Consider the following 219,402-nt stretch of genomic DNA (forward strand, 5'->3'; position numbering starts at 1 on the left):
ATGAGGGCCTTTCTGTGTGGAGTTTGCATGTTGTCCACGTGGGTTTCCTCCGGGTGCTCCGGTTTCCCCCACAGTCCAAAGACATGCAGGTTAGGTTAACTGGTGACTCTAAATTGAGCGTAGGTGTGAATGGTTGTCTGTGTCTATGTGTCAGCCCTGTGATGACCTGGCGACTTGTCCAGGGTGTACCCCGCCTTTCGCCCGTAGTCAGCTGGGATAGGCTCCAGTCTATCCTGTAGTACAGGATAAAGCGGCTAGAGATAATGGATGGGATGGATGGAATTTTGTGATTTGCCATCCTTTACAGAGCATCATGTTTGCAAATGCTATTACCAAAGGTGCTGTGAAGAAGAGGAGGCAGGGATAATTCCCTACTTGGAGCCTAGGGAACTACAAATTGTCCAGAAGATGAAAATTCTCACCAAGGGTTACCACCAAGATTGCTCCTGGCCCCCTGGCCATCACTGCTCCACAGACTGTGTGTATATATACATATATATATTATATATAGTGGCATGCGAAAGTTTGGGCACCCTTGCTGAGAATGTCTGTTACTGTGAATAGTTAAGTGAACAGAAGATGAACTGATCACCAAAAGGCATAAGGGTAAAGATGACACATTTCTTTAATATTTTCCACAAGATTACATTTCCATCATTTACAGGTGTAAAACACCAAAAAAATGAAAAGGACCTGAAGCAAAAGTTTGGGCACCTGGCATGGTCAGTACCTGGTAACACCCTCTTTGGCAAGTATCACAGCTTGTAAACACTTTTTGTAGCCAGCTAATAATCTTTCAGTTCTTACTTGGGGGATTTTTGCGCATTCGTGCTTGCAAAAGGCTTCCAGTTCTACAAGTTTCTTGGACTACGTTCAGACTGCACCCTGAAACGACCCATGTCCGATTTTTTTGCCCATATGCGACCTGTATCCGATTTGTTATTGACAATCTGAACGACACAGATCCGATTTTTTCACATGCGACCCAGGCCGCTTGCACTACGTTCAGACTGCAACCTGAAACGACCCATATCCAATTTGTTGTGAAATCCGATTTTTTTGTTAGGCCGTTCACATTACCAATTATATGAGACTTGTATGCGATCTCCAATATGAACGGAAAACGACCCAAAAGTGTCCCGCATGCGCAAATTGACATGTAATAAGCACATCTACGTAATACGTAAACAAAAAAAAAGCACACTCTTCAAGTTTGCAAGTAAAGCATGGAGATGAGGCGAGACCTGGCGATGTGGTTTTTGTGGCGGCGGCGGAACTCACACAATAATCTATTTAATGTGGGCAGCAGACTAATGAGACCGAAGGTGTCAAATTACTGGAAATTTCCAGAACAATCTTATAATCTTGTAATACAGGATGATTTAACTACATATCCAAGCGGCCTGGGTCGCATGTGAAAAAATCGGATCTGTGTCATTCAGACTGTCAATAACAAATCGGATACAGGTCGCATATGGGCAAAAAAATCGGATATGGGTCGTTTCAGGGTGCAGTCTGAACGTAGTCCTGGATATGTGGTCCTAATTCCGATGCATATCCGTTATTTTCACATGCGACTGCAGTCTGACCGGACAGGTCGCATTCATGTGACCTACACGTCATCAACAAGAGACAAACGTCACTATTCTGCGTTGGCTAATCCCGCCTCTTTGGTGGAAAACAACAACATTTGTACAGTTTTCAGAATTTAAATAGACTTTTATAGAATTGATCAAGCTAATGGTGGATTTGGTAGGGACCTGGATGTTAAATCATCCTGTATTAAAAGATTATAAGATTGTTCTGGAAATTTCCAGTAATTTGACACCTTCGGTCTCATTAGTCTGCTGCTCACATTAATCAGATTATTGTGTGAGTTCCGCCGCCGCCACAAAAACCACATCGCCAGGTCTCGCCTCATCTCCATGCTTTACTTGCAAACTTGAAGAGTGCGCTTTTTTTTTGTTTACGTATTACGTAGATGTGCTTATTACGTGTCAATTTGCGCATGCGGGACACTTTTGGGTCGTTTTTTGTTCATATTGGAGATCGCATACAAGTCTCATATAATTGGTAATGTGAACGGCCTAACAAAAAAAATCAGATTTCACAACAAATCGGAGATGGGTCGTTTCAGGTTGCAGTCTGAACGTAGTGTTGGGCTGTCTTGCATGCACTGCTCTTTTGAGATCTATCCACAGATTTTCAATGATGTTTAGGTCAGGGGACTGTGAGGGCCAGGGCAAAACCTTCAGCTTGTGCCTCTTGAGGTATTCCATTGTAGATTTTGAGGTGTGTTTTGGATCATCGTCTTATTGTAGGACCCATCCTCTTTTTAACTTCAACTTTTTTACAGATGGTGTGATGTTTGCTTCCAGAATTTGCTGGTATTTATTCGAATCCATGCTTCCCTCGACCAATGAAATGTGCCCTGTGCCACTGGCTGCAACACAACCCCAAAGCATGATCGATCCACACCCATGCTTCAGAGTTGGAGAGGTGTTCTTTTCCTGGAATTTGGCACCCTTTTTTTTCTCCAAACATACCTTTGCACATTGTGGCCAAAAAGTTCTATTTTGATTTCATCAGTCCACAGGACTTGTTTCCAAAATGCATCAGGCTTATTTAGATGTTCATTTGCAAACTTCAGACGCTGAATTTTGTGGCTCGGACGCAGGAACGGTTTTCTTCTGATGACTGTCTCATGAAGGTCATATTTGTTCAGGTGTCGCTGCATAGTAGAACAGAGCACCACCACTCCAGGGTCTGCTAAATCTTTCTGAAGGTCTTTTGTAGTCAAACAGGGGTTTTTATTTGCCTTTCTAGCAATCCAACGAGCAGTTCTTTCAGAAAGTTTTCTTCATCTTCCAGACCTCACCTTGATCTCCACTGTTTCTGTTAAGTGCCATTTCTTAATAACATTACGATCTGAGGAAACGGCTACCTGAAAACACTTTGCTATGTTCTTGTAGCCTTCTCCTGCTTTGTGAGCATCAATTATTTTATTATTCAGAATGCGAGGGAGTTGCTTAGAGGAGCCCATGGCTGTTGATTTTAGGGACAAGTTTGAGGAGTCAGAGAATTTATACAGCTTTGAAATCTGCATCATCTGACCTTTCCTAATGAAGAATTTGAACAAGCCACAGCTCAATAAGCTAATTAAGGTCTGGAACCTTGGTAAAAGTTACCTGAGAACTCAAATGTATTGGGGTGCCCAAACTTTCGCATGGTGTTCCTTTTCTTTTTTCACTCCAATTGTCTCGTCTCGTCTCGTCTTCTTCCGCTTATCCAGGACCGGGTCGCGGAGGCAGCAGTCTAAGCATGGAAGCCCAAACTTCCCTTTCCCCAGACACCTCGGCCAGCTCCTCGGGAAGAACACCGAGGCGTTCCCAGGCCAGCCGAGAGACATAGTCCCTCCAGCGTGTCCTGGGTCTTCCCCGGGGCCTCCTCCCGGGGGGACATGCCTGGAACACCTCCCCAGGGAGGCGTCCAGGAGGCATCCGAAAAAGATGCCCGAGCCACCTCAGCTGGTTCCTCTCGATGTGGAGGAGCAGCGGCTCTACTCCGAGCTCCTCCCGAGTGACTGTGCTTCTCACCCTATCTCTAAGGGAGCGCCCAGCCACCCTGCGAAGGAAACTCATTTCAGCCGCTTGTATCCGCGATCTTGTTCTTTCTGTCATTACCCAAAGCTCATGACCATAGGTGAGAGTCGGAACGTAGATCGACCGGTAAATTGAGAGCTTCGCCTTTTGGCTCAGCTCCTTCTTCACCACGACGGACCGGTAAAGCGACCGCATCACTGCGGAGGCTGCACCGATCCGCCTGTCGATCTCACGCTCCATCCTTCCCTCACTCGTGAACAAGATCCCGAGATACTTAAACTCCTCCACTTGAGGCAGGACTTCTCCACCAACCTGGAGAGGGCAAGCCACCCTTTTCCGGTCGAGAACCATGGCCTCGGACTTGGAGGTGCTGATTCTCATCCCAGCCGCTTCACACTCGACTGCAAACCGCCCCAGTGCATGCTGAAGGTCCTGGTTTGAAGAAGCCAACAGGACAACATCATCCGCAAAAAGCAGAGATGAAATCCTGTGGTTCCCAAACAGGATTCCTTCCGGCCCCTGGCTGCGCCGAGAAATTCTGTCCATAAAAATTATGAACAGAACCGGTGACAAAGGGCAGCCCTGACGGAGTCCAACATGCACTGGGAACAGGTCTGACTTACTGCCGGCAATGCGAACCAGACTCCTGCTCCGTTCGTACAGGGACCGGACAGCCCTTAGCAAAGAGCCCCGAACCCCATACTCCCGAAGCACCCCCCACAGAATACCACGGGGGACACGGTCGAATGCCTTCTCCAGATCCACAAAGCACATGTGGACTGGTTGGGCAAACTCCCATGAACCCTCGAGCACCCTATGAAGGGTATAGAGCTGGTCCAGTGTTCCGCGACCAGGACGAAAACCGCATTGTTCCTCCTGGATCCGAGGTTCGACTATCGGTCGAATTCTCCTCTCCAGTACCCTGGAGTAAACTTTCCCTGGGAGGCTGAGAAGTGTGATTCCCCTATAATTGGAGCACACTCTCCGGTCCCCTTTCTTAAAAAGAGGGACCACCACCCCAGTCTGCCACTCCAGAGGCACTGTCCCCGACCGCCACGCGATGTTGCAGAGGCGTGTCAACCAAGACAGCCCCACAACATCCAGAGACTTGAGATACTCAGGGCGGATCTCATCCACCCCCGGTGCCTTGCCACCGAGGAGCTTGCAAACCACCTCAGTGACTTCGGCTTGGGTAATGGACGAGTCCACCTCTGAGTCATCAGCCTCAGTCTCCTCAGTGGAAGACATGACGGTGGGATTGAGGAGATCCTCAAAGTATTCCTTCCACCGCCCGACAATGTCCCCAGTCGAGGTCAACAGCTCCCCACCCGCACTGTAAACAGTGTTGGCAGAGTACTGCTTCCCCCTCCTGAGGCGCCGGACGGTTTGCCAGAATTTCTTCGAGGCCGACCGATAGTCCTTCTCCATGGCCTCCCCGAACTCCTCCCAGTTCCGAGTTTTTGCCTCCGCAACTGCCCGAGCTGCAGCACGCCTGGCCTGCCGATACCCGTCGGCTGCCTCAGGAGTCCCGGAGGTCAACATGGCCCGATAGGACTCCTTCTTCAGCTTGACGGCATCCCTTACTTCCGGTGTCCACCACCGGGTTCGGGGATTGCCGCCACGACAGGCACCGGAGACCTTGCGGCCACAGCTCCGAACAGCTGCGTCCACAATGGAGGTAGAGAACATGGTCCACTCAGACTCAATGTCCCCCGCCTCCCTCGGAAGCTGGGAAAAGCTCTCCCGGAGGTGGGAGTTAAAGACCTCCCCAACAGAGTGCTCGGCCAGACGTTCCCAGCAGACCCTCACCATACGTTTGGGCCTGCCAGGTCTGTCCAGCTTCCTCCTCCGCCAGCGGATCCAACTCACCACCAGGTGGTGATCAGTTGACAACTCAGCCCCTCTCTTCACCCGAGTGTCCAAGACATAGGGTCGGAGATCAGATGACACGACTACAAAGTCGATCATCGACCTCCGACCTAAGGTGTCCTGGTGCCACGTGCACTTATGGACACCCCTATGCTCGAACATGGTGTTCGTTATGGACAAACTGTGACTAGCACAGAAGTCCAATAACAAATTGTACAAAACAAAAATAATACACAAATCTTGCATAAAACGCTGAAAAGAAATGTCTCGTCTTTACCTTTATGCCTTTTGCTGATCAGTTCATCTTCTGCTCACTTAACTATTCACAGTAACAGACATTTTCAGCAAGGGTGCCCAAACTTTTGCATGCCACTGTGTAAAAAAAAAAAAAAAAATATATATATATATATATATATAATATGCACTTTTTTGTGTTCAGTGCCTATGCTTATCATGATGCCAAGAGTCTCAGCAGGTGAACTATAGAGACATCTTGATGATTTTATGTTTCTGAGCCCTTCAGCTACCTGACCATAAAAAGCCTTGCCGTAATAGAATAATTATTTTAAATATAACAGTTCCTATTTTTACTCTGATGCTGGTAGGATTTGCCCATAAGTGACTCCAGGCCTGACAGAACACAAGGCCGCTTTCATGAAAAGACTATTGGTTCACAGGTACAATGTTCAGACAATGTGTATGCATATTATTTATCTCATTTCATGACTAATTCGAATAGGCTGTGAATTATATGTAAACAATATGCATTTAAAATCTGTTCAATTACAGTTTCGACTTGGCCTTTCATAGAAAACATTGGACACAATCTCAAAAAAAAAAAAATTGAATCCTCCCCATTTTGTCCTCAAGGCCTACCAATTCCTTCTGTTATGCCAAAATATGAAAACGCATAACAAGGACCGACATGCAGATTTTGCAGATGACCATAGACTGAACGCAGTGTATGATCACAGGCTTGGACGCCAGATGGCCTGACTCAATGAATGACTCGAGAATATTTTAGGAGTCTGCGTAATGTGTTATTTCAGGAACGAATTACAATAGAAAACGTATTAGTAGGAGGGTTACAACTGTCAGGCGTTTCTGATGATCCACTCTCGTGACCTTGTTTTAAAGTGACCCAAATCATAACCAGAGTGAAAACTATGATGAGTTTTGGTATCATCCAGGCACAATTTAATTTGATTTATGCCTGACAAACACATTCTCTGTGTGTTTTGTGCTTCATGACATAGCTGCCCTGAGAAACATGAACCTTTATCTCATTGATAAAGTAAAAACACTACGCCAGATCTTTACATAAAACAGAGTTCCAATAAAGTCACTTACATAAATCCTATTGAAATGGTTCCATACGAGTGTCAATCCTTAATCAGACAGCCTGGATAATACAAACTCTTAAGTCATGCACTGAATAGGGCCGTCTGTTATCCAAACCTACAGTATCATGATGCAACCAACAGCGATCAAAATCATCAGCTAAATGCAAGGAGATGTATTATTTATTGCCGTATTCGTTGGCCTGTCCTTATTTGCAAGCCTAGTAGATAGAGCAGTGGGAATTTATATATTTTTATTATTGTGCTGTATCAGATGTCAGTATATATATATATATATATATATCACTGAATAACCAGAGGCACCACTGCAGGGGGAAAATAGTGCAACTGATTATTGATGGCTCCTAAGTGGAAAATGTCCACAAGGGGTCTGAACTAATAACTAAGCATTTTTAGAGATGGAAAGAGGGCCAACAGAGACTCCATCTGCACAGGAACCAGAAATGTGTGGAATGACCCCCAGCTTCAATATTTCAGCAGTCAAATCGATACTGCAAATCAAAACATGATAAGAGGCTGTGAATATCCTGCCATACAATACTGTATACAGTCCATGGAAATAAAAAAAGCATAAGGGTGCCACAGTAATGCAGTGTTGCTGTGTTACAGCTCCAGGGTCTCCAGAGCTCGGGTTACTGTCTGTACAGAGTTTCACACGTTCTCCTTGCGCCTGCATGGGTTTCCTCTGGGCTATCTAGTTTCCTCCAACCTCTAAAAACATGCCAGTGCCAGGAGGTGAACTGGCTATGCTAAATTTCCTGTAGGTATGGCGCAAAAGGATGACGCATGCTGATGATGTTTTATTCTTGTATAATCACTTGCATCGTAGCTAGTAGGTTTTTTTTTTTAAGGGTCATTCCATGCCAAATCAACAATTATCTGACAAATTTATGCTCGACCATCTCAGATTTCAATGAAATTTGGAGGGCTCAGAGATACTATTAAAAGAAGTTAATCCCCAAAATTTGAGCTTCCTATCTACAACGGTTTCAGAGATACAGGCATTTGAATTTTTCGATTTTTTGCATTTTGCTCAAAACATACATATTTCAAAGTGTAATATAATCTTTATTATGCAAGATAGAAACCTAAAATTTTGCACAGAGAGACTCAATGTCTTGTACTACAAGCTTTAACTTAGAATTTCAATGGTCATTGTATATTAGATGGTGATTTTAACAAGGAAATTAAAAAGACAAATTTGTATTTTTAACTCATTCTGGAAGCTTGCCTGTGGCAGTAATGCTTAAACTAAGAATGTTATTCAAATCTAAACAGAAATATCTACCAATTTCAGTTTTACCAAGTCTCCACTATTCCTAGTTTGTCTGTAATAGGGTTTTGAAATTCGCCGATTTCTAAAACATGCCATTTTCAGTAGCATGGATTCCAATGTGGGATAGCAGTTAGGAACTTGTAAATTTTTTTCCGTAATCTCCTAGACCCATATTTTATATTTCCAAGTTTTTGTTCTGTGTCTCTCAAGTATTTCTGAGCTACAGGTGTTTAAAAAATCCATTTTTTCCAAATTCAAATTTTTTATATTATTTCCATTTTATTGACGATTAAGGACTGATAAATACAACTAAATGATTTGTATAGATAAGGAAACATTTTACTTGTGTTCATGTCACAGAAATATGGTTTTAAAAATATTATCATTTTGAAATAAGCTAAATAATATATGAACATTTCACATTTTTCAGTAAATATATATATAAAAACTAAAGAAGTCAGTCATTTTTCATATAAATCACTTAACTTACAATTTCTGTTGTATGTTAGTTTATGGCAGTCAGAATCTTTCTTTAGTCCAATTCCTATAGAACAGGGAGGAAGTTCAGCCATTTCTAGATGTCTAAGAACAAACTCATTTATACTGATCTCAAATTGAAAGCAACTACAATTAAATTCCCTAGTCAACTATTCAAAATATCCAATCCTTGCAAAGAAACACATTCAGTTAATAACATTGGTAAATTTTCTCAGTGCTCTGTATTACAATGTATTTAATATAATCCAAGCAATATAATGTTATCTGAACAAGTATGCAGTTTACAGACTTTAAAACTATAAGATATGAGCCACCTGTTCTGGTATCAAAGGTCACCTATTGTGCTGTGTTGATATTGATAAGGCTGGCTGTTGACTGGTACACAATAGCTGGTCATTGATTGCTAATGTTACACAGTCTTAGATTAAAATCAATTTACAAATAATTAATACTGAGCATTAATTGAAATTTTATTTAAAATTGAGGAAGAAACATGTCTCCTAACCTACTTGAGCCTTATTGAAGCATTTATTAACCCTCAAATATCAGTTATATGAAAATATATCAAAAATTCGAATTTGGTGAAAATTGATTTTTTAAACCCCTGTAGTTTAAAAATACTTGAGAGACACAGAACAAAAATTTGGAAATATAAAATATGGGTCTTGGGGATTACTGAAAAAAATTTACAAGTTCCTAACTGCTATCCCACATTGGATTTCTTGCTACTGAAAATGGCATGTTTTAGAAATCGGCGAATTTCAAAACCCTATTACAGACAAACTAGGAATAGTGGAGACTTGGTAAAACTGAAATTGGTAGATATTTCTGTGTAGATTTGAATAACATTCGTAGTTTAAGCATTACTGCCACAGGCAAGCTTCCAGAATGAGTTAAAAATGCAAAAAATGCAAATTTGTCTTTTTAATTTCCTTGTTAAAATCACCATCTAATATACAATGACCATTGAAATTCTAAGTTGAAGCTTGTAGTACAAGACATTGAGTCTCTCTGTGCAAAATTTTAGGTTTCTATCTTGCATAATAAAGATTATATTGCACTTTGAAATATATATGTTTTGAGCAAAAACCAAAAAAATCGAAAAATTCAAATGCCTGTATCTCTGAAACTATTGGTGATAGGAAGCTCAAGTTTTGGGGATTAACTTCTTTTAATAGTATCTCTGAGCCCTCCAAATTTCATTGAAATCTGAGATGGTCGAGCATAACCTCTTGTTGATTTGGCATGGAATGACCCTTAATCATACGGGCTGCAAACATCAAATCTGATCTTGTACCCAAGTTTATTAGATCCATGGGGTGGCATGGTGGTGTAGTGGTTAGCACTGTTGCCTCACAGCAAGAAGGTTCTGCGTTCAAGGGACCTTTCTCCGTGGAGTTTGCACGTTCTCCCTGTGTCTGCGTGAGTTTCCTCCAGGTGCTCCATGTTTCCCCCACAGTCCAAAAACATGCAGTTAGGTTAACCTGGGGTGGCCTTGGGCTGAAGTGCCCTTGAGCAAGGCACCTAACCCCTAACTGCTCCCCGGGCGCTGTACAGTGGGCGCTGCCCACTGCTCTGTGTGTGTGCTCATTTGTGTGCGCGTTCACTGCTTCAGATGGGTTAAATGCGGAGGAGAAATTTCACTGAGTGTACGTGTGATAAATAAAGGCTTCTTGTCTTGAATGAGTGTGTGTCCTGCATTTCTTCCTGGGTGGATTCCCACTTTTGTGTCATGACAGGCTTGAGATCCACTGTGACCCTGATCATGAATGAAGCACTTGTTGACAATCAATGAATGATTAAAACCATAAGCTCTCCTCAAACCTATATGTCCTCCTCACCGTGCACATTTTGAGAGCAGGATAACTGCTACACCTCAAATAAAACTCAGTGTGTTCATTTACAGTAGGCCCACAGTGGTGCTTGAAAGTTTGTGAACCCTTTAGAATTTTCTATATTTCTGCATAAAATATGACCTAAAACAACATCAGATATTCACACAAGTCCTAAAAGTAGATAAAGAGAACCCAGTTAAACAAATGAGACAAAAATATTATACTTGGTCATTTATTAATTGAGGAAAATGATCCAATATTACACATCTGTGATTGGCAAAAGTATGTGAACCTCTAGAATTAGCAGTTAATTTGAAGGTGAAATTAGAGTCAGGTGTTTGTCATACCATTGATTGAAATCAGGTGTGAGTGGGCACCCTGTTTTATTTAAAGAACAGGGATCTATCAAAGTCTGATCTTCACAACACGTTTGTGGAAGTGGATCATGGCACGGACAAAGGAGATTTCTGAGGACCTCAGAAAAAGTGTTGTTGATGCTCATCAGGCTGGAAAAGGTTACAAAACCATCTCTAAAGAGTTTGGACTCCTCCAATCCACAGTCAGACAGATTGTGTACAAATGGAGGAAATTCAAGACCACTGTTACCCTTCCCAGGAGTGGTCAACCAACAAAGATCACTCCAAGAGCAAGGCGTGTAATAGTCACAAAGGACCCCAGGGTAACTTCTAAGCAACTGAAGGCCTCTCTCACATTGGCTAATGTTCATGAGTCCACTATGAGGAGAACATTGAACAACAATGGTGTGCATGGCAGGGTTGCAAGGAGAAAGCATTGCTGCTCGCCTATAGTTTGCTAAAGATCACGTGGACAAGCCAGAAGGCTATTAGAAAAATGTTTTGTGGACGGATGAGACCAAAATAGAACTTTTTGGTTTAAATGAGAAGCGTTATGTTTGGAGAAAGGAAAACACTGCATTCCAGCATAAGAACCTTATCCCATCTGTGAAACATGGTGGTGGTAGTATCATGGTTTGGGCCTGTTTTGCTGCATCTGGGCCAGGACGGCTTGCCATCATTGATGGAACAATGAATTCTGAATAATACCAGCGAATTCTAAAGGAAAATGTCAGGACATCTGTCCATGAACTGAATCTCAAGAGAAGGTGGGTCATGCAGCAAGACAACGACCCTAAGCACACAAGTTGTTCTACCAAAGAATGGTTAAAGAAGAATAAAGTGAATGTTTTGGAATGGCCAAGTCAAAGTACTGACCTTAATCCAATCGAAATGTTGTGGAGGGACCTGAAGCGAGCAGTTCATGTGAGGAAACCCACCAACATCCCAGAGTTGAAGCTGTTCTGTACGGAGGAATGGGCTAAAATTCCTCCAAGCCGGTGTGCAGGACTGATCAACAGTTACCGGAAACGTTTAGTTGCAGTTATTGCTGCACAAGGGGGTCACACCAGATACTGAAAGCAAAGGTTCACATACTTTTGCCACTCTCAGATATGTAATATTGGATCATTTTCTTCAATAAATAAATGACCAAGTATAATAATATTTTTTTAAATCTCATTTGTTTAACTGGGTTCTCTTTATCTACTTTTAGGACTTGTGTGAAAATCTGATGATGTTTTAGGTCATATTTATGTAGAAATGTAGAAAATTCTAAAGGGTTCACAAGCACCACTGTAGATTCATTTGCCTGCCAACAGAGAAATTGTTCTCTTGCACTTGCACATGGCAGTTGTCGAGGCTAAGGATTTCTAAAACAGAGATCTTCCTATAATCAACAAAATTGCTGGTTATAATGTACCCTTAGACAAGTGTTTACACTAACATGATGTGCATATCATTACACTACCGTTCAAAAGTTTGGGGTCACCCAGACAATTTTGTGTTTTCCATGAAAAGTCACACTTTTATTTACCACCATACGTTGTAAAATGAATAGAAAATATAGTCAAGACATTTTTCTGGCCATTTTGAGCATTTAATCGACCCCACAAATGTGATGCTCCAGAAACTCAATCTGCTCAAAGGAAGGTCAGTTTTATAGCTTCTCTAAAGAGCTCAACTGTTTTCAGCTGTGCTAACATGATTGTACAAGGGTTTTCTAATCATCCATTAGCCTTCTGAGGCAATGAGCAAACACATTGTACCATTAGAACACTGGAGTGAGAGTTGCTGGAAATGGGCCTCTATACACCTATGGAGATATTGCACCAAAAACCAGACATTTGCAGCTAGAATAGTCATTTACCACATTAGTAATGTATAGAGTGGATTTCTGATTAGTTTAAAGTGATCTTCATTGAAAAGAACAGTGCTTTTCTTTCAAAAATAAGGACATTTCAAAGTGACCCCAAACTTTTGAACGGTAGTGTATTTCCGACGAGGAAAACAAGCGACGTCAGGGCAGAGCTGCAGTACCGGTGGTGGGACAACCAAGTGGAATAAAGCAATTATTCCACTCAGTCTTGTCAGCTTATATCTTATGGTTTATGTCTTATCAGCTCATGTACGATTCAGTTTTGTGGAATAACTTTTAAATTAACTGCCTGTTTGTTGTTGTTATTGGTGTTTTGTCCGGGAGAATGGGACGTCTTCAGTACAAGCGACAAAATGTGATTAGTCTCACAAACTCACGGTACTCAAGATCTTGCGATCTCTGTTTACTGTGAAACTATAAAGCTATAAAATGTCAATTAAAAAAGGAAGGGAAGAACTGTTTTGTGCATTTAAAGATAAATTAATTGGGTTTACATGATCATGACATTAGCAGTAACATCAAGTTTAGATGAAATGACTTCACAAAAACGAATATGATGGATTATGTATGAAAATGCACTTTGATTGTATCATTTATATAACGTAAACAAACATTTGGGCCTCTATACACCTATGTAGATATTGCACCAAAAACCAGACATTTAGTAGAATTTAGCTGGAATAGTCATTTACCATATTAGCAATGTATAGAGTGTATTTCTGATTAGTTTAAAGTGATCTTCATTGAAGGGCAGCACGGTGGTGTAGTGGTTAGTGCTGTCGCCTCACAGCAAGAAGGTCTGGGTTCGAGCCCCGTGGCCGGTGAGGGCCTTTCTGTGCGGAGTTTGCATGTTCTCCCCGTGTCCGCGTGGGTTTCCTCCGGGTGCTCCGGTTTCCCCCACAGTCCAAAGACATGCAGGTTAGGTTAACTGGTGACTCTAAATTGAGCGTAGGTGTGAATGTGAGTGTGAATGGTTGTCTGTGTCTATGTGTCAGCCCTGTGATGACCTGGCGACTTGTCCAGGGTGTACCCCGCCTTTCGCCCGTAGTCAGCTGGGATAGGCTCCAGCTTGCCTAGAACAGGATAAAGCGGCTAGAGATGATGAGATGAGATGAGATGATCTTCATTGAAAATAACTTTCAAAAATAAGGACATTTCAAAGTGACCCCAAACTTTTGAACGGTAGTGTATATTATCAGTAAGCTATTGACTGCACACTGTAGAATGGCACGCCTGTAGAAATATGCTGCTCACCTTCTCTTTTAACCAGGACGTGTTTAGTGTCTTTTCTCCCTCCCTCATCCAGCATTTCGTCATTGTTTGTTTTGAACAGTGCTCCTTATTTATTTATTTTATTCTCTGTGGCTGCATGCAAAACCATTTAGTCTCGTAGTGCTCTGGTTGTATGCGGTTTGGTTTGAGACGCACCCTAAGCAGGATGCCAGGGTTACATCCGGGAACCTTTCAGTTCCTACCTGGCAGGAGAGTTTGAATAACAGTGGGTCGGGGTGCGCGCGTGGAGCGCGTTCCAGCAGGAGAGATGCTGCAGGGAGGAGAGCAGAGGAGAGGAGAGCAGAGGAGAGGAGAGGAGAGCAGAGGAGAGGAGAGCAGAGGAGAGGAGAGGAGGAGAGCAGAAAGACGCGGAGGCGTGTACGCTGATAGCCAATAGGAGCGCAGATCCCGGCGCGAGAGCGCACATGTTCACCGCGCGCGCTCCGCCGGTCGAGGCTGTGGTCTCGGGGAAAGAGGTCCGGCACGGAACGGAGCTGCACGCGATTCGTTCCGGATTTAGGCTCCGGGTATCGAGGCGGCTGCGCTGCGTGTTGGTGAAAAGGTTTTATCCAGAACGCCTCACTCGGTTTTTATGTATAAGCTGTAATCAGTCTTCAGCTCCGCCCTGGTGAACCGCTCTCTGCAGACGTGTTCCGTCCGAGGCGCGCGCGCCGCCGTGCCGGGTTTTGTGCGCGTCTCTGCGAGGAAAACAAACAGCCCGACAGGAGGAAAAAAAAATAAAAATCCTCGCCGGTCAGATAGTGAGAGATGTGCGGCGTGTATCCGATCTGCACTCGGCACATTTAGCGGCGTTTCGGTGAATCAGTATGGTTGTTGGTTTTTTTTTTTTTTTGACATCCTGATTAAACAGTGGAGCGCGCGCGCCTGAGTGTGAGCATGCACTCTGGGGCTCGGTCCGCATCTGCAGAGCTCGCGCTGTTACACGGTTCTTATTCTGGCTTCGACGTTTATTATTTATAAAAGGCAGGGGTTTCAGAAATAAATATTATCATCATCATCGAGATTTTAGATCTCCGTGATCGCTGGAGTCATGCACGCCCGGCGCCTGGTGAAGCGCTCACTGATCGGTAGCCGCGTGTACGCGCCCGGCTCGGGAGCGGCGGCGGGGGAGGCGGGAGAGCGCGAGCGCGAGATCAGAGACGCACCGGTACCGAGCGGGCACACAGAGGAAGAAGCTGTCAAGGGAGCAAGGAAGCCGAGCTTGAAGGTGTGTTCATGGAGGGGTGTGTGTGTGTTGCAGAGGGGAGGTTGTTTTTGTTTTGGACCGTCTGCTATATCGGTCAACACCATCATCATAATTACCACCACCATTACCACCATTATCATCATCATTACCACCATCATCATCGTCATTACCATCATTACCACCATCATCATCATCATCATTACCACCACATCATCATCATCATTACCACCATCATTATCATCATCACCATCATTACCATCACCATCATTACCACCATCATCATCATTATTACCACATCACCATCATCATCATTATTACCACCATCACCATCATCATTACCACCATCATCATCACCACCACCACCACCATCATTACCACCATCATCATCATCATTACCATCATTACCACCATCATCATCATCATTACCATCATTACCACCACCATCATCATCATTACCATCATCATCATCATTACCACCACCATCATCATCATCATTACCACCATCATCATCATTACCACCCCCATCATCATCATCACCATCATCATTATTACCATCATCATCATCATCATTACCACCATCACCATTATTACCACCATCATCATCATCACCACCATCATCATCATACCACCATCATCATCATTACCATCATCATTACCATCATCATTACCACCATCACCATCATCACCATCATCATTACCATCATCATTACCATCATCACCATCATTATCATCACCATCATCACCACCACCACCATCATTACCATCATCATAATCATCACCATCACCATCATTACCATCATCACCACCATTACTATCATTACCACCATCATCATCACTATCATCACAATCACCACCATTATCACCACCACCATCATCATTACCATCATCACCACCATCATCATCACTGGCTCTGCTGAGCACAAACAATGAGCGTGCATATTGTTTACAGTGCATGGAGCTATTAAATGTTCATATCACATGCATACTTAAATGCATAATGTCTATTAGGTGCATGACATTCTATTAAACCATGTTGTTGCAGCACAGACGTGGTTGAGACTGCGCGTTGTTTTTGTTTGACCTGTTGTGGTGCATAAGTATGGCGAAAGCAGCCCGCTCTGCAGCATTCTACACAGAGAGAGACGGAGAGAGAGTGTGAGTTTGTGTGTACGTGCGCGCGCATTGGTTCAGAACACCCACCGTTCTGTCCTTCCTCCTCCTCCTCCCTCCCCAACCGGCTGTTTATACATTTCTTTATTGGCTTTACAGTCTTATCTAATCCATTGTTGCTGCCTTCTGCATGCATTGTGGCCATGGTTTAATCACCTGTTTATAATAAATTAACCATGGCTCAGAAAAACATGGCCAAGTTCTCCACTCTCAGTAATGCATTATTCACTCAGGATAAGATGGTGCTTCATTTCGATTTGATATCTAAACAAAGCTTTTTCAGTCAGCTCACGCAATTTAATGACGTCATGTCAGCTTCAATTTGCATGAAAACACAGACGATAAAAATATAAAAATAAACTAGCTCACGGGGGAAAAAAAACAGGACAGCAACACAAGCTGTTGTCCATCTGCCCATGACTGAAGAGATTTTCAAATTTCATGGTTGATCTGCTAGAATGGTTGTGTGTACTATATATATATATATATATATATATATATATATATATATATATATATATATATATTACACGTGTGTGTGTGTGGTGTTTGTAGTGTATATTATTTTCAGGGGCAGTATTGTTACACCCTGACCCAGTGTGTTTAGTACTAAGATATTTGCTCAGGCCTTGCAGTATCAGAGCTGTGTCCTATTAAGAAAGCTGAAAAAGTTGAACTGCAAACAAGAAGGGTGTGTCTGGAGGACATGAAGCTCAGGTTGGGCAGATCACAGTTGAGCAGTTGGTGAAATAAAGTTTCTCGCACTGGACAAGTGTTGAATCTGTGGTCCTTGGCACCCTGCCAGGATTCCTAATGGTGCCCTGTTTAGCTTGAGGGAATGCCACTTGTTGACTTGGTGTAGGGAGGGGCTTTATGTGCGAACCCTGAGGACAAAGGCGGGACAAAGGATGTTTTCTTCTATCCATTTCTCTCATGTCATTTAATGGTCCGAGTGAATCGATGCTTTCTGTGGCATTATGTGATGTCGAGCTGAGTGCCGTCCGTGTAGCATGGTGTCCTGCATAGATTCACTCGTGATTAATGACTGATTGGTCGGAGACAGGCAGCAGAGGTGATCTTGGTGTTTACTACAGTCCTTGAAGTGCCTTTAAAGGCTGATTAACCACAGATTGTGACCCGTTACAGGACACGGCTCGAGTCAGGAGGAGAAATGAACGTCTAATTGCAAGTTTCAAGTGGTTCTTTGTTTCAGAGCAAGAGCAGGGAACATGGCGATCAGTGACCGGGGTTAAATCTGTTTTCCCCCTAGTGAAGCGTAATACAGTAGCTGTTCAGCATGTGAGCTGCTGTAAAGTAACCACAGAGGCAGGGTGCGGAGTGGGGGGATGTTTTCCTTGTGTTTAATCCAATCAAATAATGGAACCCTCGTGCTCTCCAATCCAATTAATTTTATAGACTTATGATATGCTTAATTTGATCAAAGCCCCCAAACTGTTTAGATGAACGAAGTGTATCTCTGCACACTGGCTTATGAATTACTTGATTTAAAAAAACGTTATTATAACCCATAGGCCTATTTGTTTCACTCTGTGTCAATATGAGAGTAGCTGCTAAAAGCACACGTCTATTAGAGCAAGATAAAGAGATGTGCCGTGTACTAAATTTAACTGTGAATAGAAACAATACTTTGCAATACTGTTCGAGGTGTAAAACACGAAGAGGCAGGACTGCATACTAAAGATCAAGATATTATTAATTATCCGCCGCCCAAACGAAGTTTGGCGGGGGATACAGAAACGGGGTTCTGTCCGGCTGTCCGTCCGTCACGTTTTCGTTTCCGGGCCATATCTTTTAAAACTACTGAAGATATCTTCATGAAACTTTGTATACAGATCAAGCAACATTTGTGAACTGGTGCCTTTTGTTATTTTGGATTTTTGAAAAAAAGTATTTTTCAAGTTTTTACGTAAAAAATAGATTTTGACTTGGTTTCTAAGAGCAATGTTCGTTTCCGGAGCATATATCCAAAACTATTCATGATACAGATTTGAAACTTGGTATACACGTTAAAAAAGGTGATGCAGATGTGCCTTTTTATACTAAGAAATTTGAGAAATTTTAATTTTTCATGTTTCCATGGAAACAATTTCAGACTTAGTCTCTCAGGTTAGTCTTAGGGGTAGGTTTTGTTTCCGGAGCAGAACTTGAAAACTGGTCTGGAAATGGTCTGGAAAGTTGGTATATGTATCGATTAAGTAATGTATTTGTGCCTTTTGATACTAAGAAATGTGAGAAATTTTAATTTCTAGCTCAGCTGGACCAAAGGTCCGATGGGTTTATGTCATGGGCTGCTGAGGTCAGTGTAAAGAGGTAGGGTTGGTTTCCTGCAGCAGAACTTGAAAAATGTGACAAATAATATTTTGAAACTTGGTATATAGTTGTTGGTAATATAGGGCGGGGGATATAGACGACTCTGTCTACTTGTTTGAAGTATAATTGTGCCACATCTGTGACGGGTGAAGGATAATTTAATCAAATGAAACATACGAAAGTGTAATGTCTGTCCTGGCAACCTAATTCTACTAATAATTCATTGTTCAGTTCAATAATTCACCTGTTTTTAACTTTTAATAAATAAAAGTGTAATGTGCATGATGAACAGGGTGAAGTAAAGCTGATTGGGTTAGTAAGCACATTTCTAGAGAGAGGCTGCTAAAGGAACAGCTGTTTATAGCTGTTATAATGAAACTGATACAGAAAAACAGGAACTATCTTGTTTCACAGATGTTGCATAACATTAAATGTAACTATAAATGGATAAAAATTGTTAGCGTTGGCAAATTGCTGTGGTATAAGAGGGAGGAAACACTTTGGGATGTGTAAAATAGGAAACTTATCCATTTCGGGGTGGTGACCGTAACTCCACGCTTAACCCTGACTGTAACACCGTGGTGACATTGAGTAGTTTTCCCATAATAGCATATCCCAAGGTGTTATATTCCTTACAACATAATACACTTTTAAATGCTATTGGTTTAAAGTGCATATCCTGGACGAAATTCGTTTTTTTTTTTAATATGAAAGAATGTCCCTTTACACACTCATCCAGAAGGTTAATTTTGCACAAGGCCATCTGTCTACAGCAGAAAAAAATAAAATAACAAAACACGTCTGGAAAAATCCCAAGGGAGCCTGGAGCCAGATTCGTGACGTCACCTGCGGAAGCGCCAGCAGGCTGTGCAAGCTTTGCACGGTTTCAGTGCACAGCCTGTGTAGACCAAGTTTAGCAGCTAGCGATTTTGCATTGAAATATGGAATTGTCACCTGAGCGCAATGTGGGAAACGATGAGTACTAATCCCATCAAGATTGGTGTTGCTGCACCCTCCTACGATACATCTGTTAGCCATTTTAATAATTACGTGATAACGTTGAAGAAATTTGCAGAAAACCACCAGGTCGTTTTCTCATAAACAAACCAGCGCTGACGTAGGATTCAGAGGGAGGCGTCCCACACGTGACGTCACGAAAATCAATGTTTGCCAGGAAATCCAAATGCCAAGTTTTTTCAGAGGCGGACCAATTCGCCTCAAATGGCTTGATTTCAACTGAATTTTTCTGGTATTGCGCAAGGTAAAAAAAATTGCACAAAATGCAAAATGTGACAGATATTTGACCAAAGTTTAATATAAAATAGGAGAATTACATTGATCTTGCGCCTGAATTTACCCGTGATATGCACTTTAAGAGATTAGTGATTTTAACTCCATTATTACTCATTGATGAAAATGTTAAAATATAGGTTTGTACCAGTTGTTTCATTTTCACTCCTTTTCCTTATTGAATATGTACTTAAAAAAAAAAACAATTCCAAAAACATTGGGATGCTGTGTAAACTGTAAATAAAAACAGAATGTGATAATTTTCAAATCATGAAAACCTTATATTTCATTGAAAATAGTACAAAGACAACATATCAGATGTTGAAACTGAGAAACTTTATTATTATTTTTTAAAATATATGCTCATTTTGAATTTGATATCAGCAATACATTTCAAAAAAGTTGGGACAGGGGCAAAAAAAACCTGAAAAAGTTGTGTAATTCAAAAAAAAAAAAACAACCTAATTTGGTTAATTGGCAACAGGTCAGTAAGATGATTGAGTATAAAAAGAGCATCCCAGAGAGGCAGTCTCTCAGAAGTAAAGATGGGGAGGGGTTCACTGCTCTGTGACAGACTGCATGGGCAAACAGTGCAACAATTTAAGAATAACGTTCCTCAATGTAAAATTGCAAAGAATTTGGGAATCACATCATCTATGGTCCATAATATCATTAAAATATTCAGAGAATCTGGAGAAATCTCTGTATGCAAGAGACAAGGCTGAAAACTGAAATTGGATGGCTGTGATCTTCAGGCCCTCAGGCGACACTGCATTAAAAGCAGACACGTGTCTGTAGTGGAAATCACTGTATGGGCTCAGGAACACTTCAGAAAACCATCATCTATGAAAACAGTTCATTACTGCATCCACAAATACAAATTAAAACCAGATATAAACAATATCCAGAAACACCGCCACCTTCTCTGGGCCCAAGCTCATTTATGATGGACTGAGGCGAAGTGGAAAATTGTCCCGAGGTCTGACAAATCAGAAGTAGAAATTATTTTTAGAATTCATGGACACCACGTCCTCCAGACTAAAGAGGAGAGGGACCATCCGGCTTGTTATCAGTGCACAGTTCAAAAGCCAGCATCTGTAATTGTATGAAGGTGCATTAGTGCACATGACATGGGTAGCTTGTACATCTGAGAAGGCATCGTTAATGCTGAATGATATATACACGTTTCAGAGCAATATGCCGCCATCCAGACAAAATCTTTTTCAGGGAAGGCCTTCCTTCTTTCAGCAAGACAATGCCAAACCGCTTTCTGCACATATTAAAACTGCATGGCTCTGTAGTAAAAGAGTCCGGGTGCTAAACTGGCCTGCCTGCAGTCCAGACCTGTCTCCCATTTAAAACATTTGGTGCATTATGAAGCGTAAAATACGACAAAGGAGACCCAAAACTGTTGAGGAACTGAAATTGTATATCAGGCAAAAATGGGACAACGTTTCTTTTTCAAAACTACAGCAATTGGTCTCCTCTGTTCTCAAATGTTTGCAGAGTGTTGTTAAAAGTAAAGGTGATTGAAACACAGTGGTAAACATTCCCCTGTCCCAACTTTTCTGAAACATGTTGCTGACATCAAATTCAAAATGAGCATATATTTAAAAAAAAAAAACAATAAAATTCTTAGTTTCAACATTTGATCTGTTGTCTTTGTACTATTTTCAATGAAATCTAGGGTTTCCATGGTTTGCAAGTCATCGGAAAATTCTGTTTTTATCCACACAGCATCCCAACTTTTTTGGAACTGGGGTTGTATTAATATAAATATTTGACGATCATTTTTTATCATAAAGCTACACTAATTTGTTATGCTATTATGAGAGTCATTAGATATTATCACGGCTCGTGCATCTGCTGTTGTAAAATGTTGCAATGGGATATGTTTGCCGTGCAATTGAGCCATATTTAGCGAGAAGCTTGCTTAGTTTAATTATAGAAATTAATGCATCGTGTGATGGGAACCTACTGTACATTAATAAAGCAGTTTGTTGCAGTTTCATGTTATTAGTCACTTCATTTCTGGATTATGATTTTGAATGTTGCAAAAATCTTTCATGCACTGTGCACATTATGGATATTTTTGGACACTTTTTTTTCCCTCTGCATTTTGGTCTTCCATTAATGCAAAACAACCTTGTTTTGGGTCACTGATAATGAAGTGTTTTGAAAACACCCTCAAATGTGAAAAAGCTCTCAATTTTCACTGTTTTCCTGTGGAGGGAAACATGTATGTATTTGAAAACACTGACATCACATTCGTCAAGGCGGCATGGTGGTTTAGTGGTTAGCACTGTCGCCTCACAGCAAGAAGGTTCCGGGTTCGAACCTCGCAGCCGGCGAGGGCCTTTCTGTGTGGAGTTTGCATGTTCTGTGTGGGTTTGCTCCGGTTTCCCCCACAGTTCAAAGACATGCGGATTCGGTACAATGGGGCCACTGTAATTGGCATAAGCTGTAGTGGTTTCCCAGCCATAATGTATGTACATATCTTGCTATGGCAAAAAGATAATAAAAAAGATTTGCTTCATGTTATTACAACCCCAGTTCCAGAAAAGTTGGGACAATGCTTAAAACAAAAAAAGAGAATGCGATGATTTGCAAATCATGGAAACCCTATATTTCATTGAAAATAGAATGAAGACAGCATGTCAAATGTTGAGACTGAGAAATGTTACTGTTTTACGAAAAATATATGCTCATTTTGAATTTGATGTCAGCAACACGTTTCAAAAAAAATTGGGACAGGGGCATGTTTACCACGGTGTTGCATCACCTCTACTTTTCACAACACTCTGTAAACGTTTGGGAACTGAGGAGACCAATTGCTGTAGTTTTGAAAGAGAAATGTCATCCCATTCTTGCCTGATATACAATTTCAGTTGCTCAACAGTTCGGGGTCTCCTTTGTCATATATTGTGCTTCATAATGCGATAAATGTTTTAAATGGGAGACAGGTCTGGACTGCAGGCAGGCCAGTTTAGCACCGAGACTCTTTTACTACAGAGCCATGCAGTTTTAATATGCGCAGAAAGCGGTTTGGCATTGTCTTGTTGAAAGAAGGAAGACCTTCCCTGAAAAAGATTTTGTCTGGATTGCAGCATATTGCTCTGAGACATGTAAATATCATTCAGCATTAATGATGCCTTCCCAGATGTACAAGCTACCCATGTCATGTGCACTAATGCACCCTCATACAATTACAGATGCTGGCTTTTGAACTGTGCACTGATAACAAGCCGGATGGTCCCTCTCCTCTTTAGTCTGGAGGACGTGGTGTCCATGAGTTCTAAAAAGAATTTCTACTTTTGATTCGTCAGACCTCAGGACAATTTTTCACTTCACTTCAGTCCATCGTAAAAGAGCTTGGGCCCAGAGAAGGTGGCGGTGTTTCTGGATATTGTTTATATCTGGTTTTAACTTGCATTTGTGGATGCAGTAATGAACTGTTTTCACAGGCGATGGTTTTCTGAAGTGTTCCTGAGCCCATACAGTGATTTCCACTACAGACACGTGTCTGCTTCTAATGCAGTGTTGCTTGAGGGCCTGAAGATCACAGGCATCCAATGTCAGTTTTGCAGCCTTGTCTCTTGCACACAGAGATTTCCCCAGATTCTCTGAATATTTTAATGATATTATGGACCATAGATGATGTAATCCCTAAATTCTTTGCAATTTTACATTGAGGAACGTTATTCTTAAATTGTTGCACTGTTTGCCCATGCAGTCTTTCACAGAGCGGTGAACCCCTCCCCATCTTTACTTCTGAGAGACTCCGCCTCTCGGCAATGCTCCTTTTTTTTTTTTTTTTTATCCAGTCAAGTTACTGACCTGTTGCCAATTAACCAAATATTTTTTTTTAGCATTACACAACTTTTTTTCAGTATTTTGTTGCCCTGTCCCAACTTTTCTGAAACATGTTGCTGACATCAAATTCAAAATGAGTATATATATTTTTTATAAACAATAACATTTCTGTTTCAACATTTGATATGTTGTCTTTGTACTATTTTCAATAAAATATAGGGTTTCCATGATTTGCAAATTATCCCATTCTGTTTTTATTTACAGTTTACACAGCGTCCCGGCGGCACGGTGGTGTAGTGGTTAGCGCTGTCGCCTCACAGCAAGAAGGTCCGGGTTCGAGCCCCGTGGCTGACGAGGGCCTTTCTGTGTGGAGTTTGCATGTTCTCCCCGTGTCCGCGTGGGTTTCCTCCGGGTGCTCCGGTTTCCCCCACAGTCCAAAGACATGCAGGTTAGGTTAACTGGTGACTCTAAATTGACCGTAGGTGTGAATGTGAGTGTGAATGGTTGTCTGTGTCTATGTGTCAGCCCTGTGATGACCTGGCGACTTGTCCAGGGTGTATCCCACCTTTCACCCGTAGTCAGCTGGGATAGGCTCCAGCTTGCCTGCGACCCTGTAGAACAGGATAAAGCGGCTACAGATAATGAGATGAGATGAGACACAACGTCCCAACTTTTTTGGATTTGGGGTTGTAATATACTAGCACTTTGGCTGTTAGTTTGTGGTCTGTAGTTTCCTATTTGACGTTTAAATTTAATTTTGTTTCATTCTTACTCCTTTGTATTAATTATCATCACCCACTGGGCTGATGTGCTTACTGTTTTTGTGTTTTCTTGCGGATGGAGTTATTTTTTGCAAAACGATTCATATGGACAGAAATCTTTTTGAGCATAGCGGGCTCAGATATCCGTATACATATGGACTTAATGCTTGTATTATGTGCACAAAGTAATCGAGTACTTGGCTCGTGGCAGATAATAATCAGTATGTTGTGGTATTTGTATTGAGCATCTCTTCAGCATCTTGTAGTCAAGATAAATAGTCGAGATGGAGAGTTATACTGTATGTAGCGTATGACTACAGCATGAGCAGGCACGTTCGTCTGTGTATAAACAGAGCCACTAGGGATTTCTTTGCTATGGAGGAAGTGCAAGTGCAAACAGATGTAATCTTCCTGTGTGTGATGTACAGAGATCTGTACAGATCCTGTACATCAGAGAGGCCAGGCTTTGTGGATAAGATTACATACTCCTTCTCCTCACCATACAAACTGAACGGAAACATCTTGGCTCCAGTCTAAGGATGGCTGTAGTTATTAAATACGAACAGGCTAATCGCTGTTGTGCATCCGCTATTGCAGGGGTTTTCAAAGTGTGGGAGAGTCAGCCCCCCCCTCAGAGAGCAAATAAACAACAGCGCTCCCCCTTACAATTTTTGTTGTTGCTATACTTAATGTTCCATTCGTATTAAAAAAAAAATGGTTGTTGTACACATTATTTTTTTCTTTTTCACATTTTAAACATCTGTGCTTTTTAAAACATCTTGTTTTACACATTTTAAACATCTCATAGCATCGTTAGCTAGCACCTCTTTGCAGACAACACACTGTGGCAGTGGAGCATCTTCAGATCCAGTCCATGAAAATCCAAACTTTAAATAATCGTGGTCATACTTACTTCTTTTTCCAGTCCCCCAGGATTCCGCGGGCCTTTTTTGTGATTGTTGCAGGCTAAAATGTCTGATGTTGCGGGGGTTTCCAAAAAAAATTGCGATGAAAGTTGCGGTGTTTAGGTTTTTGTTGCGATTACATTGCGGGAGGAAGTGAAAGTTGCGAGAAATTGTTGCGATTTTCTCTTTTTGTGATTAAAATTGAGTGATATGTTAAATATTAAGTTATTACTGAAAAACTATTGATAAAAAAAACAAAGACACTGAGAAATGGTCCTATAAACAACTTTACCAATATAAAAGATTACCAGGACTACAAAAATGCAGAAAAATAGGCTTTACTTATCCAAATGCACCTGTTGGTTCAAAAGTTAAAGTGCATAGAACCTCACAGCACAACATGAAGTTACCTTAAAATATAATATAAATGCCTCAGCTTTCATGTAAGAAAAAAACACTATTAATACTAGTACTGTGTGCAGGCAGTCTCTCCTGAAGACTAAATTAAGCAGTAATTATAAACTAATAAAATAAATGGCTCAGGCTTCATAGAAGGAAAAAAAAACAATTTGAACAGAATCTCACCATATGATGCTGAAGCTGCCTAAACAATGGAAAATAAAATACCATTTTGGCAAAAATGTTGGCATCCATTAATTTCTTGTATTAAGTAAAAAAAAAATAAAGTGCACACAGTCCTTCACTGTAAACATCACACACTTTCAGTAACAGAATTTAAGCCTACATAAACACTGACTCGCACATCATGCAGTGTTGCCAGATACTGCTGACGTTTTCCAGTCCAAAATATATTCAAAACCCGCCAAAATGCACTTGAAAGCGCCAATCTGGCAACACTGCGCACATGCTGCTTCTCTTGAACATAGACATCCGGAAGTAAGGCGGAAGGTAGTTTGTCGATGTCACCTCAAGACGGCGCCAACGATTGGTCAAATTTGCGAGAAAGTTGCGGTGATTGGATATAATTGCAACACCGCCCTGAATTCGCGGGGATTGGTTGAATTTGCGCTGAAGCTGCAAATCGCAACATCCTGGAGGCTCTGTTTTTTTGCTTGGCCGTCTCCTCACTCCCTGTAGCTTTAGGTACTAAAAATCGATCCATTTTGTCTCTCACGTTGCGCCCCCCCTGAAGATCTCTGGCGCCCCCCAGGGGGGGCGCGCCCCACACTTTGAAAAGCCCTGCGCTATTGTATGTCCGTGTCAGTCTCATATTTGCAAAGACATGCAGGTGGTGTTACACACTGCCGTTGATGTAAATAAGACTCTTCTGATCCTTGGTACCAGTCAGAGGTGAGAATGTTTATGACATTTCCTATTGCTCAAAGTACCAGAAATTTTGGCAGCAGAGAACTGAAAATGCGTTTTTGTTTGTTTGTTTTGAAACAAAGCTACCAGTTGTATGGTTTTTTTGTAACTGGTGAAGCTACTAACTAACGGTACTCAGGGGTGGAGTTAGCACAAGTCAGTGTTGTAGTCGAGTTACTAAACCTCGAGTCCGGTCTCAAGTCCCCAGTGTTCAAGTCTGAGTCAAGTCCAAGTCATTAAAGAAAATTTCGAGTCAAGTCCGACACAAAGGACACAGCTGTCACACACGCACACTCTCTAAAACACATCGATAGCTTTGAGTAGTGTGAAGATGTATGTCCCATACCATAACCTACAATAAATTCACAAAAAAAGATGTCCTCTCATCTCATTATCTCTAGCCGCTTTATCCTGTCCTACAGGGTCGCAGGCAAGCTGGAGCCTATCCCAGCTGACTACGGGCGAGAGGTGGGGTACACCTTGGACAAGTCGCCAGGTCATCACAGGGCTGACACATAGACACAGACAACCATTCACACTCAGGTGGGGTTTACATTAGACCGTATCAGCGGATCATCAGATTAACGTTTTTAAAACGATTAGCGTGCACACAGCAACGCCAATACACGGATACGCTCGGCTCCGCAGGCATCCTGCGCTCCAAATCACTCCGCCCTGAACAGCGAGTGCCCTCTGGAGGGTGCGCACTCCGGCCCTGCGCAGCTCACAGAGCGCGCGAGTGGAGCGCACGAGCAGTGATTTGGGACTGAGCCGCTGTGTGTGTGCTCTCAGTGCATGTCGGGCATGCGTGTCACTTACCACTTGCAAGTGGAAGGATGGCAAGCCTAAAGACAATCATAACTACACAATGGGCAGTATTTGCATCAGTATTTGCAGTATTTTCATACTTTTATACTCTTTAATGAAAGGTGATACAAGGCTGAAGTCCGCGCCGTTTTTCAGCAGTTGCGTCACATGACCAACGCCAGCGAATCAGGAAGGTGGATGTCACAGTGACGTTGTCCAATGACGACGCCAGCTAGAGCTCAGCACAGCGTATCCGCGTATTCTCAATGTTTACACAGCACCGGACCAGACACGATCTGGATTGAATACGTGGACCCTGGCGGATTCCCGTTTCCAGGCGTTTTAATGTAAACGGACAGTGCATCCGCGAAGAAAACGAGACAGATACGGTCTAATGTAAACTTGGCCTCACATTCACGCCTACAGTCAATTTAGAGTCACCAGTTAACCTAACCTGCATGTCTTTGGACTGTGGGGGAAACCGGAGCACCCAGAGGAAACCCACGCGGACACGGGGAGAACATGCAAACTCCGCACAGAAAGGCCCTCGCCGGCTGCTGGGCTCGAACCCAGAACCTTCTTGTTGTGAGGCGACAGTGCTAACCACTTACACTTGTGTGCAAATTAGTATAAAAACGAGTGGAAATGTTATTCGTATTACCAAATTAGTATAAAAATTAATGTAGATATAAATATACCAAGTTATTATGGCATGCTACAAAAAATAAAGAAAAAAGTCCTCCGAGTCCTCGTCTCTAATTTACGAGTCCGAATGCAGTTAATGTACGAGTCCGAGTCATCAGTGCTCAAGTCCAAGTTGAGTCATGAGCCTTTAAAATTAGGGCACGAGTCAGACTCGAGTACTACAAGCCTGGCACAACTGTATCTTCCTGATTGGCTGTGTATAAAGTAGCGATGTACCTTGATACAAATAGGTTATTAGGAATGAACAGATGTGTCTTTTTTTCCATCAGTCGTTTGATCTTTCTGAAATATAACACACACACACACACACAAAATAGCCTCAGTGAGGCTGTAGCTCATACCGGCCACTGTTGTCATGTGCAAGTTTGAAATCCCATCAGTCCTGTCGGAGGAGAAGCAATTTTTCTGAAACTGCATATGACCCCTGTGTGGCCACATCCATGGCAGGTGGCGCCACCTGGTGAACAACTCTTGTTGGATTATGCCTTTAGAGTCTTCTGGGTGAGTTTCAGTGAAAACATCCTAGCAGTTTACCAACAGCAGTGTTTGGTGTGACGAGTCACCCAAAATTTTCAAACGCCCATAAAATGTTAAATATGGCAGGTGGCGCCACCATCTTGACAACTTTTATACATACCAACCTGCGGAACATTCCATACGAGTTCGATCAAAATCTGATCACTCCTGTAGGAAGAGTAGTGATTTTTGTGAAATTGCACGTGAACCCTCTGTAGCCTCATCCGTGGTAGGTGGCACCACCTGGTGAACAACTCTTGTTGGACTATGTCTTTAGAGTCTTCTGGGTGAGTTTCAGTGAAAACATCCCAGCAGTTTACAAAGAGTAGCGTTTAATGTGACAAGTCACCCAAAAATTTCAGACACCCATAAAATTGTAAATATTGCAGGTGGCACCACCATCTTGACAACTTTTATGCACACCCAGCTGGGGAACATATGTGCGAGTTTGATGGAAATCCGATTAATCCTGTAGGAGGAGTAGCGATTTTTTGTAAATTGTGGACGGACAGCCGACGGATGACGCGTGATCGCATGAGCTCATCTGGCCTGGCCTGCAGCTGGATGAGCTAATAATAAAAACTGAAGTAAATCTTGCCAGAAATGTTTACAAGGTGCTTGATTGAGACCACTTATGAACTGAGTAACTGAGGTTGAATGGAGTTATATTCTACATAAATTTGTGAATGGAAATCAATGGAAATCACTTCTTTTTCCAGCAGAATTGTTTTGTTTACCAATAGTTCTGGGATATAGCGGTAGGATTCACTTTTTTTTTTTTTTTAAATCCTCTTCAAGGTTAGGCCACACCCACTTCCGGTTCAGATACAAATACGGAGAGTGGCATTTCATTACACCTCTAGTATAAAGCACTAAAAAAACATACAACACCAAACACGGGGACAAACACTGGTGTTGTGCAGAGGTGGACAAAGTACCCAACTTCATTACTTAAGTCAAAGCACAGATCCCACTGGTTAAATGTTACTCCGATACAAGTGAAAGTTGTCCAGTCAAATTTTTGCTTAAGTTAAAGTACTGAAGTACTTGCTTTTAAAAATACTTAAGTATTAAAAGTACATTTTCTGTCAACGCATTGTTGTATTATTGTCACACCGCTTACAAAACCTAACGCCTCTGAAGCAACCGACTGGATTTACAAAATGAACGCATGCTGTGCCGTCATGGTGGTTTAACGTTAAGCTAGCTAGCCAGTGAAGCTCCACCTGACATGCTAGCAAACTCTTTTCAAACTCTGAATCATATTGAGTAGCTAACATTACTAGAAAAGAAAGATTTCTACGTTCTGTTTATTTGGCAAGAATATGCTAAAACATATTTTTGAAAGGACTTCAGATAAGTTAACGTTATTCATGTTAGCGTAACTCTGTTTTTACATGCTAACTAACAGTGTCCAAGTTAACTAGCTATGTGTAAACGTTAGCCGTGGACAAGGCGATGGCAACTTGGCGGGCAAATCCATAGAATGTCCTTTGACTAACCAGACTGCACAGCTATTGCAACGTTATCGCTAGCTCTAAAAGCACAGACAACTTCATTGCAAGCTTTCTATTGGAATAAAATGTTTACATCCCTCAATATGCTTCTGCAGGTTGGACGGGGAATTTTTGAAGGCTGTGATGTGGTTCATTTTTGGCAAACAAAGCAAACAATTAAAACGAAACAAATTGTTAATCCTTTCAGAAAACTGAAACATGGGTTCTAGGTAAGGCCATGGGTGCGTGCATTCCCCAGAAGAACCGCCTCCTTCCATTCGGCCATCAACTGATTGTGTTCAAATAATGCTGCTGAGAAATCACTGAACTTGATTTTATACAGTCTATGGATGTGACGTGATCCTAGTGATTACTGACAGGCTGTCTCAGTGTCACCTGCGAAAAACCAATCACGTTTTAGAAAAGAAAAGAAAAAACATCCACTTTCAAAGCCACTTCATAGTAACGAGGACCTTGACAGAAATGTAGTGGAGTGAAAAGTACGATCTTTTGCCGCTTTTCCACTACAAACGCGGCTGAGCCGTGCCGTGCTGAGTTGGGCTGAGTCGAGCCGAGCGGGGCTGTTGGAGTTGCATTTCGACTACAACCGCGCTGAACCGTGCTGGCTGGAAGTGGGTGGACACATTGGGTGGAGTTAGCGAAAGTGGGTGGACGTCAGGTGATGTCGTTAAGCAGCGCAAACAGTGACATCAGTGAGCTTTTAAGCGGTAGTCTCACGACCCGAATAGTAAACAATAAACATGAAGTCGTTAGTGTTGCTGGTCTTGGTTCTGTGGCTTGTTGTCACCGACAACGCCAACAGATACTGGCAAGAGCGTATAGATGAGGCGAGGCGCATAAGGCTTCAGAAATTCTCGTAATTCGTAATTATTCTTCTTCCGGGTTTGCGGTGTTTACAGATCCCAGCGTGCTCGCGGGGCGTGTGTGGGCATGTGAGGACACCTCCTCCTCACCAATCAGTGCACAGGGGAGTGTCTGCTCACGCCCCCAGCCTCACTCGGCTCGCTTTGGCTCGCTTCAGCCCCACTCCAAAACGGTGCGAGTTTTGGGTGCTAAGCAGGGCTGAAGCGAGCTGAGTCGTGCTGTTTTTTGGTAGTCGAAACGCGAGCCGTGTCGGGCTGAAGTGAGCTGAAGTGAGCTGAAAAAGGGTAGTGGAAAAGGGCCATTAGTCTTTCAAATGTAGTGAAGTTAGTCATAAGTTTCCAAAAGAAATAATACTCAAGTAAAGTACAGATACTCAAAAAGTGTACTTAAGTACAGTACTCAAGTAAATGTACTTTGATACTGTCCACCTCTGGTGTTATGTTGATGTTTGTGTTTTCAGTAGCCTCATTTTACTGTTTTACTTCTCAGCCTGCATAAAATGTGTTGTATAAAAACCTACGTACTTGCACAATCACACATTTTTACTGCTAAACATTCTAACGGATCAGAAAAAAAATTCCGATGATGTGATTGTCTCCATTTGTTGGTGGGAAATCACCTACAATCCACTGCGTCCACTTGGGACCGGTTCTTGTTTTTGAACGCGTATGGAAAAAAAGTTGTAGAAGAATGTTTTCCTGCAATCAGTGGGCTGTGTGTGTATTTTTTTTTTTTCTTGGCAGAGTTTGTGTAACGGCGGGCAGCGTGACATGCCGGCACAGGGTCAGAACGGTGGCGCACAGAAGAGCGAGAACACAAACGGGGTGGAGGAGCTGCGGGCACCCGAGCATAGACGAACAGGCCGGACGCTAGACATGGAGAAGGACAGCACACGCTCCGTGTCGCTGCTCGAGCAGAAACGCAAGGTCGTCTCGTCCAGCATCGACGTGCCACATGCCAGGTAGGACTGCAGTGCATAAGCAGTGACACACACTGGCAGAAATAAAAAGTGTCAGTGACGTGTGTGTTGTGCTTCTTTTCATTATTGAAAATTAGAAATAAGAGAAACATTATTATTATTATTATTATTATTTGTCCAATATGAAGAAATGTTTTACAGATAGAGCAAAGCCACATCTGATGGAGATTTAGGGATTTAAAGAAAATATCTCGCAAATGAACAAATTGAGCCAAAAGGCGGTCTTTATGTCTGTCCTTTTATAAAAAAGCTGCATGTTTAATTTTTTCTTAATGATATATCCCGTGAAGTGATGAAAATAGACAGGACTATCTTTTTGTCAGGAATACTGCCATCACTCCATCATGTGTGATGAAATTTTCCACGAGCACAGCGGAAGTGTACAAGCACACGCTATACTAGTGTCAGCAGGGCGAAGTATTCTGGAGACAGATGTAAGTGCAGAAGATCTTTATGATAAAGTGTAAACAGGCAAACAATTGAAATCGGCAGGCGTATATCGTGAATGGTAAAACGGCAAAAGGTCGAGCGAGGTACAAACAGAACAGCGTAGACAGAAGCAGGGTCAAAAACGACGAACAGGAATCAGAAACCAGGAAATAAGGATCAGTAATGTGTCACAACTACACAATACTTCGCAAAGCAAGTCTGCATTCGGAGTCCTTATTTAGGCGTGCTGATTGCGTCTTAATCCCGTGCAGGTGTGTGTCATTTGCAGCGCATGTGAGTCAGTTCGGAGCGCGCACTGTCCCGAGCGCCTGAGACTCCTTCTGTGACAACTAGACTATAGCGTAATATTATGGTCTGGCGTGACTTCTCGGTCAATTTGTTTGCATTTTTCCACAAAAATTATTGTGATGCAGTATTAGAAAAGGAATCAAAATAAAGTAGTGGCTAGTTCCTTGCCTGTTTATTAAAAAAAAAAGTTCCTGTTTATCTTCCACCCATTTGATGCGTGACACGGTATGCAGACGCGTGGAATCCTACGTCACACAGCGCGATACTCATTTTCGTCTCCTAATACATCCTTGTATCTGGCTAATCCAGTATAGACGCGCCTGGGAAGATGACCCGACAGACTGATGTTACAACTTTAACATGTTTTTTTTTTAAACTAGACGGCTTTTCGATTTCATAAAATTGGTGAAATTTAGTTCCTTCTGAAATTTGGTCATTGTGATATGTTTATTTTTGTAATATCTTAAAAAAAAAAAAAAAACAGGCCATTCTGTGACTGGGAAGTTATTTAATTTGAGGGGATTCCCGAACAAATAACATGCATGAAATCGCTCGCTTCGCACAGTCAAGCAGACAGAGGAAGTCCGTGTGCACATGCGCAGGTTTACCTTCTTCTTTTGGGTTTTACAGCAGCTGGCATCCACAGTGTTGCATTACTGCCATCTACAGGTTTACCTTGACCGTGCACTGACAGTTCCATCATTCTGTCGCTAAACGAACAGCTGATCACACCGAGGTGCTCGCTGACCGCCGATATTTATTAGTTTGGTCCTGCGTTTCCTTTCCTTCGTAACATAACGTCTTTTCTTCTCGCTTTTCGTTACTGTACTCGGTCTTTCACGTTTCATTCGCACGCTCGCGTCCTCCATTTTTCTCTCCTGTTTCAAATTTGTATCCCGCAATGCCTTGCGTGAACAGGGAAAGCCCACCACGTCATGCATGACGTAGTATCTTGAATGAGGTCACGGCGAAGCAGGAAAAAATGGCAGAGAATTTCGGGCCACGCGGCTCTAAATTCATTAATTATTCTTTTAGGAAAAAAAGTAATGAAATTGGAAGTCTGTGATTCGAATTCAGTAGCTTTCGGTCCACTAAACAGAAGTAACTGGGTGTCAGGGAAAATTATTTTTATGACCTAAACGTGAAAATTCTGAAAGGCAGACTACCTTTAAGCTAAAGTCCACTTAATTTTTTTCGTCTAGAACATCTTGTATTAATGTATAATGATATTTCATAACCCCATAATTTCAAAATTTCCTGGTTAATGGCTTTAAAGAGCTCTCTGGTAGGAATATGTTGCTCACAGAATATCAAACAATCGTAGTCTTTAAAATCTTAGACTATACAGTAAACATTACATACAAACATAAACATACAGTCTATATTTACATACATACAGTATATTATGTCTCATCTCATTATCTGTAGCCGCTTTATCCTGTTCTACAGGGTCGCAGGCAAGCTGGAGCCTATCCCAGCTGACTACGGGCGAAAGGCGGGGTACACCCTGGACAAGTCGCCAGGTCATCACAGGGCTGACACATAGACACAGACAACCATTCACACTCACATTCACACCTATGGTCAATTTAGAGTCACCAGTTAACCTAACCTGCATGTCTTTGGACTGTGGGGGAAACCGGAGCACCTGGAGGAAACCCACGCGGACACGGGGAGAACATGCAAACTCCACACAGAAAGGCCCTCGTCGGCCACGGGGCTCGAACCCAGGACCTTCTTGCTGTGAGGCGACGGCGCTAACCTCTACACCACCATGCCGCCCCAGCAGAAAGATAATGTCTATATTTGTGACTGAATAAGATCATGAATCCTGATCGCATGCATTTTATAAACACCCACATCTACCAAGAGACCTTTGAAGGACATGCTACTCTATGCAATTATTTTTAGGATACTCCATGTACTGAAAAACAATAGCTTCTTTCCTTGGTTTGAAACAGCAAAACATAATAATAGAGGTAATAATGTGTTTTGAGGATATTCTAAATATAAATTCCCAGCAAACAACCTGAACCTTAACCCTAACAGCACCTCAGTCTAAACTGTCTAACCCCGACTTGTGGAACAAGAACGAATCTGTCATTTAATTTATTACACATTACGTTCGTCAAGTTTTACTAAACTGAATTATTTTGTTTCGCAGCATAGAATTGAAGGTTTATATTAAAGTGCATATCACGGGTAAATTCAGGAGCAAGATCAATGTAATTCTCCTATTTTATATTAAACTTTGGTCAAATATCTGTCACATTTTGCATTTTGTGCAATTTTTTTACCTTGCACAATACCAGAAAAATTCAGTTGAAATCAAGCCATTTGAGGCGAATTGGTCCGCCTCTGAAAAAACTTGGCATTTGGATTTCCCGGCAAACATTGATTTACGTGACGTCGCGTGCGGGACGCCTCCCTCTGAATCCTACGTCAGCGCTGGTTTGTTTATGAGAAAACGACCTGGTGGTTTTCTGCAAATTTCTTCGTTATCGCGTAATTATTAAAATGGTTAACAGATGTATCGTAGGAGGGTGTAGCAACACCAATCTTGATGGGATTAGTACTCATCGTTTCCAAAAGATCGGACAATGAGAGAGAAATGGGAGCGCTTGGTCTACGCAGGCTGTGCACTGAAACCGTGCAAAGCTCACGCAGCCTGCTGGCGCTTTCGCAGGTAACGTCACGAATCTGGCTCCAGACTCCCTTGGGATTTTTCCAGACCTGTTTTATTAGTGTGCTTGCTATTGTTCTTAAGTTTACTTATTCTGCCTTATTCCGACATGTTTTTTGGATCCACTACTCTTCCTAGGGCGTTCGAGATAGAGACACCGTTCCAACTCTGAGACGTCTGGCCCGAAGTGGTGTAGTGTGCTTGTATACAGCTTTTGGATCAATGCGCCCGTTCTCTTGTTCTTGTCGTTTTTCTTTTGTTTTTTTCCCATAGAGAATGAATAGGGCTCATGAATCAAATCGTCCTACTCGGACACGCTCCATCGCAGATGCACCAAACCTCATGTGATACTTCAGGCCAACTCCCCCGACACATACATGCGATCGGTTCTGACCCGCACTCATATTTTTCCTTTCTTTTTGCTCATCCCTTTTTCCTCCTTAGGCTTGCATTGATTTTTGGCCCCACTGAAAATGAATGGTGTTTCAGGAGAAAAACTTTCACTCTCCATCAATTTTTTTTAACCAAGTGACCAAACTTCAAGAAACTTCACTTGATGCCTCAGGCCAAGTCCCCACACAGATCCATCCCCTCATCTGAGACCTGCACTCGTCTTTTCCTTGGTTTTCACGCATCTCTTTTTACCTCCATAGGCTTCCATTGATTTTTGGCCCCATTCAAATGAATGGAGTTTTGCTCAGTAACACTTCACCACACATCCACCAAACTTCATACGGCACCTCAAGCCAAATCACCCATCACACACATGATATCGGTTCTGACCCGCACTCGTCTTTGTCTTGCCTTTCATCTGTCCATTTTTTCTCCATTTTGCCGCTAATCAGTGGAAGCTTGACTGAGTCATTCCTCCCTTCCCCCATAGGTGATGATGCATTTGGCAAGGATCTGCTCATTTGAGACTTTGACAGCAAAATCAACTTCAACTCAACGGCCACTTTATTAGGAATACTTACACGCACACACGATAGCAATTAGCATATAAGCATTCATGTGTTACCATGCTAGCTGTTAGCATGTTACCCATTACGATATCATGCCTGCTGTTAGCTCGCGAGTTGTTAGCTTGTTCACCATTAGCATGTTATCATGAGAGCTGTTAACATGATAGGATTAGCATGGTAGCATGCAGAGTTCGCATGTTTGCCGTTAGCGAGTTCACCTGAGCATGTTAGCATGCTAACTGTTAGCATGTTAGCTGTTAGCATGTCACCCTCCGTGTGTTAGCATGCTAAAAGTTAACATACTATCCATTAGCATGTTAGCCTGTTAGCATGATAGCTGTCAGCATATTAGCCTTAAAGTGTTAGAATTTTAACAAATGGCATGTTAATCATTAGCATGTTAGAATGCTAGCTGTTAGCATGTTATCTATGAGCATGTTATCTATTAGCATGTTAGCATTAACATGTTAACATGCTAGCTTTTAGCATGTTAGTATGTTAACTGTTAGCATGTTAGTTGTTAGCATGTTGGCATTAGCATGTTGGCATGCTAGCTTTTAGCATGCTAGCATGATAGCTGTTCTGCTACAGCTCAGCAAGCACACTTTGCATTTTCTCTGCAGAAATGCAGTCTAGTTTTATTTTTTTTCTGCTGTAGACAGATGGCCTTGTGCAGGTGGAAGATAAATCCCAGGTTTATATTCATGCACTCATTCTTAACACGTTTGTCATTATGGTACGAGTTCAAACATATGCAGGGACTTGTATGGTGGAATGGCATGAACAGATTTAAAGGGGATGTATAGAGATCTTGCATGTGACGTCACAGCCGATCCAGATTGTGACAGACGCCATCGTGTCGGTCAAACGCCATATTCCGCCTTCTACTTCTACTTCTGGTTCTACTTCTGCTTTTACATCTACCTTTTCTTCTGGAAAACCCTACTATATGCAATTCTACTACAACGGCTGCGGCTACAAGCTCTCCCTACCTGTGCACGGTTTTTATGTTTTTTGTGTGTATTTTTGTGTGTTGTTCGTCTGTACCGGACTTCAATATCCACTACAACCGTATGGACTTACTGGACATTGGTTTCCAGCAGAAAATGACGGTTTGTAGCGATTTCCATCGCATGCACAACATTCCGGACGAGAAAAAAAAAAAAACATTCCGGACGAGACCAGATTGCGAGACCAGCGGGGTCTCCGTGGATTGTTATCGGAAGCAAAGCGAAGGAGGCAGCGCCGGGAGCCGAAGCAAAAGCGAGGCTACAGGCAGAGCCGGCCTGTTGACTAAGCTCAGAAAACAGCTACTCAAGCCTCTACCTCTCCAACGCCAGATCCATGTAAACAACACGGACAATTTGGAATTACCTTATTCTATAATCGGCTGTCAGTGCTATACTCAATACTTAAGTGACTTACCCATCCAGTGAGGATCATTTTCTTGCTTACAAGATGCCACATCTGAGTCGCTGACAAATCCTGAATTTCTGTAAAGATAACTGTCCAGAGATTTATAAGCACGCAGTGCTTCACCACTGAACAGCGAGGGAAAGTGAATGAGGTAATCATACATGTCCGGGTATTCCGCTGGCAGTTCAAAATCCGGTTGTGAAAACTCCGTCCGGAAAGCCATAAGGGTCACAACTCTGTAGATCGTTTATTTTAGACATATATCTAGTTATCTGTTCATTAGAAAAATGAGCCGTGTAGTCCGTCGGTTGAAATTGATCCATTCTGCACACGAGTGCAGCAGTATTCAGCGGTGTTTTTGACCGACACGATGGCGGTTGTGTACTTTCCGGTCACGTGACTGCAAGATCTCTATAGTGGAAAAACTCACTTTTTCAGTGCTTGTGCACATACATTTGGGTATCTGGAGAGCCTACCAACCCACAAACTCTGAAATAAGACACCCAGTCAGTTTCTTTTGTTCTGGCTATTTCAGAAAACGTGCTTCAAAAAGATGTTCAGATTCTTCTCCTCTTTCTATGTCACCAGGAGCTCATTAGATTTATCCCGCCCCTCATCTGAGTATCTCCACTCATGGCTTGAGAACTGGCTTTGTGAACGAATATTCAGGAAGAAAGTGCTACCTGATTGACAGGCACAAGAGGGGGGTGGGGTGAGCAGTGGCTCATTATCATTTAAAAGAACAGGCGCTCAAACTGGCCACTTTGATCAGGGATGTTTAGACAAGGTGAAAAGGGAACTGTGGTGGTTTATCCATGTGGTATTTTGACCGAAATCACAGATATTTCATTAAGACCTCAGGGAAGTGTGTCAGCTTGTGGAAAAGAGGTATAATACGTCACCTTTAAAATCTGTTTGTTAATATTGGGAAGTTTCGAGGAGCTTTTTTTGTTTACTCCAGTGGCCGTAGCATGTAACAGTCAGAGAACAAAGTGTAATTTAAAGTTATCAGATAGGGGAAAGTGTTAAGGAGGGTAGACTTTGTGCTTTCTGGCTTTTTAGTAACATGGCCAGACATATTTGCTTTATTAACGGGGAGAGAGAGAGAGAGAGAGAGAGAGAGAAGGCTGGTGAGGGATTGAAAATTTCGGGCTGTGTTATCATAAGTGATAACACGAACTAACTTGTGTTGCAGACATTCCACAACATTAAATATAATTATAAATGGGTAAAAAAAAAAACCCCACATTATTCTTATTAGCTTATCTGACCATAAGGCTGATGAGCTGTTGCCATGGCGTGGCATCCGTCGTCCACAATTCAGTTAAATCGTATCCTCTCTATCAATTCTCCACGGATTTCCATTCCGATTGTTTTGTTTGAAAGAGCTCATCACTCCGCACAAAACTTGCCCTGTGTCCGAAATCGTTCACTTGTTCACTGCTCCCTATTCACTATATAGGGAATTACTATATAGAGGACTATATAGTGAGCTCATTGGTAAAATGAAAAAATGCTTTCGGACACGAGTCCGTCACGCTGCTATTTACGTCATTACTGTGGCACAATTAAAACGTGCCAGATTAGTCGGCTGGTGGGTTTTCAAAATAATAAATACAGTGGTGCTTTAAAGTTTGTCAACCCTTTAGAATTTTCTATATTTCTGCATAAATATGACCTAAAACATCATCAGATTTTCACACAAGTCCTAAAAGTAGATAAAGAGAACCCAGTTAAACAAACGAGACAAAAATATTATACTTGGTCATTTATTTATTGAGGAAAATGATCCAATATTACATATCTGTGAGTGGCAAAAGTATGTGAACCTCTAGGATTAGCAGTTCATTTGAAGGTGAAATTAGAGTCAGGTGTTTCCAATCAATGGGATGACAATCAGGTGTGAGTGGGCACCCTGTTTTATTTAAAGAACAGGGATCTATCAAAGTCTGATCTTCACAACACATGTTTGTGGAAGTGTATCATGGCACGGACAAAGGAGATTTCTGAGGACCTCAGAAAAAGCATTGATGCTCATCAGGCTGGAAAAGGTTACAAAACCATCTCTAAAGAGTTTGGAAATTTAATGTGGGAAATACGCTCAGTATAATATTATTTTTGTGATAAATCCATATTATACCGAACGGATTTCCCACATTAATCAATACAAAGTACCTGCATCTTTCAATTCTTTTAAATCAAGGCTGAATATTTTCTTCTTTGCTGCTGCATTTTATTAAATCAAATTTGAGACTTTTAATTTGATTTTTTTTCAGCACGACCGCAATGCATGATGGGATATATTGCTTGGTTAGTGACCATCGTTGTACACTACTTTTCGTGATGCATTGTGGGATACTTTGAGTGCACTATAGACCCCTTGCACTGACGTCACCCGAAACCGGAAGTAAACAAACCCTGCGCCATATTGGAAGGCCAACAAGCTCTTGATTGGGGGAAATAACGGCAGCGGTATGTGAACCCACGAGAATAAAGTGGAGTGGCTTTATTTATGATTTATTGGCCCAACAGTAGACTTGAAAGAAACCTGTGTGAGACTTGGCAAAAAACTGGATATAATGGACAAGTCTGTGCATGATCTGTGGACATGGCAGATTATTTCAAAACCCTGAAGTCTGCTGAAAGGAAGCGATATGTTGAGAAACTGACTCTGATTGATGGTTTTGTCCCTTGGCTGTGTTTATTACAGCCAGCTACTGACACATTTAGTGTGTCTAATGACTAGGGTGTTTTCGTTAGAATTTCATGCACTTGGTTCATCAAACAACCTACAATGGTAAACTTTTGTGCTGTGTTAGGGTGTTCTAACAAAGCTGATGGGAAAGGTGAAAAGAAGTCTTTCTACAGAATACCAGCTGTGATTGAGACACAAGGGGAGCAAACCAAGGAGCTTTCTGCCAGGAGGCAGAGAGAGGATTTAGCTGCTTTATGCAGAGCGGATCTGAATACTTCAAATCTACAACAGTACAGAATATGTTCAGACCATTTGGTTACTGGTAAGTCACTAGGCTAGAGTGTTGTAGAACATTTTTTTAAATGTTTACTGAATAAAAACATCCTTAATTTTATCACATTTATGTTATATATTTCATTTCTTTCTTTTGTTTTAATTTTCCTCCCTCCATCCCTCTTTGGATTTTAAATATAGTTTTTCCCCATGTCCAAATAATTCAAAGATATATAAATAAAAACAGATAAGTAGTAAAAAACTCTTGCTCGTAGTTTGTTTTATATTGTGAGTATGTATGTATGTATGTATGTATGTATGTATGTACTTGAGGTCTTCCAATATGGCGCCCTAACAAAATCTCGCGGTACGGTGACGTCACGCGGTAGCCCTCTATAGAGAGTGTAATAATCCTCACTATCATTTCGGACAGCACTACAAAATGGTGTCCTCACCATATAGTGAGTAGGGAGCGATTTCGGACACAGGATAGGTCGTTGTTTTGTCAAATTTTTTGCTAACGAGTTAGTAATTAGGCCAAATTAATGAATTTTCCAGGCCTCTCACTAGAATTATATCTCCTCAATCATTTCTCATCCGATTTCAGTTCTGATCGATGTTTTGGGTCGATCAGGAACATGAGGAACAAAACTTGGGCATTTGTTTGCTGATTTTCCTGTGGTAAAGAAATTGTTTACAACTTTGTTTATTTTCAGTTAAATTGTATCTCCTTCCTCAGTTCTCAATGGATTTCAGTTCTGATTGTTTTATTTAAAGGAACTAGACCTTGGTCATTGTATTGTCAAATTTTTGCGAACAAATGACTAATTAGGTCAACTTAACCCATTTTCATGCCCCCGCCACCGTAAGGCGCAGGAGGCATTATGTTTTCAGGTTGTCCGTCCATGCGTGCGTGCGTCCGTCCCGAAACCTTGTGAACGCGATATCTCAAAGGCCAATGAAAGGAATTTCACCAAACTTTCACCATTTGTGCGCTTTGGGACAAACATGAACCGATTAGATTTTCAGATCAAAAGGTCTAAGGCCAAGGTCACTGTGAGGTCGAATGTCTGTCCGAGAACCTTGTGAACACAATATCTCCAAGGCAGATGAAAGGAATTTCACCAAACTTTCGCCATTTGTGCATTTGGGGACAAGGATAAACTGATTAGATTTTCAGATCAAAAGGTCTAGGATCAAGGTCACTGTGAGGTCAAATGTTTGTCCGCGTGCGTCCGTCCCGAAACCTTGTGAACGTGATATCTCAAACGCTGATGACAGGAATTTCACCAAACTTTCACCATTTGTGCGCTTTGGGACAAACATGAACTGATTAGATTTTGAGATCAAAAGGTATAAGGTCAAGGTCACTGTGAGGTCGAATGTCTGTCCGAGAACCTTGTGAACACAATATCTCCAAGGTAGATGAAATAAATTTCACCAAACTTTCACCATTTGTGCATTTGGGGACAAGGATAAACTGATTTAGATTTTGAGATCAAAAGGTCTAAGGTCAAGGTCACTGTGAGGTCAAATGTCTGTCCAAAAACCTTGTGAACACAATATCTCCAAGGCTGATACAAGTAATTTCACCAGGTCAAGATTACTGTGAGGTCAAATGTCCATCCCCAAATCACAACTTAATAAGGCGTGTAGTCTACCGGGTGGAGGCATCCCCATCGACGCCGTTGGCGTCGAGTTCTATCTAGTCTTCTGACTAGAATTGTATCTCCTCTCTCATTTATCATGCGAATTCAGTTCTGATCAATGTTTTGGGTCGATCTTCCTTCGGAGACCAAAATTTAGTCCTTTGTTGATTTTCCTGTTGCAAACAATTTGTCGTGGAGGTTGGTCCTTTCTCACATCGTCACATTTCAGTTCTGTTTGATGTTTTGTTAGTCGCGGTTGTTTCGATGGCATGCCAGATGAGCTACTCCATCCTTGACGTTCTGGTTTTATGCACTGATGAATTGCTGTGGTATAAAAGGAGTAAAACATTTCGTGACATGCTTCCCCTCCCTGCATTGTTGTTGAACATATTATTGCTGCACATAGTTTTACTTCATTTTTCACGTTACTCAGTAACTCTGTAAACTGTGACGTGACAATAAATCTAGATCTGTTATAGGAAAACAATCACATGAACCCATTGTCGATTCTTTTCCAGTAACAGCATGACAACACAATCGTGTTCTGTTCCTAACTTAATAATCAGACGAACAAGTCGATTTATATCGTGTATCGGACAACTTTGATGCTGCTCTGAAAAAAACCATCTACAACAGAACAATTCATCATCATCATCATCATCATCATATTTCCCTCTTGGCACATTACTGGCCTTGGGGCGCTCCTGATGGGGGTAGTCTAACATCCATCAGTTGCATAAGCCTTGTTTTGTCCATCATACACCGCCTAGCCTGTGTCCTATCCACCCCAAGCAACTTTTCGACCTTAGTCCAGACTTTGGTCGGTGTTCTACAATCAAAAAGAACTTGCTTTTGTATGGCCCAGTTTTGTAACCTGCAAACATGGCCTAGGTATTTCAAATACTGGTGTTGACAGAAGATGCGGATAGGAGGAGTGTTTGTAAGTTCCCTCAGTTTTTGGGAACTGAGTACTCGGTTGGAAATTTTGTATCTCCAATCTAGTTCACTGTCATCGGACACTTGCTTTTCTCTTGTGGGAGCATTGATGCGTTGAAACCCACCCTTGACCATTTTCCTTAGAAATCCGTTCCAGATCACTTCCACTGTATCCAACTCTTTTTCAGTCAGTGCACATGCCTGTATACTATATAGAAGGCGAGATCGCACTATTATCAATCTTATATTGTTAAATATTGTTGAACCAAGTGTACCATTTTCAGACTTTGTGTTTGGCAGGTCAGCCCGCATCATTCCTGCTGTTCACTCCCATGTTTTGTTTGGCTCGCGATCCATAATAACATGTCATTAAGTTGATGATCTTTCCCAGACCAATTTTGAAGTGCATTTTGTAGATGTGTGTGCGCGCGCCCTGATTCTCAGAACCGTTTCAGCTCATTCATGCTGCCATATTCAGACTTCACCAGAGACCATTTGGCTTTTGCTGGACAGCAGAAATCTTTAAAATATGCATACAGAAGCTGTTGTAGTATTTCAGACACGGTTTTGGACGGTTTACAGCCCTATATCCGAATTTCCCACATGGGTTATTGTGGTTTTCTGCTGGCAGAAAACCACAAGCAAGCACAGATTGAGTAACAAATACTGTGCTTCTGCTGTTTATGTCTTGTTTCTTATTTTAAACCTCTTGCATGTGTGTAGAGATACTATAAGTCCGAGAGAACAGAACACACTAAGCGTTTTTCACATGGACATCGATCAATGTGTGGTCCTGGATGTAGAGATTCTATTGTTTTGTGTGAAATTACTAGAATTATCGAACGGTTTGAGACCTTTTGAGGAATGTTCAAGTTCATATTGTCTGATCTCAGGAGTAATAGCTCAGCAGTGGAAGGAATTTAGATGGAACCGAGATGAGAACATTGAGTGTTGGGGGATGCGATCATGAGAAATTGAAGTGCACTTTGCCCTCTCAGGTTGTGATTAAAAAGATCATGTCTCACACACACACACACACACACACACACACAACCCTGAGCATGTGATTGCTTACCCGTCAACAGCGTCCTAGACGCTAGTGCTTGAACCTCAGCAGGCTGCAGCGTACAGCTACTCGGAGTGCGTTCAATTACACCGAAATGGAGATGAATGTGTGGAGGTGGACCTGCAGGACCGGGTTGAGCTGGAGGTGCACCTTTCACTCCCTCGTCAGCTTTTTTTCAGTCCCTATTACAGAGCAGAGTGGCTTGGCTCATCAGATTTTGTTTACCCTCAGCCTGTACCGTATGAGCACTCGGACCGCTCTTGCAAGAAAGAAATCAATAACCGTTCTTCTGATGATTGATCCACATTAGATCAGCATAAGCATTCTGACATTGTGACAGCAGACTCAAACATTTTTTCCACTCGGCTGCCTTCCCCGGAGAAAGTTTTATCAAAAGGTTTTATTAAATCACACGTGAGAATAGGAAACGGTCACATTTTAAAGCGTTATTGTTCCGGGTGCGTTACTCTGTGTTGGAGAGCCCGAGGCATTCAGGATCTGCAGATCGACGTGTCCTTCCTCTGCAGCACATATGGGCTCTGGCTATTCTATTCATGTTTATGTTTTTAACCGTAGCAGGAAATGGCCAATTGTAGCAAGCTGGAGATCTGACTTGTGGCACTGAAGCTCTGATTTGTTGACGAATAGCCTTCAGAGAACTAATTGCAAGCAGAGGAAGTGAAGTATGATTTAGGGGCGGACCGAGGACTCTGATTGTTGTTGAACGGTAAAATCAGCAGCAGGCCTGTGCCAAGTTCAAGGCCTTTCCAGAAAGAAAAAAAGCTGTGCAAAAAAGAAAAGGAATTCATATTACGTATTATTCTGACTCACTGACTGTGTTGTTTACCATACAGTCGAGTGCAAAAGTTTTCAGAGCCTTAAGATAAACAGCCAAAAAGATATCTGTTCAAACTTGTTTCTTTTGTTTCTTTCAGACTACTTTACTGTTGATTTTTTTCCTCATGTTTTGGGAAGGACACACCGATATTTCACTCCTAAATATTTGGAATTCTTTAATTTGTAGATAAATAGAGGTACTCTTTCTTTCTTTCTTTCTTTCTTTCTTTCTTTCTTTCTTTCTTTCTTTCTTTCTTTCTTTCTTTCTTTCTTTCTTTCTTTCTTTCTTTCTTTCTTTCTTTCTTTCTTTCTTTCTTTCTTTCTTTCTTTCTTTCTTTCTTTCTTTCTTTCTTTCTTTCTTTCTTTCTTTCTTTCTTTCTTTCTTTCTTTCTTTCTTTCCATTCAGAAGCATGCATTGTTGTTTTTAATAATATAACTGGCATATGAGATCTAAGCCTGATTTTTGTCCACTCTTTAAAACTTTTTAGTTATAAATCTACCAGGGTCAGTCTTACGCAGGAGATTCCAAATATTTTGGATTGTTGTCTTATTGCAAAATACACCCACGTTTAATTTTTAACTCGCAGGAATACTTTGGTTTGTAGATAGATTGTAAATGGACGGACATTTTCATCTCATCTCATTATCTCTAGCCGCTTTATCCTGTTCTACAGGGTCGCAGGCAAGCTGGAGCCTATCCCAGCTGACTACGGGCGAAAGGCGGGGTACACCCTGGACAAGTCGCCAGGTCATCACAGGGCTGACACATAGACACAGACAACCATTCACACTCACATTCACACCTACGCTCAATTTAGAGTCACCAGTTAACCTAACCTGCATGTCTTTGGACTGTGGGGGAAACCGGAGCACCCGGAGGAAACCCACGCGGACACGGGGAGAACATGCAAACTCCGCACAGAAAGGCCCTCGCCGGCCACGGGGCTCGAACCCGGACCTTCTTGCTGTGAGGCGACAGCGCTAACCACTACACCACCGTGCCGCCCCGGACATTTTCAAGTCAAGTTTATTTTTATAGCGCTTTTAACAATAGACATTGTCGCAAAGCAGCTTTACAGAATTTTAGTGACTTTAAACATGAGCTAATTTTATCCCTTGTCTATCCCCGATGACTAAGCCTGTGGCGACGGTGGCAAGAAAAAACTCCCTTAGACAACATGAGGAAGAAGCTTCGAGAGGAACCGGACTCAAAAGGGAACCCATCCTCTTTTAGGTGGTAACAGACAACGTGATTATAACATTTTTAACAGTTTTAACATGAAGTCAGTTTCGTTGATGTTATAAACTGTTCATTGATGGAAACTTGAGTACAAAACTGTTCATGACAACTGCAGTCCTAAAGTTAGCAAGTCAACTGTAGTCCTCAGCCATAAGAGCATTACTGTAAGAGTCCAGAACGTCTTCCAAGTGCGACTTTCAACTGTCCATATGGGGCCGTCGTCCACAGGCGTGACGTGATGAGACTCCAGCCAGACACAGGGCATCATTTTCCTTTCTTTCGATTCACAAAAGGTAAGTGGGGGGTGATTGCACAAACTTTTTTTTTTTGTTCAACCGGATTATTTACAAAACAAACAAACAAAAAATTGTGCCCATTTTGGTCCATAGTCTTTATTACATTTCTGTTAGAACGCTACCCGAGTCACTCTTACACTACCTTTTTTAACCCAGGTTGAGAGACCAAATGGCCAATAGCAAAACTTTTAACTTCTTTCTCCTTGGTTTAAATCTATATTTGGATTTCGGTCAAGTTGCTTTGTGACATTTAACAGTTATTCTAAGAAATCGAGTCGTACTTGAGCCGATAGCCGACGAGGCGCGTAGCACCGAGTTGGCTATAAGCCGTGTACGACAAGATTGAGTGGAATAACCGTTTTATTCTATCCACATTCACTGGATTTTGAGAAACAGAGCATTTTTTATTTTTATTTTTTGCAAATTCAATTACAAAAAAAAACTATACAAAACGTCCGACAAAATCATTTCCGCTTTGAATGGTAAACAAACCGGCGATATGATAGTAGCAATTTGTGAAAAATGCTATAATAATAATTCCTGAAAAATAAAAAAAGACATGTTCTTGCCATCAAATACTTTCATTTCATATTCCATTCATCCATCCATTATCCATACCCGCTTATCTTGTGCAGGGTCGCAGACAAGCTGGAGCCTGTCCCACCTGACTATGGGTGAGAGGCGGGGTACACCCTGGACAAGTCGTCAGGTCATCACAGGGCTGACACATAGAGACAAACAACCATTCACAGGGTTGAAACTTGGTGGTCGCATGTTCTCCAGTGGTGACTAAAAACTGACCAGAGCAACTAAAAGTTGAGGTTTGGTCACCCGAAGGGCGACTATGATTTGAGAAGTACACATAAAATGACAATAAAAATTAAATAAAATGTTCCTTCCTTGAAGTACTCTTCTTTTCTGTGCTTTCCTTTCCTCAACTCTAAATTTGTGAATTCTAGTAAAAGTTTAGTTCTAAAAAACTTTAAAGTTTAATCCATCCATTATCTGTCGCCGCTTATCCCGTGCAGGGTTGCAGGCAAGCTGGAGCCTATCCCAGCTGACTATGGGCGAGAGGCGGGGTACACCCTGGACAAGTCGCCAGGTCATCACAGGGCTGACACATATGGCCCTTTTCCACTACCCTTTTTCAGCTCACTTCAGCCCGACACGGCTCGCATTTCGACTACCTCAGAGCAGCATGACTCAGCTCGCTTCAGCCTTACTTAGCACCCAAAACTCGCACGGTTTTGGAATGGGGCTGAAGCGAGCCAAACTGAGCCGAGTGGGGCTAGGGGCGTGAGGAGACACTCCCCTGTGCACTGATTGGTGAGGAGGCGTGTCCTCACATGCCCACACGCCCTGCGAGCACGCTGGGATCTGTAAACACTGTAAACCCGGAAGAAGAATAATTACGAATTACGAGAATTATGAAGCCTTATGCGCCTCGCCTCATCTATACACTCTTGCCAGTATCTGTTGGCGTTGTCGGTGACAACAAGCCACAGCACCAAGACCAGAAACACTAACGACTCCATGTCCTCCATGTTTATTGTTTACTATCCGGGTCGTGAGACTACCGCTTAAAAGCTCACTGATGTCACTGTTTGCGCCGCCTAACGACATCACGTGATGTCCACCCACTTTCGCTAACTCCACCCAATGTGTCCACCCACTTCCAGCCAGCACGGTTCAGCGCGGTTGTAGTCGAAATGCAACTCCAACAGCCCCGCTCAGCTCGACTCAGCTCGACTCAGCACGGCACGGCTCAGCCCAACTCAGCCGCGTTGGTAGTGGAAATAGACACAGACAACCATGCACACTTACATTCACACCTACGGTCAATTTAGAGTCACCAGTTAACCTAACCTGCATGTCTTTGGACTGTGGGGGAAACCGGAGCACCCGGAGGAAACCCACGCGGACACGGGGAGAACATGCAAACTCCACACAAAGGCCCTTATCGGCCACTGGGCTCGAACCCAGGACCTTCTTGTTGTGAGGCAACAGTGCTAACCACTACACCACCGTACCGCACTTATTCCATATTTTGTTGCTTTTTTTTATTATTATTTTGGGGTTTTCTTCTACTTTAGGGTTTTTTGGCGGTTGGCAAACTAACTTCAAGATGCATTACGGCCACCGACTGGTCTGGAGTGTGGAACAGGACATATTGGGGGGGGAAAAAAACCCAAACAAACTATATATATATATTTTTTAGCCCTTTCTGTTTCTTTTAAATACTTGATGATAACAATTTTTGGAATTTTGTTTTTGAGTAGAGTTTTTATTTCATCCTCGGTTGGTTCAGCAACACACGCCGCCATTTTGTTTTTCTCTACTCACGGTATATGAGCTGATATCCTAGTAGTAGAGTAGCCAATCGGAGCGCGCGATTGCTCATATCTAGTGACTGTGGATAGAATAATGTCGATTGTTTAAAGCTCTTTGTAAATGAACTGAATTGAAGGTCGGTGCAGGATATGTCCACATTCAAAATTTCTTTTTAACTCCTTGGAATTCTGTTTTTTTTTTTTTTTTAAGATTTGTAAAAATGAAAAAAGACCCTTTCTTTTGTAAATAGCTGTACTTTTAATAAGGTTAATCTAAAATGTTAACCGTGTTGCCACAATAACCAGTAATTGGCACCGTTCCAGATCGGGATCTACACGTACTTCCCCCAGAACCCTCCCTTTGCTGATCCTGCTGTTTTTCTGCACTGTGGGTACAATCAGGGACCAAAATCTTCTGAATCAAGATTTTTTCCTATTTAGCCTTTAAAGCCTAATAGCAAACTAAAGTCAACTAAATAAATGATTAATGAGAAGAACGTTTTTAAGTACTTAGTTAATAAATATAAATATCGTGCCATCATTTTAGGCAAATTATACTATTTATATCGCAGACTGTAATAATTAATACATATGAATTTTGTTGGTTTCCTCTGCAATTTAGAGTACAAGCTCTAATTCATTTACGGTTTCATTAAGAAAAAAAAAAAGAAAGAAACTGCAAGAGTAATTACATGGCGCAGTTCCAAATCAGGATCTACAGTATAGAGCGCATATCAGGTGGACTCCCCCCCCCCCCCCCCCCCCCAATCCCCTTTGCTGATCCTGCGGTTTCTCGGCACTTTGGTAAAATCAGGGAAATAATTAAACTAAATGGCTTTGTTATGACTTTGTCATAACAAGGTTTTTCCTTTTTTCTTTTCTGTTTTTCTGTCTGCTGACTCGGTAGTGGGGCGTATAGCATTAAGGGCGAGTGTAAAACGGTCAGGAAAAGGGGAAGCTCAGGCCGAGCAGTGTGCTTTTTTAGAAGAGCAGCTCAGTGTTTGTGCCAAAGAAAACAATTCCCCTGTGAGGAGGGACAGGGCTTGGAGCATAACTTTAGGAAACCTGTGATTAGCATCTGAAAAGCACCTCTTTTTCTGCACTCCAGAGATGTCGGACACAGTCCAGCTCACTCGCAGTAAACTTCCCTCAGTGGCTGAAGGTTCTCGGGACTCTTTATCAGATTGGACGCAGCCCCTTTTTTCTCAGCTAACCCCCCCCTTAAGTTGCACCTTGGTTCTAAATATTTTTCTATCTGTATCAGATTGGCACAGCAAGCAAGACGAGCTAAAAATAGACAGGACAATCACGGAAAGTGAATGGACTCATTGTGTTTAATATGGTGGGTGGGTGGGTGTCGACACCTGTGTTCTGACTCTACAGTTATTTACACACTGAACTACAAATATGCTAAACATGAGGTGAAAAGTATTTGTGTTTATACGTAGTTACTTCAGTCTTGTGGATTTATACTATTATTCATACTTATACTAGTTACTTTATATTTATTATACAGGCCTAGAAATTCATATATTTTTTTTCACCAGCCAGCCGGACTAGTTACCTTCCAAAGTAACTAGCCAAACAGAAAATCAACTCTCCAAAATTTGTTCATGTATGAATTTTACTTCTGTCAAAAATAACACAAAAGAGAGCAGTTACCATTGTTCATGAATAATGTGCATTTATTTCAAGACCCGAGTATTTTGATACTGTTGTTAAATACAGTGCCTTGCAAAAGTATTCGTACCCCCTTGAACTTTTTCACATTTTTCCACCTTACAACCACAAAGGTGTTTTTTATTGAGATTTTATGTGACAGACCAACACAGAGTAGCACATAATTGTGAAGTGAAACGAAAACGATAAATGGTCTTCAAAATTTTAAACAAATAAAAATCTGAAAAACGTGGTGCGCATTAGTATTCAGCCCCCTGTACTCTGATACCTCTAAATACAATCCAGTGCAATCAATTGCCTTCAGAAGTCATCGAATTAGTTAATAGAGTCCTACTGTGTGCAATTTACTCTCAGCATAAATACACTTGTTCTGTGAAGGCCTCAGTGGTTTGTTAGAGAACACTGAAGAACAAACAGCATCATGAAGACCAAAGAACTCACCAGACAGGTCAGGGATAAAGTTCTGGAGAAGTTTAAAGCAAGGTTAGGTTATAAAAAAATATCCGAAGCTCTGAACATCTCAAGAAGCACTGTTCAATCCATCATTCAAAAATGGAAAAAGTATGGCACAACTGCAAACCTACCAAGACATGGCCATCCACCTAAACTGACAGAGCGAGCAAGGAGAGCACTGGTCAGAGAAGCAGCCAAGAGGACCATGATCACTCTGGAGGAGCTGCAGAAATCCACAGCTCAGGTGGGAGACTCTGTGCACAGGACAACTATAAGTCGTACACTCCACAAATCTGGCCTTTTTGGAAGAGTGGCAAGAAGAAAGCCATTGTTGAAAGACATGCATAAGAAGTCCCGTTTGCAGTTTGCCAGAAGCCATGTAGGGGACACAGCAAACATGTGGAAGAAGGTGCTTTGGTCAGATGAGACCAAAGTGGAACTTTTTGGCCTAAATGCAAAGCACTATGTGTGGCGGAAAACTAACACTGCTCATCACCCTGCACACACCATCCCCACTGTGAAACATGGTGGTGGCAGCATCATGCTATGGGGATGCTTTTCTTTAGCAGGGACAGGGAAGCTGGTCAGAGTTGATGGGAAGATGGATGGAGCTAAATACAGGGCAATCCTGGAAGAAAACCTGCTGGAGGCTGCAAAAGACTTGAGACTGGGAAGGAGATTCACCTTCCAGCAAGACAATGACCCTAAACATACAGCCAGAGCTACAATGGAATGGTTTAGATCAAAGAATATTCATGTGTTAGAATGGCCCAGTCAAAGTCCAGACTGAAATCCCATTGAGCATCTGTGGCAAGACTTGAAAATTGCTGTTCACAGACGCTCTCCATCCAATCTGGCTGAGCGTGAGCTATTTTGCAAAGAAGAATGGGCAAAAATTTCAGTGTCTAGATGTGCAAAGCTGGTAGAGACATACCACAAAAGACTTGCAGCTGTAATTGCAGCAAAAGGTGGCTCTACAAAGTATTGACGCAGGGGGGCTGAATACTAATGCACATCACATTTTTCAGATTTTTATTTGTTTAAAATTTTGAAGACCATTTTATCATTTTCGTTTCACTTCACAATTATGTGCTACTCTGTGTTGGTCTATCACATAAAATCTCAATAAAAAACTTTTAAGTTTGTGGTGGTAAGGTGGAAAAATGTGAAAAAGTTCAAGGGGTATGAATACTTTTGCAAGGCACTGTACATAAATGAGAACAACACAGAGCACCATAATATAATATCAACAAATAATAATATTGGAAAACTTGGCAACTTGGTGTATGAGTATTGAAAACAAATATACTTACTGTCATGACTATAGCACCCAAAATATGTCCAACATGCTTTCTGTAGTTAACCGTGTTTGAGAGAGAAAGCATTAGGAGCTTCATATTGACTAGAAATCAACTTGAAAAAAAATTAATTATTCCATAAAATTCGTATCGCAGCCAAGGCCTACCCTGCTCCCACGTTTGGTTATAAGTGCTTTGTCGTTTCTCCTTCTCGTACGCTTTATCGGCGGCCTTTTTCTCCTCTTCAGACCGAGGTCGCTTTGTCCCCGTCTCTGGCGGTTTCTGTACACCTTTCAGAAAATTCCACATCGCAACATAGCTTTGGCAGATGTAGATATAAACAACAAAAACACGTGTTTAAATGGGCGATAATGTGCCCACATCTATCGAATTTGATAACGTGATTACCGCAATATTCAACGAGATGCGTTATATGCATGTGCAGTAGTGAAAAAACCGACAGCCTGACTCGTACACGATATGATTTGGAATTCTTCAGTATTTTCCGTCCTGCCGATAAACACATCGTTTAACACAGACACGGCACACGCTTAATATGTGGCGGCTTTAGTTGATGGTGTGTCTGAATCTTCGCTTCATATATATTTTTTATTTTCAACTAGCCAGCCGGGCTGGCTAGTGACAGGAATTACCCGCCAAATGACAAATTAAGTCGCCTCGGGAGACCGGACCACTGCGAATTTCAAGCCGTGTTATATACGTTATACTATATTAACAATCAGCCTCTACACCTCACAATTTACGACAAAGCTATTGCTGGGTTTCACATGACGTTACATCCGCCTCATTAGTTATTCAAATCGATCAAACCGTGAAACTGATAAAAGTTTCTTCAAGGTTCCCCGTGAAGTAATAAAAAAGGGTGAACAAACACAGGATTTCAGAAAAAGACGTCGAGAAAGGTGGCTTTTTAACCTCTCACTGAAATCGAAGGGAACCGAGTCGAAGCATGCTCGAGTTTGCAGTGATCACTTGATGAAAGGTTTGTATTCCCCTCTCAGCTATGTCCTTGGTGTTTTCCAGGTACTTTTCTTGCTATGTGTCTTTATTTTACGGTACTTTTTTTTAGTCACGAAGTGCTAAAGTCCCCAGCTGTTTCTTTGTTTACTCCTCACAAAGTCCATATGCATGAAGGTCGCGACAAAATTCTTACCCAGCCATACAGTTACAATGCGCCGTGATCACTTCTCCGTCTTGTTCTAAGATCCAGGTCTTTTAAGGGGTTTCTGATGATCTTTGTGAATGATTTACCTGAGAGATAAGAGCCAACACAAGTGAGAATCAGGCGAACTCTTGTTTGTTTACCCGTTGGTTGTGAGGTTTGAACCCGGAACCTTCTTGCGGTGAGGTGACAGTACTAACCACTGCACCACCATGCTGCCATTCGCTTAATTGTCATTGGTCTGGCATAAATAAACAAATTTTCCTTTGTAAATGTATGTAGATGGTACTGTGTTGATGTTCTTCTTTAAAGCAGATACACAGAGCCTTTATTTTTAAATAAATTTCTGAGTGGATAGTATCTCCATCCTTGACTCTTGTGTGCTGCATAAATGGGAATAAAAAAAATATTTTTGAGAGTTAAAATTGACCGCAAAGTTGGCATTCGAGCTGCCCCGCTGAGCCAGCCAGCCCTGAGTGTGTGAAGTCACAGCGGTAACCGGTTTAAGGCCGAGGCCTTTGACAGCTATAGGCCAAAGTCATATAAATAAAAATTTATGGTGAAAGTAAGAAATACCGTTACCGACTTACTCAACTAAAACTGATTTGACTTCATTGATTGTGGGTTGACTCTCATTAAAACAGGATAGGTGTTATAACTTATGCAACATCCATCTACATGCATGCATTTTCACTGATAAAATGTAAAAGGCTCATTAAATAATCAGATGAACTGAGACAATCACATTCTGAAGCAAATTAAATAATCTTATACCGGTAACTTAAACACACAATACAAGTTACATGTATTAATCTAAATGCAGGTAAACAACACATTGTTTTATATCCAAACGAGAGTCGGAGCTTACTCGTCTGTTTTCTCGCTTCTTGAAGGCCAAGCTTGTGGCCGATTGTTTTGAAACAATCTGACTTTCAGTTGTTCGTTCAGTTCTCCATTCATTCGCTTCTTCCACATAAGGGCGAGATATTGCTGCTGAGGCAAGCATATCTAGTGGAGAAATCAGACGGCTGCTCCACTCATTCTCCATTTTCTCCATACTGAGTACTCCGCCATTACTGCTCAGCTCAGGCAATTACTAAAACCCGGAATGGGACGTCACCAGTTTTAGTAACAACCGCGGGGAGGTCACTGCCCAAGCGATAGGTCACATACCGTTCCATCCTGGGTTTTAGCAGTAACCCTCGGCTCACCCTCCGGGGGAACTGGTGCAACTGAACTTGCTTTCCTTTAAAAAAAATAAAATAAATAAATAAAATACTTTCCTTTTCTTGTAGTTTTGGTACTGCACCCTCTTTCAATCCGGGCTGCACCCGCTAGCAACACATCTACGTGGCATGGTGATAAATTAGCTCAAAATGGAGGATCGGAGTTGCAGTCAGCTCTGTGTTTTAGTACAGCGGAAATGGCGATGAGACTGATCGACTTCCTGCTGTGACGTTATGGACGTCACGGTCATTCACTCAGACCGCTACCTATATGAATCACTTTAATCGTAAAAATTACTATATTATATTTATTGTTAACGCTTAAAACTATTCCTATGCCATTCTTGAGGTCTCAAGGCATTTATAAACGAAAGTGAGGCCATGGTTCTGCGTATATGCTTTAACATATCCTATAACAGTAATTTTATTTGATTGAAGAGGAGAAATATTGGCATCATTGTTATCCATTCTTGAATAAATCTAAAACAGTTCTGCCATGCAAAGGCAAACTGCAGTATCTGCATATTGTGTTGGTGGCAAAAGACGTTGTTTTGCCACCAAAACAACATGCGGATATTGCAGTTTGCCTTTGCACAGCAGAATTGCAAAAATATGCTACACATTACACATTTTAGCCTTATCACATCCCAGATCGTCATAGAAACATTCAAGACATTTATGGGATATTTTTGTCCATATCGTGCAGCTGTAGCAGGGACTGATGCTCTTCACATGTTAGTTACTATAATGAAAATAAAAAAGAAAATGAAAGTTCGCATGAGGAAGGATAATGTGGTTTTGATATGATTTCATTAAAAATAACTTTAAGAAAAGGTTCAAACACTAAGCCTTACCTTTAACCAGAAATAACTTTTCATACAAATTGAGTTGTATGAATTGTTGAGAAGTTGCGAGTGTAAACAAAGAGAGATCATGTACTTTTCATTTAAATACATAAACCATATTAAAGGGGAACTGAAGTCATTTTTAAACTTGCTTTATTTCTTAATTAACGTGTTATTCAATTACATTTTCGGTTTTAGTAACCTTATATCGTGACTTGTATTGACAACTAATTGCAATTAAATATTATACTCATCAGCCTGTTCGGTTTTTAGCCATGTTGAATTTAGTTTGTTTGGTCCACGGCGGGCGTCACTTATCCGCACAATCTTCACGAGACTTGTGCGAGACTTAGGCCCTGTTTACATTATTTCGAATCAGCGGATCATCAGATTAACGTTTTTAAAACGATTCGCGTACACACACAATTTCTGTGCCCGCAACAAAACTGTTCCCCGTGCACACAGCGATGCCAATACACGGATACGCTAATCACATGACTAATTAGACGGCACGTCACATGATCCCAGTGCATATCGGGCATGCGCAAGTCACTCACCACTTGCAAGTGGAAGGATGTTGTTGTAAAAAATGAAGTATGCCAGTCTGTTATCGGCGGTACTGGTACTACAATGACGCCTTTTTTACACCGTGTATGGCCTTCGTGTTTATGCTAGAAGGATCTAACAGTGTTCGGTACACTCTTCACCTCGCAGAACGGCCGTTTTTTGCGATTACAACAAGACTATTTAGTGCTACGGTAACCAACACACTTCCTGTATTGCTCATTCACTTAATGACTTCCTCAACACACTTCCTGTATTGCTCATTCACATGACCAACGTGGCATGACCAACGCCAGCGAATCAGGAAGGTGGATGTCACAGTGACGTTGTCCAATGACGACGTCAGCTAGAGCTCAGCACTGCGTATCCTCGTTCCTCAATGTTTACACAGCACCGGATCAGATACGTACTGGGTTGAATACGTGGGCCCTGGCGGATTCAAACTGTTCCGCCTGTGGAGTCGTTTTCCGGCGTTTTAATGTGCACGAACAGTGGATCTGCAATGAAAACGATACGGATACGGTCTAATGTAAACACCACCTTAGAAACGTGAAGTGTCAGCCAGGTGTCAGTGCCGCCATTTTTGAAAACTGTTTTCCAAACAAAATATTGCACAGAAACGAGTTTAAGTGACGATTACCGCCTACTTTTTTCAAACTTTCCTGATTGCTATCAAAACATGCAAAACTTCCGGCTTGATTACATCAGCATTCGAAAACTGGCGCGCACGTCTTTTGACAACATTGGCAGACGTCGGTCACTTTGATTTCCGCTGTACGTTTTACTTCCATCCTACAATGTCTCACACAGGTCTCAACGAATCTCGTTTACGGCCATTGCTTTGACATATGGACTGATATATTACATGGCATATTTCAAACACTCATAACTTGCTATAGCAGCGACAAAATAGCGATCAAAAACGCATTCCGATATTTAATAAAATGAGAGATAGAATTTTGATTTTTTTTTTTTTAAAACTGCCTTCAGTTCCCCTTTAAATGCAGACATTTTCACCCAAATATAGCTGTAGGTTTGTTCACTTTTATTTGATTATTTTGATACAATCCCAATTTTTTTTGGTTCGTTTTCCCCACACTGTAAACAATGCTGTTTCATTTCTATCTTCAGGTAACTGTGTACTCTCAGTGAGGTGCAGTGCGTTTGTGAAGCCTTTGGAGATTTGATATTATCATGAGGTTTGAACGACTGTAAAGAGGGAACTTGATTTGAAACTATTTTGTAAGTTTCATAACTATTTATATCCAGCCAGCAGCAGCTCGTGACTGTAGGCTGTGTTGGAGCAGAACAACATTAATAACGTACAATAGAGCTAATCATTCACTAATATCTAATATCATCATCGTCAGCAAAATTTCCAGCCCAACTTCATCTCAAAAACCAAACACGAGACTTGAAACTAGTCCAAAGAATTTGGCATGACCTCATGGAGACATATTTTGTTCTCTTTCTCAGCCTTTGCATGGGATTATTTGCATTATCCACACCATAATCCCTTTCTGCTCTTCATGTTTTTGCAGTGCATCTTACAATAGAAATGCTTCTGTACATCATGGACACAGCGTCTGTAGTTACTTTTGCGTTTGGTTGTGGAAATGTACAACCCCGATTCCAAAAAAGTTGGGACAAAGTACAAATTGTAAATAAAAACGGAATGCAATAATTTACAAATCTCAAAAACTGATATTGTATTCACAATAGAACATAGACAACATATAAAATGTCGAAAGTGAGACATTTTGAAATTTCATGCCATATATTGGCTCATTTGAAATTTCATGACAGCAACACATCTCAAAAAAGTTGGGACAGGGGCAATAAGAGGCCGGAAAAGTTAAAGGTACAAAAAAGGAACAGCTGGAGGACCAAATTGCAACTCATTAGGTCAGTTGGCAATAGGTCATTAACATGACTGGGTATAAAAAGAGCATCTTGGAGTGGCAGCGGCTCTCAGAAGTAAAGATGGGAAGAGGATCACCAATCCCCCTAATTCTGCGCCGACAAATAGTGGAGCAATATCAGAAAGGAGTTCGACAGTGTAAAATTGCAAAGAGTTTGAACATATCATCTACAGTGCATAATATCATCAAAAGATTCAGAGAATCTGGAAGAATCTCTGTGCATAAGGGTCAAGGCCGGAAAACCATACTGGGTGCTCGTGATCTTCGGGCCCTTAGACGGCACTGCATCACATACAGGCATGCTTCTGTATTGGAAATCACAAAATGGGCTCAGGAATATTTCCAGAGAACATTATCTGTGAACACAATTCACCGTGCCATCCGCTGTTGCCAGCTAAAACTCTATAGTTCAAAGAAGAAGCCGTATCTAAACATGATCCAGGAGCGCAGACGTCTTCTCTGGGCCAAGGCTCATTTAAAATGGACCGTGGCAAAGTGGAAAACTGTTCTATGGTCAGACAAATCAAAATTTGAAGTTCTTTATGGAAATCAGGGAGGCCGTGTCATTCAGACTAAAGAGGAGAAGGACGACCCGAGTTGTTATCAGCGCTCAGTTCAGAAGCCTGCATCTCTGATGGTATGGGGTTGCGTTAGTGCGTGTGGCATGGGCAGTTTACACATCTGGAAAGACACCATCAATGCTGAAAGGTATATCCAGGTTCTAGAGCAACATATGCTCCCATCCAGACGACGTCTCTTTCAGGGAAGACCTTGCATTTTCCAACATGACAATGCCAAACCACATACTGCATCAATTACAGCATCATGGCTGCATAGAAGAAGGGTCCGGGTACTGAACTGGCCAGCCTGCAGTCCAGATCTTTCACCCATAGAAAACATTTGGTGCATCATAAAACGGAAGATACAACAAAAAAGACCTAAGACAGTTGAGCAACTAGAATCCTACATTAGACAAGAATGGGTTAACATTCCTATCCCTAAACTTGAGCAACTTGTCTCCTCAGTCCCCAGACGTTTACAGACTGTTGTAAAGAGAAAAGGGGATGTCTCACAGTGGTAAACATGGCTTTGTCCCAACTTTTTTGAGATGTGTTGTTGTCATGAAATTTAAACTCACCTAATTTTTCTCTTTAAATGATACATTTTCTCAGTTTAAACATTTGATATGTCATCTATGTTCTATTCTGAATAAAATATGGAATTTTGAAACTTCCACATCATTGCATTCCGTTTTTATTTACAATTTGTACTTTGTCCCAACTTTTTTGGAACTGGGGTTGTATTACATTTAATTTTGAACATTTGTTATAAAAGAAATTGTTGGCGGCCACGGAGTATTTAAAACAATTAGGTTCCTGGATTTCGACTAGCACTTGTTTCAGTTTTCATTTTTAAACACTAGGTGCAATGATGATTAACTCTGGATCTAAAAGGGGCTGTGAACACACTGCCCCAGAATTGTGCAACATCTAGAAAAGCCAAGCAAATCAATGGAACATCAGCTTATATCTGCTAAATCGGTCACTCAAAAGTGGTCATTAATATTTCAACAGAATTTAAAACGTATGGTGTTTGTGAATAATATCATTTGTTATTCTATCCACATTCACTGGATATGAGCAATCGCATGCTCCAATTGGCTACTCTACTACTAGGCTATCAGCTCATATACCGTGAGTAGAGAAAAACAAAATGGTGGAGCGTGTTGACGACGAAATAAAAACTCTACTTGGGAAAATAAAACCCAAAAATACAAAAAAAAAAAGCAACAAAATATGGAATGAAAATATTTGATGGTAATGTATTTTTTTTTCAAGAATTATTATTATTATTATTACATTTTTCACAAATTGCTACTGTCATTTCACCGGTTTGTTTACTTTCTTCATCTTTAAGCATTAAAATTTGTTGAATTTTTTTAGACTGGTTCAAAAGCTCAAAGAAGTTTAAACATTACAGAACTGAAATGTCCAAGGAAGAATTAAATAAATGTCTAAAGCTATTCTATACTTCGGCACTTTCTATTTAAAAAAACAAACAAACAAACAAAATAAACCACTAAAGTCAATTCATGACGCTATCGATAGTGTGGCAGCGGAGGCGTGGTCGAGCGTCGGCTGTGAACGGCGAGGAGGTAGGTTGAACCAGCAGGTAACATGTGATGAGGTGCACCTGTGTCAAATCACTGGCTGTCTATTAACCCGTGTCTCTGTGTGTCTTTCAGACAGTCAGGAATGAGAGAGAGAGAGAGAGAGAGAGAGAGCTGTGACACCCTGTCGCGTGTGTGTTTGTTCTGTGAATGGTCATGGAAAAGCGTACTAAAATAAAAGAACTCGCCTGTTCTGAAGCCTGCTTCCCGTTCCTCTGTTTCCCAAAGTTAGAACATTGTTACAGATAGGCGTTTAAGAAGTCCACCTAAGTGGAAATGATTTTGTTGGACGTTTTATATAAAGTTTTTTTATTTATCAAATTTGCAAAAAATAAAAATGCTCCGTTTCTTAAAATCCAGTGAATGTGGATAGAATAAAACAGTTATTCCACTCAATCTCATCGTATATGGCTTATAGACCCTTTTCACTCACGTGACCTTCGTAAACACGACCGCCATTTTGGACATGAAGAAATAACGGTTTATGGCACAGACCCTTTCGGTTCTGGCTCATCTAGCTGCTACAATGACTGCTTAGACTGCAACAATAATACCTAACACACATTTAAGTATCCGTCGTAAAGACGTGAAACTCGTCGAGTGACGAGTGTGTTCATTGATAAGCTAACACAATCTAAAAGTAGACATACCATCACACTGCCCTGGTGCTGTGTACAGTTTACCTTCTATGGTTTGTGCACTCACTATTTGCCATTACTTTCTCCAACCCAGTGTTCAAACTATGCCGATATTTTCGGGGGGTCCCCTTTTTTTCCCTTGGGGGTGGGTGGGGTGGGGTGCTTGTGCTTGTCTCAGAGCGCGGATCTCCAAACACATGAGAAGCCTCTTACGCACATATCACGCGGACTCCACACCTCCACACACGCATCGCGTCTGAAGTCATAACTCATCAGGGGAAATCGTGTCCGCATTGGCATGTTCAAAAAACAACCTCGCGTCAACAATGATACCACACGCAAGAAAAAAAAAACAGTCAGGCTACTCAACACATCTGATCCACAGCAGCACCAAAGCATCACTGGAAATCATGTCAACAATCTTCCATTTCAACACGCGTCAACAAACAAATGGCACCACAAACATGAACGAATCGGTCAGGCTACCGATTCCAAACCCACAGCAGACGAATAATTAAATGCATCTTACCTTAAAGCAGAATCAACCACTAAGGAAGTCTGTTGGCACACTTCCTTTCTACTAGTTTGTGTCCCCAACCTGGCAGCAGCAGTCATTGTCATATCGGTTTATTTTATCTTTGATGTAAACATAAATCTTGCCTTGTGTGTTGATGGTTACTACATCCAGGTGCACAACAATATAATGGCATGATGGAAGTCTTGCTGAAAGTAAAAACTTTCTTTGATGGCCATATTCCTTTCGATGCTTCGCCGTCGTTCCTTGTTGTTGGCTGTGGTAGACTACTGGTAGTTCATGTCCAAAATGGCGGCCACGTTTGTCGTGACGTCACGTGGGAAGGGTCCATAGCCAACTTGGTGCTACATTGGCTATCAGCTCATATACGACTCGATTTCATGGAATAACTGTTCCTGATAGCTGATACGGACCAGCCACCACCACTAGACGAGTTAACAGCTTTAAGATCTTCTTAAATAATCCTAAAAGTTAACGAAATGCGAAATTTCATGATAAACGTCTTAATGCCACTTACCCGTGAGGTTATCAAGTAGACATTCTTCTTCGGAACTTTCCAGAGGTATAGTTGGGATACCCATCCCGCAACAAAATATTTCTAAGCTTCCAGGCTCTTGTAAGCTTTGAGGGCTTTGCCAGTGTAACACGATTCACAATTAACAAGAAAATTGTAAATGTCGTGGTAGGCCAGATCGGGCAAATCGCCGGCACCGCAGCTCCGAATTTCCCTGAACAAGGATTGCGGCAAGTTGTACGGATCTGTAATCCCCAACCTGGAACACTTTTCCACGTAACGCTGCCTCACGTCACCTTCAAGATGCTGAACAAACTTCGACAAGTTATCGCGTGATGTAGATGGGGTATTTTCCGAATTTTCTTGGGGATTACTCCCTGGATCCATTACGCTCGCACAAGGTAAACAATCCTGAAGCCGTCCAATATGGCGGAGTAAGCACGGACGGTCACTTGACTGCACATCCTCTATAGGTGAGAGGCCGAGGGCTATGGAAATGAAGGTCAGCGCTGCCCAATGTGCCTGACTGCATGGAGCTGGAACACTTCGGATATGCAAATGCTTCCCGTTACACACGATTGCTATGTCAATAAACATCGTTTTGCCAATATTTTAGAGACCATCCATCTTCTCTGTCGGTCAGCATCTGTCGGGATCCGATAAAATGAGTATATTTATAAGTCTTATAGTATAAATTTAAGTGACTTTCCATGATGTATAAGATAAGAAGACCTTTATTATCCCATTATTATTAACCTTTATTATTAAAGATAACAAAATGCTGTTCAAAAGAACATTTAAGATGTCACCTGAAGTTACTAAATTTAACATTTTAAATGTACTTAAAGTCTCTACTACTTTTAAGAATGCTAATAAAGGGTCTTAAAGTTACTAGTATATGTATCCACCCATTATCTGTAACCGCTTATCCTGTATAGGGTCGCAGGCGGGCTGGAGCCTATCCCAGCTGAGTATGGGCAAGAGGCGGGGTACACCCTGGACAAGTCGCCAGGTCATTGCGAACACACAGACACAACCAACCACTCACGGTCACTTTAGAGTTACCAATTCACCTAACCTGCGTGTCTTTGGACTGTGGAGGAAACTCACACAGACAACATGCAAACTCCATACAGAAAGGCCCTCGTCGGCCACTGGGCTCAAACCCAGGACCTTCTTGCTGCGAGGCAACAGTAATGAATTTTAAAAGTTCAGTAAAGTTACTTAAATTCACTACTAAATTTAAGGGCTGGTCTTAAAGGTAACTTAAATACACAATTACATTTAAGGTTCTTTTTTAAAGTGCATATCACGGGTAAATTCATGAGCAAGATCAATGTAATTCTCCTATTTTATATTAAACTTTGGTCAAATATCTGTAACATTCTGCATTCTCTGCAATTTTTTTACCTTGCGCAATACCAGAAAAATTCAGTTGAAATCAAACCTTTTGAGGCGAATTGGTCCGCCTCTGAAAAAAAATTTGCATTTGGATTTCCCGGCAAACATTGATTTTCCTGACGTCACATGCGGGACGCCTCCTCCTGAATCCTACGTCAGCGCTGGTTTGTTTATGAGAAAACGACCTGGTGGTTTTCTGCAAATTTCTTCAACGTTATCACGTAATTATTAAAATGGTTAACAGATGATCGTAGGAGGGTGTAGCAACACCAATCTTGATGGGATTAGTACTCATCGTTTTCCAAAAGACCGGACAGTGAGAGAGAAATGGGAGCGCTTGGTCTACACAGGCTGTGCACTGAAACCGTGGAAAGTTCGTGCAGCCTGCTCACGCTTCTGCAGATAACGTCACGAATCTGGCTCCAGACTCCCTTGGGATTTTTCCAGACGCGTTTTGTTATTTTATTTTTTTTCTGCTGTAGACAGATGGCCTTGTGCAAAATTACCCTTCTGGATGAGTGTGTAAAGGGACATCTCATCATCTCTAGCCGCTTTATCCTGTTCTACAGGGTCGCAGGCAGGCTGGAGCCTATCCCAGCTGACTACGGGCGAAAGGCGGGGTACACCCTGGACAAGTCGCCAGGTCATCACAGGGCTGACACACAGACACAGACAACCATTTACACTCACATTCACACCTACGGTCAATTTAGAGTCACCAGTTAACCTAACCTGCATGTCTTTGGACTGTGGGGGAAACCGGAGCACCCGGAGGAAACCCACGCGGACACGGGGAGAACATGCAGACTCCACACAGAAAGGCCCTCGCCGGCCCCGGGGCTCGAACCCAGGACCTTCTTGCTGTGAGGCGACAGCGCTAACCACTACACCACCGTGCCACCCTGTAAAGGGACATACTTTTCATATAAAAAAAACCCCGAAATTGGTCCAGAATATGTCCTTTAAGATTTACATCAAATGCAATTAAATTCACATTTTCACCTCGTGCCCTGTATACAGCATATCAGCTCACTGTAAACATCACTCAGTAAGTTAGAATGTGATCAGCAGGATTTGATAATGCTGCCTCGGTGTTTCGTAACAAGCTGATTTTACTGTAAGTATCATGATAAATAATTCAAACGCACAAGAAATTGTACAGCGAATGTCATATAACACATACTGTAAACCCCCCTCTCCTGCTTGGATGTCATGTTTGCGTCATTACTTAATGAATATGTACATGATTTTGTACTGTCAGTAAGCTGCATATAGACATTAGGTCTCTAATAAGATTTATAACACTGATTAAGTACTGCCCAGCGGCTACATTTGCACTCTCCTGATGTAATGCACAGATAGCCTGTGTAACTGAATACAGTGTTAGCAGATGACCGGCAAAGTTAATAAGGCTGTGTAACAAGATTTAAATCCAATAAATGTAGGTCTGTGTATACAGTATAGTCATGAGAAAAGTATGGGAACTCTTTAGAATCTGCGTGCTGAGCCGCTCAGATCTCACAGCATATGATGTTGGCTCAATGGTTACACAACAGCTCGCGATGGGTTATCGATGAAAATGAGGCTTTTTGGTGACGATACACAGGCGAGCTAAAAGTTGCGGTGAGACAGCAGGCGAACACTTGACTGTCACGCCTTCGTGCGCTTGAGCGACCATGCTCACTCACAGGACCCAGTCATTATGGGAAACACCTGATGCTGATTTGAGCACAATCAGCACGGGCATATAAGGACACAGAGGCTTTGTAAAAGTATGATCATTATCACTGTCATGTTTGTTTCTAGCCATGTTTATGACTCTACTTTTGGTTTCGTTTGTGTTTTTGTTTTTGTAAATATCACGCCTGAAAATAAACACTCTTCTTGCACTTAGACCCGTCAACCGCCGCATACCTGACAGAATACTTCACAAAGTCTCTGTGAAAACAGCGTCTTTATATGCGCATGCTGATTGAGCGCAAATCAGCATCAGGTGTTCCCCATAATGACTGGGTCCCAAGCGCACACACAACGATCCCTGAATATGAATACACTGTTTTTAATTCTTGGTGAAGGTTGGGCTGTGCCAAGCCGCTGTGTTGATGAGGCTCCCGTGAGCATCGGGGATGTGGATTCAAGACAAATACATCTCAAGAGGCTCGAAGAAGGTTCCCTGAGCTTCGGGAAATATTCCCAAACCCATCTGCGAGTATTCGCCGCTTAGTTTGCTGACGAAAACATCGCTACCAAATTTCAATGTGCGCATTGAAATTTTTCGCGACATTTTTGGCCATTCACGAGACGGAGACACAACAAAAAACAACTTGCAAAGCTCAGAGAACAATCGCCGTATATTGGTACCAATGTTTCATCGCCAAGTATTCGCAAACCCATCATGAGCTGTAGTGTGACCAGGGCCTAAGACAACATATACTGAGTGAAAAACGCCTTCTGTTACAAACTGATTAAATCTCATCTCATTATCTGTAGCCACTTTATCCTGTTCTACAGGGTCGCAGGCAAGCTGGAGCCTATCCCAGCTGACTACAGGAGAAAGGCGGGTTACACCCTGGACAAGTCGCCAGGTCATCACAGGGCTGACACATAGACACAGACAACCATTCACACTCACATTCACACCTACGGTCAATTTAGAGTCACCGGTTAACCTAACCTGCATGTCTTTGGACTGTGGGGGAAACCGGAGCACCCGGAGGAAACCCACGCGGACACTGGGAGAACATGCAAACTCCACACAGAAAGGCCCTCGCCGGTCACGGGGCTCGAACCCGGACCTTCTTGCTGTGAGGCGACAGCGCTAACCACTACACCACCGTGCCGCCCCTGATTAAATCTTATTTCTAATTAAATTTCTGTAACAGCAGCTCTGACAGTATTTCTGGCTGCGAGACAAATCACAGGTTTATTATACTGATGCGCTCTTAATGTGTTTGAATACATTAGCATTTCTGTAGTCACAACTCACACAATGACTTATACGGCAGACTCTTCACGTACCCTAGACGGATGAAAAAACTGCTGCAAATAGCAACCAGGGAAGGAGTCTCCAGTGTTTGCACTTTAGCTATAACCTTATGTTTTTTTGATACTGAATTAGTATCAAATTAGTAACTTGGTTACATGCCAGGCCACATCACATAACCCTATTCTTGATTATTAGCCCATCCGGCTGATAGGCGATGAGCTTATTCCATCATCCATCCATCGTCCATCCAGCATCGTCCACATTTCATGAAAATTGCTTCTTCTCTCTCACTTCTTCACCGATTTTTTTATATTCTTTTTGGCAGGAAGGTAGGTCTGCCTGGGGTGCATATAGCTTTTACCCAAATTTAGAAGAAGAAGAAACCTTTACTTGTCACATGCACACTTCAAGCGCAGTGAAATTCATCCTCTGCATTTAACCCATCTGAAGCAGTGAACACACACACACACTCAGAGCAGTGGGCAGCCACACCAGAGCGCCTGGGGAGCAGTCAGGGGTTCGGTACCTTGCTCAAGGGCACCTCAGCCCAAGGCCGCACCACATCAACCTAACTGCACGTCTTTGGACTGTGGGGGAAACCGGAGCACCCGGAGGAAACCCACGCAGACACGGGGAGAACATGCAAACTCCACACAGAAAGACCCCTGCCGACCGCTGGGTTCAAACCCGGAACCTTCTTGCTGTGAGGCGACCGTGCTAACCACTACACCATCGTGCTGCCCTTTATTAATTGCATATTTGCAATTAATAATGAAGATATTGTGTAATTAAGCCCTAACGATCAGTTTCCACACAAATCAGTACTTCTCCCTCAGTTCTTCACCGATTTTGATTCTTTCTGGCATGAAGGTAGGGGAACCTAGGGTGCATATAACTTCTACCCAGATTTGCTTCATTACAATTATTAATGAAGTTATGGACTAATTAAGCCTTAATTAGCAGTTCAACAAAAATCGCTTGTTCTTGGTCAATTCCTCGCTATTTTAGATTTTTTTCTGGCAGATAGGTCGGTATTCCTAGGGTGTATATAGCTTTTATATATATATATATATATATATATATATGAGTGATTCCAGGGGCGGCACGGTGGTGTAGTGGTTAGCGCTGTCGCCTCACAGCAAGAAGGTCCTGGGTTCGAGCCCCGTGGCCGGCGAGGGCCTTTCTGTGTGGAGTTTGCATGTTCTCCCCGTGTCCGCGTGGGTTTCCTCCGGGTGCTCCGGTTTCCCCCACAGTCCAAAGACATGCAGGTTAGGTTAACTGGTGACTCTAAATTGAGCGTAGGTGTGAATGTGAGTGTGAATGGTTGTGTGTGTCTATGTGTCAGCCCTGTGATGACCTGGCGACTTGTCCAGGGTGTACCCCGCCTTTCGCCCGTAGTCAGCTGGGATAGGCTCCAGCTTGCCTGCGACCCTGTAGAAGGATAAAGCGGCTAGAGATAATGAGATGAGATGAGATGAGATGAGTGATTCCACGCTTATGGGTACTGAAATGGGGACATGAACTTATTCACCTAAAACCATTTCTTTTTTTACCATCAGGTCACAAAACATGTAATCTTTAATGAATGATATGTTAAAAGATAACTTTAATTTTCTGAGATGTAATAAAAACATATTTATATGCCAAAGTCAAGCCTATGAGTTCCAAAATGACGTCTGTTACATTACTTCTGTTACGATTGTCCATCTCGCGTCTGTTACAAATTAATTACAATCTAGCTATATACCATGTTAATCTTATTGAAAGAATGTGTATGTTTATTCTACTACACATGTTTATTAATTATATTTGCTCAAACATCACCTTCCTATGTTTCAAAAAGTAATTCTACATTGTTAAAATTGAGAATATATATGTCCACAACACTTCTGTTACGTTCTGACTTTGGCATATAAATATGTTTGTATTACATCTCAGAAAATTCAAGTTATCTTTTAACATATCATTCATTAAAGATTACATGTTTTGTGACCTGATGGTAAAAAAAAGAAATGGTTTTAGGTGAATTTTTAAAAATAAGTTCATGTCCCCGTTTCAGTACCCGTAAGCGTGGAATCACTCTCTCTCTCTCTCTCTCTCTCTCTCTCTCTCTCTCTCTCTCTATATATATATATATATATATATATATATATATATATATATCTTGTATATAGTGTATCTAGCTTGCAGCATTTATTGCGCAAGGTGGCCCACTTTAGATCGTTCCTTCTGGACTAGATGGGGCCGGAGTGAGCTACACGGTCATTGACCGTCTCGTTTTCCTTTTACAGCATGCATCATTTGTGTTTTTATTCCAAAATTATTAAAATATCTACATATCCTTTTAAAGAAATATAATTCACTTGTTTAACGAGTCTTACTAAAGAGGAACGGTGAAATCCTATTACTACGAATACTAATATGTTCTCATTTGTGTTTGAAATATGGATTCATGCTTCTCTGTCCAGTGAAAGTAAAGGAACTAATTTTGTCTGATAAATTATACATTGTGTTAATCAGATCAGCTATGAGCGTTTGGATGGGATTCATTGGTAACCTGGAGAACTCTGTGATTTCTATTTCTGGCAAGCTCAGCAAGATGATGTTTTTTGGGTTTTTCCCCCCCTCCTCCCCCATGTGCATATCAGTGCCAAATTCCTGCTGTTTTTCAACAAACTCCACACTCATCTGATCATTTTAACGTCCAGTAAGTGCACACTCCGATTTGTAGTGTGGTTTTGCTCCTTGCAGCACATAATTGTTCATGAGCGCTCACCAGGAGACAATACTTCGTGGTCTCATAAAAAGATGAATGGTGTGAAAGAGCTTTTCAGGAAAAATGTAACTGCTGTCGGTTGTATCGTTTCGTCTCCATGCTGTTTTCACTGGAAGCTCGCTTTATATCAACATCTGCCACAGTATCCTGATTATAGTTTTCCGTAAATAAATTCCAAGATCCATTAATGCGATAATATCACGAACTGTGTTGCAAACATCTGGGTTTGTAGGAAAAGAAAGTTCTCGAAAGTCATTCAGCCCGGGCTAATTTATAACTGTCTGGAGCTTTATCACTCGCAGTATGCGCAGGAGATGTGCAGATGTTTTATTGCAGCTGTCACCCTGAGAAACTTGATACTAACACTCCAAAATGGCTTTTGGATTTCTTTGATCAAAAACAGTACTGGCCCTACTGGTAAGGTACACAAGTGTTCTGTATTATGTTAGTTTCAATGAAAAGTTAGAACTACATGCAAAATAGTGTCGTCTGTGTATGTATGTTATTTATAATGCAGTCTGGTTTGGTAATAAACATACCAAAATGGTGAAATGTGCATGGTTTCCTGTATAAGCAAAAAATCTGTACAATTTTTGTTTGTCATTACGCCTATTTGGGCACTGAGTCGTGTATGACATGATTCATCGCTCTCAGGCACTGTGAATTTCTTTATTAATTAAAATGGAGATGTACTGATTAACTTCTCTACAGGTGGTTGTTATAATTGTCTGGCGACTCGTATTTTTCTCATTATCACGGTTGAGGACGTTGAGAATGAAGAGTAAAATGGGTCTCAGGAAAACAGATGTCCAGGCAGGGTGCTGGGACTGCACCAATTTGCACCGATCCCCCACTTTTGATACCCCAGACTGACCTGATACTGACTCCGTCTGTGTAACCGAGTGACTCTGTGCGAGCTTTTGTTCTGCATCAAAGTCATACCATCATAGAAACTAAACTGTGATGCTGCGCCAAAAGATATAGACGCTACATTGTGCAAGTGCAGCGTCCCTTGGCGAGAGGTCCTGGTCATCGACGACACAGCAAAGCTGAGCTGGCCACAGGAACAACTCGTTGCTTGATGCCGGAACCGATGCCGAATTGACTTGTCAGTACCGCCCTGCTATGCGTGATGGCTGCTGGCTCAAGTAGAGCTCATCTGCCTTTTAACAGGTTTTATTTTTCATCCTGCTGGGTGTCATTGCCACCCTCCTCACTGACACGGAGCCAGTGGGGGAGCCGGTTTAGACGCCGATCACCCGTCCATGTGGCAGGTTGTATTGGGTTACATGTTACCAGTAGCAGGCTCCATGCTTGACCTGACATAAAAAGCTTGCATCATGATTCTGCATCAAAGCCATTATACTAACTTCAAGATAAGGCAATTTCCTGTGGAAACTGCAGGAAACCCAGGTAGGCTCAGGGAGAACATGCACAAAAACTCCACACGAACAGTAATCCAGGCTCAGAAGCTGTGAGGTGCAGTGCTACCCGCTTCACCACCACACTGCTCATAAAATACATCAGAAAAATGTCAAATCCGGTCTGATACGTACCCATTGTTTCTGGGTTCTGATACCACCACTCAGGAACACGGGGAACATTTCTGGTTACATTGGACTACATATGCAAAGTTTTGAAGGTATAAAAAATGGAACCAATTATGAAAAAGTTTGCTTTGGCCCACTGAGGGAACCTTTAAGTGTTCGTTGTAGAATCAGAGGGTTTCCGTCACAGAAAAGTAGAACCCCTTTTGAAAGCTAGAACTGTTAACCATCTGTCTGAGGAACCCTTGAGGAACCATTTCTTCTGTGAGCGTGCACTTGCAAAAAAATAAAGTTAATATTAGAAGCCTTAAGTCTTTCAGATTGTCCCTCTGTGGAAAACCCTTCTACATAGAGCTCCACAACTGAGGCTTTTCGTACATGAGAAGGTTCATAGTCTAAGCCATGACCTAATGGTTAGAGAAGCAGCTTTGGGACCAAAAGGTTGCTGGTTTGATTCCCTGGACCAGCAGGAATGGCTGAAGTGCCCTTGAGCAAGGCACCTAATCCCCAACTGCTCCCCAGGCTGCTCTGGGTATGTTGTATGTTGCTCTGGATAAGAGCGTCTGCTAAATAGCTGTAATGTAATGCTTTATGAAATTAGAATGGTTACTCATCTCGATAACCACTGTAGAGTGTTTTTAAAGAGCGTATTTGGGGTAGAACTATACAACAGATGCTTTCCCTTTCTCAAAAGAACCCATTTAGAAGGCTTGAACCCTTCAACAGCTAAAGAACCCTTGAGGGTTCTACGTAGGACTCTGCTACAGAGATTTCCCCTTTCATAAACCGTTCCAAGTAAAACAGCTTTAGGAAGGTAGAACTATTAAGGTGGACACCTTTGTGGAAGTGGTAATTTTTTTTATTTTTATTTTATTTTTATTTTTTTTTACCTCGCTCGCAACAGAGTAAGCTGGGCGAAGTATTGTAATCAGTACGGTTTGTTTGTGTGTCTGTCTGTCTGTTAGCATTCTAGCGTCTAGACAGTTGGACCAATTGAATTCAGATTTTCAAGGTAGGTGGGCAATGGTCTGTAGATTACCTCATTAAAATTTGGGGGTAACCAGGTCAAGGTGAAGGTCAAGGTCACCAGAAAGATCACCATTTCGGTCAAAATAACATATTTTCCATTATGACTCAAAAACGATTGCCGATAGACAAATGTTTACTATTATGAGCATATAGGAACTCCCATATGGCCTTTCATTTGGCACCATGATCTTTGACCTTGAGTGACCTTGAAAGGTCAAACTCAAGGTCACAGATTTTCAGAGGGCTGTAACTTGAAAACGGTTGGTGGTAGACAGATGTTTACCATTATCAACTTTTAGGAAGTGCCATATGGGCTTTCATTTGGCATCATGACCTTTGACCTTGAATGACTTTGAAATGTCAAACTCAAGGTCATGGATTTTCATAGGACTATAACCTGTCAGCTGATGATTGAGAAATATTACCATTATCAACATATAGGTATAAAATAAGTGCTGCCGGGCGAGGTTTGTTTTGCCTGGCAACACTTGTGAGTGTATACTCTTCGAAAAATGGACAAACCTAGAAACCTTGAACATACTTTGGTTATTTCTCTGGTGGATCCTCTAGGACTTCTTTGTCCAACCCTATAACAGACTATTTTCATATCAGAGAGGGTTCCAAGTAGAATCTCTTTAAGAAGCTGAGATCTTTAACCATTCAAAGAAGTGTTTGGAAGCCTTTTTTGGAAGGGCGTATACTCAGAAAAAAAGTTCTTTATTTATCCATCTTGGAAAACCTTAATTGGTTCCACATAGAACTCTGGCACAGAGGGTTTCTCTTTATGATCTCATTATCATCGCGAAAACTTCGCATGGAGGAGAAAATAGTGAGCCGCCCACAGTGTTGAGCTCAAATTTAACGCTGTTTTGTGTTTTGATGTTACAGAAACTTTATCCAGGACTCAAATCCACAAGCAGCTGTGTTCTGACTTCTCGGGCTCTTCTTGGCAGAAACACCAGCCGTTTTCATATGGAAGGGGAAAAACTGGGTAGCATATTGAAGATGACAGTTATTCTTTAATTCCACTCCCGGTATGTTAGACATATTTCAAACAGAAAGGGGGATGGAGGTGTTTAAAATCCACTACATCCTCAGTAGTGCTGTGTTTGATGTAGTAGTGAGTTAGAGGAAGAGGGGGAAGGTCATTGGCCATATCAGTTTATTTGAACATTTATTAGATTGAATCAGCATTCAAGACATCAATACTGTTGTTTAATCATGTACATATTGACACGATGTTCACATACGCTCAGTATGCTCTACATGTTCTGTAAACACTGTGTTAATGGGTGGGATTCATCCCCCTGTGCTGGGTTAATGTTACTCCATAACTCAAAACGTGATGGTACAATTTTCATGGACCGAGCACCCGAGGACCACCTTTCAGAAGGTCAAGGTTGAAAGATGTAAAATCCCTCAGTCTACTGAGAACTTATCGCAAATGAACCATATACAACAGAGAGCTGATGCACCAGATGTTGGAGGAAAGCCTGCTGGGACGCCATATGCTTTAAATGTAGCACAGTATTCTCAGCGCTTCAATCTCATTATGTTTCCCAAAGTGCTCAGAGGTTCAGTGTCATTGAGAAAACTACTGGTATTCCCCAGTAACCATGCAATATCACCTTACTACACTTCTACTCTTAGTGTGTCGTATAGTTCTCAGCTGCTGCACAACCACACAAAAAGATTTCATGTGTTTAGCCAAGGCTGAAATATCAATGTCAGAATGTGACGGTTACCATAATCACCATCTGACAGGTGATTATTTTTCTTTAGTATAAATACTCAGGTGATTTATAGAAAATCACGTGCGCTGATTGGTCGAGAAATTCGGACTATTTCTCTATAATCACCTCGAGCGACTTGACAAAATGGCGCCCAATCATTTTGTCACCGTCAGGGAGGAAGAATTACAAATTATGAAAGAAAACGCTGTTCCTAAAAGCACTAAAGAGTCTACAAAGTTTGGTCTAAAACTATTCAAACGTAAGGTGGAACTGTGATTTTATTTTATTGATTTCAAAACAAAGTATTTTATGTGAGTCGGCGTAGATAAGTGACAAGTCTACGTGCGCCATTATTACATTTGCATGCCGCTTTTGAAGTTTGACATAAATTATTTTTAAATGAATTTGTATTTATGCTAAAATAATTATCAGTAATATTCACTGATATCAGTGAATAATTATTAAATAACAGCATGTCCTGAAATGTTTTATTCCTCTTATATCTCATTAGTTTGCTCACAATTACACTTTTGTTTCAAAATTATCTTTTCATCCATTTGTAGTTACATTTAATGTTGTGGGGCGTACACAAAAAAAGTTACATCCTGGTATCATAAACACTACGTTTTATTCTCTCCACATTCACTGGATATGAGCAATTGCGCACTCTGATTGGCTACTCTACTACTAGGATATCGGCTCATATACCATGAGTAGAGAAAAACAAAATGGCGGAGCATTTTGCCGAACCAACCGAGGACGAAATAAAAACTCTACTCGAAAACAAAACTCCTCCAAAAATACAAAAAAAAGCAACAAAATATGGAATAAAATTATTTGATGGTAAGAACATCTCATCTCATTATCTCTAGCTGCTTTATCCTGTTCTACAGGGTCGCAGGCAAGCTGGAGCCTATCCCAGCTGACTACGGGCGAAAGGCGGGGTACACCCTGGACAAGTCGCCAGGTCATCACAGGGCTGACACATAGACACAGACAACCATTCACACTCACATTCACACCTACGGTCAATTTAGAGTCACCAGTTAACCTAACCTGCATGTCTTTGGACTGTGGGGGAAACCGGAGCACCCGGAGGAAACCCACGCGGACACGGGGAGAACATGCAAACTCCACACAGAAAGGCCCTCGCCGGCCCCGGGGCTCGAACCCAGGACCTTCTTGCTGTGAGGTGACAGCGCTAACCACTACACCACCGTGCCGCCCATGGTAAGAACATATCTTTTTTTTATTTTTCAAGAATTATTATTATAGCAGGGTGGCACGGTGGTGTAGTGGTTAGCGCTGTCGCCTCACAGCAAGAAGGTCCTGGGTTCGAGCCCCGTGGCCGGCGAGGGCCTTTCTGTGTGGAGTTTGCATGTTCTCCCCGTGTCCGCGTGGGTTTCCTCCGGGTGCTCCGGTTTCCCCCACAGTCCAAAGACATGCAGGTTAGGTTAACTGGTGACTCTAAATTGACCGTAGGTGTGAATGTGAGTGTGAATGGTTGTCTGTGTCTGTGTGTCAGCCCTGTGATGACCTGGCGACTTGTCCAGGGTGTACCCCGCCTTTCGCCCGTAGTCAGCTGGGATAGGCTCCAGCTTGCCTGCGACCCTGTAGAACAGGATAAAGCGGCTAGAGATAATGAGATGAGATGAGAACTGTTCAATAGCAGCTATAAACAGACTTTCCATCCATCCTCTAGTTTACTCTTTCTTGACATTAATAAGGAAAAAACACTATCATGTTAAAGTACAAATTCGTCTGTCCTGAGAGCTTTTCTGTGGCAGAAACCAAAGTGCTGACACTGGAGACTCCTTCCATAACTGTTAAATAAACATCTCCTTACAGAAAGATTCACCAAATCACCCACACCTTTTAACTTGTTCATTTAAACACAACCTTTTTTTTTTTACTTTTGTGTCACTCTGTGCTACAGTACCATCTACACCAATGGTCATGAAGATACCAAAAATATAAACTGTGATCAGGAAAAATAAGGCCCAATTAGTTATATTATTTTCTTCTTTTGTTTTTTTTTCTGAAAGATCTAAGGGCACGATCCCACAACACCGATAACTATATACCTATAGCTACAACTATGACTATACCTATGCCTGAATTTAGTTCCAGTCTGGAGAAGTAACACCACAACTATAATCCCGACTATAATATCAGTTGGTCCTGACACTCAGGGAAATAAATGCATGCAACTTAAGAACAGTCATGGGAGTTTTTTCCAAGTAGTAGCACATTATTCCGGGTCACACTGTACAGCTTGGACTTCAAAACAACCCATGCACATACTCCAGTGGTTGATATAATACGGATAAGTCACAGACTACAGATTTTGGAAAAGGACACAAAATACGGAATGGTTACAGACTTTAATACGGATGCAAATAATTTACGGATCGGTCACGGATGCTTCAGTATATTACAGATTGGTTACCGATTTTATACAGATGATGCATCACGGATAAAAAATTAAGAAGTCTAAAACAATTAAATGTTTGGACTGCCAAAGTTCATCCATCCATCCATTAACTGCAGCCGCTTATCCTGTTCTGCAGGGTCGCAGGCGAGCTGGAGCCTATCCCAGCTGACTACGGGCGAAAGGCGGGGTACACCCTGGACAAGTCGCCAGGTCATCACAGGGCTGACACATAGACACAGACAACCATTCACACTCACATTCACACCTACGGTCAATTTAGAGCCACCAGTTAACCTAACCTGCATGTCTTTGGACTGTGGGGGAAACCGGAGCACCCGGAGGAAACCCACGCGGACACGGGGAGAACATGCAAACTCTGCACAGAAAGGCCCTCATTGGCCACAGGGCTCGAACCCGGACCTTCTTGCTGTGAGGCGACAGCGCTAACCACTACACCACTGTGCCGCCCCTGACTGCCGAACTTAATAATTAAAAAGATCTTACCTGCATTTATATGTTTACTTTATTAATTTACTATTGATATTTCACAGAAAATCACATATCTGTGAATAAAAGATCCATGCTTTTTATTTTTATTTTTCCGTGAATCCGTATTCCGTGACTTCATGAGGCAACAAGGATGTACAAAGATGCCTGGGGAAAAATAGCACGTGCTCAGACAATGTCACATGCAAACAATTAGCTGATTGGTCAGATGTTTTTATTGGATCAGGTCCAGGCCTGGAAAAAAAAAAATCGCTCTAGAAGCAATCTCACCGATACGGATAAACCCAGGCCTGGGCTATAGGTATCGTTATTGGTCTGGTATGAGCACCAACCACATAAACTGCAGGGGACTGATTTATTTATAGTTATCGTTATAGTTATCAGTATTGTGGGACCTGGCCTTAAGTGAACTGATAAATGTTCGCGGCTTTTGATTGTATTGGAAACAATTTGGAGCTCATTTGGAGGAAAAGGCTGAGCTCTTGACTGGCATCCCATTCAGGGTCTATTCTCAATCCACTCCCATTGTTCCTGGGACAGACTCCAGATTCTCCACCATCTTACTGAGGAGAAATGAACGAATAACCTACTGATCATGCCAATTAGGCACTTGTAACAAACATTATAATACACAGGGCCAAATTACTCAATTCTGATTGGTCAATCGAGGAGGGCTTTTTTTCCTTAACACGGGGCCGTATTTCTGAAATGCTATTGGCTAGTTCGTTGCTTGGTTACGGTTACAAAAATTAGCAAATTTTGTCAACAAAATGGCTGACTCTGCTGACTCAGCAATGCCACGTTTCGCTATATTTGACGAAGAAATGATATAAACCAATTGAAAGCTGCGAGCGAAAATGAAAATACCAAAAAAGTACGAATTTTTGGCTTTCCGTGTTTAAGAAATGGGCCGCAGAAAGACAAATAAACGACTCTCTAGTGGAATAGGAATGCTGTGAGTTAGACACGGTGCTATCGCAGTTTTTTTGTGTCATGATGAAAGACGCTTTAGAAACCGATTCAAACGTGCAAGATCGTCTTGCGCCCTGATTGGTTCAGAAAACGTGAATGACAAATGTTGTGAACTTGAATGGCATCCGAAGTATGACTTTGGCCCTATATATTATAAACAAGTAATCGTATGGTTCCTCGTAAAATTAAAGATCAATTTCACTCGTGATTTCAAAGTTTTGAAATTGTCCTCGTCGCAAAACTTCGAAATCACTCGTGAAATTAATCCTTAATTTTACTCGGCCCCATACGATTACCTATACGAATTTGCCTTAGATGTGATTATCACTTTTAAGTAGTGCTGTCAAAAATGTCGCGTTATTAACGCGTTAACTTGACTCAATTTTAACGGCGATAATTTTTTTATCGCGAGATTAACGCTCTGTGACATGATGTAGGTTTTACATAAGCTTTTGAAACTGCCAGGAACTTGGAACAAAGACTTTGCCAAAAAACCGATTGCAGCTAGACTGTAATGCCGCGCCCCGCACAGCCAGAGTCCTCTGCCCTCCTCCCCCAAAGAACCAGCGCGGGCAGGGCGCGCTAGTAGAGATGGGATTTATGGCTCTTTGATGGGATCCGCAGCTTTGTGATCCGTTCTTTGAAAAGAGCCGTTCAAAAGACTGGCTAATTTGGCTCTTTTTAAATATTTATTCAGTTTTAAGAAGACAGCGTCTAAAGAAGCCAGATCCCTCTGAACTGTAAACTCAATGCTATCCCAGAAATCCTTCCTGTAATATGCAAATTTGGCCGCCTCTGATTGGACAGCGCGACGCATCAACAGGCAGAAAGTGTAAAAGTACAAAATGTGTTAAGTGAGCTGAAACAGTAAAGATCAGATTCAATGCAATATTTATCAACTAACAACTTAAAGTTAATATAATAGTGTACTTTATATTATAATCAAGCATGTCAAGCCTACCGTCACTGTGTAACCTCTCTCTCTGATTAGAGACTAACTCAAACAGTAGATCATTTCACTCATGCTTCTCTTGCTAGCCCCGCTCCGATGTTCGGCTTAGGTTTCACTTTGCAGTGGCTGTGTCAAGACGTGTTATGCTTTGCAATAAAAAAAAAAACGTTGGTACAAAGCAAGCCCATTAACTTTTTTATGCTGATAAGAGAATTACAATGTTTTTTTATGTGACAAAAATGTGCGATTAAATTGCGATTAATCACGAGTTAACTATGACTGTCGCGACATTAATCGCGATTAAATATTTTAATCGCTTGACAGCACTACTTTTAAGCTACACTACCGTTTAAAAGTTTGGGGTCACCCAGACAATTTTGTGTTTTCCATGAAAAGTCACACTTTTATTTACCACCGTAAGTTGTAAAATGAATAGAAAATATAGTCGAGACATTTTTCTGGCCATTTTGAGCATTTAATCGACCCCACAAATGTGATGCTCCAGAAACTCAATCTGCTCAAAGGAAGGTCAGTTTTATAGCTTCTCTAAAGAGCTCAACTGTTTTCAGCTGTGCTAACATGATTGTACAAGGGTTTTCTAATCATCCATTAGCCTTCTGAGGCAATGAGCAAACACATTGTACCATTAGAACACTGGAGTGAGAGTTGCTGGAAATGGGCCTCTATACACCTATGGAGATATTGCACCAAAAACCAGACATTTGCAGCTAGAATAGTCATTTACCACATTAGCAATGTATAGAGTGGATTTCTGATTAGTTTAAAGTGATCTTCATTGAAAAGAACAGTGCTTTTCTTTCAAAAATAAGGACATTTCAAAGTGACCCCAAACTTTTGAACGGTAGTGTATATGCTTACAAGTTTACCCTCAAAGTGGACCTGAATTAATAAAGAAGTCATTTAGAGTCCAATTAGGTCCCAGGAATGGCCAGGTTTTAATCCTTTGGTGTGATTAATTTGTAAAGTTAATTACGTGAAGTTATGTTTTGTTTGTGTCCGTGAGAGTGATTTAAGCTCAACATGAAGTGTTCACACACTTTTACTGGTAGCGTATGAAGGGGAGGTTTATGAAGGAGAGTCGCAGTTTTTAAAAATCCATTTTAATACAGAGGCGGTTCAATTTGCAACAACATGAATATGTATGAAGGCCATAAAGGTCAGTATGAGCAGATAGAAATAAACAGATATACACCCAGTTAAAAAGTGGGATGATGCAAGATGTTTCTTGTGTAGGCCGTGTGCAGTATTGATTTTAGTCCTGTGAAACACAAAACCTTTGTTTCAAAGGTTTGTTCTTTTGTTCAGAGAAAACATCATGGACATTCTCACAGTCCCAGTTAACCAGATTTTTTTTTTATAGGCACAAAAATGACATAATTATTACTGAAAATAATTAATTTCACCCTCAAAATTATGTGGATGTAATATGATGGATGGATGAGCATGTAAAAATACGTATGTTCTTAAGAATTAAAGATTTATACTTGTACTTCACTTAGGAAAGCTTCATTTGGAAATGTCAAGCCAGTAGTCTTTGAGAGCCAAGTAGTGGAGTTTCCCTTTACTGGTGCATTTTTACGGCATTAGAACAGGTGGACAGTGTGATGGGGTTAAGTTTATTGCCATAGTAAAGCAGCGTTGTTATGCAGATCTACATAAAGTGGCTTTATGATTTTTGGTCCAGTTTTATTGCCACAGATGAAAATTGTACATCGTAAAAAACTGTTTGGTCGTGAGTTGAGCCGTGATCTTGGAACGTGTAACGTGACGATTTTGTGCCATTGTGACCAAAAACAGCTAACGATAAAATTCAGGCAGTTCACAATTTTATTTTTATTGAAACCTTTGAGCCTGAGTGTGACTATGATGCTCATCTGAAGGCTGCTGATATCAGGATGGCATAGAATGGTGTGAAACTCACAGGATAGATACAAATATGGTAGTCACAATGGAAAATTATTTAAAAAATGTGCTTATGAACAGAAAAAAAAATCCTTTATTACCTCAATGTCATTGTGTTTTTCTAACTACAGTTTCTCCATGAGTCTGGATGGCACTGATCGATGATTGATTGTAAGCAGAAAATAGTACTGTATATTTTATTTTAAGCACATATCTATTGTTGGGAGTATTTGTCAGATAACGCGTGTTAATCTTAAAAGACTGCTGTAATCGCACAATTTGAAACTAAATTAAGTTTGGAAATTCAAAAAAACTTTGGAGAAATATTCCATTGATGAATCAGGATTTGACTACTCCATGTTTGAGAGTCTTAAAAATTCAAATAGTAAATTAGTAGATTCTGAATATTATTTAATAGTAAGCATAAATGGCTTAGTAAGATTGCAGGAAAGTTCATCATCAGCGAGGAGATCAAGTCTATTTTGTTTAAAACGTAGTTGGTTCGTTCCGTCATCAAGACAAAAAGCATTGGACCACCCGAAGCGAATTTCCGCTTCTTTCCTGTCCAAACGCTGCCTTGAAATTTTGGATTTTTAAGTAAATTTTCCTGAAATTCCCATCCCTGCTGTCAAAGTCGTGTATGTACTGTAACTACAGACAATGTAAAGGAGTTCTCTTGAGATGGTTCACGTTTATATCACAGTGCTGCTGAATCTGATTGGTCAGATAAATTTTCTATAATATCAGTCCTGACAAAAATTCTGGCTGTGAAAGCAAATGAAAGGTATTTATTATATGGCACGAGCTACTTCCGGTAAAATCGTGCGTTCTGATTGGTTCCTTGGTGGGCAGAATTTTCCCGTAATGCCCGTGGGTGATTACGGACATTCTTTCCAAGGCGCCGGCTTTCTGTGTTGCAAAAAACAAAAACAACAAAAAAGATTAATTGGAAGTCAAAACGGAATCAAAAACGGCCAAAAGACAAATAAGAGTCGCTGAGTTATTCAAGAAGAGCATTCAGAAACTGCTAACCGCTGACAAATTCAGTTTTGAAACTGCTAGCTGTTTATTCTGCATGCGTGACTCAACTACGTTACAAACATGACGTGACTGAAAGCAGCGTCACACCTCATTATAATGACTATCTATTTTAATCTTAGAAATAAAAAAGCCGTATAATAAACTCCTTATTAACCTCGCTTGCTCTGTCTTTACGGAAAAATGACAGACCTCGGGTTTTTTGTACGGACTGAGCCTACAGCATACTGTCAAGACCTCGGTCTGATATTTTCCCGTAAAGGCCTCGCACTCAGTTAATAAGTAGTTAATATTAAATTCACTTGTTCTAACACATCATTGTTTGTTTTTTATAAGAACAGCTCATTCACAGGGACTTGTATGGAGGATGTGATCCAATGTTTTATTAATTAACATATTAATTAAATGTTAAGTCTTCATTAAAGTCTAAATGAAGACTCCTTTATGTACGGACATGTGCATTTTGCATGTTTGGAAGTTGTCTCCAGTGTCAGCACTTTGTAAGAGTTTTCCACCGTGTTGCTTTTTATGGGTTTTTGCTAACAAGCTGCATATTTTTTTGGGGGGGGGGTTATCTTCAGGAGAAATTGAGGGAATGAATGTTTATAGCTGCTATAACATGCATGATAAAAAGATCTAACTGTGGATCATGAGCTGTAACTATAAGCAGTTAAAAAGTATGATGTGTCACTCATTTTTAAAAAAAACTTGTAATCTTTGGCAAGTTGCTGTGGTATAACTGGAATGAAACATGTTGTTATTAGAAGATGATTAATTTTAGAGCAGTAACACCCTGTTGTTGATTTTCCTCGAACGGCATGTTCCCGAGTGATTTATAACTTGCATACATTCATTACATATTTTACGTCTTGAAATATTTTTGGAAAGTTCTGGATTGTTTTCATCAAAAAAGGAAAAGAACCCTGTAAAGAAAGTGATGTCTTTTGTGCCTGTTTTCGGAGTTCTGTGCACTGTAAATATTTATTGTGACCTGAAGGCGATAGATAGATAGATAGATAGATAGATAGATAGATAGATAGATAGATAGATAGATAGACAGACAGACAGACAGACAGACAGACAGACAGACAGACTTTATTCCAACAGGGTGGCCCATTCAGCACAGCTGGTATCCATAGGGACCCTGCAAAACTATACTCATTTACAGTTTCAAAAATACAATATAAAACTATACCAGGCGGCACGGTGGTGTAGTGGTTAGCGCTGTCGCCTCATAGCAAGAAGGTCCGGGTTCGAGCCCCGTGGCCGGTGAGGGCCTTTCTGTGCGGAGTTTGCATGTTCTCCCCGTGTCCGCGTGGGTTTCCTCCGGGTGCTCCGGTTTCCCCCACAGTCCAAAGACATGCAGGTTAGGTTAACTGGTGACTCTAAATTGACCGTAGGTGTGAATGTGAGTGTGAATGGTTGTCTGTGTGTCAGCCCTGTGATGACCTGGCGACTTGTCCAGGGTGTACCCCGCCTTTCGCCCGTAGTCAGCTGGGATAGGCTCCAGCTTGCCTGCGACCCTGTAGAAGGATAAAGCAGCTAGAGATAATGAGATGAGAACTATACCAATTTGAAATTTCAAAAATACATTCCAATAATCTTTAATAATCTCATTAATATCATCCATCCATCCATCCATCCATCCATCCATCCATTATCTGTAGCCGCTTTATCCTGTTCTACAGGGTCGCAGGCAAGCTGGAGCCTATCCCAGCTGACTACAGGCGAAAGGCGGGGTACACCCTGGACAAGTCGCCAGGTCATCACAGGGCTGACACATAGACACAGACAACCATTCACACTCACATTCACACCTACGGTCAATTTAGAGTCACCAGTTAACCTAACCTGCATGTCTTTGGACTGTGGGGGAAACCGGAGCACCCGGAGGAAACCCACGCGGACACGGGGAGAACATGCAAACTCCGCACAGAAAGGCCCTCGCCGGCCGCTGGGCTCAAACCCAGTACCTTCTTGCTGTGAGGCGACAGTGCTAACCACTACACCACCGTGCCGCCCACAAAGAAAATTATAAGAAAAAATATATGAAACTAGCAAAAATATTATAATAATAATAATAATAATAATAATAATATAACATAAATAAGACTGAAAATTTTGACCTAATGAGCCTTTTTAAATTGATTTAGAGAAGTAGTTGATTTAATATTTGCTGGCAGTGAAGTAAAAAGTATTGACCTGAGTATCTAAAAGTTCGTTTACCTAGTGTAAGCTTAGGTTTTGGTCAGATTTACGTCGAGTGTTAGAACTATGAATACTTGAGTTCCTAGTCAAATAATAATCGCTCAAATATTTAGGAGATAAATTATGAAGGCATTTAAATTCTCGCAAACACTTTTGGATTTTTCTGTTTGTCTCTAAATCAATCCAGTTTAAAACTTCTCGAGCATCTTTAGAGGAGTTTCGTCTGGTGATAACGTGAGCAGCTCGATTTTGTAGTCTCTGTAAGTTCGTGCAACTCCCATTAAAGGTATAATCAGTGATTTGGGCATGAGTTAGTTGAAACACACACAAACAACTCTCTTTTCTTCAGTGTTTATGCCAAAGCTGCACCCTCAAAACCTACGGTACACACGTCAGCTAGAGATACAACTTCTGGGCGAGAAACCTCTCTCTCTCTCTCTCTCTCTCTCTCTCTCATTATCTGTAGCCGCTTTATCCTTCTACAGGGTCGCAGGCAAGCCGGAGCCTATCCCAGCTGACTACAGGAGAAAGGCGGGTTACACCCTGGACAAGTCGCCAGGTCATCACAGGGCTGACACAGAGACACAGACAACCATTCACACTCACATTCACACCTACGCTCAATTTAGAGTCACCAGTTAACCTAACCTGCATGTCTTTGGACTGTGGGGGAAACCGGAGCACCCGGAGGAAACCCACGCGGACACGGGGAGAACATGCAAACTCCACACAGAAAGGGCCTCGCCGGCCACGGGGCTCGAACCCAGACCTTCTTGCTGTGAGGCGACAGCGCTAACCACTACACCACCGTGCCGTCCGGGCGAGAAACCTGTGAATGCTAATACTAATAATCAGAAGGTTTTCTGAATTGACAGGCAAGTAGAGCAGCTTTCTTGTCCTGGTTGGTTGGATGTTTCTGCTCTGAATCACGTGTACTGCTACAGAGACTTGAGCTTTTGTTCTGAGCAGATATTTTATAGCCAGAAAGTGAAGAGAAAAATAATAAATAATACAAAAGTCTTCTGTTTAGTCATCACTGACCTTTTTTTTTTTTTTAAATTTAAATGCACACGTACGTACACATGCGCACACACACACACACACACACACACACACACACTTTCTCCTGTTGCCTTAGGGTGGTTATTATCTATCTATAGGTATGGTTATGGTTATGTGGGGTGTGCATTTTTCAGTTTCTATGCCTTTTATTGTCCTCACTCGTTCAGACTACTAAGGGACGACACTGAAAGGGACTGCTAAGGCACATTCAGGTGTGAATGAATGCTCTTTTTATTCCTTCTCTTCCAGTGTTTTGTTCTTAGTTTTGCTGATCCAGCATGAGACAGGGAAAAGTGTGAATGTGGAGCGTTTTTATCTCCAGGCTCTTTCTGGAGTAAAGACAGCTGCCACCGTCTCCCCCCTTATTTGCCTTTAGGGAACATTCAAGCCACCTTGTGTGCTGCAATATTCACCAAACTGCCTTTAACTTGGTGAACAGTGGAGTTGTCACATGAGCAGCAGCTGTGTGTGTGTGTGTGTGTGTGTGTGTGTGTGTGTGTGTGTGTGTGTGTGTGTGTGTGCGTCTTGTGCGCACACACACTGAACTTTGCTCTATTGGGAAGAAATGCTGTGTGTTATCTGCCAAGCCAGAGAGCTGTGTGTGAAAGTAAAGGAACGGTGAAAAGAGAAGGGTTCTGGCTTTGGCTTTAACTCGCAGTTTGGTTGGACGGGAAACATGGCGCCACTCGCTCGCCCGCCTTTCTCATTCTGTGCTGTTTGTTTTTAATTTATTTGTCAGTTCTTTTTTCTTTTTCTTGCTGCACCCTGTTGCTTATGTGCCTGACAGCTGTGTTGGCATGTCACCGTCAGTTTTATGTAGGTTTCCATCTCATTCCCCTACTCACTCTCTCTCTCTCTCTCTCTCTCTCTCACACACACACACACACACACACACACACACACGTTTGTTTCACTATCCTTGTGAGGACCTTCCATTAACATAATTATTATTGCAGTTAATTAATGCTCTGCCTGCGCCTGAACCTAACCTTAACCTCAGAAATAAAAAGGAAACTTTTTGCCTCTTTTTTTTTTTTTAATTGTTGTGGAAAAAACAACAGTAATTTCCTTGTGAGGACCATCCGAACGTCCCCACAAGGTCAAAATTGTCAGATTTTTCTCTCCTTGTGGGGACATTTGGTCCTCAGTAGTATATGAAAAACAAACAAACACACACACGCACACACGTTTGTGTCACTATCCTTGTGAGGACCTTCCATTGACGTAATTATTATTGCAGTTAATTAATGCTGCACCTGAACCTAACCCTAACCTTAACATTAGAAATGAAAAGGAAACTTTTTGGTTCTTTTTATTTTTTTTAAATTGTTGTTTTAAAAAAACATAACAGCAATTTACTTGTGGGGACCATGTGAACGTCCCCACAAGGTCAAACTTGTTAGACTTTACTGTTCTTGATGGGACATTTGGTCCTCAGTAGTATATAAAACACACACACACACACACACACACACACACGTTTGTGTCACTATCCTTGTGAGGACCTTCCATTGCCATAATTATTATTGCAGTTAATTAATGCTCTGCCTGCACCTGAACCTAACCTTAACCTCAGAAATGAAAAGGAAAAAATTGGCTCTTTTTATTTTTAAAAATTGTTGTTAAACAACAACAACAAAATTCCTTGTGGGGACCATCCAAATGGTCACACTAAGGTCAAACTTATTAGACTTTACTATCCTTAAGGAGACATTTGGTCCTCAGTAGTATATAAAACAAACACACACACACGTTTGCCTTACTATCCTTATAAGAACCTTTCATTGACATAATTATTAATGCAGCTAATTAATTCTGTGCCTGCACCTAAACCTAACCTTCACCTCCGTAACCGTTACCTTTTGTCTCATTTGATTTTTTTTTTCTTAATAAAAGCTTAAATATGTACACACATGCAAGCATGCACACAGCATATCTTTGTTTCGCTGTGTAAACCAAAAGCCTGAGCTCATTATCACATCCACCTGCTCACTTTCACGTTCACTCACTCACTATTTTCACAGAGTGACCATCTCAGCGCGAGGGGATCAGGACATGATGGACATCAAAACAACAGTCCTCACACAGGCTTTAAGAGACAATGAGAGCTCCAGACCTCCTTCCCCCCCTTCTCTCTCTCTCTCTCTCTCTCTCTGCCACCTCACTTCCCTTCCTGCAGACGAGCCCCTCTCACTGCCCCACCCCATCCCTTACTCCGTCTCTCCCTTTGTCTCCTGCTCGCATGTTTTTCTGCTCTGCAGGAGAGACGTTAATCCTCCTCTGTGCGTTGTGCAATGCCGCCGACACACACACACACACACGTGCACACACACATAAAGATGCTGAAGAGGAACAGCCACATTAACCGGCACATCTGCTGCTCATTTGCAGCACCAGAGCCTCTGACAGGTTGTTGTTGTGGTTGTTGATCATGTGGTGTTAGGAATCGGCTTTGTTTCAGTTTACACTGACTTGCATTCAGGAGAAAGTGGGTCAGGTGATTTTATAAATTCAAACCACAGTCAGGTAACCACTTTATAAGTTATTAATAAGGCTATATTGATATGTGATATGATATTTATATTATGATAAATTACACCAAGATACACTTTTCTGAGAATTCTGGATATCCGTACTTCAAAACAATTTTTTACTCAGTTGTTAGTTCATCCGGCCAACAGGTGATGAGCGTATTCCATCGTGTGTTGTCCGTCATCTGGCGTCCGGCGTCATCCACGCTTCACGAAAATCGCTTCTTCTCTCTCACTTCTTCACCAATTTTTATTCTTTTTGGCAGGAAGATAGGTCTCCCTGGGGTGCATATAGCTTGTACCCACATTTGCATAATTGCAATTAATAATGAAGATATGGAGTAATTAATCAATCCCTAATGAGCAGTTTCCACACAAATCGCTTCTTCTCCCTCAATTCTTCACCGATTTTGATTCTTTCTGGCATGAAGGTAGGGGAACCTAGGGTGCACATAACTTCTACCCAGATTTGCTTCATTACAATTATTAATGAAGTTATGGACTAATTAAGTCTTAATGAGCAGTTCAACAAAAATCGCTTCTTCTCGGTCAAATTCTCGCCGTTTTGGATTCTTTCTGACAAACAGGTCAGTATTCCTAGGGTGTATATAGCTTCTATACTGTATATAGCTTGTATATAGTGTATCTACCGGTAGCTTGCAACATTTATTGTGCAAGGTGGCTCACTTTAGATCGTTCCTTCTGGACTAGACGGGGCCGGAGCTACGCCGGAGCTACGCCGTCATTGACGGTCTTGTTTGTTTATGCTTTTGTTCTGAATCTCCACCTACCATATCTGCACCTTGTGTACAATTTCCATGAAGTCATTTTGCTGCGTTTCCCTGTACTTAGAAAAGAACGTGAAACTCGCATATAATAGATTTCAGTGCAGTTATAGAGGAAGTCAATAAATTATTTTGTCCCATCCATTATCCATAATCGCTTATCCTGTGCAGGGTCGCGGGCAAGCTGGAGCCTGTCCCAGCTGACTATGGGCGAGAGGCGGGGTACACCCTGGACAAGTCGCCAGGTCATCGCAGGACTGACACATAGAGACAAACAACCATTCACACCTACGGTCAATTTAGAGTCACCGATTAGCCTAAATGCATGTCTTTGGACTGTGGGGGAAACCGGAGCACCCGGAGGAAACCCACACAGACACGGGGAGAACATGCAAACTCCGCACAGAAAGGCCCTCGTCAGCCATTGGGCTCAAACCCAGAACCTTCTTGCTGTGAGGCGACAGCGCTAACCACTACACCACCTAAACGATTTTGTGCAAAACATATTTTTATAGAATGCTTTCTTGAGTTGAAAGTGTGTTTAAATTAATGTTTACGCAGGCGTTTTTCCAGGCAGCCCATTCAGCTTATTGAAATGACCAGTGTGCAGCTCATGACTAAATTAGATACTTAGTGACTCGTAGATTACCCCTTTTAAAACAAGGACTTGTCTTTAAGCCTCCAAAAATGGTGATGGAAAATGTGAACTAAATGCTGAGGACATTTTTTTTGCTTCTGAACGATAACACTAATCAGCAGAAGGCAGCAGAATTACAGAAGTGTGACGCTGCCATGATAGAAAAAGGATTAGTATCACGTTTTAACAGGAAAAGTTTATTATAAGGTATTTTCATGTTTTAACAAGACATTTTTCATGTTATTACAACACACAAACATCACATTAAAACAAGAAACTTTTCTTGTTAACAGTACAGTGCCATGCACAATTATTGGCACCCCTTGTAAAGATTAGTAAAAAGGTTTAGGGAAAAAAAATCCACCTTTCGGTGAAGTCGCTTCATCCCATACTGAACTGAAATACATTTATTCAGAGAAAAACAAATCCCTCATCAAGAAATAATTATTTTCAGCAAAAACACATGTGCCACTATTATTGGCACCCCTGGAAATGATAGTGAACACAATGTAACTGAAGGATGGCTATAATGAAAAGAACCCTATTCCAGCTGTACAATATGGTAGAAGTTCTGTGATGTTAGAACATGATAAATTTATTGGTATAACATAAAACGTTTCACATTATAAAATGATTATTTTGCATGTTGTAATGATGTGAAAATATCTTGTTAAAACATGACAAACATCTCATCACGTTAAACGTTTCACGGTATAACGTGACACTAAGCCGTTTTTCCTTTTCTGGCGTAGCAGAATTATAAAAGAAAAAGAAATGTAAAAAACAATTATGTTTAGATGAATAGGATAACATACAAAATGAGAAGGCAAAGATTCAAATGAAGATCTATTAATATTTCCACATTCACTGGATATGAACAATCGCGCGCTCTGATTGGCTACTCTACTACAAGGATATCAGCTCATATACCGTGAGGATAGAAAAACAAAATGGCGGAGCGTGTTGTTGAACCAACCGAGGACAAAATAAAAGCTTTACTCGAAAACAAAACCCCAAAAATGACAAACGAAGGAACAAAATATGGATTAAAAGTATTTGATGGTAAGAACATATATTTAAAAAAAAAAATTTCAAGAATTAATATTATCGCATTTTTCACAAATTGCTACTGTCGTTTTGCCAGTTTGTTTACATTCTTCATCTTTAAGCATTAAAATTACGCGTGTATGCAATATCTCACATGTCCGCTAAGCGGAAATGATTTTGGCGGACGTTTTTTATAAAGTTTTTATTTATCGAATTTGCAAAAAATAATAATGTTCTGTTTCTCAAAATCCAGTGAATGTGAATATAATTCATCTCTCATCTCATTATCTCTAGCCGCTTTATCCTTCTACAGGGTCGCAGGCAAGCTGGAGCCTATCCCAGCTGACTACGGGCGAAAGGCGGGGTACACTCTGGACAAGTCGCCAGGTCATCACAGGGCTGACACATAGACACAGACAACCATTCACACTCACATTCACACCTACGGTCAATTTAGAGTCACCAGTTAACCTAACCTGCATGTCTTTGGACTGTGGGGGAAACCGGAGCACCCGGAGGAAACCCACGCGGACACGGGGAGAACATGCAAACTCCGCACAGAAAGGCCCTCGCCGGCCCCGGGGCTCGAACCCAGACCTTCTTGCTGTGAGGCGACAGCGCTAACCACTACACCACCGTGCCGCCCCTGTGAATATAATTAAAACAGTTATTCCACTCGATTTTGTTGGCTATCAGCTCATATACGGCTCAATTTTGTGGAGTAATTGTTAATTAGTAGCCTAATATATTGCAGATATACTCCGGTCAATACTCATCGTCAGTTCACGATAATTACATACATTTTTTTTCTGTCTTTCCACGTTTCTCCAGTCAGCAGTCTGGAATTCACCCTCATTAACGCTCCTCCAGCCTATAATATTACTCTTTGATGGCTGTGTCTCTGGTCTTAACTGTAGCACTTAGAATTTTGACCTCTTACTATAGCAATGCTGGAGACACCTGAATGTGATGCTTTTCTACATCTTTCAACTAAAGTAGCAAAACCAAACGTGAATTCAATTCACCTGGAAGAAAAGCCAGTTAAACGGGACATGATGCGGGGCATGAAAGATACACTTTTGCGTCTGCTAGCACTCTGCTTTGTGAATCGATAAAAACCAAGAACATGTGACTGATCTTTTTGATTGATAAAAATATACGGAGGAGCTGCTTATTATTATCATCTGCAGGCAGACTTCTCTAACGGACTCACAGCGACTTTTGCCTCTCCCTGTTTTATTACTGTTGCTTTATACACATTCTCTGCCTACTAGGATTTTCTTGTTAACAATGCCTGCAGCTCTGGTAACATAGTAATATACAGCCAGGCTTGTAGTACTCAAGTCCAGGACTCAGACTCAAGTCCGACTCGTGCCCTCATTTTAAGGACTCGTGGCTCGGCTTGGACTTGAGCACTGATGACTCGGACTCGTGTATTAATTGCACTCGGACTTATAAATTGGAGACGAGGACTTGGATTTTTTCTTTATTTTTTTGTAACATGCCATAAAAATTTGCCATAAGATATTTATATTTACGTTAATTTTGTACTAATTTCATGTAAGAGTGTCACACCTGCGTGCCTTGACGTGTGCACCAGATAGACTCTCGGGCGCGCTCCGGACAGCGCACGCACCAAGCGGACTCTTGTGCGTGCGCCGTAAACGAACCGCACCTGCACAGGATTAAGGCGCAATCAGTGCGCCTATATAAAAACTGTGAACACACACTTACTTACTTTGCGAAGTATTGAGTTGCGTTGCTGATGCATTACTGAGCCTTGTTTGGTTTGCTGATCCGTGATTTCCTGTTTCTCGTCTTTGATTCTGCCGAGTCTACGATAGCCTGTTTGTGCCTCGCTCGACCTATTGCCTGTTTCACTGTTTTACGATTTTGCCTGCCATTCTGCATTATTTACCTGTCTTCACATGTATTAATAAACACACCTTCTCCACTTACATCTGTCTCCCAACCATCTCTGACAGAATATTTCGCACTCCCTGATAAAGAGAACGCACATTCACCTGTTCATACGTCATGTTCAGGAACAAACTAATGTTAATGCCGATAAAATGGCCACTGTCAAATGGTGCAGTTGGAGTCTTGTTCTCGGACTCGGCTCGGATCAGTAGTGGACTCGACTCGAAATTTTTTAATGACTTGGACTTGAACACTGGGGACTCAAGACTGGACTCGGACTCGAGGTTTAGTGACCGGACTACAACACTGTATACAGCATATCTTAATAATAGTAAAAGCAAGCCATGTAAGGAACTTGGATTGTGTCTCACAATGATGTGCTCAGCACTGAGACCATCAGTAAGCATACACTGTTTGCATGTCCACAGCTATGATTTTGTGCACTCAGTTTACAGCTCCTCTGTACGTCTACATTTACGACCCCGATTCCAAAAAAGTTGGGACAAAGTACAAATTGTAAATAAAAACGGAATGCAATAATTTACAAATCTCACAAACTGATATTGTATTCACAATAGAACATAGACAACATATCAAATGTCGAAAGTGAGACATTTTGAAATTTCATGCCAAATATTGGCTCATTTGAAATTTCATGACCGCAACACATCTCAAAAAAGTTGTGACAGGAGCAATAAGAGGCTGGAAAAGTTAAAGGTACAAAAAAGGAACAGCTGGAGGACCAAACTGCAACTCATTAGGTCAATTGGCAATAGGTCATTAACATGACTGGGTATAAAAAGAGCGTCTTGGAGTGGCAGCGGCTCTCAGAAGTAAAGATAGGAAGAGGATCACCAATCCCCCTAATTCTGCGCCGACAAATAGTGGAGCAATATCAGAAAGGAGTTCGACAGTATAAAATTGCAAAGAGTTTGAACATATCATCATCTACAGTGCATAATATCATCAAAAGATTCAGGGAATCTGGAAGAATCTCTGTGCGTAAGGCTCAAGGCCGGAAAACCATACCGGGTGCCCGTGATCTTCGGGCCCTTAGACGGCACTGCGTCACATACAGGCATGCTTCTGTATTGGAAATCACAAAATGGGCTCAGGAATATTTCCAGAGAACATTATCTGTGAACACAATTCACCGTGCCATCCGCCGTTGCCAGCTAAACCTCTATAGTTCAAAGAAGAAGCCGTATCTAAACATGATCCAGAAGCGCAGACGTCTTCTCTTGGCCAAGGCTCATTTAAAATGGACTGTGGCAAAGTGGAAAACTGTTCTGTGGTCAGACGAATCAAAATTTGAAGTTCTTTATGTAAATCAAGGACGCCGTGTCATTCGGACTAAAGAGGAGAAGGACGACCCAAGTTGTTATCAGCGCTCAGTTCAGAAGCCTGCATCTCTGATGGTATGATGTTGCATTAGTGCGTGTGGCATGGGCAGCTTACACATCTGGAAAGACACCATCAATGCTGAAAGGTATATCCAGGTTCTAGAGCAACATATGCTCCCATCCAGACGGCGTCTCTTTCAGGGAAGACCTTGCATTTTCCAACATGACAATGCCAAACCACATACTGCATCAATTACAGCATCATGGCTGCGTAGAAGAAGGGTCCGGGTACTGAACTGGCCAGCCTGCAGTCCAGATTTTCACCCATAGAAAACATTTGGCGCATCATAAAACGGAAGATACGACAAAAAAGACCTAAGACAGTTGAGCAACTAGAATCCTACATTAGACAAGAATGGGTTAACATTCCTATCCCTAAACTTGAGCAACTTGTCTCCTCAGTCCCCAGACGTTTACAGACTGTTGTAAAGAGAAAAGGGGATGTCTCACAGTGGTAAACATGGCCTTGTCCCAACTTTTTTGAGATGTGTTGTTGTCATGAAATTTAAAATCACCTAATTTTTCTCTTTAAATGATGCATTTTCTCAGTTTAAACATTTGATATGTCATCTATGTTCTGTTCTGAATAAAATATGGAATTTTGAAACTTCCACATCATTGCATTCCATTTTTATTTACAATTTGTACTTTGTCCCAACTTTTTTGGAATCGGCGTTGTAAATAGCATACAGAATGTTAAAACCTTAGTGAGTTGAAAAGGTTGAAGTGTCTGCTGCATCTCACACTTGCTGACGCTCAGTGTCCACCTCCCCATGGAGCACATTAACTGTGGCACAACCTCAGTGCAACATCTTGGGTCAGTCGGAATGTTTTGGTGATGTTGAGTAATCTCTTGGTAAAGGAGTCATATGTTCGTGTCCAGAGGGTGAAAACATTGATATTGTTCCAGTTTCTGATCTCAGACAGCTCTTCACCCTAACACTTCTCTTGCAGTATTTACTGTGCTCTGAAGAACCACTTTGTGTCAGGTGTGCAAAGTATAAAACATGACTCACCATAACTCACCACTCACAGACCGTACAACTGGTTTGTGCATGATCGTCTTCCTGTGAATTGAGGTGGCAGATTCTTTGTCTTATCTTGACCCAGTGTGGAGATTATGATCTTAGATTGAGGCCATAATGCCCCTTTTCCTCCACTGGCTTCGTCTGGTGTAGAGCGAGCGTGTTTTATGAGCCACTTTCTATTCCCTCCAGGGCTGTGAGGAGTGTACCTCCTCTTCTCTCTCCATCATGGCCATGATGCTTTAGGGGCTAAGGGAAGAATGGGAAGGGAAAAGGTTTTATGACCAATGTGTGGTAAAAGAGAGGTCATGGGGGTGCTGTAGACTCAGTGTCGAGACCTGGTAATTCACAACAGAGATAGAGCGACCTAGGAATTGGTGTTTACTCCCTTTCTTACTGAGGATGAAGGTAATATGCCCAAATATCAGCGCATGCTGACATCGATCACATGGTTGTTAAAAGACTGCAGAAATCAAGTCAAACAGGCATCGGGTGTCATCAGGTCAGCTTCCTTACACACTTGGCACTGATGTAGAACCCGTAGCTGTTTTAGGGCTCATAATACCTTGCTTGGCTTCTTCCTTTGTTCACACCGCCGTCATATATTTCTCTGTCCTCCTTAGGAGCAAAAGGAGACTTGAGTAGATTGAATAGAGGAGAAAATGTTGTGTATTAGTACTGCTTATAAAACTGGACAAGCGCATTCTTTCTCTCAGGTTACTCATACCCCTTTTCCACCAAATCAGTTCCAGGGCTGGTTCGGAGCCGGTGCTGGTTCACAACTCGTTCAACTTGCGAGCCAGCTGAGAACCAGTTTGCTTTTCCATAGCTCATGGTGCTAAGGGAAGCCACGTCAGTTGCGTCGCTGTATACGTCATTACGTCGCTGTATACGTCAGTTACGTCGCTACGTTTGCATAAACCTTGGCGCGAATATCGAAGCAAAAACAACATGGAAGAAGCAGCAGCAACAACAACAATACTAATGGATGACTTCGCGTTTGTACAGCTGCTGCTTCTCGTCGCTTAAAAATGGCGATCTTTCGCAGTCTTGTTATTGTTGTTGGTCTTAACAACTCCGCCCCCCCGCTGATGTAAGCGGTTCTTTCCTCTGGCCCAGCAGAGAGTTGGTGCTAGCCTGGAACCGGTTTTTCTGGCCCCAGAGCCAGTTCTTTGTCAGTGGAAACAGAAAACCCGGTTCCAAACTAAGCACTGGCCCCGAACCAGCCCTGGAACTGCTTTGGTGGAAAAGGGGCATCATAGAAGGAGTTATACCATGGCCCACTTCACCAAAGCTGCCTCTGTGTGGTGATGCATGTCGGGTGAAAAACGAACAAGTAGATCGACAAATGCATTGGTTGTAGTGGCAATAAAATACATGTATCGCATGTGATATCGCAATGTTTGATGTAAAACTGAATGATGTTATAGTAAAAAATGTCTGAACATCTTCTGAACGTAGTCTCACAAGGCAGTTAGAGAGGCTGGTGTCACTCTACTTTGAGAAGAACTGTCATTTCACCGGAAGACACCATTTAACTGACACTGCAAACAACCAACAGACAACTGTTTTTGCATAACATGTAAACAGAGGAGATTGTGAAATCAGTGTTGCAGCAAAAACAGATCTGCATCTAACAACCAGCATGGTTTATAATAGACAAATTGCTAAACTTATCCTGACTGAGCTTATCCTCACTCACTCCTTCGAGCTTGTCCCAGTTATGTGTGGGGGATCGCTACCATGTGGACCCCATTGATCCACATGTCATATTAATTGGAGCATAGTTTTATGTCAGATGCCTTTCCTGCCACAACCCTCCCATTTCCGAGCTTGGGAAACAACCATTCACACCTACGGATGATTCAGGCCAAGTTTACATTAGACCGTATCTGTCTCGTTTTCTTCGCGGATGCACTGTCCGTTTACATTAAACCGCCTGGAAACACCGGGAAACGGGAATCCGCCAGCGTCCACGTATTCAATCCAGATCGTGTCTGGTCCGGTGCTGTGTAAACATTGAGATACGCGGATACGCTGTGCTGAGCTCTAGCTGGCGTCTCATTGGACAACGTCACTGTGACATCCACCTTCCTGATTCGCTGGCGTTGGTCATGTGACACGACTGCTGAAAAACGGCGCGGACTTCCGCCTTGTATCACCTTTCATTAAAGAGTATAAAAGTATGAAAATACTGCAAATACTGATGCAAATACTGCCCATTGTATAGTTATGATTGTCTTTAGGCTTGCCATCCTTCCACTTGCAAGTGGTAAGTGATATGCGCTGGGATCACACACACAGCGGCTCAGTCCCGAATCACAGCTTGTGCACTTCACTCGCGTGCTCTGTGAGCTGCGCAGGGCCGGAGTGCGCACCCTCCAGAGGGCACTCGCTGTTCAGGGCGGAGTGATTTGGAGCGCAGGATGCCTGCGGAGCCGAGCGTATCCGTGTATTGGCGTTGCTGTGTGCACTCAAATCGTGTATTGGTGTTGCTGTGTGCACACTAATCGTTTTAAAAACATTAATCTGATGATCCGCTGATACGGTCTAATGCAGGGCTTTTCAAAGTGTGGGGCGTGCCCCCCCTGGGAGGCGCCAGAGTTCTTCAGGGGGGGCGCAACGTGAGAGACAAAATGGATCGTTTTTTAGTACCTAAAGCTATAGTGAGTGAAGAGACAAAGTCTGGGCCAAGCAAAAAACAGAGCCTCCAGGATGTTGCAATTTGCAACTTCAGCGCAAATTCAACCAATCCCTGCGAATTCAGGGTGGTGTTGCAATTATATCCAATCACCGCAACTTTCCCGCAAATTTGACCAATCGTTGGCATCGTCTTGAGGTGACGTCGACAAACTACCTTCCGCCTTACTTCCGTGTGTTCAAGAGAAGCAGCATGCGCGTCGTGTTGCCAGATTGGACGATTTCAAGTGTATTTTGGCGGGTTTTGAACATATTTTGGACTGGAAAACGTCAGCAGTATCTGGCAACACTGAAAGTGTGTTATGTTTACAGTGAAGGACTGTGTGCACTTTATTTTTTTTTTACTTAATACAAGAAGTTAATGGATGCCAACATTTTTGCTAAAATGGTATTTTCCATTGTTTCGGCAGCTTCAGCATCATACTGTGAGATTCTGTTCAAATTGTTTTTTTTCTTCTATGAAGCCTGAGCCATTTATTTTATTAGTTTATAATTATTGTTTAATTTAGTCTTCAGGAGAGACTGCCTGCACACGGTACTAATATTAATAGGTTTTTTTTCTTACATGAAAGCTGAGGCATTTATATTATATTTTAAGGTAACTTCATGTTGTGCTGTGAGGTTCTCTGCACTTTAACTTTTGAACGAACAGGTGCATTTGGATAAGTAAAGCCTATTTTTCTGCATTTTTGTAGTCCTGGTAATCTTTTATATTGGTAAAGTTGTTTATAGGACCATTTCTCTTTGTTTTTTTAATCAATAGTTTTTCAGTAATAACTTAATATTTAACATATCACTCAATTTTAATCACAAAAAGAGAAAATCGCAACAATTTCTCGCAACTTTCACTTCCTCCCGCAGTGTAATCGCAACAAAAACCTAAAAAACACCGCAACTTTCATCGCAATTTTTTTGGAAACCCCCGCAACATCAGACATTTTAGCCCGCAACAATCACAAAAAAGGCCCGCGGAATCACAAAAAAGGCCCGCGGAATCCTGGGGGACTGGAAAAAGAAGGAAGTATGACCACGATTATTTAAAGTTTGGATTTTCATGGACTGGATCTGAAGATGCTCCACTGCCACAGTGTGTTGTCTGCAAAGAGGTGCTAGCTAACGATGCTATGGGATGTTTAAAATGTGTAAAACAAGATGTTTTAAAAAGCACAGATGTTTAAAATGTGAAAAAGAAAAAAAATAATGTGTACAACAACCATTTTTTAAAAAATACGAATGGAACATTAAGTATAGCAACAACAAAATTGTAAGGGGGGGCGCTGTTGTTTATTTGCTCTCCGAGGGGGGGCTGACTCTCCCACACTTTGAAAACCCCTGGTCTAATGTAAACATGGGCTTAGAGTCACCAGTTAACCTAACCGCATGTCTTTGGACTGTGGGGGAAACCGGAGCACCCGGAGGAAACCCACGCAGACACAGGGAGAACATGCAGACTCCACACAGAAAGGCCCCCGCTGGCCACTGGGCTCGAACCCAGAACCTTCTTGCTGTGAGGCGACAGTGCTAACCATTGTGCCGCCCCCTGACTAATCTTATCCTAATGCCCCAAAAGACTCAAATGCAAAAGTGAGATTGCAACTTGAAACATTCTGAAGGTTGTGTTAAGCTAAATGCACAGTAAATATCATTATACTATAGGCGCACTGTTGAATTCTCAAAACTAAATGGGTTCATTTTTTTTTATCACAGCAGCTCTGACTGTAGTGTCAGTTGTAATTCAAACCACAGGTTTAGATTCATGTGTTCATTCTAATACTGTATTGTTTCTGTAGTTTAACTCATTCACAGGGACAGGCATGGCTCATATCATCTGAGATTAATCATAAAATTAATTAATCAATTAATTCATTCATTATCTGTAGCCACTTTATCCTGTTCTACAGGGTCGCAGGCAAGCTGGAGCCTATCCCAGCTGACTATGGGCGAAAGGCGGGGTACACCCTGGACAAGTTGCCAGGTCATCACAGGGCTGACACATAGACACAGACAACCATTCACACTCACATTCACACCTACGGTCAATTTAGAGTCACCAGTTAACCTAACCTGCATGTCTTTGGACTGTGGGGGAAACCGGAGCACCCGGAGGAAACCCACGTGGACACGGGGAGAACATGCAAACTCTGCACAGAAAGGCCCTCGCCGGCCACGGGGCTCGAACCCGGACCTTCTTGCTGTGAGGCGACAGCACTAACCACTACACCACCGTGCCGCCCAAAGCCATTATTATTATTATTATTATTATTATTACTATTATTATGCATACACATACATTGTATGTATCTTTCAAATGATGATTAATTCTTGTACGAACGCTCACTGGTGAAGTCCTCTTGTAAAAGTCTCCATCACTTTTCCTCACCTCCAAATAGAACGTTAACAATATTTCAGCTATTGCTCTCTTTTCCAGTTTTTCAATGACCATTGGTATGTTTTTCTCTTGTAAATATGCGTAAAGAATATCTAATGAAGTTTTGGTAGCTTTTCGGGTGTTCAACGCGTCTTTCTCTTTCCTGGCTAACAAAGAAATGCTTCTGCGCAGCAGAACTTTCTCATTGCATATTCGCATCAGCTCCGACATGTGACGTCATGTTGTCTTGACAAACATGCAGTATTGTAAACCGTATTCAACACTCATTCTCCATTGGGTAGAGTGACGTAATACATGTAGGATAAGCGATATGCTAACAATATTGCATGCTACCAAACCAAATGAATGGAACTCACTAGAAGGGAATAGAACACATTTTTATTCCATCGAAAAAGTGTCCTGTATGTATAATAATTCTTGATCTTTGACAAAAAAAGAAAGACATAGGAACTAACTTGTCTTAAAAAAAACAAAACAGCAGCAACAACCAGGAATTATCTCACAAATGTTCCAGAGCATTCAATTTAATTATAAACAAAGTAAATAAAGCTATGATATGAGGAAACTGTAATAGTTTGCAAATTGCTGTGATACAAGCAAAATAAAACCCTTACTGGATTATCACATTTTGTTTTTCTGTGTTAATTCAGAGAGAGATAAGCATTCACTCACTATACCAGCTGGGCTACCTACATGTTGTTAGCGATATGCTAACTCCACTTGTGATAGTATCACTGACTGAATCACTTGCTGTCAATTTTAGCCTCAAATTCCAACATTATCACACCCTCTCTCCAGAGTACAGTTGCTCCTGTGATTATTAACAACTACCTTAGTAATAGCTAGTCAGTAACTAATGTGTGAGACTGGTGACGTGTGGCACTGGTTTGTGATACAGCTGCAGTTGAGGTGATGGAGTCACAGGCAGGGAAAGTTGTCTGTGCCCTGTTTCTTTTTCCTGTAGCTGTGCTAATGCTAATAAACCTTTAAAACTCAAGTGGCCTAATGATCCGCCTTGGCAGGATATGTCAATGTAGCCTGATTACATTATTTATTAGAATGATCAAAAGTGGGGGCGGCATGGTGGTGTAGTGGATAGCGCGGTCGCCTCACAGCAAGAAGGTCCGGGTTCGAGCCCTGTGGCCGACGAGGGCCTTTCTGTGCGGAGTTTGCATGTTCTCGCCGTGTCCGCGTGGGTTTCCTCCGGGTGCTCCGGTTTCCCCCACAGTCCAAAGACATGCAGGTTAGGTTAACTGGTGACTCTAAATTGACCGTAGGTGTGAATGTGAGTGTGAATGGTTGTCTGTGTCTATGTGTCAGCCCTGTGATGACCTGGCGACTTGTCCAGGGTGTACCCCGCCTTTCGCCCGTAGTCAGCTGGGATAGGCTCCAGCGTGCCTGCGACCCTGTAGAACAGGATAAAGCGGCTAGAGATAATGAGATGAGATGAGATGAGAATGATCAAAAGTTAGATAATTGAATCAGCACGTGCATAAAATGACGCTGTTTTCACAGAGACTTTGTGAAGTATTCTGTCAGGTATGTGACGGTAGACAGGTCTAAATGCAGGAAGAGTGTTTATTAGCAAGTGTGATATTTACAAAAACAGAACACAAACAAAACCGAAAACAGAGTCATAAACATGGCTAGAAACAATCATGACAGTGATAATGATCATACTTCACAAAGCTTCTGTGTCCTTATATGCGCGTGCTGATTGCGCTCAAATCAGCATCAGGTGTTTCCCATAATGACTGCTGGGTCCTAAGCGTGTGCACAACACGCTCCAAAGGATCCCTGAATGTAAATGCACCTCTGTGAAAGCGGCTCTGCCAAGCCACTGTGTTGCTCATGTTCATTTCACCGTATAAGAAAGAGCACCTTGCTGCAGTTGTGAAATCTTTTTTTTTTTGGAATTCTTACCTTAGTGGAAATGAAGTGAGTATACCATAGGGTTTTTGACCTCTCTGTTTGACTGTTCAGTCCTACTGAATGTGTTTCCCTCATTTTCCTTTCTACGTTTAGAAATGTCTCTATTTTTTCCCTCGATGATGAATTACTTTTGGTAAATTAAAAAATATCTGATGTCTTTGTTTCATTCAAAACAATTTGCACATCCAAAAATTCAGCAAAACCTTCCCATACCGATCAATAACAACTAACTCAGCAGAATGAAGCACTACAAGCGTGCCCCCTGTCATGGCGCTCTATTTACTGTTGCTATGGCGTAATGTGACGGTGCAAAGCCTCAATTGGACTTACAGTACCAGTCAAAAGTTTAGACACCCCTACTCATTCATAGGTTTTTCTCTACTTTGACCATTTTCTGCATTGTAGAACAACACTGAAGACATCAAAATTATGAAATAACATCTGGACCATATGTGGAATTATGTGGCAAACAAAAAGTGTTTAAAAAACAAAATATGCAGATTACGTTTCCTATTTTAGATTCTTCAGAATAGCCAGCGTTTACCTTGATGATGCTTTACACACCATTGGCATTATCTTAACCAGCTTCATGAGGTAGTCACCTGGAATGCTTTTCAATTAACAGGTGCCTCGTCAAAAGGTAATTAGTGCAATTTCTTGCCTTCTTAATGTGTTTGAGAGCAAACAGTAAATAGTAAATAATAAAAATACAGGGGCGGCACGGTGGTGTAGTGGTTAGCGCTGTCGCCTCACAGCAAGAAGGTCCGGGTTCGAGCCCCGTGGCCGGCGAGGGCCTTTCTGTGTGGAGTTTGCATGTTCTCCCCGTGTCCGCGTGGGTTTCCTCCGGGTGCTCCGGTTTCCCCCACAGTCCAAAGACATGCAGGTTAGGTTAACTGGTGACTCTAAATTGAGCGTAGGTGTGAATGTGAGTGTGAATGGTTGTCTGTGTCTGTGTCAGCCCTGTGATGACCTGGCGACTTGTCCAGGGTGTACCCCGCCTTTCGCCCGTAGTCAGCTGGGATAGGCTCCAGCTTGCCTGCGACCCTGTAGAACAGGATAAAGCGGCTAGAGATAATGAGACATTAGATGAGCCCTATTCCACAATTGTAGTAATCCATATTATGTCAAGAACTGCTCAACTAAGTAAAGAGAAACAATATCTATCATTACTTTAAGACACGGAGTGTCATTTAATTCATTAAAAAAACAACCAAACAGTGAATTAGAAGGCGTGTCCAAACTTTTGACTGGTACTGTACATACAGAAAAAAAATTGTACCGACAGAATAAATGTTTTTTTGTTTGGTTTTTTTTTAAATATGATGTTACATTGTGATCACTCTCCAGTATGTGCCATATGTTTGTGTTTTTCACGTATTATCTCCCTATGAGACTTCATCTGTTCAGCACTTTGACACAGAACGATCCTTGTCAGGGAGCCATATTGTCGCTGTTCTTTATTGAGTGTGAGCTCACTGTGGGAAATGAGAGTAGGACTTTTTGTTTTGTGCCACATTAGAAATGCACTCAGCTTCCTTACATCAAAGAAGAGTGACACAATACAAGAACAGGGTAGACAGCAAAACAACAAAAAAAAAAAAGCGCAGCATGCATTGTGCGTAAAGCTATAAATAGAAGAGGCTGAGTCAAAATAGGGCTGCATTTTGTCTATATGCAGATATAAATGCGAACACAGGAATTGAACACTGGAGTGAAATTATTGGTTTGACTCAGACCTGGTCTTCAACTGCAAGCCAGCTTTTAGCCACACAGTTTATCTTTACTAGGGACTGTACCCTGTGTGTTTTTGAGAGAGAGGCAGTCTTTGGCAAGTTGCCAGTCCTTGAGACCACCAGCCAACCTCCAGTTTTCACATGATGACCGATAATAACCTCGGATCAGGGCCAGGCTACAGCCAGCACATTAACTTTAGGCGAGGAGAGAGGAAGTGCAAAGTGAAGCCTCCAAGAGCAGCAAACCACTTGTGTTCATGCCTTAACATGCCTAGCGAAGGCTGCAGTAGTGTAAGTTAATCAATAATGAATACATTAATCTTTGCTTTAACCAGGCCCGACAGAGGCGAGTGATGCTTTGGATTAATTATTCTCCCCATGGAGCCATTTTCTAGTCCAGATTCAGACTGGTTTGGAATAATGTTACCTCGCTACTTAATAAGGAAGAGTAATGATGCTTTGATGTGGTTCTTGTATGGTAGTTATGATGTTATATGAGACTTTCAACATAAGTGCACTGTCTTTCATCATTTCATGCACATATGGGTAAAGAGCATTAAGACGTACCACAGAAATGGATTAAATTCTCACACTGGGGAATCGCTCATATGCTCTAATGGGAGGTGTAATTAGAGACTGATCATCAGGTCTTCTCAGGAGGACATGAGGTTTGATCCTTGGGGCTCTGGACAGTCAAGAACTTAATATTTTTGGAAATTCTGGATTATGTCATGCTATACACATTTTTATGGAGAATGTGGTCTGAAAATGAATACCAAACAACTCTGTTCTGTTCAATTTAAATTCATAAGTTCAGATACCGGGTGGCACAGTGGTGTAGCGGTTAGCACTGTCGCCTCACAGCAAGAAGGTTCTGGGTTCGAACCCAGCAGCCGACGAGGGCCTTTCTGTGCGGAGTTTGCATGTTCTCCCCGTGTCCGCGTGGGTTTCCTCCGGGTGCTCCGGTTTCCCCCACAGTCCAAAGACATGCAGGTTAGGTTAACTGGTGACTCTAAATTGACCGTAAGTGTGAGTGTGTCTGTGTGTGTTGCCCCTTTTCCACCAAAGCAGTTCCAGTGCTGGTTCGGGGCCAGTGCTTAGTTTGGAACCGGGTTTTCTGTTTCCACTGACAAAGAACTGGCTCTGGGGCCAGAAAAAACGGTTCCAGGCTAGCACCAACTCTCTACTGGGCCAGAGGAAAGAACCGCTTACGTCAGCGGGGGGGGGGAGTTGTTAAGACCAACAACGATAACAAGACCGCGAAAGATCACCATTTTTAAGTGACGAGAAGCAGCAGCCATACAAACGCGAAGTCATCCGTTATTATTATTGTTGTTGTTGCTGCTGCTGCTGCTTCTTCCGTGTTGTTTTTGCTTCGATATTCGTGCCAAGGTTTATGCAAACGTAGCGACGTAACTGACGTATACAGCGACGTAACTGACGTATACAACGACGTAATGACGTGGCTTCCCTTAGCACCGCGAGCTATGGAAAAGCAAACTGGTTCTCAGCTGGCTTGCAAGTTGAACGAGTTGTGAACCAGCACCAGCACTGGCCCCGAACCAGCCCTGGAACTGATTTAGTAGAAAAGAGGTATATGTGTCAGCCCTGTGATGACCTGGCAATTTGTCCAGGGTGTACCCCGCCCTGGTACCCATAGTCAGCTGGGATAGGCTTGCCTGCGACCCTGTAGGACAGGATAAGCGGCTACAGATAATGGATGGATGAAAGTTCAGATATCATGTAAAAATTAGATAGTAACAAAAAAATGGAGTGGAATAAAAGTATTTTAAAAAATAGCAAAAAAAAAGTAAAAAACAGGCCGTGTATGTAATTTACACAACAAAATAAGAATGGCACTTAAGTAAGAGTAGTACTTCACCTGAAGTAGGTAGTCAATGTTATCGCACAGCATAGCATAAATAACGAGGATGGAATATGTGAGTAAAGTAACCAAAAAATGACCAAAAAAAACACAGGCTATGAGCATAATTGTGCACAACAATTATGAGAGTGAGACTTGAATAAGAAAATACTTGCAAATAAAAAGGATATTGTACCAAATCTGTGATATTATTAGCATAAATAGATGATGGCGATGAGACTGATGCAAACTTTAATGAAACAACCCAGATAGCAATTTTACAAATAGTTTAGTGGCAGTGGAAAAAATATCGAATTTCCTATTTAAAAGATCCTTTTTTTTTTTTCAATTATCAGTGTTAGATTCTTATTTATGCTGGCTTTTTTTTTAAGCAGAATATTTAATATCCAGGATGCTGTCTTACTAGTGTAACCACATGACTTGGTGAAAGTTTTGCCACGATGTTTGAGATGAACAAGTTTAAGTTTATTATTACTTATATTGTACCGTACGTTTCATACAAATATGTTCACATGGGGATTACTATATACACACACAAACAACAACAACATTACACAAATTTTCACCCCAAAATTACTTAAAAGGAAAATCTAAAACATAATCAAAAATTATTTTAAAACATGATGATAATAATTAAATAAACAAAACCATCTAAATGTAAACATCAATGATGAAAAGCCTCTTTAAAAAGATTCTACAGATCCTGCATTGCGAAGCTTCCTAGGTAATTTGTTCCATACTTTGGGTGCTGAAGATACAAAAGCACGGTCACCCAATGTAGTGAGTGTTCTAACTCTTGGTGGTTGTAATAATAGTTCACTATTTGACCTTAAGACCGCGAGCTGGCCTAGTGGTTAGCGTGTCTGCCTCTCGATCGGGAGATCGCGAGTTCTACTTGTGGTCGGGTCATACCAAAGACCATCATAAAAATGGTACCTACTACCGTCTGGCAAGACACGCTGCAATACAGATGCGAGTGGGGAGTCAAACTCTCGTGATTACCAGAGGACTAGTCCCCCACTGTAACCCTAGCTGTATAGGCGAGAGGTCAAGGGCTATCAAAATGGAGATTGGCGCCTGGGACAGGAGACTGCCTGGGAAGACCAGATTCTGGCGTGAGAGGGACTTTGACGTTTGACTTTGATTAGACCTTGAGCTGTAACATAATGGAGTTCTAATAGCAATAAGTTATAGTATATAGTCTGAGGCTAGGCCATGTATAGCTTTATAAGTTATTAACAATATCTTAAAATCAGTGCAAAACTTGATGGGCAACCAATATAAATCTTCTGACACGGGCGTAATATGGTCAAAATGCAAAATGTTACAAATAAGCCTAGCAGCCGTATTTTGAGCCCTTTGCACCTTTTGTAGCTGAGCCATAGGTAGTCCATAGTGTAAACTATTACAATAGTCTAAATGACTGGTTACCAATGCATTCACTAGTCTTTGCACTATCTTGGCTTAAGAATTTCCTTATTCTTATAATATTATACATCTTGTAGAACGCAGCCTGACAGTTTATTATACCCTCACTCCAAAGGAAGGGGGGGTATACTGGTTTTTTACCTCTGTCCGTCCGTATCTCCGTATCTCCATCCGTCCGAAATACCCTTTTTCTCAGCAACCACAAATCATAGCCACTTGATACTTGGTACCAAACTTCACCTTGGGGTTCTATACCCTGTATACCATTTTCAGGTCTGTCGCACGTCAACTTCCTGTTTACCGACTGAGTGTATTTACAAAATGTAACATGGATTTACAAAATTTTCGTAACATTTTTCTCAGCAACTACAAATCACAACTGCTTGATATTTGGTACCGAGCTTCAGCTTGGGGTTCTATACCGTGTATACCATTTTCAGGTCTGTCCCACATCGACTTCCTGTTTACCGACTGAATGTAAATTTACGAAACATATAGGGTGGATTTTGATGCTATTTCAAGAAGCAAAATGCTATTTCAAAATGACAGTTTACCAGGATGCTATTTGAAATCCCTGGGGAGAATACTGCTCTTTACTTACTTGTTTCAGGGTTAATTATTTGTTGAAGTCAACATTCATAATAAGTGTCCTATTCCTTCGATTGCTTACATTCTGATATACGGTAAGCGAGAGTGGGGGGATATGTAAGTGAGCAGTAGCTCACGGTTGATCTTGTTTATATGGGGGCTTAAACTTAGCTCAGAGTCGAATAAACATTGAATTTCCCGGCCTGTCTATTTGACGTCCAAATGCTCCGATCCATGCACAATATAACCGCTTGCCACCAGACCAGTTAGCAGAGAAAGATGGAGCCTAATACTTTTTTCTGTCTCTACCTAGCACCTAGTAGTATTGCAAACAAACCATATCTTCCATGAAGCAATGCATTGCTGATCTTCACTGCAGAGTTTCTTGGGAATCCCTACATTGAGAAATTTGGCAGCCAACATCGGTTACCATGTTGTGTGCATGAAACCATGTCCATGTACCACTTACTGTTGAAAGAATAAAACTTAAGCACCAGGCGTGTGCTTCAAATCAGCACCTAGGACAATTGACATTTCTTCAAGCCAGTTGCAGTTGTGACTCGAGTGAGGAGAAAAAAAACCCCCAAAAAACAAAATTGGCACACAAATGTGTTTTTCCACCAAGGCAGCGGGGAAAAATAAACCTGAGCTGGAAATAAAGCAGTTGAAACTCTGCAACTCTCTGTAATTTCACAACTGTCTGCACGGGAGATTTGTAACAAGTGACGTTTTAAGGCCTGGTTTGTAGCTTTCCTTCAATTAAAACATTTCTGTTTCTCCAGGTTGACAGATTTCTACTGCAATGTTGAGTTACAACAATGACCTATCCACTTTTACTTTCACAAGTATCTCTCCAGGCTGCTTTGTCCTTCACTTCCACATCACTCGTATGAGCTGCGTGTTGGAAAAGCAGCGGTGCATATGACTATGGTTGCTGGTGAGATATATATACATAGGCTGGGGTTTTTCAGCTGGCTGCAAGGAAGCACGTTGTTCCTCCTGCACAAAGTTCCTCAAAATGAATTCACATGTCCAAATAATTATGTGCATGCTGTGAAAGAAAAAATAAAGCACGGAATTGTTGCACAGTAAGCTTTTTCCTCTGACATCCTTGTTGTATATTTAAACACCCTGTGACTTGTCTTCACATGCCAGAAATGGAGTGTAGATCTTATCTGTTCTCTATTATACTTCATGCGCTTTTGCAGGAACTATCTGATTATTTACTTTTGTGATGAGGGTTAGCCTGGTTGCACAAAAGGAAATGGGCCAAAAGGCATGCATGTGGTAAACAACGTATTACTTGCAAAAGACATCTGCTTTTACACAGTAGCCTTTTTATTCAAGACCAAATCAAATTGATACTGACAATGTCAGTTCATTCATTGTGTGTGATATCACACAATACACGTGTGTGAAACATACCCCCACCGCCCGACTCAGGCAGCCGACTCCCCCCCCCCCCCCCCCCCCCCCCCCGACAGGAGAGGAAGTCCGCCATGACCATCTGCGCCCCCGGCCTGTGGGTCATCTTGAAGTTAAAGGGCTGGAGTGCCAGATACCAACGGGTGATCCATGCGTTGGCATCCTTCACGCGGTGGAGCCACTGGAGGGGCGCATGGTCCGAACAGAGGGTGAAAGGGCGTCCCAGCAGCTAGTAGCGGAGGGCGAGGACCACCCACTTGATGGCTAGGCACTCCTTCTCTATTGTGCTGTAGCGCCCCTCACGCACTGACAGCTTCCTGCTGATGTACAGCATGGGGCGATCCTCTCCCTCCACCTCCTGGGACAAAACAGCCCCCAGCCCTCTGTCCGACACATCCGTCTGCAACATAAGGGGAGAGAAAAGTCAGGGGAGTGTAACAGTGGCCCCCCGCACAGTGCAGCCTTTACCTCAGAGAAAGCCCACTGGCATTGCTCCGTCCACTGGACCGGATCTGGTGCCCCCTTTTTAGTGAGATCAGTTAGCGGGCTGGTGATGTCCGAATAATTAGGTATAAACCTACGATAGTAGCCAGCCAGCCCCAGGAACTGTCTCACCCCCTTTTTGGTCTTGGGCCTCGGGCAGGCCGCAATCGCTGCTGTTTTATTAATTTGGGGACGCACATGCCCATCGCCCAAGTGGAAGCCCAGATACCGTACTTCCACCTGCCCAATCGCATACTTCTTCGGGTTGGCCGTGAGACCCGCTCGCCTCAGCAACCCAAGGACGGCCCTCAGGTGTTGCAGATGCCGCGGCCAGTCATTACTATGGATTATTATGTCGTCCAAGTACGTGGCCGCGTAGGTGGCGTGGGGGCGGAGGACCCTGTCCATAAGCCGCTGGAATGTAGCAGGCGCCCCAAACAGCGCAAAAGGAAGTGTGACAAATTGGTGTAAGCCAAACGGTGTGGAAAAGGCCATTTTTTCTCGGTATAGTGGAGTCAAGGGGATCTGCCAATAACCCTTTGTCAAATCCAGTATCGATTAAAAGCGTGCCGTGCCTAGTCGATCCAGCAACTCGTCAATACGAGGCATTGGGTACACATCGAATTTAGACACCACGTTGACTTTTCTATAGTCCACACAGAACTGGACCGACCCGTCGGCCTTGGGAACCAAGACCACCGGGCTGCTCCAGTCACTGTGGGACTCCTCGACGATGCCCATTTCGAGCATGGCCTCGAGTTCTTCCCGAACCACCTTTTTCTTGTGTTCGGGTAGCCTGTAAGGGCGGCTGCGCACTACCACCCCTGGGGGCATCTCAGTGTGGTGTTCTATGAGGCGGGTGCGGCTGAGCAGGGGCAAGAACACGTCCGAAAATTCGGTCTGCAACTGGGCAACCTCCGTGAGCTGGGTCGGGGAGAGGTGGTCTCCACAGGGGACTGGAGAGGTAAGCGATGTCAATGCTCCTTTTTGAACCTCCGGCCCCAGCTCTGCCTTCTCTGGAACCACCAACGCCACGGGGACCTCCTCGTTCCAGAGTTTGAGCAGATTGAGGTGGTAAATCTGTAGTGCCCCACCCCTGTCCATTCGCCTCACCTCATAGTCAATGTCCCTGACTCGCCGTGTGACCTCAAAGGGTCCTTGACACTTGGCGATCAATTCTCGACGTGGGCAACAGTACGAGTACTTTATCTCCCGGTGCGAACTCCCTAAGGCGCGTACCCCTGTCGTACAGGCGGATTTGCCGTTCTTGGGTTTGCCGCAAATTCTCCTGGGTTAGGTGTGTGGGTGTGTGGAGTTTTGCGCGCAGGTCAATAACGTATTGGATTTCATTTTTGCTTGGTGAAGGTCCCTCCTCCCAATTTTCCTGCAGTACATCTAGGATGCCGCGCGGCTTATGCCCATATAATAATTTGAACGGGGAGAACCCCGTGGAGGCTTGTGAGACCTCTCGCACTGCAAATAACAGGGGTTCAAGCCACTTATCCCAATTGCGTGCGTCCTCGCTTACAAACTTTTTAATTATATTCTTTAGGGTGCAATTGAACCGTTCGACTAAACTGTCCGTTTGTGGGTGATAAACACTGGTGTGGATTGGCTTAATTCCCAGTAACCCATACAGTTCGTGCAGTGTGTGTGACATAAACAAAGTGCCTTGATCAGTCAGAATCTCTTCGGGGATTCTGACTCGGGAGATGATGTGGAAGAGTGCTTCCGCAATACTGCGTGCTGAGATATTGCGAAGAGGCACTGCTTCCGGGTATCGCGTTGCATAGTCCACCAGAACTAAAATAAAGCGATACCCTCGTGTTGACTGATCTAATGGCCCGACGAGATCCATCCCAATTCTTTCGAACGGGGTCTCGATTAATGGGAGAGGGCGCAAAGGTGCTTTTGGAATGGCTGCTGGATTTACTAACTGGCATTCGCAGCATGCCGTACACCACTTATGGACATCGCCACGAATCCCTGGCCAATAGAACCGGGCCATTATTCGGGCTAGTGTCTTATCCTGCCCCAAGTGTCCAGCCATGGGATTAAAGTGAGCCGCCTGGAATACCAATTCCCGGCGGCTCTTTGGGATCAAAAGCTGCGTGATCTGCTCTTTAGTCTGAGTGTCCTGCGTCACTCGGTATAATCTATCCCTCATAATAGAGAAATAGGGGAAGGACAGGGTGGCGTTTGGTTGGAGCGTTTGACCATCAATTACTCTCACTTGGTCAAACGCATGTCGCAGAGTCTCGTCTCGCAACTGTTCTAACGGGAAATCTGCGAGGGATTCCCCGAGAGAGGGAGGAGCAGCCTGCTGCTCCTCACTCTGATGCGGAGATGACGTAGACGGCTCTGTGACAGCTGCTCCTGCCAAGGCCACACTGGGACCTCCCCCTGCTGAACTACGGCAGGACCCACTCTTCACTAAATGAGTCATTAATTCCCAAAATCCCGGCCAATCAGTCCCCAAAATTATCGAGTGGGTAAGGCGAGGATTAACCGCCGCCTTTACACTAAATTTCTCCCCTCGAAATAGAATGTGGACCGACACTAGAGGGTAGTTGTGAACATCCCTGTGCACACACAACACCTCCACCAATTGTGCTCCCCCCAATGCCTCGTCTTGCACCAGGCTTTGGTGGATTGAGGTCTGATTACAGCCAGAGTCCACCAAAGCCTCATACGTATCCCCTTGGACACTCACCGGTATGCGATATGCTCTGGCCCGATCGAGGGCGGTTCCTGGCGTGTCGGGGATCCGGACCACCGCGCCCACCTCCATTGCCGAGCACTGATGCTGGAGGTGCCCCGGCTCCCCACAGCGCCAGCAAACCGGCCCGGGCTTTCTCTCTGCACCGACACTCTGGGGCTCACTCACCTGAGGGGGGAGAGAGACAGACACAGAAGCAGGAAACGGGAGGGCACTGCGGGTGCGGTGGGCCGGCTGGGGTGGAGCCGGCCCCCGCCTCCGTGGTGGGGGAACGGGGCGAGGACGAGACACAGAAGGGGAGGGAGAGAGAGAGAGAGAGAGAGAGAGAGAGAGGAGAAGAGGGGATCTGCGATCCTGCTGTGGGAACAGCCGCCAAATGATCCTCTGCCAACTTGATGGCCCGATCCAGCAACGCTGGGCGATGGCACTGGACCCACTCCGCGGTTCCTTTGGGAAGGCGGACGATGAACTGCTCCAGTGCCACCAGATCGACGATTCCCTCTGCATCGCGGTTGTCAGCCCTCAGTCACCGCCGGCAGGCGTCCCGGAGTTCCTGGCCAAATGCAAATGGCCAGCCGACCTCCTCTAGGTGTAGTGCGCGGAAGCGCTGGCGTTGTTGTTCGGGGGTGCACCCCACACGCTGGAGGACGGCCCGGCACAGGTCTGCGTAGACCAGCCGGCTGTCGGCGGGGAGCTGTAGCGCGGCCAGCTGCGCCTCGCCCGCTAGCAGGGGGAGGAGGCGAGCCGTGCGCTGTTCCACCGGCCAGCCCCAGGCCTCTGCTGCTTGTTCGAATAGCACGAGGAAGGCCTCGGGGTCGTCGTGCAGGCCCATTTTTGTTAGGGTGAGGTGGGGTGGGCCCGTGGCGGTGGAGGCGTTGGACCCCGCCGACGTGAGGAAGTGCCGGAACGCCTGATGATCTTCCTGTTGCACCAGCACCAGGGCCTCAAACTGTTGCTCTTGCTCCTTTCAGACGGCGACCAGCGCCTAGTGCTGGCTCTGTTGGGCCGTGGCGAGGGCATGGATCAGATCTGCGAAGGGGGGAGGACTCCATGGGGCTGTTCTCCTCTGTGCTCCGTCCCGGGTTTCGGCACCACTGTGAAACTTAGAGCGGGTGGGTGGCGCACAGAAGTATGGCAGGCCAGAACTGAGTTTCCAAAACTCTTTATTGTGACACTTTTCAGTGTTACACTCTCCCAGACACTCAGACACGCGCACACGCACATCAGTCGTCTGGTTGGGGGGAGAGCTCCAGTCCTCCGCTGTCTCCCTCCTTATATAGGGCGCGGTCACTGGGGAAGACACACAAACACAGGTTAATTGACATCAGGTGCAGTGATTCTGCCACTTACCTTCCCTGACTCCACCCTCCGGTCACAGACTGACGCTTGACCACGCCCCCGCTGCCACAATGTGCTTACAATAAAACAGTTATTTGCTGAAGGCGAAGTGAATATCGGTGAATAATAATCGAGATGAAGTCAAGGTTGTTCTTCTTCTTCTTTTGGCTGCTCCCGATTAGGGGTCGCCACAGCGACTCTTTCATCTCCATTGCTCCCCGTCTTCTGCATCCTTCTCTACCACACCTGACACTTTCATGTCCTCTCTCACCACATCCATGTATCTCCTCTTTGGCCTTCCTCGTTTTCGTTTGCCTGGCAGCTCCATCCTCAACATTCTCCTTCCCACATGCTCTGCATCTCTTCTCAGGATGTGCCCATACCATCTCAGTCTCATCTCTCTTAGCTTAATTCCCAAGCTCTCCACATGTGTTGTCCCTCTGATGTGCTCGTTCCTTATCCTGTCCAACCTTGTCACTCCCATCGCAAACCTTAACATCCTCAACTCCGCCACTTCCAACTTTGCCTCCTGTTTCTTCGTTAAGGGTACGGTCTCCAATGCATACATCACAGCTGGTCTCACTACTGTCTTATACATCTTACCTTTCACTTTTGCTGGGACTTTCCTATCACAAATGACTCCCGAAATCCTTCTCCAACTGCTCCACCCTGCCTGCACTCTCTTTCTCACCTCACTATCTCAGCCCCCATTTTCCTGCACAGTTGACCCCAGGTACTTGAATTCACCAACTTTCTTTACGTCTACTCCTTGCATCTGTGCATCTTCACTACACTTTCATCCCCATTCTCATTGATGCACATGTATTCTGTTTTGCTATTGCTCACCTTCATTCCTCTTCGTTCCAATGCATACCTCCATCTCTCCAAACCCAACTCAACCTTCTTTCCACTTTCACCACATATCACAATATCATCCGCAAACATCATGTTCCATGGTGACTCTTGCCTCACTTCGTCTGTCAAGCTATCCATCACTATGGCAAACAAAAAAGGACTCAAAGCAGATCCTTGATGGAGTCCCACCTTCACCTTGAACCATTCAGTTGTTCCAACTGCATACCTCACTGCTGTTTCGCTGTTCTCATACATGTCTTGCACCACTCTAATATACTTCTCATTCACTCCACTCTTTCTCATACAATACCATAACTCATCTTTCGGCACTCTATCGTATGCCTTCTCCAGGTCTATAAACACACAATGTAGCTTTCTCTGGCCTTCCCTGTACTTCTCCATTAACATTCTTAAAGCAAAAATTGCATCTGATGTGCTCTTCCTTGGCATAAACCTGTACTGCTGTTCACAGATTGCTACCTCTCTTCTCAATCTCGCCTCCAATACCCTTTCCCATAACTTCATGGTGTGGCTCATCAATTTTATCCCTCTGTAATTACTGCATCTCTGTGCATCTCCCTTATTCTTGTATATTGGGACTAGCACACTCTCCATTCATTCAGCATTTTCTCATTCTCTAGGATCTTATTAAACAATCTCGTTAGGAACTCCACAGCCATCTCACCCAAACATCTCCAAGCCTCAATCGGGATACCATCTGGTCCAACTGCTTTCCCAGTCTTCATTCTTTTCATGGCTGCCCTCACCTCATCCTTACTAACCCACTCTGCTTCCTGATTTGCTGTCTCCAATGAATCTGACCTTTTCTCTCTTGGATTCTCCTCATATAATAAATCCTCAAAGTACTCTTTCCACCTTCTTAATACACTCTCTTTGTTTGTCAGCACATTTCCATTTACATCTTTCATCACTCTTACCTGCTGTACATCCCTCGCTTCCCTGTTTCTCTGCCTAGCTAGTCTGTACATGTCTTTCTCTCCTTCTTTGGTCTCCAGTCTTTCATACAACTCCTGGTATGCATCTGCTTTCGCCTTCGCTACCGCTCTTTTTGCCTTCTGTCTCGTCTCTCTGTATAACCGCCTGCATTCCTCGTCTCTCTGATCATCCCAATTCTTCTTTGCTAGCTTCTTCTCTTTTATAATTTCCTGCACTTCTTTGTTCCACCACCATGTCTCCTTGTCTTCATTCCTCCTTCCAGATGACCACCCTAGCACCTTCCTTGCTGCCTCTCTTACTAGTACAGCAGTAGTATCCCAATCTTCTGGCAGACTTCCATGACCACTCAATGCTCGTCTCATTTCTCCCCTAAACTCCTTCTGATGTTCAACCTCTTTTAGTTTCCACCACTTAATCTTCGGCTCCACTATTTCATGCTTCCTCTTTTTCACTTTCAAGCTCATCCTGCACACAACTACTCGATGTTGTCTAGCTACACTCTCCCCTGCCATCACTTTACAGTCTCCAATCTCCTTCAGGTTACCCCTTCTGCAGAGTATGTAGTCCACCTGTGTAGATCTTCCTCCACTCTTAAACGTCACCCTGTGCTGCTCTTTCTTCTCAAAGTATGTATTGACTATTGCCAAATTCATCCTCTTTGAAAAATCAACCACCATTTGCCCTTCCACATTTTTCTCTCTTACACCATATCTGCCCATCACGTCCTCATCTCCTCTGTTTCCCTCGCCAACATGGCCGTTGAAATCTGCTCCTATCAGCACACGCTCCTCCCTCGGTATACTTTCTACCACTTCATCCGTCTTTTCCCAGAAAGACTCGTTCTCTTCATTCTCACATCCAACCTGTGGGGCGTACGCACGCACAACATTGATTACCACTCCTTGAATCTCCAACTTCATACCTACGTATCACTCTATCTGACACCCTCTTCACATCAATCACACTGTTGACCAACTCTCCCCTCAAAACAATACCAACACCATTTCTCTTTCCATCGACTCCATAATCAAACAACTTGCATCCATCTCCAATGTTCTTGGCCTTGCTTCCTTTCCACCTCGTCTCCTGCACACACAAAATGTCCAACTTCCTTCTTTCCATCATACCTGCTAACTCTCTCTCTCTGCCAGTCAATGTTCCCACATTCAGTGTTCCTACTCTCAATTCTAAGCTCCTTCCCTTCCATCTTTCACGATCTCTCCTAACACGCCTCTCCCCTCTCTTTTTCCTTCTCCATTTTGGCGCAACGGTAGCACACTTTCCACCGGCACCCTGTTGACCAACAGTACCAGAGGCAGTCATTGTTAACCCGGGCCCCAACCGATCCGGTATGGTATTTCTCTTTTCATTCTGCATGTTGTCAAGGTTGTCAAGATGAAGTCAAGGTTATTATTTAAATAATATTGGCTGGCATTGAGTGGTATATCAGATATATTCCATTCAGATAGCATGATATTGAATGAGTCGATGACGAATGGGATATATCTGATATACCATGACAAAAAAGCCAGCCAATAAATATTATTATTATCATTATTATACGCTCTCTGTATATCAGCATTTTCAAAGGCCAACACTAGCTTAAGAAGAACAAGAAACCTTTATTCGTCACATGCACACTTCAAGCACAGTGAAATTCATCCTCTGCATTTAACCCATTTGAAGCAGTGAACACACGCGCGCACACACACTCAAAGCAGTGGGCAGCCCAGAGTGCCCAGGGAGCAGTCAGGGGTTCGGTACCTTGCTCAAGGGCACCTCAGCCCAAGGCCGCCCCACGTCAACCTAACTGCATGTCTTTGGACTGTGGGGGAAACCGGAGCACCCGGAGGAAACCCACGCAGACATGGGTGGAAACCCATGCAAACTCCACACAGAAAGGCCCTCACCGGCCGCTGGGTTACATCTCCGATGTGTCTCTTCTTGCTGTCAGGCGACCGTGCTAACCACTACACCACCGTGCCGCCCCAAAATTATACATATAAGGCAGTAGCTTACCTGCGACTCGGTGCTGTTAGCGCGGCAGTCCAGTTACCTTCCAGCCGGTGTAGTGTTAGCGAAGGCCAATGCTAGCACAGTCAAGCTGAATATTATTATTATTTTCTCTGTGTAATTTACTTAGTTACTTTTAAAATCAGCATCAACAACTACACACAATGGAGTGACCTGGCAGCCAAAATTCTCTCAAAATCTTCCACTTTTAACGAAGCAAACCTCGCAGCCATGTTTGTTTACAAATTGTCGTAGTCACTCGCTAGCGCAGAAGTTTTACATCTCCGATGTGTCTCTTTTCCAGTTTTTCATTGTCCGTTGGTATGTTTTTCTCTTGTAAATGTGCCTGAAGAATATACGGTATAATGAAGTTTGGGTAGCCTTTCGGGTGTTCAGCACATCTTCAGTTTTAGTTTTCTCTTTATTTATTTAGTGCTTAATCCTAGCAGTAGCGCTGGATTAGCCTCGTCTTCCCTCTTTCCCAGTGGACAAAGAAATGATTCTGTGCGTGTGCAGCAGAAACGCTTTGTTATTGGATATTAGCATGAGCTCTGACATGTGACGTTGTGTTGTCTTGACAACATGCAATATTGTAACAATATTGCATGCTCATTCTCCATTGGGGAGAGTGGTGTAATACATGGAGGATAAGCGATATGATAATATTGCATGCCATCAATAAATCCACGAGAAGGGAATAGAATACATGTTTTATTCCACGGAAAAAACGGCCTGTATGTATAATAATCACCAATATTCACTGAGCCTGCGGCAGATAATTGTTTTAGTATAAATACACAGGTGATTATTTAAAAAAAATCATATAAAAAAAATTATTTCAAACTTCAAAAGCGGCGTGCAAATGTATTGTGTGCAGATTTGTGTCATTTATCTGTGTCGACTCACATAAAATACTTTGTTTTGAAATAGATAAAATAAATCACAATTCCACCTTCCCTTTGAATAGTTTTAGACCAAACTTTGTAGCATCTTTAGTGCTTTTTAGGAACAGCGTTTTCTTTCATCATTTGTAATTCGTCCTCGCTTACAGTGACAAAGCGATTGGCAGCCATATTGCCAAGTCGCTCGAGGTGATTATCGAGAAATGGTCTGAATTTCTCAACCAATCAGTGCACGTGATTTTCTGTAATCACCTTTGTATTTATACTAAAATCTCTTATTCAGTTTGTCTACTGTATCTTTTATTTATTTGCTTGTTTGTTTGTATTTAACATGTGCATAAATGTCACGGAAGAGAGGGAAAAAAATCTTGTAACTGTTTTTAATTAGAGATAGATGGAAGAACGACAGCATTTTTGTGCAATTTGCAACCATAAGTCTCCTGAATAAATGTTACCAGTCATTTAAAATCCACAAAAATATGATGGGTTAAGATTAACCCCTTCAGTGCCCTTGGATGAGTCACGTACATCATGAAATCTTTTACCGCTGTGCCTTATGACATACGCTACTTGTCATAAACACCTCCTTTTATGTACCTTACATGGCACATTACTTTTACTTCACAGTGACACATATGAATTACAGTCAATGCCTAAAACGTTCTTACATCATAAGGCACAGCGGTAAAAGATTTCATGACGTACGTGACTCGTCCAAGGGCATTGAAGGGGTTAAAAATAGAGGTTATGTTAATTAAAGAGCCGAAACAGCAACTTGCTCACTAATGCTACCAACTAAGCGCTGAAAGATGTTTTGATGCTAACTGACAAGGATTAAATTGGGATTTAGGAGGCAGGGGAGTCCTACTTCTTTCATGAATGCCAACAGTGTGGGAAGAGAACCCTTCAGTAGGGTGCATCAGTTGCCCCCTAAAAATGAAAAGTTCCTCCGATCATGATGCATTTTTGTTTTTATGTTCCTTTTGTTAAGAAAACACACTGGGTGAAATATTTTGACAAAATTCAAAAGTTTAATGGTGGCACCAGGAGCTCAAAGTTATGGAAAAAGTTGCTATTTTATGACTTTTATGACAAAATTTCGATCACTTTTCATAAAACATTATGGCACCTTATAGAGTATACCAAATATCTTAGATACACATTTTTAGTACATATTCTAAATATATTATCAAGCACAGTTTGAGTTTTAGCTGTTCATTGAATCATTGTTCAACTACTTTTAAACAATACAAATGTATTATGAATCACATTAATGCTTCTCAATCCCTTGCAAAGGTTCTTAACATGATCTCTGGCTCACAAGAAATCAATAAATGGAGTCCAACATTGTGATTCAAACCTTACGCGAAAACATAAAATAAGCGTTTTTTGGCAAAAAATGAACCTCATGATGCCACCATTAGACTTTTGAATATGGTCAAAAAATTTTACAGGATGTCTTTATTGGTGAAAAGGAACACCCAAACAAAAATGCATCAGATTTTATGAATGTGAGGGCAACTGATGCACCCTACCCTTCAGTTTGCATTATTATATGGAGTTCTCAACACTGATATCATAAACGTGATTAAACCAAGTCAGCATTATGCCATGTTAGGCCCTGGTCACACTACAGCTCACGATGGGTTTGCGAATACTTGGCGATGAAAAATTGGTAGCATTGCCACCAATCGTTTGGAGCATAGCGATTGTTCTCTGAGCTTCGCGAGTTGTTTTTTGTTGTGTCTACACCTCATGAGTGGCCAAAAACATTGCATGCATTGAAATTTGATGGCGATGTTTTCGTCCGCAAACTAACCAGCGAATACTCACAAATGGGTTTGGGAATATTTTCCGAAGCTTAACGAAACTCCTTCAAGCCTCTTGAGATGTATTTGTCTTGAATCCATGTCCCCGATGCTCGCGGGAGCCTCATCAACACAGCAGCTCGGCATAGCCTAACCTTCCCAAGACTTAAAACTTGCATTTACATTCGGGGATCCTTCTGAGTGTATTGCGCACACACTTGGGACCCGGTCATGATGCGAAACACCTGATGCTGATTTGAGCGCAATCAGCACGTGCATGTAAAGACGCTATTTTCACAAAGACTTTGTGAAGTATTCTGTCAGGTATGCGGTGGTAAACGGATGTAAGTGCAGGAAGCGTGTTTATTGGCAGGCTGTTATTTACAAAAACAAAACGTGAGGCAGGTAACAAAACACAAACAAAATCAAAAGCAGAGCCATAAACAAGGCTAGAAACGAACGTGACCATGATCATGATAATACTTCGCAAAGCCTCTGTGTCCTTATACGCGCGTGCTGATTGCGCTCAAATCAGCATCAGGTGTTTCCCATAACGACCGGGTCCTGTGAGCGAGCGTGGCCGCTCGAGCACACAAAGGCGTGACAGTCAAGTGTTCGCCTGCTGTGTGACCACAACTTTTAACTTGCCTGTATATCGCCATGCATTGTCACCAAAACGCCTCATTTTCATCGATAAAACATCGCAAGCTGGAGTTTAAGATTTACATTTTCACCAAGTCATTTTAATAGAGCTCAGGCTTTAGCTTGGGTCTTTAACCAAAGATTTAGTGTAGCTCTTAATGGTTGATAGTTTTACTACCTGTAGGGATGTTACTAAAAGAAATGTGATCACTCTGGTTGGATCTCATACTTTTTCCATTATCAGATTACGGAAGTGCATGAAAAGATATTAATTTAATCCTTGCTGAAATCTGAAAGCTATTTTCTGATACTGAAGTACATGTAAACACACTCGGACTAATTTATTAAGCTCCCAAATAACAAGTACTAATTTGCACAAGCAGTCGGATTAATTGCGTGTGCAGTGAGTGGGTTTGTTGTGTTTGATTTACCAAGAATAATTACGTGAATATCACACGCAACACTGGAGGAGGACACAGCATGTCAATTAGGTGTTGCGTGCTCTTTGTTCTCGATAACCATGATGCGTGTGGATATCAAAAAACTCCTGGAAAAGAAAAATCTTTAACTCACGAAAAGAAAAAAGAAAAATCTTGTGTGTGTGCAAAATATAATAGACTTCTGATTGTCTTAAGACACAAAGGCATCATTTAGATGAAATTGCTCAATCCTGAGTCTTAGTAAATGGTATAAATTTGTCTTTAACTATTGGAAACAAGTTTCCGCAAATTTCGCGCATGCCCTTCACTTGTACTCATTTTCACGTGCAGTTGAGTAATTTCCATTTAAATTAATCACTTTGCTTATGCACCACCCTGTATTTTGCATCTTCAGGTAGAAACATCTCAAACTGCATTTTCATTAGGCCAAAAGCACAAAATGTTTTATTTTTCTCATGTGAAAGATAGTCAAGTCAAGTTTATTTGTATAGCGCTTTTAACAATAAACACTGTCGCAAAGCAGCTTTACAGAATTTGAACGACTTAAAATATGAGCTAATTTTATCCCTAATCTATCCCCGAAGAGCAAGCCTGTGGCGACGGTGGCAAGGAAAAACTCCGTCAGACGACACGAGGAAGAAACCTCGAGAGGAACCAGACTCAAAAGGGAACCCATCCTCATTTGGGCAACAACAGACAACACGACTATAACATTAACAGTCCTAACATAAAGTCAGCTTCGTTGATGCTATAAACCCCCCACCGACGGAAACCCGAGCGCAAAACCGTTCACGACAACCACAGTCCCAAAGTCAGCAAGTCAACTGCAGTCCCCAGCCACAAAAGCACAACCGCACCTTCATCGGTCCTGTTGTGTATGCTAAGTGTGTGCGCTTTTTGTGGGTGATATCAAGCTTGTACATTTTTACATACATTTATTAAAATTCAAGGTTTCAAGAACTTTGTCACATGCACAAGTTTCCTTCTATAATGAAATGTGCATGTTCTCACAGATACTGCAGTAATAATAATAATAATAATAATAAAAATACAATTAAAAATGCTAAAAGATACTGTCCAGGGTCTCACGTGTTTCCATGACACTGTATTGTAGCTGTTCTAATGAACACATTTTACTTGACACATACTGTACTTTTATTGCTAATGTTCCTAATAACTGTATACACATCCCTAAAAATGATCACATGACTTTAAATGACATATGACTCATATATTCCTGAGCAAAATGACAGACAACAGATGAACATTTGTAACAGTTTACTCTTTATATGTGCTGTGTGTAATTCATCGTCGTTTGAACATGCGCGGCTGTATCATTGTGTTATAAGCGAAGACCTAAAGGCAGGAGGCAAAACGTGTCTCATTATTCAGGAGGAAATGAGTTTCATAGCTCACTGACTGTAAGAAACCATAGTTGGCCTCCTGCTTTCGTTTTTTTTTTTCTCTTTTTTTTTTCCTGCACACTGAACAGATGTAGGCAGAGTTTTAGGGGAATTCCCATATGCTTGTCGAGCAGCTAGAAAAACACTCTAAACATGAGTGTTAAATTGGAGTTTTAAAAACGAATGCGCTTTTCATTAGTAAATCTGGATTGTGTTTGCAGAAGCTGTGAATGGTGTAAAGTAAAATTCCATCACAGCTGTATTATTATTGCAACGATAATGTAGTAAAAAAAAACAACAACAACAATTGGAGCAACTGTAGGAGGTGGATGTTATTTTCTAAAAATTCTGACATTGCCAAAATTTGCTGAGGTCTAATCTCAGTTGATGTATCGTATTTTCGTATTCTTATTTTCTTGTGCAATGTACCACTGCTACAGCCGTGTTAAAGAGGCAACAGGTGATGGATTAAATGATTCTGTATACAGGACAAAAGAGAAATGCAGAGGAGTGAATGTGTAACACAATCAGTTGTTGTGGTTATTTCTCCCATGTGAGTGTTGAGATTGAAACCAGAGCCACGGCTCGGGCTCAATGGCAGTGAGGGTCCACACTCCTCAAACAGTCCCTTAAAGACAAAGGACCAGATGTCTGTGAAGGCACTGCTGAAGGGGGGGGGGATTGCATTTCCACAGCCTCCAAAACACCCATTTGTCTTGTGAGTTTGGATAGTACAGAAAGTTGACTCGTCTGTCCAAAGATCTGCAGCAGATGTCAGCATTCTGTCTGACTGGCTAGTTGCCATTTCACCCATTTACCCATTCACCCCCCACACTAAAACCTGGCCAGTGAACCTCACATTACATCCATTCCTGGCCAATGTCTTTACACTAAAACCCACCCACACTCAGCTGTCTTGCTTACCCCCAACCCAACACACACCTACGCTTAGTCTTCCTGGAGCTTTGCCATTTAGTCCCACACCAAAACTCTTCTATACATTGGCTCCTGTTTAATTATCATGCCAAAAACCCACCCACTCTTAGCCTCGTATTTTACCCCCACAAAAAAAAACACAATCCACGCTCAGTCTCCTATTTTACCCCATGCCAAAAACCGTATTGAATCATAAACATAATTTATGTGGTCTTCCAAACAGGCTTCTGAGGCCCCGGGAAGGTCAGGAATACATATTGGGGGATGGGAAGTGGGGTGGGGTGGGGTGGGGGCGTTGGCAATCATTTTTCAAAATCCACTCACACTTACCGGTACAAAGCCTATTTACTCCCACTTCAAAAACCCAAATTTAGCCTGCCAGTTTACCCAAGACTAAAAATGACCCACATTTAACCCCAGTTCAAAAACCCACTCACATTCTGACCATTTACCAAATACCGAACCCCACCCACATTTTGTCTGCCCGTTCCAAAATCCTACCCACATTTAACCCTTTTCCAGCCATTCCAGATATCCACTCAGACTTACCCTGCACGTTTATCTATATTCCAGAAACACACCAACATTTAGCATGCCTATTTGCTGCCATACAAATAGCCCATGCTTATCTTCCACCCACTCTAAGGCTGTCCATTTAGCTCTTCAACCGAAATTCACCCACGCTTAAGCTGGCAGTATAGATATCAAACAAAATGACGTTTGAAGCAAATGTAGAAGATGCAATGGTTTGAGTTCGTACTGTGTGATGTGTACACTTTAGCAAACAGAACATCCATACATACATCCATTATCTGTAGCCGCTTATCCTGTGTAGGATCGCAGATAAGCTGGAGTCTATCCCAGCTGACTATGGGCGAGAGGCGGGGTACACCCTGGACAAGCCGCCAGGTCATCGCAGGGCTGGCGCATAGACACAGACAACCATTCACACTCACATTCACACCTACGGTTAATTTAGAGCCACCAATTAACCTAACCTGCATGTCTTTGGACTGTGGGGGAAACCGGAGCACCCGGAGGAAACCCACGCGGACACGGGGAGAACATGCAAACTCCGCACAGAAAGGACCTCGTCAGCCGCTGGACTCAAACCCAGGACCTTCTTGCTGTGAGGTGACCGTGCTAACCACTACACCACCGTGCCGCAAACAGAACAATTTTCTACAAATTTCAGGATTGGATCCAGCATGAGCAGTATTACGGATGTTTTTCTGAATTAATTTTGCAGACCAACCATTAAAACGTTTTTAAAAATATCTAACCACATCCAAAACTGACTGGATAACTAGTGCTTTAATTGGTACTTTCTTGACTTACTGTACGAGACTTGCTGAAAATGCTTACTTTTAAATTAACAAGTACAGTAGAAAGCTAGATCGAGACTGTGACTAGCGTCACTGTAATTTGCGCTAGCTGTCACAAACTGGGACGTCTGGTCACCGTACACTATAGATCTGGAATGGTAAGAGATAGAGAATGATGCTTAGTGAGGAAAAGTTGCGTTCTGCCGCCCCGAACAAAATTTAAAAAAAAAAAACTGATTGAAAAAATCCCGTTTTTCATGGATCATTCCGGATCAGTGATCCAGATCGCCACCAAAAGTCATAGCAACGTAATTCAGCCCAGAGGTATTCTTCATGTGAAATTTGGTGATGATTGGTTGAAAACCGAGGGAGAAATAGCGTCCTTAAAAACATTAGGAGAATAATAATAAGAAGAAGGATAAAGTAGAAAGATCCTGAGTGAGAGTACCAATTTGCGCCAGCACTGCTAGCGCAAATTAATTAAACTAAAATGAACTAAAACATACAACTTGGCATTGCTTCAACATTTTGAACGAATCTTAGTTTTCTCTTCAAATCTATGCATCAGTTTGATGCAAATGCTTTGAATGTTCTGTCATCAACTACTGATGATAATGCATTTCACCCAACATCCACCCATGCTTGGAGAAATGCAGAACGTAGAACGTTGTAACCCAATCACTTGTTATTTTCCCAAAGTGGGTGTTGTGTTTGAAACTGGAGCCATGTTTCTGGCTCAGTGGCACTGAGGGTTCAAAGAGACCCTTAAAGACAGAGAGCCAAATCTGTGTGAGGGTAATGCTGAAGGGGGTTCACTCGTCCGTTACCCCTGACACCACCCAACACCCCCATCCCCCCATCTCCCCCTTCCTTCAATAACCCATCCATACAGCTGTAAATAAGGGAAGGCTCTGAGTGGGATCACAGTGCAAGCAGAAGCCCTCAGGAGACTTATTTTTAGGTTTGGGTCGTTTTTTAAACCTCCTGTTAGTTTATTAGAGGAGAAAGAACAATGTTTATGCGCCTTGTGTAACATCTTGGTGTAATAAGAGACTGAAGGAGGACTGATGTATCTGTCACACTGTCTAACAAAAGACTCAGAATTCTTGACCATCATGGACTCCTAGTGTACAGCACTAAAAGAAAACACAGTCGTACGTTGGACTTGCACTCAACACACTAACCTCTAATCTAACTCATTAGACATGGTACTTTGGTACTGTATGTTCCTGTCAAATCTTTTACATTCACTCACTCACTCACTCACTCACTCACTCACTCACTCACTCTTGCTCTCTCCATATTTTAATTAGTATCTTGTGAGTACAGGCCTGCAATGTTTCTATGGCTTGATAATGGCACTAATGGCATGACTTGAGGCCTTAAATTGCGGTTTTGCAGAGCAGCAATGCATCAGCTCCTAATTACCCCGGTTCTAATGTGTTTGTTGGAAATGTATAATATTTCATTGGCACATGGGTTATTACTGGGTTAATTAGATGCTCTTGAGGGACGTCTCTGTGGCATTATCTCAGGGATCTGTCATGCTGAGATGCTCTGCTCTATGCTCACTGTGCCTTTCCAAGGTGACCAGGAAGTAAGAAGGGGAATGGGGGTCTTTGAAAAAACGAGAGCTGGCTGTGTTGATTTATACCACAGCTCTAATGACGTTGTTTCTATCACGCCAGTGGCATTGATGAAGGAGGTCGAGAAATTTGTCAATCTGAGTCCAGGGTCTCTTTGCTCCACTTATGGGTTTGGGATTGTATTCATGTGCTGTTGGCTCAGGTGGTCTCATTGATTAGATTCTTCACACATCAACGCATTCCATTCGCCTTCCTTTGATAATGATTTACACACCGTTCACCAGAGACATCACCTTCATATCTTCCGACTAGATCCTGCATACGTGACTGGGACAACTGGTTCAGGCCCTTGTTCTTTGTTCTGCATGTACACCGGTGGTGTGACTTCTGAACTCGACACACCAAGAAATTATTATAATGATAAATGGTTCTACGGCAGTGCCTTTCTCTGTCCGTCATTTGAACAATGACTGTTCAGGAAAGGAGCAACACAGAAAACAAAATAAAGGAGCCTGTGACAAGTTGTGATATGTGGTAATGAGTGGTGTTTTTTGTTTTGTTTTGTTTCGTTTTTTCCCTTTTAACAGGAAATCAGACGAGGAGGTCGATATGGATAAAGTGACTGCAGCTATGGTGCTGACCAGTCTGTCCACAAGTCCTCTAGTGCGCAGTCCTCCAGTTAAAGTTATCGGTAAGTGCACAGTGCTGTTGTAAACTCTGCTCATCTGCTCAGTCTTTTTCATACATCAGCTACAGAGATAACAGCGCCGTGTGGTTTTCACTCAGCAGTTTCCTGTTTTTCGCTCTTACATAGCCTTGACGCCGAACTGAAGTTGACCCCTCTGCATGACTTGGCTGCTACTTTAACCTTTGTACCGTTTTGTTAATACTCTCTGTTTAGGTACAGTAATGTGCAAACTTCCTAAATACCATAGATTTGTTGTTATTTAAAAAATCTAATTTATATACTGTTAAAAAAAAGGAGCAAAGACCTGGGACCTGCAAAGACAGAAGCAAGTGGAAACCAATGTCTGCAGAAGAGCTGAGGCAATTTCTAAAACTAGCCAAGAGAACTGACAGAATATTTAAAGCTAAATTGTGATCAAACTAAATATTTATTCGCTTTTTTTAAATGTTTGTTGCTCCAAGGAACAGAGATTATTTTCTGTATACGGGTCAAAAATGATTCTTTTTATTATTCCAAAGGCAGTTCATGTTCTAGGAAATTGTCAATATGCATAAACATGCGTATGACACACTACATGACCATAAGTATGTGGACACCTGACTATCACGCTCATATGTAGTTCTTCCCCTAAAAGTGTATAGGATGTCTTTGTGTGCTGTAGCATTACTGTTTCCCTTCAGTGAAACTAAGGGGCTCAGATCTGTTCCAGCGTCCACTGTTAATCATCATAATCCTTGTAATGTGACAAATTTCCTAGTAAAAAAATATTCAGTGATTAAACCACCAGAATTACACTGGAGTGGAAATGTTAATCAAAATGCTACATGATTACTTTAATGGTCAGTCAAAGCAAAAATGAGAACACAATTGTAGATGCGGCGAAGGAAGAGTTTGATGAAAGATGACATGACCACTTTCCTGTTTTTCGCTCTTACATAGCCTTGACGCTGAACTGAAGTAAACCCCTCTGCATGACTTAGAACCAAACACGTCATGAACCAAAAATGTGAAACGTTACTTTAAATTTCAGCTTTAACAGGCAGAGTATGTGCTGTAGCGATAAGAATCATAGCTGTTCTGTCCATGACCAGGCCCTGACCTGCTCTCTTCCTGCAGAGGGTCTGAACGGCTCATGGAAGGATGGCGGCTTCACTCCGTCCAGTTACAGTAGCAGCGGCTTCTGGAGCTGGAGTGCTCCCAGTGACCAGTCCAACCCCTCCACGCCATCTCCGCCACTCTCAGCTGACAGTTTCAGACCGTTCCGTATGTCCAGCCTCAGCGGGCCACAGGATGACACTCTAGACGAGCAGGACACTAGCAGTCTGCTGTTTGACGAGCCCATTCCCCGCAAACGCAAGGTCAGCTGCCATCTCCTAATGTATTTCAATTTCATCTCATAACACTGTGAGACCAGCAGGTTTACTGTGAGACACTGATCTGAGGATGTTAAGTAAGGAGAGAAATACAGTTACTTTCCTATAACAGCATGTCCTGAAGTGCTTTATTCCTCTTATACTATAGCGGTTTGCCAGTGTACTGTTTATCAGCTTATAGTTAAACTTGCATCGATAAACATATCAAAACTGAAACGTAAATCGGGTTTCCTTTATAGAAATAAATCCTGCTTTTCACTCCAGGCTAGGAGATATCTGTTTTCAGCAAGTTTTTGTCCCCCGGTGGCCGAAAGGCCCGAAGGGGGATTGTGTCGTGGCAATTTCTGTCCATCCGTCCTGGGAAGGGTACTCACCTTCTGAAATCTCATCTCATTATCTCTAGCCGCTTTATCCTGTTCTACAGGGTTGCAGGCAAGCTGGAGCCTATCCCAGCTGACTACGGGCGAAAGGCGGGGTACACCCTGGACAAGTCGCCAGGTCATCACAGGGCTGACACATAGACACAGACAACCATTCACACTCACATTCACACCTACGGTCAATTTAGAGTCACCAGTTAACCTAACCTGCATGTCTTTGGACTGTGGGGGAAACCAGAGCACCCGGAGGAAACCCACGTGGACACGGGGGGAACATGCAAACTCCGCACAGAAAGGCCCTTGTCGGCCACGGGGCTCGAACCCAGGACCTTCTTGCTGTGAGGCGACAGCGCTAACCCCTACACCACCGCGCCGCCCCTTCTGAAATCAATTCTCACAATTTTTGGAGGAATTTCATGAAACTTGGCAGGATTCTTTGTTATATGTCGGTAATACGCATATTGTAATTTTCATTAAATCAGGTCACATTTTACCAGAGTTACAGCCCTTGATTAACAAAATTATACTTTGACAATTTCATGAGAGTGTGTTTTCCTTCTGAAATCAACTCCTCTCACAATTTTTGGACGAATTTCTCGAAGCTTGGCAAAAGGCCTTGTTATATGTCGGTAGTACGCATATTGTTATTTTGTTCAATTTGGTCGCATTTTATCAGAGTTGTGGCCCTTGATTAACAACCGTGTAATTTCCCAATTTCATGAAGGTGTGTTTGCCTTCTGACATCAACTCCTCTCACAATTTTTGGACGAATTTCTCGAAGCTTGGCAAAAGGCCTTGCGATTTAATTTCGTTTATGAATATTTTACCAGTTTTGACCCTTGATTAAATAACTTGTACTTTGACAATTTCATGAGGATGTACGTTCTTCTGAAATCAACTCCTCTCACAATTTGTGGAGGAATTTCACCAAACTTGCCAAACTTGGCTTTGTTATATGACAGTTACACTACCGTTCAAAAGTTTGGGGTCACTTTGAAATGTCCTTATTTTTGAAAGAAAAGCACTGTTCTTTTCAATGAAGATCACTTTAAACTAATCAGAAATCCACTCTATACATTGCTAATGTGGTAAATGACTATTCTAGCTGCAAATGTCTGGTTTTTGGTGCAATATCTCCATAGGTGTATAGAGGCCCATTTCCAGCAACTATCACTCCAGTGTTCTAATGGTACAATGTGTTTGCTCATTGCCTCAGAAGGCTAATGGATGATTAGAAAACCCTTGTACAATCATGTTAGCACAGCTGAAAACAGTTGAGCTCTTTAGAGAAGCTATAAAACTGACCTTCCTTTGAGCAGATTGAGTTTCTGGAGCATCACATTTGTGGGGTCGATTAAATGCTCAAAATGGCCAGAAAAATGTCTTGACTATATTTTCTATTCATTTTACAACTTATGGTGGTAAATAAAAGTGTGACTTTTCATGGAAAACACAAAATTGTCTGGGTGACTACGCATATTGAAATTTCGTTTAATTTGGGCAAATTTTACCAGAGTTATGCCCTTGATTATTAACAAACTTGTAGTTTGGCAATTTCATCAAGGTGTGCTTGCTTTCTGAAATCAACTTCCCTCACAATTTTTATTATCCCCCGCTGGCCGAAATGCCCAACGGGGGATTATGTCGTGGCGATGTCTGTCAAGTCAAATCAAGTTTATTTGTATAGCGCTTTTAACAATAAACATTGTCGCAAAGCAGCTTTACAGAATTTGAACGACTTAAAACATGAGCTAATTTTATCCCTAATCTATCCCCAATGAGCAAGCCTGCAGCAACGGTGGCAAGGAAAAACTCCCTCTGACGACACGAGGAAGAAACCTCGAGAGGAACCAGACTCAAAAGGGAACCCATCCTCATTTGGGCAACAACAGACAGCCTGACTATAACATTAACAGTTTTAACATGAAGTCAGTTTTGTTGATGTTATAAACTCTTCATTGATGGAAACTTGAGTGCAAAATTGTTCATGACAACTGCAGTCCTAGAGTTAGCAAGTCAACTGTAGTCTTCAGCCATAAAAGCATTAATGTAAGAGTCCAGAGTGTCCTCCAAGTGTGACTTTCGACTGTCCACATGGGGCCGTCGTCCACAGGCCCGATGCGATGAGACTCCAACCAGACACAAGGCACCAGGATGGATCAGGCAGGTCCGAGGAGCAGAAGAGGTCAGCATCTCGATCTCAGGATTGACATGTAACTCAGAAGGACAGATTTTTTTTTTTTTGGGGGGGGGGTCTGTCCGTCCATCTGTCTGTCCGTCCCAGGAAGGGTGCTCACTTTCTGAAATCAACTTCTCTCAGTTTTTGGAGGAATTTCATGAAACTTGACAGGATTCTTTGTTATATGTCGGTAATACGCATATTGCAATTTCATTCAATTCAGTTGCATTTTACCAGAGTTATGACATAGTTGCCAGTGGGGATACTGTGCTCTCGGAGCACTCTTGTTTGCCCTTGTTGGACTATGAGGATCGACTCTTTATAAATGCACCTGATCAGTACTTAAAGAAGCTGGACGCTATTTATCACTGTGCCTTACGTTTTATCACTGGCTGCGGCAATCTTGTACATCACTGTACTCTGTATAATATAGCAAATTGTCCATCTCTGTCTGTTTGCAGACTTACACACTGGTTGATTTTTGTTTATAAATCTGTTCTTAGGCTAGCTCCTCCTTAATCTTTCTTTATAGTTGCATCTAAAACAAAATCCACACGGCCTGCGCTCTAATAACACAATACAGATGTTGGTCCCTGGAGTGAGAACAGACTTCGGAAAAAAGGCTTTTGAATATTCTGCTCCTTCGTCCTGGAATCATTTACAAAGGGACTTGAAACTGTCAAAGCTGATAACCCTGGGTGAATTTAAACCCGTTCTAAAAGATAGAGAAAATACCTCTCGTGTTCAGTGCACTTGCTTTTAAAATTCTATTTATGTCTCATTCACTCACACCTACGGTCAATTTTAGAGTCACCAGTTAACCTAACCTGCATGTCTTTGGACTGTGGGGGAAACCGGAGCACCCGGAGGAAACCCACACGGACAACATGCAAACTCTGCACAGAAAGGCCCTCGCCGGCCACGGGGCTCGAACCCAGGACCTTCTTGCTGTGAGGCGACAGCGCTAACCACTATACCACCATGCCACCCCTTCTATTTATGTCTTTAATTGAATTCTTAACCTTGAGCTTTTATGGCATTTTAACTGAACACTATTTTATCTGTAATCATCTGTAATGTTGCACCAGGTGTATTTTATCTCTTTGTATGGATGTATTTATATTGTAATACTGTTTATGATGCCGTCTTGGCCAGGTCACAATTCGAAAAGAGATTTTCATCTCTGAGTATTTTACCTGGTTAAATAAAGGATGCTGATGGATTGATTGACATTTAATGTTATGGAGTGTCTGTGAAACAAGTTAAAGTGACACAGGTCGATGTATTAAAAAGATGAATAGTATCCTATGGGGGCGGCACGGTGGTGTAGTGGTTAGCGTTGTCGCCTCACAGCAAGAAGGTCCGGGTTTGAGCCCCGTGACCGGCGAGGGCCTTTCTGTGCGGAGTTTGCATGTTCTCCCCGTGTCCGCGTGGGTTTCCTCCGGGTGCTCCGGTTTCCCCCACAGTCCAAAGACATGCAGGTTAGGTTAACTGGTGACTCTAAATTGACCGTAGGTGTGAATGTGAGTGTGAATGGTTGTCTGTGTCTATGTGTCAGCCCTGTGATGAGCTGGCGACTTGTCCAGGGTGTACCCCGCCTTTCGCCCGTAGTCAGCTGGGATAGGCTCCAGCTCGCCTGCGACCCTGTAGAACAGGATAAAGCGGCTAGAGATGAGATGAGATGAGTATCCTATGGAGCTAGAATAACCTCTAGGTACTTGAATCACACACTATATTGCCCGCTGCCTCATACCTGTGAAGGAGAATGAGCTGGAAAAACAACGCACACTAGTGTTTACACTTGGGTACGGAAACGGCCGAAGTTTATGCTTATTATAATGAGTGAGGTCGCAACAAACATGGCGGACCCAGCAGCCTCTGACACAGAAGTGAGCGCTCAAGAGCCTTCAAGCTCACAGGTATGTTTAGAATTGAAATATTTAAATTATCACCTGTGTAAAAATGGATGTTTCTCAAAGTGCAAACTCTCGTCAGTCAGCTGTCCAACAGTATCTTGGCAAAGTTGGCATCAGATGCCACATTTGTTTTTGCCTTTTCGGCCATCCATCGGGAAAACTGGCCAGCAGTATTTACTCAGCTTGTCTGGTGTGTTTTTTCCCTTCTTTTTTCTGGCACATTTTGCCTCTGACAATGTCAGATACTTCCTTAAAATCGTCTTTTTTGTTGTTGTTGTTGTTGTTGTTTCGATTTATGAGTTTTCGTTTGATCAGGGCGATCCGCCATGTTTGCTGTGGCTCCGCGGTCGTGACCTCTGACCTGCACATGACCTCACGTGACTTTTCCGAACTGGCTGCCAAGCGGTTTGTAAACAGACTAACACGTGGTTAGGATGTCCCGCATTAGGAAATAAAATGTATTGAAACATACATGCATACCAGCTATGGGGATGGGTATCAGTTCAAACAATTCAGAAAGGGGAGTGGATTAAATGATTCCTGAACCAGCGCATCGACCTGTCTCGCTTTAAATCTTGTTGTCACGTACATTACAACAGCTATAAAAGGTCTTTCTATCACTTCCTCTTGAAGTTAATAAGACAGAAATGCTGTGTGTTCCCAATAAATCATAACGTACAGCATTCGGAAAACTTAAAGAAACAGCTTACTAAGGGCAGAAACTGGAGACTCCTTTATTAAAAGTTGTCTCCTCACAGAAAACTTTTGCCTTATCAACAATTATACTTGATTAAATAACATGGTCTTAACCTGTTTATTATTAGACTTGGATTATGTGGAGCGCCTGCAATATAAAGTTGTGGAGCGCCTGCAATATAAAGTGCGTCTCTGCGAGTTAACTGTTACTATAGAAACAGTAACACGACCTTGCAGACATTATTGAGAGAGCTGCTGTTATAGAAAACCACTCGATGCCTTTGACGAATCAGAATCGAGTGTTCAGCAGTGCCGTGGTATACAATATTATTGTCGTTCTGAAAGAGAGACACTTGTTTATTGTAATGGAGCCCTGCATGTGTGTGTATTTTTATGACATTATGCACAATGAGCCTTGCCTCCTCAGTATTGTGTGGTGAAAGCGATAGCGGCATCATTGTGTTTGAGCCCATGTTAACGGCGGGGTGAGTTTAACGCCACATCCTGTGTTTGCTGCTGTTTTCTTCAACGTGTGAAGTTCACATCACTTCCAGAGACCCAAGTGAAGTGGTTAGAAATGCAGTGCGAAATAGCAATCTGCACCACACACACACACACATACAGAGATGTGAAAGCAGAGTGAGAAAGTCGCTCGCTCTGCTCTTCTCCCTCTCTCTCCCCATTTTCATCTACTTTATCTCCCTATTCTACGCACAGACAGAACGCTTGCAGGAATGAATGCCTCCTTTATCTACACTATTGTCCCGCCGTCTTCTCACAGCCGCAGGATTCTAGGACAGCATCAGTGCTGGTGTTTGTCATATCCATGCTGTCATTATCCTCTAACAACCCAGTCATCTGTCCTGCTTAATTACACAGGAACCATGCATTCATGTGCCTGCTGTTAAAATAAATGATCTTAATATCCTCCCATATAAACATTAATCCCATTTATATATTTATACCGATCAATAATGCCCTCAAAGCCAGTGGTTTTCAAAGCAGGGACTCCGAGGGGTCTGGGAAGATAGCCAGGGGGTCTGTGATTTAAAAAAAATTTTTTTCATTTTGTTACGGTGATGTTACATAGGTTACCGTATTATCAAGGTTATTATATTTATTATTGACTTATAGTTATTGGGCTCATTTTTTAACTGGGGTTTTAAAGCCCTTTAGTGTTGCACAAAATTATTTGACTTGTACTGATATCATGATTTTATATATATATATATATATATATATATATATATATACACACACACATCCATTCATGGATTATCTGTAGCCGTTTATCCTGTACAGGGTCGCAGGCAAGCTGGAGCCTATCCCAGCTGACTATGGGTGAGAGGCGGGGTACACCCTGGACAAGTCACCAGATAATTGCAGGGCTGACACATAAAGACAAACAATCATCCACACACATTCACACCTACGGTCAATTTAGAGCCACCAATTAGCCTAATCTGCATGTCTTTGAACTGTGGGGGAAACCAGAGCACCCGGAGGAAACCCACGCGGAAACAGGGAGAACATACATACTCCACATAGAAAGGCCCTCATTGACCGCTGGGATCCAATCCAGGACCTTCTTTCTGTGAGGCAACAGTGCTAACCACTGTGCCGCCCCTTTTGTATTTTATTTATATATATATATATATATATATATATATATATATATATATATATATATATATATATCCTTCTCACCCCCGGCGGGGGGGTGGTATCCATGTCATCCTCAAGCTCGGGTCCTCTACCAGAGGCCTGGGAGTCTGAGGGTTCTGCGCAGTATCTTCGATGTTCCTAGGACTGCGCTCTTCTGGACTGAGGCTTCAGATGTTGTTCCTGGGATTTGCTGGAGCCACTCTCCCAGTTTGGGGGTTACTGCCCCAAGTGCCCCCACTACCACGGGGATCACGCAACCCTTGACCTTCCACATCTGTTCCAGCTGCTCTTTCAACCCTTGATACTTCTCAAGTTTCTCATGTTCCTTCTTCCTGATGTTGGCGTCAGCTGGGATCGCCACATCTATCACCACCACCCTCTTCTGCTCTTTGTCCACCACCACTATGTCCGGTTGGTTAGCCAGGATCTGTTTGTCAGTCTGGAAGATGAAGTCCCACAGAACCTTGGCCCTGTTGTTCTTAGCCACCGTACTTCTATTCCATACTGGTTGCAGATGTTCCTGTATACTATCCCAGCCACTTGGTTGTGCCTCTCCACGTACGCTGATCCAGCTAGCATCTTACACCCTGCTACTATGTGCTGGACTGTTTCAGGGGCTTCTTTGCACAGTTTGCATCTTGGGTCTGATCTACTCTGGTAGATCCTGGCCTCTATGGCTTTTGTGCTTATGGTCTGTTCTTGTGCTGCCATGATTAGTGCCTCTGTGCTGTCTGTCAGTCCTGCATTATCCAGCCACTGGTAGGATTTCTTGATATCAGCCACTTCCTCTATCTGACGGTGGTACATGCCATGTAGGGGTTTGTCCCTCCAGGTTGTCTGTTCCTCCTCCTCTGCAAACTGGCCAAAGGAGGAGATAGAAGCCACAGATATATATATATATATATATATATATATATATATATATATATATATATATATATATATATATATATATAAAACAGTTATTCCATGAAATTGAGTCTTACATGAGCTGATAGCCGACGAGGTGCGTCTGACGTTACAAAGCCTCATATTTTGTATTGCATTTCTGGTTTTGACCCTGTTTGTGTTTTTGGACTGTGAGTATTGGATTACCTCTGATATTCTGTCTGTGTCCTTGAACAAGGGCACCTAACCCATAACTGCTCCCCGGTGCTGTAGCATAGCTGCCCACTGCTCTGGGTATGTGTGTGTGCTCATTGCTCACTTGTGTGTGCATGTGTGTGTTCACTGCTTCAGATGGGTTAAATGCAGAGGTTAAATTTCACTGTGTGCTTAAGTCTGTGCTTGAGTGTACGTGTGACAGATAAAGGCTTCTTGGCTTGGCTTCTTACATGACAGAAACTGGCAACTGTCCAGCAAGCTAGTGGACTAATAAAACTGTTTAAACTAGTTTTATATGAAATTGTCATTAATATTTTCCATAAAATGTGTTAGTAAATAATCCCACCTTATTTATTAAAAAGCAAATTAAAAATAAGCACTTTATAAAAACCCATCTATCTTATATAAATTAAGATGTAAATTTTGTTGTCTGGTGGTCAAGTGTTTATGAGATACATTGCCTTGCACGTACAGTCGGGTACCCTGTGGTGGTATATATTCGTCGAACGTACGGACATCGTACAGTCGCGAAAGCCATCAAAAATCAGGCTGATGTATTACCATATTCTCTGAAGTATGGGGCACTGCTCCACGCGCTTTGTGCTCTGCTATTATAGTGATATTAAACTGATATGACTCGTATTATACTGACATTATACTAATATACTGATTTGTCTTGTATTATACTGATATCATACTGATATACAGAACTTGAAAACTGGTCTGGAAATGGTCTGGAAAGTTGGTATGTGTTGATTAAGTAATGTATTTGTGCCTTTTGATACTAAGAAATGTGAGAAATTTAAATTTTTGCTCACCTGGACCAAAGGTCCGGTGGTTTATGTCATGGGCTGCTGAGGTCAGTGTAAAGAGGTAGGGTTGGTTTCCTGCAGCAGAACTTGAAAAATGTGACAAATAATATCTTGAAACTTGGTATATAGTTGGTATATAGGGCGGGGGATATACAGTAGATAACTCCGTCGTCTTGTTTATAATTAACATTCATTTCTCCTCTGTGATGTATAAATGAGAGTTAAGATCAGTTTTATATTACACAAATAAAGCCATTTGGTGAAACTTTGAAGAAGAGAGTGTACCGATTTAATGTTTACCTAATTAGCATAATTAACACTGATTAAATACTAATTTGCATAATTTTATTTTTTACTGATTTTTCAAACTTTGTATTGAGTATACAACCATCTATGTGCATGCCAATTTCCATGTAAATATCTTGAAAAATAGAAATGTTATTAAGAAAAAAAAAATTTGCTCTCATTCGTTAATGAGGCCCATTTTGGACCCTGTGATCCTAATACATATTACAGCAGTTTTCTAAAAATTAAGCCGTTTTTTTTCAATCTTTGATTTGTAATATCTCAAGAACGGATAAACATACTTTAATTCTGTAAAAAGTATGTTGTTTAGCATTCAATTCTGAATTCAATGAGCAGTTTCAAGCAATTTGGATTGAATTTGAATATTCACCTGATGCGCCTAGTAACAGGAAATCAGTCTTCCATTCCTCGCATCTACTGTCCTCCCAAACAAACCAGGTCTACCAGTAACTCAAATGTCATTAAATATGTAACACCTAAGTGTAAGTCATCTATCTACCAACATTCATTTACTGTATGAACCAGGGCTCGACATTAAGGACTGCCCGATTGCCCGGGGCAAGTGAAGCATGCATTCGGGCAAATGGGATATGTCCCCGACATGCCCGACCGGGCAAGTTGGAATGAGCATATATTACGAACTAGCACCACAAAAATGAGGCTTTTTGATCTTTTATTTCAGTACCTAAAAGTGTCCCTCACTACATATCCGCCATTATGTCTTGGCTGTTTTCTTAGTCTCGGTTTCATTTACTGCGTTGCAAGTTATTTTATATACCCCTGCTGTTGTAGTATGGTACGCATACTGTTTATAGACCTCTTGTGCATGACGTCACGCATCACGTGATAATTACAGCTGGGGTCAGACAGACACCGTCTTTCATGCAAGCAAGGCTTAATCTGTCTTCAATATGGTTAATTTTTGTGCTCTTTTTGCTTGTTCAAACAGAGAAATAGGTAAAAAGCATTACCGTCTCCCCACTAACAAGAAAAATGTTAATAAATAGAAGCAAATGCTTCAAGAACAACGAGGAAACGAGTGGTTAAAGAATACGAAAAGAGGAACTCAGCCTGAAAACTCCAGAGAAATTCATGATTGTATTTAAAATGCATTTTACAAAAACAAAGTCGGAAGTGAGTATGGAAGAGTTTGCTTAAGAATCTCATTTTATTTTTTTCTGCTCGCATTCGAGTCAGCTCCTTCATGAAAGTGTTTGATTTTCTTACAGGTGAAGCCGCTTCCTTATTCGACACAGAAAACCCAGACTGGTTTCAAACAACTCGGGCATAAAAAACTCAACAAGAAGTGACATGCGCGATAAATCCTGAAAGAACAGAGCAGATTATGAGCAGAGAGAGCTGGAGCTTTGTTTCTGTTATCAGAGGAACACAGTCCTGTGCAAAATATTTATATATCTTTTTTTGTTGTTGTTATATCATCCACCTCTAGGTTTATTTAAAAAAAAAAAAAAATCCCCTGCCCTGTCGTGAAAGACCGGCTGCACTGATTCAGTTACAGGTTGCCAGGTCTGTATAAAACACCCACAATCTACACACTAAACAATCATTTTAAACTCAAACATTATCTTGTCTGTCATGACGAAGTGCGGGGTTTTTTTTTAAACCTAGAGGTGGATGATTTAAAAAAAAAAAAAATATATATATATATATATATATATATATATATATATATATATATATATTTTTTCTTTCTCAAACACAGTACTGTTCAAAAGTCTTGGCACCCTATTGTTTTCTTCATACAAACTTTGTTATAGAGTTCTATTTTATGATTTCTACATTATCGAGTAATGAACCTACAGTCTGAGAGAGTTCGACACAAACGCACTGAACTTTACAACAGCTGCATGCATGTGAAATGGAAATAAATTGACTAAGGCAGGAAAAACTATTTTGGATAAAATTGTTATTGTCCGTTACAAGTAAAAAGTAACCAATAACCAAACTTAATAATAAACTTAATCAATAACCAAAATTCAACTCGGTGTGTGATCTTCATTTTATTTTGCAATTCACAACTATTCTGTGGATTTCCTCAAAAAAAAAGTAGTACTCGCAAAATAGGGGGAAAGTGATCATATTGGGGGGCAAGTGGGAATTTACCCCCACTTGCCCCCCAGGGCAAGTGGGTTTAAAAGTTAATGTCGAGCCCTGAGAACCACTAGAATCTGGAACATTTCATCTGATGAACTGAACCTTACTATGGTTAACTTGAGCTCATTCAAAGCTGTTGTGTTACATTACTATTTTAGATCATTGTGAGCTATTTACGACCCTGAAAACCCTAGAACCTTTAAGACTATTTGCCTTAAGTGTAATACCTCATGTAGCCTTACACTGCCTTTAAGCTGCTGCTATTGATTTTATAATTTTTCTTAGTTATATTACGGGCCCGCAGTAATTGGCCTACCATGGCTGTTACAGTTACCCTGCCTTACATTGTTTTCTTATGTAAAGTTATTTGGCAAAGCAAGCAGGCAAATAAATAAATAGGGGGCGGCATGGTGGTGTAGTGGTTAGCGCTGTCGCCTCACAGCAAGAAGGTCCTGGGTTCGAGCCCAGCGGCCGGCGAGGGCCTTTCTGTGTGGAGTTTGCATGTTCTTCCCGTGTCCGCGTGGGTTTCCTCCGGGTGCTCCGGTTTCCCCCACAGTCCAAAGACATGCAGGTTAGGTTAACTGGTGTCCCTAAATTGACCGTAGGTGTGAATGTGAGTGTGAATGGTTGTCTGTGTCTAAGCCCATGTTTACATTAGACCGTATCAGCGGATCATCAGATTAACGTTTTTAAAACGATTAGTGTGCACACAGCAACACCAATACACGATTTGCGTGCACACAGCAACGCCAATACACGGATACGCTCGGCTCCGCAGGCATCCTGCGCTCCAAATCACTCCGCCCTGAACAGCGAGTGCCCTCTGGAGGGTGCGCACTCCGGCCTTGCGCAGCTCACAGAGCGCGCGAGTGAAGTGCACGAGCTGTGATTCGGGACTGAGCCGCTGTGTGTGTGATCCCAGCGCATATCACTTACCACTTGCAAGTGGAAGGATGGCAAGCCTAAAGACAATCATAACTACACAATGGGCAGTATTTGCATCAGTATTTGCAGTATTTTCATACTTTTATACTCTTTAATGAAAGGTGATACAAGGCGGAAGTCCGCGCCGTTTTTCAGCAGTCGCGTCACATGACCAACGCCAGCGAATCAGGAAGGTGGATGTCACAGTGACGTTGTCCAATGAGACGCCAGCTAGAGCTCAGCACAGCGTATCCGCGTATCTCAATGTTTACACAGCACCGGACCAGACACGATCTGGATTGAATACGTGGACGCTGGCGGATTCCCGTTTCCAGGCGGTTTAATGTAAACGAACAGTGCATCCGCGAAGAAAACGAGACAGATACGGTCTAATGTAAACGTAGCCTATGTGTCAGCCCTGTGATGACCTGGCAACTTGTCCAGGGTGTACCCCGCCTTTCGCCCGTAGTCAGCTGGGATAGGCTCCAGCTTGCCTGCGACCCTGTAGAACAGGATAAAGCGGCTAGAGATAATGAGATGAGATAAATAAATAGGTTTTGTTTATTCGTTTGTTTTGAGAAATAAGTGCTTGAAAGATGCCAAATTATCTGCCTACACAATGGCAAATTTCCTTGAAGTAAAAAAAATATGTCCAGAAATAAGCTTAATAATCTTTAAATAAAACAATGTCACTGTATATTCAAAATGCTTTTACTATCATTTTTTGCAGTGTGTTATGATGAGTGAATGTGCTTTGGTGGTTTTCGGGGGGTTAATTAAGTGTTGGCTCTTGGCAGTGGGACTTGCTTTGTTATTGTTCGTGCTCTCAGAGGACACGGGCCACTTTTTATACCAGACTAAAACAAAGAGCTCCTTATGGAAATGAAATTAGTGCCTTGACAAAGTAAACACACAACTCTATTAAAATAGCATGCATCCAGGTGGAGAAAAGCATTACAATATGGAGTAAATCCCAAAAGGGTATGCTGGTATTGGAAAATAATTAACAACGCCTTGTGGATCAGAATAACTGTTAGCACCGTGAAGTTGATTATTTTCCTACGTCATGTCCTGAAGTGTTTTATTCCACTTATACCGCAGCAATATGCCAGTTGCACCATCTCATCTCATCTCATTATCTCTAGCCGCTTTATCCTGTTCTACAGGGTCGCAGGCAAGCTGGAGCCTATCCCAGCTGACTACGGGCGAAAGGCGGGGTACACCCTGGACAAGTCGCCAGGTCATCACAGGGCTGACACAGAGACACAGACAACCATTCACACTCACATTCACACCTACGCTCAATTTAGAGTCACCAGTTAACCTAACCTGCATGTCTTTGGACTGTGGGGGAAACCCATGTGGACACGGGGAGAACATGCAAACTCCGCACAGAAAGGCCCTCGCCGGCCACGGGGCTCGAACCCGGACCTTCTTGCTGTGAGGCGACAGCGCTAACCACTACACCACCGTGCTGCCCCCCAGTTGCACCAATTTGTATTAATTAAAGAAGACCACATCGTGGTTGTTATCCGTTTTTAGTTAAAGCTATAAACAGTGGATTTATCTTACAGCTGGAGCTGCAGTCAGATTAAACTAATCAACTCATAGTGACCAAGCAGAACAGATGATACAGCAGTGCTGTGGTATAAAGAAGGTATTTCTGCACCAGCTTGTAAACCCTCAGTATATAAAACTCGGGGACTTTTTTTTTTTTTTTCCTTCCTGTAATTGTAAATCTACAGATGTGTATAACATCACATTGATATACAGCATGTCACTTTCACTACACAGCAATTACAAACAAATGACTTTCGAGATTGTGTGTGTGTGTGTGTGTGCGTGCGCATACTGGTCCATTTCTGCCTGCGCTGTTGATAGCTAATGGATGAGAAAGACGATGGTGTTTCTTTTTCCTCAGGCTTTTGTGTCTTTGTGAAGTCTAGCACGCAAAGGAAAAGCAGAATGGATTAGTGTGGTCACTGTGTCACTTTGCACTTGTGTTTCGAGCAGAACTCCATGAAGGTGATGTTCAAGTGTTTGTGGAAGAACTGCGGCAAGGTGCTGAGTACTGCAGCAGGAATCCAGAGACACATCCGCACCGTACACCTTGGGTAAGAACACGTGAACAAATTATTATAAAAAGTTCACTGTCCACATAAAATAAATGCTGTCTATGAAAGACACTTCAGCTGAAACCTAAACAGCTTATTATTCAGTGGGTGGTAAAAGAGAGCAACTGGACTTGCTTGAAGATTCTTGAAGACGTTTCACCTCTCATCCGAAAGGCTTCTGAAGAAGCCTTTCGGATGAGAGGTGAAACGTCTTCAAGAATCTTCAAGCAAGTCCAGTTGCTCTCTTTTACCACCCACAGTTTACCATGACCTGGATGACTGGGAATCTTCACAGACAAGCTTATTATTCACAAAATATGATCGCTACATAGAGGCAGTAGAGCTCTGTTTGAGATTCAGCTCCATAAATTTAGGCAACATGTATCAATACCCTTACAAAAAAGAAGTTTATTCAAGTGTGCTTCTAGTATATTTCTTTTAAACTAAAAATAAGAGAGTGGGGGCGTTGTGGCTCAGGTGGATAAGGCGCCATGCCATAAATCCGGGGACCCGGGTTCGATTCCAGCCCAAGGTCATTTCCCGATCCCTCCCCGTCTCTCTCTCTCCCGCTCATTTCCTGTCTTTACACTGTCCTATCCAATAAAGGTGAAAAAAAGCCCAAAAAAATAAGAGAGTATGCTTTCAGTTTGCTTTTTATTTACTTATCAGAGAGATACTTAATAAAGTTATACATAAGTATACTTGGCTTATACTGAAAAGTATATAGAAAAGTCTAAGTATATTAAGCTTATACTTGAACTTTTGATCAAGAGATACTTAACGAAAGTGTAATAAAGTATTAAAATATTTGTGCCTTATGTTTAAGTGGACTTGCACTGTAGTTGTGCTTCAGCTTTGTTGACTTTTAGGTATGTCTGTGATTCCATATAAGGTTTTTCTCCTGAGTGGGATAATTAAATTTTTTTTATTTATTTCTTTTTCTTTAGAGCTTGGATGTCAATTTCAGTGGTCATTGCCATGTTTTTATACTTTGGTATTTAATACAGTGTTGCTTTAAATTTTGATTTTTAAAGAAAATGAATATATTCTTAATCCTGAGTATCTGTTATTTTGTGAATTCCTGCCTTTATAACTTCATTGTAACTTAAGGTACAAAACAGAGGTGGCGGCCTGAAGTTTTGGATTGGGGGGGGGCGACGTGTTGTGCACCGAAGGCGTGCCAAATCTAGGGGGGTCCAGGGGCATGCTCCCCCCCAGGAAATTTTGGAATTTTTAACCCTCGAAAATGCTATTTCCTGCATTTTGAGAGGCAAATTTTGGTGGAGTAAAGCTAAGTTTAATGTCTGTATTAGAGTACATTTTGTCCATGTATTTTTTTTCTATATGAAACAGAATCAATGACGTAATTACGTCTACTTAGTATCGTTGAGAGGATAACACCCTCTTACCCATGGGTTTGGTACTTTCTACAGTGTTTACATGTGAGTAAATACACATACAACATTCAAATGTACCTCGCTTAATTGAAGGAATCAAAGTAGCGCATTCTCTCGTCATTGAAAGACGAGAAGGCAGCAGCAATAGGGGTCAAGTCCATGGTGTCCAGGATATCTTTATGTACATGTAGCAATGTACAGTTAAGTCGTTGTTCGGTCATCAAAGACCAATGGTATGTCAACACCCTTTTCAAGGTGGAAAAAGCTCTTTCAGATGTTACGGATGCTGCCGGGATGAAGGGACACAGTGGGATTTAATAAAGGAAAACAAAGGTACACAGCGGGCTGTTTATTCACACTACTCTCTCCTTTTCTTCCTTGAAAATAGTCAAAGGACTCCCATCGTAACTTGGGGGGGCACAGCCCCCCCCCCCCCAACATAATTTTGCGACTGCAAAATACTTAAGTTGTCTACTGGTAGTGTGTGTGTGAGGTAAAGGTTAGGGCTAGAAAACTAATAGTATACCTAGAAGGGTAATTGCAGTATACTTCAAAACTAAAAAGTGGACTAGATGTATATAACCAGTAACTAATAGTATATTTCCAATATGCTATAAAGTATACTTTTATAAACTAAAAAGTGGACTAGAAGTGTGTAACGAGTAAACCAATAGTATATTTCCAGTATACTACAAAGTATACTTTAGTAAACTAAAAAGTGGACTAGAAGTATAAAACAAGTAAACTCCTAGTATATTTCCAGTATACTGTGAAGTATGCTTTTGTGAACTAAAGAGTGAACTACAAGTATAGAACTAGTAAACTATTAGTATGCAAGTTTACTTGTGGTATGCTTGCAGTACAAAATAAAAAATACTAGTTGTATACTCAAAGTATACTTTTTATAAACTAAAAGTGGGCCAATTTAGTCCCAAGAAGTATTAGATTAGTTTACTTATCAATGTACTTACAGTATACTTGTATCAGTATACTTGGTACACAAAAGTATACGAAAGGAAATATACTTACTTAAAGTGAACTTGAAGTACTGGTATACTTCTTTTTGATAAGGGTACCTAATGGCCCTTTTCCACTGCCTGGTACCAGCTCAACTCGACTCTTCTGGGCTGCACGGTGGTGTAGTGGTTAGCACTGTCACCTCACAGCAAGAAGATTCTGGGTTTGTGCATGTATCATTATTTGGAAAATGTCTAAAAGTTGGTTGTTCATCGCAGAGCTCTGTTAACATTACTAACAGATACAGTACACAGTGGAGTACCGTTATAACACAGTGTTTGGGAGCCAAAGAATCCGACCATGTTAGAACGGTATGGAAAATCTGGCATGGCTTGAGTAGAAAACATTCTATGAGCTTTATTTTTTAGATAAACCAGTCCCCTGAAGATATCCGACGAAGAAATTGCAAGAATCGTTATTACGATCGTTTTTACCATGCTGATAACTTTTTTAAATTGTTGACCATCAATGTAACAAATAATATGTAATAAAATATTTAGTTGCCTGTCACATCTACGCCTGCAAAGAAATGCTGTAGACCAAAAATGGCTTAAAAATAATGAAATTAAATGTTTTAACATTAAAAAAATATAGTATAAACAGTAATCAGTAAGCCATAATAAATGAAACAAAGTCAGTATTTGTGTGAGACGACCCTTTGCTTTAAAAAAAAAAAGTAGTCTCGGGTACAGTGAGTGCAGTTTGATAAGGAACTGAGCTGTAGGTTTTACTGAGCATCTTACAGAACCAGCCCCAGTTCTTCTGGACACTTTGACTGTCACACTCGCTTCTTCATTTTGCACCAAAACCCAGCAGCCTTCATTATGATTTCTTTTTTAATCTGAAAAGTGACCTCTGATGTAATATGCTGCTCAGATACAAACTTTGTTTTTTCCTGTAACATTTAATTTTGTTTTGGAAACGAACGTTTGGACTCTAAAATGTTTTTGTACCGACTTGGTAATGTAGAAGTCATAAAATAGAAATCTATAACAAAGTTTGTATGGGAAAAAAAAATAGGGTCCCTAAGACTTTTGCACAGTACTGTGTATGCGCATATACAGGTAGTCGTCAACTTACGACCGATCGACTTTACGACCATCCAGTTATGACTGGCAAGTGTTTCCCAGCTGAGCGTACGACAGTTTCCGCCCCAGCTCCCGGCAGCGCCCAGCATCCAGCCAGTGTTGCCAGATACTGCTGATGGTTTCCAGCCCAAAATATGTTCAAAACCCACCAAAATGCACTTAAAACCACCCAATCTGGCAACAGTGCATCCAGCCTCTTCTATTATGTGTGCAGTGTTTCGCTGGACAAACAACGAGCGAGCTACAGTGCACGTACGGCTTAACCAGATCTTGTGCTATAACGTGCGCAGCTGGTAATCAAAGTAACTTTCACTTTTCTGTTCTGTTACACTGTTCTGTGTCCAAAATGAAAAGTTAGTTTTCAACTGTTCAGCTAAAAAAATTTTATTAAAATGATTGTGTTGTTGGAATGATGTGTTTGCAATTTATTTATAATCAAAAACTGATACAGGTGGATGAAAGAGTGATAGTGTGATAAAGTACTATACTAGTACTACTGAGTGATAAGAAGTCCTAGTGAATGCTTGATAAGTAGACAATAATAAATAATTAGGTGTATTTTTCGGCGCGCGCTGTGCGCACGTGCACTATGGCTCAAAATAATATACCGGCAAAAAATAAAAGTTACTTTCACCCCTGAGTATGCAGTGTTTGACTTAAACCAAATAATGAGCCAAGGTAATGAAATAAGAAAATGTTGATAAAATAAGACTTTAAGATGATTACAATATCATTACACATTACAATATACTTACGTTCATTTAACATAGGCCGACTTACGACCAGATCGGTTTACGACCGGTCAGTCGTAACCAAACGCAGTCGTAAGTCGACGACTACCTGTGTGTGTGTGATATATATATATATATATATATATATATATATATATATATATATCTTTACAAAACTTGTTTTTTTCTATCACTACATCCTATGTTTGCATTGCAAGGTATTAAAAGTACAAATTTTGGCCTACTCTGAACAACTATAAACATAATTCTATACAGCGTAGTAGTACCACCTAGTTAATTACAAATCATTATAAAAGTACAACAGCAGTGAGAAGAATATGGACAGTCCTGTAATAATTAACTGCATGTAATAACAAGTAAACAAGAAGTGTTCAAAGACTAGAACAATGATTATCATGCAACAAGCACAGTTCAGGCATAGCGCATAACACGGCACATTTTAGTCTTTGCTTTTACTGAAAAAGTCTGTAACTTGTGTTTGTCGAAATCTTGTACAGGCCTGTAGTCGGACGAAATGAAGCATGTTTCGTAGAAGCATGATGTTTGCCGCAGAAGCATCGTTGCATTCAAACCATCTTACCGCATTTTCAAGTAACTCTTCTTCCAAGTCTGAGACTGTTGAGTTCTCAAATGCAGCTGTATAAAGTTCACTTTAAATTTTGGGAGCCATGAGCTGACCGTGTTACAACAGTTTTCATGTAATAGCGATTCGTATTATAACGTTGCTCCACTGTATATGACTTAGAAACATGTACAGGTGGGTGACAAATTAAAGGAAAACCCAACCAGTTGTTTTAGTTAAGTATTGTGCCACCAGAACAGCTTCAGTGCACCTTAATATTGACTCTACAAGTCTACTGGAGCGAGGAACACCATCCTTCAACTAGTGTTTTGATGATAGTGTTTGCATTGCATTACATTTAGCAGATGCTGTTATCTAGAGCGATGTACAACATACCCAGAGCAGCCTGGGTAGCAGCTGAGGGTTAGGTGCCTTGCTCAGCCATTCCTGCTGGTCTAGGGAATTGAACCAGTAACCTTTTGGTCCTAAAGCTGCTTCTCTAACCACTAAGCCATGGCTTCCCCAGAGTGTCAATGTGCAGAGTTGCAGAGTGCTGTCTAACACATCGCACCAAAATCTCCCATTAAGTTCACTTAAGTTAAGATCTGGTGACTGTAAAAGCCAGAGCATATGATTTACTTCGTTTTCATCCTCATTGAACCATTCAGTGAGCCTTTTTGCTGTGGATGAGGGTGGAGTCATCCTGGAAGAGACCAGTTTCATCATAGGATAAAAATGATCAGTCAGAATAGGTTATTTGGTTAATTTTAGTGAGTGTTTGCTCTAACGGGACAAATGAACCCAAACCATGCCAGCCAAACAAAGGCACCGGTTTTACCTTTGATTTGTCACCCATGTGTCCATAAATTGTCATGATGGAACAGAACAGATCGAAACAACAACAATATCAACAACAATAAAATCTGAATTGTAATATGAATGTCACTAATAGGTGGGCGGCACGGTGGTGTAGTGGTTAGTACCGTCGCCTCACAGCAAGAAGGTCCTGGGTTCAAGCTCAGCAGCTGGCGAGGGCCTTTCTGTGCGGAGTTTGCATGTTCTCCCCATGTCCGCGTGGGTTTCCTCCGGGTGCTCTGGTTTCCCCCACAGTCCAAAGACATGCAGGTTAGGTTAATTGGTGGCTCTAAATTGTGTGAGTGTGAAGGGTTGTTTGTCTCTGTGTCAGCCCTGCGATAACCTGGTGACTTGTCCAGGGTGTACCCCGCCTCTCACCCATAGTCAGCTGGGATAGGCTCCAGCTTGCCTGCGACCCTATAGAACAGGATAAGCAGCTACAGATAACGGGTGGATGGATGTCACTAATAGGCATCACAATCTGCAGTTTTGAAACCTAATATCATTTTTTAAAAAAACCTACAGCACATTGGCGCATTGACTGGCAGGCTGCTTGATGGTTTAATGGATACAGTGCCTTGCAAAAGTATTCATCCCCCTTGGTGTTTGTCCTGTTTTGTCACATTACAAGATGGAATTAAAATGGATTTTTGCAGGGTTAGCACCATTTGATTTACACAACATGCCTACCACTTTATAGGTGAAAATTGTTTTATTGTGACACAAACAATAATTAAGATGAAATAACAGAAATCTAGAGTGTGCATAGGTATTCACCCCCTTTCGTATGAAACCCTGAAATAAGAACTGATCCAACCAATTCACTTCATGAGTCACGTACCGTAATTAGTTGATTAAGATCCACCTGTGAGCAATCAAAGTGTCACATGATCTGTCACACGATGTCTGTATAAATCAACCTGTTCTGGAAGGACCCTGACTCTGCAACACTACTAAGCAAGCAAGATGTAAACCAAGGAGCCTCCAAACAGGTCAGAGACAAAGCTGTGGAGAAGTATAGATCAGGGTTGGGTCATAAAAAATATCCCAAACTTTGAATATCCCTCGGAGCATCATTAAATCCATTATAGCAAAATGGAAAGAATATGGCACCACTACAAACCTGACAAGAGAAGGGCACCCACCAAAACTCACAGACCGGGCAAGGAGGGCATTAATCAGAGATGCAACAAAGACCCCAAAGATAACACTGAAGGAGCTGCAAAGATCCACAGCAGAGATGGGAGTATCTGTCCATTGGACCACTTTAAGCTGTACACTCCACAGAGCGGGGTTTTATGGAAGGGCGGCCAGAAAAAGCCATTGCTTAAGAAAACACATTTGGAGTTTGCCCAACAGCATGTGGCAGACTCCCCAAACACATGGAAGAAGATTCTCTGGTCAAATGAGACTAAAATTTAACTTTTTTGGCCATCATGGGAAATGCCATGTGTGGGGGAAAAACCCAACACCCTGAGAACACCATTCCTACAGTGAAGCATGGTGGTGGCAGCATCATGCTGTGGGGATATTTTTCATCTGCAGGGACAGGAAAGCTGGTCAGGACTGAAGGAAAGATGGGTGGCACTAAATACAGGGCAATTCTGGAAGAAAACCTGTTTGAGTCAGCCAGAGGTTTGAGACTGGGATGAAAGTTCATGGTTTAGCAGGACAATGACCCTAAACATTCTGCTAAAGCTACACTGAAGTGGTTTAAAGGGAAACATTTAAATGTCTTGGAATGGCCTTATCAAAGCCCAGACATCAATCCAATTGAGAATCTGTGCCATAACTTGAAGATTGCTGTACACCAACACAACCCATCTAACTTGAAGGAGTTGGAGCAGTTTTGCCTTGAGGAATGGGCAAAAATCTCAGTGGGTAGATGTGCTAAGCTAATAGAGACATACCCCAAGAGACTTACAGCTGTAATTGCAGCAAAAGGTGGCTCTATAAAGTATTGACTTTGGGGGGTGAATACTTATGCACACTCCAGATTTCTGTTTTTTCATCTCAATTATTGTTTGTGTCACAATAAAACAACAACTTTCACCTTTAAAGTGGTCGGCATGTTGTGTAAATCAAATGGTGCTAACCCTCCAACAATCCATTTTAATTCCAGCTTGTAATGCAACAAAACAGGACAAACACCAAGGGGGATGAATACTTTTGCAAGGCACTGTATTTCTGCTTTATGTTATACTTAAGGCACATCAATGATTTTCTTTCAAGTTGTAATTAAATACACTGCACATTACATTGCATTTGTAATTGTATTTGCGTGCAGTTCCTGTGAAACCGACACTAATTTGCAAATAATTTATGAAGGAAATTGCACTTCTGCCTCTCAGAGTAATTAGAGCAGTGCAGCCAACTGAATCAGTATGCTAATGAGATGGTGTCACAGCCTTTCCCCGCTTTTCTCCCCTGCCCCCAGGCGGAACTGTGACTCGGAGTGCAGTGATGGAGAGGAGGATTTCTATTACACCGAGATTAAGCTGAATACAGACTCGGTGGCTGACGGGCTGAGCAGTCTGTCCCCTGCGTCTCCGTCTGTTCTGTCTCCTCCACCTGCCGCCGAACACAGACGAACCGAAACCTCCAACAGCACCAGCGGAGCCAAGAGCGAGAGCAGCAGCTCCACCCCTCTCAGTCGCTCCGCCCCTAGTGCACTCTACCTGGTGCACACTGACCACGCCTACCAGGTACCACTCGCTCACATTTTCAAGCATTTGTCAGGGTTTATATCCTGTATGAGGTACATAATGTTCTTGAGTTTAACCTTTTGAAATGTAAGCAATGGATTGTAATTGAAGATTTAGATGCATTGAACAAGAGGACGCTGACATGCACAGCGCAGGAATTTCACTCACACATACCTCAAGCTTGGATCCAACATTCTCTCCTGTATGTACAAGTTGTCTCTCGAGTAGTCCTTGAAAACAAAACTAAACAAAACCAGTGTGCTGAAAAAGTCCTTGAATTTCATTTTGAAGTGTGTATGAATGCCCTTTCATGTTGAACACACTTTATTACGTTATTACTATAACAGGGACTTGAGCTCTGGCCAAAACAATCTTCAAAACTCCTGGGAGTTTGAATGTAGTAACTTTATCGCCATGCTATAAAGAATATTATTATACATACAGGACACTTTTTCCATGGAATAAAAACACGTATTCTGTTCCCTTCTAGTAGGTTTATTGATGGCATGCAATATTGTTATCATATCACTTGTCCGACGTGTATTACACCACTCTGCCCAGTGGAGAATGAGCGTGCAATATCGTTACAATATTGCATGTTGTCAAGACAACACGACATCACACGTCGGCGCTCATGCGAATATCCAATGACAAAACTTTTCTCCTGCGCATGCACACAATCATTTCTTTGTCGGCCGAGAAAGAGAGACGACAAGGCTAATCCAGTGATACTACTAGGATTAGCTATGCTATAATCAAGCACTAAATAAATGAACTGAAACTGAAGATGCGCTGAACACCCAGAAGGTTACCAAAACTTCATTAAATATTCTTTACACATATTTACAAGAGAAAAACATACCAACGGACATTGAAAAACTGGAAAAGAGACACGTTGGAGATGTAAAGCTTGTACACTAGCAAGTGACTGGGACAATTTGTAAACAAATATGGCCGCCAGGTTTGCTTCATTAAATACAGAAGGTTTTGAGAGAATTTTGAAAGAGAACGATGCACTGAACACCCACAAGGAATGTGTATGTCTAATGATGATGATGATGATGATAATAATAATAATAATAATAATAATAATATTGGCTGACTTTTATCGTGGTATCTCATCTCATTATCTCTAGCCGCTTTATCCTGTTCTACAGGGTCGCAGGCAAGCTGGAGCCTATCCCAGCTGACTACGGGCGAAAGGCGGGGTACACCCTGGACAAGTCGCCAGGTCATCACAGGGCTGACACATAGACACAGACAACCATTCACTCCTACGGTCAATTTAGAGTCACGAGTTAACCTAACTTGCATGTCTTTGGACTGTGGGGGAAACCGGAGCACCCGGAGGAAACCCACGCGGACACGGGGAGAACATGCAAACTCCACACAGAAAGGCCCCCACTGGCCACGGGGCTCGAACCCGGACCTTCTTCCTGTGAGGCGACAGCGCTAACCACTACACCACCGTGCCGCCCCCAACGCCAGCCAATATTATTTAAATATTGTAAGGTTTATGGTTTGTTATTTGTAGACTTTAAATTCACACACATTTTTAAACTGTAATTCTTCAAATCCTGGCGTTTTGGACATGCATGTTGATTACAGCTCAATGTCACCATATGAATTTCATTAGAATCATTTTCAAGATACTGTATATCTATACATTTATAAGAATATGTTCCACAGTGGTGTGGGAGGTTTGTAGTAAACTGGCTTTCACATAATAAATTAACCACTACATTTAGTCATCAGTGGGCTATTGTAGAGCAGTTGGCATGTTTACGTGATAGTTTCCTCCTGGCCTTTTTGTTTCTTCAGCGAAACATAAAGCTTACATTTGAAATTTTGAAGTCCTTTCAGTGACGCAAGTCATTTGAGTTTGCTCAGTTAAAGGAGAACTTAAGGCAAATTTTTTTTTATTATCAAAATTCTATTTATCTCATTTTATTAAATATCGGAATGCATTTTTGATCGCTATTTTGTCGCTGCTATAGCAAGTTATGAGTGTTTGAAATATGCTCTGTAATATATCAGTCCATATGTCAAAGCAATGGCCGTAAACGAGATCCGTTGAGACCTGTGCAAGACATCGTAGGACGGAAGTAAAACGTACAGCGGAAATCAAAGTGACCAACATCTGCCAACGTTCCCTGTGTCCAAAATCGCTCACTCGTTCACTACTCCCTACTCCCTATATAAGGAATTACTATATAGAGGAAAAAACACTTTTGGACACTAGTCCATCATGCTGGTATTTACATCATTACTGTCGCACAATTAAAATGTGCCAGGTCAGCCGGCTGGTGGGTTTTCAAAATAATAAATACATGCATGTGTTTTTGTCATAAGTACATATTATACTGAACGCATTTCCCACATTAATGAATACAAAGTACCTGCATCTTTCAGTTTTTTTTTTTTTTAAATCAAGGCTGAATACCTTCTTCTTTGCTGCTGCTTTTTATTAAATCAAATTTGAGACTTTTAATTTGATTTCTTTCAGCGCGGACAGCACTGCAAAATGGCGTCCTCACTATATAGTGAGTAGGGGGCGATTTCGGACACAGGGGTTGTCAAAAGACGCACGCGCCCTGTTTTGAATGCTGATGTAATCAAGCTGGAAGTTTTGTTTGTTTTGATAGCAATCAGGAAAGTTTGAAAAAAGTAGGCAGTAGTCGTCATTTAAACTCGTTTTTGTGCAATATTTCGTTTGGAAAACAGTTTTCAAAATGACGGCACTGACACCTGGCTGACACTTCTTCACATTTCGAAGTTTCGTGTGGGCCACGACGTCTGCTGAACTACATTAGGCCGATAAGTATAATATTTAATGGCAATTAGTTGCCAATACGAGTCACGATATAAGGTTACTAAAACTGAAAACGTAATTGAATAACACGTTAATTAGGAAGTAAAACAAGTTTAAAAATGACTTCAGTTCCCCTTTAAATGACTCATTCAAATTCATTCACTGGTTCATTCAGTTGCATGGTTTGCTCAAATGTGCAGCCTGATCATGCTGCCACGATCCAGCCCATGCATGCACCGAAGCACGGGAAACGTCCTACTGTGAATGTGAATGAACCCAAACAAGACTTATTGAACTTACTGACTCAACTTATCTGACAGAGGAGTGAACCTCTGACTGGACAATTCGCTGACTCAAACATTAGTATGCTGAACAATAGAGGAATGAATCTCGGTCATGACCGAAAAGATTCGCTGACACAAGTGGTCTGGATGTAGATTGCATGCAATTCCAAATGGGCTTTACATAATTCCTGAATGTTTCTACACCAACCCCCAGATAAACATTTAATTTCAATCTCGGTTTGATAATCATAAAGTGGGTTATGGATGTGTAAGGAAATGTCATGCTTTGTTTTGCACTTTTCAGTTTTGCAGTTGCAAAGCTCATCACCAGCAAATGAAGAAGGAAATGACTGAGTCCGTGTCAGTGATCGATACCCAGTCGTTCACCCTGGGGACTTGTTTACAAAATGACTGAATTGTTAATGAATTAAACATGTCAAACTTATGCACTGAATTAACAGACACGTTCTGCCCATTTACAGCTTGTTTACACTCAATAAAAGCACTTTGAGTTAAGTAGTGTTTCACTGCCAGCCCAATCCGACCACAACCTACACTGTATAAAGCAGGAAATTCCCCCCTCAAACTCGGAAATTAGTCATTTATATTTTTTCCAGGGCGGTGTAGTGGTTAGCGCTGTCGCCTCACAGCAAGAAGGTCCGGGTTCGAGCCCCGTGGCCGGCGAGGGCCTTTCTGTGTGGAGTTTGCATGTTCTCCCCGTGTCCGCGTGGGTTTCCTCCGGGTGCTCCGGTTTCCCCCACAGTCCAAAGACATGCAGGTTAGGTTAACTGGTGACTCTAAATTGACCGTAGGTGTGAATGTGAGTGTGAATGGTTGTCTGTGTCTGTGTCAGCCCTGTGATGACCTGGTGACTTGTCCAGGGTGTACCCCGCCTTTCGCCCGTAGTCAGCTGGGATAGGCTCCAGCTTGCCTGCGACCCTGTAGAAGGATAAAGCGGCTAGAGATAATGAGATGAGATATTTTTTCCAACTTAATCCTGGCATACGCTCAGGCCTTTAGTGTATCGCTTTTCTCAGTCAGTCACTTTGTTTCAAACAATCAGTCTAAAACATAACGGGAATGAGACAGCTGCTTTTAGTTTTCCTGCCTCAAAAGTATTGAAGTCCTAATCACAAGAAAGCGGTTAGGTTACATACCGATAATATTTTTAAATTCATTCATTCATTCATTCATTTAGCTACTTACTTACTTAATTATTCCACGAAATCGAGTCATACATAAGCTGATACGCGCCGAGTTGGCTATAAGCCATGTATGACGAGATTGAGTGGAATAACGGTTTTATTCTATCCACGTTCACTGGATTTTGAGAAACGGAGCATTTTTATTTTTTGCAAATTCAATAAATAAAAACTTTCTACAAAACGTCTGACAAAATAATTTCTGCTTAGAATATAAACAAACCGGCGAAATGACAGGGGCAATTTGTGAAAAATGCAAGAATAATAATTCTTGGAAAATAAAAAAGATACGTTCTTACCATCAAATACTTTCATTCCGTATTTTGTTGCCCTTTTTTTTTGTATTTTTGGGGGTTTTGTTTTCAAGTAGAGTTTTTATTTTGTCCTCGGTTGGTTCAGCAACACACGCCGCCATTTTGTTTTTCTCTACTCACAATATATGAGCTGATAGCCGAATAGTAGAGTAGCCAATCAGAACGCACGATTGCTCATATCCAGTGAATGTGGATAGAATATATATACACACAGAGAGAGAGAGTTTTGTAATTATCTTTGCATTTCTATTATTCATAATCTGATTCAGATCATATTTTTAAATAAAATAAAAATCAATCAATAATATGTAAAACAATATTTATTGAAAAAAATAATCTCCTCACATGGGGTTTGCAAAAGGTGCCTATAATGCTAGAAGTCCTTCATTTACTATGTTTACACACACACTAATAATCCATTATTATTCTGAACATGACAATATTCTGAATTTCATACGGGTCATGGAAAAAGCATATTCCAAATTTGGCCTTATTCCAAATTTTCTGATTAAGACATGGGATATGTCAATATTATTCAGGTTTTAGGAAAATCCTTAGGTTTTTTTTTTTTTTTGGCAGTTTGTGACACACGGCCTCTAAGCTGCTGTGCGTTGTACACAAACCAACTAGACAACAGTTTACATGGTAAATGCATTTAAACTGGAACATTCATGGAATATTAATTTTTCATCATCCAGGTAAACAGCTTAGTAGGAATATTGCCTTTTATGGAATAAGGGACAAAGCCGGAAGATTTTGTGCATGTAAATGTAGTGACTGTCATTTAATTTGTGTAAGACTGCAAAGTGACTAAAAAGTGTCTGGGATTTAACATGTGACATGTCATCAGAATTTGTTTTATTAAGTCATTAATTATCCTGTTTGGTATTTCCGTGCTCACAGATCTCTCACACTCACACATGCCACACACTGCCCTAGTTTATTTCACCTCCCTGGATGATGAAATAGCATGTAATGGCCAGAACGTAAGCCAGTATTTGAAAGCTGAAATCACTGTTCGGGTATTTGTTATGCACTCGCTTCACAGGAAGTCAGGAGGAAAATATGGCATTGGAAAAGAAAAGGGATATCTGGTGATATTTTGATGTTGTGCAAGTTAGAAGGCCTGAAAACTTTGTGGTAGTGGGTGGTTTATGCTCTCATGCATGCGGGGGCAGATGTGAAGCTCACTGGTCAAAGAGAGATTATACTTTTCCAAGACATTGAAAGGCTCTGGAGTAAAAAAAGAAAAAAAAGACAGGTACCGTAAGTTACATATTAAACACATTTTCCATTGCGCGCTGCTTTCTCCTTTCAAATGGAGAATTATTTTTCAGTTGCTGAGCTTTGGTCTGATTATTCTAAACATTCAGAGCCACTTTGCTCACATAAAGTTCGTTAATCCAGGGAGATTTTTACAACTGCACTGTGTCCATTTCATGGAGTTTAAATTTTAACCAATACCAGAGCAAACACTGCTGTAGTACATTTATAGGCTGAAATATTGTGCGAACATTCAGTAAAGCTTTTGTGCTTTTTTTTAAGAAGCATTTAATATTTCTCTATATTATATCTGTAAAACAAACACCTGCCCCACCCACATAAGGAAAGTTTCACTGCTGGGGAAAATTACGCCACACTAAAAATGGTCTTCCTCCGTCTCCTACCTGTTAACCAAATTAACTCAAATATATAAATATTAAAGGAACAGTCCACCGTACTTCCATAATGAAATATGCTCTTATCTGAATTGAGACGAGCTGCTCCGTACCTCTCCGAGCTTTGCGCGACCTCCCAGTCAGTCAGACGCAGTCAGACGCTCTGTCACTCCTGTTAGCAATGTAGCTAGGCTCAGTATGGCCAATGGTATTTTTTGGGGCTGTAGTTAGATGCAACCAAACTCTTCCGCGTTTTTCCTGTTTACATAGGTTTATATGACCAGTGATATGAAACAAGTTCAGTTAGGCAGCTGGGCCATAGAAGGTTCACGCTGCACGCTGCATGCTGCACGCTACACGCGTGTAAAGAAAAGTGGACAAACGTAGCATGACTTGCTCTGGGCCATAGAACGGCGTTCACGTTGCATGCTGCACACTTCACGCGTGAAGCGAGAAATGAACATGCACACTTTTTTCTAGGCGTGAAGATGGAAATTCCAGTCAATGCATGCACGACCCCAAGGTCAGCGCCGCGCCAGCCAATCAGAACGGGTCTAGGGAGATAAAATGGACGACTACCGAGAAAAGTTGAAGTTTAATGGCCCAGGGTCCGGTTCTTCACGTGAACGTGTAGCGTGCAGCGTGAACCTTCTATGGCCCAGCTGCCTTACACAAATTGAAACGTAGCGATTTTCTATGCTATGGAAAGTCCGCACTATAATGACAGGCGTACTAACACCTTCTGCGCGCTTCGGCAGCGCATTGATATCTGAGCTCCGTATCAATGCGCTGCCGAAGCGCGCAGAAGGTGTTAGTACGCCTGTCATTATAGTGCGGACTTTCCATAGCATAGAAAATCGCTACGTTTCGATTTGTGTAACTGAACTTGTTTCATATCACTGGTCATATAAACCTATGTAAACAGGAAAAACGCGGAAGAGTTTGGTTGCATCTAACTACAGCCCCAAAAAATACCATTGGCCATGCTGAGCCTAGCTACATTGCTGACAGGAGTGACAGCGCGTCTGACTGACTGGGAGGTCGCGCAAAGCTCAGAGAGGTACGGAGCAGCTTGTCTCAATTCAGATAAGAGCATATTTCATTATGGAAGTACGGTGGACTGTTCCTTTAAGCAGAAGGCATATTCCTTGTCCATATACACAACATCCATAAACTTTTATTCGAATAATCTTCACAATGAAAATTTCATCTGCTCGCTCTGATATTATCATAGCAACCCAGGCACGGTTAAAAACAACTGGACCACAGACAGCTCATAAATTGTTTAGAGACACCAAGGAGCACTTTGAGCAATCACCCATCAGTGCGCTCCTCTCAGCTGTAACCTGTTCCAGTGTAATGAGAGTCAGCTTCGTGTGTGTGTGTGTGAGCACGCTCCTGCTGTCCCTCCACAGGCCACGGCTCCAGTCTCCATCCCCTCCACCAGCTCAGCTCGCTTCACCCCCACCAACAGCAGCAGCTTCAGCATCTCCTGGCAGTCCCCACCCGTCACCTTCACCGGAACCCCGGTGAACACACACACACACACACACACACACACACACACACACACACACACACACAGAGTTCATGTGTTCACAAAGGAGGTAATAAGTATTAAAGTCACTTGAAGTTGTGATGACCTCATAAGCTCATTCACATAGTCACTGAATCGTCATGATGATTAGCTCATCCAACCGACAGGCGATGAGTTTATGCCGTCATGTATTGTCCAGCGTCCGTCTGTTGTCATCCACATTTCACGAAAATCACTTCTTCTCTCTTAATTCTTCACCGATTTTGATTCTTTCTGGTATGAAGGTAGGGGAACCTAGGGTGCATATAATGTCTACCCAGATTTGCGTAATTACAATTATTAATGAAGTTATGGACTAATTAAGCCTTAAAGAGCAGCTCAACAAAAATCACTTCTTCTTGGTCAACTCCTTGCTGTTTTGGATTCTTTCTGACAAATAGGTCGGTATTCCTAGCATGTATATAGCTTGCAACATTTATTGTGCAAGGTGGCCCATTTTTAGATCGTTCTTTCTGGACTAGACGGGGCCGGAGTGAGCTACACCGTCATTGGCGGTCTTGTTGGCATATCAAAATCATTACCTGACAAAGGAAGAATTTGATCAAAATAGAAAAAAAAAGATTATGATTATAATTTTCGTATAGAAAAAAGTTATCTTTGCTCATATCACCATATAGATCAGTGATTGGTCGTTGGGAACAGTGGATGTTACATGAGCTGGAGTGCTGTATCAAATACAGTAGTTGCGAACATCTGCTCAAAAAATCAGTAGGTTTGTCACTGGGTTAAACTAAAACGGTCTAAAAAGTCACCAAATCTGTTAGCAACACTACTCAGACACACTTACTAGTGCATCTCAAACAATTAGAATATCATGGAAAAAGTTTTTTTTTTTTTTACATAATTTAATTCAAAAACGTAAACTTTTCTATTTTCATCACACATAAAGTGAAATATTTCAAGCCTTTTTTTGTTTTAATTTTGATGATTATGGCTTATAGCTCATGAAAATCAGAAATCAAGTATCTCAGATTGTTAGAATTTTTCCAAAGATCAATAAAAAAAAATTACAATACAGAAATGTCCAACTTCTGAAAAGTATGTTTATTGATGCACTTAATACATGGTTGGGGCTCCTTTACCATGAATTATGGGATCAGTGCAGTGTGGCATGGAGGTGATCAGCCTGTGGCACTGCTGAGGTGTTATTGAAGCCCATGTTGCTTTGATAGCAGCCTTCAGCTCGTCTGTATTTTTGGGTCGGGTGTTTCTCATCTTTCTCTTGCCAATACCCCATAGATTCTGTATGGGGTTCAGGTCAGGCAAGTTGGCTGGCCAATCAAGCACAGTAATATCATGGTCAGCAAACCATTTGGTAGTAGCTTTGGTACTGTGGGCAGGTGCTAAGCAGGGCTTTGAACCAGAATTTTTTTCCTATTGGTTCGTTCCGAACAGAAACGGAATTTTAACGTTTCCGGTTTTGGGTTCCACCATTAAATAGACGTTCCCGAACCGGTTAGAACAAAAAAATTTCGTTCCCGGAACGGTTAATTACGTTCCCTGTCAGCTGTTTAACAAATGGCTATAAAATTATGTCTCTGTCTCATCCAGCTTAAGCCAAATGTAGGCTAACTCTATTACAACCTTCATTAAATAAGACAAGAAATAATTCAAAACAATTATTATTTCAAATGTTGGCGATTTGGATTCTCAGTATGTCTTCCCATCTACACAAACAGAAAAAGTGCCAAAAATGAAAGATAATTCGTTTAGTGTGTTACCAAAGGCTAGTCAGGCCCTATAGAGGGCTACCGCATGACGTCACCGCGCCGCGAGATTTTGTTAGGCGCCATATTGGGAGACCAAGTACACATCTATGCAAGTACATACATACATAAAACAAACTACACCTGAAATGTAGCCAGGCCCGGTTCTGCCCTAATCTGGACCCGGGTGCAACATCGCGCAAACCCCCCCCCCCAAAAAAAAAACAAAACACACCAGTCTAAATCAGGACAACCATCACATAACTATAACTATAAACATTTCATATCAACTATTTTAACTAAATGGGCTATAATAAATAAGGCTGCAGGCAGCCATGGCGGGCTGCCTCAGAAAAGTAACCATTCAGTGACACAACTGAAAGCCTGCAGCCACGGTGGGCTGCCTTAAAAAGTAACCATTTGTCCTACCTTAAAACTCGTTTTGCACTTTCTGCCTCCTTTTTTTTGTATTTTCGACCCTCCGTTTATTTTCTTTCCTTTTCTGAAAACCCGATTTGTGTCCAGACATTTTGTTCTGCTACCAATGAACTAACTCGTCAGGTCTCGTCTCTCGAGCCCGCGATGATTCCCGTGGGAAGGGCAACAATTGATACATTTTTACAAACAGCCAATAGGGAGGTTGCAACGTTCAGGCTCTTCTTTGCTCAGACACTCAGTAATGCACTTACTCACTTATTATCATGTGGAGATGTGATAGTAGTCCACCTTCCCGCTCTCTCCATTCAGTCAGCGAACGTCACACAGGAAGTGAACCCCAGCGGGTCATAGAAACTTGCGCAGGAGAAGAATGACTTTTTTATTTGTAGGCTACGGAAACTTTGAGGAACGAAATAAAAACCAGTATTAACCGGTTACCATTATTTTTAATAAGCGTTTCTGTTCCGGAACATAAAAAATAATAAAGTTTCTGGTTTCGTTTCTGTTCCATGTGAAATAGAAAAAGTTCCCGGTTTTCGTTTTCGTTCCTTGAACCGGTTCAAAGCCCTGGTGCTAAGTCCTGCTGGAAAAGGAAATCGGCATCTCCATAAAGCTTGTCAGCAGATGGAAGCACGAAGTGCTCTAAAATCTCCTGGTAGATGGCTGTGTTGACTTTGGACTTGATAAAACAGTGGATCAACACCAGCAGATGACATGGCACCCCAAATCATCACAGACTGTGGAAACTTCACACTGGACTTCAAACACCTTGGATTGGGTGCCTCTCCATTCTTCCTCCAGACTTTAGGACCTTGATTTCCAAATGAAACCCAAAATTTACTTTCATCTGAAAAGAGGAATTTGGACCACTGAGCAACTGTCCAGTTCTTTCTCTCCTTAGCCCAGGTAAGACGCTTCTGACGTTGTCTCTGGTTCAGGAGTGGTTTGATATTAGGAATGCGACAGTTGTAGCCCCTTTCCTGAAGAAGTCTGTGTGTAGTGGCTCTTGATGCACTGACACCAGCCTCAGTCCACTCCTTGTGAAGCTCTCCCACCTTCTTGAATTAACTTTTCTTGACTGTCTTCTCAAGGCTGCGGTCATCCCTGTTGCTTGCGCACCTTTTCCAGCCAGCCTTTTCAGCAATGACCTTCTGTGGCTTCCCCTCCTTTTGGAGGGTGTCGATGATTGATTGTCTTCTGGACAACTGTCAAGTCCCCATGATTGTGGTTACATGTGCTGAACTAGACCAAGAGATACACTGTATTTTATACTGTTTTACTCAAATTCAAAATGAAAAATTCTATTTTTTTTGCGCTGTATGCCATAATTATCAAAATTAAAACAGAAAAATGCTTGAAACATTTTAGTTTACATGTAATGAGTCTGGAATATATAAAATGTTCACGCTTTTAAATAACTGATGGAAAATGTTGAACTTCTTCACGATATCCTAATTGTTTGAGATGCACTAGTATATGACATTACAGGCATTTAGCAGACGCTCTTATACAGAGTGACGTACAACATACCCAAAGCAGCCTGGGGAGCAGTTGAGGGTTAGGTTCCTTGCTCAAGGGCACTTCAGTCATTTCTGGTGGTCCAGGGAATCAAACTGGGAACCTTTTGGTCCCAAAGCTGCATATGAGAATATACAGTATATTTTTTAGAAAAAATGCAGAGTCTAGGCAGCTGACTGGGTTTGCATCCAGAGGATTTATAAAAAAAATAAAATAAAAAGTATTAGTGATTTGATTTGTCGAATAAAAATAGCAGTTATGTATAACCAAAACCATTTAGATTCATTTAATGCAGTGGCCAATGAAGATTCACAGAATTAGATTGTTGATATGAAATGTTGAACTGTAACTGAGCAAACATTTAGTGTCATGTAACAGACTTTTCATCTCTTATAGCCAACAGAACAAACCAGTTACAAAAAGAACCTTCTTACTTCAGTTCTAGGAAATAGTGACTTCATTTAAAGGCCAATTATTTGTCATTTCATGTTATCAGTTGCTTAATTTCTGCTCCACTGTCTGCGGTAAGATAAGAAAACACATGAGCGATGACAAGAAACCTACTGATATCTTTTCATTCTGGTTTCGTCACCCTTACTGTGGAATGTCAGGGGAAAACAGAAAATTTCTGACATACATGAAAGTCTCAATGAGAATAGCATCAAAACAGAGTGGTTTTTTTTCATTGATAAAACAGGACTTGTGCAACAGTTAAATTTTGCAGAAAATTACATCATTATTTATATAAAGCATTTTCAAGGCAATTTAATGGAAATACAGTGGATATAAAAAGTGTACACACCCTGTTAAAATGATAGGTTTTTCTGATGAAAAAAAAAAATGAGACCATGGTAAATAATTTCAAAACTTTTCCCACCTTTGAAAGTTGGGACACTCAAGGTGGAGGGAATTATGAACAGTTCTAAATACCAGTCAATTTTGGCCCAAAACCTTCAGGTGTCTGCTAGAAAACTGAAGATGAAGAGGAATTTCATCTTTCAGCATGAGAATGACCCCAAAAAAGTTTTGGAACGGCCCAGCCAGAGCCCAGATCTAAATCCAATTGAAAATCTGTGGGGTGACCTGAAGAGGGCTGTGCACAAGAGATGCCCTCGCAATCTGACAGATTTGGAGCGCTTTTGCAAGGAAAAGTGGGCAAATATTGCCAAGCCTAGCTTTGACAGGCTGATAGACTCCGACCCAAAAAGACTGAATGCTGTAATTAAATCAAAAGGTGCTTCAACAAAGTATTAGTTTAAGGGTGCACACACTTTTGCAACCAGCTTATTGTATGTTTTTTTTAATGTTTTTCCCTCTAACAGATTTGTTTGTTTTTCAGTTGAACTGTACAGGTTATAGGTCACATTAGAAGGTGGGAAAAGTTTTGAAATTATTTATCGTGGTTTAATTTTTTTACATCAGAAAAACCTGTCACTTTAACGGGGTGTGTCCACTTTTTATATCCACTGTAAATCTTCACAATCATTGTTTCAATGCATTCACTTTTCCATTCTATACATACTGTAAAGCTGATAAAAACACAGATGCAAGTTATATCCATTTAAGGTAACACACACACGTGCACACACCTAAAGAATAATATTTGCATATTGTGCGCAATAGTGTGTGTAGTAAATGAGCCGATTTGTGTTCCAGGCCTCTCCGTCTCACAGTCAGACACAGGGCTTTAGTGAGCAGCGCTCTCAGACCATCCCAGTGCTCTCGTCTCTACCCCGAGCCTCAGGCTCACTCAGGTACATCGGTTTCATTTTCTACACTCATTACGTACAAGTTAACACGGTTCATTTTCCTCCATTTGTGACTAAAAAACATATTTGACAAACACAGTTGTAATGTGTGGGTTGGTGATGGTGTGTGTGTGTTTGTCGGTGCAGCAGGAAGTCCCGAGGTGAGGGTAAGAAGTGCCGAAAGGTGTACGGGATGGAGAACAGAGACATGTGGTGCACAGCGTGCCGCTGGAAGAAAGCCTGCCAGAGGTTTGTGGACTGAGCTGCCTAGGAAAAAAGGGCGGGGCTTCCTTCACTTGCAAAACTGTTTCTGCTCCACCTCCTCCACCACAGTCCCCACAATCCTCCACTTCCTGGCCTGGAACCAGGATCTCAAACAGAACTCTTCAAACATTCCCAGTGTACTTGCCAAAAACTCGGAGAAAGGCGAGTAGCGCTATATTGCAAAAAAAACAAACAGGCAAATTCTTATGTTTGATGGGGGATTTTCTTATGTTTTTTTTTTTTTTTTTAAACGTTTAGCTGTAAAACATTCGTGCAAGTCATGGAGGGACCAGACATCATGGGTCCAATCACTGCCTGAGTTTTGTTTTCTAAAAAAACAACAACAACAAAAAAAAATCAAGAGGAACACTTAGAGTGCTACAAAATGGAGTCCAGACCAAGATCCTTGTTTTCCATGAACACTTTTCCACTTCTGCTTTTCAGCAGGGATAAACATGAGCGCCAACTGCCAACCACACTCGAGACTGTCCACCCTCGCTCTGAGAGACTGCGTGGCTGTGGTTGTGGTTGCGTGTGTTTAGGGAGGAGCGTGCCCCCTGGTGGAAATGGATCAAAAAATGATAGATAAGCATAAGGAGAAGGATAAGCCACAGCTTTTCTTCCGTATAGTCACAAGCAATTACACTCACTAGGGAGGGACAGGTTTTCTATCTCTGTTTGTATATGTGTGTGTCATTTCTTTCAGGGATGATGCGTTCAGCGAAAGCAAAACCAGCAGCTAAAAGTTAAAAGCAGTGAAGGTAATCGTTTTTTTTTTCTTTTTTCAGTTTTTAGGAGACGTATATATCTATATCTATATATACATGCAACCAAAAAAGGATTCTCTGTGCCATTTCTGTTTTTGGGTTTTGTACTCAGTTGTGCACGACTGCCATGTTCATAAATCCCCCACACATCAGATAACGGCAGCGTAAACCGAGCCACACTCACTCAGATGAGCTTGCGTAAAAAAAAATGTAAAAAAAAAAGCTTTGTCCTTCGATCATTAACAGACAGGTCGGCACGCCCACCTGCAGAGCATCGTCCCGACGCTTTCAAAGAGGCAGTGAGTAAAAGATCTCCGTCTGCACCCGTTTTTTTTTTTCCCCCTAACCTCACACATGTTAAGTAGGAAGTAATAAAAAGATCGAGCACGTACTCCGTCGGCCCCGGGAGCTCACTCAGTGGGCACAAGCTGGAAGCACTGTTGTTTATTGTCTGTCCTTGAGAAGATTGTGTAACTATGCTGCACAGTGATCACATGAGGAGGAAATGGGATTTTTCTCCACGCTGCTCCAGGTGATGAAGACTCCGTGACTCCAGCAGTGATGGACTTTTATGCAAGAAGAAAACGGTTGCTCAGGGGGCAGTTGTAAGTTCTCTGGCGCTGTTTTTGTCCCTATCAATGCAGTATTGAATAAACAAGTATCCAACACACAGCTCAACACCAGCACACACACACACCAACCACACTTTAGTCTCCTTCAACAGCTCTCTTATTCCTTCGTTCAGGATGATTATGTATGTAGTTCTAAGCTAAATTTTAAAACACTGAGAATTGTTTAGCACTTCACGCAAACCGAGACACTGTTTACACCTGGTCAGTTCATGCTTCGTGTGTATCAGGATGATCCCCGGATCAGGATTATTTACCTCAGGTGTAAATGCACCCGAGATGCATTTAAGACAGATTACAATCTGATTTCTCAGGAGATCTGAGACAACGCTATTAGAACATTCAGTAAACGTTCTACAGGTTCTTTAAAGGCTCGATCAACATTCCAGAAATAAACGTTCCTGCAATGTTTCTCACACAACGTCCCCAGTGAGACAAAAAAAAACCTATTGAAATGTAAAAAATGAAAAAAAAAAATAATAATGTTGCTGCAACGTTGTAGGAACACTTATAAGCGTTAAATGTTCTCAGGACGCCTGGAGAAACAGATCAGATATTTCTAGAACATTCAGAAAACATTGTGCCCATGTAAAAATTGTTAGCTGGAGAGATTCATTTCAGTCAAGTGTAAATAAATCCGTATCTCTCAGCCACATTCAACAACCACAACCTGTCTCAATGCACTACACAACAACACACTGAGGCCGTGACTGCTGAAGCTTAGGGGTGTTGATTTCATTCTTTGAGACAATATGATGCACATTTTAATAGATTGTATTTGATACGATACAAAAACAATACAGAAAAACACAAGTCACGTTTTTAATTTATGACTGAACTAATATGATTCGATACAGCACTGATACCATTCAATTCAGGTCCGACCAGTATGATTTAATTCAGTTACATTTAACATGTATTGATGGCGCACACCCCCTTGCTCTCTCTCACACACACACACGTGAACCAGCGAGTGTATATTTATTGCTGTATACGTACATTGATTTTCAACAGCAGTATTGGTTTTAAACCGTTTTTCTTTCCAATTCGAACTGGATATCGGCTTGTAAATCAGCTGTATCGTCGACTGCCAGGCTGATATTCCTATCTGAAACTTTTTTTTTTACACCCCTACTGAAGCTGCCACGTTAAAGAAATTAAAAAATACATTTCTAATGTAACCCTAGAAATGAGGAACAGCACAGGAAGTAGAAGGTGTTTAATAAGCTGAACATGTCTATCTGCTTATTCCACCCAATCTACTGATCAGATTTCAAATCTTTGGATTACAAATGTGTTTAAAATCTTCTCAGGATACAATCAAGATACAAGAAACATGAACTGACCAGGTGTAAAAGTGGATAAAGATGTGAAAAGTCTAACAGAATGCTCCCCCCCCCAAATCCTTGTGCTCCATTTTTGTGATGTTTTTCCTACAGAGTACACAGTACTTACTTTAAGGTGAAAAAACTGCCATTATATGTTGTGTTTAAGTTTATAGTCTATTAAAGAAAATGTAGAAACTCTACAATTTATGTTCACATTCAATCTTTAAATTACTTTTTTTATCTTCTTTTGTGTGTATGTGTGTATATATATATATATATATATATATATATATATATATATATATATATATATTGCCTGATATTTCTAAATACAGATATATTGTATCAGTATATCCTCCTGAGCCTCGAGGTTGTGCTCAGCGATGTTTAATTCACTCGCCAGTGGCACTACAGCTAAACGCTACAATCACTCCAACTGGTTAAGGCTTATAAGTAGAGCTGGGCGATAATATAAATAGACATTTTTACAAACACATTTAATTATCTACAAAAAAATTTCATGAGTCACTGCAGCTGCATTTCTGATGTTCAGCATAGGCTCCATTCAAAATGCCATACTTGTATACTCTACCCTGCAATGTTATAGTATAAGCTCTACTGTATACTACATACTATTCTTCATAGTAGTGTTTAGTATGTAAGAATTTTTGAACGCTTGGACGGCTTCATTTTTGTATTTCGCTTTTACTATCTCAAAATGAGTTCGATTTTGGTGCTTCGGAACAAAAACAAGCTTCTAAAGTAGAAAAAACAGCTTTGGTCTATTTAACAGTTATTCCAAGAAATCGAGTCATACATGAGCTGATAGCTATAAAGCCACGTACAATGAGACTGAGTGATTGAGTGGAATAACTGTTTTATTCTATCCACATTTTGAGAAACAGAGCATTTTTATTTTCATTTTTTGCAAATTCGTTAAATAAAAACTTTGTACAAAACATCCGACAAAATCATTTCCGCTTAGAATGTAAACAAACTGGTGGAATGACAGTAGCAATTTGTGAAAAATGCTATAAGTATAGATAATCGTATGGGGCTGAGTAAAATTAAAGATTAATTTCATGTGTGATTTCGAAGTTTTGAAAATTGCCCGAGTCACGAAGCAACGAGGGCAATTTCAAAACTTTGAAATCATGAGTGAAATTGATCCTTAATTTTATGAGGAACCATATGATTACTTGTTTATAATATATAGGGCCAAATTCATACTTCGGAAGCCATTCAAGTTCACAACATTTGTCATTCACGGTTTCTGAACCAATCAGGGCGCAAAACTATCTATAGCACGTTTGAATCAGTTTCTAAAGCGTCTTTCATCATGACACGGCGACACGACACGAGGATTTTGAAAGTGGTGTACAAAATTTTATTGGAACTTCTTTATAGAAGCCATTTTGTTGACAAAATTTGCTAATTTTTGTAACCGTAACCAAGCAACGAACTAGCCAATAGCATTTCAGAAATACGGCCCCGTGTTAAGGAAAAAAGCCCTCCTCGATTGACCAATCAGAATTGAGTAATTTGGCCCTATGTATTATTATAATAATAATAATAATAATAATAATAACGACCCTGTAGAACAGGATAAAAGATACGTTTTTACCATGAAATACTTTTATTCCATATTTTGGTTTGTTTGGAGTTTTTTGTATATTTTGGTGGTTTTGTTTTTGAGTAGTTTTTATTTCATCCTCTGTTGGTTAGCAACACGCGCCGCCATTTTGTTTTTCTCTACTCACGTTATATGAGCTGATATCCTAGTAGTAGAGTAGCCAATCAGAGCGTGTGATTGCTGTTTGTTTTAATAATAATACTGTTTATTCTATCCACATTCACTGGATATGAGCAATTGCACTCTGATTGGCTACTGCTAGGATATCAACTCATATACCGTGAGTAGAGAAAAACAAAATGGTGGAGCGCATCAAGTCAGATATATCACTGTATCATCAAGTATTTAAAAGAAACAGAAATAACTAAATGAAAGAATATAGGGTTGTTGTTTTTTTTTTTCACCCGGTATCTCCTGTCTCACACTCCATCCCAGTCAGTGGCGGTAATACACCTTTGAGTTGGTTTGCCAAACACCAAAAGTCCCTAAAGAAGAAAAAGAAAATGGCGGCGCGTGTTACTGAACCAACCGAGGACGAAATAAAAAAACTACTCGCAAACAAAACCCCAAAAATACAGAAAAAAAGGCACCAAAATATGGAATAAAAGTATTTGATGGTAAGACCGTATCTTTTTTTTATTTTTCAAGAGAAAGTTTTTATTTATCGAATTTGCTAAAAATAAAAATGCTCTGTTTCTCAAAATCCAGTGAATGTGGATAGAATAAAACAGTTATTCCATTCTGTTAATTGTTAAATGTTTAACTAGTATACACAGATTATTATCAAAATAAAGACAAAGGAGCTGCTTGTGCAATCTGATTGAATGCAGCAACTGTTAAAGTGTCATAATTGTCATTGTCATAAGTCTCTGTATATGTTCACGACCAAGACAATTTTTTTTCTTGCTTACCCTCTGATCCATGATCTTAGTTGATCAGGAGGTTTTAAAAAAAAAAAAAGGCACTTGATGTCACTTTGTGTTTTTCAGAAAAGCTGAACTTTTTCAACTTCGGAAGCTCTGTTATGACCAAAAAAAAAAGGCAATGGCAGCACTTTGTTAAAAGTAAGCACCACCTTGCATCTGCTTCCCACAAGGTTACATGTAGAAGATGAAACTGCCTCATCTGCAGTTTTTAAACTTCAAGATGTTTCATTTAACATGGAAATCAACCCCAGGACAAATTCATCCTGTCTAAAAACAAACTCGGAGGACAAAATGAGCTTCTAATAAGCTTGTTTTATATACAGTATATAATTATTATCACATAATTTTCTTGAGATGATTTGAATGTTCTTCATATCGCCCAGCTATACTTAGAAGTTTCAAATGCCTGCGATGTTCTCTAGTTGAAATGTGTATAAGAATGTGGGTCACTTTAGGAAGAAAAGCAGGTGACGTACTGTATGTTGATAACTTCCGAGGTCAAAGTTACATCCTAGACATTAGAAGGGATTTAGACAGCTTGTCTAAACCCCTTACTGGCTTTCTGTTATCTTCTAAGTGTTACTGTAAGGGGCAGGCTGGCTCACTCTGTTTACACACAGGAAAAAAAAAAACCTGTTTCCATCATGATTACTATGAAGTAATGAGGTGCTTCGTCTTCTGTATAAAGACTAATCCCTGTACATTAAAGTAGTGTTGTAGTCAAGACCATCTAAACCAAGACCAAGTCATGACCAAACGCAAAGTGTATCGAGACCAAGACAAAACTAAGACCGAATTAGTGGGTGGGGGAGGGGTGCCAGCTGTTAAAAGGAAGAAAATTTTCAAATTAGCAATGAGTCACGTTATTGGCCGCATGTGAAGCAGGAAATTTTACATCCAATCACAGTAACGATGTTAACAAATAAATCAGACAATACACAGGCAATTTAGTGAAATCCCCACAGTTGTGGTCTTGAAATAAAATTCCGAGTCCTTTATGTCTAAGATTGAGACAAGAACGAGTAAAAATGCGGTCAATTCCAAGACGAGACTGAAACCTTCAAAAAGTGGTCTTGAAACCAGTTTCATGTACTACAACACTACATTAAGGCACTTATGGTTGATTTTGTCACACACACACAAAAAAAAATTGTGATATTTAACAGTTATTCCATGAAATCGAGTTGTACATGAGCTGATAGCCGAGTTGGCTATAAGCCATGTACGACAAGATTGAGTGGAATAACTCTTTTATTCTGTCCACATTCACTGGATTTTGAGAAACGGAGCATTTTTATTTTTTGCAAATTCGATAAATAAAAACTTTCTACAAAACGTCCGACAAAATCATTTCCGCTTAGAATGTAAACAAACCGAAGAAACGACAGGAGCAATTTGTGAAAAATGCTATAATAATAATTCTTGAAAAATTAAAAAAAGATACATGTTCTTACCAAGGGCGGCACGGTGGTGTAGTGGTTAGTGCTGTCGCCTCACAGCAAGAAGGTCCGGGTTCGAGCCCCGTGGCCGGCGAGGGCCTTTCTGTGCGGAGTTTGCATGTTCTCCCCGTGTCCGCGTGGGTTTCCTCCGAGTGCTCCGGTTTCCCCCACAGTCCAAAGACATGCAGGTTAGGTTAACTGGTGACTCTAAATTGACCGTAGGTGTGAATGTGAGTGTGAATGGTTGTCTGTGTCTATGTGTCAGCCCTGTGATGACCTGGCGACTTGTCCAGGGTGTACCCCGCCTTTCGCCCGTAGTCAGCTGGGATAGGCTCCAGCTTGCCTGCGACCCTGTAGGACAGGATAAAGCGGCTAGAGATAATGAGATGAGATGAGATGAGAGACGTTCTTACCATCAAACACTTTCATTGGACAGCCTTGGGCTGAGATGCCCTTGAGCGAGGCACCCAACTCCCAACTGCTCCCCGGGTGCTGTTAGCATGGCTGCCCACTGCTCTGGGTATGTGTGTGCTCATTGCTCATTGTGTGTGCTGAATAAAATTGTGCTTTCTTTCTTTCTTTCTTTCATTCCATATTTTGTTGCCTTTTTTTTGTAGTTTTATTTTTGAGTAGAGTTTTTATTTCGTCCTCGGTTGATTCAGTAACACGCTCTGCCATTTTGTTATTCTCTACTCACGGTATATGAGCTCGTAGCCTAGTAGTAGAGTAGCCAATCAGAGCGCGCGATTGCTCATATCCAGTGAATGTGGATAGAATATAAAGGGATGTTCCACATGGCTCTAACTGACATCATGGTGCTTGTGTACGTTTCAGCTGGCACATGTTGGATCTCCGCTCCGTCCCTGGGTTCATTACGAGGTGCTTATTTTCTTACGTGCAATTCCAAGTACAGTGTAGAACAGTTGAGTAAAATCCTGAAGCCACATACGTATACTATACTTATATTTTATATCCTGTAGCTACAGTATTCATATATATATATAGTGTGGTCCACGCGGGCAGTTCCTGTTGTACAGTATAAAACCTGTATTATCTAAACAGCAGATAAACTTCTTGTCTCAATCAAGCTTTCCTGTATCCAAGATATAACCAATCACAATACGACTGTTTAACCTGAATATGTGACTACATTGCTGTATGTATGTGAATTTTAACACACTTCAAACACAGTTAGATTGGCAGCTCAGCTGTTTTGTGAAGGTCTCGTCATTGTATTTTACCTTCAGGAATGTTCTGCTTTCTGCGGATCGTTCAGTTTCATATGCATATACTATAAGAGACACTGGTGAAAGCTTTGCTGTGAGAAACCTGATGGTCTTGAGCTTTTTAAGTTGCCTCGGCAACATTTGTTACTCTTTAAATTAGGGATACTGCTTTTTTTTTTTCTTCTTCTTCTTCTTCTTCTTCAGTACTTGTCAATATTGATATCGAAATGAGTAGCCTGTTATGTTTTAAGCAATCAGGGGCATCACTGAACATTTTCAGCTCGGGTTACGTTGGTTGCCACTGTGTGTCGCTAGAAATGAGCAGAGATTTATGTTTTAACGATGTCATGGCATTTAAGCATTATCTTGGGTGTGTGAGGGCGGTCGAGACAAGAGACGATGATCATGAATTGCAATATTGAGCACGGTGTAACAGAAGTGCATGTCTTAGTGCTCAGTGCTCGCAGAATTGAATTGCTCTCACATGCAACAGTTTCTCTGCACACTTGCTTCACTTTCGCAAATCTCTATCTCTACTATAATCGCTCTCTATTAAACGTACTTATTCACCATAGGATATTTTGTATGTATTAACATTAGAGATGAAACAGTGGCGTTGAATGAAAAAGCTGTGTTAGAAATGAAAGCCAAGTCATGAGCCAAGCTTTCAAAATTCGAAATGAGCTGCATTGTACTGGCTTTGTAAAAAAAAAAAAATAATAATAATAATAAAACGATTGGTCATGGTTGATTTGAGTCATAGCTCTGATGGTAGTGCCTTTAAACAGAAAAAAAAGGCAGAATAGGACTTGTGATACGAGTTCTGCAATGCGTTCAACCAACAAACTGGCCTCCAGGTCCCTTCGAGGACGCTCGGTGTTCGGAGGTCTGAGTGTTTCGTTGCTGTGCTGTGGAGCAGACGCGCGTCTCCACTTTCAGGAATGTAGTGTTTAGGGACACACTGGAGCCTGACTGTGCCTTGGTGAGGTGTGTGTGTAGCGCGTGTGTGGTGTGTGTGTGTGGACATATATAGAAAGCAAAAGGAATGTATCTGGTGTCAGTTTATCTGAGTTCTTCGTTTTTGTACCGATTAAACAGTGTGGCTGTAGGAACCCTGTTCACTTTTCTTTCATTTTTCTAGTGGAAGTGTTTTGCTAAAAGGTGTCTTTTTTTTCCTTTCTTGACTGTATTTTGTAATTGAGTTTCAACTACAGTACTGTAGAACTTTTGTCCTTGTTGGGTTTTTAAATCTGGTTTCCAAAACATGGGTTTGTTACGTCTGTGTTTTAGGAACCCAAGAGCCTTTCTCCTATACAATGCTACATCAGTGAGATCATTCATTGTACTCAGAAACACAAGCCTTACAGAAAATGGTACAGCCATGCACGTGTTATATTGCTATACAGACAACGCTATTTGGGGAAATTTTCTACAAATGGCAGCACAGTTAAATCCAAAGACTAATTTATCTTTGGATCTCAAGTCTCATTTGTTTCGATTCAAGAACACACTTATTTGGGATAAATTTTCTTCATCGAAGTCCCAAGAGGTTAATGATACTTAATGATCTACAATGAAATGTTCCTGCATTGTGACCCCGAATGCTATCGGTGCATGCAAACTGTAGGCTCGGTGCTCTGTAATGAATTATGCCACTGCTCTTGTTAATCAACGACCATGTTAACCTCAAGAACTCAAAGACTGTCGCACTGGATTTTTACACTTTTTAAACCTACGGTATACTCTGACTGTATTTTTAATACTGCATGTGCATGCTTTAAAAAAAAATAAGAAGAAGACCGAAATATGATCTGAATTTATAAATGTGTACACCGTGTTTTGTCTCTAAAAGCCAGAGGGCAGGCAGGCTGCCGCGCATTATGAGGTCACGGAAAAGAATCTTAGAACAATGTCCTTGAACAATGTGGCGAGAAAGAATTTTCAACGGTCAGCGTGGTTTCCTTGTGGCCTCTAGGTAACGGTTGTTCTATAGTCTATCATCTAAACCTCTTGGATTCTTGTAGCAGCGTGGAAAGTGGGTATGCAGACTTTAGCGAGAGCTCTGATTGGCTGAAGTACCACATACTTCATGTGCCACATTCTTCAGGTCTGGGAAGAAAGCCAGAATTCCCTGGGATATTTTTTTAACGCCTGTTCTATATTTAGCAGGCAACACAAATTGAGGGATTTTATGGCACATGGAGGCAGAGGGGAATGTGGCAATAAACAAATAGTGTGGCTGCCATGAAAGCCTGCAGGGGCCAATGATAAAAGATGAGAGTGGAAAGAAAGTACTTCACCGGTCTTATAGATCAAACACAAGACCACGTCGTCCACTTTAATGGCAACTGCCTGCTCTGCTCTTGTTCAGTAGCCAGTCCAAAATGCCCTTTATTTTTATTCCGTTTTTTGCTGTCTGTTTTTGATAAATGGACTGGAGAGGTTCATGTTTTTAAATGGACTAGAGAGGTTCATATGAAGCGCACACAGGGGTATACGGAGTATACAACAAACCCAGATGAATTAAAGATGTTTCGTCATTACTGCATGCCAGGTAGAGTTGTTGCAATAGAATTTTAAAGCCATAGAAGATGGACAAAGTTACAAATTACATCCCGACTTCCAAAACCGCCGACAACGTGTCAAACAAGGAGTGGATCTCTTCACACAGACAGCATACATATTCACGTTTTTGTTTTCAATTGGACAGATTTATTTGTTAGATACATAGTTCATATGGCATCTCTGGACGCCATATGTGTGGGTCATTTCTTCAAGCTTTCTTTCAGCCTACAATGCAAACTGTTGATTCTCCAACACTGTCAACTCAATACAGTCTTTCAGTGGTTCAGGAATTTAAGCTTAAAATCGGATTGCAGTTTTCACTTCAGCTCCTTTATTTTTTTTCCGTCACCCTGTAGGCCAGTTGGCCTGTCAGTTGCCAGTAAGGCTGTCTGCATCTTTCTTGAGCACATTTCGTCTACCATTGGCTTGCTAGGCCTGTTGTAGCTTCACTAAACAAATACTCACACACACACATTGAGTGCGTTTACATGCACATAGAGAAAATCGAATTTCTGCCATAGCTCGACTGAAATCGAAGTTCTAAATGCCATGGATACACCTTAGCTCGGCTGAAATCGAAACGAACTGGATTTCTCGTAATCGAGCTACGCGACCTGGATTATGCGATTGTAGCCGAGCTACTTAGTGCATGTACAGTTGTGTTCAAAATAATAGCAGTGTGTTTAAAAACATGAGTAAAGCTCAAAATCCTTATAATCGTTTTTATTTCCATGCATTGGGAACACTGCACATTATATTCTACATCAAAACATGAAGAAAAATGTATGAATATTTTAATTACTTTACAGAAAATGAAGAAAAATGAACATTGGGCTGTTCAAAAAAAATAGCAGTGTCTGCATTTTTCATTACAAACTCCAAATATTTACTGTATAAACTGAAAAAATCTTAAGGATTTAGTATTCCTGTGAATCACTAAACTAATATTTAGTTGTATAACCACGGTTTCTGAGAACTTCTGGCACCTGTGAACAGGTATTCCAGCCCAGGATGATTTGACAACATTCCACAATTCCTCTGCATTTCTTGGTTTTGCCTCAGAAACAGCATTTTTGATGTCACCCCACAAGTTTTCTATCGGATTAAGGTCCGGGGATTGGGCTGGCCACTCCAGAACTTTCATTTTGTTGGTCTTGAACCCTGATACTGCTCGCTTACTGGTGTGTTTGGGGTCGTTGTCTTGTTGAAACACCCATTTCAAGGGCATTTCCTCTTCAGCATAAGGCAACATGACCTCCTCAAGTATTTTGATATATGCAAACTGATCCATGATCCCTGGTATGCGATAAATGGGCCCAACACCACAGTAAGAGAAACATCCCCATATCATGATGCTTGCACCACCATGCTTCACTGTCTTCAGAGTGTACTGTGGCTTGAATTCAGTGTTTGGGGGTCGTCTGAAAAACTGTCTGCGGCCCTTGGACCCAAAAAGAACAATTTTACTTTCATCAGTCCACAAAATGTTTTTCCATTTCTCTTTAGGCCAGTCGATGTGTTCTTTGGCAAATTGTATCCTCTTCAGCACGTCTTTTTTTTAACAGTGGAACTTTGCGGGAGCTTCTTGCCGATAGATTAGCTTCACACAGGCATCTTCTAATTGTCACAGTACTCACAGGTAACCTCAGACCGTCTTTGATCACCCTGGAGCTGATCATTGGCTGAGTCTTTGCCATTCTGGCTATTCTTCGATCCATTCGAATGGTAGTCTTCTGTTTTCTTCCACGCCTCTCTGGCTTTGCTGTCCATTTTAAAGCACTGGAGATCATTTTAGCCGAGCAGCCCATCATTTTCTGCACTTCTTTACAGTATACGTTTTACCTCTCCAATCAACGTTTTAATCAAAGCACACTGTTCTTCTGAACAATGTCTGGAACGACCCATGTTTCTCAGGTTTTCAGAGAGAAATGGATGTACAACATGTGCTGGCTTCATCCTTAAATTAGGGCCACCTGACTGACATCTGTTTTTTCACAGAATGAATGATCTCACTAATTAAACTCCACACTGCTATTATTTTGAACATGTCCCTTTCACTTAATTATTCGATTACACAGACTCAGGAGCATGCATATCATGAATGTTGGGTCTGTTGGTTTTCTATGACTCTACTACATCTACTGGTAAATTATTTGCCATGTAGTAATATAATTTCCACCAAAAACAGTGATTGATCTGGTTAGTCGTGTTGGACTGCTATTATTTTGAATACAAGTGTAAACCCTATCGAGCTACGTAGTCGAGCTACTTACTTCCCTTCCGGAAGTGACGAGTGACGAGACCACAAGCGGGAAACACAACAGCCTCGGTCAGCATTACAACAGTAGTAGTAGCGAGCAGCAGAAGAGGTCAGGAGGAACAAGGAGACAAAAAACAAAAACAATTGAACTTTCTGTGTGTTTATTAAGACATAAGTTAAATTGTAAGCAAAAAATGGACTTTAGAAAAATATACAATTGTGCAGGGCGGCACGGTGGTGTAGTGGTTAGCGCTGTCGCCTCACAGCAAGAAGGTCCTGGGTTCGAGGCCCGTGGCCGGCGAGGGCCTTTCTGTGTGGAGTTTGCATGTTCTCCCCGTGTCCGCGTGGGTTTCCTCCGGGTGCTCCGGTTTCCCCCACAGTCCAAAGACATGCAGGTTAGGTTAACTGGTGACTCTAAATTGACCGTAGGTGTGAATGAGAGTGTGAATGGTTGTCTGTGTCTATGTGTCAGCCCTGTGATGACCTGGCGACTTGTCCAGGGTGTACCCCGCCTTTCGCCCGTAGTCAGCTGGGATAGGCTCCAGCTTGCCTGCAACCCTGTAGAAGGATAAAGCGGCTAGAGATAATGAGATGAGAGATACAATTGTGCAAAATAAGTTGTCTTACAAAACAGTGGTCTGCGCAGGACAGTTTGTAGCCAACAGGTGGCAATGACATGTGGTGTGAATGTGAAGTGGAAATCACTCCTCTTCTTCATGACGACAACCGGAAGTGTACCAACACGATGGGGCGTGTAGCGCCACCTGTGGCTCGGGTGCACAATGTACCTCACACAATAGCTCGATTTCCTTGTGTGCATGTAGGATTGGATTTCTCTGGCACCCCTGCTGGGACCCTTAGCTCGATTACCAACAGCAGCTCGATTTGGATGTGCATGTAAACGCACTGATTGACACCTATGGGCAATTTAGCCAGTTAACCTAACTGCATGTCTTTGGACTGTGGGGGGAAACTGGAGCAGTCAGAGGAAACCCACACAGACACGGGGAGAACATGCAAACTCCACACAGAAAGGCCCCTGTCCTCGAACCCAGAACCTTCTTGCCGTGAGGTGACAGTGCTAACCACTACACCACCGTGCCACTTTTGGCTCCATTATAAAAGCCACAGTCAGACCAAAATCTCATGAGAACTGTATGCATTGCGTATGAGTGCAAACCCCGCCCCCAACCCTGAACTTATGAAGAATACTTTGTCACATGCACACTCAAGCACAGTGAAATTCCTCCTCTGCATTTAACCCATCTGAAGCAGTGAACACACACAAGTGAGCAATGAGCGCACACACATACCCAGAGTAGTGGGTACCTGCGCTACAGTTCCCAGGGAGCAGTTGGGGGTTAGGTGCCTTGCTCAAGGGCACTTCAGCCCAAGGCCACCCCATGTGCATGTCTTTGGATTGTGGGGGGAAACCAGAGCACCCGGTGGAAACCCATGCAGACACGGGGAAAACATGCAAACTCCACACAGAAAGGCTCCCATCAGTCGCTGGGCTCGAACCTAGAACCTTCTTGCCGTGAGGCGACCGTGCTAACCACTACACCGCCTATTGTTGAAATCTGTACAAAATTCCAGCATGACTTCCATCTACGCGTTTTAATTGATTTTTATGCCAGGTTTTTATTCTGACCAATTGTTTATTAACATTAATTGTATCTCATTAGTTTTGTTGTCATTACTTCTTATCATCTGGGAAAAAAAAGACTTCTACACTGGAAGCCTCCTCTCTCCTTTCCCCTTGATTCCTCTGAGCGTTTTCAGAGATTTGATACGTCCTTAAAGATGGCAGGCTTTGATTGATTTCCTTTCCATGCTATGGACCGAAGGATGTAGGATCAAAGAATCAAAAAAACATCAATTAGAGCAGGGGCCCTCAAAAATCTTTACCTAGAAAATAAATTCCTCTCAAGTCCCCTCAGATTCGTTTTCTGACTATAATCCAACTAGTCGAATATTAGGCTCATTACTGAAATGTGTCCAATAATATTCTTGCTGTTTATTGAAGCCAAAAAGCTTTTTATTCCTTTGAAAAAGAGCATTTTTACTTTCCGCTGACAGAACAAGTTAGCAAATTTTTTTTTTTTATCGATTGCCTTGTTTTTATCTTATTGAGTTTTGGATTAAACTCATTTAATTCAAACGAGCAGTTAAATAACAGAAATCAATAACAGGTATAATATAATTATTATACATGCAAGACACTTTTTCGCTGGAATAAAAACGTGTTCTATTCCTTTCTAGCAGGTTTCATTCATTTGGTTTGATAGCACGCAATATTGTTAGCATATCTATTATCCTATGTGTATTACGTCACTCTACCCAATGGAGAATGAGCGTTGAGTACAATTTAGGATATTGCATGGTTGTCACGACAACATGACGTCACAAGTCGGAGACGTAAAACTTCCGCACTAGCAAGTGACTGTGACAATTTGTAAACAAACATGGCCGCCAGGTTTGCTTCGTTAAATACGGAAGATTTTGAGAGAATTTTGAAAGAGAAAGATGTATTAAACACCCAAAAGGAACGTGTATGTATAATAATAATAATAATAATAATATTGGCTGGCTTTTTTTCATGGTATATCAGATATATTCTATTCAGCTATAACTCACTCATTCAGTATCCATCTATTTAGCAGACGCTCTTACCCAGAGCGACATACAACATACCCAGAGCACTTAGGGGTTAGATGCCTTGCTTAAGGGTGCTTTAGACATTCCTGCTGGTCCAGGGAATTGAACCAGTGATCTTTTGGTCTCAAAGCTGCTTCTCTAACCATTAAGCCATGACTTTCCCCATCGTTCAGTATCATGCTAGCTAAATGGAATACATCTGATATACCACTCAACGCCAGCCAATATTATTTAAATAACATTCATGATAAAATCACGGGTCTCTTGGATCTTTCGGTGTCCCCAGATCCCAGAGCTGCTGAGTTTGAGTTTTGGGTTGTGCCCTATAATCCCCCTCAATCTCATACATGGTTTTGGTGATATGACAGTTGCACTAAGCTGGAAGTGTGTTGTAGCTTTTTTTTTTATGCTGCATCTCCTGGCGAAGTTAACCACAGGAATACTTTATCAACATCCAGAGGCACAGTACGACCTTTTAAAGCTGCAGAATAGCCCACAGTGTTGAAGGCATCTAAAATGTATAACTCAAACTGGCCTTGTGAGTGATGGGTCCTGTAATGTCTGCCATATCAACGCCTTTGCTTTATCATATTTGTTCAGTTATAGTACATAGTATACACCCTGGAATAATAATGTCACTTTTCTCGTTAAATACTGCCAGGAAGTGAGAGCAGCTTGGGAAATCTTGATTCTGTTGAGATCAGTGTGCCGCTTTCCTCTAATAACACTCTCTCTCTCACTCACACACACGCACACATCATGTCATATGCCTTACAGGTCAACATTCTCATACACACACACGTTACTGGGGTCCCTGAGGAATCCTACAGAAAGCCTGTTTTATTTCCTGCGGTGTAATTTCCTCTCAACTCCGCCGTCTCTTTGCTTTCATAATGAGCAAAGAGTTACTAAGATTCAGAGGTTTTGCTTAATTGATTATAATTACTACGAAAAGCGATCAGCGAGAGATGTTTCCGTAAACTAAAACGTACTGCTGTGTTATCGTAATCCGGACAAATTCGTCATCGCACTACGTAACTTTTCCCCTTCTATTCTACTCAATTATGCAATGTTGTATTTTCAGCGCACACAGCCACATGGCTACATCTAAACCAATAATACTTATTACATTCATGTTATTATGCAACTTAAACCGCGGACTAATCCAGAGGCACAGTGGATTAAGTGATGAGTTGACAGTGTCAGAGATGCTTATTTCGTGATCTGGGTTGATTACGGTTACTGCAATATCTTTTGCAAATGAAAGCACTTGCTATTATGTGTACTGTGTCTCAGTGTTTATTGTGTTGTAGCGGTTCCCAAACTGAGCCGAGGATCCCTGGGCTTTACACAGGGCACGGACAAGAGGCAGGGCTATACACACACCACAACAAGAAATTGGTGTTAAAATGTTTTTTAAATGAAATTGTAAAACGACTTCAAATCATTGGTCCGTAAAACTATCCTGGCCGAGAAGAACTCCAAACTGACCTCGATTCTCAATTCTCATACTACATCTTGGGTTTTTTGCCTCTTAAAAGGGGTCCTTGGTGTGAAATGTTTGGGAAGCCCTGTCTTATTGCACCTTTTTTTTTCTCCTCTTCTTGTTCTCTTAAAAGAGGACACTTATAGACTGTTATCTTCTCACTCACGGGCTGTGCTGGTTTTTATTCGAAGCCGTGTGTACATAAAGACTGCCATTGTAAATTGTGCTACAGTGACAATGTCCTGGTGCTCGTCAGTGCCGCTGTTGATGTTTCCTTTGGTGTAAGTATGACGTTTCAGAGACACTCTGATTTATTGGTCACAAAATAATAAAGACTTTTTTGGCAGCTGTTTACTACACTGTGTGTCCGTGTGTTTTTATTCATCTGGAAATTAAGGGAACCTTGTGTCCTGATTTAATTAAGTGCTTTTGATATTAATACCTTCACGACAGGGAAAATTAATTGCAGTCCATTTGCTTTCCATCTTGGACCATGTTTTGTTTCTGTTGAATACAAAATACTACGCAGACACAAAAGAATTTAACTATTATTGACTAGCGATATTAATCCCCTGCATTTTATGAGGTGATAAATTAAAAATGGTCAAGGAGAGAAAGCTAAGAGAGACAGTATGACGTCACATCAGTTTTTGTTTTAGAATAGCAAAGGCTGGCCTGGTAGATCATCTGTTATTGTGGAGTTTTTTGTATGTAATCCAGTGGTTTTAGTATAAAATACATTCAAGAAATATGTATTTCATACTTATTTATTTGGAAGGGGCGTGAGAGCTTTTTAAGATGCTGAATATTCCACATGCAGAATCCAGTACTGTTTAAGATTTAACTTAAAAGAAATGCACGAGGGAATGCGACTTAATTCATAAGTTTTTATTAGCAGTAATCTTTATTCATTCATCTTGAACTAAAAACATATGAATTTACAACAAAAACCAACAAAGTCGTAAAAATACGTATCCAAAAGATAATAGAAAAATATAAAAGCCCACAGATCTTTTATTATTTATTTCAGTTATGATGAAATAAACCAGGTTTTTCTTCTGTACCTGCTGTATGATCTTTTTGGCACTGATGCTCCATCCTTTATGAATTTGTTCCAATTTTCTTACTGGAAGACCCCCAATCCCCTCCCCCCACCACCCCTTTTTTTTTTTTTAAACATTGCACAGGCAGGGTGTAATCATGGCCAGCAGAAGCTGTAAGAGCCCTCCTAAAGGTTAACTCTAACGTTTTCTTGATTGTCTTTGTGTCCTTCAGAATTTTAATGTTTCTGCGTAGAACCATACAAGTGTTTCTCTATCAAGTAGAATATATATATATATATATATATACACACAGAAATGGGGGTACAGTAGGAGTCCCTTCTGTCCCCCAAGGTACAATCTACACTAATGTACTCCTGAGGGCTCATTATTGGACTTCAAGGTAACTATGTGTACCTTTTTATGGCCAAAAAGGTACGTGCGTGTTCCCAATCAGTATATAAAGGGCACAAATAAGTACCCTAGAGGGTACTGTTCCAGTGACAATAACATACTTTGGTTTCAGAGTGTAAGGTTAGACTAAGGACCAAAGAGGACTCTTGATGAATCCTATTTTAGGGGTGTATTGACTCCAGTGAGCTTCACTGTTGTGAATAGAATCCTTCCAAACACTGTAGCACCTACATGTAGGTATTGGTCTGTTTTACACTGCCATCTAGTGTTTATTAGAAGTAGTGCAGCATAAAATTGGATATTATATAGTAGGAGTCAAAAACATTTGAACTGGGGCCAAATATCTGAAAGTCTGAGCTGACTGTAAAGCTGTATAAAAACATACTCGGTCTCTATTACTCCAGTAAGATTAAAAAGTAATCTCTATTAAACTCCACTCTGGCAAGTGCAATTTATTTTCCGATCAATGTTTTACACAAAATGTTGAACTGAGGCAATCATCTCATTTAAAATTGAATTGATACGAGATGTTTCATGCTCAATTCCTCCTTTCACTCTCACACATGAAAGAGCATCCTCTTAGCTCCAACTCTATTCAGCGAGTCAGTACGATCGACTCGGCTCCCCAATCTTTTGGCTCCTTGCCATTTTTTAAAAATCAAATCCGCCCAAAATGATTGGTTTCTGCACAGCTATTGCATAAATGGTTTCTTTTAAATATAAGCTAAAGGTTAAATCAATAACAGAACCTTAAAGGAAAGTTCATCCTGAATGCCTTGCATATTAATCTTTCTAATTAACATGATCTTCATGGCAACAAATAGGACATGCTCTATCTTCACACAAGTTTCCCACAATCCCATTTAAGAGATAAATGCAACAGCACTTTAGTCCTTTTCTCTGTCCAGCTTTCTCAGCGCCTCATCTGTTCAGTCGACTCCTGCGAGTGACACAAACTAGTGGATGTATATTTCATCAAGTCTTGATAGTAGGACAGTATTCAATACTTTACTGTCTCTTGAGATTACAAATACTTTCATTTGAAAACTCATCATCCCAGTTATACAGCTGTGCAATCATTTAAAAGAATAAAAACACTGAATATATAATTATTGTGCTTTATTTAGGCGCAGACATACAAAGAAGTCAACTACACTCTGTGATTAGGTTGCAGGGAATGAACACACTTGTTAGAGATGCAGAGTGCAAAGGCTTGGGGAGTGTGTTATGAGCAGAAATAGTCTACGCCTGAGCCGCAAGAATGGCCAGGATTTATTTTGGAGGTATAACTTCACCCAACAGGTTAGTCTGATAGATAAATTCGTTAATACCTAACAACCAGGGTAAAATTCTATCCTTCAAAAAACTCTGACTAAATAAGAGGTCTGTGTTTGACGTTGAAGTCATATGAGCTTTTCAGACAAATATCACTGCTGCTGCATATGAAAAGATTTTACAACAGACAATTTTACAAGATAAATTGAAAAAAAAAAAATCAATGAAGTCCATGCAGGCAAACAAACTTTTGCACTCTTTACTTAGAAATGTCCTATGTAGAAGTTAAACACTTGCAATACAGCAGCTTCTCAGCAAGAGCTGTTAGTGTTACAGGGGGGGAAGAAAAGAAAAAAAAAAAGCCTGCTAACCCAAGCTTTAATTATATTAGCCTCTACTTTATTATACACTATCAATGTGTATTCCTCCTTATAACCCAAAATAATCATACACTTGTCTTTGTTAATTTAAAAAAAAATCGTCTAATAAATGTTAGGAATATCTAACAGCCAAGGGAAAAAAAAAATCAAATCACATCACTCCAACCTGTCCATGTGGTGCTTTTACTGATGACGGTATGAGAAGAAAACTAAGAAAAAGTGAGTTCTGACCACAGTCATTCAATTTAAAACATCCAAAACCCACCCGAGCTACATAATCAGGACATTTACAGATCATGTTGACCTGCAAGTGGAATAAGGACATAGAAAACATGAATCCTGAAGTAGATCTGGAGCCTTATTTTAGATTATAAAACAACTGAATGGAAACTTCCTCCCATTTGTTAAGAAAAAGCCAGAACCTGGGAGATAAAACTCTGAGCTAGTTGTGCTTATAAGATTAGTTGGGAACATGTTATGCTCAAAGACCTCAGAAATGAAATGGCACATGCTGTCAAATGGATGACCTTGTTACAGTGAAATAAAAACTTGCACCACAGCGCTGTTCAGCTCTTCATTCTGACTGGACAGAAAGTGATTAATTTTCTGTTATAGCAGCTCTGATAAGACGAATCACAGGTTTATATATTAATGCACTCGTTCAATAAGTCATCACCTCTTTAATCGCAATGGAGACAAGGAACTGGATAACAGACGCTCCATGTAAATGGATTAAAAAAAAAAAAAAAAGTGTGTGTAACTTAACATGGGAAAGTTTTCTGCGAGAAGACGCCTTTTTAGCATTTGTAGGAGTCGTCTCTAGTGTCAGCGCTCTGTCAGTCAGAGCAACAGTAAAGCTGCAACGATGTTTTCTGATGGAGGAAGTTCCTCAGGATGGAGTACTTCAGTCCAAGCTGCATATTTTGTCTTGTTAGGGTCAAGAAAGAGAAAGTCAGGCTGATAAAGCTGCTGCTGTAAGGCGAGTGAAAACAGGAACTAAACTAATATTTCACAAACACTGAAAAACATTAACGTAACTATAATGGATTTAAAAAAAAAAAAAAAAGTACTCATTGGCAAACTGCTGTTGTGCAAGAGGAATAAAACACTCCAGGGCATGCTGTTATCAGGGGAAATAAACTACAAAATCAAACATGAAGGTAACAGCATTAAACTGCCCCAGGTTTATTGTCCTAGAACAGCACGTCCGGTCATGTTTTATTCCTCCACCTTGTACCATGTGTCCACGCCAAACAGAGGTGGAGCTGTATGTAGGAATAAATGGGTGATATACTGTGTGTGTGTACAGATTTATTTCACTGTCAAACTTGCTGTAATGTTGGCAATTTGGTTCCATTTTTCTCTATATAAAATCTGAACCTAAACAACTCTACACAACTCAGCTTTGAATTGTTTTTTCAATTTTTTAACGAATTTGTTAATATATAAACCTGCTTTTGTTTAAATATATACAGCCTACAAAGTTTTGGCCTCTATTATCCAGCATTATTCATCTAAATGACACACAGAGTGTCAGACAAGGCTTTTGTTCACAAAACATCTCACTTTTTTGGCAAAGAGGCAAAAACCTAAAAGGTAAATCCACAACCCCCCCCCCAAAAAAAAAAAAAAAAAAAGAGAAAATAAAGTTGTAATTTGCTATGAGGTACTAAAAACAGTGTGACACCATTTACAGTAGCCTCTAAGTGTTAGTTTATGGCAGTGTTTTATTTAGAGGGAAATGTAACTAATACAAAAACATCTGTATAAATTTTAAAAGGGAAAAAAAAAAAAAGTCATAGCTGACCTTCAAATGGCAGCTTCAATGTTTGTCCTTTACAGTAAAACTATATATAAAAGGTCATCTGTGGGCTGGGCTACCAGCGTAGACCTCAACCTCCGTCACTGAACACATGAAGGGCACACTGGCCTTGTTTATGGAAACATGTTTTGGGGGAAGAGAACCAAGTACATAACAGACAAAAGGTCATGAATCATATATAAACTGTCATTCATCTCCACCAGAGTTCAGCTCCAGTGTCAGCCTAGCACATGTTCTGGATACCAGACCTCAGGCAAACATTCAAAAGATGCAATGACGGACGTTAACAGAACCTGAACCCATGTAGTGCGAAAACTGAGAAAGTGAACTGTTTTTAGAAAACCGGACTCGCAAAGCTCATCTTTCTACTCTTCTTGTGTCCACTATCTATAGGTGATGCATTTCCTATGAACACACTCCTTCCTAAGTAGTTTGAGGGAAAGAGAGCACAGAGCATCAGTTTTGTTTTTCAGCTAAGTATGATGTTAGGAGGGAAGAAGCAGAGGGGAGGAGGGGTGGAAGAAGGAAAGAGTGGAGGGAGGTGAAAAGGCTGTTCCTCAGTGTGGCTCTGGAGCCAGAATGGTCGTCCCATCGGGCTGCTCGACCACCGGCTCTGTACTCGGCGTCGATTCTGATTCGGTCCCAAGCTCGGTGGATGATGCAGTGGGGCTCACCTTGGTCTGTGGTAACATCCGCCATTATTATACAATTACTGACTGGAGCTTAATTGAAATGCCATGTACATCAACTTACCTTTAAGCTATCCACTTTCTCCTCAAACGACTTGAAGGTTGGAGTGTTCCTGCAAAGCATCAGGTATAGCTGATATTAAATATAGATCTGAACATAGATCCTAAACAGTGTGGCACACGTTTTGCTGTCTCTGTGCCATCTAATAACCTGTGTTGCAGCTACGAGAGAGAGAGAGAGAGAGAGAGAGAATTCTAACCAGCCACCTCTCCTGAAACAAAGTCACACCTAACACACAGGCCTGAGGGCGAGAGCCTTACCTCATCACAGGCATGCTAGTGGAGTGTTGTATGGAGCGTATACTATCAGTCAGCAGTGAGGAAGAGGAAAGAGAGAGAGAGGTTAGACAAGTCACACAGCAGTGATGCGTGAGAGAAATAAAGCTCACAGTGCATGCACATACACTCCTTCACATTCAGAACTAGAAGGGCACGTGAAGACTGCAACCCTCCGCCAAGGACAAGTCAACTCTTCTACCATGTGCAAATCTGCAACCAGAGCCACTGGATACATTTCCAAAACTATTAGTATTATGTGCCTACATGTGTATCCCAGAGGATTACTGGTATCTCTGAATGTAGCTTGTAATATGGAGTCATCATATTTCTACACCAGCTATGTTTCGTCACTATTGAACTTTACTGCCATCTAATGGATTTTAAGATGCATGGCATTGTTGAAAGCAGACTTGTGCCAAGGCTAAATACCGTATTTTGCAATGCTTGTGAAAGTGAAACTAAATTCGTGGATCTGCCCCATGACCATTTTCTGTGGTAATTGGGCTGGTAGGTTTTGTACAGTCCTGCTTCCAGACACAAACTGCACCAAAAATGTAATCTCCTTGCCGGAGGTAATAAAGATTGGTGTGGACAAAAAGATCGTCTTCACTCTTATTTTTAATCGATTGTTGCCTGGCGGACAAGTAGATGTAATGGTAGCCGGCCATTTTTCTTCTCTGCTTCTTTCTTTTCTAAAGAAAGAAAAAACCCGAATCATTATTGAATTTCATTAAAAGTTATTTGGTGTGTACAGTACTGTACATTTACACAAAATTTGGTTAACGGTGATGTGACGCACCTCGTGGCTGCAACTACAGCATGCGCTGTATTTACTTGGTCTGAATCCCACATCCTGCTGCACCACACATGTTGGGTTTTAACTAGCCTTATTACCTCACCCGGGACGGAGTCCACCAGGAGGCAAGGTATTGTTTTCGGTGGGGTTTCTTTGTTTCTGATATTACGGGAAAACGGCTGGACCAATCTTCATGAAACTTTCAGGATAAGATTGGTCTCAAATAGAACCTCCAACATTTTGAAGGTCAATCACTCAAGGTCACCAAAAAGGTCAAAATCGATTTTCTGCGATATCTTCCTTCATATTCATTCAGATGTGTTCTGACTGGCTGAGAGCAGTACGGTGTGTTCTGATCGGCTGAGAGCAGCATGGTGTGCAAATGAGAATCAGAACCATGTTTATTGGCCAAGTATGCTCACACACAAGGTCAACATCAAGGTCAAACCGATTTTTCTGCAATATCTTCCTTCATAAATGCTACCGGGCGAGGTTTGTTTTGCCTGGCAACACTTGTTAATTATCTTTTATTATATGGCATGAGCTACTTCCAGCAAAACCGTGCGCTTTGATTGGTTCCTTGGCGGGCAGAATTTCCCCGTTATGCCCATGGGCAATTACGGACTTTCTTTCCAAGGCTTTCAATGTTGCAAAAAAAAAAAAAAAAAAACACAAGAAAGATGAATCGGAAATCAAAACGGAATAAAAAACGGCTGAAACACAAAGGACAAACAAGAGTCACCGAGTTAAAGAAACGAGCAACAAAGAGCGTTCAGAAACCGCTAACCGAAATTTAGTTTTGAAACCGCTAGTTGTTTATTCTGCGTGCATGACTTAACTACGTTACAAACATGACATGACAGAAAGCAGCGTCACGCCTCATTATAATGACTATTTTAATCTTAGAAATTAAAAAAATAAATAAATAAAAACAGCCATACAATAAAACTCTAACCTCACTTGCTTGGTCTTTGCGGGAAAATATCAGACCTCAGTCTTTTTGTACAGACCTCACCTACAGCTTGGTCTCTACTGTCAAGACCTCTGATATTTTCCCGCAAAAACCTCATGCTCAGTTAATGAGTAGTTAGTAGTAGTAGTAGACATATGACCTTTTTAAAAACAAGAACATGCAGCCTTGTGAAAACTGTTAATGAACTCCCCTGATTACCACACACTCATCTCATAGTTAAACACGTTGCGAGAAGAAAATTTTTTTTAATAAATAAATAAATGAGGTACTGCACAGATATGATCTTGTGTGATGTGCGATGCAAAGGGAAAACACTAAGCAGCATTTGGTTATGAGCTGTAATGACATCCTGACTTTTTGCCGAGGGTGCAAACACTACTGTATCCGAGTCAGCCCTTACACTGGAATTTATATGCTGATTTGTGTTTGTATTAATGCACCTTAACTAGCTAACACACTATATTACATTACGTTAGCTACCAGTTTTAACCTGATCAATTAGGTTTCCGAGCAACCGCAAGCATTTAAAAAAAAAAAAAAAAGTCTTCAGTTATGATTACACTTCAGACATTTGTCCACCCCTGTAAAGCTAAATGGGCATCGTCAATGTTTATATCTACATTGTCTGTGGTACTGAAATGGATTCCAGCATTACTGGAGAAAGAAAAAAAAAAAAAGTGTGGTTTGAGTACATAGACCAGTGAAAGTAAACTACACAGAAGGACTTGGACACGTTCATTTAGAGGATCAGCAAAATCAGCAACATGGCCAGTTGGAAATCCATGAAAGGAAGATCAAACCCGAATCACAGGGTTTTACACCAGACACAAGAAGTTTATACGGAGCTTATGCGTACTCAAAACACAAGTGAGTTTTGTAACTTTTCAATACAAAAATCATTTAAAAAAAGGAGAGAATGAGGTAGAAGTGGAAACGTCCAATCTTCCTAAACAGCAATTATACTGTCAGTTCGACACCTCAAACAGATACAAATCTGTAACATCCAGATTTAAATGGTTATAGAATATCAGCAACAGGGTTCCCCACACCTCCTTAATCAAACTCAAGGACTTTCAAGGCCCAATTCCATCAAATTCAAGGACCCAGCACAACATAGTTTGAGACATGGATCAAGGTTAATTACTGTTACAACACTAAGAAGTTTTATAATGAGAACTAGCAGGCTTTACAAAAGCTCAGTCAACAATTAAAAAGAAAAGAGAGGCTTGAATGTGTCAATACTTCGCAATTGTACTGTTACAGTGATGGCAGACTGTGGTCTTTTGCCTTCTCTGCAAAACTATGTGCACGTTGAGTGATAGAGAAAGAGTTATGAATTGAAGAGCTAAGTAACTGCTCATTTATTTCATTAGCATCAGCTTTACAACATTTTTCATGAACATGAGTCTATGGCCAAACAAATAGACACACACTCAAGAAAGTGCAACAGTCACCGTCATGTGCATGCATGAGTGACTGAAGTTGAATGATGCAGCTTAGGCCCTGTCCACACGGCAACGGATTCAGGTGAATCTGATAAAACTGTTTATCGTTTCGGCCTGGCGTCCACACGGCACCGGCGTTTTGGGTGCCCCAAAACGAAATCTTTTGAGAATGGGTTCCAGAGTGGAAAGATCTGGCAACGGTGCCATTGCGAAGTCGTCTGGATGAGAAGAACGGATTTGTTTACGATGACGTCACAACCACATGTGCTTCACGCCGGGTAGAAGTGTAACGAACTCGATGCGAGTTGTCAACAAATCCTATAACTTGGTTCATGAAATGCGCTTACAAAATATTTTCACTGTGAATATTTATTGTGTAATGGTGCAAAGTGAGAGAGAGTCAATCCCACCAGCAAAAATAGGGAAAAAAAAAAAGGAGCGATCTCACCTCTTCAGATGTTGGTTTAAGTCCTACAAAACATTCCTCAAAAAGGGCGTAGAAGAACAAATTAATCCATCAACGTGTAGCATTCAATTTATTCCGGACCATTAAAGACGCCGCCTTCCGCGTAGAATCATGCGTCATCCTCGCCGCCATATTGGATGGGTCAAAGCGGAGAATAAAGATGCCTCATTCATGTGCTGCGTTTAACTGTACCAACAGGTTTGCCGTCCAAACAAGATCACATGGGATTACCTTTCACAGGTGAGACTGGAAAAATACTTTTCATTGTATTTGGTCATTATAACGTAATTTTACAAACAGATTTTTCTGACTTTGTGGCTAATATGAAGTCTCGCGCATAATAGTTTATGCACATGCATCCTTACTTCTATTGTTGTGGTGTCTCCGATGGGACCGTCTTACAGCGCACCTAGAGGTGTGGCATGTGTATTGCATCGTTTTCAGCAAGCGTTGCGTTGCCATATGTACCTGATATTTTACTGATCCGTTGCCCATGTGGACGCAATATATATATATTTTTTTTAAATCTCGTTGCCGTGTGGATGTAGCCTTAAACAGTGGCAAGAAAGCTAACATCAAGCAAAGTTTGTGGATGTAACTCCATGTTGTAGAGCAGGGGTATTCAATTAAAAGTCACTGAGGTCCAGTTATTAAATTTTGTCCAAGTAGAAGGTCCGAACCGAAGTATAGCTTGTGTCTTATAGCCTTCCCCTATGTCCACATTTTCATATGGTTTCAACAATATTTATTGTTAATTTCCAATGCAGGAAATGAACTGAGTGCACAACTATCTCTTTTACCATAAATAAAAGTCGTCCCAGGAAAATAAATTCAAGGCCTTTATTTCAGATTAAAGAAAACAGAAACCTCAGAATAAAATAAATAAAAAAGTGCAAACAGAGTGGAATAACTCCTTTTTCTCTTAAATTAAAGAGGTCCCAACCTGAAGAATTGAAGGCCTACACTTCAAGTAAAAAAGTCAACACAGAAAACATTAACTAAAAAGTGCAAACAGAGCGTTGACTTCACATTTTCTTGTCTTTGTTCTTAAAATAAGGAGGTCCCAGCCTAAAAAAAAATGAGGGCCTACTTTTCAAGAAAAAAAAAGTCCACATTTTCAGAAAACAAGTGGCTTTTTTGGGGGGAAATGCAAACAGAACATTTTTCTTTGAACTTTTTTAATTATTCTTCTTTTACTTTTCTTAATGAGAAAAATGGGCATGTGGCTGACCTGCCAGTAATTTAAAACTTGGTTGGAATGGAGTTAGTGCCATTCTCATGCAGATATGTAGGTGTTCATTGTTGAACCTAGAACGGTACTTGGTTTTGACAATGTTCATAGTGGAAAAAGCTGACTCACAGCTGTAAGTCAATCCAAACATAGTCAAGGTGTGCAGTGCTCCTTTGGTTAGACCAGGGAACACATGCTCAGAAACAGTCTGTAACCAGAAAGTAGCAGGGTCAGTTGTCTCAAAATGCTCTCTTAATGCAGCATTTCCTTGCAGATCAATGAGCAGATCAATGTTAGCCTGGGCCCGCCCATCCTAAGTGTGACGCAACACGGGGGCCTGTTGCGAACTGAGGCTACGTTTACACTAGACTGTATCTGTCTCGTTTTCTTCGCGGACGCACTGTCCGTTTACATTAACCCCCCTGAAAAAGCGGGGAAACGGGAATCCGCCAGCGTCCACGTATTCAATCTAGATCGTATCAGCTCCGGTGCTGTGTAAACATTGAGAATACGCGAATACGCTGTGCTGAGCTCTAGCTGGCGTCTCATTGGACAACGTCACTGTGACATCCACCTTCCTGATTCGCTGGCGTTGGTCATGTGACGCGACTGCTGAAAAACGGCGCAGACTTCCGCCTTGTATCACCTTTCATTAAAGAGTATAAAAGTATGAAAATACTGCAAATACTGATGCAAATACTGCCCATTGTGTAGTTATGATTGTCTTTAGGCTTGCCATCCTTCCACTTGCAAGTAATAAGTGATCTGCGCTGGGATCACACACACAGCGGCTCAGTCCCGAATCGTGGCTTGTTCACTTCACTCGCGCGCTCTGTGAGCTGCGCAGGGCCGGAGTGCGCACCCTCCAGAGGGCACTCGCTGTTCAGGGCGGAGTGATTTGGAGCGCAGGATGCCTGCGGAGCCGAGCGTATCCGCGTATTGGTGTTGCTGTGTGCACGGCTAACGGTTTTAGTGTCAACGCGAATCGTTTTAAGAACGTTAATCTGATGATCCGCTGATTCGACGTAATGTAAACGTAGCCTTAGTCTGGCCAGGCAAGCTATCTCCAGCTCTTCCAAGCTTACGAAAAATCAGGAGCCAATCAACTTTGAGCATCTCCAACGGCCCTGGGTAGAGGCGTGTTCAAGGCAGTGACGTAGTAGAACTGCGACCGGAAGCCATAGACTGTTTACAGAATCTATGCCAGAAGCGCTTCATTCACTAGAAACATTACGAACATGGAGCAGCGGCAAGCCTTTGACACAGCGGTAGATGCTGTATTGAAAGCATTCAACGGGAAGTTCTCATTGAAAACGGAGCAAAGAGCAGCCCTGGAGGTATTTATTGAAAGGAAGGACGTTTTCGCCTTGCTCCCGACCGGCTTCAGTAAGAGTTTAATCTACCAGTTAGCCCTGCTGGTGGCCAAATCAATGGGGCTCAGCGAGAATCCTATCGTTGTGGTCGTCTCGCCTTTGATCGCGCTATTATCGTCCTCTTCCTCTTCAGCTCCTCCTTCTTCTTCCTGTTACTCAAGCAGTTTCTGTCGCGTCACATACGTCAGAGGAAAGAGTGATGTGATTGGTTTAAGCTTCGTCACAGCCTTTTCTGGCTTCGACCAGTAGCAAACTGAGGCATTTCAGGGAGGCGGGTCAGCCATGCACTTTGGGAAACGGTTGGGCTTAATATCTATGCCAGACCAATGCTCGCAGAGCTTTGAAGTTGCGTTAGCCAAACTAGATCAATGTCTCAGCAACAGCGTTTAAGCACTCCTTCACAACTGTCCCATCACTAAATGTTTTTTAATGTTGCCCCAAAATCCACGCTACTTTTAAGGAACATTCGTTTCCACATTGCTGGGCTGTAAATGTATGTGTGATGAGTCAGGTAGACCTGTCATACTGTGCTTGCAGTTGGGTTATTTTGCGTGCCCTCAGCTCGGACTTCAGGGGATAACTTTGCTCAAAAGAGCTGTGCTTCGTTTCGTAGTGGCGCTTCACGTTGCCGCTTTTAATTAATGCCACGTTTTCGGAGCATATGAGGCACACTAGTTTTGAACTGCTCGCCGGAAGAATGAACATGTATTTCTCCGTCCATTCATCTTTAAAAAACAACGATTTTTCTTGTCTACTTTCCGCCGCCTTTTGGAGCAAGCCATGTTGTCTCGGTCGGTTGTCTCTGAACTTAACTCTCTTCCTCTTTGCTTGTTGCTCTGCTGTGGCATGCTGGGTAAATTAACGATTTTATTGGCTCAGCTGAGTGAAGCTATTGTTGTATTAACTGGAGTAGCAGTGCCCGCTGTCAATAGCCACGACCGTCCAAAATAATGCTCCATGAAAATTACTTAATCTCGTGAATTTACCATTGGTCACGGGTCCGGCCAGAACCATCACTGGGTCCGGATCCGGAACGAGGTCTGCCATTTGGTGATGCCTATTGTAGAGCTTAACAAAGGTTTGCCAAAGTTAATCACGAGCTCATGTGGTTATATCAGCTAATGATGAACGACGGTACTTCATGCAGTGCTGTCTGAGTCTTCAATTCCCATTTCTGCACAAAATATATAAATTCAAGGACTTTCAATGACCCATGTCCATTTATGTACATTTTCAAAAACTTTCAAGGGCTTGATTTTTTTCCCCCCTCAAATTCACAAACTTTCAAGGATTTCAAGGACCCATGGGAACCATGGAGCAACCTCATCGATGATTTTAGTCAAACTCGGAAACTATGCAGTGAATGAACATGCATTAACGGCACCATGCTACTTTAAAGCACAAGCAGTAAAAGTCAATGCATAAAAGGAACCACATGCACAAACTACATCTATAACAGCCTTTCTCAACCGGGGTGCCGTCTGGCTTCATTAGGGGTGCCGTCAAAAAATTATATATTCTAACATTGAAATAAATAAAATGAACTAAAATTCCAAAAAACGATAGTTACACTAATGCAGATCATCGCCGCCTCGTGAATCATCAAAATTTGTCTCACAGCCCCCTTTCCCATGTCACAACGTCACTGCCGGGGTCAGCGTATGGTCAGCGTGACTGCGTATATTTTATATGAGGGTACCTTGAGAATTTGCATACTTCTGAAGGGTGCCGTGACTGAAAAAAGGTTGAGAAACGCTGATCTATAATACAGTGCCTTGCAAAAGTATTCATCCCCCTTGGTGTTTGTCTTGTTTTGTTGCATTACAAGCTGGAATTAAAATGGATTTTTGGGGGGTTAGCACCATTTGATTTACACATGCCTACCACTTTCAAGGTGCACAGTGTTTTTATTTATTTTTATTGTGATACAAACAATAATTGAGATGAAAAAACAGAAATCTGGAGTGTGTATAAGTATTCCCCCCCCCCCAAAGTCAATACTTTATAGAGCCACCTTTTGCTGCAATTACAGCTGCAAGTCTCTTGGGGTATGTCTCTATTAGCTTAGCACATCTACCCACTGGGATTTTTGCCCATTCCTCAAGGCAAAACTGCTCCAACTCCTTCAAGTTAGATGGGTTGCATTGGTGTACAGCAATCTTCACATTATGCCACAGATTCTCAATTGGATTAAGGTCTGAGCTTTGATAAGGCCATTCCAAGACATTTAAATGTTTCTCTTTAAACCACTCTAGCATAGCTTTAGTAGTATGTTTAGGGTCACTGTCCTGCTGGAACATGAACCTTCGTCCCAAAACCTCTGGGCTGAAACAGGTTTTCCTCCAGAATTTCCCTGTATTTAGTGCCATCCATCTTTCCTTCAGTCCTGATCAGCTTTCCTGTCCCTGCAGACGAAAAACATCCCCACAGCATGATGCTGCCACCACCATGCTTCATTGTAGGAATGGTGTTCTCAGGGTGTTGGATTTGCACCACACGTGGCATTTCCCATGATGGCCAAAAAGTTTAATTTTTTCGTCTCATTTGACCAGAGAATCTTCTTCCATGTGTTTGGGGAGTCTGCCACATGCTGTTAGGCAAACTCCAAACACGTTTTCTTAAGCAATGACTTTTTCTGGCCACTCTTCCAGAAAGCCCTGGTCTGTGGAGTGTATGGCTTAAAATTGCCCTATGGACAGATACTCCCATCTCCGCTGCGGATCTTTGCAGCTCCTTCAGTGTTATCTTTGGGGTCTTTGTTGCATCTCTGATTGGGCAAGGAGGGCATTAATCTGTGAGTTTTGGTGGACGGCCTTCTCTTGTCAGGTTTGTAGTGGTGCCATATTCTTTCCATTTTGCTATAATGGATTTAAATGGTGCTCCGTGGGATATTCAAAGTTTGGGATATTTTTTATAACCCAACCCTGATCTATACTTCTCCACACCTTTGTCTCTGACCTGTTTGGAGTGCTCCTTGGTTTTCATGTTGCTTGCTTAGTAGTGTTGCAGAGTCAGGGTCCTTCCAGAACAGGTTGATTTATACAGACATCATGTGACACTGATTGCACACAGGCGGATCTTAAATCAACTAATTATGTGACTTATGAAGTGAATTGGTTGGGCCAGCTCTTATTTAGGGGTTTCATACAAAAGGGAATGAATACCTATGCACGCTCCAGATTTCTGTTTTTCTCATCTTAATTATTGTTTGTGTCACAATAAAACAACAAATGTGCAGCTTTAAAAGTGGTAGGCATGTTGTGTAAATCAAATGGTGCCAACCCTCCAAAAATCCATTTTAATTCCAGCTTATAATGCGACAAAACAGGACAAACACCATGGGGGATGAATACTTTTGCAAGGCACTGTAAATATAAATGCAACATCCAAAACACTTTGCAGAGATGTGATTATCTTACCAAAAGGAATCGGAAAATGACTAATCTGTAAGTGTTAGAGTGCATTTGGTTTAATATAACCCTGTGCTCACACTAGCAAGCCACAAAGCATTAGGCAACATTTTTCTGTCAGTGTGCATCACAAATTCACGAAACAGCATGCGACAGTGATGAAACTGAATTCATCAGACCAGCGTGGTTTGCACTGTGCTCCAAAAGCTCCAACGACTTGAGTATTCAAACAATTTCATAAAATCACTTACTTTCCTGTGATTTACTACAGTATAATATTAAAATGACAAAATACGTAACTATGTATACGTTTTGGTCAATGCTACTTCATATAGGAATGTTAAATGGTAGCAGCTGGTGCACATATCTGCAAACTACTTGTGCTTGCTAGTGTGAACACAATATTGCTGTTATGAAACACAACAGTAAACTTAGTGCATTTATTAGTGACTGTTAGTAACCAAGTTAGGGCGCGGTCCCACAACACCAATAACTAACTTATACCTATAACTACAACTCTGACTATGCCTGAATTTAGTTCCAGTCTGGAGCAGTCACACCACAACTATAATCCTGACTATATCATCGTTTGGTCCTGACACTCGGATAAATAAACGCATGCCACTTAGGAATAGTCATAGAAGGCCCCCCCCCCAAGTAGTAGCACATTATTCCGAGTCGTACTGTACAGCTTGGACTTCAAAAACAACCCATGCACACACTCCGGTGGTTGATATAATACGGATAGGTCACAAACTACAGAAATATAATTAAAAAAAAGGATACAAAATACAGAGCGATTACAGATTTTAAATACGGATGCAAATAATTTACGGATAGGTCAGGACATTTCAGTATATTACAGATTGGTTATTGATTTCATACAGATGATGCATCACAGATTTAAAAATAAATAAATAAATAAATAAATAAAAATACCCCCCCAAATTAAATGTTTGGACTGTCGAAGTTCATAATTAAAATATCTTGCATGCATTTATATACATGTTTACTTCATTAATTTACTATTGATATTTCACAGAAAATATCACATATCCGTGAATAAAAGATCCACGCTTTGTATTATTTATTTTCCATGAATCCATATTCCGTGACTTGATGATGTAACAAGGATGTACAAAGATGCCGGGGGAAAACAGCACATGCTCAGATGTCATCACAGGCAAACAATTACATGATTGATCAGATGTTTTATTGGATCAGGTCCAGGCCTGGGGGGGGGGAAAATCGCTCCAGAAGCAATCTCACCGATACGGATAAACCCAGGCCTGGGCTATAGGTATCATTATCGGTCTGGTGAGCACCAATCACATAAACCGCAGGGGACTGATTTATTTCTAGTTCTTGGTATTGTGGGACTGGGCCTTTAACCTATTTGTTACTAGAAAGAAAACGAATGTTAATGTGATTTAAAGATGGCGAGGTGCTTGTTTATTCTGTGTTACCTGACATCCTCCAGCTTTCCTCTGATGGCTGAACCCACACTGGAGAATGCTGCTGTGGCTTTCTGGCCAGCTTGGCTCAGCGTTTCTGAGGTCCTCTTATATCTACATCCACAAGGCAGGCAAAAAACACCAGGGTTCAGAACCACTCTGACAGGAGACACAGCTGTTCTGAAATATTTTGCTTCTAATAAGAACAATGCCTCAAATCAGCCAACTAACTAAGCAAGCAAACTAATTAAACAAATTATGTTCAGATTGAAGGCAGAAGGATAACGATGGTGCAGGATGTATGATGTAGTGACAGATGGAGCTGTTCCTGTAAAGCAGTAGGAGGAGAAGCCCACAGGGCACAGGTGGCTATGGGGCACATACGCTGTGGATGCAGTGACTTCCTGCCAGCTCCGGCTCAGGTTCTGCTTGAGCTCGTTGAACGGAGTGATACCCAACTTCCGCTTGATCTCTGCCAAGTGCTTCTCCTTGGAAGCCAGCACTTGAGTAAGAGTCTGGATTTCCTCCTCCACCTGCAGAGTGCAGCAATCAAGACCTTACCTACACAAATAATACACACACAACGCATAGATTCGAGAATGATAAGGATACAGACTGAGCCTTCTGTCTGTACTCTGTGTTCATTTTGTCCCCATTTGTGCACGCTTTCTGAAAGTTTATTCAAACGGACAAAATGGAGCAGTACCGCTGGAAGTCACGGGGGGCAATGGAGCTAATAGTTAAAACGAGACATGATTAAGAAAATTTAAGAATGGTGGCGCATTTTGATGACCGGTTATGCGATTTCAGTATGAATTTTTTTTTTTTTAAATCTACTGCGGTCCATGATGCTGCCACCACTTCTGCATCTTTAAGAGGTAAATTATTATGACCTCGTCCACAGTCGCCAAGTTTGTCATCATCAGAAACCTTTGACTCCGAGCTGCCTTCTAGTGGATGTATATATGGAATAAGGATATATGAAAGTATGTGGGCAGTGATGGCTGCGTTGTTTGAAACAGACGCATTTATTTTTTGCATGTAAAAGGGAGTATAAATGAGCCTTTAGGTGCCATCACCTTCTTTAATGATGCTCAGTGCAAGTTTCTCATAGGTTAGAAGCTGGTTTAAACATTTCTTTCTCCTGTAAGGACAGATGAAGTTTGGATGGATGGAGTGTAAATAGATCATTCTATTTTAGTGCTAAAAGAGGACATTTGCCTCATCTGACCTAGAGGCTAGCATCATTCTTCCTTTTGCAAGGAAAAGTAACTTCAATATCGTAGCTTTAGACAAATCAAATAATGAAAATAAGTTATGGGATTGACGGTGTGCCCCATCAGTGCACTGCATGCACAAGCAATGTACCCTAGTTGCTATGGAATGCCCATAATGCACCGTTTTGCTTGGTTTTTATTTGCACACATCTTCACTGAGAAAGACAGTGATGACTTTTCCTCAGACTTCTCTCTAACAAACAAAGGAGTGGATTGTTTGTGAAGTCATTTCTACAGACACATTTGTTTTTTTGTTAGCTTAGTTATACAGTGGTGCTTGAAAGTTTGTGAACCCTTTAGAATATTCTATATTTCTGCATAAATATGACCTAAAACATCAGATTTTCACACAAGTCCTAAAAGTAGATAAAGAGAACCCAGTTAAACAAATGAGGCAAAAATATTATACTCGCTCATTTATTTACTGAGGAAAATGATCCAATATTACATATCTGAGTGGGAAAAGTATGTAAACCTTTGCTTTCAGTATCTGGTGTGACTCGCTTTTACAGCAATAACTGCAACTAAACATTTCCGGTAACCTTTGATCAGTCCTGCACACCGGCTTGGAAGAATTTTAGCCCGTTCCTCCGTATAGAACAGCTTCAACTCTGGGATGTTGGTGGGTTTCCTCACATGAACTGCTCACTTCAGGTCCTTCCACAACATTTCGATTGGATTAAGGTCAGGACTTTGACTTGGCCATTCCAAAACATTAACTTTATTCTTCTTTAACCATTCTTTGGTAGAACGACTTGTGTGCTTAGGGTCGTTGTCTTGCTGCATGACCCACCTTCTCTTGAGATTCAGTTCATGGACAGATGTCCTGACATTTTCCTTTAGAATTCGCTGGTATAATTCAGAATTCATTGTTCCATCAATGATGGCAAGCTGTCCTGGCCCAGATGCAGCAAAACCAGCCCAAACCATGATACTACCACCATGTTTCACAGATGGGATAAGGTTCTTATGCTGGAATGCAGGGTTTTCCTTTCTCCAAACATAACACTTCTCATTTAAACCAAAAAGTTCCATTTTGGTCTCATCTGTCCATAAAACATTTTTCCAATAGCCTTCTGGCTTGTCCACGTGATCTTTAGCAAACTGCAGATGAACAGCAGCTTTCTCCTTGCAACCCTACCATGCACACCATTGTTGTTCAGTGTTCTCCTGATGGGGGACTCAAACATTTACATTAGCCGATGTGAGAGAGGCCTTCAGTTGCTTAGAAGTTACCCTAGGGTCCTTTGTGACCTCGCCAACTATTACACGCCTTGCTCTTGGAGTGATCTTTGTTGGTCGACCACTCCTGGGGAGGGTAATAATGGTCTTGAATTTCCTCAATTTGCCCACAATCTGTCTGACTGTGGATTGGTGGAGTCCAAACTCTTTACAGATGGTTTTGTAACCTTTTCCAGCCTGATGACCATCAACAACGCTTTTTCTGAGGTCCTCAGAAATCTCCTTTGTTCGTGCCATGATACACTTCCACAAACATGTGTTGTGAAGATCAGACTTTGATAGATCCCTGTTCTTTAAATAAAACAGGGTGCCCACTCACACCTGATTGTCATCCCATTGATTGAAAACACCTGACTCTAATTTCACCTTCAAATTAGCTGCTAATCCTAGAGGTTCACATACTTTTGCCACTCACATATGTAATATTGGATCATTTTCCTCAATAAATAAATGACCAAGTATAATATTTTTGTCTCATTTGTTTAACTGGGTTCTCTTTATCTACTTTTAGGACTTGTGTGAAAATCTGATGTTTTAAGTTATATTTATGCAGAAATATAGAAAATTCTAAAGGGTTCACAAACTGTCAAGCACCACTGTATGGCTGCTCTGCATCAAACCAGGAACAATCCTGTGTGATGAAAATCATTTATTTTAGGTCACAAATTCTGTTGCTGATGATAGTAATTATTCAATGAAGTGAACAGTGATTCGGTTCCCATTTCTAATACAATGTGTGTCTAAAATGTAACTTGAGTACAGATCTGCCTCCAGGCTATAAAATTATAATGTACACTCAATTCCTTACAACTAGGTCAGCTAGAAAGACCGACACTGAGCAAGGATATCAGTGTGACCTTGAAAAGAAGGCATATTGCATCCACTCATGGCAGTCAGTCAGTTGTCTCTCCTCAACCCAGTGCACAGGAGAAAAACAATTAATACAAAGGAACATAAACAAGCATGTAAAAGACTGCTGACCTTCACCAGTTCACTGTGTAGCTCCGCTTGTTCCTCCTCAGTAAGGGCTGTGCCAGACGCGGGCTGCATTGTGCTCGCTGCATCCTCCCCCACTTCTGGGATGGAGTCTGGTCTCTGGGCACCTGCGCGTGCACACGTTGGAAAATAATAGAAAGCTGCACTACTTTGTGCTTCATAATGTCTGTTTGCCATTCAAGTTTAATTCTGCTCAATAGATCAGATCCCACTGGATTTAACTTAACAAGATATGGTTAAGAATCAAGGTCAAGTGACTCAATCTAGGATAACAAACAGCACACAACAACCAGCCCAAAGAGCAACAAAAAGAGCTCTGGAGCTTCAAGTTTCTTTTCAGAGTAACCCCAAACATGTAATTATACACAATTTAAAATAAGTTGCATCAAATAAACCATGTCATGTTTTTTTCTGCTCAACAAAATACCAATAATGGCCTAAAAAAATCTCTACATATTTACCCTCATTAAAAAAAAAAGCTAGGATCTATGAACATACGAGTTTGAAAATTGGAAATAGCCACAATCAACTTGCTATCCTAGCTATTACTTGCTAGTAAACTACACATTTAACAGTTATTCCACAAAACTGAGTCGTACATGAGCTGATAGCTGACGAGCCATGGAGCGCCGAGTTGGCTATAAGCCATGTATGAAGAGATTGAGTGAAATAACTTATTCCATCCACATTCACTGGAGTTTGAGAAACGGAGCAGTTTTATTTTTTGAAAATTCGATAAACAAAAACTTTATACAAAACAGCCGAAAAAAAATTTCCGTTTAGAATGTAAACAAACTGGTGAAATAATGGTAGCAATTTGTGAAAAATGCTGCAACAGTTCTTAGAGGGAGAAAAAAAAGTTCTTAGCATCAAATACTTTCATTCCATATTTTGTTGCTTTTTTTGAGTTAGAGTTTTTATTTTGTCCTTGGTTGGTTCAGCAACACGCTCCGCCATTCTGGTTTTCTCTACTCACGGTATATTAGCTGATAGTCTAGTAGTAGAGTAGCTAATCAGAGCAAGCATATATATATATATATATATATATATATATATATATATATATATATATATATATATATATATATAAAAAGTTAGCCAGCTAGCTGAACTACAGAAAGGGAACATGGTGAATAAAGGAGCACCCAGGAAGTACAACTCACTCTCCATACCAGAGGCACTCGAAACTGCCAAACAGCGACTAACAGCTCTGGCCACCCGGTTGAAGAGATACACCAAGGAGGGAGAGGCCAGGAGAATAAACAAGCTGTTCTCCACTGAACCAGCCAAGGTGTACTCTCAGTGGCAGGGGAACAACAACCGGTCAGACCCACCAAGAGCTGAGGTGGAAAAATACTGGAAAGACATATGGGAAAGAAAGGCATCACACAACACCGATGCCCAATGGTTAGTGGACCCAAGAGCTGACCACAGCAACCTCCCAGAACAAGAACCAGTAACCATCTCAATGGCAGACATCCAAGAAAGAGGGTCAAAGATGAAGAGCTGGACAGCACCAGGCCCCGATATGATCCATACGTACTGGCTGAAGAAGCTAACTGCACTCCATGAACGCCTAGCAGCACAGATGAACCAGCTACTGAGGGATGAGACCCACCCAGAATGGCTAACCCAAGGCAGGACAGTCCTAATCATGAAGGACCCCCAGAAGGGACCCATCCCATCCAACTACCGGCCAATTACCTGTCTCTGCACAACATGGAAGGCCCTGTCAGGCATCATTGCGGCAAAAATGAGTAAGCATGTGGCTCAATACATGAGCGAGGCACAGAAAGGGATTGGCAGTAACACCAGAGGAGCCAAGCACCAGCTACTGGTCGATAGAACAGTTGCCCGAGACTGTAAGAAGAGACAGGCCAACCTGTGCACTGCCTGGATTGACTACAAGAAAGCCTACGACTCAATGCCACACACATGGATACTGGAATGTCTGGAACTGTATAAGATCAACAGGAACCTAAGGACCTTCATCCAGAACTCAATGGAAATGTGGAAGACAACCCTAGAGGCCAACTCAAAACCCATTGCCCAAGGGCAATTCCATGTAAATGTCAACCTCACCATGCAAAAATAAAGCAACATGTAATACATCAAAACCACTCCCAGAGATATCACCTAGGCCTGTATTTTACAGATGTGAATAAGTTGAACCAGTTTGTAACCAACCTAATATGTCACTGTCAGTCTTTCTTATAATGTAAACCCCAAGCTAAAATCAACTTTGATCATGTACAATTCTATATTATTGCCACAAGCCACAGAAATGTATGCTAAAATCCACAAAACAGCAAAACAATAGCCATCCTAAATATTATTTAAGAACTTTGATAGTTTTAGCTGATATTTAGAGTTTTTCAAAGGGTTATGGTGGTTAAATTGCTGATTTTCTAAACATATGCCATGTCTATTTCAGACGCGTCACATCCATAACGGAATTTCGTCACATCCATAACGCTGCCTTTTCCTTCCGAAACTCTGCATGAAATACAAAATATTTTAAACAAAGATTTTTTAATATTCACCTTGGACCCCTCTATCAAATGGATATCTCCATTTCGACATTAGGTTTACAATTTCACAGAGTTTGATAAAAATGTACAGTCACCCAAGAAAAGTGATACTTTTTCTGTCACATCCATAACGCATCTTTTATTGGCGTTTTCTGGCATGCCCTAGATGTACTATGGGAATTGTTCTTGTTCTATCACTTCTCCAGTATGGTACAGCCTTAAAATATGCAACACCTGTTTAAATACTGGGAGACAATAAAACATGCACTGGGTCATTTGTTGCCATTTTGAGTTCAAGTGTCACGTCCATAACGCTGGAATTGCTCCCAAGTCAACATCAAGTGCAGCATATACCAAGGAGATGCGCTATCACCACTGCTGTTCTGCATAGGCCTGAACCCCCTCAGTCGGATCATCACGAAGAGCGGCTACGGGTACTGATTCCGTAGTGGGGCAACAATCAGCCACCTGCTATACTGTACATGGATGACATCAAGCTGTATGCCAGGAACGAGCGAGAAATAGACTCGCTGATCCACACCACCCGGATCTACAGCGATGACATAGGGATGTCATTTGGATTGGACAAGTGTGGCCAGATGGTCTCAAAGAGAGGCAAGATGATCCGGACTGAGGGGATTGACCTACCAGAGGGCAACATGGGTGATATCCAAGACAGCTACAAGTACCTTGGCATCCCACAGGCTAATGGAAACCATGAAGAGGCCACAAGGAAGTCAACCACAGCCAAATACCTCCAGAGAGTAAGGCAGGTCCTGAAAAGTCAGCTGAATGGTAAGAACAAGGTCCGAGCCATCAACATGTATGCACTACCAGTCATCAGATACCCCGCTGGTATCATAAACTGGCCAAAGGAGGAGATAGAAGCCACAGATATCAAGACTAGAAAGCTCCTCACCATGCATGGAGGGTTCCACCCCAAGTCCAGCACCCAGAGACTATACACTAAGCAGAAAGAGGGAGGCCGAGGGCTAGTGAGCATCGAGACCACGGTCCAGGATGAAACATCGAAAATCCGAGAATACATCAGAAAGATGGCCCCAAAGGATGAACTGCTAAGTGAATGTCTCAGGCAGCAGAACCCTGATGAGAGCGCAGAGGAGGAGGAGGAACAGACAACCTGGAGGGACAAACCCCTACATGGCATGTACCACCGTCAGATAGAGGAAGTGGCTGATATCAAGAAATCCTACCAGTGGCTGGATAATGCAGGACTGACAGACAGCACAGAGGCACTAATCATGGCAGCACAAGAACAGGCCATAAGCACAAGAGCCATAGAGGCCAGGATCTACCAGAGTAGATCAGACCCAAGCTGCAGACTGTGCAAAGAAGCCCCTGAAACAGTCCAGCACATAGTAGCAGGGTGTAAGATGCTAGCTGGATCAGCGTACATGGAGAGGCACAACCAAGTGGCTGGGATAGTATACAGGAACATCTGCAACCAGTATGGAATAGAAGTACCCAAGTCCCAATGGGCCATACCACAGAAGGTGGCTGAGAACAAACAGGGCCAAGGTTCTGTGGGACTTCAGCTTCCAGACTGACAAACAGATCCTGGCTAACTAACCGGACATAGTGGTGGTGGACAAAGCGCAGAAGAGGGTGGTGGTGATAGATGTGGCGATCCCAGCTGACGCCAACATCAGGAAGAAGGAACATGAGAAACTTGAGAAGTATCAAGGGTTGAAAGAGCAGCTGGAATAGATGTGGAAGGTCAAGGGTTGCGTGGTCCCTGTGGTAGTGGGGGCAGTAACCCCCAAACTGGGAGAGTGGCTCCAGCAAATCCCAGGAACAACATCTGAAGCCTCAGTCCAGAAGAGCGCAGTACTAGGAACATCGAAGATACTGCGCAGAACCCTCAAACTCCCAGGCCTCTGGTAGAGGACCCGAGCTTGAGGATGACGAGGATGACATGGATACCCCCCCCCCCCCCCCCCCCCCCGCCGGGGGTGAGAAGGAGATTTTTGAGAGAGAGAGAGAGAGAGAGAGAGAGAGAGAGAGAGAGAGATAGGGCACCCCACTAAATATACTCTGTCAATAAACTATATGGTTTTAAATGGTGATGTTGGTTTTAATTTGAAATAAAATGATGAAAGAAATAATACAGATAAAACTAAATCTTTGATGTGTATATTCAGAATTTGGCAAAAATTCTGCAAATTTGTGGAAAAATGGCGGCTTGATCTGGGACATGATAAATGGTTGACAACATCGCATTCCCTTAAAAAGGTTGTAGTCCACTGAAAAGTCTACAGTTATCACTAATTGTATTTTAAGTTGTAACTTTATACACCTAAGGATTGGTGCGCTCACAGAATAATCATAACTGTAATAAAACATCATGCAAAATATTTGATCACCGTTGTAACTCCATTTTCCGCAGACCCAAAACCAATACGATCGTTTGTTTTGATCTAAACGGAAAGCCTCACGGTCAAGGTCACTACTGCACCAAAAGTAGTAACTTAAAATCACTACGCCATATAAAAATTTAGTTATAAATTTGTGATTTTATTTTTTTAAAATGAAAGCTGAAAGTTAGGTATAGAATATGTTTCTTACAGAATACATTATGATGGTAGCTGGTCTTGTATGAATTTCTGAGCTATAAAATGAGTTGTGGTCTATTTTTTACCATAGCGTGTTATTTGTGTGCAGGGAAGGACAGACATTAACAATTTGCATGTGTAGAATGGAATTTTCCACTCCAACAGTTAGAAGTTGATCGTGCTTCCATTTGCGGTCTTTGTTATGCAGGTGATCTGTTCGGACGTTATCACTGAAAAGGTGAGTTTTGACAGTTTTATTTTGTTTTAGTCTTGCAGTATAAGGCAATAGAATGTTTCTTTTTCATCTTACTTTCATATTTCGTAGTGTTTGCATATTTTTGGCCAATATTTTGCAACCATGGTCAATTTAGATCGAACTTTTGATAGAATCTACAGCCAGTCATTTTGCCCTGCCCCCGCCTCGCGCTCCGTCCGGTGCGGTAGTGATGTCCCGTTGCTCGCGCGCCGCAGCAGAGACCCACACGACCTTCAGCCGGTACAGTCGCTGTTCTTTTACCAGCGCTGTTATTCTCATCTTTCTGGTGTGTTCTTGATTTTTCCATTGTGTCCTATTTCACCATATCAAATACCCAAAATGTATCATATTATTCATATTTAAGTGAATAATCAATTCAGTCATCATAACTTGGAATTTTTAACCCAAGCAATCAAAAAGAGGAAATTTATTCAATATTTTCACTCATCTGTGAAGGAAGGGCTTTAATTCTTCATGATGTAGTTATTTTATATGGAAATCAATTTTACAAAAGCATTTGAATTGTAATAAAAAAAATTCCACAGTGGAGGCCAGATAAAGTAAGATGCTATCTTTATTCTTATTAAACATGACAAAAGAAACATTGAGTGTTAGATAAATAAAAAAAAAATAATAATAATTTGAAAATTTATTTTTTGACCATAATGTCCCAAAGGAGAGACCAGTTTCTGAGACGGACTATATATATATATATATATATATATATATATATATATATATATATATATATATATATATATTTTTTTTTTTATTAGTGCTGTCAAAAATGTCGCGTTATTAACGCGTTAACTTGACTCAATTTTAACGGCGATAATTTTTTTATCGTGAGATTAACGCTCTGTGACATGATGCCACGCCCCGCACAGCCAGAGTCCTCCGCCCTCCCCCGAAGAGCCACGGTGCTCGGCTAAGGTTTCGTTTTCCCATCGGCAGCTCCAGCCCCACTTTGCAGTGGCTGTGACAAGACGTGTTATGCTCTGCAATAATAATATATTATAAAAAAAAAAACATTGGTACAACCAGTGTTCAAACTATGCCGATATTTTCGGGGGGTCCCTTTATTCCCTTGGGGGGGTGCTTGCACTTGTCTCAGAGCGTGGATCTCCATCGCGCGCTCACTTCGGATATGCAAATGCTTCCCATTACACACGATTGCTATGTCAATAAACATCATTTTGACAATATTTTAGAGACCCCCCCCCAACATTTCCCAAATCATGTTTTCAAGGGATCTCATGTCTGTTTCGGGGATCTCGGATCCCCCGAGTACCCCCGTAGTTCGAACGGTGAGCAAGCCCATTCACTTTTTTATGCTGATAAGAGAATTACAATGGTTTTTCATGTGACAAAAATGTGCGATTAAATCGCGAGTTAACTATGACAGTCGCGACAATCGCGATTAAATATTTTAATCGCTTGACAGCACTAATATATATATATATATATATATATATATATATATATATATATATATATATATATATATGTGTGTGTGTGTGTGTGTGTGTGTGTATATAAAAACACCTCAAAGACCACTGGAAAGTCAAAACCCATGTGGTTGCACATTGTTTTGTGATTGGCTGAGTGGTTATTAATTATTTAAACAAACAGGTTCAGGGAGTATACAGTGTTATGGCTTAATTCTTTTATTCACTTGTGTCATGGGAAACATTTTACTCAAGTCTGTATAATTTATTAAACCCCATACAACCTTTGTCTTTCCTCTCCATTAGGTGGATCAGACCCTGTGTAACTAACATCAATGATAGCCAAATATTTCTATTCAGGAATTTAGGATTTTTTAAATATGTAAATTGCATTTCTGAGTGCAGGAATAATGAAAACAGAAAAGGATGTCAGTCTTCCAGTTCTTATAGCACCCTTCGATATACAGCATCAGACACACACCGGTCATGGGCAGGTGTTGGCCTTAAAAAGTTGGCCTTCAAATGACTGACAGTTACTCAAGTACAGACAAACAAGCACACACACTTGTCTCTGAAGATTCTCAATCATTCAGGTCATAGTAAACTGTGGGTGGTAGAAAAGGGCAACTGGACTTGCTTGAAGATTCTTGAAAACGTTTCACCTCTCATCCGAAAGGCTTCCTCAGTTCTGTCTGACTAATAAGGAGTATCAGATATTTCTCCTCTCATGGATCAGAATCAGAATCAGAATCCTGATGACAAGCTCATCTAAGGTGGCGTTGAGGCATCATGTTGGTGTGGGTCACTGAAGGCTGGGTGTGAACGGCAGGTCATTAGGGTGATCAAAGGATTGCCCGTTAGGGTGATCAATGGAAAGCTGACTCTCTCTGTCCTCCTGTGAGATTTTAACCCAGGTATCATCCACGTATCTAAGGCTACGTTTACATTACGTCGAATCAGCGGATCATCAGATTAACGTTCTTAAAACGATTCGCGTTTACACTAAAACCGTTAGCCGTGCACACAGCAACACCAATACACGGATGCGCTCGGCTCCGCAGGCATCCTGCGCTCCAAATCACTCCGCCCTGAACAGCGAGTGCCCTCTGGAGGGTGCGCACTCCGGCCCTGCGCAGCTCACACAGCGCGCGAGTGAAGTGCACAAGCCACGATTCGGGACTGAGCCGCTGTGTGTGTGATCCCAGCGCATATCACTTACTACTTGCAAGTGGAAGGATGGCAAGCCTAAAGACAATCATAACTACACAATGGGCAGTATTTGCATCAGTATTTGCAGTATTTTCATACTTTTATACTCTTTAATGAAAGGTGATACAAGGCGGAAGTCCGCGCCGTTTTTCAGCAGTTGCGTCACATGACCAACGCCAGCGAATCAGGAAGGTGGATGTCACACTGACGTTGTCCAATGAGGACGCCAGCTAGAGCTCAGCACAGCGTATTCGCGTATCTCAATGTTTACACAGCACCGGACCAGATACGATCTAGATTGAATACGTGGACCCTGGCGGATTCCCGTTTCCCGGCTTTTCCAGGTGGTTTAATGTAAACGGACAGTGCATCCGCGAAGAAAACGAGACAGATACGGTCTAATGTAAACGTAGCCTAAACCAATGGCTGGGAGCAACTCCTGCAAAAGTGGTCAAAGCTATATGTTCCACTTCCTCCATGTATAAATTGGCCACAATAGATAGTTTTCACTGACGTCACGGCATTCCGGGGAACGCCCTCCAGCCGCCATCTTGTGGGGCAAACAAAACGGACCATCGCCATTACCGGCTACGTTATCTCGGACGAATTTATGAAGTTATATAGTCAGTTTTCTAAAATAAAGATCAATGTCGGCAAAATCAAGCAAACAGAAGTATATAGATACATTAGACGACATCTCACAACAACGGTATCCAGCCAAACTGGCCTTGACTGGGGGAATTGACCCCTACGAAGTGGACAAAGATGCATTTTCAAGTGACTATGCAGGGCTGCCAAAGCCTGAAACTGCCAAAGCCTGAAACTGACTTCGTCAAACTTCAAAGGCTGTCTGATATATACAACTTTATATATTCACAGTGCGCCTTTTGGCGGATGCCGCCTTTTTCACGGCTGAATCGCGCAGATCCGATTTTTTTTGGGGGGCGGGGGGGGGGGGGGGGGGGGGGGGGGCGGCGTTGGAGTGTCTGATTATAATTTCAAAGTAAATTCTGTATTAAAATTACTAAATAAACAAATCCGTTACAGTCCATGAAACAGGAAGCATAAGGATGAGAAAAAAAAAAGTTTAAATCGCAAAGCTGCGCACATTTGCGCAGTCCTGCACACCACTCGGGTGCAGGACTGCACAATGATTGGAGCAGACTTTGCTGTGTTTGGAAGGCTGATAATCCTTGCGGTTGATTCTTGCAAGCCATAGATTTCTCCTTTGTATGCTGAGTTTCTTTGTTTGCTCACCTTCGTGCTCCTGTACAGTGGGAATTCCATAAAAGCTCCACTTGACGTCATCATCTGACCTATTATGACAGCCGTGAATACAACAGGTGTGCACTATTGCTAGCTTTAAATAGCCTGCTTGGGTTCTTTTGAAGACTTTGTACTCGCGTGTTACAATGTGTGCTCAGTGACCCGCACGGTAAGCTTGACCCGCAAGATGGCCGCCACTAGGGAATCCCCGACTCTGTGACGTCATGTGAAAACTATCTATAGGGGACACCGGTTGGGACCTACTTTTCGACTCTCACCACCCACTGGAACATAAATTGGGGGTCATTAGGACCTTACAACACAGGGCTCAGAACATTCCTACAACGATAGAGGGAAAAGAGAAGGAGCAGAATCATATCAAGAAAGCACTTCAGAATTGCGGTTATCCCAACTGGGCTTTCCTAAAGAGCCTAAAAAGGAACATGACGGATAAGGATGATAACAGGAACAAACGCAAGAACATTGTCATTCCCTACATTTCTGGTCTATCTGAGAAACTCAGGAGGATCTTCTACAAACACAACATTCCGGAACACTTCAGACCCAGTAACACCCTGAAGCAGAAACTGGTCCACCCTAAGGACAGAATACTCAGACACAAACAGGACAACGTAGTGTATGCAATTCAGTGCAGTGAGGAATGCACGGACTCGTATATTGGGAAAACAAAACAACCGCTATACAGGCGCTTGGCTCAACACAGGAGAGCCAACTCCTCAGGCCAGGACTCTGCTGTCTACATTCATCTTAATAACAAAGGACACTCATTTCAGGATTGTAACGTACGCATTTTAGCCAGAGAGGATCGTTGGTATGAGTGAGGAGTTAAAGAAGCCATTTTTGTCAACCTGGAACGGCCATCACTGAACAGAGGTGGGGGTCTAAGACATAATTTATCAACCATTTACAATGTGGTCTTGGGCACTCTTCCCAGATGGCTGGGTGCACGCCAAGACCCAGCTGTTTTCGGTGACTCACAGGAGGACAGAGAGTCAGCTTTCCATTGATCACCCTAACGGGCAATCCTTTGATCACCCCAATGACCTGCCGTTCACACCCAGCCTCCAGTGACCCACACCAACATGATGCCTCAACGACACCTTAGATGAGCTTGTCATCAGAATTCTGATTCTGATCCATGAGAGGAGAAATATCTGATACTCCTTATTAGTCAGACAGAACTGAGGAAGCCTTTCGGATGAGAAGTGAAACATTTTCAAGAGTCTTCAAGCAAGTCCAGTTGCCCTTTTCTACCACCCACAGCGCGCACACACTCATCTTTGACACTTACTGACAATTCTTCATCCAAATTCAACCTTAACCATCACAACTAAATGCCCAACTCCAACCTAAATCTACACTGATCCCTAAAACTAAGTGCTAACCTTCACACAGCCCTTTGTTGAAGTGAGGACCAGCCAAAATTTCCTCATGTCCCCAAAACACCCTAACTCTGTACAAGTCCATGCACATGAGGCACATTTCTCTCTTTCACACATGATTCCACTAGGACATGAAGCACGAGTCTACTGCAGGGGTGAATATTTTCAGCAGCAGCTGGGGTGGAGCTTGCCTTACTGAACCTCACCATTTTTTACCATCTTACTTGGCATTTTCAAAAGCTATATTTAGCTAACAAGGGACTCCTAAAGCTTGTTGTTTATCAGAGGTATGGAAGGTGAAACAGTGGCAAAGCAAAAAAACATTGTTCCATTTCTACAGTTTTGAAACGAGTTATTCCAAACCAACATACTGAAAAGCAATTACTTCAAAAGACCCTTTAAAAATAAGTTGAATAAAATTTATTTATTTTTTTTCGCAGTCCAAATCCTGCGCTCTGATTGGCTGGCGAGCGGGTCCGTATCCTACAGTACGGACCCCAGTTACAGACCTCTGGCGACTCGCTCATTCACCAAAAAAAAAAAAAAAAAAAGTAGCATTTTTTATCAACATTTATCTTTTTTAAGATTTATTTATAAGATTATTAAAAATCTTATAAATTTTTGCCAGCATTTCTCAGGAGAATAACATTAATTTTACAGCATGGATACCGATAATGACAGGTGTTCACAGCGAAAGCGAGTTTTACTACCCTGAGGAAGAAGAAATAAAAGAAAACATTTCAGGAGAAACCTAAAAACCTCTAACTGTTGCTAATGCCGAGCAAAAACATGGCTGAATCCTGAATGACTCAATTTTGTATAAATAAGGGACTACATAGGCGGCAAAATGGAGTTTTTTTTTTCCTACCATGGAAGTGCACTTGTATACCGAGGAGGAAGCCATTTGCATTACAGCCGTGAATGAGGATTCAAAATGGCAGCTCGGCTCAGTTTTCCCTTTCGGGTGCTCTCGTTTTCTGTTAGAATTTGGTAAAGAAAAAAATTAAAATATATTATTTACCAGCTTAAGGTCGGTCCGTATGGTCAAATACCGTGACCTCGGCCTTGAATACTGACCTCAGCCCAGAGGGCCTCGGTCAGTACTTTCAAGACCTCGGTCACGGTATTTCACGATACGGGCCTCCCAGCTGGTAAAGAACATATTTAAAGTGGCTTAGGCTTAAATAACACACGAAAGTACATTTTTAAAATGGTCATTACTTCCAATCCCCAGAGCACACTGCAAAAAATTGAAAACTGAATTTGAGGAGAAAATGACTTAATACTCGTGAAATTATCTTGCTGCATGGACAGATATATTTTTTATTTGATAAGACATCTTAAAATAAGTTGGATGTAACCTAGAACTAGGTTTAATAATCTCAGAAATGGTGTCTTGTATTCTTCTAATATGAAATGCTAGGTCGTTCCAACTATTTTCCCCCCCCAAGATATTTTCACTTGCTAGGATATTTTTGCAGTGCAGGACCCAGTAGGGCGTAGTCCTCGATCACTTTAGAATGTACTGCAGCCTACGTTTCAACCAACTACAAGATGTTTCATCAGTGAAAAGTGCTCCAGTTTGAAACTGTAGTTGGACGTTAACATTGTAAGCAGATTACAGAATGCAACAAATACAATCCAACGTTCCCCCCTTAACCTCCCAACACATTCCTCCAATCCCACTTCATAAGCCAAGTCTACCTCCCATTCCTAAAGCGTGAGAAAAGCAGGGAGGGGAAGCACAAAGTATAAACAGTGACCACTGACACTGCATGCTGAGAATAAATAAAAACCTCATACAACTTGGCAAAACCGAGACAAACTGAGGGTTTTACTTCCCAGTCCATTTTACTCCACCTGTAATGATCAAGTTTTTCATACCAACTACAATAAGCCCATATTCAAACGGCCTTTAAACAATTAAACCTTTATAAAGTCACAATAGGTCTTTAAAACAGGTGATGAACTTTGGTTTCAGATTCACTTTTTTCATACATTCCTTCATACTGTCCTGCAAGACACCTTTTTCGCTACAATGACCTACTTTTTAATCTCCACCCATTACTCAACACAATACTGCTTTTTCAGAGTGGATTTCTTCATCCAAGTTTAACTTACACATACATACACACACATACATACACACATTATATATATATATATATAAAAAAATCTCCTTCTCCTCTACCAGAGGCCTGGGAGTTTGAGGGTTCTGCGCAGTATCTTCAATGTTCCTAGGACTGCGCTCTTCTGGACTGAGGCTTCAGATGTTGTTCCTGGGATTTGCTGGAGCCACTCTCCCAGTTTGGGGGTTACTGCCCCAAGTGCCCCCACTACCACAGGGACCACGCAACCCTTGACCTTCCACATCCGTTCCAGCTGCTCTTTCAACCCTTGATACTTCTCAAGTTTCTCATGTTCCTTCTTCCTGATGTTGGCGTCAGCTGGGATCGCCACATCTATCACCACCACCCTCTTCTGCTCTTTGTCCACCACCACTATGTCCGGTTGGTTAGCCAGGATCTGTTTGTCAGTCTGGAAGCTGAAGTCCCACAGAACCTTGGCCCTGTTGTTCTCAGCCACCTTCTGTGGTATGGCCCATTGGGACTTGGGTACTTCTATTCCATACTGGTTGCAGATGTTCCTGTATACTATCCCATATATATATATATATATATATATATATATATATATATATATATATATATATATATATACACACACACACACATACATACACACAGTGGGGCAAAAAAGTATTTAGTCAGCCACCAATTGTGCAAGTTCTCCCACTTAAAAAGATGAGAGAGGCCTGTAATTTTCATCATAGGTACACTTCAACTATGAGAGACAGAATGGGGGGAAAGAATCCAGGAAATCACATTGTAGGATTTTTAATGAATTAATTGGTAAATTCCTCGGTAAAATAAGTATTTGGTCACCTACAAACAAGCAAGATTTCTGGCTCTCACAGACCTGTAACAACTTCTTTAAGAGGCTCCTCTGTCCTCCACTCATTACCTGTATTAATGGCACCTGTTTGAACTCGTTATCAGTATAAAAGACACCTGTCCACAACCTCAAACAGTCACACTCCAAACTCCACTATGGCCAAGACCAAAGAGCTGTCAAAGGACACCAAAAACAAAATTGTAGACCTGCACCAGGCTGGGAAGACTGAATCTGCAATAGTAAGCAGCTTGGTGTGAAGAAATCAACTGTGGGAGCAATTATTAGAAAATGGAAGACATACAAGACCACTGATAATCTCCCTCGATCTGGGGCTCCATGCAAGATCTCACCCCGTGCGGTCAAAATGATCACAAGAACAGTGAGCAAAAATCCCAGAACCACACGGGGGGACCTAGTGAATGACCTGCAGAGAGCTGGGACCAAAGTAACAAAGGCTACCATCAGTAACACGCTACGCCACCAGGGACTCAAATCCTGCAGTGCCAGACGTGTCCCCCTGCTTAAGCCAGTACATGTCCAGGCCTGTCTGAAGTTTGCTAGAGAGCATTTGGATGATCCAGAAGAGGATTGGGAGAATGTCATATGGTCAGATGAAACCAAAATAGAATTTTTTGGTAAAAACTCAACTTGTCGTGTTTGGAGGAGAAATAATGCTGAGTTGCATCCAAAGAACACCATACCTACTGTGAAGCATGGGGGTGGAAACATGTTTTGGGGCTGTTTTTCTGCAAAGGGACCAGGATGACTGATCCATGTAAAGGAAAGAATGAATGGGGCCATGTATCGTGAGAATTTGAGTGAAAACCTCCTTCCATCAGCAAGGGTATTGAAGATGAAACATGGCTGGATCTTTCAGCATGACAATGATCCCAAACACACCGCCTGGGCAACAAAGGAGTGGCTTTGTAAGAAGCATTTCAAGGTCCTGGAGTGGCCTAGCCAGTCTCCAGATCTCAACCCCATAGAAAATCTTTGGAGGGAGTTGAAAGTCCGTGTTGCCCAGCGACAGCCCCAAAACTGCTCTAGAGGAGATCTGCATGGAGGAATGGGCCAAAATACCAGCAACGGTGTGTGAAAACCTTGTGAAGACTTACAGAAAATGTTTGACCTCTGTCATTGCCAACAAAGGGTATATAAAGTATTGAGATGAACTTTTGTTATTGACCAAATACTTATTTGCAAATAAATTATTTAAAAATCAGACAATGTGATTTTCTGGATTTTTTTTCTCATTTTGTCTCCCTCTCTCATCTTTTTAAGTGGGAGAACTTGCACAATTGGTGACTGACTAAATACTTTTTTGCCCCACTGTGTGTGTGTGTGTGTGTGTGTGTGTGTGTGTGTGTGTGTGTGTATATATATATATATATATATATATATATATATATATATATATATATACACACACATATATATATATATATATATATATATATATATATATATATCTCAGCTGTATAGTACAGTGGTAATGCTCACTGACTACGACGCAGGAGATCGGGGTTCGAACCCCGGTCGGGGCAAAACATCATCCAGTAAGGGTCCTTAGGCAAAAACCCCTCATGATATATCAGCCTACCTCAGGAATGAGTGAAAACATAACTGATAGAGTCATACCGGCTCAGACGTCGCCCGGGTCAACAAGGTCTGCGTCAGTTGCTAGGGAACCAGGGCAAACTGATGAGAAATGGGCTACTGGAACAAGACATCGATGGACGAGGACAGAAAATACGGATTTGCTGGAATGCTACTATACAAGCAATCCCAGAGAGAGGGGATACATGCAGAGAATGTGGGACCATTGGATACTTCGAAACCCACAATCAAGGCTAACAAAGAAACAGCTATTAGCCCAGTGTTCCAACATCCATAATCGAAATCTGCTATCACAACTAGAGATTAATGAAATACAACAACGATGCTATGGCAAGGGGGAGCCAGGAAGACAGGTCAGCGGGGAGATGTCCTCATCCCCACAACCAGAGATTGGGTACCAAGCCCCAACAGCTAACAGCCTCAACACAAGAGCTGCTGACCTGAGAAGGAAGATCGTGACCCAACTGGAAACCTGGAGCCCCCGACAAATACCGAAGCTGAGTTGCCAAGTACCTTCAGAAGATCTACTAGTAGATGTGAATGCTGCTCTGAAGACAATCTCCACAAGAACCATCACTGAGACCAACAAACTGAGACCAACAAGCTGATACACAGTACAGCAACAGTAATCATGGAGATGCTTGGACACAAGGTGGGCTCGGGACATAAACAGTATCCACCATGGAAGAGACGATTAGAGGCCAAGATAAAGGCAGCAAGGAGAGAAGTTAGCCAGCTAGCTGAACTACAGAAAGGGAACATGGTGAATAAAGGAGCACCCAGGAAGTACAACTCACTCTCCATACCAGAGGCACTCGAAACTGCCAAACAGCGACTAACAGCTCTGGCCACCCGGTTGAGGAGATACACCAAGGAAGGAGAGGCCAGGAGAATAAACAAGCTGTTCTCCACTGAACCAGCCAAGGTGTACTCTCAATAGCAGGGGAACAACAACCGGTCAGACCCACCAAGAGCTGAGGTGGAAAAATACTGGAAAGACATATGGGAAAGAAAGGCATCACACAACACCGATGCCCAATGGTTAGTGGACCTAAGAGCTGACCACAGCAACCTCCCAGAACAAGAACCAGTAACCATCTCAATGGCAGACGTCCAAGAAAGAGGGTCAAAGATGAAGAGCTGGACAGCACCAGGCCCCGATATGATCCATACGTACTGGCTGAAGAAGCTAACTGCACTCCATGAACGCCTAGCAGCACAGATGAACCAGCTGCTGAGGGATGGAACCCACCCAGAATGGCTAACCCAAGGCAGGACAGTCCTAATCATGAAGGACCCCCATCCAACTACCGGCCAATTACCTGTCTCTGCACAACATGGAAGGCCCTGTCAGGCATCATTGCGGCAAAAATGAGTAAGCATGTGGCTCAATACATGAGCGAGGCACAGAAAGGAATTGGCAGTAACACCAGAGGAGCCAAGCACCAGCTACTGGCCGATAGAACAGTCGCCCGAGACTGTAAGAAGAGACAGACCAACCTGTGCACTGCCTGGATTGACTACAAGAAAGCCTACGACTCAATGCCACACACATGGATACTGGAATGTCTGGAACTGTATAAGATCAACAGGAACCTAAGGACCTTCATACAGAACTCAATGGAAATGTGGAAGACAACCCTAGAGGCCAACTCAAAACCCATTGCCCAAGTCAACATCAAGTGCGGCATATACCAAGGAGATGCGCTATCACCACTGCTGTTCTGCATAGGCCTGAACCCCCTCAGTCAGATCATCACGAAGAGCGGCTACGGGTACCGATTCCGTAGTGGGGCAACAATCAGCCACCTGCTCTACATGGATGACATCAAGCTGTATGCCAGGAACGAGCGAGAAATAGACTCGCTGATCCACACCACCCGGATCTACAGCGATGACATAGGGATGTCATTCGGATTGGACAAGTGTGGCCGGATGGTCTCAAAGAGAGGCAAGATGATCCGGACTGAAGGGATTGACCTACCAGAGGGCAACATAGGTGATATCCAAGACAGCTACAAGTACCTTGGCATCCCACAGGCTAATGGAAACCATGAAGAGGCCACAAGGAAATCAACCACAGCCAAATACCTCCAGAGAGTAAGGCAGGTCCTGAAAAGTCAGCTGAATGGTAAAAACAAGGTCCGAGCCATCAACATGTACGCACTACCAGTCATCAGATACCCCGCTGGTATCATAAACTGGCCAAAGGAGGAGATAGAAGCCACAGATATCAAGACTAGAAAGCTCCTCACCATGCATGGAGGGTTCCACCCCAAGTCCAGCACCCTGAGACTATACACTAAGCGGAAAGAGGGAGGCCGAGGGCTAGTGAGCGTCAAGACCACGGTCCAGGATGAAACATCGAAAATCCGAGAATACATCAGAAAGATGGCCCCAAAGGATGAACTGCTAAGTGAATGTCTCAGGCAGCAGAACCCTGAAGAGAGTGCAGAGGAGGAGGAGGAACAGACAACCTGGAGACAAACCCCTACATGGCATGTACCACCGTCAGATAGAGGAAGTGGCTGATATCAAGAAATCCTACCAGTGGCTGGATAATGCAGGACTGACAGACAGCACAGAGGCACTAATCATGGCAGCACAAGAACAGGCCATAAGCACAAGAGCCATAGAGGCCAGGATCTACCAGAGTAGATCAGACCCAAGATGCAGACTGTGCAAAGAAGCCCCTGAAACAGTCCAGCACATAGTAGCAGGGTGTAAG

The 219,402-nt window shown here is 41.8% G+C and overlaps 2 protein-coding genes across 5 annotated transcripts in view; one reads left to right on the forward strand and one right to left on the reverse strand.

The window, feature by feature from the left end:
- Positions 1-14,163: 14,163 nt before the first annotated feature.
- On the forward strand, positions 14,164-166,804 carry znf704 (zinc finger protein 704). Of its 2 annotated transcripts, none has more exons than XM_060942724.1 (9): positions 14,164-15,173; positions 31,901-32,118; positions 126,276-126,379; positions 127,493-127,734; positions 141,860-141,960; positions 150,069-150,336; positions 158,022-158,135; positions 163,522-163,619; positions 163,764-166,804. In XM_060942724.1, exons 1-9 carry the CDS (start codon positions 14,997-14,999, stop codon positions 163,873-163,875), a joined length of 1,434 nt encoding a protein of 477 aa, XP_060798707.1. In that variant the 5' UTR covers positions 14,164-14,996; the 3' UTR covers positions 163,876-166,804. The 2 variants fall into 2 exon arrangements, with proteins under 2 accessions (XP_060798707.1, XP_060798706.1); XM_060942723.1 differs by having other exon boundaries at positions 14,166-15,173; positions 163,761-166,804.
- Positions 166,805-183,352: 16,548 nt separating this feature from the next.
- Positions 183,353-219,402, reverse strand: part of tpd52 (tumor protein D52) — a 79,795-nt gene continuing 43,745 nt past the window's right edge. Inside the window, exons 2-7 of one of the 3 annotated variants that reach the window (XM_060942726.1) lie at positions 201,402-201,523; positions 198,286-198,434; positions 197,914-198,015; positions 186,736-186,777; positions 186,479-186,527; positions 183,353-186,405 (exon numbers count right to left, since the gene is read on the reverse strand). In XM_060942726.1, coding sequence (XP_060798709.1) covers positions 186,283-186,405; positions 186,479-186,527; positions 186,736-186,777; positions 197,914-198,015; positions 198,286-198,434; positions 201,402-201,523 — 587 coding nt within the window. In that variant the 3' untranslated portion in view covers positions 183,353-186,282. Of the gene's footprint in view, positions 186,406-186,478; positions 186,528-186,735; positions 186,778-197,909; positions 198,016-198,285; positions 198,435-201,401; positions 201,524-219,402 lie in introns of those variants that run through there. The other 2 variants (XM_060942727.1, XM_060942728.1) reach the window with 2 other exon arrangements.

Source organism: Neoarius graeffei, chromosome 16, assembly GCF_027579695.1.
Source record: "Neoarius graeffei isolate fNeoGra1 chromosome 16, fNeoGra1.pri, whole genome shotgun sequence".
NCBI classification, from domain to species: Eukaryota; Metazoa; Chordata; class Actinopteri; order Siluriformes; family Ariidae; genus Neoarius; species Neoarius graeffei.

Bases quoted from the DNA above. Each gene is read 5' to 3' on its own strand.
- znf704 (XM_060942723.1), top strand. From the start codon at position 14,997: ATGCACGCCCGGCGCCTGGTGAAGCGCTCACTGATCGGTAGCCGCGTG. The intron at 126,380-127,492 runs GTAAGTGCACAG...CTCTTCCTGCAG, and splicing joins TCCTCCAGTTAAAGTTATCG to AGGGTCTGAACGGCTCATGG. The intron at 141,961-150,068 runs GTAAGAACACGT...CCCTGCCCCCAG, and splicing joins ATCCGCACCGTACACCTTGG to GCGGAACTGTGACTCGGAGT.